A 288,358-nucleotide genomic window follows, 5' to 3' on the forward strand; every position below is an offset into this window, starting at 1 on the left:
CATAAAGTTAGAGGCTAAGTTTTAGAGCCAGAATTTTACCTCAGACTAGCAGAGTCTCCACACTATTAATCACTCTGTTCTAGTGTTAACAGAGTGATGCATTTGAATGGGGTGCATTTATGATCTAAACATGTACAGAAAACACATGAACCATTTCTTGGTAAATCAGTGTTATTATTGATACAATTTTTGCACTGTTATGTTATGAACTATTGCACAGGTTATGAACTATTGCACAGTGTTTATTTTTCCTTTTATTAATCACACTATGATTTTTATTACTTTGAGTTTTGTGCTAGAAATTAGTTTCTTTTTCTTTCCTTTTTTGAAAAAATCAGGCTCTTAGCTATCACTTCATGTTCTGTCTTAATAAAATTATTTTTCTCTTACAACGCTTTTCCTCATCTCTATAATTAAACGTACAATTTAAACTATGTGAAAAAGAAGAGTAAACAACATGATATGTTCTCCTCCAAAATATACAAATTTTGATGCATTGATTTATGGTCCAGTTTTTTGTTGCTCAGAGGCTTTTGAAAAATTACATTCTGATTTTTAATTTTGATGTCAGATGTGTACTGGTACTAGTTAGAATTACCTATATATTTATTTATTTATAATATTCATAATATTATCTTGCTACAAGTGGATTCATGTAGTGTCATACGATTACTTATGAAGGCTATCAATTTGATATAGATGTTACAGAAAAAAGATAGAAAATAAATTGTTTGAAAACAAGTACTCTTAAATCATTAAGTACTTTACATTATATTACTAATGTTCTAATGGAAATGTCCTTTATGAATTTTAAAAGTACTGTAATAGCAATTCTTCCTTCATATGGTAGCATGGAGTATACCCAGAATCATACAGAATTCTATCACCATATCAGTACCTAAAATCTCAGAGGAGAATGATATATGCATGAATTGCTATAAAGCAATTATAATTTTTTGAAGGAGAATAGGAAGAAGAAAGGAAAGGAGGATAAAAATTGGGAGAGTGAGTATGGGCTTCCAATTTTCTTTTTTTTTCATGATCTCTGATTATAAAAATGATTTCTAATTCCAAAATGCAGAGTCAAAATAGGAGGTGTTTCCACAGTAATTCTGTCTACAGAATGGCCAAAACTGTATATCAGTATTTGAATCAATGTTGTCTTCTTTACATTAAAAAGGTAATGCTTTGACATTTTATTTAGTGGCTTGCAGTGAAAAAGTAAAATCTTCCATGATAATTCTTGTAAGATAATATTAAAAAAATAAAATATTTCTGAAGGCAAGATTCTTTGTTATTACAGAAGACTATGCCATGAAAAAAATACTGGTTAGAACAATTGAATTATATGATTGGTAGACTATTCACTGATTCTCATTTTCAAGTGGGTAGAAATGACTGTAGGCTATATACAATTCAGTAAAAGTATAAACATCAGTCACCGTTTTATTCATTGTAAGTACATTAGTTCAGTCAGTTGCAAAATTAATTTCTACTAAAATAAATTTCTTAAAATTTAACTTGAATTATTTTTCCTTCAGGATTTAAAAAAATGCTCTTGGAAGTTACATTTATTTGGATCACTGTTCAACCGTTAAAACACACTTCTGAATCACATGGCTAATTCATTGATTGGCATACTCAAGACAGCAAGGTAAAATAAATGTACATTTGGGGAGAAGATATGACTTCCCTTCAAATATGAATTTAATTGAGAAAACAATCTGAGGACTATCATCCATGAATGAAGGTAGAGGCAATAAAGAATAATTAAAAGTATTAATTGAGGGCTTCCCTGGAGGCGCAGTGGTTAACAATCCACCTGCCAATGCAGGGGACACGGGTTGGAGCCCTGGTCCAGGAAGATCCCACATGCCGCAGAGCAACTAAACCTGTGAGCCACAACTACTGAGCCAGGGTTCAAGAGCCCGTGAGCCACAACTACTGAAGCCCTCGCATCTACAGCCCGTGCTCTGCAATAAGAGAAGCCACCGCAATGAGAAGCCCGCGCACCGCAACGAAGAGTAGCCCCCACTCGCTGCAACTAGAGAAAGTCCGTGTGCAGCAACGAAGACCCAATGCAGCCAAAAATAAATAAATTTATTTAAAAAAGTATTAATCGACTTAGTGGGAGAACTAGTTTACTGATTTTTAGTGTCTACCTAATTAAGAGACATTAAGAACTAATGACTGTTTTTACTTATATCCCAGGTCCAAAATGTGAATGAAGGAGTCATTCATCCAAGGCTTCTATGGCTGGACTGCACAGTTGCACAGTCCACAGAAACTCAGTCAGGAAGCTCACAGATGCTTTGAGAAGATATCCTAGTCAAAAACTAAAACAATATTGGGGAAGGTGGTCCAAGATGGTGGCTTAGGAAGAGCCTGAATTCAACTCCTCCCATGGACACAACATGTCTACAGCTTCATATGGAACAACTCCCTCTGAAGAACCTGAGAACTAGCTGAACAACTACTCCACAGTGGAGGATAAAAGGGCCACATGGAGACAAGTATGAGAGGCAGAGATGCAGTCTCGCCAAAATATCCCACCTTTGGCATTGCGACCTACAATTGGGAGGAATCTCACAAGTATGGAACTTCTCCCTGAGGAGAAAGGGATTTGTGCCTTACATCAGGCACACCAACTCTTAGAATCTGTGCTGGAAAAACGAGTCCCTAAAACACCTAGCTTTGAAAACCAATAAGGCTTATGTGCAGGAGAACCACAGGGCTATAGGGAATGGAGATTCTGCTTTTAAAGGACTCTTGCACAGACTCACTCACCTCAAGACCCATGCAAAAGCAACACTTTGAAAACAGCCTAAACCTTATGTGAAAGAGATTAATTTACTAATCCTAAAGTGTCTGCCAGAGGGACAAAAACTTTTTGGAACTCTCTCCCAGTATGGAGGTCCTGGAAGGCACCATTTTTATGTTCTCCTTCTATTTCGCTCTTGCCAGTGCCGGCAGGCACCATTTTTACACTCTCACTCAAGCCTGCTAGCACCTGACCCTCTTCAATGCTGCCTTAGCCCCTCCAGAGGTGGCGGGGGGTGGGGGAGGTTAGCACTCTGCTCTCCTTTGGTCCCCAAAAGCCAGCAGGGGCAGACAGTTTAAACAGGGGATGCCCCTTGAGTGCCAGTCTCTCGTTGCCAAGGGGCAATGAGTTTCTCAGCTGAAAAGGCCAATTGGAGAGACAGTTTGAGAAACAACCAAGAACTAAAGCGTGATTAAACAACACAGATCATTGCCTACACAGCACTACTCCTTTAAGACTTGGAGAGATAGCTCTTTCATTTAACATATAGGAACACAGAGAGTCAAGGAAAATGGGGAAACAGAGGAAAATGTTCCAAACAAAAGCACAAGCTAAACCTCAGAAAAGAAACCTTAATGAAAGGGAGATAAGTAATATACCTGATAATTCAAAGTAATGGTAATAAAAATGCTCATTCAACTCAGGAAAAGAATAAATGAACACAGAGAGAACTACAACAAAGTGACAGAAAATGTAAGAAAGTACTAAACAGAAGACACAGAGCTGAAACATACGATAACTGAACTGAAAAATACACTAGAGGGGTTTAAAAGCAAACTAGATAAAGCAGAGGAATGGATCAGTGATCTGGAAAAAAAGGGCAATGGAACTCACCCAAATAGAGCAGCAAAAAGAAATAAGAACTTTAAAAAGTGAAGACAGATTAAGGGACCAGTGGGACAACATCTAGCAAAATAACATTTGCATTATAGGGGTCCCAGAAAGAGAAAAGTGAGAGAAAGGAGCAGAAAACTTATTTGAATAAATAATGGTTTAAGGAAAAAAGGATGAAATGGGTAAAGGGGATCAACTGTATGGTGATGGATCACAACTAAATTTTTGGTAGTGAGCATACTGTAGTGTGTACAGAAGTAGAAATGTAATGCTGTACACATGAAATTTATATAATGTTTTAAAGCAATGTTACCTCAATAAAATATAAATTTTAAAAAAGAAATAGTGACTGAAAACTTCCCCAATCTGGAGAAGGAAGCAGACATCCAGATCCAGGAAGCCCAGAGAATTCCAGAAAAGATGAGCCCAAAGAGAACCACACCAAGACACATTATATTTAAAATGCCAGAATCTTAAAAGCAGAAAGAGAAAAACAGCTTGTTATATACTAAAGAAACTCCATATGACTATCAGCAGATTTCTCAGCAGAAATTTTGTAGGCCAGAAGGGATTCGCATGATAAATTCAAGGTGCTGAAAGGAAAAAAAAAAAAACTTCCAACCAAGAATACTCTACTCAGCAAGGTTATCATTTAGAAGTGAGGAGAAATAGTTTTCCAGACAACCAAAAGCTAAAGGAGTTAACTACCATTAAACCAGTCCTACAGGAAATGTCATAGGGACATCTTTAAGCTGAAAAGAAAGGGCACTAATTAGTAACAAAAAAACATATGAAAGTAAAAATCTCACTGGTGAAGTTCAACATATAATAAAGGAAGTAGATCAATCACTTACTTACAAAGCTAGTATGAACGTTAAAAGACAAAACTGGTAAAAATAACTATAGCTACAATGACTAGTTAAAGGATACACAAAATAAAAAGGTACAAACTGTGATATCAAAAATATAAAGGTAGGGCTTCCCTGGTGGTGCAGTGGTTGAGAGTCCGCCTGCCGATGCAGGGGACACGGGTTTGTGCCCCGGTCCGGGAAGATCCCACATGCCGCGGAGCGGCTGGGCCCGTGAGCCATGGCCGCTGAGCCTGCGCGTCCGGAGCCTGTGGTCCGCAACAGGAGAGGCCACAACAGTGACAGGCCCACGTACAGCAAAAAAAAAAAAAAAAAAAAAAAAAAATATATATATATATATATATATATAAGGTAGAGTAAAATGCAGAGTTTTAGAATGCATTTAAACTTAATTTGCTATTAATATAAAATAGACTGTTACATATATAGGGGGTTATATATGTATATACGTATATATGGAACATTTTAATAACCACAAAACAAAAACCTATTATATACCTACAAAAAGAAACTATAATATACCTACAAAAACTAGAAAAGATAATGAGAAAGGAAGATAAGCATAATGCTATAAACAGTTATCAATTCTACATAACATTCAAAGATTTACTATCTTCCCTAACCAAATTCCTCCAAAAAATTGAAGAAGGAGCACTCTTTCTACAAGGTCAGCATTACTCTGATACCAAAACCAGAACAGGGCACCACCAAAAAACAAAATTATAGGTCAATATCCGTAATGTAATACCAGAAACCATAAAACTCCTAGTAGAAAACACATGTGGTAGGCTCCTCGACATCATTCTTGGCAGTGTTTTATTGCATTGACTCCAATGGCAATGTCAACAAAAGCAAAATTCAACAAATAGACTACGTCAAACATAAAAAGCTTCTACCTAGAGAAGGAAATCATCAAGGAAATTAAAAAGGCAACCTACAAAATGGGAGAAGATATCTACAAATTATATATCTGATAAGAGGTTAATATACGAAATATATAAAGGACTCATACAGCTCAATAACAAAAACAACAAAAAATTTGATTAAAACTGAGCAGAGAACCTGAACAGAAACCTTTTCAAAGAACACATAAAGACGACCAACAGGCACATGAAAATATGCTCAAAATCACAAATCATCAGGTAAGTGAAAATCAAAAGCACAAATGAGATATCAGCTCACACCTGTCAGAATGACTATTATCAAAAGGACAAGAAATAGCAAGTGTTGGTAAGAATGCGAAGGAAAGGGAATCTTCATGCACTGTTGCTGGGAATGTAAATTGGTGCAGCCACTATGGAAGACATTATGGAAGGTCCTCAAAAAACTAAAAATAGGACTATGACTTCTATTCCACTTATAGTTTATTCTAAAAAATAGTTGAGTTTTCAATGAAAAAGTGCTTTTGTCTATTCTATGTTTTGGTCACTATGTAGGACATGGAAGAAAGAGGTGATCCACAAGAGTGGGGGTCCACTGATATGGGGTTTATTTATGTAAATAAGTAAGGGTGAGTAGGATCATATATGGTTAAGGTAATAAGGAACATTTTATTAGAGCAGAAGGCCTTTGAGGTGATCCTTGCAACGTAAGTCTATGGTAAGTGGAACTATGGGGTAAATTTCTATTACATTAATAATACACACAAAATCATGGAGGAGAAAAGGTAGCAAACTGTTAAGAAACAGTGAATAGTATGGCTAACCCAGAAAGACATATAGGAGATGGACCTAAAAATACTGAAATGGGCAATTGTGCAAAAGTTATCTAACGTTTTGCTTGATTGTTGTTTGTTTGTTTTACAAATGAAAATGATGTAAGAATTGGAAGAGAAAGCAACTTGGACAAGTCATTGAAAAATGTTCTCTTTTTAGAGCTTATGAACTTACTGATTGCTAGGATCTGGGGAAAGGCTCAAAGTTTGTACATTAACAAAATCAGAGGAAAAGGGAAAGAGAGAAAGAAAAGGAAGGACAATGTTCTGGGAATCTATAACAACCTGGTCACATATTTTATTTGACTTCTGTCAGATTCAAGTCTCAGTCAGAAAATGCTCCATTAAAAGAAGCTGATGAAGACTAAAGGCTGGGCCTCTGCAAGATCTTAATGGTAGGTGAGAGTCCAGTTACCTCACAGCAGAGTTTCACAGAAAAATCTCACCTTTTCACAACAGACTTTTGAAAAAAAAAAATCTTTATATACATGTACTTTAAATGGACTTCAAATAGGAACTTTCCTGAGGAGTGAAATTCCCAACTGACCTGTCAGACTGATTTTTTTTCTGATCTAATTCCTGAGGGAATGCCTCTCCTCTCCCACCATTCTTTCCAAATTATGGTGAAATGTAGGCTGTGTGTACTGTTCACTTGCCTGTGGTAGTTAAGTATCAGTGTGTGATGGGAAAAATTATTAAAAAGTCTTAAGGTAGAAGCAAAAATTCTGTACCCTCTGTGTGCTCATGAAGAGTGTCCCTGAGTTTGTTGCCATAGTCTGTTGTTGCCTGAGACGGCTCTTCTACTTGTATTCTTCCTGAAGGTAACACTTGGAAATGATTGATTCCTCAGTGCCACCCACCAGGCTGACTTGTCTGAGACCTTGTTTCCCAGCCGTTCTCAACTAGTTATGTTGTTTGAAGCTGCGCTTCAGTGAATCCTTAAAATGTCGCTTATGCCCTCTCTACTTTCCAAACAATAGCTATAGGAAAGAAGCATCTTTATTCCTGGTGATATGCCAAAATTGAATATTGTAGAAATATTCTCTCTTTGAAGAAACTCTTAAAAATTCAAAACCATTACTCTAACATCTAACTCTTTTTCTAAAATTTAATTTGTCAGAGACATATCCTTAGAATTCTATTTATGTTAGAGTTAATCCTCAAGTAGGTATTAAAAATAGACATCTTTTTAAAAAGAGTACATTTAGACAAATTTAATAAAAGCTGAACCAAAATGGAATAATCAGGATTATTGAAAAATACTGCTTTGAAAGCAATATTTCTCAATATTCCTGACCATAACATGAATTTTTTGTCAGTGTGCCATTGCCCCAATCAATTATTTATTTCTCCGGCTGGCTTCCTGCTCATACACAACATTAGAGAGGTAGTGAGTGGTGGGATGGCCCACACCTTTTGTTGTTTCAGGTTACAGACACAGAGGTTCAAACTGGGAGAGAAGGGTCTAATTAATGACCCAAATATGAAACTATCTATAGCAAATGGCAATATATTGGCCAATGGTTTACCAAATTGTTGCCCAGACCTCAGGAAGAACCATTCTGGAGTCCCCATCAGAAAACCATTCTGCATTAGGATGGAGTCCTTTGTCTTTTCCTCTGGATACAAGCCACAGTTTCAGGGGTAAATCAGTAAAAATGTCATCATCACAAAATTGCAGTCATTTGAAAGATCTTCCTAAGAATCAAGATCAAGAAAAAATAGAGGGGGCTTCCCTGGTGGCGCAGTTGCTGAGAGTCCGCCTCCCGATGCAGGGGACGCGGGTTCGTGCCCCGGTCCGTGAGGATCCCACATGCCGCGGAACGGCTGGGCTCGTGAGCCATGGCCGCTGAGCCTGCGCGTCCAGAGCCTGTGCTCTGCAGCGGGAGAGGCCACAGCAGCGAGAGGCCCGAGTACCGCAAAGAAAAAAAAAAAAAAAAAAAAAAAAGAATAAATAGAGGGATGGGTTGTTAGTTCTGAGCCTGACAACATTTAGGGCAGCGACATAGTTTTCGTTTTGTACTGCCTCATATTTTTGTTTTTAGTCAGGTTCAAGCTGTAACTAGGGTAATGGAGTCTGCCAAGTAGAGTTAATTGCCAAAAATAAAAATCAGTCATAGAATAGGTACATTTGCATATTTTTCTTGAGGGAAATTCCATAGTTCTCATCAGATACTCAAAAAATCTATTCCCAATGAAATTGTAGAACATTTGTTCCCCCCCCCTCTCTCACACACACACACACACACACACAACTCTTGTTGTTTTAAATAAATAAATATGCCTGTGAGTAAAACAGAAAACAGAAACAGAAAATGCATAAGAGAAATTCAAATTTACCAAGCTTTTGTATTTTTCAGAAAGAAGATTCATTTTTGTTACGTATACATGTATCTATTCTTTTTCAAATTCTTTTCCCATTTAGATTATTACAGAATATTGAGCAGCATTCCCTGTGCTATACAGTAGGTCCTTGTTGGTTACTTGTTTTAAATACAGCAGTATGTACATGTCAATCCCAAACTCCTAATCTATCCCTCCCCACCACCCTTCCCCGCTGGTAACCATGAGTTCATTCTCTAAGCCTGTGAGTCTGTTGCTATTTTGTAAATAAGTTCGTTTGTATCATATTTTTTTAGATTCCACATATAAGTGGTATCATATGAGATTGCATTTTTGTTTTTTAAACAATTGCTAAAATAATATTTCTATTACCCCAGGACTCTAACAAAAACTTAAAGTTCAAGGTCAAAACAAACAAACAAAAAATCACAAGAAAATCTTGAAGGAGTCCACAAACCATAAAATATCAGGCTTTGCTCCAGCTCTTTTTTGGTGTTACAGTACTTTGAGATGTATTGTATCATTACTATTTAATCATCTTTTAGAACTTTTGCAAGCCTAGTGTGGAATGACTAGAGGTAATTTTTACCTCAGAAAAAAATGCACCTTTAGCAAATGTGATATATTCACACAAGAATTCATTAAACTTTTTTCATTATCTCAGCTGTAGAGACTTGCCCCGTACTTGATCAATAAATCTTTGTTATTTAAAATTTAAAGTAATGATTGTCTTTTCTCTACAAAATATCACTCTGATTAATAATTAGGACCTCATATCTCCCTCTCCAGCATCACTTGTTATTTGCCTCTGCCATTAGCAAATCCTGTATGTAATTAGGTTTATAGTCACTTAACTCCTAATGGATTCTCCTAAACTGTTTCTTATATTAAAAACATTTCTTACAGAGAAAGAGAAGTGGATACTTAACATATATTCCTCGACTAAGTTAATTCCCCCAAATTTGATTATTATGTGAAAATACTTCCAGCTTTTTAATTTAATTTGATGACTGTAGCTATATGTATATATAATCAGTAAGTTTAGGTAACATATATAGAGGAAATAAGTCATATACAAATGATGCTATTTATTAATATCTATCAAAATTATATGAGATAGCTATAAATCATTCCAATACCAGGCAGAAGGAGATAAGTGCTGTTACTTTGATTTAGGGAAAGTAGAGAGCCTTATGAAAAGTATGCATTAGACTTGACAAGTACAGAAAGGATAAAGGTTGTTTTACTGGAAAAATAAACTGTGTGGCTGCAACAATGAGGTAAACAGTTACAAGTGAGCAGTGATGAGTTATTGATTTATTTAGAACAGAGTATGAGAAAGAGTGAGAGATGATACAGGAAATATAGGTTGTAGACATTATAGAATAACTTCCTAAGGAATTTAGATGTTATTCTGCAGAGCAAAGTTATCATTAACTGAGCACATATTAAATCTGCTATTAAAATAAGCACATTCCATATGTTAAATAATGCCCTCAAACATCAGTGGTCTTCTGTTGATTGATTCAGGACCTTTGCAATTAACTGGTTCATGCTCTCAGAGGAAAAAGGAAAGCAAGAATGCTTTTGAGCAAAAATTACAAATTCCTCTCCTACTGTGAATCAGCTGAATATTCTAATTTTGATGCATATATCAAAATTATCCAATAAATGCTTTATATACACATATATATTATACCATCAATTTTTATTGCTAAAATAATTGTAGCACTTGTTAAAACCAGGGAGATCAATTAGTTCTTGAAACGTCAAGTAGCTGGTTAGTACAGTATGGAGATTAGAGTTAAGACATTTTGACACCTAATTCTAGATTATTTTTCCTGCATTACTTCTTCAAGCACGTTTATTAAAACTGCTAATTCAGACTACCTGGATGAAGACCAATTTTTATTTTTAAAAGACTGCACTATATTGTTATTGTGATTTATTTACCATGAAGAGAAACTCTAACAAGGCTAATGAAGTCAGTCAAGTAGGGTTAATTGCCAAAAATAAACATTATTAGTGTTAAATTAATGGCTTATATGAATATCCATCTTTGAAAGGTCTTTGATGTCAACTAAGTATTACTTGCATAATCTTGTTTACATTATTTATTTAAACTGAAACATTCTTATTCCCAAAGTGCATACATTTTCATAGCTTTTGCCCATATTTTCAATATTTCCAAATTAATGAGCTTTACCAAAAAAACAGAAATTTTTCTTTAGAAATTTTGAAAAAAAATTCCTACTAGGAAACTGAACAAATATACTGATCCAGGAAGATCCTCCAACCATCACATGCCATAATGTGAATTCATAATGTCTGTAACAGCTTAGAGGTTTTCATTAACTTAGAGTTATATAATATTTGTGAGAGTAATAGAGCTATGTTATAAGGACTCATGACATGAGTTAAAGATACAACTGTCCACTCAGAAGTCAAGCTGAAGTAGATAAGTACAAGTCTCAGTTTAAATTAAATCTGTCAAACCAGCTGGCATCCTTCACAAAGAGCACACATTTCACATTTCAAAACATAGGGGTAGAATATATTTCATGGAACACCTAGACTAATAATAATAATAATAGTAAGTACTTATGTATGATAAAAATATTCCCACATTCCTAGGAAAACGTGTATTATTCTGTAGCCATGGTAACAACGGTCACCAGAACCAGTTTGAACATGCCTAATTAATAAATGGAAGTCTATATTTATGATAACACACAGCCACTGGAACCATTTTTTAAAGCAGTTTAATCATTAAGTAACAATACCTCACCTCAGTGAACATGCTTTTGCACGCCTACCAATCAATGACGGCTCCTCGCTTCTAAAAGTCAAGCAATTAAAAATGGATTCTTTTATGAATGTCAACCACTCAACAGCAGTCTCACTATCGACAAATTATGTCAACCCACTTACCTGTAAAATTCCACCAATCCTTGGATTCCATGTTTTCAAAATATTTTATAGAAAATAAGCAGTTGAGTCTACCTAGAGAGATTAAGCTTAACCAGCAAGCTCTCCCTAATTATAGTAAAACTACATTTAGTTTTGTGTTATTTTAGATATTGAATAAGAATTTCATCCTTTGACATTTCTGGAAATTACACCTAGATCATGTTGAAGATCTTTTCTTGTCAGCATTTTAGAGGACCCTGAATCAACAGCATGCACACTGGGTTATTTGTGTGCAAATTCCATTTGTTTATAATATTTGTTTTTGAAGAGTCAACAATTTGAGCTCTGTCTTATTCTAAAATTTTTAGACCAGTATCTTTTTATCATGTCATTAGACCTAGGCCTTTGTATAAAAAATTAGATCTTTTCATCATTTATTCTTGACTACATTGACAATTAAGAATCTAAATGCCTCTCTTTTCTGCTGTATATCACTGTGTGTAAAATTATCTACTTGTAATTCTAGCACAGTAAATTACTGATTGAGTAACACTTAGAAAGTCTTTGAAGCTCACTGAGGCTTAGTTTACCTATATGGGATATGAGGATAATAATTCCTACATCACAAGTGGGTTGTGACACTTCTTAAGTGAGATAACACACAAGTAAACATGTAAATATTACTTAGTGATAATTGTTTATAGAATCTGAGTGGTAGTCTTATCTTAAATAGCAACAAATTTTAATCACAGGCATCTCTAAAATGCTGCTGTATCCCTGTCCTTAATCTCCATCTATAACTCTAAGCAAGGTTAAGGAAGGCTGCACCTTTTTCATCTTTAGGTTTTAGATAACATGTTTGCACATAAAAATTGGATATAGGGCTTCCCTGGTGGCGCAGTGGTTGGGAGTCCCCCTGCCGATGCAGGGGACACAGGTTTGTGCCCCAGTCCGGGAAGATCCCACATGCCGCGGAGCGGCTGGGCCCGTGAGCCATGGCCGCTGAGCCTGTGCGTCCGGAGCCTGTGCTCCGCAATGGGAGAGGCCACAACAGTGAGAGGCCCGCGTACTGCCAAAAAAAAAAAAAAAAAAATTGTATATATTCTTTTTGTTTCTCATTCTTATTTTCATTTACGGTCCTTTTACCGCTTTCATTCCTTGAGAGTCTACAGAGTATGTAGGGAATGAAAGTATTCGATGTTACTTATAAACAAAGTCTACATTTGAAGCATCAGTGATTTGGGGCATAGAAAATGAAGAATGCAGAACAGGTGGTGGAAATTACATTATCAAAGTCCTCAACAGGCTTGCCTCATGATAGAAAAGATTGGTATTTACTCAAAGAGAAGAAACAAATGAAGAATATGTAATGGTTTTTTTCTTTTGAAGGGCATTTTTTTTTTTTTTCGGTACGCGGGCCTCTCACTGTTGTGGCCTCTCCCGTTGCGGAGCACAGGCTCCCGACGCGCAGGCTCCCGACGCGCAGGCTCAGCGGCCATGGCTCATGGGCCCAGCTGCTCTGCGGCATGTGGGATCTTCCCGGACTGGGGCACAAACCTGTGTCCCCTGCAACGGCAGGTGGACTCTCAACCACTGCGCCACCAGAGAAGCCCTTGAAGGGCATTTGTATTCCTGAATTCTGTGATGGCAACCTGGGAGAATAAAAATAAATTAGTGTAATTTAAGTCAAATCCATTTGTATTTATCTTAAACTATAACTTAATTAGTAACATTTTCTTTAAAAGAGTTCTAATTTGGGTTTGTTTATTTTTTGCAAGTAAAGCACAAAGGAATGAGCCTATAAAACATTTGTGCATAGTACTGAATTTGAAGATCTAAGTCTTGCAGTATCCTTAAAGGAAAACACTCAATATTATGGAAAAAATTTCATAAACTTCAAAGCATTTGCATTGTCAAAAAATGAGAACTGACATTATAGACTTCTAAAAATTTGTATCAGCACTGGAAATGCTTGATTCATGAAAATTTCAGGAAGAAAGAAAAACTAAAAAATATAAATTATTATTTTTTAATTTAATGTACTATTCTGCTGTATTATATAGCAGCTATGCTAATTGCACATACATTTGTATATTGTTACTTTCAAGGCAAAGTTTCACCAAGTCATTTTCCAAAGTAACAAGTAGATGGCATTATATTACTATCTTTAACATATATTCCTAATGGTAAAATTGAAGAAAATAAAAATTCCACAAAACATTTTTGTTTTAAAACTCATAAGGTGAGTAAATAAATCTGTTTTTTTCAATAATTTATTCACTCGAGTGTACTCAAATCTAAAATTATTGCAATTCTAGTGCTTTCCTTGAAATAGCTGCCTTGTTAAATGAAACTAACTACTTAAAGAAAATTACATAACACAGAAAGTAATATCTTTAACATGAAATCAAATTCCTTTTATTTTATGACATTTAAGACTCTATACAGAGTTCCAGTTTGTAATGAAATATTAAAACATACTACAATGTACTCCTCTAACCCCATACTTAAATAAATGAAAAAAATAATTAAAAGAAGAAAAGCAAATGGCAGTAGTGCTTACCATATTATTTGAAAGCAGTCACAGGAAAACAACAATAATAGATTCCAGGAATCCATGCATAGCTTTTACCCAGACAAAAGGAAAGAAACAGAAACCAGTCAATCCTCACTTATGCACACCCATTATTAGGTGCATTACATGTTATACATACACTGCTAAGAAAAACCTCAGGGTATTCGCTAGGATAATCACCAGAAAAGGTGAAATTCACTGGGATTTGTCATTTGCTATCACTAAGTAGAAGTATGGGGAAAAAATTATATATATATATATATATATATATATATATATATATATATATATATACTATATATATTCTATCTATCTATCTATTTTATTATAATTACCAAAAGATATTTCCAACAATAAGAAAAAAAAACTAAAAGAAAAAAGAGGAGATTTTAAAAACAAGTGTGGATACTGAAACCACTGATGGCCCAAAGATTAGGGCCAAAGAAAATCCAAATTTGTCTTCCTTTCTCGCTGAAAATTTATACCACTTCTAGGAGCCAGGGAAAAGAATTTTGTAGAGAAGGGGTGGAAGCAAAACAAGAGACTGATTGGCTCTAGCGTAAGTGGTTGCATTATTTGGGAGAGCTTAGTTGGCTGTTTGTAATTCATTGTCCTTAGGTTTTGATTTTTTTAACCTCAAGGCATTACAGGCTTAGGTTCTGGTTTGCTTATGAAGGTCACTAGGGCATTAAAGCCACATCATTCTAAAGGCTTCTCTGTTTAATTAATTTGACAGGAGGAAGATGATCAGTGCCAGGGTATCCCAGAGATCCACTGCATCAGTGGGGACTATAGTTCACGCCACTAACTTCTCTTAGGAAGAGAAGCCACTATAAAGAGCTGTTCCTCAGCAGGGACAGAGAAGTAGGGTGGACTGTGGTGGTCATGCAAATGCCCATCCCATATCTTACACTGCAGGGACCATGACTGATAGCCTCAGGTACTGCACTCAGAATCCAGGACCACATTAGCTTTGAAGCTCTCTTTCCCCCTGTAGTTTCCCAAAATTAACTGAATGAGGCAGGGATTGAATGTAGGTGCATTCATGTCAAACTGTGGGATTCTTCTAAATGATGACATAGGCTCGAGGACTCCCCATCAGTCTGACTGAAACTTTCTTTGAACTGTTCTACAGTCTGAAATTCTTCCTTCCCTCTATCCTTCACAGAATTCAGACCTGATCACCCCTCCTGTTCTGACCTGTTTCTCTCAATAAATATCTTGCATTCCGAACAGTATCTTGGTGTCTGCTTCTCAGAAACCCTAATCAACGTGCTTGTAACTTTCAACTAGAATGAAAATATAGTTAATAATTTGATAGTGAATATAGAATGAATATAAATGTAGAACTACATTTTTTTAAAATCTGGAGTAACTACAGTTATAATACAAAATATTACAACTTACTATGAAAGTAATATAAATAATAAAACTAATAAGGAGAGAACTCTTTTTTATAGAACCACTAAATGCATAAAATGGCTAAAGAAATTTTTAATGAAGTATATTAGAAAACAGCTCTCAAAATATTAGTTGATTAAATAGAGACAATAAGTCATTAATGTGTTTAGTAACAGATGATAATCATGATGACGATGATGATGGCATATTCATAATCATAGTTCCTGCAATATATGCATAATACTTAATATTTTTATGCTTTTAAAACAAAGTACTGGTAGATTTCTGAAATGAATACTTATATTAGAATACAAACTCAGAAGAAGTTTCTTAGGGTCCAGTCAATGACAAAGATCCATTTTGGAATTCTTATAACCATTATCTGGACAGGTCACACCTTGTCCATTGTGCATCAACTTTATCAAATTGGTGATACACTCAGAGAAATATTGACCTTTCAGTCTTTGTGATTATGCCGGTATACAAGAAAGAACACTGATTTGAAATGAACTTATGGCCTGATTAGATCTACAGTAGAAAAAGTATTTCCTTTTTAAAAACTGAGAACCATCAATAATATATAAAAAGACTATAAAATGATAGTCTTAGAATTTTAAATATTGTCACCTTCAGTTTATTTATTCAATATTTGTAGAGTAACTACCATTGGTGCACTATTCCACACATCAATGAGGCTCAGAAACTAAAAAGATATACAGCTGATCCATTTTACTTGTTAAGACTGGCACCATAACCAAATGAAACTCTGACATTATGAACTTAAATTTACACTTTTTTTTTTTTTTTTTTTTTTGCAGTACACGGGCCTCTCACTGCTGTGGCCTCTCCAGTTGCAGAGCACAGGCTCCGGACGCGCAGGCCCGGTGGCCATGGCTCACGGGCCCAGCCGCTCCGCGGCATGTAGGATCCTCCTGGACCGGGGCACAAACCCGTGTCCCCTGCATCGGCAGGCGGGCTCTCAACCACTGCGCCACCAGGGAAGCCCTAAATTTACACATTTTTAATTAAAATAATTGATGCCAATAAAGGAATAGAAAGTTTTGAGGAAAAAAATCCACATTAAGGCTTTAATTACAGAATTTTTCTAAATTTTCTAATTTATTATTCATTGTTGCTTTTCTATAACATCTATGACATGTGGACCCTAGATAATCACCAAATTTTAGTGTATGTGTCTGCTTGTATGTGTGTGTATATTTAGTTTCTGTATATATTCATATTGTTAGTTATTTGATGGGACATATTTCACTTTGCAAAACCTAGGTATCAAGATTCATAGTCGATACTTTGAGATGTATCATTGTATTAAATGCATTCCAACACTTTTCAATTTAGATGCCTTACTCCTGTTGTTAGAAATGATCAATTTTGGTGATCATGTACTTGTAATGATTTTTGATGTGGTAATGAAATAAGATATATTTTGTAATACTCACTAGAATTGTACTTACATTGATTAAAATAATAGCAGGATGTGGTATAATAAAAATAAATATAATTTCGGGCTTCCCTGGTGGCGCAGTGGTTGAGAGTCTGCCTGCCGATGCAGGGGACACGGGTTTGTGCCCCGGTCCAGGAAGAACCCACATGCCGCGGAGCAGCTGGGCCCGTGAGCCATGGCCGCTGAGCCTGCGCGTCCGGAGCCTGTGCTCCGCAACGGGAGAGGCCACAGCAGTGAGAGGCCCGCGTACTGCAAAGAACAAAAGAAACAACAACAAAAATGTGGGCGGAAGACTTGAATAGACATTTTTCCATGAACCCATGCAGATGTCCAACAGGCACATGAAAAAAATGCTCAACATCACTAATCATTAGGGAAATGCAAATCAAAACCACAATGAGATATCACCTTACACCTGTCAGAATGGCTATTATCAGTAACACCACAAATAACAAATGTTGGCAAGAATGTGGAGAAAAGGGAACCCTCACACACTGTTGGCGAGAATGTAAATTAGTGCAGATACTACGGAAAAGAGTATGGAGGTATTTCAGAAAACTAAAACCAGAGCTGTCATATAACCCAGCAATTCCACTCCTGGGTATGTATTCAAAAAAAAGCAACAGTACTAATTTGAAAAGATTCATGCACCCCAATGTTCATAGCAGCATTATTTACAATTGCCAAGATATGGAAGCAACCTAAGTGTCCATCAATAGATAAATAGATAAAGAAATGTGGTTTATATATACAATGGAATACTACTCAGCCATAAAAAAATAATGAAATTTGCCATCTGCAATGATGTGGATAGACTTGAGGGCATTATGCTAAGTGAAATAAGTCAGATAGAGAAAGACAAATACTGTATGATAACCCTTATGTGTGGAATATAAAAAGTACAACAAGCGAGTAAATATAACAGAAAAGAAGCAGATTCACAGATATAGAGAACAAACTAGTGGTTACCAATGGGGAGAGGAAAGGGGGGAAAGGAAATATAGGGGCAGGGGATTAACAGGTACAAACTGTTAGGTATAAAAGAAGCTGCAAGGATATATTGTACAAGACAGGGAATATAACCAATATTTTATAATAACTATAAATGGAGCATAAATTTTATCGTGAGTCCCACTACATTGTACACCTGTAACATATAATATCACACATAAACTATACTTCAATAAAAAAAGAAAAAACTATAGAAAGGACTTCATATTAGCTGTTAGGGTTCTCCAGAGAAACAGAACCAATAGGAAAGAAATTTATTTTAAGAAATTTCCTCATGCCAATATAGAGGCTGACAAGTCCCTAGATCTTCAGGGAAAGTCAGAAAGCTGGAGACCAGGAGAGCCTATGATGTAGTATCGGTCCAAATCCAGAGGCCTGAGAACCAGGAAAGCCAATGCAGTGGTTCCAGTCTGAAAACTGGCAGACTCAAGATCCAGGAAAAGCAGCTGCTGCCATTTGAAGGCAGTCAGGCAGGGAGAACTGTCTCTCACTGGAGGGAATTTTAGCCTTTTTATTCTAATCAGGCCTTCAACTGATTGGATAAGGCCCACACACATTAGGGAGAGCTAGCTTCTTTACTCACATTATCAATTTAAATGTTAATCTCATCCAAAAACACCGTCACAGGAACACTCAGAATAATATTTGATCAACGTCTTGACATCCTGTAGCCCAGTCACATTGACACATAAAACTAACCATTACATTACCCTTGCAGTAAACAAGGGCTAATTTTTAAAAATCCATTAGAAATGTAAAGATTATATTCATCCTCATTTCTGTCAAATATTCCTTCAAGTGAAATATTTTTCTTTAGGTGATATTACTATCATGTCAATGACGTTTCATTTTACCTGTATAGGTGCTATGTCTCTCACCTGTAGTACCCCTCTTTGTAAATGACAGAAGAGAAAGGCAAAACAGAAGAGGGCCCCTTGATCGTGGTGTTTGTTTTGTGGTACAGTAAATCCCTACATATGAACTTTCAAGTTGTGAACTTTCAAAGATGTGAACATGTGTTTGCTTGTCCAATCACATGAGTTAGTTCACGTCTGGTGTATAATGTCACGTGCGTGCATCCTCAAGTGGTTGTGCTTTTGTGTACTTTACTGTACAGTACTGTACAGAGGTATAATATCTTTATTTCAAGTGTCCAGAAGCAAGTGTAAAAGCAGCAGCGATGTAGCTGGTATTGTTAAGAAGCGCCAAGCGATAACGATGGAACTTGCTGTGCAACACGAGGAGCTTACTAATGAAGAGCTGATGGAATTGGAGGCCCAGAGAAAGGACAAAGAGAGACAAGAGGAAGAAGTACCTGAAGAACTGAAAAGATTCACGACACAGGAAATGGCAAGGGGATTTTCTTTATTTGAGGAGGCACTGTTAGTTTTTGAGGGCACAGGACCTGAATGTAGAACAGTACACGAAGGTTGCAGCAGCTGCTCAGAATGCAGTCGAGCACTACTATGTCATCTATGATGAGAAAAAAAGGAGCCACTACCCAGACACATCTACCCAAAGGGTAGATAGAATTGAATCCAGCAAGGAGCCAGAACCTGTGCCATCAACATCAGGCGTGAGTGAAATTGCAGCTTGCCCTCCATCTCCTATCGCTGATGACCCTTCAGCTCTACCATCTCCCACGTCCTTTCCCTCCTCCACTCAGTAATTCTTGTTGCCTGTTCACTCGAGGCCAGCCCCTGTATGCCAGCTGTTGTACTGTACTACTGTACTTTTCAAGCTACTTTACTGTAAGATTAAAAATGTTTTCTTTGGGCTTCCCTGGTGGCGCAGTGGTTGAGAGTCCGCCTGCCAATGCAGAGGACACGGGTTCGTGCCCCGGTCCGGGAAGATCCCACATGCCGCCGAGCGGCTGGGCCCGTGAGCCATGGCCGCGGAGCCTGTGCTCCGCAACAGAAGAAGCCACAACAGTGAGAGGCCCGTGTACTGCAAAAAAAAAAAAAAAGTTTTCTTTATTTTTTGTTTGTTTTTTATGTATTATTTGTGTGAAAAGTATTATAAACCTATTACAGTACAGTACTATATAGCCGATTGTTTTAGTTGGGTACCTAGGCTAACTTTGTTGGACTTATGAACAAACTGGACTTATGAAAGCACTCTCAGAATGGAACCCATTCATATGTAGGGGACTTCTTATATTAACATTAATTACTGTGGCATCAGGGAATCATTCAGACTATTGAAAGGTTTTAATCACCAGCTAGTAATTCCTGAATAAATACACTCTATAATTATTCCTCCCTTTGTCATTCCTCAAAATGCTTGAGTAGATAATATTTTCTAATTTAGTGTTAAATCCTATTGTGTCCTTTGGTTTTGATTTGATTTTGTTTTATGGAAACAGGGGTACCAAAACCCAGTCAAGGAAGTGTTTGCTCACTGTGAGAAAACTATGCATCAGAAAATATACAGTCTAACGTTCTATAAATCATAGTGTGAACTATATTCCCATATTAATAAAATAAGTAGATCAAAATAAGTAAGGTACAGAGAAATATTAAATAGAAATACGAAAATGTATTCATGAGCAAAATATATTACTATGTAAGAAATGAAGTCTATACAATGCGTATAGTTTCTCAAAAATTTGCATCTAATACTTATAATGTTCTAGTCTCTGAATTAGTTACCAAATTTCATACCATTGTTTTATTGATTCAATGAAAATTATTAATTTTTACTCTTCTCTCACCTGCATAACCCATCACTCTTGCTTATTTAGATTACAATGCAAGTCAAAGTTATAATTCATACTGATTAATATAAAGCTCTGTATTTTCATTTTGGGATTTTGTTATGTGCATATTCTACTTGCATTTCATGGAGACCTCCAGGCACCTTACTGTTGATATATATTTTTGACTTCCTACAAGAAAAGTCATGTCACTCCAGGAAGACCAGTGTGCTATTACAATCCAGTTTAGTTTTATGTGGATTAATTATTAATATCATTTTTAAAGTATTATTTGTTTACCTGGTGGTTGTTTTCCTGATACTGAATTTTATCAATATTAGGTTCTCACCAAAATTAGAATTTTATAAAGATTAAGAAAAGTTTACTCAATTAAATTAAAAATTGGTTATTTACTTGTCCCAGCAACAATTTTTCCTCATGTACTGAGCCAAAGAAACAGGTCGATTGATTGTTTTCCTTTATTTCAATCCATCATTAATTTAGATAATTCCAATATTGCCTTGCATGATGACAGGCACAAGGAATATGACAAAGACTTTTTCCTCAATATGCTTGAATTGATTAATATTTTAGATGGTCACACATTTACATAAAGACAGCAGTCTGTGTACATACTGGGTTTGGCCAAAAAGTTCGTTCGGGTTTTTCCATAAGATGTTAGAAAAACTTGAATGAACTTTTTGGTCACCCTCTCTCTCTCTCTCTCTCTCTCTCTCTATATATATATATATATATATACACACACACACATATATATATGAATATATATGTCCACCTGTTTTTACTAGGTAATAAAGGGATTAACCTATTTTCTAGATTACTGAAACTAATATTCTTTGAAGGCCAACATTAAAATAATTTTAAATAATAAAATTTAATTATTTTAATTGCAACTAGCATTTAAATATTGGTCTACTAAAAGTTCAAATACTGGAATACGATGAATTTCAAGTAGAGTCAGAGTAGATAAGTTATATTCTTATAAAAGGATTTTCTTATCTCATGAAACATGTCTTCCCTTTTCTACACGTGGGAATAGAACATTTCTTTATGTGAGGCAGAGTCACGATTAGATAATATTGCATGAGCCATAAAGAGCAAACATTCTTGTGGAAAATAAAATATTGACTGGGACTCACAATGTCTTAGTTGTTCAGACTGCTGTAACAAAATTACCACAAACTGGGTGGCTTGTAAACAATGAACATTGATTTCTCACAGTTCTGGTGGCTGGAAATCCGAGATACTGGCTCAGGCAGATACAATGTCAGGTGAGAAACTGCTTCTTCATGGACAGCTGTCTCCTCACTCTAACCTCCCATGGCAGAAGGGATAGGGTGCTCTGTGGGGTCTCTTTTACAAGGGTACTAATTTCATCCAAGGGGGCTCTGATCTCATGACCTAATCACCTCCCAAAGGCCCTATCTAAAAGTACAATCACATTGGGGATTAAGTTTTCAACATATAAATTTAGGTGGGGTAGGGGACATAAAGATTCAATCCACAGTGCACAAAGTATGAATAATTAGACATACCTATTTTTGTGTTTAAAGGATATTGATGTGATGAAGGAAATTGAACTGAAGCTATGGGAAATGAACTGTACACAGAACTGGGATAATTTTAAGCTAACAATAGTTATCACATTGAGATATTTAAATAATCAGTACATTCAGTACAACTAAGAAATCAGAAGCCTCTGCAGGGGTATGAGGAAAGTTACCAAGTTAAAAATTCTCTGCCAATTCCTTTATTATTATGTAGAAATAGTCCACTTTTGGATTTTATTTTCTCTTTGTCTCACAGACTTTCGTAATCATTACTTGGGAGGTAAAGCTCTTTTGTTCATAATGATTGGCAAGATCAGTGTAATGTTTGTTTTTGTTTTATGCATTGAATTGTATGTAATTGACAGATTTTATGGATCACACCAGCTTATATTCTCCAGAGCTCTCTGTATGTTTCTGTATATTTATGTGTAATACATCTGTTGCAGTCTGCAGCTCCACTCAGAGTCATTTTCTGGTTTCTGTTAAGCAAAAGCGTGAAAGAAAAACAACTTATAAGACAAAAATGAAATTGTTGCCGGCTGCAGCTCTGAATGAGACTTGGAGGCTCCCTCACTTCTTTGAAGCAGCATGTGTCAAACTCGTTACGAATCAGATTTTTACATTCAGAATCAGAATCTTCTCAGCTGACACAGCTGAAGTTAAAGCCTGGAGGGTGCAGTGCAAGGTCCCTGTTTTGCCTTGAAAAATGGAACACTTCCATTGGAAAGTCTTTTGCCTAAAATAATTGCCTCAATTGAATGCTGGAGTGAAGGCACCCAGGAAACCAGCATTCTTTCTTACAAACAAAGACAATAAAAAAATGTGACGTGACCTTTCTTCCTTTCTACAAATTGCCTCTGAGAGCATATCTACCTATCAGTTTGCCTACCCACCTTCCCATGTCACCAACTCCAACTGCTTAATGACTGAAAAGATGTAAACCAAAGCTCCTTATAGAACCATTTTATTAGATAAAACAATTCTTCTTGAAAGAGACTACTGGATTGAATTATGATGCTTTGCTTGAGAGGACTGAATGGGAGATTTTTTTTAAAGGCTCCTACTGAGGGGTGGGTAGCTTCTCCTCTATTTTGAAGGTAAATCTATCACATTGAGAAATTTTGGTGGTAAAATATACATAATAGCGTGGTAAGTATGGCTATGTCACAGTCTAGGCATCTTCCTCTCAGGTCTTTTCAATGGAATTTTTCAAGTATATAATGGAACTTCCCATGAGGACTACGAAAAGACATACTCATAGGAATCACTTTTTGAATAGCTTTATTAACCTGCTTCTGTAGCACCCTAAAGCTCACAAGTGATTTTTTCATTTAGAACTGTGTTAGATAAATAAAACTCTGATTTAAAGAAACACTGACTCTTGCCTACAAATTGAAAGATATAACTTGACCTTGAAGTGAATTTTTATTCCAGAATAAAGTTATATTTAACGATAGTACAAGTATTCATGGTAAATACTGTTGTTCAATAGCAAATAATAAAATGTAATATGTAAATATATAACAAAGAGCAGTTAAATATACACACACATACAAAGCTTGATCTTCCATCCTATTAGTTCCAAACAAATTAAGTAATGATCATTTAAACTTACAGTTTTTTGGTATTTTACCTTTAAAGATGATTTAAACTTTTTAAAATTTGTTTATCCAAACTGTTGGAGAGAAAGGAGAGGACGTTTTATTAATACCTATTTTAGCAATGCAGAAACTGAAGCTCACAGAAGCTTAGCGAACATGAACAGAGATTACAGCTAGCACATAATAGAATGAGTGCTTTGGTCCACTGTTTTCTTTGTTCACAGACTGAATGCACTATCTTGAAATGAAATGATTTCCCCTTGTTTAAGTGTTTAAGGAAATAATACTAGAGTTTTAATAGATATTTTTACTTTTGTTCCTTCCAACTGTAAGTATTTATCATTATATAAAACAAAACACAAGTTTTAGTAGATGCTTACTGTTATGGACTGAATGTTTGTGTCCCCCAAAATTCGTATGTTGAAGCCTTAATCCCTTAGGTGATGGTTTTGTAGATGGGGCCTTTGGAAGATATTAAGTTTTGAACATGAGGATGAAACCCCCATGATGGGATGAGTGTCCTTATAAAAAGAAAACAAGAGAACAGAGTTCTCTCTCTCTTTGCCATATGAGGACACAGTGAGAAGGCGGTCACCTGCAAGCTAGGAAGAGGGCTCTAACCAGAAACTAAATCTTCTGGCACCTTGATTTTGAACTTCTTAGCCTCAAAAACTGTGAGAGATAAATATATGTTGATTAAGACACCCAGTTAATGGTATTTTGTTACAGCAGGCCTAGCAGATTAACACAGGTACCAGAAGATATTACCTATTTATTTAAATATAGACAAATTAACATGTGCCTTAAGTTAAGCATAACTGAAAATTTAATGGAGATTTTTAACAAAATTTATTAAAATTCTCATATATTTGAGATTATTAAGGAAAAATTTTTGGGTCAATTTTATAATAACATTGTATCTAAAGGCACAATTTTACTAGTGTATACACTGATCAAAGTCAATAAATAGAATCATATTTTTATTTTAGTTATCTCTTATTAGATTACAAAGCACAATTGATACCAGAACATTTTAACATTTCTAAAATATTGATCCTCACTATTATATAAATATTATTCTAATCCAGATAGTACACATTAGTCTAAGAAACAAAAGTAAGAAATGATAAAATATATTATGATATGACAAATTTTTTGGAAAGTGGTAAAAAGGCACCATGGAATATAGCAGACAGAGCATTTTGTATCAATCATTTCATGTAATGGAAATATTTAATAATATTATTTTATAATTCTAACTTTTATCTGGATTTGAAAGTATTATCTAGAATTTTGGAGGAAGAACTTATGTAGATTAAAATCATTTATTTTAAATTGTGTATATATCTATATATCTAAATGTGTAACTGTTATATTTTAGTGGTTTTTCTATATACATAAAAGGCACTCTGTATAAAAATATTCATCTTATTTTCACTATCTTGTGAGATGTGTATTTTCTAAACAAATAATAATATTCTATGACTAATGTACACAAAAGTTTAGTTTAGTTTTATATATTAAATCTCTAGTAGCTCCTATATTACACATTTGTTTTATTTCTATAGAAAAACAATCATATTAGAGAAAAATCTGTCCAAAAGTTATCAAGGGAATAAGCATATGAAGACTAATATATTTATTTCATAAGAAAAATATTTTAATAAACCTATTTTCTTTCAACTTTAGCTAATACTTTTAAAGTAGGCTTAAAAGTGTTAAATTGGTAATGGGCCAACTCTTAAATGTTAAAATCTGTGACAATAATTAAGTATATTTTTTTAATGTTGAATAAGTCTCATTAGATGTTATTTTCACAAAAATAAAATAATCTAGGGTTCTTAACAGGAAGATGAAATTAAGTCCATCATATGTTTAAACATACAAATTTTATACTGACTCAAATATTAATTTATGGAAATATTCAGAAAATTATTTACTTCATCTGGCAGAACTATTAACTCATTCTCAAAACACTTGAGCAGTTGTGTCACTGAGCTTTTTGCTATTGTTTTTAGTATATTTGTCTTGTCAAATTCTAGGCATTGTTATAGACTTTCATTTCTTTATGAAAAGGTTTAAGCATGAAAGTAGTGACCACCAACACTGCTTTTCATATCTTGGTATTTATGTCATCCATTTATTTCAAGATTACTTCTGTTGCCTACATTGAAAGATTCCTTTCATTTTACTACCTAGTAATGACGGGATTACAGTCAAACTGTGACAGGATGGATAAATTATATGGAGCATAATAAAAATGACTTGGGGATGGCCACTAAGACACAACAAACACAGCAAGAATGATAAACACACAAAAACCCACAAAACAACTTTTATATTAAAAATATGAATCTACTTCCTTTTTTAGTAATGACCAGTTTATAATTCTTTAAATAATAATAATATATAAATTATTTCCATTAATATTGAAAGTGGAGTCAAAATGAACTTCAGAAATAAAGCAAAAACATAGCATTTATATTAGATATTCATACCCTAGAAAAAGAGCAACTGAGCTACTAATTTAGATAGGATAGTCTAAAACCTAAATAAAACCTAAGTGTTTATGTACACCTCAAGCTATGCCACTACTGCCTTAGAAACTTGTCAGAACTCACAGAAAGGGGAGAGGTAGGTAAGAGATTATAAATGGAATGAAGGAAATGTGAAAGATCAGAGATCAAACTGGATACTTGACCTCAAGTAATTTTTAATCCATTAAAATTATAATGATTATTGGTAACCTGACTAATATTAAATAAGTCTTATTTAAAATATCTTTCCAAATTATACTTTATCATGTCACCCAGTTTATTTACATCAAAAGATTTATTATAATCTGAGATTTGTTAGTTTTTTCTTTAAATTATTTTGTGCTTACTGTTTATCTTCACATGGGAAATAAATTGGCATCATGCAGATTTCTTTTTCATTTACACTCTTTTGATCCTTTGCACCTAGTTCAGGGCCAGGCACATAAAGGTGGTCAAATTTTAGCTTAAATAATTAATGACTAAATTGATTATGTACAATTCCCTGAGTACAGGCTAGCTGAAAAGTATAGGAAAGTAATTTGACCCTTTGATTAGTATAAGAGAATAATTTTACCAGAATTTCAGTTTTCTACTTTCAATAAAATCTGGACTGGGAACATAAATATGGCATATGACTTAGTAGACACTGATTTATGTATGCTATGTACATATTCTTCATTTCCTTCTCATGTGCAAGCAATTAATAGTGTCTGTGCTCACTTGCTTTGAGGTGGTTTTTGACAGTGTTTCATGGCTTTTCACTTCTAAAAACAAAATCTAAATGAGGATGGGCAAGTTTTGAAGAAAAAAAGAGAGGGGGAGAGAGAGAGAGAAATCAGAGCTATAATAATGTGGGTGGTGCTATGATTCTCATAGATACCCTACAGAAATGAGAGATTTATTAGCCTCTACTAATAGCACCCTTCAGGTATTGCTTCAGGTAAAGGGAGCCATCAGGCTCAAGGCCATCTTTCTTCTATACCATTTTGAGAGACCCTCATAGCATAGTATGAGGTTTCCATTGAGATTGCTTGATTTGTTTCATGGCCCACTCATTTTTTCTCCCCTTCCCTTTCAGAGGAATTAATCCAAGAATACTCTGTAATATACCTCCTGTATGCTAATCTGCATTTTAGATTCTGCCTTCTAGGGAATTCAACCTGGAAACGTTACTTCAGATTGTTCCCTAAAAGAAGTCACTTAGATGTGATTTGGAGCTGGATTGCCCACCATCCAGCTGGAAATGAGGATCCCATCACTGTGGAGTGGAGAATGGAGAGCTCCTGGCCCAAGTTTGCAGTGCAGCTTTCAGTGATGAATTGGGATGCCTTAATTGGTGGGAATACACAAACTTCAAAATGCATAAGGGCTTGAAGAATTGTGAGAAAAATAATAACATTAAGTACAGTAGAATTGCTAAGCTTGATTGCTTTGGAAAAAGAGAGCAAAAGATGGAGAGTGATTAATTGGCAATGGATGGTAACTGTAAATGTGAAAGCCAGAAGGTCTGCTTAGTATCATACAAAGAGCCTCTCATCTCCTCCAGTGGGAGGAAGGGGAAAATTGAAAACCAGGTCCCAATGCTTAATTGTAAGAATAGCTGAGATCCAAAGAAATTGACACGATTTAGCAACCAGACAGGAATTCTGGAGATGATGCAGAAAAACTGGTAGGGTGGCTACTAGAAGCATGGGAAAGTAATAACCCACATTAACTATAGTAGGCAGAATAATAGCTGCCAAGATGTCCCAACCCCCAGAACCTGTAACATATTGGTTACATGGAAAAGGTGAATTAAGATTGCAGATGGAATTAAGGTTGCTAATCAGCTGACTGATGTTAAAATAGAGAGGTTGTCCTAGATTATCCTGGTAGACCCAACATAATCTTAGAAATGAAGGAGGGACTTGGAAGGGAGAACCAGAGAGATGACAATATGAGAACCTGAGTAATGTTGCTGGCTTTGAGAATGAAAAGGGCTGTGAGCCAAATGTTGGCAGCCTATGGAATCTGGAAAAGGCACTGAAATAGATTTTCTACTAGAGCTTCCAGAAGGAATGCAGCTCCGCCAATATCTTAGGCCAATATATTAAGGGCACTAAGCTAATAATGACAAATGAGATCTAGTGCATTAGTGATCATTTTGGACACAGGCCCTCCAAAGTGTGAGAAATAAATCACAGTCTCATCTACAGTAAAAGATATAGTATTGTATCTTGTTCTGTCCACCATGAGGAAGGTCACAAAATGTCTAGTAAGTATCTTTGGATTCAGGAAGCAGTATGCTCCTCACCAGGAATGCTGCTCTGATCCATAGACTGGAGGACTGCCAGCTTTGAGTGGAGTCTAGAACAAGAACAGGCTCTGCAGTGTATCCAGACTATGGTACAAAAGACTTTGCTACTTTGAGAAATATGATCCAACACGTCTTGGGGTACTAGAGTATCACTGAATGAATTACCATTAAGCTCACTAGAGTTCTGGAGGAAAGCCATGTTATACGTATCAGAGAATTATACAACTTTCTAAAAACTTCTGACATTCTACTGGACCCTGCTAGAGACAGAAAGCTTAACCAAGGTATATCAAATGTAGCCAGAACTGCCTGTCATGGTTAATGTCAGACCACCAACTCACAGGTCATGTAAGCCCAGAAAATATGGAATAATCCATTGTAAGATGAAGTGGTATATCCTGGATATCACCTAAGCAGTACCAAAGGACATAAGAGCACTGCCTGTGCAGGTAGCTCAGAACTTTTATGTAAACCACCACCGTTGCACTAGCGCCTCTAAAGTTAATCTCTGAGAGTGCTCACATTTATGTCTCATGGAGCTTCCCTTGTGATCAGCTAATGAAGATGGACAAATTCAGAGCCTGGTTCAAGAATGGATTGGTTTGGAATATGAGGTAGTCTTGAAATACTGTGAAAGAGGAAATCTTCCCAATGAAGGGGACATTGAATATTGACTGCTCATCTAGTTTGAATGGAAAGAAAACTTGCTTTAGAATAAGCATTGAATTGTAGGGACTGGGGAATGTCTTGGCTGACTGGTCAAGGCCTGGAAGGGGAGTTTGCAAGTTTGAAAACAAGAAGATCTGGAGTAGAGACATATGGATAGACAAATACTCATTGTTCTCAATAGCTCAGAATTTAAGAGGAATAGATAGCAGGAGAAGATATTATAGTTAAAATAAATTCTTATGGATTACAATTGAGTTAAATTAACAGAAGGTGGGAGTGTTTACCAGTAATTTGGGAGAAGAGTAATTGCTTAGGGGCATGGAAACATACAAGATGGTAAACACTGAATTTGTTTATAGCTGTTCTATCATCAGAATATACCTAGCATATGATAAATATTCAGTAAATACTTGTTGAAATATTTGTTGAGTAGTATGAACTTACTAAACACACCAGCCAGGGGAAGTGTCTAAATTAAAATTATGTAAAAATATGAAAAAAAATTGTGGTACATGTCCAGTTGATGATTTTAATGATGGCTAATGGGGAGTTTGTAACTGAATAAACTAAATGATGTTAAAGTTACTTAATATACTCAAGATTCAATTTCCTTTATAAAATGTGGTTAGTGATAATATTCACCTCATAGATTTTTGATATAATTGTGTGATTGAATCTAAATATATTTAAGTTTGCTGGCAGTCATTTAGTAAATGCTCAAGAAAATTTAGCCATTAAATGCATTTATTTATGAACTTGTTGCAAGTAATTGTAATCTCTACAGAAGAAAAGATCAGTGTCAGTGTTTATTCTCTGTATTTGCCAATGCATAGCAGTATGTTTTCTCTCAGCAGGAAAAGATATACAAATGACTCTCTATTTAGAGATTAAGTGAAAATTGAGAGAGTGAAGAGCTAATTCCATAAAGTCAGTTGATTGTAGTTTTTACTTTTAAATATGCTTATTACTTATTGCCTCTGGCATACTTGAGTGTTTAAATCTGTTCTTTATATTTATACACCGATTCAAGAGCTAAAAGACAGATGACAAGAGATTTAAACAAAATGAGCGAGAAACCAAACACTTCTCCCTTGTGCTGATGTATGCTTTTTCCTACATAAATGCCTAATATGTTGACTGGAGTGAGGCTGGGAGGATCTTCATTAATACTTATTGTTGTTGCAGATGTAGACAATATATCTTTTTTTTAATTTTAGAAAAGTAGTGATATATGACATACTGGAAAGACTTTCATTTTGAAAGACTTTCTACGTTTTCTACATTTTTATTCTGAGTATTAAAAAATATATAAATATATATATCTATCTTCACTATTAAAATGTATATATGTACATATATATTTAAATCATAGTTTTTAAGGACAGACCTCCACAGTTAAAGTGAGAAAAAAGAAAACAATGAAATACTATTTGAAATGTAATCAATTCATATCAATCTGAAGAGTTCAAAGTTTTTGAAAATGAAATTCTCTACTCCTTTTCTTATGTAAGGCAAAGACTTTATTTTCAGACAATCACTTCTCCAACATCTGCTTCACAAAAAAAAATCCCACAAAGTTTAGGAAAAAAAAAAAAAGAGTATGATGAGTCTAAAGGTTTTACAACCATAAATCTTCAAAAAAAAAGGGCTGTAATTGAATATAACTGCATGTTTTGAAACTGCATCCAAACCTGATTTCCTTACTCAGGATTATTACCAGGTTCAGAACAAAATCTAGGTCACTCTAAGATTTTTTATTAAATTATTACAGAAAAGTAGTGCCTACAAATATTGCAAAAGTTGGTAGTGATCGAATTCCTAAGATATACACTAATGCTGCAATTCCTAAATAAGAAATAAATTCTATTTATAGAGAATAATTTTTTGTTGAACATTTCAAATGCCACCTACGAGGGAAGGAGAAGGAGAATTAATTTTCATTCCAGATGATCTGGCAACTCCTCTTAAAGGAGCCAGCATTTCTCAGAGTTAGGTTTTACTGCAAGTGACCTTTGTCAACAATCTTTATTTGATAGCATTTCTTCCAATGCTTTGTTATTGCTCAAAAGCTAGGCCAGAATTTTGATGAAAGATGATTCCATAACATGTCTTTACCTACAATGAAAATGTGTTTATTTTACTTTTAAATCAGTGTTAAATTATTCATCTGAGGAAAAGTTATGTAGAATGTTTGACAATTCAGTGGGGTTGAAAATTAGATTTGAAAAGATAATGACCATTGTGTGGGTGTCAAACGTCTTCATTCTGGAAGATAAAGCACAAAGGGAAACTTCAGTCTTTGTTTGACCTTGAACAATTCAAAGATAAAAGTGACACATCTAGAAACTCTCAGGTAAAAGCCCTGAGAAGAGGAGTCAAGGTGGAGCTGTGCACAGGATGTAGCAGAAATCTTGGGTGCCAGTGATACATGCTTCTCTCCCTGAGTAGTCCCAGGAGCCAAGTCAGAGAAGCAGTGAAGCAAAGCCTGACACTGGAGGAGACAGGCTGGTGACCACATCTAAGAAGTAGACATGAAAAAGATTCTCCAAGAAACCAACACTCTTACCAGTGGAATCAACATTTTCCACCTAAAACCATCTTATGTCAGCTGCCTAGGTGGGTGAATCTTAAAAACCAGAGGCATCGGTGGAGAAAAGAAACAAAAAAACTATATTTAATAAGACAAGCCAGTTAGTATACAGCTCAGATTGAATTATCTTAAGATCTTTAATACACAACAAATATTTGCTTTATGCCTACTGTGTATTGGAGAGTATGGTGACTGCTGGAGACCCAGTGGTAAGCAAAAGAGATGCTGCCCTTTCCTTAGGAGGCTTATATTCTGGTGAGGGACACAATTAAATATATAAACAGAATGCTTTAAGTTCTGTGAGAGTAAATAGAGAGTTAATAGTGTTAATAGAGAATAAACCAGCCATGGTGAACACTGAAGGGAGAACATCCAAGGAAGACAAAAAGAACAAGTTCCAGAGACACAGCTATGAAGGTGCTGAGCTAGGGGAGGAAGCTGGAGGAGTTGGTGTGGCTGGAGCATCGGAAGTGGATACTGGGTACTGTCCAGAACTGGGCTGGAGAGACTAGCAGGGACCAGAGGTAAGAGGCTCTTACAAGCTCCCGGAACAAGTTTAGATTTAATTTGAAGAGGGATAGAGAAAGCTCAGAATGTTGTATTTCCTTCCTTCCTTCTTCCTGCCTTCCTCCTTCCCTTTCTTTCTTCCTTCCTTTTTTTTCTTTCACTTTCTTGCTTTCTCTTTCTCTCTTTCCTTCTTTCTCTGTCTCTCTTTTTTTTTCAAACTTGACCTAGTTTTATATATTTAAAATAATCTTTAGCCTTTGTGTGGAGAACACACTTTAGGGATTGGTGAATGGAAGATGAATCAACAGGACCCATTTAGGAGGCTGTTGTGATGTCCAGACGACATGTACCAAGGGCCATGGAGGTAGAGAGAAGTAAAGGGAATTTGAGATACATTCTGGAGGAGTCCTGGTGCATTTGATGAATCACATGTAAGCTCTGGAAAAGGGAGAATCATGGATGATTTCTAGATTTTCTAGTTACAAAGGACAAGTTTTCTTCAGAAATTAACATCTCTGCTTTGGATATTTGTGGTTTAAAATTACTATTAAACAAACAAATAGAATTGTTAAGTAGTTACAGACACCAATATGAGGGATCTTTTACTTACTGTGTGTGTGTTAGTTTTATTTTATTCTTCCTTAGTTTCTAATTTCTAAGTAAATTTCATTTTGAAAATTTTATTTCATCATTACTTAAGAGGAAAGAAAGGCAATGAGAAGGAAAGTTTCTTTCCATATTTAGACCTGAAGAGCCAAGAATGTTAGAGCACCTCTGGAGAGCAGTGATTATGGTTGCAGTGATTACATTATCTTGAAATATATTGTGGAAAACATGATTCATTTTACAATGAGTTTCCTAAAGTGGAGTAGTTATAGCATCATGATTACAGCTTAACCCCGTGATGGGGCTCCTGAGTTTGTTCGTTAACCTCCTTCCTAAACAATTATCAAACTGTCATTGCTATTAATATTTACTCACATCTACTCCACCTTCAACAAATATAAATGATCAAACTCTCCCTGTCCCCTCACTATGCCTCACGTAGACTTCTAATGTGGCATCCAACACATTTTGGTTCCTTATTTGACTAGATTGTAACCCCCTTGACATAGTGTGATGGTATCTTATTTTTCTTTGTATCTCTTCCATTAGCACTGGAACATCCTAATAAATCATTGCTTGGTAGATGAATGAATAAATAAATGAGTGAATGAGTGAATAGGGCGACACTAGGGTACAGCTAAGTGGGGCTATCCTCCAAAGCCCTTGATTTTCTGTATCTTGCTCTGTTGGCAATTTGGCATTAATCTTAGGTGAGAGTAAGAGATGAAAAAACATAAGGAGATCAAATGTCCCTAAACAATGGGGAACTAAAACTCTGGTAAATTCAGTTATATTACATTTTTCTATACAGCATCTATAAACAGCAACTCTTTCTCAAAGTATATAAGAGCAACTGCATGTTTTCAATGCACACATACTACACAAGCAAGAATTCTGTTTCATTTATAACAAAACAGAATGCAGACAGATTAATTAACTATAAAATCTGTAACTGTTAATGTAACTAGATTCAGTTTGTCGGGCTAGCGTATATTTTTCATTATACACAAAAGACACGAGAAGCCAAATTGTAATCAATAGGATGCTTTGTAAGCATGAAATTAGAACAAGAAAATTAAGTTCTGTGATTCAACAACCAGAAATCATAAAGCTAGGACAGTCAAATATCACATTAAAAACAGACAGACATTGGTGACTGCTATTTACCAAAGTCTGGTTATTTAGTTAGAGGAGCCTCTACTCTAAAGAATCCTCAGGTCAATACTTCTAATATTTGACTTTTTGTCTTTGTACTCTGTACTTCATCCTTCTCCCACCCCTCCACATACAAAGCTTCATATTTATTCCCCACCAACACTGACACAGGTTGAGTTCCTCCCAGAATACTGAAGGATAATGCACTGATATATAGCCATGAAGATTGAGAGGGAGAAATGTTGGAACACACTCATTTCTCCCAATACAAGAGATCCATGTTATTACACAGGCGGGATGTAGTTTCAAATATACTTTGAATTAGGTTGTTCATAGTGACTCCCTTTTTGGTGCTCTTGTTATGTAACAATATTGTGCCAGTGAAAGGAGTAGAAGTACAAACCAAGGTGAAGTAGTTATGTAGGCAAATTTCAGTACAAAGTGGAAGAAGAGAGAAATATGAAATATGAATAAGATTTAGAGTCAGCATTATGGAGACAGTGATTAACACTGGAAAGAGTAGCAGCCCAAGTGCATGGTCTTCCAAATGAAGTTTTATTCAGCAGAAACTTGAAAGATAGGGTTTTAGCTGATGGATTGATGGTGAGAACTTTCCAAAAGATGTAAGAGCACACCTACAGATACTAAAGACCCATGTATGAGCATAATGTGTTCAGGAACAATACCTAATTGAGCACTGAACAAAAGTCCATGAATTTACTTCAAAGATATTGTTTCCAAAGACCAACATTATGAGACATATGCTGTGTTTATGTCTTTTTAGTTAAACTTCTAATAAGATATATCTAATTTTACCAATAAAACAGTAATATTCTTTAAGAATAGAATATTATTTTTAAAAGTATTGTGTGTATTGATGAAGCTGCCATAATATCAAAATTGAATCATCATCCAAATATAAACTAAACAATGGAAAGTATTAATACTTGAGATTATAATGATAGAAAATTAAAATTTCTTCTCTAAGTGAAAAGTAAACTAACTCTTGGGCTTAATGTCTGAAAATAATGAAGGGATACAGTTGTTATTTTAAAATGTGAAGTATAAAACTGGGATTTTTATTTTAAACACTCAGAGAAAACCAATGTTTTTTCTCCTCTTACTGGCTTCATAAGTTGTTTGCTTTTGTGCTGCTAATGAGTAGTCTTTTATTATCTGTAGATGTTCTGAAACATAATCTAAGGTCTCTACTGAATGTCATCTGTGTCTATACAACACAAGTAATATTATGGTGGGACCACACTCTGCAAAATCTTTCAAATGAAGTAGAAGACTGCAAATAAGAAGAAGCTTTCTTCAAGGCTTAGGTCTACTGTGATCTCTTCTAGTAACTATTTCTGTGGAAAAGTGGTACTGGACTTTCCTATTCAGTGATCCCATATAAAATTTATGTATCTGTTTTAGAAAAAAAATACAAGTATTTATTTACACATCTATCTATTTTTCATAACCTAGAGGACCTTAGAAGCAGCAAAGAGACTCAATTATTTCTGATATCCCAGCACCTATTAAAGTGCATGACATGTATGAAAATACTCAGTGATGTTTTTAATCAAATGTTTAATAGATTAAATTGAATTGAAATGTATAGGGGGAGATAATTTATCTGAAAAGGCAAAATTGGCATGTAATGACTTCAGAAAAACTTGCAAAGCATACTTTTGGAGCTCCTTAACTCTTATATAACTGTATTGTTTTAATAACTACTTAAATCAAAGGTCGCTTTTTCATTAGTCTTTCATAATACACACTTTATTGCATGCTATCTATAGCATGGCCAGCCAGACTTTGCAAAGATGAAACAGCAAACAGATGTGGCATAAATCTGAAAAGACAGGAATTAAAACTCAAAATTAATGGAGAATTATCACTCCACCCCCTCCAAGATTGTCATAGTCCAAAATTTCAGTTGCTTTGAAATAGTAACAATTCTGAAAAATATTAATGAAAACGAAAATAGCTTAGTCCTTTCTTGCTACCTTAAATGAAGTTTAGAATTTGATCATGGAAAAAAAAACTGAAAAGAAAATGAAGGTGTTAGCTTCAAAGTAGAGTTCATAAAGCAGAAAGTCTATGGGTTGGAGGTGAAAAGATAGCAGTAGTTCATTATAATGGATTATTTCATAAAGAGATGAACCTAATAGCCACCACCAGAGAGGATAATACCTTAATGTGAGATGTTTAAGATAACATAATGGGATAAAACCTGAAGGCTACAGATCAATTGCTTAGAAACTCGATAAGAGTAACTTTACTATGTGAGATAAGGGAGTTTATAAAGCATACAAATTATTATATTAAAAGTGATAAATTGCTTGTCCTTTTGTCTTGGAAATTTTAATGTCTAGCTCATGCATTTTATATTTTTGTGGTGTAATTTGATTAATAAAATATCATGCTTTCATTGATGAGCAGCCATGGCAGTACTGTATTGGATAAATAGATAGGGTCAAGTCAATTTTTTTTACTTTGAGTTTCTACTAAAAAGACAAAACAGGGAGTGTGGAAGGGGATGAAAAGACAGAGCACAGAGGAATTTTAGGGCAGTGAAAATACTCTATATGATACCATAATGATGGATATGTGCCATTATGCATTTGTCCAAACCCATAGAATGTACAACGCCAAGAGTGAATCATAATGTAAACTGTGAACTTTGGGTAATTATGATCCGTCAATGGAGATTCATCAGTTGTGACAAATATACCACTATGGTGGGAAATGTTGATAATTGGAGGCGCTATGCATGTATGGGGGCAAGGGATAAAGAGAAATTTCTATACCTTCTCCTCAATTTTGCTGTGAAAATTTAAACTGTCCCCAAAAAATAAAGTTGTAATAAAAAGACAAGATGACCTCTGACAACATTGCCATATTTTATAGATTCTGTATTTATATTGTATGGTTTGCATAAGGATAGCAAGAATTTTGAAGCAAACTAGATGTATTTAAAAACAAAAAAAATTGGGCTTCCCTGGTGGCGCAGTGGTTGAGAGTCCGCCTGCCGATGCAGGGGATGTGGGTTCTGGAAAGATCCCACATGCTGTGGAGTGGCTGGGCCCGTGAGCCATGGCAGCTGAGCCTGCGCGTCCGGAGCCTGTGCTCCACAACGGGAGAGGCGACAACAGTGAGAGGTCCGCGTACCGCAAAAACAAAAAAACCAAAAACAAATAAACAAACAAACAAAATTAAAAACAAACCTTTAAATGTCTCTTTTGTTCTTAATAACCCCAATCTGGGCTTGGGGAAGCAAAGATACTGCCATTTGGGGCCTCACGGTTATCAATTCTTTTATTTTTCTGATCATTTTGATGTCTACTGGGCAGTAGCAAGGGCAATACCCACCAAAATAAAAATAAAAAAAGAACAGGCTAGAAGAATTGGGCTGGTGGTGTTGTCTTTCCATAGTCTTAATTATTCCCTATGTGTTCCAAGTTTTTCTTTCCATTATAAGGAGCCTCCCAGTTTACTAATAGAAAGCAGCATTTCTTAGAATTTGATCTATAGAACCTTAGTTTTATGGGATATTACCTAGAAACTAAAATATTCTAGGGTTAATAACTTTGAGAAAGGCTGTGTTAAACACAGGCAGAACTCCCTACCACAGTTTTGTTTAGAGAATTTATGATGCTAATGTGCATTGTAAATCTCCAAAGGGTGATATTGTGTATTTGATGTTTTCCAAATTTATTTGATGACTAATAGATTTGTCTGAATACCTAAGCACCTTAAACCAGGGATTTGGTAAAGTGAGAACGAACTCCTGAGATGTGAGGGTCAGCTTTCTCAATACTCATCAGAGGACAACTGAAAGTGTGTTGATGCATGCTTAAAATATAAAGAATGATTACAAGAGTATGGGAAAGGGATTCCTAGTTTCAGCTGGTGTATCATTCAGAGCAGGGTGAGCAGTGGCTGATTTAAGGGCAGTATTTGACTCCAAGTTTGCCCAAGCAGAACTAAGTACAAACACTACCTCACTCTCAATACCCCACCACTATAATCTTCTAGGTATTAAGTTGGAAAAAGGTAGAGTAAGAAGAAATAGCTGCTCACCTTCACAAGGAGGGAAACACAATACTTGAAGGGATGATGTCGCTGACATGTAGGGCAAATGGGGACTTATCAAGGTGGTTAATGCCCCAACTTCTACTCACAGACTTTCAAGACCTTCACTAAGCTTATCTTTCCTTTGGCTCCTTAAAAGGGAACTGCTGAGGCAAGAAGAATCCAGCATCCTACCTTAATGTGCCATTGATATGATGAGGCTGGGCACCTACAGAAAATCTTTTGAGTACTAGAGGGAGCTCAGACTCATAATGAAAATGAGAAAAACATTGCTTAATTGGGGAGGGTGAAGCAATTCATCAGATACAACTGAGACAAAACCCAGCTACTATCCCTTCCCATTAGGGTGGCTAATTAAGAAAAGGGGTATTTCTAGCAGACATTACCTAAATAAAAATCCGACAGAATCTATTCAAAAGCTTAGGCTTGCAAACTGGATTTTGGAAAGGTTTGAAGAGCAAAGAAACCCCAATGCTACAACTAACTAGACTTACCTGTACCCTCTTGCCCTTGCAAAACATAAGTGGGACAGAGAAAGAGGGAGAGATAGAGTCTGAAAAAGTATTAAAATAATGATTGCCACCAGTAAGTAGGGACATGTAAATTTATGATGGAACCACCATTTTAATATGCTAACTAACATGGGAGTCTTGCTAAACTCTAATCTTAACATTAAGGGTTCATTATAGAGACAGAAGGAAAGTAAGTAACTAAAATAGAAACTTGAAACATAATCAGAGGGCCTGATACCCTGACGTCTATGAGTCCACTTGTGAGCTTAAAGGAAAAGTGATCAGAAGACATAACAAGGACTCCAGGGTCCATTGTGCATCAGAAGAAGCAAAAGTAATGTTGATAATACCCATGGAATAAGCACATTTTTCTGTTTTCCTGAGCAAGTTAAGGATTCTTGTCAATCTCAGATTGCGGAGATCTATATATTAAGGGGATAAAGAATAATATACCTTTAAGAAAATGGAGGCCAGCCTCTCTTATTAGTGTTTTGAAAATGAAGAAAAGAATAAAGATAGTTAACTAAGAGTAAAAAGACATGGGAATTTAAAAAAATAATATTATTTTTATTCATTTTAACAAATTTTTACCTGGGGATGTTTATATATTAAAGATTTTATTATTTATGCTGAAAGGAAATAGAATATTAATAGCATTATATTGTTATTTCTAACAGAATAAACGTGAAAGATTTTTTAATCTTTAAACTTCTAAATAAGGCTTTGTGAACCTTAACTTCCATAAATTGTACACATTGGAGCGTCAGCATTTCAGTCGCATACACTGATCTTTCTTCTTTTAAATCAAGGTAAAATTTTATTATAAGCATCCATAGCCACACATTCCAAAAGAGTAGCTACCATTTTTATGTATCAGTTAAAGATATTTAAATACTGATATTGGATTCCTTCACAACTGAAACATACAAAATGTATTAGAATCTGTGCTCATAACAACTTCTGCATAGCTTGGATAGAGTCTCATTGACTTATCTTTTTAATATTAGAAAGGTATCACAGATATAGACTTGTTCCAAAATGAGAGGGCAATCATGTTGCAACATACGTCACCCCGCTGATTACCAAATATTATTTAAGTTGTCTGACTCCCAAAGCAGATGTCCTCCTCCTCCCTCACAGCTCCATGTGCGCCTTTCCTGAATTAGGAGGGCTATATTTATTTCGATTAAAGTTTATAATTAGGTCTACTGCTTTTTTTCTAATTTTATTTCACTTCATTAAACATTTGTTCGATGTTTATGATGTGCAAGCATTGCATGGTGTATTGAGGGAAAGTGTGGAATAAAATTATCTGACTTTATGGTCTAGTAGAGGAGAGTCACAAATAAATAAAGTACCATGTACATTGAAACAAAAAACACAAATGAATTAAAACACCAACATGCCTATTGACTACTTAAAAAATATTTTATGAAAGCTGAGCAATTCCCTGAATGACATCTGGAGGCCAATTTATATTGTAATAGCTGGAGAATGAAAAGGAAGAGTAAACGTTGCAAGTAGTGGTAAGAGTACGAGAGAAGGGAATGGAGGTAAAAAAAAATAGATGGATTGGTTGGGGAATGGGCATTATTTCTGTATAACTGGGACACAGGATGTCTGGATAAAATTTTGCACACGAGACTGTCAAAATCAGACATAGAAGACATTACATTTGAAGTCTCAGTGAAGAGTTTTATTTGGGTAATTCCCTTTTGAGCATGCTGAATAGCTCAAGCTTTTTCTGAAGAACAGTGTGATAGACTTGTTGACCCAAAACAAATAGACTGCTGGATATTTCTCCAGCAAAGATGGGTTTATTTGGGATCAGCAGAGAACTGAAACGGGATCTGTGGCAATGGCGGGCCACACGCAAGTCCCCACACAGCAAGGGAATGAGAACACTTATATAGAGGGAAGAAAGGAAGTTGGCCGGGCTATGGTAAACAGAGTCCATGGCTTTTCTTTTCCTGAATCCTTGCAAGGAGAGGAGTCTTTTCTTGTTGTTGGGCTCGGCTACCCTCACAAGGCATGAGAGCGTCCTCTTCTGGTCTCCTAAGACTACTTAAGGTTTCTGTTTATTAATTTTTAGAGACTGGAAAGGCAGAAAACCAGCTCAAAGCAAAGAGATGGCAAGAACTGACAAAGTCTCTATTGAGGAAAGGGAAATGTTTACAATTGTCGAATATTTCTATTTAGGGAAACTAAAAGGATGGTGATACTTTAAACATGAAAGAGAACCCAAGGAGAAGACCAGCTTTTGATAGCCAGTAACATTTGATTTTTGATATACTGAGTGTGTACTGTTGTTGAAACACCCATCATATATGTTCAGCCCAGCCTGAAATAAAGGTTTGAAATTCAATAAGTCAGAGCCAACATTCAGAAGTGATTCATAAACATGCTACCTGAAATGGTGGGAGTAGATTAATCCAAGAAGAGAGCTCAAGGAGAAAATTGGAAAAGACCTAGTGTATAATGTTAAGGAATAAAATTCTTTTTTTTTTTAACATCTTTAATGGAGTATAAATGCTGTACAATGTTGTGTTAGTTTCTGCTGCACAACAAAGTGAATCAGCTATACATATACATATATCCCTATATTCCTGCCCTCCAGAGCTTCCCTCCCATCCTCCCTATCCCATCCCCCTAGGTCATCACAAAGCACCGAGCTGATCTCCCTGTGCTATGCAGCAGCTTCCCACTAGCCATCCATTTTACATTTGGTAGTTTATTTACGTCAATGCTACTCTCTCACTTCATCCCAGCTTCCCCTTCCCCTCCTGTGTCCTCAAGTCTGTTCTCTACGTCTGTGTCTTTACTCCTGCCCTGCCACTAGGTTCATCAGTACTGATTTTTAAAATTCCATATATATGCGTTAGCATATCGTATTTGTTTTTCTCTTTCTGACTTAACTTCACTCTGTATGACAGATTCTAGGTCCATCCACTTCACTACAAATAACTCAATTCGTTCCGCTTTAAGGCTGAGTAATATTCCATTGTATATATGTGCCACATCTTCTTTATCCAGTCATCTGTTGATGGACACTTAGGTTGCTTCCATGTCCTGGCTATTGTAAATAGAGCTGCAATGAACATTTTGGTACATGACTCTTTTTGAATTATGGTTTTCTCAGAGTATATGCCCAGTAGTGGGATTGCTGGGTCGTATGGTAGTTCTATTTTTAGTTTTTGTAAGGAACCTCCATGCGGTTCTCCATAGTGGCTGTATCAATTTACATTCCCACCAACAGTGCAAGAGGGTTCCCTTTTCTCCACACCTTCTCCAGCATTTATTGTTTGTAGATTTTTTGATGATAGCCATTCTGACCAGTGTGAGGTGATACCTCATTGTAGTTTTGATTTGCATTTCTCTAATAATTAGTGATGTTGAGCATTCTTTCATGTATTTGTTGGTAATTGGTATATCTTCTTTGGAGAAATGTCTATTGAGGTCTTCTCCCCATTTTTGGATTGGGTTGTTTGTTTTTGTGATACTGAGCTGCATGAGCTGCTTGTATATTTTGGAGACTAATCCTGTCAGTTGCTTCATTTGCAAATATTTTCTCCCATTCTGAGGGTTGTCTTTTTGTCTTGTTTATGGCTTCCTTTGCTTTGCAAAAGCTTTTAAGTTTCATTAGGTCCCATTTGTTTATTTTTGTTTTTATTTCCCTTACTCTAGCAGGTGGGTCAAAAAGGATCTTGCTGTGATTTATGTCAGAGTGTTCTGCCTATGTTTTCCTCTAAGAGTTTTATAGTGTCTGGCCTTACATCTAGGTCTTTAATCCATTTTGAGTTTATTTTTGTATATGGTGTTAGGGTGTGTTCTATTTTCATTCTTTTACATGTAGCTATCCATTTTTCCCAGTACCACTTATTGAAGAGTCTGTCTTTTCTCCATGAATATTTTGCCTCCTTTATCAAAAATAAGGTGACTATATGGGTGTGGTATCATAATAGATTTATTTATGCTTATTCTCATCTCTCCTGAAAGTAAACTCGTCTTTTTCAACTCCATTTCAAATGTATTATTAGATGCTTAAAGTTTTCCAAAATATGATTTTTGCATTGATTTAGGTATAAAGGGCTAAATTAATGCAATTTGGAAGATCAAAGAGTAAATCTTGGGAAAGATAAAAATAGAATGCATAGTAAACAAGTATAGGCAAATTATTTTGTTGGAAACTACTACAACATTAAAAACAAAATAACAAATATCCATTATGTGAAGTTGTCAGTCAGAAAAGCTACTTTTCAAAGTCCAAAGATATAAATATATCTGAAACATTTGAAAATAACAATTTTACCTCTTATGATTTACTAAGGTCTTCTGGATTTATATAATTGACTTACCACATTCTGATTGTGGCACATATCTTTATACTTTGTATATACTTTATACTTTATTCGGTATCTCTTTTAAAATTCATACAATGCTACTTGTCCTTATGTCTTATTTTTTTTCACATTTTAAACCCTGATGTCAGGGACTGTGTCATATTTAGCTTTATATTCTCATTGTCACCCAATACAATGCTTTGAACACTGCAAGACATCAACTAAAACGTTTAATTAAAATATGGTCCAAAAGACTTAGCACAGCATATGTCAATACACAAAGCAAAAACAATGTTTCCCAGCCGTGAAGTGTTTTTAAGGTTTGACCTTGATTTTCAGCAAAAGTTTTGAGCTACGGAGAAGTAGGGGGAGGATTTGGTTGCTGCAATTCTCTCTCTTGATGAAAAATAAAATATAAATTTAATATTCCTTATCTTTTCCTTATTTTCCTTTATACATTTTCAGATCTGTTTGTTGTTTACCAGTGAGCTAATAATGCCACAGGTCTGATTTTCTTCTTCACCTTCAACACTATAGTGAAATTCTGTCCAATTTTTTGACCACCTGAGTATGAACTCACTCAATTCAAAGAAATTCATCAGTGCAAACCACACAAACATATAAATTGACATTAGGAAAATTAGCTATAGGTATTCACAATATTTCTATAACAAAGTGTATCAGTTAACAGTTCTCTAAATGGTCAAAACAGCTAAATAGCATTTTAATAAAATTTCAGTTATTTTGACGATCAATTTCTTCTGATTATAGGCATTTTCAGTTTAAATATGATTATCTTTGTAACTGTGGCAATTTGATCCACCATTGGTTGAATCCATGGATGCCAAACCCTCAGATGCAGAGAGACAATCATATCTTATTTTTATTTGCACATTTTTTACATTGCACTGATTATAAATCTGTGCCTATAAAATGCACTCAAAAATGTTCAATTAGTTTTATGAAGTAAGGTGATTTTTAAAAAATAATTTCAAAATAGCTGTTTTACTACATCTTGATTAGTGGGTTGTTATAGTCCGAGATAAACAAAGCTTTGTCTATAAAATTCACAAAAAACAATTGATTAATGACTAATATAATAATATAGTAATTGTTAATAAAATAACACCTTTTTAATCAACTTAAAAATGGTTCCTTGGAGTCCACTATAGACACAGAGAAAAATTTTCTACAACAATTCTCTGTGGACTAAAACATATACACAAGTGCCTGTCTACTCTGAATAAAGGCACATTGAATATTATCTTTTTTTAATTGTTTAAATGTCTCAATTTTTTAATATTTTTTTGCCTAAATGATTTTATTGTACTTTATTGTCCTATATTTTATAGAAGAAGGTTAATAGGTGGGCATACATATTTGATTTTATAAATACATTAGAAATCTCATTAAATTTTCTTTAGGATTAACCCTTCCGAGCTACATAATTGCAACACTTTTGATTTTTCTCAAAGGCCTTATATTTTTCAAAACTTTTAATCATTTGGTATTTTTTTACTTGCCTCTAGACTTCTCTTTCACAACTCTCCCAATACAGAAGTCATTATTTTAGTTCAGCAAATCCCAAAGCCTTGAAGAATTAGGGAAAAAGTACAATCCATAGCTTGCCAAATTAGGGCACTGATAAACATCTTGTGCTTTCTATTGGGACTACTGTGGGCTATACTCTAGGATTAAAGGTAAACTATCAGTAAACAAGTTCTTATATGGACAGTGATTTAGCTTAAACATATGTAAGTGGCCCTAAGAAATTCAGTCCCGTGTGTGTGTGTGTGTGTGTGTGTGTGTGTGTGTTTGTGTGTGTGTGGAGTAATGGGACTGCATATGTCAGCAGGTGAGTGTCAGTTGCAGATGGGAATCAGGGAAGAATTATCAGGAGTACGATATAATGAAACTACCTTTCAGTTTATTTCCACAAAACAATAAACAAAAACAAGCACACAACAAAGGCAATCAGACACACTGGGACAGCATTATCATAAAGGAGAAGCAACAGAAACATCAGAAAATAGAATAACAATGGAGTCCTTATATTGCTATTATTAGATACAGGTTTTTAAAAGACTGTCATTATGTTCAAGGAAAGGAAAAAGATATGTAAAAGGAAAGATTAAAAACATTAGCAAAGCAGGAGGAACTATAGCAGACTAAGGAGAAAACTAATCAAATATAATTGTAAAACTAAAAAAATAGAAAAATTGAAGTTAGTAAATTATTAGACATTAACTGCAGATTAAACACAGATTAAAAACAGCTAAAGATTACTGAATTGATAATCAGGTTAAAAAAAAATCCCAGAAGTAATTTGGAGAGGCAAAATGAGGGAAAATATATGTGCAAGACTAGCACATCTAGGAAGCAGTCAGAATCTGAAACATGTCTAATTGGATTTCCAATTAATATGTATTTGTTTTCTAAAATTGATGCAATACTTCATTCTACACATTCAAGAGAAACAATAAAGTTTAATCATGATGACTATTAAGAAATTAATATCAAAGTGTAGAAAAAACAAAGATAAATAGAATATTATAAAATTATCTAGAAAACCAGAGTATTTTCAAAAAGGCAATGTAGACATAGTTTCTTAACCTATGTATCTACTAGGAAAATGCAGGTAATATGTAAACTTAAAATAAGATGGCTGTTATAATCAATTAGTTTATTTTTGTGAAATAAGTTGAATATTTTGGATTAAAATAGCTTCTTCCACTAATATTTTCAAAAATTATTTTGAAATAAAGTATATTATTTTGAAAATGCCCCAAATCTTAATTACAATAGAACATACAATTTCTCTAGAGTATTGTGTTAGTTGTGCTGCTGTAAAAATATACATACTACATATTTATTGGCTTAAAACAATACAAATTTAGTACCTTACAGGTCTGTAGGTCAAAAGCCCAACATGAGTCTCACAGGACTAAAACCAAGATGGTTGAAGAACTATATTCCTTACTGGATGCTCTATGTGAGAATTTGTTTCCATCCTTTTTTTTTTTTTTCAATTTTTAAAGGATATACACATTTCTTGGCTCATGAACCTATTCCTCTGTCTTCAAAATCATCATCAATAAAGGGTTGAATCCTTCTCACATCTCATCACTAACTTTCCTTTCTACCTCGCTCTTCCAATTCTAAGCATGCTTACAATTTCAGTGTGCCCATCTGGCTAATTCAGTGTTATTTATCTTTTTAAAGTAAGCTGATTTGTAACTTTAATTCCATCTGTGACTGTAATTCCCCTTTTCAATGAAACTTAACATATCTACAGGTTCTGAGAATTAGGTTGTGGATATCTTTGAGGGGTCATGATTCTGCCTACCACATGTATTTTTTGATCTTTTTTTTGACTCTTTTTAAAAATAGACAAGACACTACAGTGTCACTTACCTATTTCGCTATTACTTTCGATCTCAAGATTGTCATAAATGTCTAACTCAGTGTCTTCTCCTTTCATTGAATAGTAATTCATTTTATTTGACTCCCCTTGAATATGTAGATGTGAATATCAGCAATTCTCATGGAAATTCCAGTCTCATAAGCTTAATATTGGCAACTGAATCAGCCATCAGAGGAACAATGCTAGTAGATAATAAATAAATATGCTAAAATGCTGTGATATAGAATATTATTTCCATTTTTATATCATTCATTGATTTTGTAAGACTGAATAAAAGAAAAAGTCATGCATTTATGATTTCAGATTGTTATTGTTGTTATAGATAGAAAACGTGTATTATTTCTCAGATTTTCCAACTAATATTTTCTTTATTTTTTTCTAATGATAGTAACTGTAAAAATATGTTTTTAAAAGATAGAATGCAATGTATTAACAGATGTTGAGTTTTTAATCCTCAATATATTCACTGGGATGATCACTTGGCAAAAACAATGTATAGGAGATATTAACATTGTGTCACATCTAGACTGAATGGCTTTAAATATGGTTCACAACATAGATAAATCATAAATATAACTTTAAAATGTTAATAAAGATATGTTTTATGTTTCAGAAATCTAAAATTCTGCCAAACTGTTTTCTATTTTCCTATTGTATTATTTTTCTTCTGTGGAAATAGAAATTGCTATGTTTGATGTTTCAAAGGATTATGCTCTTATACAATATCTTGCATCATATTTTTATGAAGCAACTAATGTCTACATTTAATTTTCATCAATATAATTCTCAGCGATAGTTTATTTTCATCTCTGAAGATGAGTTTCTCCATGAAATATCATGAAAAGAGAAATGCTGACAGTGGTGGGAAGTTTTTATATGTCCCTTGTTGAAATGAAAAAGTATGACTTGTAGTTGTTTCTTCCAATTCTGTCTCTAAATAGTTTCACAATTTTATTATAAGTCATAAAATAAACCTGCAGGGAAATCTATGTGTTGTACTGAATTGTAAAATACATGATAACTTAACTTCAGTAGAATTACTTTAAGAAATCATTTCTTTTATACATCAAGATTTAAATATTATATGTTTAAATAGGTGAGAATACTTTTTAAAATGTTCTAAAAACTCTAAAATATAATTTCTTTCAAAATAGCATCTAAAAGAAACCCAAACGTTGAAATATTGATTAAATAAATTCAGCTTTTTTATTGGTGTAGTACAATAAGCTAAAAAGAATTTCATTGATTATGTTGATGGACAATCACAAATTTCCATAAAATGTATTTGGTTCTTGAAAAACTGACTGTAATTTTGAAAACAAAAACAGTGTACTTGAAAAAATTTTAATCACATGCATTTTTTATTACTTTTTTCATACAATTTTTGAATTATTAGCCATTAAAATATTTGTAGTATGATACATATTGGTTTGACTAAAAGTATAAACTGTTGGTAATGGGTCCTAAAGCTGCACATTTTCTGTGCTTTCCTTTCTTGATGGATTTTCTTTCAATAAAACTCAAGGCTAAATGATCAGTTCATGAAATATTTAGCCACATTACTTCCTGCATTTTCTCATCACCCCTACTTTAAGTGTGCTTGTGATAAATATTGTAGCTTATTGTAGCTTTTCAACTGTGGAGGTTGAAAAGTGGGGTTAGACTCAAACAATAAACTGTTGAATAAAAACACTTCACCTAATGTGGATAAAAAAATAAAAAAGAAATAAGACTAAAAAACAAGTGAGTTTTTAAAGCATAGAAATAAAAGGGAATGTGATAAAAAGAAAAAAGTAGAAGACTGTTTAAACATTCATTTAACCAGGTGTATTCATTGGGATGATCACTTGGCAGAGACCATGCATAGATATACATTTGGAATCTGACTAGAAATATATCTTTTTACTAATTCAGATTCTAATTCTAATCAAATTTATTGCATATTACCTGCATTAATTTATACTTATGATACATTTGGGGCCAGAGCATCTATTTAACTTGTAGTAATTTAATTATATTAGATAATGTGTTCACTTTTCATTACTCTGCTAGTGGTTCTAACAATGCAGACTCAATGGTGCTTGCAAAGCAGACAGGAGGAAAATCGCTTGATAAAAACACAGTGTTCTGCTCTGCTTCTGTGCCTGCTTCCTCCCTTCTTCCTTCCCTCCCTTCTTTATCTCTCCCTCCCTTTCTTCCTTCCTTACAAATCTCAGTGATACAGTAATAATTTAATAACATTTCAAATGTCACATGTATCACCTGTGTGAAAAGATATTTTTAAAGATGAAAAAAAAGAAATCTCATTACAGACTAGCACTAACAGATGAACGTTTGCAGTCGATATTGATGTAGATAACACTAAACTTAAACACTAATTAAGCAAAAGTATTCCCATTCTTCTCATTAATAGACCTGTATTACAGAAGTTTTACTCAATTATTATGGTTGCTGTTATGTACTGAATTGTGTCCCCCCCAAATTCGTATGTTGAAGCACTAACTCCCAATGTATTTGGAAATAGGGCCTTTAAAGATGTTATATTCCCTTTAAACTGACATTTACTACAATTAACATTTTATTCTTTATTATTTTGATATTCATTTTATCCCCCCAATAAACAGAAAACAGCATCTTCTCTCACTGTAGGCCTAAAGCTGTTTGCAGCAGGTGCTTAATAACTGTTGGTGAATTGGGGTCTTTTGGAGCTAAGGGCAGTCTTTGCTGACAGCCAGTAAGGGAAAGGGACCTCAATACTACAGCTACAAGGAACTTCTTTCTGTCAAAACCTGAGTGAGTATGGGAGCAAATTCTTCCCAGAGCCTACCAGTTAAGAGCTCAGGTTGGCTGAAACCTTCATTTTGACCTGAAATCTGGAGCAGAGCAACCTGTCAAGTTAACCCAGCCTTTTCACCTATTGAATTGTGAGATGTTAAATTTGTGTTGTTTTAAGTTGCTAAACTTATGGTATTTGTTATGGCATAGATACAAAACTAGTACAAGTGGGTAAAGGTATTGTCAGCCAGATCCATCTACAACAAAGTTCCCTATAAGTCTCTCACCTACAGGTAGGGACCATTGATGGCTGTTGCTTACATCTATTGTCATTAGGGTTTACAAAATGGTGATTTTCCCAATTCAATCATTTCTTCTGCATTTATTAGCTGGAATTCTTCTCTAAAGAAGAACTTTATCAATAATTTAGCTATCCTAAAATAAATTTTATACATGAAACAGACTAAATGCCTAATTTTTTTCTTATTAGTTTTCAGAATACTAAGATTGATTTTGCCTATCTAAGGCAACCAAGTAGGTTTTTTTGTATCATCATAAAGTCAAGGATTGTTATATATTTATGTGTTTCAGCCACATTACTGTCAATTTCTTCATTGCACTTAAATAGTCTCATGTGTGGACAATGCAAACCCCTTCAAGATGGACCCTGTATTTTTTTGTCAAAACTCCATTATTCTATGATAGCATTATTACTTTCTGACACTGCAGATTATCCAAAGTTTATCTTGTGCATGTTATGCCCTGGACATTGCACTCTACATGCCCCTCAAGACTCTCTTGTTTCTTTGAGGCTTTTAGAGACCACAGATTGGGCATTTAGGAGTGGTTTTGTTATTGCTTCAAGGTTTTTCAGTAAACAGAGATTTTTCGTGTTATTCGTTTTTTAGAAATAAAAGATAAATTATGAGTTTATATTACATTTACAGTCCAGAGGTTATAATACATGGTATGCTTAACTACTTTGATTTTTATACTTGAATTTTTTTAAATTTTGGTTTCTAAAAACATTGCTATAACTTATTATTAGTTTCATTTATTTGACAATTCACATTATAATAATAAGGTTGTTAATTTTGGTTTAAGATTTCTTTGCAGGTTTTTTGTTTGTTTGTTTTGGTTCTCAGAATTTATCCCTCTTGGGAAATATAGTCAAAATACTGTATCTTAAAGAATTAAAGTATTCTTCACTAAGTGGTTAGGTCACCAACTTTATATAAAGTTTATTCATTTATTTCTGTTGTTGTTTTTTAATTTAGGGGTCATGTTTTCTATATATTTTAATTTCATTTTTAAAATTTTAAACATATACATAATTCAAATGTTAGAAAAAGGTCATTCTGAGAAAAAAATAATTGATTGTGAATTAATTATAATAGGAGAGGGAAATCAATGCAAATATTCCAAAAATGGATTCACCCCCCAAATTATTTATTTTAGATACAGTATCTAGATGCTAGATGTTACTCAGTATCCCAAGCCAGAAACCTAGGAACCTGTTTGCTCATTCCTGAATGAAAAATTCAGCAGTTGTATCAATGTTACAGTTTTAATATTAGATACTTCTCTCCATTCCCAGCATCATCACCCCACTGCAGATCATCCTGACTTTTCCTGGATAACTGTAATTGCCAGCTATCTGGGCTACCTGGCTTCATCTGACTCCATATCCATCAGTGCTCAAATGAGTGGTAGAAGCACTTTTAAAAATACAAATGGACATGCCGTTCACCTGCTCCAAAGAATTAACAGACTTCTATATGCTCCTAGGCTAAAAGTCATCACTTCTTCTTTTGGTAGGTTGTAATCTTATAAATATCTATCTTGTTTGTAATCTTGGAAAATAGACCATAAACCTCATGAACACTGTGTGTGGTAGGGTAGAGATGTGTGGAGAATCAAATGGGATTAAGAGATGAAAATATTCTCTATGACTAAAGTCCATAATTTCATCAAACTGGCTTTGGCTCCTCGTAGCTGATTTTGTTTACTAATATTTTTTACTTCTGTATAGAGCAAATTTATAAGATATACAAGTAACATAGAAAATTACTAATATGGATTTGTGGAGAAGGCAAAACAATTAATTAAGTACTTTTGCCTTTTAGTGTACATTAAATGAATATGTTAACATTCCCACTCTTGTATCTTTATTCAGGACTTATCCTTTGGGTAAACTTAAGACCTTAGTGATACAATATGCAAATCTAAACTATTGTTTAATTTTCAAGATGCAAATATTATATATTAATATAAAAATATGTAAAATGAATAGGCTATTTGTAGCATTGCTTGTATTTCTAAAGAATGTGAAATACTCAATATGCTAAACTTTTACAAAAACTCGTATTGTTAACTGTTGAATGAGATTAAATAGGAAAAATATCACAAGAAAAATTGGACACTCTCCATATTTCAGGAACAGATTTTTACTTTAGGAGTTTTTTTTTTAAAGAAGGAAATGAAAAAGAAAAAGGGGGAGGGAAGGAGGGAGGAAGGAAGGGAGGGAGGGAGGAGGGAAGGGAATGGAAGGGAAGGAATATTAATAAAAATGTATGTTTTAATTAGAATGATTAAATCTAAGAAAGGAAAGGAGATTGAAGATATATATATATACACATACACACATATATATGTGTGTATATTATATATAGTCACATATATGTGGTCTATATTAGGTAGGGTTAAAAATTAGGTGGGTTAAAAGTAACAAAATCATAACTGTTAGTTTTCCTGGGAAAATCTGGGCTCGTTTTCATTGTCCTAACATCCTGTCTAGTTAACATTACTTTTGTTCCCAAAAAGTATGTGGCACAAACAACAAATCACATGGTCACATGTCACACAAATACCTTAAAGGCAGTAAAATACACTGTAAACTTATTGTCTTTTAGAACAATCACAAAATGTATTGCTTGATCTCCACTAATCCTTTGTAAAATTTCTATTACATAGTTCTCAGACGATGATTTTGAGGTGAGAAAATAATTTTTTTCTCACTGAAATTGGCGTTTATAATTTTTCTATAATTATGTCTAATTGAAACTCAAGTATCCTAAATATATCTTCAAATTTAAATGATTGATCACAGTTACTTTTAAAACATTACAAGTGTTAAAATCATTAATAATTATGATTCTTCTATTTTTTGTACCTCATATACAAAATATATTTGTATAATTATTCTATTTTTTATAATTATTCTATTTTTTGTACCTCAAAATACAAGTTAAGCAAAATGAGATTAAACACAAGTACTGAGAATGGAAACGATTTCCTACCTTAGCTATTCCAACCACTCTGTCTATTTTGGATCACGGATGTTTTTGAAAAGGATGGTAGAATCAATTTGTTAATGTGGAAAAAAAACCCATGAGGTGATTAAAACACATTAATAGGCATAAAGATTATTACAGAACATGATGACTCACAATTGAAGTAAAAGAATAGAGAGGGCTTTGGACACTCTACTCCATCTGAATGGAGTCCAAAGGTGTATTAAGCATCTGAGTTTGTCTCTCTTAGAAGCTAAGATGATGTCTGGACTCTGTATCCCTATAATTCCTTGGAACCACAGAATAATGTAACATGGAAAACGGAATTTAACTTTTGTCTTTGTCTTCCCTCACTTTTTTCTGCTTGAAGTACTATCTAAAATTTATTGTTTTTCAATTGATTTAAGATACAAGCAATAGAAATATAGAAATAAAATATCAAAATAAATGTGAAAGTTATTTCAAAGGTAGTCTTACCAATCATGTTTCAGATAACTTTTTATGTATTTTTTATCAGTTCAGAATCTATTTCTGGTTATACAGTTCTCAGCAATATGTCCTAGCTGGGAATGGAAAGGTATGGAGAAAAAGATAATCACATTCATAGGTTGGTAGTAAACCAAAGAAAGACACTAAATTAATAAATGTCCTGAGTGGTGTATTTTAGAAATATTGGTTCGTAATAGATAATGATATAATTTAAGCTAGTGCCACTATTAATCATTATTTTTGGTAACAGAATAATATAGACAGCTTGATAAAGTTGTACTGTCTTCTGTTTTTTCACATAAAACAGAATTAAGAGGCCAGGTATGTTTTTAGCTAATGTGCATTCTTTTCTCTTCCTTCAAATTTAAAATGCTTAACATTTTTTTATCATTATTCTTATAGCCCAAACATTTCACCACTATATGTCTATTTGTGGATATCTTTTCAATTATGTTGCCTGGAATTTTGTGAGCTCTTATAATCTGCACAGAAGTTATATTGATCCAAACTGGAAATTTTTCTTCTGCCTTGTGGAAGGTAGAAAAATTACTTCCCAAAGATGTCCATATCCTAATCCCCCAAATTTGTAAATATGTTACCTTACATGGCAAAGTGGACTTAAAGATGTGATTAAGTCAAGGGTCTTAAAATGGGAAGATTATCATGAATTATCCAGGCTGACACAATATAATCTCAATAATCTTTATAAGAGGAAGAAAGAAGGGTTAGAATTAGAGAAGATGTGATGACAAAAGCAGAGCTCAGAGAGGAGAGAGATTTGAAGAAGTTACACTATTGGCATTGAAGATGTAAGAAGGGCCCATGAGCCAAGGGATGTAGATGGCCTCTAGAAGCTGGAATAGGCAAGAGATGACTTCTACCCTACAGCCTTCAGAAGGAATGCAGCCCTACCAATACCTTCATTTTAGCCACATAAAACCCCATTTTGGATTTCTTACATCCAGACTGCAAGATAATAAATTTGTGTTGTTTTAAGCCACTAAGTTTCTGGTAATTGGTAGCAATAAGAAACTAGTACAAAGCCTTTGATTACTACTGTTTTAGCTTTGTTCCCTTCATAGTTGATAATTATTTTATATTTGCTCTAAGAATTTTGCATTTTTATACTTTTGCTTTTGTTTTGGGAAAAGCTTTAGATGTGTGACTTCCACAATGGTTATTCCATTTACTATGGTATGGATTCTGATTTTTAAAATTATGTGTCTTTCTCATTCCTGGTGTTAAATATTTAGTTGCCTGTCAGTACTACCTTACTACACCATATCCTATTTCATCCCATCCCACTCTTTAGTTGTGTTGGCTTCTGCTTCATAAAGATTGAAATCATGAACCCTACCGAGAATATCAGCTTTCTGAACTTTTCTTCTGGGTCTTGCAAGATCTTTTTTTCAGAGGTTCTTTCTGTCCCTCTCTGAGTTTCCTCAGTGAATCAGTGTTTTCTGTTCTCAGTATATTTTCTCCATTGGCCCCTAATTGGTTACTTTTCATTATTCATTGTCACACAGTACATTGGTCCAACCTTAGTGATTTTTAAACATCAGGTGTTACGGAATCTTTTAGCCCCCTATTCTGTCTGGTGATCGGGTAGTTAAATTTTGTCATTTTCTCCACAACTGAAGGGAAGTGTGATATATTTTCAGTCTGGTGTACTCCTATTTTGTTTTTATTTCTGCTATAAACCAGAGTAGTACATGAAAATATTAACTTCAAATATATATTATCTGCCTTCATAAATAATGCCTCATTTATAAGACTATGACTTAACTGACCATTACCTAGTCTGAATATTCAGATTGGTATATTTACTTAGACCATAATTTGATTTCAGAAATTTAGAGTGAGAATGTAGGAAGCAACTTGCCATTCAATTCTGTCTAATAGTTATTAAATATCATGCCCAGAATCTGGCAGTAGAGGGAAGGGAAGAAATGCACTTTGCAAAATTCCTAAGCTGAGCTACACTAGTTCATGCTACAGTTAAAAATTATTTCAACAACCTCGAACCCCAAAAGAGTTTAATAGCCCCAAGTGAAAACATTAATCACACAAAGATGAAACTACAGTTTGATACACATCCAGTTACATTATTTCCAAGAATACAATCTTTAGTTTTGAACTCACTTCATGTTATAAAACACCAAAATAAATACAGTTGTTGGAAAACCTGGGAGAAGCATCAATGAAAGTCAGTGACTCAAAAGTAAGAAGCAGCACATTGGCAAAATGACTACTTATGACTTTTGTGCTATTTGAGGGAAGAAAACAATACCTAAAGGGTTGCAAGCTTTTAGCATCATATATATTTTTTAATATATAAATATACAGATGTAAATGTGTGTGCTAGTTTGCCATAACACTGAAAATTAATTATATCTACTGATGTATTAATTGAAAATACTCTTACATTGAAAAGTAACAGATACTTATGATTTGTTACAGAAAAATAAGACTAGAATATATGCCCAAAATAGCACTGTTTAATCTATTTAATCCTTCAGGTTTCTCGGCATCTTTAATGCTGTGCATTTGCTCATTTATAAGTTCAGATGAAGATCTGAAGGGTAAGTAATGTGTTGTAGCATTAGATAAGCTTTTAAACTCTTTCCCATGAGCCATGAGAACAATAATGAGTTACTTACTGGAAGGAGCGTGGTCTCCCTGGAGGCTCGGTAAATTATGTTTCTCAAGACCATGAGTTTATTTGTTGCTCTAAACCACTAACAGATTTCACTGGACTGTATGTTTTACCCAGACTAACTTTCTAAAGGCTTTAAAATTCAGAACTAAACAAGTTACAGACTTCACAGGCTTTCGTGGAAATGATCTGTGAACCTGTAAATGTTTTGCTGTAATGCTCTTTTGGGAAGATTCATATTTAGATAAATTTAATTGATTCATAAATTTTTTCAATGCATAGAATTTCAAGATGAATTTCAAGTGTGATTCCTTGATCATGACTGATTTATGTAGGTTATATTGTAATTCTTATTTAATTAAGATATTTTCATTTTAACAAGAACATACACCCAGCCCCCCCCCAAAAAAAAAAGAAATAAAATAGAGGTATTTTACCCGTACCAAGCATGTGAACTAAATTCAAATATATGCATATCATTAACTGCCAATTTAATCATCGATAAGTTACTTACCCTATGTAATCATTCATTTCCCTTTGTGAAAAATTAAAATATTGAATTAAATACATTCCAAAAAACCTATCAATTTCAAAACATTGTGAATATGTGTAAAGAAAAATAAATCACAATAAAACAACTTGGTAAGTGTGGCACCAGCAAAAGAAATAGACTCTATGTGATGGTTTAACTTATAGGAACTCATGGGTATTCAACAGGTGATAAAGATTTTACTAGTGAATTTCTTTATTGATCATATTTTAGGATTGTCCATTAGGGACAAGGTAAACTAGGTTATTATATCAGTATATCTCTGTTTATAATTTCCTATTTAATTATATAATCAGAAGAAAAATACCTTTTATGCCCGAATGTGAAGTGGGATTTTTTGCTGAAAAGGACCATAAAATTTTCGCTTGAGTGATTTCTATCCATAGAGAATATTGCTGAATTGGATACACTAAAAAAAAAAAAATCTACTTGCATATGCTACAAATTCATGTTATCCAACCATTAGTAGATGGAACACCATGAAAGCCAGAGGAGGAATCAAGAAAAACTAAAATATTCTGTATAAAGAACAAAAATTTGGCAGAAGAAAAGGAGAGTAGTGAGACTTTATTGGCTGCTAGAGAAATGTATTATAATGCAGGTAATTGAGGATAAATTTGGCCAGTAAAAATACCCAGTTGTTAAAAGATCAGAATGCTTTCAAAACTGTTATGAAAATCTCCTCCTTTTATTTAAGATTTTACCAAAGCTGCTATACTGAAATATGTCTTAAAATAATTTTAATTTCACAATGATTTCTCATAAACATTAAAAAATATAAGCATATATCTTTTGATCTACTTCCTCCCCCAAATTCTACTCTCATCCCCAAGTGGAAACACAATTAACTGTTGTTATTATTTTTCTGTTTTCTATAAACATGTACATATATATAGTTTTGTTTTGACTGTTTGTGTTTTAAATAAACAGGATAATAGTAAAATGAAATTTTAAAGCAATTTAGATTATTTTGCATTTAAACATTTTTAAATTTTCATTTTGTTTGCTTAAATTAACAATATGTACAGGAAATTTTTCCATGCAAGTTCACAGTGACCAATTTTAGTTTTAAAACATACACATTAAAGTAGATACTGCTCTCATTGTATTTAAATTTTTTTATTACTAGTGTATCAAAAACATTGATTTTGTGTGTGTTTTGCATTTGTCATACTCATTAAACTCTTTTATTAAGGAAAAACGTATTAGATTCTTATCATTAAACGTCTCTATTTAAATAATAATTTTTTTCTTTCAAATGTGTATAATTTTTGTTTTTTTGTCTGATAATTCATAGAGCTTCCAACTGTTAACATTAATTGGAAATAGGAGCATCTTTTCTTATTTTTTACTTTAGTGTGAATGCTTTCAATTAATTCTTTATTAAATATGATATTGTTGTGGTTCTTTAAAAGATATTAAGTCATTTATATTCCCATTTTGCAATTACAAAGAAAGCATCAGAAATGTTTTTAATGTTATCATATGCCTTTTCTTTATTTACTGAGATTTTATTATGCTAATCATCCTTTAATTTGGGGGAATTTCCCAATGTACCATTCTTGAATTCATGAAATAAAGTCTACTTGCTCATGATGTTTAATGTACAATTTCGGTATGTTTTTTTGTATAATTGTATTCATGTTTAAAATTTAGTGTAAATGCATTTATTTTCCATGCCCAGTTTTGGCTTCAGGATCATGATACCAAATATAAATTTTTTTAAAATTTTATTATTTTTGGCTGCATTGGGTCTTAATTGCAGCATGCAGGATCTTTCATTGTGGCATGGGCTCTTCGTGTGGCATGGGGCTTCTCTCTAGTTTTCTGCCTGCTGGCGTTCTCTTCTCTAATTGTGGCACACAGTCTCCAGAGCATGTGGGCTCTGTAGTTTGCAGCACGTGTGCTCTCTCACTGAGCCGCATGAGCTCAGTAGTCATGGCACCCTGGCTTAGTTACCCCGTGGCATGTGGGATCTTTGTTCCCTGATCAGGGATCGAACCCACGTCCCCTGAATTGCAAGGCAGATTCTTTACCACTGGACCACCAGGGAAGTCCCCCAAATATAAATTGAATACAAAAGTACTCAATTATATCAGCTCTCATACTAAATATAACTGAACTCAACACTCCAAGTAAAAGATAAGTATCACCACACTGCATTAAAAATAAATGTGGTGCATTTGCAGTGGACATACATTATATGTAAAAATACAGAAATTTTGAAAGTAATAAGATGGATAAGAAAAAAAAATTGAAAACACTAGCCAAAAATGGTAAAAAATATATTAATAGCAAAATATACTTCAATGAGAGAATGTTATCAGTGATAAAAGAGGAAAACTTCATAGTGAAAAGGGGATTATTCAAAAGAACATAAGAATCCTAAATTTGTATGAGCCGAATGAGACATCTTTGAAATACATAAAGCAAGAGTTTAAATATATAAAAGGAGAAATAAACAGATTCAAAATTATAGTTGGATATTTTTAACACACTATTTTCTCAATAAATAATAGAGCAAGTGGACAAAATAGTCAATAAATATATATAAATTAGCAAACAACATTAATCAACTTGACATAATTTATACTTTTAAACACAACTACCAAACCACTTTTCTTGAGTAAATATGGTCCACATTCCAAAAATATAACATATTCTAGGTCATAAAGTAAGTCTCAAACATTTAAAAGCTTTGAAATAAAGATTTTTTTTCTGAGTAGAATTAAATTACACTGAAAATCAACAGGGTTTTCTAGAATTTTTTAAACGTTTGAAAACTAATCAACATAAGGATTTGTGCACTGGTTACTACGGACTGCCATTCATAAAGCATTACAAAATATATATAAATTCAGGAAAAATTGGTCACTTAAAAGAAAGGGAATAGAAGAAGACCTACAGTTTGGGGCATAAAAGTTTGGAAATTTTGACATTTCTAGAACTAAAAGAGATAAGCTTGAAGAAGTTTTTGAGTGGTAGAGGCACACTAAAACTTATTAATACCCTGCAGCAAAAATCAGATTAGTTTTTTTGTTGTTTTTGTTTTGCTGTTTTTGTTTTTGTTTTTAAGACTTCAATTTGGAGAGAATCATATTGTCAAGGAGAGTATAAGACTGGTCTAAAACATTCTGTGACTCTTCGGTTCATCTTAAGCAATTGTGGAGTAGCATGTGGAGGCTGCCCAATAAGTAATGAGAGGCTACTGGCCTATGTTCATTTCAGATATAGCCAGAGAAGCCAGTACATGAGTAGTAACCTCCAAATGAGCAGATTCAAGAGCAACAGAGAAAAACAGACACAGCAGTTCCTTCCAGAGAGTAGAATCAGAGCCTAAAATGAAACTCATACATGACAGCAAGATTTAAGAATTGCTAGTGACCTTTACTGCTCTAATCTAGTTTTTACTCTTCCATTACATTAATTTCTCTATAGTTATCTCTCCCTGCCTCATTACTGTTATTTGATTGTTTAGGAGTGGTGGTGTGAAGAAAAGTTTCTAGTTCTTATGTTGGCCAACCACAAGGATCCATGTTGCCATCTGACAGAGAAGACTGTATATCCTCTAGAAATCCTTGAATGTAAATTATAGTAGGAATTGGATGAAACTGTGGTTTTTCTTCATTGGCAAGTGGTTAAATATATTCTAAATAAGAGAGTGGGAGTAAAATACATATTTGGTAAGCAAAATGTTAGATTTTGCTAGAGATTAATCTATGTGCATAAAACCCAATGTACTCTTTTTCCTGGGAATACAGTCAGGATATATTTTCTGTGCCTTTTGGAGTGAAGTTGAACCATACATAGAACTAGGTTATGGCCAATGGAATGTAGAAGAAAGTGATATATACTACTTCTATGACTGAGCTGTAAGTACTTCTCACAGAGCATTCTCTATTTCCTTTTTTCCCAATCTGCATATATGATAAAGAGGATAAACAGCAAATTCCAGCAGACTAAATGATAGTATTTAGTCACTGAATGGTGGTGGAGATATATGTCCTGCAGACATACACATATAATCTCAGACAATTAAATCTTTAATAATAGTTTAAGCACCTTGCAGCAACAATATCCATGAAAGCAAGGTTTCCATTTGCAAGACCAATAATTGATGGAGAAAGGGATAAATTTTAGATTCCAAGGAGCTAGAGATTTAAGCACCTGGACCACCATAGTTTATTCCTGGGTCTATAGAACAGGGACAACTATGTGATGACAGAAGAAGAATTTTTCCACACAAATATAAATGAGCTTTTGAAAACCAGATGGCAGAAGATAATCTAAGTCATTATGGCTTGGGTTTTAAAACTGATAGGTCCTTTAAAGGGGCCCAGAAACATTATCTCCCTGAATTTACACCCAATGATGGAAATTATTAGGATAATTTAATAGAAGTCCAGAGAAGTTGTAGGAAAACCTGAAAGCAGAAGAGAATTTTGTTTTACTTTTATGATGTGGAAAAAGTATTTTGAATCACTTAGGAGATATCCACGTTGGACATGTTTCCTGAAACATAGAATAGTGATTGCTAAGGGCTTTCTCTACATGTGAATCTTAGAACAAAATTTCAATGACCAAAATACTACAATGATAGTAGAAATTCTAGGAGGTTTGACTAGCTGGAAAAGACTAAAGACAGTTTGCAGACAGAGTGAACTTCATGCATGGAGCTCGTATTGATGCATGTGGACATTATTCCAGGTCATAAAACTCTGAGATCAGGCAGGAACCGTGACACAGAGGTGGAGGCCAGAGGAAAGAGTAAAGCACGTGGATGAGTGACTCTCCAGTACTCCCTTGGGACAATACATAAACTACTGCAAATAATTGGACTGGTAAAAGGTTAGAGAACTGAACCCTAAACTTGGAAGAATATTTACCCAAAATTAGACTGTTTAAAAAATAGAATGAATTTGGCAAGATTAATTTTTCTACCACAGGTAGAAATGGAAGTTGTTAACTAAGTTAAGTTTATTATATGTCTGGGAAGAAAGTTAAATTTTCTGCATATGAGCTACACTATAAATTTTAAACTTACATTATTTTTTATTACACTTCCTTGCTTTTGAATAATATTTACCTGGTGACTTCTATGAATTTCATTATTTTTGTTCTTTTTGGGATAGCTTTAGGTATGTATAATTTAAGTATACATACATGGATATTTTGATTATTCATCATTTATATGCTTTATATAAAACTGTAGGTATGTCTATTTTGAATCTTGTTATTTAACACTTGCAAGTTTATTGTGGTTTCTTTTGTCCTTATATTTATTCCAAGTGTTTATTGTATGTTTGAAACTCACCCATGTAGTCTAATTTTTCTTTTTAAAATTTTGTTGGATTATTTAAATTTGTTTTTTACTATTTAAAGTTAGAAAGCATATGTCCTATTTATTGATTTAAATACTGAAAGAAAATAATAAAGCAAGTTTTAGATATATGTTTCTCAGAATACCAAAACAATAATAGTGCTATCCTGCATGTTATTTGGAATTCATAAAATAAATAATAATAAACAATTAAATTAATTAAAATGAAGATAAATATTTTAATATTTCAAAAATTAGAAACATGATAAAGAAAAATGCTGAACATATGTGATTAAAAATTAAAGAATAATTTAAAGAAAAATGCTGAATATGTATGATTATTTTAAAATATTTATTAATAAATAAAATTAATCCAAAATTATACAAAAATTATTACAAAATAAAAAATAAAAATTTTTACACAGAGATGGAAATGATATAATTTTTTTTTAGCATTTCAAGAATGTTAATAATATAGGAGGAAAGATTCCCATATAATGTTAAGAAAACTTAGATACAAAGCCAGATGTATATATACATTTTTATACCAATTACATAAATAGAAAATCTCAAATAGACTGACTCTTTCACATGCACAAACTGGTAAGAGCTACACTAAAATAGTATTAAGGATTATTTTGTGCTGTAGGATTATGTGTATATTTCCTTTGCCTTTTTAACTTTTTTTTAACATAGTCTGCATTTTCTAAATATCTTCAACTAAAGCCTAGAACTATAGAATGAGGCAAAACAATGTCAAGACAAATATGGCATGATGCATCTCTTTGATTTTGGGGGTCTAACAATAGAACAGGACTTATGAGGACTTTATTCCATGCCCCTTCCATTCTAGGGAGCATGGCATTACACTATCTCTGCACACCCAGGGAGAGTCCCTGCTGCCAGGGGGCCTTCTCCCCAACTGCCGCACCTCTCAGCTATCTGCAGGTAACCTGTGGAAAGGTACTATTCCACGTCTGCGAGACGGCCTCCTCAAGAACCTTCTGCTGCTCCTTCAGCCTCATTTGCTGGGTACGCTCCATTTCCAAGACCTTCTGGGTGTGCTCTACATCTAGTTCAACTTTGAAGATTTCAAGTTCATTCCTCTTATTTTTCCTGTAATTTTCCAGTTATTGGGACTGCTTATATTTTATTTTTCTATTGCCCACATAAAACGTCCAGATTCAGCAGGTGGGGTATTTTTTGTGGTTTTTTCTTTTTAAACTGGAGAGGAATTCAGATGAAAGTCCTGAAATCTGGAGAGCCTGAGGAAGGGGTATCCTTGAGAGAATACAAGTGTTTCCTACCCAGTTAACTTATCTGTTTTTTCTTTTATTTTTAATTTAATTTATTTATTTTTGGTTGCACGGGGTTTTCATTGCGGTGCACAGGCTTCTCACCACGGTGGCTTCTCTTGTTGCAGAGCCCGGGCTCTAAGCCCACGGGCTTCAGTAGTTGTGGTACTAGAGCACAGGCTCAGTAGTTGTGGTGCATGGGCTTAGTTGCCCCGCGGCATGTGGGATCTTCCCGGACCAGGGGTCGAATCCGTGTCCCCTGCATTGGCAGGTGGATTCTTAACCACTGCACCACCAGGGAAGCCTCAGCAGCTGGTTTTTATCTCCTAAAAACTAGCCATTAAATATGTCAGGTTTGCTGTCATAAATTCTAAATCTGGTATTAAACCTGGAAGTTGCTGAGGATGCACCTGTAACTCTTAGCTCTGTCTTCTTTTTCTCCCAGTGTGCTGAAAGCATAACCACCTTGCTATCCACCAGCTCTCTAGCACCGGCACATTCTTTGGTTCTTCTGTGAAGTGCAGCCCATGTATCTTCATACCTGCTAAGTAATTCTAGTCCAGCAGAGCACTTTGGCAAATATGGGATATTTTGGGGCCAATTTTTCCAGTTGTTGAAAAGCTTTCTGAAGTATATTAGTTAAGAAGAATTATAGAAAGATTGTTATAAACTAACTCAATATTTTCTTATTTCTTTAATTCTAATATAATACCTATTCTCAACAACATATTAAGAAATGTTTTAAAGCTATTTAAACTTAAGCTATCTATGTTTTAAAGGCATTTTAACTCATGCAAGTTCTGCTTTTTGATGAAATAAAGTATTCCCAGTTCTCCTTTATCTTCTTTAGTTTCATCATGCTTAGATTCCAGTGCACTATTCACTTAGAATACTCTTTTTCATATTCTGCCTATTCAAAGGTCTCTGAAGGAGAGAAAGAATTATTCTAAGAATAAATGCTTTGCTTTTATAAATTACAATCGTCTTCCTTCTTGGGAGGACTTTGTGATTTAGAATTCTTTCTAAACTCTGGCACCTTTGTTCCATTCAAAATATTATTGTAGAATTTCCAAGTACCTCAAGGATAATGGGAGCGTTTTAAATTTGAATCTCTACACATCCTCCAAGGGAAAAACTTCTGATCAACAAAGTTAGATAAGAAAATCTTGCATAGTTAATATTAACAGCATAACTAGGACACAGAGAATACACCTTCAGTTTACTTTAATGGTGCATAGCCACCCAAGACCACAGAGTGTGTTTAATGCCTGTACTTAAGTGGAGCCCATGCCTGAATGGAGGTTAACAGGCAATTGTGATGAACACAGGAGAGTGCTGTACGGTTCTAGTAGGGATGACCACAGATAACATCTAATAATATTTATATTTAGAAGCAGAGGATCCTAACCATGGTAAGATAACACAGAGAACATTTAATAGGGAATTAAACAGAATGACTTTAAATTATGTGATACCAAAGACGGCAGTGTCATACAAGCAACAACTCTGAAGGCAATGGAGGATCCTCAGGAAGGGACTCTTTGGAGGCTTGGTGGTGAACAGAAATAAAAAGATGGCTGAAAATCAAAACCTTACTAGAATTAGAAAACAGCAAAGAATCAAAATGTGTTAGAACAGAAGAGATTCTATTACTTTCCATTTGTTGAAGAAAGAAAACTGTAGCAGCAGGAAAGGTTTCTCTTGAACTAAGAATTGAAGTATGCCACCAAACCTCACCTTTATATAATTTTTCTGCTGTTAGTCCCAGAAAAATCAAACAATAATTAAAAACATCAACAAAATATGAACACTGATCCCATCAGAGCTACCATAATAAAAGAAAGCATAAACATAACATTTTTAGGCAAAAATTTCTCTAAACTAAGAACAAAAGAGAAAAGTGTAAGACAACATTCTGACCTGAATTAAATGTAATTAAACAAGCATTTGCAGAATTGAAATAATACCACAAATCAGAAATACAAAGAATCTGACCAGAAATGGACAAATAAAAGAATATAAAATCAGAATTGAATGAATTAAAGAAATGAGAATTAAAGAGTAGAATCTCTGGAATGAAGGCTAAATGATAAAGGTTTCCAATGGAGAATATATGCAATCAAAAACATAACATAGGGCTTCCCTGGAGGCACAGTAGTTGAGAGTCCGCCAGCCGGTGCAGGGGGCACGGGTTCCTGCCCCGGTCTGGGAAGATCCCACATGCCGCGGAGCGGCTAGGCCCGTGAGCCATGGCCACTGAGCCTGCGCGTCCGGGGCCTGTGCTCTGCAACGGGAGAGGCCACAACAATGAGAGGCCCGCGAACCACAAAACAACAACAACAACAACAACAACAACAAATGGGATTTAGAAAATAAAAGTGTAAAAAAGCCCAAAAATGTCTAAAAAGGTAAAAGTCATGAGAAAGAAGTTGTGTGTGTGTGTATTCAAGACATACAGCAAATTAGATGAATTTTTATAGAAATATTCTACTTAATAAATGAAAAAGAATTAAAATATTATTTTTCTATACCTAATATTAATCAGCAATGACTATTATTATGATAAAATAAGAGACAGTAGTGCTTCATGACTTTCTTTGTGGAAGAACACAGCTGCCCTTATGGCATAATAGTCCAAAGGGAAAAGGCTTCTAGATCTAACTAAGAATTTACAGGATGTAAAGAAGGCAGAGGGGTATGTTAAATCATACCATGGGGATGCAATCAGCATTATCCAGACAGTAGAAAACTCTAAGGACAGGTAAATCTGTGTCCTCAACAAATGAATTATAAGAGGAGGCAGGGAGAGAGAGAGAAGTGGAGGCTACAGCTAAAAACAGACTTTAAGAGACATAGCAACTAATGTGAGGATCTTATTTGGATTATGATTCAGAAACATTATCAGCCAATTGAAAAACTGAGTGAATATGTGATGGTAGTAAGTAACTACTGTTAATTTTTTTTTTTTTTTTTGCGGTACGCAGGCCTCTCTCGTTGCGGAGCACAGGCTCCAGACACACAGGCTCAGCGGCCATGGCTCACGGGCCCAGCCGCTCCAAGGCACGTGGGATTTTCCCAGACCGGGGCACGAACCCGTGTCCCCTGCATGGGCAGGCGGACTCTCAACCACTGCACCACCAGGAAGCCCTACTGTTAATTTTAAGTATGATTATGTTGCTACCTTGATGTTACTTTTTTAAATATTTTTCTTACAGAGATGTGATTGCATACCTATGCTATTCTTTTTTAGTTCATGAAGTTAAAACAGAATCATAAGGTCTGCCCAAAGTGAAAAGAAAGGCTTCTCGCTAGAATCTGCAGGTCAAGGTCCCTCAAGTTCTCCTGTTTCTTGGAGTTGGCAAGCAGTCCTCTGAGGCTTTGGAGTGCTTAGGTCTCATCCCTGTGGTCCTCCTCCCTCATTTCATACTTCATTCCACAGTTTGTCCTCTTATGGGCTATCACCAAAGGAAAATTCACAGCCTCAAAATTAACTCCATATAGAGCTCCAGCACAGCTTAATTATCAAACAAAATCAAATGATAAGTTTGTTAGGGATTTTATGGTTTCCTTTGTGGATTTTAACACTAAATATTTAATATATCTCTCTACTTATATCTCTACCTCTATCTCTCTCTCTGTCTCTCTCTGTCTGTCTCTCTCTCTCTCTATCATGAGCTTCAAGAGCTTATGGAATAGAGTGGTGAAAAAAAAAACATCTCTACTCTCACTCTGGTGGAACATGGCAAATAAAATGTTGGGTTGAAACTTATAGAATCCAGACAAAGTTCTAGCACATATTAGTGTTGAACCTTAGACAAGACTTTTTTTTTTTCGATCTTCAACATACCACATACCAAAGAGAAATTCCCATTACAGTAGATCTAACAGAATTGTCTTCATCAGATGATGACATATGATAAAGGGCCATTTCCACCACAAAAAGCAAGATTTCTGCTTGATCAACAAATTATTTGTTTTTTCAATAGTTTATAAAAGTCGAATCCCAATAAAAAAGGAATACACATAAAAATCTATACATAAGTTTTTGTAAAATTAAGGGAGAGTTCATATCTAATGCAACTAGGAATAAACATAGCCTCTATATTCATCCTATACATATGTGCAAATACATATATACACATATGCATACACTTAAATGTTTTGTTTATAATATCCTTGGTATTAAAATTATAGTTACAATATTTATAATAATTCTTAATGCAAGGTGTATATACCAAATTAATACTTTGTAGATATTCATTTAAAGAATTTCTAATACCTGAAATATAATTACCTTTATTTTGTAACTTTTGCTTTATATTATGATTCAAAAATAATTATGAAGAAGTGGGGCAAATTCATTATTTTTTTCTTCTACACTAAGATATTTAGATTGATGATGAAGCACATCGTTAACCAAGGTAAAGAGAGGGACTCCTTACAGCTGCAGCTGGAAGTGAAAATCAGAAGATCTAAAGGGCAACTGTAGCTTGACACTTAAATTTTGGAAAATAACAAGCTCTATCAATTTTATTTTTAGGAATATTTACTGATATGGAAAAATTTACAGGATTAATTAAAAATGCAAGTTGCATAAAAATTCATAAACTCATAACTTAAACATATATTTCTATAAATTTAAAATTTGGTATTCAAAATATAAAATATAAAATGAACATCTTGGAAAATATTAGAATAAACAATTAGAAACAAGAAAAAAATCAGTAAAGTTCATTATTTTATCTTGTGTGTTACATGATAGCCACCTTGGTTAGAACATATTTTAAAATTCTTCTGCTTCTTTATGTTTTTGTTTTTCTCAGAAAAGCTTGTACTTTTTATAATAAAAATATGGAAACTTGCCAAGAGCTTAAATAAAAAAATTCCAACATCAATAATGCCATATTTGTTAATGTTAATGCTATATCTGTTATAATATAAAATATGAAGTGCAAACCAAAATAACACCTTATGTTCCCTCACAATTATTCTTGTAATAAGACATTTCTTGAAGTTTTCATCAAGGTTAAGAGTGAACTAATGGTTCAATAATTCAAAAGATATTATTACCTTCTGTGGAAAGCTAGAACAATCAGCGTAAGAATGACTAAGGGGAGAAAATCCTTAAGGTCACTTGAATTTTTCTTTGCAGTTGCCTAATCTGTATCTTCAAGAAAAATTGATTCTCCTTATCTTGAAAGACACTGGAAATAGTTACATAATAGAATATGAAAAATTTGGAAAATATTATGCCTCACACAATTTTGAATTATTGTGTCGATCATTTTATTTGTAATGTCCTCTCCAGAAATGCAAAGCTCCTCACAATTATTACATTATTTATATCTACTGGCTTTTTCAAGTGGTAAAATAAAGTAGAATATGCACAAACAGCAAATGTTCATTACATAATTAAGGCACTCAAAAGGCACACTATTATCTATTCCAAATTATTTGTCAATTTTAACATTTCTGTTCTTCAAAAAATAAGATCCTACTTCTACTACATGGAAATAGGAAACAACAACAAAAAAGAAGCTCATATGAATGTTATTTAATGTATTTGTTTATTTCACATTGTGTCTGCCCAAAAAATGCTTAAACTGGCAAGCAATTCCATATGTTTAGCCAAGCAGTCAATTTTTCTAAAAATATAATCATAACTCTATTATAGAGCTTCTATAAATTACAAATAACCTATAGAACAATTATAAAGAGCGTGAGCCCTGAAGGTGAAAATTTCATAGGTTCAAATCTCAGCTTCACTAGTAACCAGAACTTTGCTCTTAGGCAAGTCAAGTCCCTTAGTTTTTTCGTATTTAAAATAGGATAATAATATAGGGTTATCGTGAAGATAGAAATGACTAATATCAGACACAAAAAAGCACTACATAAAATCTAGTCATTATTATAATTATTAGTATTATTTCTGCTGATAATATTATATTTACTACTAGTAGTGTTAGTAACACTGAAGGTAGTATTATTTGAATTTTACTTGCAATAAAAACTCAATAACATATTCTGATAGTCTGTGGTAGAATATTAATTCCAATTTCCTGATCATGAAGCCATTTCTACTGTACAAATGAAATCTCTTAGTGTTTTTTCAGAAGAGAAGAAAAGCACTAAGATGTAGAGGCATTTATTGTCTGCAGATTATTATGTGAAAATTTCTAAGCACGTTATTGAATTTTTGTAACAATTGAGGTAATTATTTTTTGTTCATATTTTATAGATGCTGAAGCTTTATACTCTAAATGTTTGGCAGAGTGAACACTGCTTTTCTGTAGAAAAAGGAAAATTCAGTCTTTGACCCACAATATTATAATTAAGCCATTCTTTAGATGTAACACAAAGTAGCTGTATGTGTTTATTTTTCTGATATGGAAGTGACACTAATTGTCACATAATCTATTTGGAGAAAATGTAGGAGTATGGAAAGATATTGAGAAAGATATTTTGCCTAAATCACAGGGTTTTTTTGTGAGGGTCCCAGGAAATGTTTGTGGAAATGCTTTGTGAACTGTGAGAATATATGCCACTGGAGCACTGCACAGCTTTGGGAGTGCTGTGGTAGTTTTGTGTGTGCATTTCTTGTTGTTGTTTTGTTTTTGACAAAATTGGAGTATTCAGTAGAATTTTTAAAAATTCAAGCTGGGAGTCACACATACCCCAGAAGAGATGTAGTTAACTTTTTTCTTTTTCTTCTTTATAATATCATAATCTACAAATGATTTTTTAGAATACTGTGTTAAATATTGTTTTGACTTATATTCCTTTTTATTTTTTAACGTTCTATAAGCATTCAATAATGGTCCTTGAGAACTTGTTTGCCTCTTGGAGTATGTATGTAGAGATAATTCCAAAATTTTCGTTTTGGAACTTTTTTTATAAAACATGTTACTATTTCAAGAATAATTATTTTAAAAGAATTATATGCTCATTTTGATTTTACATAATATTTTAGAAAGTACTTCTTTTGGCTATCCTGTATTTATTATAAGTAATGACATTTGCAATGAAACTAGTAGCTTGCAAAGCAATAATTATCATTATTGCATTCTCAATTGTAGAATTATATATAAAGGAATCACTAGAGCATTAAATTTCAGCCTGTAATAAACCTAAGAAAACATGTTATTCAGCAAGTTCATTTTATAAATGAGGAGATCTCAACACAAGGTTGGATGAGACAGATCCTGGACCTTTGCATCACATCCCATAGTCTCCTAGGGATTCTGTCAAAAGAAAACACCTAAAAGTGGCTCAACATGATTTAGCATGCAAATCATTTGAGGAAGTTTAAATTTATTAGTAGGCTTTATGAGTTAAATTTCAGAAATATCATAGGTTTTATTAATAGAGTTTCAGCACTATAATTTTAAGATTCTGTGTCTCTTCAACTTTCCTACTGAAAGAAATGATTGTGATTTCTTAACCACTGTATCCTGGTGCCTGGCACATTGTCATCATCATCATCATCATCACCATCACCATCATCATCATTAAATATTTGAATAATTCTTACTATACTCTAGACACAGTTCTAAGAGCATTGGATAGATTATTTCCTTTTATTCTCACAGTCACATGAGGTCAGAACTATTATTATCATACTGATTTTACAGATAAGGAAACTGAGGCAGAGAGAGGCTAAGTTACTTGATAAGCATACGCTGCTGAAAAGTGGCAAAATCAGTATTTAAACACAGAATTTGGTTCTTCAGCATGCATTCTTTACCATTGTACCATGTTGCTTCAGCTATATGTTCCATTAATTATGCATTCATTAGCTGATTTTTAGTATAGCCCAGTGAAGTATTTAGAACTCTGCTCAATATTCTGTAATAATCTAATTGGGAAAATAATTTGAAAAAGAATAGATACATGTTGATGTCACAGAACCAATGAGAAGATGCTATGGTCTGAACGTTTGTGTCCCCCCAGAATTTATATGTTGAAATTCTAATCCCCAAAGGTGATGGTATTAGGAGGTATAGCCTGTGTGAAGTGTCTAAGTCACGAGGGTGGAGCCCTCCTGAATGGGATTAGTGTCTTGTAAAAGAGGCTCCAGAGGGATCCCCAGCCCCTTCTACCAGGTGAGAACACGGCAAGAAATAGGCAGTCTGCAACCCAGAAAAGGGCCTTCACTAAAATCCAACCATGCTGGCACCCTGACCTTGGACTTCTAGCCTTCAGAACTGTGAAAAATAAATTTCTGTTGTTTATAAGCTAAAAAAAAAGAATAGATACCTGTATAAGTGAATCCCTTTGTTGTACACCTGAAACTAACACAACATTGTTAATCAACTATATTATATATATTCCAATATAAAAGAAAAAGTTAAAAAAGCTACTGTATTCTCAAAATTACAGAAAAAAATAATCAAAGCACTCAAGTGCCTTATCCAAGCTTATGTAATAAGAGGTACAAGTGACATTCAGAAAGGGAAAAACCTAAATATAATTCCAGTCCTCTTTCAACATCATCTTAAATTAACAGGTTGGAATATATCAGAAGAAAAATAGGCTATACTGAGGACTGATTCTAAACTTAAATTCATATTTTTCTAAGACAAAATATATATCAAAGTATCTTTAATAGCAAATCATAACTTGGAGGGCACAAGCACAAATGTAGACACAAGAGCAAGGCAAATAATAATTTTGCAAATGCCTCTTATAAACAAATTGCACAGAGTATTTCAAAGGCTCAGCAAGCACTTTTCTACATGGTGAGCATGATTCATGCTCACCCCCATATATAACTCCTCCATAGTCTTCTTACAGTGTATCTTTTCTGTTTCCTGCTTTAAATGTCCATTTTCAAAGAATCATTAAAACAATAAGAGAGTGTACTGGGAAATTCATGACAAGATGAATACCAATATAGTTTTTGCTTACATTCTTTTTTCCCTCAAACTTGAATAAATTAGGAGTCTATATGAGTAATGTCTGTAGCCTTATTGTTCTTATATAATCTTCAAGCATCAAGCTCCAGAATAAAAGATCTTAATCACCTCCCTGGGGCCCCTGAAACTTCAATTACTTCACCTAAAACAAAATCCCCCCCCAAATGGTATTCTAATTACCTACTTTTCTTTAGGATCAAAGAGATAGTACAAGAAAGACCCTTATAAAAGGAAAAAATTTTTGAAATAGAGAGTAATATATTGATGCAAATCATATTAATAAATTCTTATCAAATGTTAGAGGTTCTGTATATAGTTTTCTTCCTATTTTCATGATGTGTTTTTGGTTCTAGAATTGTAATATAAAGTTGATAAATAAGGAAAGGCTAGGATAGTATAATGAGTTAGAGTATTTTTTATTTTATTTTCAACAGAAATAATAAAACCTGTTTTCTGAGACTTGTTTTTAACTTACCTACTCATTTCCAATTCAGTTCTTGTTTTTTTGTCATTCTATACTACCTCCCTGAACAGAGAACTTTTGATCCTGAAACTGGATAAACTAATTCAGATTCTATTCAAGCAGTTCCTACTGAATAGGATGAAAAATGTGGTCAGTTGATTTGTGTCTTCAGTGAAGATAAATGCCTAGTAGTGAGTAAATACTGGATGCTTATGAACTTAAAATTAAACTACTAGATAAGTAAAATTTCTGGTCTCTACTCTGTGCCAGTTTCTATGTTTTATTTTCCCTCCCCTCTTTTCATCTTCATATCTCAACATCAAACAGGACTAAGCCAAACTGAAAATCATGGCCTCATACTTTCTAGTTAGTATCCAGCCTACTTTAATCTGGCATCTTTCACCATTGAAATTTGCCCATTTTAGTGAATTATTTCAATCTTTATGTTTTACTTGCTCTTTGTACATTGTAAACAATTATTCATACCTTCATGGAAATTTTCTCCTACTTTGCTTATGAAAAACCAGTTTTGTACAGTTTTTATTGTTTAATTATGAACATTCCGTTTCAATTCACACATCTGTTTCCTCTTCTCCTCTTTCCCTCTCCTGTTGTTTTCCCTCTTTGTGTATCTCTGTCTCTTTCTCTGTCTTTGTCTCTCTGTCTCTCTCTCAGTTTCCTCAATTCAAAATGCCTGTCTCAAAGATTTCATCCATTCCTTGGTTTACTAGTCATACTCTGAAGCCTCCTAAATCTGTATCTCTAGTCCAGGTAACTATCCTGGGTTCCAGACAAATATATACCTAAGTACTGTACATCTTATCTGAGCCCTCCCATAGACATGTGAAACTAAACATGCCGAATGTGAAAAATGCTTGTCCACACTATTTCCAATATTAACATACAACACCATAAACTAAAAAGTTGCTCAAACCAGAAATTATTGAAGCAATTTACACTACTCTTATACCTTTTATCCCCTCTTTCAAATGTATCTGTCATCAGGTTCTGTATATTCAACTTAATATAAAGACTATCCCCACCTCTGCAGTTTCTGGTCTCACAGTGTCTTGGATATTAGTATCTAGTATCATAGTGTATAATATAATGTAAAGTCACATGGTCAGGAATGGCCCATCAAATGTCTCTTCCCAACTGAAAACTAGGTGCTCTAAAATGCAAACTGAGTTATTTTATTTACCTGCTTAAAATCAATCAACGGTTTCTGTCCACCACAAAATAGATCTTAAGTTAGAAATGGAATGAAAGATTCCTTATGATTTACTCCTTCTTTTGCGATCTTTACCCCATTGTTTTCTTTCTCACTTCTCAAAATATAGTACTATCTGGCTACATCAACTTCCAAAATATACTACACTGTATTATGCCTTCAGGTCGATAGCCATGTTTTCATCTGCCTGGAAGATGCCTTTCCTCTGTATATCCTATACTTCTATCAGGATTCAGTTAAATTGTTCTAGAGTAAAATGTTCACTGTATAACTAACCCAGGATAACCTCGTACACCGTTTGGGGGCGGGTCACTTAAATTTTATATTTTTGTTGATTTTGCCAGATCCATATGAAGTCAATGACTTAGATGCTCTTACTCATAGTGTGATTATTCTTCGCTACTAATTCCACTGAAGTACCACCTTATTTCTTACCAGTTAGAACTAACTCTGATTTCTCATCCCAGGCATTCTATTTACACCCATTTGATTACAGACATTTCTTTCACTCTCCTTTCCCTTAAATAAGCTGGCATTTTTTCAGGGTCTATTCTCATCTATTGTCACTGTATGTGATACCTTGCATAACCAGCCTAGGCTCTGAGCTACATTGCAGCAGAGCATTAGAAATCCTCACTGTGAGTCCTGTTTCCATATCATACATGTTTCTGTGGCAGGACAAATTACTGGTGGATTTGTGTAACCCCTCTGTTGGGGAAACATGGCACTTGGAATTAAACACTTAAGTCTTTGTGATTCAAAGGCCTAGTTATTTTACTATAATAGCCATGAAATGCACAGTGTCTCCATTACCTCTTGTTCCCAATAAATGAAAAGTTTCAAGAAAATAAAGAGAAAATTTGAAACTTCTAATGTGTCACAGATGTCAGATGGCATATAATCTTGAACCCTTTAATCCTTTTACAGCTTTAATAAGGTTTAATTTATGTACAATAAACTGCCTATATTTAAATTATACATCTTGGTGTTTTTAAATATATTCATAAAATATTAAATCACTATCACATTCAAAGTACGAAACATTTCTATCAAACCCTGCAGGTTCCTGTGGCCCTATTAATGCATCCTTCTCTCTATTCCAACCCCAGGTAAAACCTGATCAGATTTGTGCCACCATTGAATTGATTTCATATTCTAGAATTTTATGAAATGTAATAATATGATGAACAATCTTTTCTCTGTCTTCTTTTATTCAGTAAAATGATATTGAATGTAGCAGTAGTTTGTTCCTACTATTGCTGAGTAGTATTTAACTGTGTAGATATACCATATTTGTTTTTCCATTCTTCTGTTGAGGACATGTATTTTTTCCAATATTTGGTTACTATAAATAAAGTTTCTATGTATATGTGCATATAACTCTGTTGAACATGTGTTTTCAATTTTCATGGTATTGAATTGCCAACCTTGTTTCCAAATTGGTTTCCAGTGTGTATTGGCCTATATTACAGCACAAGATAGTATTTTTATATGGCCAGGATTCAAACATTGGCTATTCGTATGGACCTTCTATAATGATGAGCAAGGCAAGGGCTGCATCCCCTTTCTCCCATCTGTAACATAGGGATAAAAACATAACCCTATTTAAGGGTTGCTATGAGCAAAAATTATTATGTGTAATAATAAACATGAAGTATAAAATATAGTCTTTGGAAACAAACTAAATGTTCAAAATCGCATTATCATTATAATGATCAATTTCATGATCTAATTGGTAGATTATGGAAATGTTTAATTGATTTACCTTCCAATGACAACTTGTATAAAGCCTCTGTTAATTGATATATACAAATAAGACAAAACCATCCATAAATGAAAATATTGGTTTGATTTGTTTCTCCTGGTTTCTATAAACTAGTGTGCAATTAGTAAAGTCTATTACTTGGGGTCATATGGATAAGATTGGCTGATACAATAAACTGAACTAATTTCCACTCAATCTCCTGTAGGTTTATGTGTATGTGTGTGATAATTTCCTGTTATATAATAAAAATTATTTCCTTGAATTTAGTAAGAAAATTAATTTTTAAATTTTATGATACTGATTTTTCACCTTCTGGAGATATTCAGAATTATAATCATCATTCCTATGTTATTTTTAAAAGCTAATTTGATTAGTTACTTTTAGAAAGTTCTGACACATAATTTACTCCCCTAAGCTACTTTAAAATTACATTGCATTGCATTAGGTGTTAGATGATTTGTATAGTTTATTTTTTTTAAAGGGAGAAAAAATGACCTTTATTATTAACTAGATGTTTGCAAAATCTTTTTTCTCTATTTCTCTTTGGAAATACTTGTGTTGTTACCTTACATGTAGGGCAACTTCTATTTAATTCATACATTTATATGCAGAGAGTTTACCAATCTAATTCCAGTTCACAATTGATTTATTGTGAAATATCTATTTACTTAAGTAACAGTGAATGTGATATACTGGGAAGGTTCTGTAAACAAATTGTGTTCATTTCTTGCACCTCAGCAAAAGTTCTCTTTGCTAGGGTTCCAAAAGTGGCTATTATATAACTGGATCGCTTTTTTGTTGTTTGTTTTTTGTGGGTTTGTTTTAGTAACTTCAATAAAGGCATTGAATAACGCCTTTTAAATTGTAATAGATTTGTATCTCCTTAAGAAGTGATACTTTCAAAGAATACAATGATCAAGAAATGCAGGAGAGATGAAAGTGAGGAGATGAAGCAAGAAAAGTATGGGAAAGGAAGAAAGGAAAGAAATTTAAGTTCTTTGTGGCTAACAGTTGAGAAAATAAAAGATAAAATATTTACATATTCAATACCACAAATAATATGTAATAGTATAATAAACAAATATGTATAAAAAGAGAAGAGAGTAAAGCAGTGATCTATTTAATCTTTTTATAGAAGTATAGTTGATTTATATTATATAAAATATTATTGTAATGTATTTCTCTGATCTCTGCCTCAACTCACATATGTTAGTATAGGTGAACATGGTTTTGAATACAAGAGTATATATAAAGTTAAATACAAATAAGGTTTTGAAGGAAAATGAAAAATTACTAGAGTAGGTTACCAAAGGTGTCCACAGGCTACAGATTATTCGTTTTACAGTGTTTTAAAAAATAGAAGAAAAGTAAATAAAAAGAAAATGAAAAATATATTGAGCTTTCAAGATAGATGTTTAATGTTTCTAAATTGCCTCAGAATCCTCATAACCACAACAGTGCTAAGATGAACAGCTCACACATGATCTCCTATGAACATACATATGCTTTTTTTCTTGAATAGGAATTCTGGATCATAGATTACAATTTATTATATTTGGTTAAGTACTCACAGATTTGTCTTCAGATTGGGTGCACCAAACTAACTCTTACGAATAGTACATGTGCATTTCCGTTGGCTTCTTTTCTGAATTTTATTTTTGTATACAGAAGGTTCTTATTAGTTATATATTTTATACATATTGGTGTATATATGTCAATCCCAATCTCCAAATTCATCCCCACCCCACCCCTGCTTTCCACCTTGGCATCCAAACATTTGTTCTCTACATCTGTGTCTCTATTTCTGCCTTGCAAAGCAGCTCATCTGTACCATTTTTCTAGATTCCACATATATGCATTAATATATGACATTTGTTTTTCTCTTTCTGACTTACTTCATTTTGAAAGACATCCTCTAGGTCCATTCACATCTCTACAAATGACCCAATTTCATTCCTTTTTATGGCTGAGTAATATTCCATTGTACATATGTACCACATCTTCTTTGTCCATTCGTCTGTCAATGGGCATTTAAGTTGGTTCCATGACCTGGCTATTGTAAATTGTGCTGCAATGAACATTGGGGTACATGTGTCTTTTTGAATTATGGTTTCCTCTGGGTATATGCCCAGTAGTGGGATTGCTGGGTCATATGCTATCTCTATTTTTAGTTTTTTAAGGGCGCTCCATACTGTTCTCCATAGTGGCTCTATCAATTTACCTTCCTAACAACAGTGTAAGAGGGTTCCCTTTTTTCCACATCCTCTCCAGCATTTGTTGTTTGTAAATTTTATGATTATGCCCATTCTAACTGGTGTAAGGTAGTTTTGATTGTAGTTCTCAGCACCTCATTGTAGTTTTGATTTGCATTTCTCTAATGATTAGTGATATTGAGCACCTTTTCATCTGTCTCTTGGCCATCTGTATGTCTTCATTGGAGAAATGTCTATTTAGGTCTTCTGCCCATGTTTAGATTGGGCAGTTTATTGTTTTTAATATTGAGCTGCATGTGCTATTTATATATTTTGGACATTAATCCTTTGTCCATTTATTCATTTGCAAATATTTTCTCCCATTCTGAGGGTTGTCTTTCCATCTTATTTGTAGTTTCCTTTGCTGTGCAAAAGCTTTTAAGTTTCATTAGGTCCCATTTGTTTATTTTTGTTTTTATTTCCATTACTCTAGGAGGTGGCTCAAAAAAGATCTTGCTGTGATTTATGTCAGAGTGTCCTTCCTATATTTTCCTCTAAGAGTTTTATAGTGTCTGGCCTTACATTTACGTCTTTAATCCATTTGGAATTTATTTTTGTGTATGGTGTTAGGGAGTGTTTTACTTTCATTCTTTTACATGTAGCTGTCCAGTTTACCCAGCACCACTTATTGAAAAGGCTGTATTTTCTCCATAGTATATCCTTGCCTCCTTTGTCATAGATTAGTTGACCATAGGTGCATTGGTTTATCTCTGGGCTTTCTATCCTGTTCCATTGATCTATATGTCTGGTTTTGTGCCAGTACCATATTGTCTTGATTACTGTAGCTTTATCCTGATTACTGTAGTCTGAGGTCAGGGAGTCTGATTCTTCAGCTCTGCTTCTTTTCCCCACAAGATTGCTTTGCCTACTCGGGGTCTTTTGTGTTTCCATACAAATTGTGAAATTTTTTGTTCTAGTTCTGTGAAAAATGCCATTGGTAGTTTGATACGGATTGCACTGAATCTGTAGATTGCTTTGGGTAGTAGAGTCATTTTCACAATGTTAATTCTTCCAATCCAAGAACATGGTATATATCTCGATCTCTTTGTATCATCTTTAACATCTTTCATCAGTGTCTTATAGTTTTCTGCATACAGGTCTTTTGTCTCCTTAGGTAGGTTTATTCCTGGGTATTTTATTCTTTTTGTTGCGATGGTAAATGGGAGTGTTTTCTTGATTTCACTTTCAGATTTTTTATCATTAGTGTATAGGAATGCAAGAGATTTCTGTGCATTAATTTTGTATCCTGCTACTTTACTAAATTCACTGATTAGCTCTAGTAGTGTTCTGGTAGCATCTTTAGGATTCTCTATATATAGCATCATGTCATCTGCAAACAGTAACATTTTTACTTCTTTTCCGATTTGGAGTCCTTTTATTTCGTTTTCTTCTCTTATTGCCGTGGCTAAAACTACCAAAACTATGTTGAATAATAACGGTGAGAGTGGGTAACCTTGTCTTGTTCCCAATCTTAGTGGAAATGGCTTCAGTTTTTCACCATTGACAATGATATTGGCTGTGGGTTTGTCATGTATGGCCTTTATTATGTTGAGGTAAGTTCCCTCTATGCCAACAATCTGGAAGGTTTTTATCATAAATGGGTGTTGAATTTTGTTGAAAGCTTTTTCTGCGTCTATTGAGATGATCATATGGTTGTTCTCCTTCAATCTGTTAATATGGTTTATCGCATTGATTGATTTGTGTATACTGAAGAATCTTTGCATTCCTGGGATAAACCCCACTTTATCATGGTGTATGACCCTTTTAATGTGCTGTTGGATTGTGTTTGCTAGTATTTTGTTGAGGATTTTTGCATCTATTTTTATCAGTGATATTGGCCTGGAGTTTTCTTTTTCTGTGGCATCTTTGTCTGACTTTGTATCAGGGTGGTGGTGGCCTCATAGAATGAGCTTGGGAGTGTTCCCCCCTCTGCTATATTTTGGAAGAGTTTGAGAAGAATAGGTGTTGGCTCTTCTCTTAATGTTTGATAGAATTAGCCTGTCAAGCCATCTGGCCCTGGGATTTTGTTTGCTGGAAGATTTTTATTCACAGTTTCAATTTCAGTGCTTGTGATTGGTCTGTTTATATTTTCTATTTCTTCCTGGTTCAGTCTCAGAAGGTGGTGGTTTTCTAAGAATTTGTCCATTTCTTCCAGGTTGTCCATTATATTGGCATAGAATAACTTATAGTAATCTCTCATGATCCTTTGTATTTCTGCAGGGTCAGTTGTTACTTCTTTTGTTTTTTTCATTTCTGATTCTATTAATTTGAGTCTTCTCCCTTTTTTTCTTGATGAGCCTGGCTAGTGGTCTATCAATTTTGTTTTTTTTCTCAAAGAACCAGCTTTTAGTTTTATTGATCTTTGCTACTGTTTCCTTCATTTCTTTTTCATTTCTTTCTGATATGATCTTTATGATTTCTCTCCTGCTAACTTTCGGGGTTTTTTTGTTCTTCTTTCTCTAATTGCTTTATGTGTAAGGTTAGGTTGTTTATTTCAGATGTTTCTTGTTTCTTGAGGTAGGATGTATTGCTATAAACTTCCCTCTTAGAACTGCTTTTGCTGCATCCTATAGATTTTGGTCATCGTGTTTTCATTGTCATTTGTTTCTAGGTATTTTTTGATTTCCTCATATTTTTTGATTTCCTCTGTGATTTCTTCAGTCATCTCTTGGTTATTTAGTAGTGTATTGTTTAGCCTCTATGTGTTTGTATTTTTTATAGATTTTTTCCTGTAATTAATATCTAGTCTCATAGCGTTGTGGTCAGAAAAGATACTTGATACGATTTCAATTTTCTTAAATTTGCCAAGGCTTGATTTGTGACCCAAGATATGATCTATCCTGGAGAATATCCCATGAGCACTTGAGAAGAAATTGTAATCTCCTGTTTTTGGATGGAATGCCCTATAAATATCAGTTAAGTCCATCTTGTTTAATGTATCATTTAAAGCTTGCGTTTCCTTATTTATTTCCATTTTTGATGATCTGTACATTGGTGAAAGTGGGGTGATAAAGTCCCCTACTATGAATGTGTTACTGTTGATTTCCCCTGTTATGGCTGTTAGCATTTGCCTTATGTATTGAGGTGCTACTATGTTGGGTTCATATATATTTACAATTGTTATATCTTCTTCTTGGATTGATCCCTTGATCATTATGGAGTGTCCTTCTTTTTCTCTTTTAATAGTCTTTATTTTAGACTCTATTTTGTTTGATATGAGAATTGCTACTCCAGCTTTCTTTTGATTTCCATTTGCATGGAATATCTTTTTCCATCCCCTCACTTTCAGTCTGTATGTGTTCTAGATCTGAAGTGGGTCTCTTGTAGACAGCATATATACACGTCTTGTTTTTGTATCCATTCAGCCAGTCTATGTCCTTTGGTTGGAGCATGTAATCCATTTACATTTAAGGGAGTTATCGATACATTTGTTCCTATTACAATTTTCTTATTTGTTTTGGGTTTGTTATAGTAAGTCTCTTCCTTCTCTTGTGTTTCCTGCCTAGAGAAGTTCCTTTAGCATTTGTTGTAAAGTTGGTTTGGTTGTGCTGAATTCTCTTAGCTTTTCCTTGTCTGTAAAGGTTTTAATTTCTCTGTCAAATCTGAATGAGATCCTTGCTGGGTTGAGTAATCTAGGTTGTAGTTTTCTCACTTTCATCACTTTAAATATGTCCTGCCACTCCCTTCTGGCTTGCAGAGTTTGTGCTGAAAGATCAGAGGTTAACTTTATGGGTATTCCCTTGTATGGGAATACAAGGGAATTCCCTTGTATTAATTGTTGCTTTTCCCTTGCTGCTTTTAACATTTTTTCTTTTTATTTAATTTTTGATATTTTGACTACTATGTGTCTAGGCATGTTTCTCTTTGGATTTATTCTGTACGGGACTCTCTGCCCTTCCTGGATTTGATTGACTATTTCCTTATCCTTATTGGGGAAGTTTTCAACTATAATCTCTTCAAATATTTTCTCAGTCTTTTTTTTTTTTTTTCTCTTCTTCTTCTGGGACCCCTATAATTCAAATTTTGGTGTGTTTAATATTGTCCCAGAAGTCTCTTAGATTGTCCTCAGTTCTTTTCATTCTTTTTTCTTTATTCTGCTCTGTGGTAGTTATTTCCACTAGTTTACATTCCAGGTTACTTCTCCATTCTTCTCCCTCAGTTATTCTTCTATTGATTGCTTCTGGAGAATGTTTAATTTCATTTATTGTATTGTTCATCATTGGTTTTTTTTGCTCTTTAGTTCTTCTAGGTCTTTGTTAAACAGTTCTTGTATTTTCTCCATTCTATTTCCAAGATTTTGGATCATCTTTACTATCATTACTCTGAATTCTCTTTCAGGTAGACTGCCTATTTCCTCTTCATTTGTTTGGTCTGGTGGGTTTTTACCTTGTTCCTTCATCTGCTATGTATTTCTCTGTTTTCTCATTTTGCTTAACTTACTGCATTTGCGGTCTCCTTTTCGCAGGCTGCAGGTTCATAGTTCCTGTTGTTTTTGGTGTTTGCTCCCAGTGGGTAAGGTTGGTTCAGTGGGTTGTGTAGGCTTCCTGGCGGAGGGGACTGGTGCCTGTATTCTGGTGTATGAGTCTGGATCTTGTCTTTCTGGTGGGCGGAACCACGTCCTATGGTATGTTTTGGGGTGTCTGTGAAGGTATGATGATTTTAGGGAGCCTCTCTGCTAATGGGTGGGGTTGTGTTCCTGTCTTACTAGTTTTTTGGCATAGGGTGTCCAGCACTGTAGCTTGCCCAGTCATTGAGTAGAGCTGGGTCTTAGCATTGAGACGGAGCTTTCTGGGAGAGCTTTCACCATTTGATATTATGTGGGGCCGGGAGGTCTCTGGTGGTCCAGTGTCCTGAACTTGGCTCTCCTACCTCAGAGGCTCAGGCCTGGCACCTGGCCACAGCACCAAGACCCTGTCAGCCACACGGCTCAGAAGAATGGGAGGGAAAAAAAAGAAAGAAAAAGTACATAAATAAAATAAAATTATTAAAATAGAAAAAAGTTATTAAAAATAAAAAAGGAATAAAAAAGGAAGAGAGAAAGAAAGAAGAGAGCAACCAAACCGTAAAACAAATCCACCAATGATAAGAAGCGCTAAAAACTATACTAAGAAAAAAAAAAAAGGGACAGTCAGAACCCTAGGACAAATAGCAAAAACAAAGCTATATAGACAAAATCACACTAAGAAGCATACACTCACAAAAAGAGAAAAAGGAAAAAAATATATATATATAAAAGAGAGCAACCAAATCAATAAACAAATCTACCAATGATAATAAGCTCTACTACTAAACTACGATGAACATAAAACCAGAAACAAATTAGATGCAGAAAGCAAATCCCAAGTCTACAGTTGCTCCCAAAGTCCACCGCCTCAATTTTGGGATGATTCGTTGTCTATTCAGGCATTCCACAGATGCAGCGTACATCAAGTTGATTGTGGAGATTTAATCTGCTGCTCCTGAGGCTGCTGGGGAAACTTCCCTTTCTCTTCTTTGCTCGCATACCTCCTGGGGTTCAAATTTTGATTTGGCCCCGCCTCTGTGTGTAAGTTGCCTGAGGCCGTCTGGCCCCCTCCCAGACAGGAGGGGGTTAAAGGAACGGCTGGTTAGGGGGCTCTGGCTCACTCAGGTCGGGGGGGGAGGGAGGGGTATGAAATGCAGGGCAAGCCTGTGGCGGCAGAGGCTGGCATGACGTTACAACAGCCTGGGGTGCGCCATGTGTTCTCCCGGGGAAGTTGTCCCTGGATCACGGGACTCTGTCAGTGGTGGGCTGCACAGGCTCCCGGGAGGGGAGGTGTGGATAATGACCTGTGCTTCCACACAGGCTTCTTGGTGGCCATAGCAGCAGCCTTAGTGTCTCATGCCTGTCTCTGGTGTCTGTGCTGATAGCTGCGGCTTGTGCCCATCTCTAGAGCTCGTTTAGGTGGTACTCTGAATCCCCTCTCCTCACACACCCCAAAACAATGGTCTCTTCCCTTTTAGGCAGGTCCAGACTTTTTCCCAGACTCCCTCTCAGCTAGCTGTTGTGCACTAGCCCCCTTCAGGCTGTGTTCACACAGCCAACCCCAGTCTTCTCCCTGGGATCTGACCTCTGAAGCCCAAGCCTCAGCTCCCAGCCCCCGCCACCCCCCCAGTGGGTGAGCAGACAAGCCTCTCAGGCTGGTGAGTTTTGCTCGGCATGGATCCTCTCTGTGGGAATCTCTCTGCTTTGCTCTCTGAACCCCTGTTTCTGCACTCTCCTCCATGGCTCCAAAGCTTCCCCCCCAACCCCAGTCTCCACCAGTGAAGGAGCTTCCTAGTGTGTGGAAATTATTCCTCCTTCACAGCTCCCTCCCCAACGTGCAGGTCCTGTCCCTATTCTTTTGTCTCTGTTTATTCTTTTTTATTTAGCCCTACCCACGTATGTGGGAAGTTTCTTGCCTTTTGGGAAGTCTGAGGTCTTCTGCCAGCATTCAGTAGGTGTTCTGTAGGAGTTGTTCCACATGTAGATGTAGTTTTGATGTATTTGTGGGGAGGAAGGTGATCTCCACATTTTACTTCTCCATCACCTTGAAGGCCGAGAGCGAGACTAGAATTTTATTAGACTAAGTCCATGTGGGCTCTTTCAAGATTACTTGGGAATAAAATTTTTAATACGTAACTATTTATCCATATGAAAATAACCAGAATTTTAAAAAACTTTAACTTCTGTATACTGAGTTTTCCCTCCCTGAAGAAGTGGATAATACTATGTACTTATATTTATACATTTACATCTTAAAGTGATTTTTATTTTGTAACCCAAGTCTTTTACAATCAGACGAACTTATAATAAGAAGTGATGAGACTATGCAATATGTCAAACCAACTTCCCAATAAAGATTAAAATATTTCAGGGACTGAATCACTCTTGGAGGTCATCTATTCCACCTTTCTCATTTGCCAATTTGAAAACTGAGGTCCCAAACAAAACGAATGAAAAACTGTTCAGGATCATACGGTTAATTGGCAAAATGAGATCAAGATCTATGTTCTCCTGATTTCTCACCTAGAATTTTTACAATATTATGTGCTTTTGTTGTATGGTTTTAGCCATTGTAGGTGCTATTATGTAGTGTTGGCAATTTAGTGTATCTCAAATTAGTCTGTCAATAAGATTTTTTTTATCTAAACAGACACAACATTGACTAACCATTCTTCATAAATATGAACTTAGACTTCAAAAGTGTGTGTGTGCACACACGCACGCATGTGTGTATATAAGGCCTAAATGCAAATATAGAAAGTTTCCTGTAATCTAAAGGCAGCAAATACAAAGCTCTCCATTCAAGATTTAGTCAATGGAGATTTTTTTGAAGAAAATATATCAAAGAAGTAAAATAAATTGGAAGTTAACAGTTATATTTCAAACAACTAGATATTAACTGAATTTTTAAAATCTGCTGACGACTGAGGCAAAAAAAAAACTATAATTTTCTGGAGGGAGAAATGCCTCAATGAACATGGGAGAAAAACTGGTAATTAAAGAGAAAATCTGTGCTATGGCATGTAAAATTTTTTCTGCATTATTTGCTCTGGCCCTCCACCCTAATAAACGAGTTATTGTAAAATCAAGGTCAGTTTCTCATACTAACAGTATTCCCACAGCATCCTCTCACTCATAGTACCTTTGTTCCAAAGCCATGTGAATAAATGCTGTTATCATGCAAAGAAATGTGAAGTAACATATGCATCTGTATTATCTATGAATCAATGTATTGAAACTTCTCTAGGTATGCTAAAGTTGGAAAATATTTGTGGATCATTTGTTACACATCTCACAATAGTGGAAAATTCTGCCAATATATTGGGTTTTTTTGGGATTTTTTTTTTTGCGGTATGCGGACCTCTCACTGTTGGAGCCCCTCCCATTGCGGAGAACAGGCTCCAGACGCGCAGGCCCAGCGGCCATGGCCCACGGGCCCAGCCGCTCCGCGGCACGCGGGATCCTCCCGGACCGGGGCACGAATCCGTGTCCCACGCATCGGCAGGCGGACTCTCAACCACCGCGCCACCAGGGAAGCCCCAATGTATTGTTAAAAATTAATGCTGGCATTACAAGAGGGCCCTGAGTGGTTTTCTGTACGAAAGCGAATACATTTTATATTAGCATTTCTGCTTGGAAAATTCCTAACTAAGCTGCCAAAGGGGGTTAATAAATTTGAGTTAGAAAACAAATTTGTTATTTTTTATATGCAGCCTCATGACTATACTGTTTAATATTTATTAGTAGATCAGTAAAATTTCCTTGAATTGTTTGTATCATGACCTAAAAATCACTCTCACAAATGTTTTGACAATACATACACTTAATGTCTTGAGCAATTAAATTATCATGTTTCTGAGTATATACTTTGATTAATATCTTAAGTTCATGATCCAGAAAGTTCACCTTGATCTGTCTTTCAGGCTACAACATAGATTTCCCCTTTAAAATATATAATGAACAAGATTTATAATCTCTGAAGGGTACAATATTGAAAATAAATAGTTGCATAAAAAATAAAACGCTATCCCTTTTCACATAAAGAACCTACTATTTCCATATAATTTGAGTTAAGTCTTAAACTAAAGATATGAAATATTGACAAAAAAGAACTGATGGCACAATTATAAAAGATTAAGCACATTCTAAGTACCAGGTAATAATAGTATAAATACTTATTATTAAGCTTTAATATGATTTTATTCGTGATAGATATTATAGTCATGTTTTTAGATGAAGACACTAAAACTCATCTTTTGAGTAACTTGTTGAAGCTTACATAGTTCTCTGCACTAGTAAAATGCTCTACGTATTTCAAAATACATCATTACTCATCACTCTATACTAGGGCAGAACCTCTGGATACATGGCTCAGGGTCCACTCTTCTAAAACAGACTAAGTCCTCCACACCACTTATTCCTGCCTGTACCAGTTAATATTAAAGTGTGCATGGCCCTGACCACCTATCTTCTATCACCCTAAGTGTTCTGATCTTTCTAATTACCTGAATCCTAAACTTTTTCACTGTACTCAAGAATTGTGCACCATAACTAAGAAATCCTCTAATAACTTTAATCTCTCATCTAAAAGTTCTCTCTACTTCCATTCTTTCTTTCAATGACTCATTATTGAGAATATCACTGGACTGGTGGCTGTTCAATAATTTTCTTGAGTGACTGATTTTTTGGAGATTTTGGGGTTTGTTTCAGTGTTCTCTATTATCTCTGCAGATAGTATTCAGAGATTATTGTTAATTCCAAAGTTTTAAAGAAACCCTGCTGCCATGGTCTGAATGTTTGTGTCCCCCTAAAATTTCCATGTTGAAATCCTAACCTCCAAAAGTGATGTGTGATGGTATTAGTAGGTGGGGCCTTTAGGAGGTGATTAAGTCATGAGGGTGGTACTCTCATGAGTGGGATTAATGCTTTTATAAAAGTGATCCCACAGAACTCCCTAGCCACTTTCACTATGTGGAGGACACAATTAGAAGTCTGCAATGCAACAGTGGGCCTTCACAGAACCTAACCATGCTGGTACCCTTTTCTTAGACTTCCAGCCTCCAGAACCATGAGAAATGAATTTCTGCTGTATATGAGCTCCCCAGTTTGTGGTGTTTTGTTATAGCAGCCCAAATGGACTAAGACACCTCCCATGTTCTTCTCACATCCTTGTGATTGCCCTCATTTATTCCTGCTACAAACAGTTCATCAACTGGCATGAGGTTTATTCTCCTTAAATTCCAAGTCCTGCTATGTTTCTGTGCAACTTCTACGAGCAGCTGAATATTCCATCAATCCCTCTGTTTGGTGAAGTCCTTAGCCTATTCATAACCACTGACCTTCTAGTCTTTTCCAGTTCAATCAGTCATTACCATGCTCACACCTGGAACCCTGTCAACAAATTAAGTCAATCCAATTCCAAGTATGATTCAGTCATCCCACTCTGAACCAACCCTTGGCTACTCCCAGTTTGCTCATTTCTCTGGGACTTCTTTTCAACCTTGTCAAGATGTGCAATCCATTTCTCTACTTTTCCCCACATCATTAACATTATTTATAATTATCCTCTTATTTTTAATTTTCTCATTATCCAGCTTAGATTGCTAATTCACAAAGATTCTTTGCTGGCCTAAATTTTTTCGAACCTTGTTTAAAAAAATCCCAACATTGAATGAGCCTAATTCTGGATATTTTCTACACTGGCATCTAAGCAAACTAGTACTTCTAGGAAAAAAATCATACTAAGAGACAAATTGTTTCTTCCATAAATTTGTGGAAAAACAAATAATAATAAGCCATTAGAAAGACTAAGCAATGTTACCATCTCTCTGATCATTCTCTCTACAGTGACTAAATCAATTTTTTTTCTTTTCAGTCTGAAACTTCTAACTCTTCCCCTCATTCTCAGAAGATTACTCTGCTTTCCGATTTATAGAGACAATAGAAGTTATGAGATGGGGACTCCTTTATTATACAATTACTCAACACAAAATACTACTTATATCTAGTGGTGTTTGCCCAAACTACCATCCCAAAAAGCAGAATATGGGCAGCATCAGCAGCTTTGTGCAAGAGCTGGTGAGAAGATGCTACCAAGTGTTAAGAGCTTGGAATAATGAACCCGCCAACAAGTAACTCATGCCCCAAAGGAGAGGATTCTCTGAGTGAGAAAAGCAGAAATTGAGTACGTGAGTTATTTTAAGTACCAGAAAAAGAAATTATAGTTCTGGAGTTGTGGGTAAGGGCAAAACAAAACAAACCAAAACAAAAAAAAATGCTTGCAGAGTCAGCAAGTGATCAAACAGGGATGTGGTGGTCAGAGATGTAAAGAATCTCAGAAATATCCAACAAATTTCTTTTGCAAAGAAATCCACCCTGCACGCAAAATTCCAATATAGCAAGGCAGAAAGTCTGGGCAAAAAGAAAAGGGAAGTTAATTTAGAAGGCAGAAGGGGCAGAAAGAAAGTACAGTGACAGTAAAATACAACCTATAAATTTGAGAGCACTTTCTTGAAAGGCAATACCTATAGAGATTTAGGAATATCTGGAAACAAGAAAGCATATATAAAACAATAAAAATATTCTGAGTGGATGTAAAGCTATGAACTGGCTACACAGGTCACATTTTGACTACTTCATGATGATAATAGATGAGGAAATAATAAATTGTGAAACTTTGTAAGGTACCCTGGCTTTACCACCCTCTTCACAGAGAACTATAGTTATTCACATATGGGGAACAAAAAGGTTATTATGAGAATAAATGAAGTTGAATCAAATTTTGTTTATGATAAAATAAAGTCATTAGGAAAATAGGGACTACAGACCATATGAAACCATTATCGAATATGTTTAAATGAAATAAAATAAATTAGTAAGGGGGGAGGGAGACGCAAGAGGGAGGAGATATGGGGGTATATGTACAGCTGATTCACTTTGTTATAAGGCAGAAGCTAATACATCATTGTAAAGCAATTATACTCCAATAAAGATGTTAAAAAAAAAAGATGCATCAGGCCAGAATTGTAAACTAGAAATAAACTTAAAAAAAAACCCCAAAACCTATATAGGCCTCAAAATAATTTAAAAAGTCAGAAATAGGATGTCTTGGGATTGAGACATCTCGATCAGATGTTGAAAAATTTGAGAACTGATAAAAATCAAGAAGTATTAAAAAATAAGACTCATTTTAGAAATGAAGTTTAAATCAGGAGAAAAATAAGATCAAAATATACACCACAAAAAGCACAATAAATAAACTAGAAAATAGAAAAGGAAAATTGTGTTATTAAAATTTAAAAGAAATAAATGATCTGAAAGGAAGCAATAAATGCAAAGCATAATTAAAGAGGGTACAACATGTATAGTTGGGATCTTTGCAAAGGAAAGCCAACTCAAGAGTTCAGGGCAGGTAATTAGTTAATAGAAGAAAACTTTCCTGAAATCAAAGGAGATGTATATCTATATATTGAAAGGTACACTATGAAACTCTATTCATTAAATATTTCTTGAATTATTTGATTCAATGAAAGTTTCTAATCTAGTTGCTGGTCTCTTCATACATGGAATGAGTCCACATTTATGAAAACTGGTTTATCCCAAAACAGCATTTTCTCAAGGTGTGTAACCTGTGCTAAATTTTTCTCAACTTTTAAGTAGTTGTAATCTCTGGACACTGTAATAACTTTTAGTTATGTCTAAATACATAGGAAGCAAATTCTTTCTGAGAATGAAACTGCCTTAAACTTTCTCCAAAATAGTCAAAGACAACTAAAAATCCAAGATCATGTGTTTGAACAATCTGTTGTCTTATACTCTTGCTCTCATTCAAGCAATTGCACTTTTTAAAAGAATTTGGTCATGTAACATGTATGAAGGAAAATCATCTCTACATCTTCTTTTCAATTAGCTCATTCAATTTGCTGAGCCTGCTCTTCTCTCTTCGTTTTCTAATTATGACAGAGAATCTGAAACAGATGGAGAAGAAACATGACCTACTTGGAAATTCAGCAGCCGGGCCTCTAAGTTTTGTAGAGCAATATCAACACTAAGGAAACATCAATTCAAGTGGATTCCAATATGCAATTGAAGTCATTAGTATGGATCGTGTCAAGCTTTTAAGCATTTACCTTATTTACTGAATGACCTAATGTTTCTAAGTGGTAATGGGGAGAGGCTGGAGTAGGAAGATAAGGATAGACTCTAATAAGAAGGTCCTTAGGGCACCCACCTGAATTTCAGAATTACTGTCAAATAAATATTTACTAGTGTCCTTTCTCTTGTATGCAGACAATAACTATAGATATAGGTGGTTGACTAAAAATTAAGTGCTAAGCTGCAATCAGATACTGAAACTGAATTCTAATATTCTCTTTAGTGAATCTCCCATGATATATATTCCATACATGGAATATTTTATCTATGTGCATATTAATTATAACTATTAAAATAATCACTGAAAATATATCTCCTGATCTATAGAATATATGAAATGTATGTTCTCAGGTCCTTGTGCTAGATACAAAATAAATATGAGTAACATGAATTAAAATTCCCATGAACGTATCATTTTGCAAAATGAGCTTTACAAATTCCATGTTTTCTGCAATCCGGAAAAGAAAAAAAATGCTTACCAAACCAAATGATGATGCTGAAACAGTTTATCAGCTGAATGATGGCAGTCAGCAATTAAGAATAGTCAAGCTTTGCAGAAAGCAGCAAGATATTTAAAGGAAAGGTACTTTACAAATATTATGAAAAAAGGAAAAATGTCTATGACTCTTTTGTGTTTTTAGAATAGGGAAATAAAAGAAAAGAAAATTTTAAAAGTAAAAGCACCAGAATACATTTTAAATTTTATAAAATAACAGTAAAAGAGTATTATGAACCCTTAACTTTTGTCTTTTTAGATTTTAGAACAATAATAACATAACTAGGACTTGGTTGTAATTCTAGTTCTAACACATCCATTTACAATTTATTTTATGTTTCTAAACCTCAGGTTTATCATATATAAGTGGACTCCTATGATAATGAAATGAGGTAATCAATGTACGATAATAGGCAAACCAAATGGCACACTGTAGCTTGCCATAATAGGTGTTCGATAAATACGGGTTTGTTTTTCTTGTTTTCCTCTATTATAATCCATTTTTCCAAAGTATGAGTAAATGAAAAATAATGGTTACACCCACCACTTCAACAATGATTATATGCACAATCAATTCTGTCCTTTCTATCTCTATTTTTAGATAAGGCCATAACATAAATGACTTACCTTTATTTTTAGATTAATTGGCTAATAAAATAATGTCCATGGAAACCATAAGATACCAAAGGAATGTAGATGCAAATAAGTTAATGATAATTTAGAATTTGTATTAGTTATGGTAATAGAAGTTCCTATACAGATAACCCCAAAATAATAGCTTAATGCAATATAAGTTTATTTCTTTTTCACTGTTCTGATTGTTGATGGTAAGAACTGTCACTGTGCTTCACAGTCCTTTAGGTGTTTAGTGACTTAGGAGTTAGAAAATACGCTTTTACATTTGGCTACTAAAATTTCCTTGAGTCACCCTCAATTCAGTAAGGACTGAGAAGGACAAAGAGACTGTTGAAGTCATGCGACAAGTTTCGTATAGAAATGGCATGGAAGAGGCGTGCATCACTGCTCTTCATAATTCACTGGCCAAGGCTTAGTCATTTGGTCATAACTAAACTCAAGGGAGACAGGGAGAAAAGGGAAACTGGTTTTTCTGAATTTGCTAGTTAATCTGTGCCTAAGAAATAGTGAGAACTAAATATATAAATAGGAATAACACAGTAGCTTTTATATGGCTATGTGTGTAACATAATTATCAAAAGTTTTCCATGTGTGATAGAAAATTTAATTTAGAAATACATATATTCATTACAAAATAAGAAGTCTTTGTCAGTGCATATTAATCACCCCAGTGTTCAGTATTGGATCAAAAAGCAAGGATTTTTTTTTGACTATATATATTATTCTGTATTACCACATATGTATATAACAGGTGGGAAAGCAAATTAATAACCTTTATAATATGTGTTAAAGATAAATACAGCAACTTTCATCACTAATGACTTTCTGGGGTAGGTGAAAGGGAATAGAAGTATTAGTCCCAAAATAGTAATTTTGCAAGTCTTGGAGTTAGATATCTTAATCCAACTATAAGCACGTTTTAAAGATTTTAAGGTTTGAGATATCAAGCTAAGGAACAAAAGAAATACTTCTAAGGTAAATAGGGGAAAAATTGCTCCATTTAAAAAAATTAAAACTATCTTCATAAACTTTCCCTGATATATTTAAACATTTCACTTAACCACTTAAATTTAGCTTTATAAAAAGTGATAAGATTTTTCTAAATAAAATAATTTGACTCCAAAAAGAATTTATTTGAACACAGAAAACAAAATTAATCTTTTCAATGAGCCATTATTCTCTATTAAATCTAGTATTAATAAGACTCATTTGAGATCTTATACTGGTTAACGTTAGAACTCCTACAATTCAAGAAAAGAAAAAAAGAAGGCAATCCAATAAAAAGGCATACCATGATTTAAGGATTAAAAAGAATTAAAGAATATGACAGGCATTATTTAAAACAGAGAAAAAATAGGTTATTCTAATAAATGTTTTTAGGTCCTTTGAGGAATGTAAAAGGAAATAATATTACTTATTAATTTCCTTTAAATTATTATTAACTTATATACTCACATTTTCCCCAGTTTTTCGTTTGTTTTTGCTTTATTTTATTTATTTATTTATTTATTTTTCGTGCCTGTGTGCCTAAGAGATTTAGAGGTCAGTAGGTTGTATTTGTCTTTTGGCCATTGACATTAATGAAGACCACTATTGCCAGGAGTTATTTCCTGTCACAAATAAGTAGAATGTGAAATTGTATTTACATAGGTTAAAATTAAGCTGTTTTCAAAATGGGAGTTTTATACAATCAATATATGCACCAATAACACTAATAAAAATTTTCCAAACATAATTTTAAATGATACTGCAGAGTATATTAATAAAATAGGCTATAATTTTAGGCAATAGTTACTGTTCAAATCCTCCAATTAATGACTCCAGTGGAGAACATTTTATTTCCTACAGGAAGCTTCAAATGTCAAAAAAGATGGAGTCTGTTAGAGAAAGATTAAATTAGTATATTGGATTTCAAAAAAGTTCATAGCTTAATTCAGTTAACTTTGCTAAAGTGGTCTGTGCGATTTGTAGTCAAGCCTTGTCAAGTAAAAGTTTACACTAATCAAAATGTTTTTCTAAATCGTTTTAATGCATAAGTTAAATGTTTTGACAATATGATGCTGTTGCTATTATTTCATCTAAGTTTCAAAAGGATTCACTAATGATGCTTTTCACAGACTACCATACAGTCGCCTAAACATTTTTTTAGTTTCAGTGATGGTTTCAGTCCAAGTTTGGGAGATTAAAAAATCAACATGTATTCTTTGTCCAAATAACATTGATACCAAGTATTATCACAGTTCATAAACTCTCTGAGCCTTGCTCTTTATCCTTCTAGTAGACTCTGTGAATGATTGCAAATCCCCAATCTTTTAGATAGATAAATAGATAGATACATACATAGAAGATAGATGACAGATAGATATTATGTATTTATATTTAACAAATGTATATGTCTTTATCTCTCTATATGTAGTTATTTGAAGAGATAAAAAAGGACAAACCTTTAGCTAGACTAACCAGGAAAAAGAGAAGCCTTAAATTCTTAAACTCAGGGATGAAAGAGGGAACATTATTACTGACCTTCCAGAAATAAAAAGGACTATAAGGAAATACTATCAACAGTATGCTTATGTGCATGTACAGATGTACACACATATTTGCAGCCAATACTCGTCAGGCAAAAAAATGTATAGTTATGGTTTTTGATTCGGTTATCAAGAATCAGTCTTGTGGCTTGGAAGCAAAGAAATCTAAATGATACGGTATCATTGTCAGCAAGGTGAGGGTGAACTAGTTTCATAGATTCTGAAGGAGGGGCAGGAAGTACCAACTCTGGTTGGTTGACATTTGTTTGAGTTCCCAAACCTGAAACTTTTAACAGAATTTCTTGGGTTTGAGGAACAAAATGAAAACAAATTTAGAGAAACTCTCAGATTTATTAAGTCAGAATTTCCTAGAGGAAGGAATTAAATATTGTGATTTAAACATTAGATCCAGGTATTTGTTATGTAGTCAGAGCAGATATATTCCTGGAGGGGAAGTCTTCATGTGACTGTATAAGTGTAAGGTGAATGGTAACAAAGCTTCAGTTCTGAGTATTAGTTTCCAGACTTTGAGAATGTAAAGCACCAGTCACAGAGCACACAATCAATTAAACCTATAATACCATCTACCTATCTATTGGAAATCTGAGCATACAAACACAAACAAGCTGTATATTAAATATGCTTCATTTGAGGCTACACATACAATTAATTCATAATGGTTTTTTTGGTTTGTTTTTTTGCGGTACGCGGGCCTCTCACTGTTGTGGCCTCTCCCGTTGCGGAGCACAGGCTCTGGACGCGCAGGCTCAGCGGCCATGACTCACGGGCCCAGCCACTCCGCGGCATGTGCGATCTTCCCGAACCGGGGCACGAACCCGTGTCCCCTGCACCAGCAGGTGGACTCTCAACCACTGTGCCACCAGGAAAGCCCATTCATAATGTTTTAAATTAAAAATTGGAACTGGAATTTAAAGTAGATGTGTTTAACATAAATCTCTATTTCCACAGGTAGAAAGAGAGAGAGAAAGAGAAGGGAAGGGGAGAGAGGAGAGCCGAAAGGGAAGAGATGATGGTATTAGAGAAAATAGGCATTTCATCCTCTTCATCCTCAGTGTCACCATTTTATCCACATGGGTCTTCATGCAATATAACTGCTATTATTTTTCTGTTGTTGTTTACTTTAGTGCTTACATTCTACTGATTTAATACACAATTTGACTTAAAAAAACTCTTTAATTTTCAAGCTATTTCTTTTGTCTGCATATTTCTCAATATAGCTACATAGATATGTCAAATTTAAATATTTTCCATAGCATATAAATATGTAATTATGGCTATTTTTATATCTGTTAATAAAAAGAAATAGCTTAAGTATTAAATAATAAGATCACAAAAAGACTCTCATGAGAATTTATGGCCATAAATCATGCTTTGAATTTTCAAATATATGAGCTAATTGATATGAGCCTCTAGATTTACAGGCTGAGAAATCGACTTTTAATTATTATTTTTTTTATGTAGAATATTTTCAGTGTTTTTGTGAGTGAAAAGAATAGAAAGAAACCGAGGCTATTACATATACATTAGTCTCAAAGTACAGTCACCTAATGGAATTACTCAGGTTACAAAAGGTCCTTTCCCATACACAAGCAAGTATCTCCTCAGATTGAATCACACCTGCTGTGAAACTCTGTAACAGATAGAACTCCAGTCTGTCATTTAATTACTATAAAGAAAAAAAATACATGATCTTTTGATTTATGGAGATGTTAATAATAAAATATCACTCACAAAATTGTATTTTCTTTTTTTTTTAATGGCGAATACTCTTTATTAGTAGAAATCAATAATTCATCATATGACTTTATACTTTATGACCCAGGTCTAGAAACCATACAATTGCTAAACTAACTCCTCCCCACTATTAGAAGCAATCACTGGACAGTGCAAAGTTACCCCTCTCCTCTTAGCATCCAAGTCAGAAGAGTATACATAACATCAATTTGGATGAAATTCATCCACAGACACTGATTCAAAATATGACAGACTTCGCTGGCTAAGTGAATGTGCAGAATTCTATTTAAGAATTTAGAGGGGCCTCCCTGGTGGCACAGTAGCTAAGGCTCTGCACTCCCAATGCAGGGGGACTGAGTTCAATCCTTGGTCAGGAAACTAGATCCCACATGCATTCCACAACCAAGAGTTCACATGCCACAACTAAGGAGCCTGAGAGCCACAACTAAGGAGCTTGCCTGCTGTAACTAAGACCTGCCGCAACAAAATAAATAAATAAATATTAGAAAAAAAATTTAGAAAAGACTGCAAAAAGCTGTGGAAAATCTAATAGACCCATTCCCCGGTTCTAAACCCTTTTAGTCCCTTAAAATTGCTAATACTACAATCTCAGACAACTCTAATGAGAGGAAAAATAAGCAAAATCACCTTTTGGTTTTTAATTATTTTATTGGTTTTCTTAAAAATAACAAGTATTTAATGTAACATGCAAATAGAAGTATATTTTCAAACGTCAAAAGAGAAACTTGGAAAATAAAATGAAAAACTTTCCCAAATAAACATTTTGGTACATACCCTTCCTGACTCTCTGCACCCATACCACATAGGTTTTTGATTTATAACTAGAATTACACTATATATAGTTTATCTAGAATTTTTTGACTTGTCAGTACATATGAAAAATTTGTTTTTTGTTGCTATATTCGTTGAACACAAGAGTCCCTGACACGTAGATAGAACTCAATTTACCTCATGCTTCCTAACATCTCAACAGCACCCTATTACACAAATGTCCCATTGCTCAATTATTTCCTTGCTGATGAACTTGAACTTAATTTCAAACTTTCCCGATTAAAAAAACCAAAACTCAAATTGGTTATATCCAGCTCAGATTTCTCCCCTGGGCTTCAAATTTGAAACGACCACTGTATTTCCACGTCTAACAGACATCGAAAGCTTCACACAACCCAAACTGCAATTCTTTAGTATCCTCCCCATTCCCAGCCCCCAAATCCCTAAACCTTCTCTTCCCTTCCCTACCACCACAAATCCACTTACTTAAACCAAAACCTCGCATTCTTCAACCAGCCAATCCTGTCAGTTCTACCTTCTAATTTTCTCCGGATATTTCTTTCCCTCCATGCCAGCCTTAACCCAAGCAACTTCATCTCGTTTAGATTAATGCAAAAATATCCTTCTTCCCTTCTTGCACCCCATTCCCCGTAATCTATTCTGCACAGAGCAAAACAACTTCATTAAAAGACAGAGTTAGGGCTTCCCTGGTGGTGCGGTGGTTGAGAGTCCGCCTGCCGATGCAGGGGACACAGGTTCGTGCCCCGGTCCGGGAAGATCCCACATGCCGCGGAGCGGCTGGGCCCGTGAGCCATCGCCGCTGAGCCTGCATGTCCGGAGCCTGTGCTCCGCAACAGGAGAGGCCACAGAGGTGAAAAAGACAGAGTTAGATCAGGTCATTCCTCTGTTAAAACCTTTCAATCATTCCTCAAAACTCTCAGAACAAAACCCAAACTTCTATCAGAACCTGTAAAATTCTAAAACGTCTCCTGCCCACCTCTCTAAATGGGCCAAATCCTCTTACTGAACCCAGCGCCCCAAACGGCGCGGCCACGTGTTCACCGAAACATGCGCCTCCCAGGCCCAAAGTCTCCCCGTTCCTTTCAGAGCAGGGGGACAGAAAAGGCACCCACGCGATCCTGAGCACCGTCTTCCTCTCCTTACGTCTTTCCCTCTCCTCTCCTCCCAACACCCGCCTTCCACCTGCAACGGCTCAATCTACCACCTACCTTAAAGATGACGTAGCCGACGGACGTTTCAAACAGCACCAACATGGTGAGGATGGGTCGGGGCGCTGCGCGGCCCGCCCCCGAGCTCTTACATCAGTGAAAAAAGACCAAATCTGCAGCTCCCCAAGGCCTGCAACGCCGCGGCTGGCCAAGCACCAGGGCGCCCACCTTCCCGCAAAGAACCAGCCCATGTTGCCTAAACGTTCCACACTGCACTACAAACAGAACGTGTGAACACGCTTCTTCTCCAAGGCTTCTGGGATAACACAAAATTGTATTTAATTCTCTTCTGTATCCTCTTATCCAGTCCCCCTTCCCCTTTCCACATCCTTGCTCACAATGGCCCACTCCCAATTAAAAGTAACCATAATTTGTAGTAGGGAGAGGCCTTTTTGTAAAGTATCCATTTATTGAGAATTGATAAAACATTACTGAGATTTGTTGCTAATGCTGTTAGAAGGGGATCATATCTGAAATTGTAGGACTCTCCAACATTGTCATAAATTTGCTGAAAATCTGATCAGGTTTTATTATTTCTTTTCAGTGACAAGTTCTAAATAAGTTCTAAATATATATGATTTGTATTATATCCCCTTCACACTATCTGGAATTTGATATATTTCCCACATCACAGGAATTTTTCATTAAAATAAAATATTAAATGGGAAAATGATGAATATTTACCTCAAAGCCAAGTCAGGATTCTGGGATTATAGCTTTAATAACAAAAATATGTGATTTTCATGAGACTGATGAAGTTGTTTGGGTTTGGAATGTCTTTTGCCTAATAATGACCTTAACATGTTTGAAAAATGAAGATATTTTGATATATGCAAAATAGTTGCTGCTTATGAAGGTTAATAGATAGCATTTAAAATAATTATAAATTTCATAGATTTTCCAAGGGGCTAATTTCTAATATCTTTGAATCATTATGTCACAAGTTTTTCTTAATAATTATATCTTAGTTTTCTGATAAAATGACATAATAGGATTTAATTCAACTTGATTCTTTATAATAACAGATAGATCTTATATTTTATTTAATAATATGTAAATTATTATGCATCTATTATTAAAATATTGTAGTCTTTAGATAACATAAAATATTATTGTCGTGTCCTTTTTGAGATCAATAATGGATTGCCATTAAATTTTATATCATATAAATAAGATGCCATTTCATAAATTAGTGAAAACATCATAAATATATGAACATTGCTTGTTACTTATTAAGAACCCAATCAAATGTAATGATTACACAGTAAAATTTTTTGAATTAATTAAAGTATCTCTTTTTCTTCTTTCCCTTACAAAATATTTGTCTTAATTTATACCATATTAATGAGTAAGTCATAAGGAAACAATTATTGTACATACACTTTATGAAAATTCTGATAATTTGAAAGTTATTTTTATTGGCTTTAAATTAAAAGCAAGCTTTGTAAAATACACATTTAAATAAGAAAGAAAGAAGTGTGTGCTCATGGAATTTTTTTTTCTCATAGGGAAAGTAGTTGTCACATTCCTCTTTATGTTTCTTTCCTCTTTTGGAAATCAGCTTCTTTTCCCCTTCTTTTCAACCTTTAACAATAGGACTAAATCATGGAGCTTTAACCCATTACCTCATGTATGCACATTCTCTGCCACTCTAGACCTTGAGCGATGCCGAAGGTGGTCTATGAGAGAATGGAAGCCAAATAGAATGAGTGCAAAGGCAAGCAGAGGAGACTGAGGAGGTATTTTCTGTTGGAATCAGGAGACTCAGGAGCTATTTTCTGTTGGAATCCTGGGAACCCACATGAATATAGTGTAATTTTGGCATTGTAGAAATAGAAGCAGAATACAAGTAGGCAGGGATTGGTTCAGAGATTATGGTACCTCACCTTTCTTCGAGTCCTATGTGGCATGGAAGGGATCCAAAGGTTCTAGGGAGGAAGGTCAAACATAGCTGAGATTTGGGAGACAGCCCTGACCTTCAAAGGGTGGTGTAGTTGAGTGAAGAGACCTTGAATTAGAATCTGTGGAATGTATAGTTTAGGCAAAGACCATATAGAGGACATAGCTAAGAATCTGGTATTTGCAGAACCAGGGAGAAGTGCAGGGGACAGACTGGAAGATAGTGGGCCCTGAGTACATCCAGATAAGAGACCATACATTAACTGTAAATAGTTTTTATTAGGAGAAGCAGCTATAGAAAGCATTGAAATGAATCCAGGAAATGGACTCACAGTGGATTGAGCAGGCAACAGAAAAAGACTGTACAAATGATCAATCACTCTTTCCACCATGAGGATATATACACCTTCTTTTGTCCCTAGATGCCAACATGGTATGCCTTAAATCCTTGGGTTGCCTCTGGATTTGGGGGTTATTGTCTTCTAACAAAAATGAAAAAAATCAGCCATTATTTGAGCATCTCTTCTTTCCCATTCTCTATATTCCTGCTTAATCAGGTATGTGTTCAGCTATCTCATACTATCCTTCATACTATTTAACCTCTCATATTTTCCATCTGTCTACCTAGACTACATTTTATACAATTTATGTTTTTCAGTTTTTGTTTCTTTAGCTGTGTTTAATCTGCTAGCTGATCCATCACTGAGGTTGAAATTTGAACTACCCTATTATATTTTCATTTCATTAAGCTTTTCTTCAAATATTCTTCTCCTAAGCTTACAATTTTAGTCTTATCTTCTAAGGCATCAAATGTACCAAACATATGTATTTTATATTTAATTCAGGTAATTGCAATAGCTGAAGTTATTTTGGATCTGTTTCTGCTGTTTCAGTGAATTAGGTATATTAGAAAGTTCAGGATACAAAATTTACTCAGTTTGTCCCATGCTATAAGTGCAGTGGTGAGTAAAATCTGTATCATATTGTCCCTTTCTTTGATGTTACTAGGTTTGTCTCTTTTCTTCCTGTCAAGATCTACTTCTTTTTTCTTGACCTTCATTTATTTTGACCCTTCCTTTATTTTGTTGACTATTTTTTCCCTATTTTTAATCCTTCACTCCTTCCATCCTTCTCATTCCTCATGCTGTACCTATCTCTTCATTAGGCCATCACCTCCTTTCATATGTCTATATCTGTGATTTAAGGACAAATTACAGAATTTCAAAGTGAATCAAGTAAACTTCCTACAGGTCTGTGATTGTAAGAAAGGTGTGTAACTAAGTGTAACCAAATCAGTAAAGTCATATGTGTCTTTCTAGCAGACACTATGGTCCATCACTGACTTTCTATGTAGCCTGAAATAAATAATTCATCTTAGTATTCTAGGTCCTTCACTCAATAAAATTACATAACTGGTATTTATGGAAATATAAGTATTCTGGGCCTTAAGCTTCTGTAAGCTCCAACAATAGATTAACAAAGATTAATAGAAGGCATGTCCTTATTCATTTACATACTGATGTCATTCCCTCAACATTGATCTAATATTGATAGAAGACAAAAATACTAAGTGAAAAGGACTTAAAATTTCTGGAAATATTAAGAATATATGATATTCTTATATAATTTTCCTTTTTATAATGCTGCAGATGAGAGATATTGTTCATAATTTTAGTGATAGAGAGCTTTTCTCCTAAAGAATTGGCATTCATCATCTTTTCCAACAATGACAACTAGATAACTGCTTATGTTTTCCTGTTGTGCCTTGTTTTCTATGAAACTCTGGGACATCTGAAGCTCATGTATAAAAAGGGCATTAAGATGCATGCTTGGTACCTTTGCTATTTTCTTCTTTGACTATGATTTTCTATTTTTGTTTTACCATTTCATTTTCTATGACTCTTCTGGTAAGCCATCAGCCTTGAAACATTTGCATGAAGAGAGAAATATATGTATACACATACATATGTATGTGTATGTGTGTATATATATATATGTATATATATATATATATATATACACAAAATGGCTTGTAAATGGGAGATTCTGCAAATAATTTAGAAGGTTCTAAAAAGTCAAGTAATCCCACATGCATTTGACATTTTTATAATGACAACAACCATTATTTCTTATGATCCTTTTTTTCTTTGGATCAGAGATTGATATTAGCTGAACAATGTAACAGCAAACCAAATTCTGTTTTCACCTGTGTTACCATGGAAATTAACTTAAAATTTCAAAAATATAACACAATTTGTATTTTGATTGTAACATAGTTTTCATAAACTTACAGAACTATGTCAATATAGAATAGAAATGAACACTATAATACACGAACACAAAGCAATCTTAGAGATGAATATATATAAAAGTCATGTCTTTCATCCATCTAAATCTTGTCTTTTTCACTTTATCCAGAATGTGATTGACATTACAGAAAATCATCTTAAACAAAGAAATGTTATATATATGTGGATGAGGTGGGGAGGTTTGATTTCATGTTTCATTTTATAAATAGAAATTTATTTTATACTTCATATTATTGGAGGAAATTGTTATTGCTTAATTAGTAAAAATCTGGTTTTCCCATGCCCTATCACGTCTTGTACTAGATATAGGATCAATTTTTAGATAAATATTTTTAGAAATAAAAGAATATATATGTATATTATATTTGTTTTATAATAGATAACGTATAGGTTTTCCCTACTAAAATCTAATTAGCCATCTCTAGTGTGATAGAATAAGGGAATGAAATCCAAGGCTCCCAGAGAAAGCTATCAAATTGATGGATTAATGGAGCCCAATTCATTCAGGTTTTCTGATTCGTTTTTTCACTTAGTTCCTATTTCATTTTATACAATTCTGTTTAAGAAATGTTCAGTTTTTGAATCTTTAAAATTGAATTATATTTATAGTTAGTAAGTATCAAATAGTTCATTTAAGAATACAGTTTTCTCTGCTAGCTATAGCATTTCAAATTTGTTTATTTTCTACTTTTAAAATGTATCATCCAATTATATTAATAATTTATATAGTTTATTTATTAATATTATAGACAATTAAAGAATAAACCAATGGGAACTTCTGTAATTAAAGGGAGCTTATTTTCTTCCAAAGAAAGGAGAAAATTATAGAAACTTTAATTTTAAGTTTAATTTTAAACTTTAACTTTAATCAGAAAGTTTGGCATACAAAATATCAGTAAGCATTCCAAGTTTCAATCTCAAAATACTCCTAATTTCTACCAAGAAGTGGTTAACCGGTTCATATAAATCATTTCTAATAAATTAAACTTACGTCACTGGAGAATGAAGACAAAACATAATTTTTAAAATGAAACTCTAATATGAAGGTATTATTTCACTTCATCTATTAATGTGGTCTTCTGAAAAATTAAACTTTTAGTCTAAATTCTGTTTTCCCTCTAATCAAATGTCAGTAGATAAATTAAACATATGTCTTGGGGAACCTTGATCTTCTCTGGGGAGAAGGGGAAAAAATTACTGGGGCAAATTTAAATTCACCAATGCTTACCAATTCTGATTTTTTGCATAAACCCTAGAAACATGGATCAGTGCATTTTTTTGTGGGCATATAAATTTGTAAGGTAAATGATATTGGTTCTTCAACATTAATGCACCTGAACCAAGAAAAAAATCTTTTATTATACTATTATCCAGTATGGTAGCCATGCAGATATTATACTCAGATCTTTAGTTGTCTCCATAGAGATCCAGAGATGACTAAATTCCTAGCCAAGGAAGGTCTCTTACCTAAGACATGGAAACAAGGAATGAAGACATCAAGATGGGTTCCCCTGATCACCGGGGCTCCTCAAACTTCTCTGAACACTCGGTGCTTGTAGAGGTGGCCCATCTATTGTATTAAGAACTTGCACTTCCCTTGCTTGAGGAGATACTGTGGACTAATAGGCATTCCCCTCAGGAGCTGTCCCAGGCTGATAATTACAGTTAAATCTCGGTTAAATACATAACCAAGTTAAATACAGTTAAATACATAACCAAGCTGGCAATATGCTAACTTCAATATAGAGAAAAGAGATTACAACCCAAAGGAGCTGTAAAAATTAGCTAGCATGTAACAACAGGATCCAAGGGAGTATTCCCGGTATTGGATTTTGTCCCTAGCAACACTATGTTTTATTAACTAACTCATCAAATTCCTGTCAGTAAAGCCCTCTTGGCTGTTCCTCTGACCTTGCTGATTTTTACAGTGGTTAAGTAGCACCACTGGCCTCTACTGCTGTATTTCAAGGGACCTGGAATAGGAACTAAATAAGCAAAAATTCATTGACTTAGGGGCACTTTTATGGAACAGAATATTTAACTCCCTGGCAAGGACCCTAGGGATTATGCAAATAAGCTGCTAGGGTGGCACTTATAAAACCTAGAAAAAGTGATGACCCCTAGTGAGGTTGAAGTACCTGAGTTACCTTGGCAGATGCTAGATAAAGGAATAAAAAGGCTCAAGGGGCATGTGTATAAAATAATTATGTAATGTAAGACCAGAGGACCCACAAAAGAGCATGTGCCATAGGAAGGCCCAGAGAACTCACAAGTAGTCAAAGATTTAATAACTGCAGTGGTGAAAGGGACACTAGCATCGCTGAGAGGAGGCTCTCCTCCACAGGCTGGAGCTAATGGTAGAAGATGTAGCCACAGAGCTTGTGTGTTAATATAAAGGAAAGAATGGGTCTTCAGAATAATAGAGGCCAGGTGTTGTTGCTTAACCACCTGATGCCAGAGAGTCACAAATCGCTGAAAGAATCAACAAGGTTGGAGAATGGTAAAGAGACCTTTACTGAGAAGGAGTTAAGTTAGTTAATAGAACACAACATTACTGGGGTAAATCAAGCAGGGAATGAAGATGCTCTTCAATATCTATAATCAGAAGAAAGCATGAATGGAACAGTAGGAATTTGAAGGTGGTTTCCCCAAAAATACTTATGATCCCTTTCTCAGTTCCCAGACATGAACCAATTTTCATATCTAGAACTTGTTGACTTAAGTCAATATGTACTGAAATGATTCCTCCAGTTCTTCCCCCAAAGAGCCTATGGATATTTACTCAGGTGACTGCAAACCACATGAAAGCAAACACCCAGATATTTGAGGACTGTTGGATATAGGGTCATAATTGATATTTATACCTAGAAACCTGAAGTGCATAAAGGCCCCATATTTAAGTGGAGGTATGCAGGGGCCAGGTATTAAGTGAAATATTAACCAAACTTGTGTGATTATTTTCCCAGCCCCTGAGTGTTATAATTGGAACTGACATCTTTAGCAATTTAAGTCCTTCACCTACAGGGTAAAGCTGTAATAGAGGGAAAGACCAAATTAAAAACCTCTGAAATTGTTCACTATCAGGCAAGAGAGTAAGTCAAAACAACAATGCATCTCATGAAGGAATGGGGGTAGAGAGTGAGTAATGGTAAATAATGGTGCAATCCTTGAGGTTCTAAAGTATTCAAACTCGGTGGTCCCAATGTAATTCCATTCAATTCATCAGTGTGTCCTCTGCCAAAATCTGATAGATCTTGGTGGCCATTGCAACTCAAACAAATAGTAGGCACAGTTGCAGCTGCCATTCTGGACATATTTATTGTTGTCATAGATTAATAAGACCTCAGATGCATGGTATACAGCTGTTGATTTGGAAAATACATTTATTTTTATCTCAACAGAGAAGAAGTTCCAAATCATTCCATACCCACTTGGACTGTACAACAATATTCATTTACAGTTTTGCCCCAGGCCTATGTTATTTCTCCTTTCCTCTGTTCAAAGTGCTCTAGACCATCTGGAAATCCCATAGAATATCACTCTGAATCATTATATCAATAGCGTCATGTTGATCAAGCCGGATAAACATGAGATAGCTAGCCTGCAGAAGGCTTTTTTAAGCTACATGCACTCCATACAGTGACAGATAACACTTTTGAAGATTGAAGGATCTGCAACCTCTGTAAAATATTTAAGGATACATCAGACAGAATACAGCAAGAAATTCCCTCCAAAGTAAAAGTCACTTTGCTGCATTTTGCATCATCTACTGCAAAGGAGCCACAGAGAATGATAAGCCTCTTTACATTTTGGAGGTAATACATTTTACAGCTAGGGATACTGCAACTGCCCCTGTTCTCTGTGACATGGAAGTCTGCCTGATTTCAGTGGGGTCAAATGTAAGAAACGGCTCTTCTCTAAGTTAGGGTACAATGCAAATAGCCTTACCCCTTTGGGCTACACAATTGGAGACCTTATGTTGTTAGAGATATTATTGGTGGGATACGACCCAGTATGGAATGTATGGCCAGACCCAGTGGCAGAATCACAATGTGAGCCACTGGACCTTTGGAACAAAGCCATGCCACCTGTACTGGAGTATTACACCTTTCAAGAAATAGGTTTTAGTATGTTAGTAGTTCTGATAGAGACAAATGTTTGACTCTGGGTTACTAAGTGACCATTCATTTGGAACTGCTCATTATGAGCTAAATTCTGTTGGACCTACCAAGACATAAATATGGACCAGCTCAGCATTAGTCCATCATATGATGGAAATGGTACATATAGTACCAAGCCCAAAGAAGACCAAAGAGCATGAGTAAACAATACAAGCAAGTAGCTCAGACTTGCATGAAACTCCATGGTATAAAAAAGGGTCCTTAGCTTACATATATGGCTACAAAGAAGGGGGGTGGTTCCCATTTAACTAGCTGAATGAGGAAGAAAATCTTGAGCTATGTTGATAAGTCTGCTCAGTGGGTGCATGTAGCTGAAAAATGGATGGCAGCTACATTACAGGGGCATTCAGGGTTTTCCTTGAGAGGTAATACTGAGGTAAAATCTTAGCATTGAACAAAAAGTTCATTCAATGAATGAAAAGTTTCAAGAAGTGCACTGATCATCCACTTCTGTGAGAGGTGAAGTAGTCTGAGGTAAGAATATATACAGAATTCTGGGCAGTGGCTCACAACATAGACTGCTGGTCAGGTTCTGGAATAACAATGACTAGAAGATCTGAGACAAAGAGGTGGAATAGAATCATGTATCTGGACATATGGGATTAGACAAAAGTGTGAGCATTTATGTATTAATGTTAATGCCCACCAGAAAATATCCACCATCGAAGACACACTGGAAAACCAAGAATACAAAAATGAACTGGCTAATCAGTATCAGCCAGCCTTTGTTATTAGCCATAATGGAATGATGGCCACAGGAATGGAATGACCACAGTGGCAGATATAGAGGCTATATTTGGACCCCAAAGCATAGACTCCTCCTTACCAAGGTCAGTCTAGCTATCACCTCATATGAATGTTTAGTCTGGCAGAGATCAATACAGATTCCCCCACTATGGCACTATTCCTCAAGGAGAATAACCAGCCACTTGGTTGCAAGTTGATCTCTTTGGGCCTCTTCCCTACTAGAAGAGCCAGGGGTTCATCCTCACAGGGACTGATACCTTTTCTGGGTATGGGTTTCCTTTTCTTATATGCAGAGTTTCATCTAGCAACACTGAATGGGTCCCTACCAAGCGTTTGACCCATAGCCATAGAATCTTATAGACCTTACATATGACACACTATCAAGAAGTAATCGGCCTGATAAATCATTGGAATGACCTACGGGAGACAAAACTGTAGCGTTAGCCAGAGAATATACTCAAGTACCAGAGGAAATACTCAAGAAGGAGAGGTTGCCATCCTCTAGGGTAAAAGCAGGGCCTTAGTATGCATTCCTGAAAGGAAGAATACATGATTCTGGCAACCAAAATAGGAAGAAAGAGCAGACCACACTTATCATCCCTACCCATGACCTCCTACTAGAGAACTTTGGTCTCCTGTCCCTGAAACTCTAAGCTCTGAATGATTAGGAGTGCTGGTTTCCATAAAGGCCACACTCTTGTCAGGCGACATAGCAAGTGTCCTATTGAAATGTATATTATAGCTGCTACTTGGGCACTTTGAATTCTTTGAATCCATTGATGAGTGGGTGGGAAGAGTCACCACTTTGGCAGGAATAATTGACTCTGATCAACAGGAGAAGCCTACTGTTTTGACACAGTTGGAGCCAGAAAGTATAGAACCCCAGTGATTTACCTGTTTGCCATTTGATTCTCTCTTGCCTAATAGCTACGGTGAGTAAAAAAATACAGCAACCCTGGCCTTTAGAAGCATAATATTATCTAAGGCTCAGAGGGTTAGTGAATAAAAGTTTGGGTCACATTACCAGGAAAGTATTAATAAAGACCTACAGAGGTGATAGCTCTGAATAAGGGGGATTTAGAATGAATAGTGCGGGGAAGAAGATGATTAACATTTGCAGCCTTGAGACCATCACTAGTGACATTAGCCATAACTTGTCCAGCTAACTTCCCTCTTCTAAGTTTCTCCTCAGATGACAGGCTACAGAAAACCTGGAGAAATCTCTGCTAAAAAAAATGTGGAGGATTGGTGCAGCTCAAGAGGTGTAAGAAGTCAGCGATACAGGCTAATAAGTGTGCCACCCAGATCTCCCTTCAAGTGAGAAACTGATCTGAGAACTATAGACAACAGCCTCCAGCTTCTATGTATTTCTTTTGAATTCATTGTAGCCACATTCTCTCTGGGCTGCCCCCAGCCAATGTCTAAGCATGACAAAGGTACTAGAAGTACTATAGCTGTAGTCTAAAGTGCTTCCTACTATCTACTCTCCCTTTCTTCCCCTTCTTGTTTCACAGCTATCAGGTGTTCGTTGAAAGTTTTCTTGCCAACCCCTGATCCTTCTCTTCACCTTCCCTAGATATTAACCTTAATAAATCCCATTCATGTTTAATTCTCTCCATGCTTCTACTTCTTATAGGACCCAACATGGCACACTAACTCTACCAATCTACTAACTCTTGCACCCAGAGGAAATGAAATAAGACCCATAGCACTAGTAGTACCTTAGTTCAATTATAGTTAATCCATCACAAGGTACATTTACTGAGTGCCACAATATGGCAGATAGATATAGATACAGATATAATCACCAACTATTGCCATACATGTGCACATATAAATGAATGAGATATGGTCTTTATTGTCAAGAAATATAGGGTCTATCTGGAGAGACAGATACATGTAAAATTACTAAAATCACATTCATTCAGTGATAAGACCATGTCATAAAGGAAATGTATCAAAGTGTTTTGGGAGGAGAGAATCTCTGGGAGGATTTTATAGTGAAAGCTTCTAGCACTGATCTACTTGTGGTACGTTATATTTTCCAAAAATGACCATAAGAGCATTTGTAGTCTCACATGATCTTTCAGAAACTTGTCACTCTCTCAAAAGGTAGAGTCCATTTCCTCTCCCTTGAACCTGCTATTGTATTTGAAACTGACAATGAATAGAATGCAGCAGAAGCAATACTGCATAGCTGCTGAGTTCTAGATCCTAAAAGACAATGCAGTTTCACCTCAGGATAGATGAGCTAATGCATAAAAAACAAAACGAAACAAAACAAAACAAAAAACCCCTGCTACCTTAAAGATTCCGTGTTGGACAGACGCAAGGAAAGACTGCACAGAGACAGAAAAAAATGGTCAAGGAGGCCCAACTCTAAAGCTTCCTAGTCCAGGTCCCAGACATATGAGTAAGCAACTCATCAGATGATTACAGCAAGCAGCAGCCTTCCAGCTGCTCCAGGGGCAGCAGAGCCTAGCTTTCCTTTTCAAGGACTTTCCAAATTGCAGTCCAAATCATGACTAAAACAAATATTATTTTAATCAGTTAAGATTTGATATACAAAATGAGGTCAAATGTACAAACTTCCAGTTATAAATAAGTCATGGCAATGTAATGTGCAGCATGGTGATTATAGTTAATAATTCTGCACTGCATATTTGAAAGTTACTAAGAGAGTAGATCTTAAAAGTCCTCATCAAAACAAAAATAGAAAATTTATAACTATGAATGGTAATGGATGTTAACTAGACTTATTTTGGTGATCATTTCACAGTGTATACAAATATCAAATCAGTATCTTGTACACTTGAAAGTTATATAATGTTGTATTTCAATTATACCTCAATTAAGAAATCTGGTGTAGTTTTCTAGATTCAATTGCAAATGAATTTCAACAGTTTTTCAATTGATTGATAAATAGAAGTGTATATGAGTGTGCATGTATTATCTGTTCATCATATATTCATTAAGGGGATTTCTACTCATCGATTTGTATGAGTTCTTCATTTTTAAAATATGGTATTAGTATGATTCATAACTCTTATTTTCAAATGACAAAAAGTTTCTCGACTGAAGCTAAGATAGAACTTACCAATTCATAGAGCCAGAAGGGCCAGGCATTTAAAAATTCCAGACAAAGATTCAAATGTTCAAACAATATTTTACGAATCTTCCATTTTATCTTTCAAATGTAGTCTTATTTTTATGTTGTTCATTTTCAACCAGTCTCTCTCTTTGTGGTACTAAAAATGGCCCTCAGCAGCTCTGGATTCCATGATCCACAGAGTCAATTATACCATCAAACTCAGACCATTTCTTAGAAAGTCGTTGTAGCACACTTCCTGAAGATGATTCCTTGGGTTGGCTGGAGAAATATATTCATCTGTGAATGGATACATATGGCCTGGAAGATGGATTGCCCTCATGCCCTCAATCTTAGGCCTAAGTCATTGGTTAAGCTCTATCACAAAATACAGACAAATTCACTGAAATATCCTTTTAAATCATTTATTACAAATATATTTTCCTGTTTCATTTTTGGCCATTTTTTTTAGGTATTTCTTCTTTGATGAATATTTCTTTAGGTATTTCTTCTTTTCATGTAGACAAGAGAATTTCTCTTTACCTCTTTTCTCTTTCCTTCAACAATTTCTAATGATTTTGTATATTTGATAAAAGTTATTTTCTTCTACTTTTAGGCAGTTTTTGATATTTATTATATTTTAATTACATAAAATTTGAAATTGATCTGAGCATCTATATTGATTTATTTTTCCAAGTGTTAGCATCTTATCTGAACATCATTTGTTGGATAATTCTTCCTTTCTTCATTGATTTGTAAATCGTCTTGTCATAAATTAAGTTTATATGCATAGTAAGTATATTAAGGATTATTTGGGGCTATGAATTCCACTAAGTTGTTGGCTCTATTTTTTATCAGTAGCACATTTCTTTGACTTCTATATCTTCTCATAATTTATTATTCAGGAGTTTCACTGATTCTTCCAATTTAAATTACTCATTTTTATGCCATGCGTTAGCCAGTAGTTCAACCCTCAGAAATATATTTGTTGTAATGAATTATCTCAGCTTTCTTTCTTTTGGAATGAATTACACTTACTTTGTAACAGCTTTATTGATGTAAAACTGACATACTATAAAGTTCACATGGAAAAAGTGTAAAATTTGATGTTTTGACATATGCATATAACTGTGAACTATCACCTCAATCAAGATAATAAACATATCCATCACCCCCAAAAGGTTCCTCATGCCTTATTTTAATCCTTCCTTCCTGCCCTTTTCCACAGTTGACCTCTTGTAGTCAGTGGTCTGCTTTCTGTTAATATACATTAGATTGCATGTATAAGATTTTATATAAATGCAATCCTATAATATACATTCTTTTCATCTGGATTCTTTCACTCACCGTAACTGTTTTGAGCTTCATCCATACTGTTGTATTAACAGTCTCCTCCTCTATATTGCCAAACAGTATAAGTCATCTGTAAGATTTGCCACAATTTGTTTATCTGTCATACTACTTATGGCTATTTGAGTTGTTTCCAGTTTGGGGCTATAACAGAAAAATAGGCTTCTATAAACATCTGTGCAAAAGTCTTTGCGTAGATAGAAGCTTTCATTTTTCCAGATAAATAAATATCTAGAAATGGAATGGCTAGGTCTAATAGCAGATCAGTGACTGACTTTCTTTTTCAGTGTGTAGTCGTGTTTTAATCTTAGATTTAAAATGAGGAGTCAGCTTTATGCCTACTTGCTTTCATAGGAATTATCATCTGTTATGAATCAGATGAGCAAGGGAAACATTACAAAAAGAGACAAGACCATGGGGTCCTAGAATTTAAAGCAAGAACAACTCTTGATGATCACAGATTCCTAAGCCCTCATTTGACAAAGGGAAAAAAACTAAACAAAACAAAACCTCAATATCTGAGAAGAGTAAGTGACTTGCCCAAGGTTACAGAGAAGCAGGACAATTTCCAAAGATAATTGCTGATCTATTTATTTTACCACTAACATTGGCTTTAAATTTTTTTCAGTCAGCCTTTTTAGTCAGGAAAACATGCAGAAGTGTTTTTTTTTTTTAATATTTAGAGCAATTTTATGTTCACAGCAAAACTGAGTAGAAAGTACAGAGATTTCCCGTATACTTCCCGCCCCCAAACAAACATAGCCTTTCCTGTTATCAAGGGTCACCACCAAAGCAGTACATTTGTTACAAGTGACAAATCTACATTGACAAACCTTTTTCACCCAAAGCCCTTAGTTTACATTCAGGTTCACTCTTAGTGTTGCACATTCTATAGATTTGGACAAATGTATAATGACATATACCCACCATTATAGAATCATACAGAGTATTTTCACTGCCCTAAAAATCCTCTGTGCTCCACTTCTTCATCTCTCTCTCCCCCTAATCCCTGGTAAACACTGATCTTTTTACTGTCTCCATAGATTTGCCTTTTCCAGAATGTCACAGTGTTGGAATGACACAGTATGTAGCCTATTCAGATGGGCTTATTTTACTTAGCACGTGTGCATTTAAATTTCCTCCACGTCATTTCATGCTTTATAGCTCATTCCGTTTTACTGCTTAATAATATTCCATTTTACGGATATTCCACAGGCTATCTCTTTACCTACTTACTGAATGGCATTTGGTTGCTTCCAAGTTTGGGCAATTATGAATAAAACTGCTATAAACACCCTTGAGCAGTTTTTTGTGTGGACAATAATGGACTTTTAAAGAAACTACAAACTATTTTCCAAAGTGTGTAATTTTACATTTCCTACCACCATTTTATAAGCATGGAGCTTATTCTCCAATTGGAGCAGTTTCTCCAATTCTCAACCATTACTTAATATGGTCAATCCGTTTAATTATAAATATTCTAATAGGTATTTTCGTGTATCCTATTGTGGCTTTATTTTACATTATCCTAACAAGAATTTGTAGAGCATCTCTGAAAGAGCTTTTATGAGACCCAAATATCACTTGACATCCAAATAGGATATCATTTGACATCTAAATATCAAATACTTTTCTCATTTTTGGGCTTTCTGCTTCCTTTACTAATTTTTTCAGAAATTTTGTATATTATGGATCAAAGTTTCTATCATTCTATGAATGATACTTTCTATCATTCTATGAATATTTTCTATCATTCTATGAATATTATTTGTCTTTTCTTTCATTTGACATCATTTAAAATCAAAAATGTCTTTCAATGATGAAATTCAAAATTTATAATTTTTTCCTATTTTGGATTGTGTTTTTGGTACTGAAACTAAAAAATCTTGGTCACTGAAAGTAATAGATATTTTCTCATTTTATTGTTGGAGTTCTATACTTTTAGGTATAGACTCATGTCTATGATCCATTTTGAATTTCCATTTGAATTTATATATGAGGCAAGGTATGCATTCAAGTTATTTATGGTTAATTTCCATTATGTATATAGAATACATTCAGGAAGATAATTTTTGATAAATTGAATACTTTAACATTATGAAATAAGATTCTTTAGTGCTTTTGTCATTATTTTATAATCTGAAACCTACTTTGTTTGATATTAATGTAGTCACTCCAACTTTTTCTTTCAATTAGTGTGAGCATGTGTCATTTTGTATCCTTTTACTCTTAATCTATTTATTTATATTTAAAGTAGGTTTCTAGTAGGTAGCATAGAGTCGTGCCTTCCTTTTTGCTCCAATCTGACAATTTCTGCCATTTATTGGGGTGTTTGGATACTCTATATTTAACGTTATTATGTATATGTTATAGTTTTCAGTTTAGGTCTGTTCTTTTGACATTTCCTTTGTATTTATCCCATATGCTTTAGTTCCTTTTTCCTCTTTTTTCTAACCTCTTTGGATTAATTTAATATTTTTTATAATTTCATTCTATCTCTTTTACCTATCACTCACCAAACGCTGATGGCAAAATGACATTCATTAATGTTTCCACAGGAGAATATCTCTGTTTTATAGTTCCTACAGATTATATAATCGTTTCACCATTTTTTTCCATTAGGGGTTTTGCATAGTTCATCTTATTTTTTTAGACAAAATCATTAATCTGTTTTTAAACTATAGCTACTCTGTTATTTATCCAATTAACATCTGATATTTTCTGCAATGATAGGCTATTCAGGTCTTTCTCCTGGATCACCCAAGAGTTTTAAAAGAGAAATGCCCAAGAGTCCTGGTCAACATGACACAAGATCACAGTGAGAAAATGTATTTAACTATCATCTACCTGTGGTCACACCATCTTCTAAACTGAATGTTAAAATCAATTGCATATTGGGTTTTACAAATGATTTTATTCTTTGGCCCTTTAATTCTATTGATTTGGGCACCCTCCACCCAAACTTCACTTTGCCTGACATTCGTTGCCCATTCCCTAAATCATAGCATCACTTCCATCTCTGCATCTAGTACAGTACAATTTTGTTGCCTAAGAGAATACTTCCAAATATTATTTTACTCTAAATTATTTTGAACTATTTTAAATTGGTTTAATTCTATTAAAAGTCCAAGGTAAGGGCTTCCCTGGTGGCGCAGTGGTTGAGAGTCCGCCTGTCAATGCAGGGGACACGGGTTCGTGCCCCGGTCCGGGAAGATCCCACGTCCCACGGAGAAGCTAGGCCTGTAAGCCATGGCCGCTGAGCCTGCGCGTCTGGAGCCTGTGCTCCGCAGCGGGAGAGGCCGCAACAGTGAGAGGCCCACGTACCGCAAAAAAAAAAAAAAAAAAAAAAAAAAAAAAGTCCAAGGTAAAACAAAACACACTTACATATTTAAATGTTAATTAATTATAAAGAATTCCAGTATTATAATTGATTCAACAAGTCTATAAGACCCTTAAATGTATTTATGTAGTATTTTCTCTAATGTGTTCTAAACATCAGTTTATAATTTACTGTTAATTCAGCAAGAATATTTTATTAAGCACATGCTATAAGCCATGAACTCTGCTAGATGCTCTGACAATTCATGACTCAGAGTATTTCTCAATTAGGTATTGCTCTATCATTTGCAACCGCTCAGATTTATGCTCAATGTGTTTATTTGAGGTGCACTCCTTATTAGGAAAACAAGCATTTGAACAGACCATACCATTCACCATATTTATTTCTATCAGTTATTTCTTGCAATTTAATATTAAATAATTAAGATAGAAACGAGACTATTTGCATTTGTATTAGTAAATTGATCAAGTTATGGTAATAGGCTCACGTAAACAACTTCACATTATTATCTGAAAAAAAGCTATGAACAATGACAAATTTCATGAATTAAATATATAGAGGTGTTTATCATCATGACAATGCAAAAATGGAAGAAAGTTGACTTTTTAAAATTTATTTTTTGATTTACTCATTTGCAATTGCTTTGTCAAATATTTGAAAGCTTTTGGGCTTCCCTGGTGGTGCAGTGGTTGAGAGTCCACCTGCCGATGCAGGGGATGCGGGTTCGTGCCCCGGTCCGGGAAGATCCTACATGCCGCGGAGCGGCTGGGCCCGTGGGCCATGGCCGCTGAGTCTGCGCGTCCGCAGCCTGTGCTCCGCAATGGGAGAGGCCACAAAAGTGAGAGGCCCGCGTACCGCAAAAAAAAAAAAAAAATTGAAAGCTTTTGAATCTTGCTGGTCATCAACATAAAATTAAACACAATAGGTGTTCTGTTTGATTCAAAATAACTAAAGTTTCATTATAGTTTCATTATCTACAATGAAGCTATGACAATGAATAAGTATTTTAGATTTTGCCAATCTGAGATTTTATGTTGTAAGAAAATACATAGTGATATCAAAATAATTGCTTACAGTGATACTTTTTTTGACAGTTTCTAATTCTGTCAGCCTCCTAGTATGGTATGGAATTAAACATATGTTATATTTTACATAAGATAAGGGTCTCACAATATGAAATCATCAACCATATTGACTATAAATTGGCATATGTGAAATTTCTAAGAGGAAAATCTTTAGATGTAAATCTGTGAAGTAGAGATAATTAATCCCATCTTTACTTTGACTTCTAGAATGGATATACTACAGATACATACTTAAAAACCCTTTTATTTTTCCAGGACAGACGAATAAGATATAAATAACTGTCTAATTCAATGACTCACAGTGAACACAAATTAAATTACTATGGTATATGAATAGGAATACTCTATACAAGGTCTGGAACCCAACCCAAAAAATAAAAGTACTATTCTGTATCATAGACATGAAGGTTATTGTTTTTATTTGGTAGAAGATAATTCAATATGCCCCCAAATTTCAGTGGTGCCAAAAGGCAAAGAGGTTAACTATAAAACTATTTGTGGGGAATGATGATAATTTAACTTAAATATAAAATTAAGATACCATTTACAAAACTAACACAACATTGTACATCAACTATACTTCAATTTAAAAAAAGAAATATCATTTGCAATTCAGGAGAATGCATTTATCACTGCTGCTAAGGTATAGTTTATTGGGTGTTATAGACTTTGAAAAAAGATACACAAGGTTTGATATATATTCATACTGTAGAGTGATTTCCTATTGCAAATGATTGGAACAGACTTCTGGCATCCTAATGTTCCTGTGCTGATGGGCTCTTGTTTTGTTCACTGTGTCTAAAGCAATAAAATCTGCTTGTAAGCTCTCCTCTGGCAGCTGAGCACTGCATGCGTTCAGGTCATTATGGCAGTAGGGATGCTCAGTTGGGAAAATGGTATATAAATAACGATAACGTGAGCAGAGTCTGATTAATCCTTACTGGCCAGTGACTATTTTTAGGATCCTCTTGAATTTGGAAGGATTTATGCTTCCGAGGAATTGAATGTAAGAGTGTGAATGCTAACTCCATTCTGACAGCACAAGAGGAGCTTTTAGAAAACAACTGCTTTAGAAATGAGTTCTGAAAATCAGAGCATTTTTAAGTATACTTATGTAGTTTTTAAGTAAGTATGCATTATGTTTTGATAACTATTCCTATGAGAATATTTTATAAAAGTCCCCCCAAAATGTAAATCTCAGGGAAAGACAACAGTTGTTTTCCGTTAGTATTATATTCTATTTCTTAGTGATAACTTTTTGATGTAGTTTCTGCAATTCATTTTATTTTATTTCATTATTTTAAAAAATTATTTCTACCTGGTACACTTTCTCATTCTCTCCTTTCTTTTCTCTCTCTCTCTCTTTCACACACACACACACACACACACACACACACACACACACACACCCCATAGAGATATAAAACAATTTTTCCCAAATAAAGAAATAAGGTAGAACTCAAAGAGGTGGATACATATATTCATGTATCTGATATTTGGGATATTTATATAATTGCATTTCCAGTTATACAAAGCAACATGGGTAGCTTCCAAACAATTAAGTACTTTAGCTCTATCAATTAAGAGAAACAAGCTCATATTGTCAGTTAATAGCATACATCTTCATATCAACTGTGATTACATATTTTAACGTTTTCATTACCTTAAAACCACAAAACATTTGATCGAGCTATACCTGTCTATTATTTGCAGCTTTTTCTGTGCTGGTAGGATATAATGTTTTACAAACATTATCATAAGCTCTATCAAACACTTAATTTAGATTTATAAGTACACTACCACAAATATCTTGTGTTGATGACTTAACCAGATTGATAGTTATCTTAATTTCAATATGATAGACTTATTGGTGCTTTCATCTAGCCAGTCTTTAGATGACCAATAATACTGACTGTGATTACTTCTCCTGGTACTAGCCACCAATTTTTGAGCATTTGTAAGAGATGCTATTCCAGGTATTCACATTTATGATTTATAATTATGAGACCTACTGTGAATGTTATGTAATATTATGTAATGTTATTTGTATAATATTATCCCTATTATACAAATAAGAAGGGCACTACAGTTCAAGGGTAATAGCTTGACCTATATAACAGAAATAAGTTAGTGAGCTAGGTCTATAATGTAAAGGTCTATGGTTCCAAAGCCATGTTATTTTACACATTATGTCATGCTACCTGAGGTTGATTTAATTTGATTTCTATTTTTAAATATTTTTACAATCTATCTGAAATCTAATCACAATTTGTCATTATCTCTTACCATAGGCAAAATGAATTCTTGAAACTAGTCACAGCCATTTATAGTGAACATTTGTGACTCATGTTGGCCATGGGGCACTACAAAGATGAATGTGATAAGATCCCTAAAAAAACACATTGCAGATTATAATTAATAGTATTAATACACACTTGGGATTTAAAAATGCTATAAAGGAGTAATTAATTTTAACTTGTACAATCTAGCAAGCCTTGTAGGAGAAATAGGCCTTGACAAATAAGTAAAACTTGAATACATAGATATGGGGACAAGAAAGGGGAGATAAAAGATTTTAAGCAAAGGCACTGAAGTTGAGAAACATTAGACTGAAAACTGCAAACATGGACAGAACATAGTTTTGCTTTCCCGAGATGGTATATGTCTAGGATTTGTGTTTGTTGTAAGATACAATGATAATACCCTCACTACCACCACCACTACAACTTCTTTACTTCTTTCCCTTCCTTCTGAAAATACTAAAGTCGACAACTAAATATAGTAATTGACTAAAATTATAGATTCTATAATATATAATGTGCTTTATACACATTTTAGGTTATTTTATTATAAAATAGTAAGCCAATTCTAAATTTCAAAATTACCTTTATGACCTATTGAGAGTTGTTATGAATGAATCTGCTTGGACACTGGGAATAATTTGATCTGATGATTACAACTCACCACATTCTAAGGAAGAATTAAACTTGGAAAGAAATTGAACCTATGAAAGAACATGTATATACATGAGCACATTTATTAACTCTTATCTCCTATATCATCTCTCAGCATTTTGTACCTGCTTTTAATACATCATTTAGAGAACTGTATTTGAATTATTTATTTTACATGTTTGTTTCTCCCCCCAAATTCAGTCTGTTCTGAATGAAGTTCCACATCTTTCCATTCTTTAGATTAATAGGACAAAATACTTTGTCATATTTTCATCTTCTGAAAAAGTGTAAAGTTGATTTATATTTAATAATGCCTTGTTAAATTCAGAGAATAACCTTTACTATGAAAGCACAAGTATTGTCATATTTCCTACAGAAAAAAATGCACTTGTATGACTCTGAACCAAATGCATCTATTTTATGAGCACTATCTTATTTTTAGTTTAAGAAAGCTCAACAATTATTTCAAAAATGATATTTTCAATTGGGGTATATTAATGTAGATAAAAATGCATAACTCATCTGGATAAATGCCTATTGAAAAATATTGAGATAATTCTATTTTAAAGAGGGAGAGACGTAAGTCATTCACAATTGTTAAAAGAAGTATAATTAAAACCATAACAAAGAACCAAACAGAAATTATGGAGTTGAAGAATAAAATGAATGAAAAATTTTTAAATTGCAATGTAGAGTGTCAACAGCAGACCTGATGAAGCACAAGAAAGAATCTGTAAACTCAAAGACAAATTATTTGAAATTACCCATACTACCCAAAGTGATCTGTAAAGTCAAAGCAATCCCTATCAAAATTCCAATGGTATATTTCATAGAAGTACAAAAAACAATCCTAAAATTCATATAGAACCACAAAATACCCTGAATATCCAGATTAATCTTGAGAATTAATCTTGAGAATCTTGAGAAAGATGAACAAAGTTGGAGGTAGCACACTTCATGATTTCAAACTATATTACAAAGCTATAGTAATCAAAAGCGTATGGTATTGGCGAAAAACAGACACGTGGATCAATGGAGCAGAATAGAGAGCCCAGAAATAAACCCACACATATACAGCCAACTAAACTTCAACAAAGATAACCAAGAATACCGAGGGAAGAAAGAATAGTATCTTCAAAAATGATGCTGGGAAAACTGGATATCAACATGGAAAAGAATTACATTGTACCCTTATCTTACATCATACACAAAAACCAACTTAAAATGAAGTAAAGACTTAAACATAAGACCTGAAACTATAAAACTTTTAGAAGGAAACATAGGGGACAAACTCCTTGACATTGGTCTTGGTAATTTTTTAAAAATTTGATACTGAAAGCACAGGCAACAAAAGCGAAAATAGACAAATGGGACAGCATCAAACTATAAAGTTTCTGCACAGCAAAAGAAGCAATCAACAAAATGAAGAGGCAACCTATGGTATGGGAGACAATATTTTCAAACCATATATCAGATAAGGGGTTAATATCCAAAATATATACGGAACACATTTACTCAACAGCAAAAAAAAAAAAAAAAAAGAAAGAATGCAAGCTGCTTAAAAATTCAGCAAGAACCTAAATAGATATTTTTCAAAACACATACAAATGGCCAACAGGTATATGAAAAGATGCTCAACATACTAGTATTTCAGAGAAATGCAAATCAGAACCACATTGAGATATCACCTCACACCTGGTAGACAGTCATTTTCAAAAAGTGAAAAAAAAAAAAGTATTGGTGATGATGTGAAAAAAAGGAACTTTTGTACTCCATTGGTGGCAATGTAAGTTGGTACAGCCATATGGAAAACAGTATGGAGTTTCCTCAAAAATTTAAAGATAGGACTATCAAATGATTCAACAATTCCAATTCTGGGTATATATCCAATGAAATAAAATCACTATCCTAAAGAGATATTCTTCTCCACATTATCCCTGACCTCCAGTATCATTTTCCTCTCTCACCAAAGGCACACACTCTAATATATTTCAATTCTGTCCTTGGCTATATATCCATCCTCATAAAATATTTAGTGTTGTATTTATTTATAGGAATTTATGCATATTTCCCTTTTTATTTTCATAACTGCTATAACTCTTTAGATTTTATTCTATTCCTTGCTCTTTAAATGTACATAGTTATTAAAGTACATGTATATTTGCATTTGTAAATGCTTTTCCTTAGAATTCCCTAACCAAGCAGCAATTTGATATTTTTGTATTTTTTTCTACTTTATTTCTATTTTTCTAAATTTTAACATATCTCCATCCTAATTTTAACTTCTGCTTTAATCATACTGAAACTCCTTTGGTCCCAGGCCACTTGCCATGCTTTTCTTTCCTTTCCATCCTTTTCATCTTCCTAAAATCCCTTTTCCTTTCCTGTGTGCTTGAAAACCCTCTTCCAAATACTGTTTCTTTAACTTTTGACATTGCCTGCATTATTAGTAAGTTAGCTAAATAAATGAAGTAAATTAAAACTTAAATTGACTTAAAACACACACACACACACATATATACACTCATTAATTTACAGAGTCTTAAAGAGAAGGCAGGTAGATGATTAAAGCAAGGACAAATTGTTTTGCTAAAATCCTGGCTTTGCTCTGCCCCCAACAAGTTTGCTACATCCTGAGACTGGACCCTTCATAACTGCAGCAGCTATTTGGGCTATGCTTGCTCATGCATAGTTGTGAGCGAGGGAGCCTGTCTTTCTCAGGTTGCATTTTAATGGTAAGGAAGCTTCTTTCCATGAAGGCTGTATCAAATTCTTCTCAGGTTAACTGACCAAATTTGCTTAGGCCTGCCCTTTTGTATGTCAGATACTTGCAAGGGGGAATGCATTTACCAGGATTAGATTAGACTGTTTTGAACACATCAATCAGTTTCCCTTGAAACACATGGGTTGAGATCTTGAGGAAGCATACGTGCATCAATCAGGTTCCTCTTACAAAAGGAGAAAGCAGCATTTGCACACTGAGAAGAAACAACATGGATACCACACAGACTCACTCCTTACCCTGTTTAGTAAAAGTAAATAAAAGTAAAAGTAAAAGTAAATAAATGATCCTATCTCAGACTTACACATATAAATATGCATATGGGTATCATATGTTTCATTGTGGAAGATCAATACTTTCAAAAACTGGATGAATATTAAAGAGTTAACTTTATTAGATTTGGCTTCCTCATCATTAAAGAAGGGACATGATGTTAATCGCCTCCCTGAGTGGTTGTAGTTTTTAGCACCATTATTAGCACATCATACTTGGTATCGTCCTAAGCCTGGGTTGGTTATTCAACAGTGCTATTATTAATAACTCTCCATTCTAGATGAGCATGAGCTCTGCAGTTTACCATTTTCTAGTATGATTTAAGTTATAACATTTGGCTAAAGTCAAAGTTTAAAAAAAACAGCCTCTTCCACTCTTGTTAAGAAATTATATTGTAATTGCAGTTGTTTTTGAAACACACATTTACACACACACAAATACATACACACATACCCATACACACCCTCACTGTAGAGATTCTCAGTTGCAGGTGAGATAGTATCAGGATTTCTTTTCAGAGATATTTGGGAACACCCATCTATTACCTTATTGTATATTTAATGTTTTTCGTTCGCAGATATCCTTCCTGTCTTAGTACATTCAAACTTGCCTATTTATCTTCTTTTGATCTTTCACACTTTAACAAGAATGTCTTTTCAGCAGAGACAGCTTCATTGGCCCACCCCTCCAATACTAGGACCATGCTTTAAACAGATACCTAGGACCATGTCCTTTGTATTCATAATTCAGAAGATTTATTAAGTAATAAATTATACATTTATTTGTAATGATTTGATCGTCATGTTATTTTCAACAAGACTCTTTTTGGATTTTGTTCATAATATTATTCATTTCCTACCACATATTCAATAAATATTTGTTAAATATGGTGTACTGGGTAAGATTCTCTGGAGGCTGTTAATTTATGAGTGTTCTGTGTGGCCTGGGGAAAAAAGTCAGTATTCTAAATGGATATCAATCTCAGGCTATAACCTCAGGTATTACAAATATAACTTCACTTTTCTATTAAAGAACTTAATTTATAAGTGAGCTTTATTACATTACATGATAGAGAAACATTATTCAATCAGTAATGAAAATCGCAACCCATTATGTGTTTCCCGTCAAAACAGGTCTCTTTCACCCCATAGTGAGTTCTGTGATCTGGGGCTTAGGTAGTAACCTACTTGGAGGGTGAGATTATAAGTTCTTTGGGTACAGTCACCTCACCCCACTGGCATATGTTGAGTCATCTCCATCCTCACCAAGTCTCACAGAGCCAGACCATATAAAGTGTTGTTGAGGCCTCCTTCTCCCAGTCACAAGACTTCTCTAAACCTGGTTGTCAACACCATGTCCACACCTTTCTTGGGCACAACTGAAACATAATGTTACTCATACTGGTACATAAAAACCTAACAAAACTTTCTCAGGCCCCTCTGACTAAAGGGCTCTTGCTAGCGTTTCTATCCTATGACTTCTGAACTATGCTGGATGCCATAAATGCAATGAGGTGTGCCAACTTCTCAGGCGACATGAAGAAAGCAAGGCTACATTAACAGCGTCAGTTAGAAAGGTTTGATTGATAAAGAAGAATCATATGACCCAAAATAAAAATACTTACATACTCATAGTCTATTGCAGGAAAAGATACAATATGATGACAGCATTAAAGTAAGGATATGTATCACAGATGAAGGATGCCTCATAGGAAAGTGTCCAAAGCCGCCAGGTGGGAGCCACAATTGCCCTGCTTCCGTAGGGTTTATCAAACAGATTTTCCCTCTCAGATCAGGACCCTTATATGTATACAAAATACCTCAGAAACAGAACCCCAAATGGGGACTCCCTTGAGGTTTCTGATGGTCATGTAAGCATATTCTACCTAATCAGACCCAACTGCAAATTGTCCCAGAAACCTCACAGATACCAGGTGCAAATCATCAATCTCACTGTTATCAATAGAAGAATGCTGACAAGCTGATACAAACCATCTCCAAACTCCATAGACCTATGGCTACCAACCAACACTATTTAATCAGTATGTTTCGTGCCTCGATCAGCATTCAGTGCCCTGCAGGTAATTCAGCAAACAGAGCAGGCCAATTCCAGGGTGGAATTAAACTCAGCACAAGGAAGAGCCTGGATTTATTTGAGCAATGTCTTCCAAAATACATTTACACCTAGATTATTTCTCTCCTTTTATCCTCCAACAACAGTCTATAAATATTTAAATCATTTGGAACTGCACCAGTGTTCTGGCAGGAAAAGAAGGCACATTCAAATACAGCAATTAAGGAGGCTTCAATAAAGAGACATTTTCAAACGGTGGCTGGTTTGACCAATACAGGATGCTGCTATTCCCAGAACTAAAAACAATGGTAAAATATTAGCAGCCCTAGGTCAGAGTAGCCAAGGAAATAATAGCTTTTGGAAATAAGAAAAAGTAACTGTATGGAAAGGATAACTGATGAAAGGTCCAAGAGCTGTGCACTTCAGACACTGGATGCAGCCAACCAATGTTGATCAATAGCAATATGGCTCTAGGGAGTGGAGAATACATACCCTGGCTGTTTTCTCTTCCTTGACTCTGATATTCTTCCAGAGGGCAGGGGAAGTCATTGATACATTCAATACGGTGCGGAGTCTGAGACAAAGAGCACGTGGAGAATATGAAGAATGCATCTGGAGAGGCAAGAGGAAAATATCCATCATGGTGTCAGGGAAAGGTAAAAACCTGGCTCTTACGTCATGGTGCATTCTTGAATATCCATAGTATTTTATGGAATATAATTTATGCTCGACTACCCTCAAGGATTGAAAAGTAACGCTGCAGGACAAAACAACATGAAAGCATAGGCATTTTATACTCAGAATCATTTTTTTTCTTTTAATTGGGGAGATTTATTTATTTTATTTATTAATTATCAACATCTTTATTGGAGTTTAATGGCTTTATAATGTTGTGTTAGAGTCTTCTGTATAACAAAGTGAATCAGCTATATGTACACATATATCCCCATATTCCCTGGCTCTTCCATCTACCTCCCACCCTCCCTATCCCACCCCTCTAGGTGGTCACAAAGCACCGAGCTGAACTCCCTGTTGTATATGGCTGCTTCCCACTACCTATCTATTTTACATTTGGTAGTGTATATATGTTCATGCCACTCTCTCACTCTGTCTCAGCTTACCCTTCCCCACCCCGTGTCCTCAAGTCCATTCTCCATGTCTGCATCTTTACTCCTGTCCTGCCCCTAGGTTCTTCATAACCATTTCTTTTTTTTTTTTAGATTCCATATATGTGTGTTAGCATACAGTATTTGTTTTTCTCTTTCTGACTTACTTCACTCTGTATGACAGACTCTAGGTCCATCCACCTCACTACAAATAACTCAATTTCGTTTCTTTTTATGGCTGGGTAATATTCCATTGTATATATGTGCCACATCTTCTTTATCCATTTGTCTGTCGCTAGACACTTAGGTTGCTTCCCTGTCCTGGCTATTGTAAATAGAGCTGCAATGAACATTGTGGTACATGACTAATTTTGAACTATGGTTTTCTCAGGGTATATGCCCAGCAGTGGGATTGCTTTGTCATATGGTAGTTCTATTTTCAGTTTTTTAAGGAACCTCCATACTGTTCTCCATAGTGGCTGTATCAATATACATTCCCACGAACAGTGGAAGAGGGCTCCCTTTGCTCCACACCTCCTCTAGCATTTATTGTTTGTAGATTTTTTGATGATGGCCATTCTGACCAGTGTGAGGATTGTAGTTTTGATTTGCATTTCTCTAATGATTAGTGATGTTGAGCAGCCATTCATGTGTTTGTTGGCAATCTGTATATCTTCCTTGGAGAAATGTCCATTGAGGTCTTCTGTACATTTTTGGATTGGATTGTCTGTTTTTTTGATATTGAGCTGCATGAGTTACTTGTATATTTTGGAGATTAACCTTTTGTCAGTTGCTTCGTTTGCAAATATTTTCTCCCATTCTGAGGGTTGTCTTTTGGTCTTGTTTATGGTTTCTTTTGCTGTGCAAAAGCTATTAAGTTTCATTAGGTCCCATTTGTTTATTTTTGTTTTTATTTCCATTTCTCTAGGAGGTGGGTCAAAAAGGATCTTGCTGTGATGTATGTCATAGAGTGTTCTGCCTATGTTTTCCTCTAAGAGTTTGATAGTGTCTGGCCTTACATTTAGGTCTTTAATCCATTTTGAGTTTACTATGTGTATGGTGTTAGGGAGTGTTCTAATTTCATTCTTTTACATGTAGCTGTCCAGTTTTCCCAGCACCACTTACTGAAGAGGCTATCTTTCCTCCATTGTATATTCTTGCATCCTTTATCAAAGATAAGGTGACCATATTGCATGGGTTTAACTCTGGGCTTTCTATCCTGTTCCATTGATCTATAGTTCTGTTTATGTGCCAGTAGCATACTGTCCTGATTACTGTGGCTTTGTAGTATAGTCTGAAGCCAGGGAGCCTGCTTCCTATAGCTCCAATTGCTTTCTCAAGATTGCTTTGGCTATTCGGGGTCTTTTGTGTTTTCATACAAACTGTGAAATTTTTTGTTCTAGTTCTGTGAAAAATGCCATTTGTATTTTGATAGGGATTGCACTGGAATTGTAGATTGCTTTGGGCAGTATAGTCATATTCACAATGTTGATTCTTCCCATCCAAGAACATGGTATATCTCTCCATCTGTTTGTATCATCTTTAATTTCTTTCATCAGTGCCTTATAGTTTTCTGCATACAGGTCTTTTGTCTTCTTAGGTAGGTTTATTCCTGGGTGTTAATCTTTTTGTTGTAATGGTAAATGGGAGTGTTTCCTTCATTTCTCTTTCAGAATTTTCATCATTATCATATACAACTGCCCGAGATTTCTGTGCATTAATTTTGTAACCTGCTACTTTATCAAATTCATTGATTAGCTCTAGTTGCTTTCTGGTAGCATCTTTAGGATTCTCTATGTATAGTATCATGTCATCTGCAAACAGAGACAGTTTTACTTCTTCTTTTCCAAATTTGGATTCCTTTTATTCCTTTTTCTTCTCTGATACTTGTGGCTAAAACTTCCAAAACTATGTTGAGTAATAGTAGTGAGAGTGGGGAACCTTGTCTTGTTCCTGATCTTAGTAGAAATGGTTTCAGTGTTCACCATTGAGAACGATGTTGGCTGTGGGTTTGTCATATATGGCCTTTATTATGTTGAGGTAAGTTCCCTCTATGCCCACTTTCTGGAGGGTTTTTATCATAAATTTGTGTTGAATTTTGTCAAAAGCTTTTTCTGCATCCATTGAGATGATCATATGGTGTTTCTCCTTCATTTTTTAATATGGTTTATCACATGGATTGATTTGTGTGTATTTAAGAATCCTTGCATTGCTGGGATAAACACCACTTGATCATGGTGTATGATCCTTTTAATGTGCTGTTGGATTCTGTTTGCTAGTATTTTGTTGAGGATTTTTGCATCTATATTCATCAGTGATATTGGCCTGTAGTTTTCTTTTTTTGTGACATCTTTGTCTGGTTTTTGTATCAGGGTGATGGTGGCCTCGTAGAATCAGTTTGGGAGTGTTCTTCCCTCTGCTATATTTTGGAAGAGTTTGAGAGAGATAGGTGTTAGCTCTTCTCTAATGTTTGATAGAAATCGCCTGTGAAGCCATCTGGTCCTGGCTGTTTTTGTTGGAAGATTTTTAATCACAGTTTCAGTTTCAGTGCTTCTGATTGGTCTGTTTATATTTCCTATTTCTTCTTGGTTCAGTCTCAGATGGTTCTGCTTTTCTAAGAATTTGTCCATTTCTCCCAGGTTGTCCATTTTACTGGCATATAGTTGCTTGTAGTAATCTCTTGTGATCCTTTGTATTTCTGCAGTGTCAGTTGTTACTTCTCCTTTTCATTTCTAATTCTATTGATTTGAGTATTTTCCCTTTTTTCTTGATGAGTCTGGCTAATGGTTTATCAATTTTGTTTATCTTCTCAAAGAACCAGCTTTTAGTTTTATTGATCTTTGCTACCATTTCCTTCATTTCTTTTTCATTTATTTCTTATCTGATCTTTATGATTTCTTTCCTTCTGCTAACTTTGGGGTGTTTTTGTCTTTCTTTCTCTAATTGCTTTAGGTGTAAGGTTAGGTTTTTTATTTGAGATGTTTCTTGTTTTTTGAGGTAAGATTTTATTGCTGTAAACTTCCCTCTTAGAACTGCTTTTGTTGCATCCCATAGGTTTTGGGTTGTTGTGTTTTCATTGTCATTTGTTTCTAGGTATTTTTTTATTTCCTCTTTGATTTCTTCAGTGATCTCTTGGTTATTCCATAGTGTATTGTTTAGCCTCCATGTGTTTGTATTTTTTACAGTTTTTTTTTTCCTGTAATTGATATCTAGTCTTGTAGCACTGTGGTCAGAAATGACACTTGATATGATTTCAATTTTCTTTAATTTACCACGGCTTGATTTGTGACCCAAGATATGATCTATCCTGGAGAATGTTCCATGAGCACTTGCGAAGGATGTGTATTCTGTTTTTTTGTATGGAATGTCCTATAAATATCAATTAAGTCCATCTTGTTTAATGTGTCATTTAATGCTTGTGTTTCCTTATGTATTTTCATTTTCGATGATCTGTCCATTGGTGAAAATGGGGTGTTAAAATCCCCTACTATTATTGTGTTACTGCTGATTTCTCCTTTTATGGCTGTTAGCATTTGCCTTATGTATTGGGTGCTCCTATGTTGTATGCATAAATATTTACAATAGTTATATTTTCTTGGATTGATCCCATGATCATTATGTAATGTCCTTCTTTGCCTCTTGTAATAGTCTTTCTTTTAGTCTATTTTGTTTGATATGAGAACTGGCTCTCCAGCTTTCTTTTGATTTCAATTTGCATGGAATATCTTTTTCCATCCCCTCACTTTCAGTCTGTATGTGCCCCTAGGTCTGAAGTGCATCTCTTGTAGACAGCATATATATATATATGGGTCTTGTTTTTGTATCCATTCAGCCAGTCTATGTCTTTTGGTTGGAGTATTTAATCCATTTACAGTTAAGGTAATTATCAATATCTATGCTCCTATTACCATTTTCTTAATTGTTTGGGTTTGTTTTTGTAGGTTTTTTCCTTCTTTTGTGTTTCCTACCTAGAGAAGTTCCTTCAGCATTTGTTGTAAAGCTGGTTTGGTGGTGCCGAATTCTCTTAGCTTTTGCTTGTCTGTAAATGTTTTAATTTATCTTTCAAATCTGAATAAGATCCTTGCTGGGTAGAGTATTCTTGGTTGTAGGTTTTTCCCTTGCATCACTTTTAATATGTCCAGCCACTCCCCTCTGGCTTACAGAGTTTCTGCTTAAAGATCAGCTGTTAACCTTATGGGTTCTTTCCAATTCCAATGTTGAGTGGAGTTAGGTCTTAACTTTGAGATGGAGATATCTGGGAGAGCTTTCGCTGATTGATATTACATGGGGCCGGGCGGTCTCTGGTGGTCCAATGTCTTGAACTCAGCTCTCCCACCTCATAGCCTCAGGCCTGACCCCTGGCTGGAGCACCAAGACCCTGTCAGCCACACGGCCAGGTACGTGGGGAGTTTCTTGCCTTCTGGGAAGTCTCAGGGCTTCTTTCAGTGTTCAGTAGATGTTCTGTGATTTTCCACATATATATGTATTTTTGATGTATTTGTGGGGAGGAAGTTGATCTCCACATCTTACTCCTCCACCATCTTGAAGGTCCTTCCCTATAACATCTGAGAAGCAGGTGTTCTGGCCTGTGTGATCTGGCTTTGTGTGCCTCTGTGGAACTGGCCTCACTGCATCATGCTCCATCAGATGAATTCTTAATAACCCAAGGGGCACTGCTGAAGTCCCAACACATCTTTAACCTGACTCTGTTTTCAAACTCATAAACTCAAAATATTGAGAGGCCAACCAGAAAGTATTCATATTCTTAATTTTCTTTATTAGCAGTAAATATGAAAACTAGGTTCTCTTTTTTTCACAGCTCTCCCAGGAATCATGAACTGAAGTCTGAGAAAGGCAATTATGTAGAGCTGTGATGGAAATTAACAACTAAAGCAGTGCCAATTGAATTGAACTCCGGATACAAATGCTGGTCCAGGAACAATTTGATTCTGGTCTTTAGATGGCTTGCATGAAACAGATTTTTGGTTAATTACAATAAGATTTTGGTTAATTACAATGGAGGAGACTCCTTGCCTGACAGCTGTTTTCCAACAGCCAGATGAAGAGACACATAAGTCGGAGTCCTGAACAAAGGAGCTCCTGTCCTCGTGGAGTATGGGGACCTCTTTGGGTCAGTGGGAGTTTCTCACCCTCCTCCCCTTCTCGCCCATTCCCAGCAACTGGAGAGGTAATCACAGAAGGGACCAGAGAGTTGGCAGCAGGGAAGAGGGCAGCAGCTGCAGCCGCCTCTGGCTATGGTGTGGTGCCTCCCGCAGAATCATTTTCTCTTCTGATTTTTTAGGGTGGAATTCCATCCTGCATGTAGTGATAAATTGGCTGGGGAAAAGGCTATGGGGCAAAAGGAAATTACCAAAAGCATAAAAGACATTGTGTTAATACACTAAAGTATCATTTACTACTATGGTTATAAATACTTTGATTTCTATTATCTCATTTTAATTGATAATAAGGTATTTATATCTTTAAATAATGTTTTGATATTTATATATTTATCAATATATTTAAGCTAATCTTTTCTATAGTTGGACAAATAAGGATATTTAGGCTCCAAGAAATTAAACCACTCTTCTAAAGTCACACATATACCGGTTGCTTAGTCATACCTAGAATCCACACCTAGTTCTCTGATTCATTTTTCTTTCTACTATAAATCTGACTATATAAATCACTTATTTGATGCAGTATAATAAATAAATAAGCAAACAAAAATTGGCCATACCATTTCTTCTAAATTTCAACCATTTCTTTTAAATTTCAATGACACTGGAGCACAAATATTAGAAAAAAATACAAAAGTTATGCATTTTGAAAAATGAACTTCTCAATTTGACAACAACATAATAGAGTACACTACATTGTGACTATTTATATGTTGGGATAATATTAAGAGTCAGAGATTGAATATTTTAACAGCATTCCAAATGCTACAAATTAGAATATGTATAGTTACCATCTCATTTTATGAATTAGATTTTTATAGAAATTACAGACAAAATGAGATATTTCAGACATGAAATATTAACACGCCCAAATAAACATCTATATATTTTTTGAAATTAATGTTTAAAGTCCATCACAGATAAGTGCTACATTGTTATTTCCTGGAAAACTTTTGAGTAGTCAACTATACCTATATGGTACTAAAATGAATTTTCATGATTTAAATTGCAACGACTAATCCAAAAGCTGAATTATTGGGTGTGATGACAAATTTTCTACGTCAGCTTGGCTAGGTACCCAGATAGCTGTCAAATATTATTCTAGACGTCTATCAATATGTTTTCTACTTAATTGTCCAGGTTCACCATTAACCACTATTTCCTGTTCCAGGGCCTCTAGGTAAATAACCCAATGAAGTTTGTATTCATTGGTTCCTAAACATTTCATTCTTTATGCTTCTTAGTCTTAGCTAATTCTCTTCTCTCTCCTTGTCTTCAATTATTTTTCAGCACCCTTTCCTTCCAGTCTAGAAAAATCATTGCTTATTCTTTAACAGAGTGCCCAAAATTGCACTCTGTTAAGTCCTCTTTAACTTTTCCAAACAAATTTGTCATTTCCTTCTCTGTGCTCCCACTGTATTACTCACACTTAACATGTACTATTAAATATTTCTGATATTCAAAAAGCTTAAACAATAATATGAGAGAATCATGCTCACACAAGCTATTGTAAGAAACAAAATATTATCAGTAAAATAGAAGCCACCTTCTTCTCAGAGTTAACCACTATCTTAATATTGGTATTTGTTGTTTTTATAGATATTTTATGTTTTTATTACATTTTATATCCTTAACTATATAGAGATATACAAATATATAATATATATATTATTTGCATGTCTTAAAGTTTTAAATTAATATTCTCTATGTATGTATTAATATGTATGTATTAATATATGTAATATATGTGTATGCATGTGTGTTTGTGTGCTCTTTCTTCTACAACTGACTTTTTTGGAAAAGAGGTTCAATAAATTTGTGGTGTATATATTTATGAGAAAACTTGTGGTACCTTTGCATGGCATAGATGTAACTTATTTAATTGTTATCCTGATAACAGACATTCTGGATGTCTGTAATTTTTTTTTCTGTTACAAAATCTGTTGTTCTAATATCTTTGTACATATATGTGCATTACTTTCTCTAGGGCTCACACTAAGAAGTGGAATTGTTAGCATCTAGGACATGCATATTTTACCTTAATTTTTATATACTGCCAAATTGTTTTCCAAGGTGGTGTTCCAATTGTATCCAACTAACAATGCATAAAAGTTCCCATGGCTCCATATGTTTGCCATCATTCGGTGTTGCTAGATATTTTATTTTTTCATAATTTAATGGATGTGACATAGTATCTCACTGTGCTTTTAATTTATTTTCCACTAACTTCATATCTTCTTGGTCATTTACTGTTTTCTCTTCTGTAAATTGCCCATTCATTTTTTTTTTCTTCCAGTTTACAAGACATCTTTTCTGTAGCCTGTGATAGCCTCAAGGGCAGAGGCCATGTATTATTCGTTTTACCACCCTGGCATTTTATGATGCTCAATTAAATGTTTGATGATTGAAAATCATAAGTTCCCGATAGGGGCTAGTGCAGGCTTTTGGTATCTTTCTCATGTGATAGCCACTACATAAGTTCTTACATTTATGTTACCAGTCAGGGTACAGTTTCCTATTGTGCTTTGAATTTCGATGTGCTTGGTTAAAGAAGTTAATTCAAAAAATATTCTAGTGGAGAAGAATGATACATTTATTAGAAATGCTGCACATGGCTTCCTCTGCTTAGCTTAATTATAGCAATTTTAAGTAGTGAAATCCTGTGGTGGAAAATACTTTTTAAAAGTCTGTCTTTATTTTTGTAGACTTAAGTATATGGCTGGGAATTCATAAGGCATAACATTTATAAAAGTCATAGTGGAAATATTTTCCTTTGTTTTCTGTTGAATGTTGCTCAAGATAAATTGTATGTTAGCTGATGCCTGTAAGTATTTAGATTTTATAATAATGCTGTAGTTTAAATAGAATTTGTTCCAAATGATTTTGAGCTTCATATGAACACATTGTCCAATATTTTTCTGTCTATGCCAATTATTATATTTAATATTTATTGGGCTTCTGTAATGTACTGTTTGAAAAATATAAATTATATAAAGCATTTAGTAGAGATAATTCACATTGTAGAATTTAGAACGTAAAGATGTTCAAATTGCTACATACAAGGCAACCAAATTTTGACATATTAACTGTTGTGACCTTCCTTTTTATTTAGGAGGTATTTGGAAAATTCTATGCTCACTTCTTTCATATAAAAAAATGTGACTCCTCAGAACAAAAACAGTGAAATGGTTGGCTTTTGATTTTGAAAGCTAAGGTCTAGGCATATGCTATATGAAGGAGTTCAGATTTATACCATAAGGAATGACAAGGCATTGCAAAATATTAAATATGGGAGTAGCAGGATTAGATTTGCATTATACAATAATTAATATGACTGAAGAGTGAAAGATAGAGGAGGGAGTGGTTAAAAGTAGGGGCACTTAGAAGTCAATGGCAGGTCTTAAGGAGAAATGGAAACTGAACAATTGATATACAATGGGGAAAGGGAAGAATAAAATCTAGAGTGGTTTTCCCAGATGAATTGAGAGGACTTAAGAGTAAGAGTAACAATAGCTAACATTTATATTGTGGTTGCAATATGATAAACAGTAGCTAAGCAATGGTGGCTAGTAAGTGCTTAACCACCACCTCTCTGGAACCAGGGCTGGGTCAGGGGAGGGCCCTGATTTGTAGTTTGTCCATTGTTTTGGTGTAAATACCCCCAGTATGGCCAACTTCAAGCTACCAATAAAATATCACTCAATAGCAGTTGGTCAGAGATGTGAAAAATCTGCTCTCACAAGCTGCTGTGAGTTGGCTCCAATATGCCACTAAAATTTTTTTCGACGTGTGTTAACTTATAATCCTCATGACATGTCTGTCTAAGTCAGGGTTTCTTAACCTCGATACTGTTCACATTTTGAACAAGATAGTTGTTTGCTGCAGGGTGCTGTCCTGCAAGTTGTTGAATGTCTAATATCATCCTGGCTTCTACCCCCTAGATGCCATTAGTACATCCCCCACATTAGTTGTGATAACCAAAAATGTCTCCAGTCATTGTCAAGTGTTCTCTAGGGGGAAAAAAAATCAACTGCAGTTGAGAATGACCACTTTAAGGCATATAATTTTCTTCTTCTTTTCCATCTTCTTTTCTTCCTCTGCTTCTTTCTGATTCTTTATTTTCCTCTACTTCTTTTTATCTTTGCAAATGAAGAAATTGAAACTTAGAAAAGTTAGATACATTTCCCGTTGGACCATTCAATATATAAACTCAGTCTGACTCCAAAGCAGATAGATGGAAGGACAAATAGATATATAGAGACATAGACATAAATATGTAATCTCAGTGCTATAATTACTGGATAGGAATGATCATGAATCAACCAGTTCTTATCCTGACACCCATTTTGCATGGTCATTAATTTCATCCTTGGTTTAATAGAGAGTTTCTGCTTGTAGAATAAAACAATAATATTAAAATTAATAAATTATTAACATTATTTTAAGATAAAATTTTGTTGTGATCATTCATAATCATATCTCTGTGACTCAGTTTATGTTTTGTGAAAATGGTATAGTAATATATCTACATCAAGAACTGTTGTGCAAAAAGTAAAATAAGAGAAAGACAACTACTGTATGATATCCCTTATATGTGGAATCTAAAATAGCTGAACTCACAGATATGGAGACTAGAATGGTGGTTACCAGGGGCTGGAGGGTGGAGAAAATGGGAGACATTAGTCAAAGAGAACAAATGTCAAGTTATAAAATGAATAATTTCTGGGGAATCTAATGTACAGCATAGTGATTATAGTCAATAATAATGTATTATACACTTGTAAGTTGCCAGCAGAGTAGTTACATCAGTACCTGTTTTCACTAACTGAAAGAAACCTGAAGAGGATTTCCACTTAAGAAAAAAGCCATTACTGTACTAATACAGATATTTTGGACAAGCAAATTGGCATGACTGGAACTTTTGGAAAGCAGGGGAACACCCTTTGCTTTAGGCCATTTCGGCTTAGGAAAGGTTTCAAAGGAATACTCTACTTTCAGAAAGCACGGAAAACCTGTGTTAGCTAACATTATGGTAGTAATAATTTTGCAATATATAAGTGTATCAAATCAACAGCTTGCATACATTAAATTCACACAGTATTATATTTCAATTATATCTCAAAAAATCAGGGAAAAAAACAGCTTGTTATACGTATTAACTAAGAGACCTACTCTCCTTAGAATAGTACCTGGCACATAATTAGCTATGAATGGGTCTTAGTATAAAACAAACAAATAAAAACAATGAAGAGAGATACTATTAAAGAGTAGCAATGGTTTACGTATTTTCAGTTTTAGCAGATGTTAGGAAAGTTTCAGGTACAAATTTGGGGAATCATAGATTTCTAAATCTACAAGATAAGCAACAAGACCTTGCTCTAAGCACATCACAAATGTTTTAAGAAAATGTTATGACATAAATTGTCCTACATGTATAATATATTATACTTCCTCTAAGACACATAATGTTATGGATATGCATACCTAAAATTTGGATTGGTAGTTTATCAAAAGAAGAAGAGGAAGAAGTAGGAGGAGAAAAGGGAGAAGAAAGAAGAGGAAAGAGAGAGAAAAAAACTATTTTGAAAATTTGTCTACTTCAGTGTCATTTCTTTTTCAAAATTTTTAATTATTTTAGAGTATGTTCAGAGGTCGGTAGCAAACTCACCATAAGTCTAAAGAACAAGAAGCCTGGGAATCAACTTAGGAAATTATTCTGAACACATGTGCCAGTACCTGGTTTAACTCTCAGTAAGTAGAAAAAGTCTAAAAAATTTTAGTACAAGTAACATTGTTTTATATGTCCCTTTTAGTTTTTGTTTAAATATCTATTGTGCCTTGATTGATAAATATGATTAAATACAATGCTCTCTAATTTCCCCATATGATTAAATACAATGCTCTCTAATTTCCCCAACGAAGATAAGGAGAAATTGGACTGAAAGTACAAAATTCCAAGTCCAGTTGCAAAATTATATTATAAAGGTTTCCATTAAAGGCAAGTGTTTTCAGTCCCCTCCCGTCCCGACCTACTGATATCATCTCCATAAAACTTAACATTTCAAACACTTTTGTTATATACTTGTTTTTGGTTATTTGAATGAAATAATTTTTAGATTTTCTAAGGTGAAAATTTTCAAACATATTTTGTATAGCCCTTTTATCTTTATAATATATTATTGTATTGAATACTGCAATATCTCGATCCTGGTGAGTTAGGCAAAACAGGGCTTTCAATCCAATTTTTAGAATAAAGAAATTGAGACTCAGGGAATCTTACATTATAACTTTAGTACACATAGCAGGTAGCTGCCAGAGATAGTAGGAATGTGATTTTCCTATCCTTAGTGACTTAACCAAACTTGCTTTACATTATAAAAATTCATTCTGATTTCATTTATGAATGTAATTTAGCTCTCTGTGAACCCTGCAGGGGTCCTTTCTTTTCCTCCTGGGTAGTTTTAACTCATAATGAGTATGTCATGTTTGCAGATTTCATATTTTAAAAAGTTGAATTAAAATATACTTTCCATTTTAAATTTACTAATTTCTGATATATCTGTCATAATAATTTCCAAAAGTTTTCAGCTTTCAATAATTAAACTATTTGAATAGTTTCCCCACGTTTCCAATTTTGTAACACTCATCCAACAAATATCAAATGCTGATTAATGCCAGACTTTGTTTTAGGCATAAGGGATACACTGGAGAATAAGGATTAATCCTCTCCTTTTTGTGGAAATCATGGCAGAGCTGGAGAAGCAAGTAATAACGAGATAAAAAGACATATTTTAAAACAGTGATAAGTGTTCTGAAGAAAAGTTAGGAAGGGAAAGTGGTAGGGTATTTTATTATAAGATACAAAGTAACATGATACCCCTAGAAAATTACCCCTAGAATTTGGGAGTTGACATTCTTTATAATTTGGGAATTTCTGTCTAATCATAAATATATTAAATTATCAATAATTTTATATGTAAATATCTACCCTCATCTCAGGAATCGGTTGACTAATTTGGCTGTTCTTTTTTTGTAAACTACCAAGTTTTGTTTTAATATATAACTTATATTTGTGTCCTTAATATTAGTAGTCTTTATTCTTCAGTCTAAATCTCTAATAGTTGGATCATAGCTCACAAACTTAGAATTTTAAAAGTAGGAAGAGATCTAAACATAGAATTCCAAAGTAGGAAGGGATTAAGGAATTACATTTTGCTGATCAGGGCCATTTGGGTCTAAAGAAGTTAACCAAATTTCTGAACTCCTAAGGTGACTTGAAAACCCAGCTTTCCATTTCCTATTTTATTATTTTTTTGGTATTCTTTGTGTTGGTATGATACACCTTACACATACCTATAATAACCTGTCACCTATGTGATGCAATCTTAAGGGGAAATATTAGAGACTCCCTATACTCTCAAAAATCACCTCTCATGCTGGATGATGCCTGTAATCCCCACAGTTCATGAACAGTTCATAAATATTCCCTCTTAAATTTCACAAAGCCCTGGCAAGTGTGATATAGTAAACATTATTTGTTATTCACCCATTTTTTATGAATTAAGCTTATCATATGCTTTCTGAGATCAGGATTTAATAGTGTGGAAAAATAAGAGATCTTATCACCAAGGGGATAGGCAGCCATATGGAAAACTCAAAAAGCAAATGTTGCCAATTTCACAGTTTGGCTTAATAAACACAGCCATGACAGCAGAGAGGTTCTCCAAACACTGAATTGTTTTCTGTGAGGAGGAAGTGTGGAGGTCATATCCTATAGGAAATCTTTATCTCCTGCTTCCAGTTCAAACACTCCCTGTCCATTACCTGAACTATTTCTTAGTTCCTCATTCAGTCTTCCATTGCTATGCTCTATTCTAGTCCATTGCATGGACACCAGGTTAGTTTCTCAAGTTCAGATCTAATTATATCACATTCTTCTCAAAAGCCTAAATTTTCCCTCTTTCTATTATATATGAAAAGAATCAAAATTTCTTACTGCTAGTCAAGATTTTCCCAATCTAACCCTGCCTATGCCTTTTTTCTCTTTACACCTTGTATCATTATGTGTCTTTCTGTAGCCTCAAAGAACATGCTCTTTAAATATATTTTCAAGAGAATCTTTAGAGGTAATTGTTTGATGGAACAAAACTAATCATGCTAAGGTGGTATATGGTTCAGAGAAATAATAAAGGGAAGGAAAAAGAATTATATAAGAAATGGTGAACAACTAGAAGAATGATTTCTAATTATATCTACTATAAAATGATCTTTTCATAACAAACATGGATTCTGTAGAATTATACATTGTGTTTCAATGCAGATGCATAGTTATGTTAGAATAAAATATTTCACAGCTCTAAGATTTGTTTCTGGCCCTAAAAAGTTCCTGGCCCTCAAATTCCAAAATAAGATTCTAAATTTATTTTTAATCCTACCACTCAGGTAGGTTAAAGCCCAGGAGGAGGGCATAACCTCCTCTCTGATCCTCTGTTTATTCAGAAAGTAAATTTTAAAATTGAGAACTTTTAGTTATTATACAGAGAACTTACCTACCTTGAACAGAGGAACTAAATGGGGAAACCTCAATCTGGATTAAAGGTAGGAAAAAAAGGGTTCCTAGAGAGTAGGCTTTTTAAAAATAAAGTTATAAAAGACTCAAGATGATTCAGAAAAGCATTATGCAAGGATGGAGAGAGTAGAATAGGAAGATAAAGAGGAGACCTAGTAATGGGTTAGGTCAGGGATACCCTAATATGTATTATTAGAGATTTAATTCTGAAACTGCCTTTATTCATCAAAATCAAATTTTTTCTCTACATTTTCATATGTTAATATAAGTAACCCTTATAAATCTTTTCAGAGCATGGATCTGAAAATTGGACTTATTCAACACCAGGGATAACCTAATTATTCTGGGAATTGTCACTAATATCTGCCAAAAACTTGTTTTCTAGTAGAGTGAATGCTAACAAAAGGTTATTATCACTATAGATTATAAAGCGATATGCACACAAAAAGTTCTGTTAATTTTTCTGGAGAATGAGATAGTGGAATTTGAATTACATTTTTATATTTAACTCTCAACGAGAATATCAAAATATAAGAACAACATGAAAGAGAAACCCTTTGAAATCTATTTATTTTTCCATAACTGCATATTATATTAGCTTTAAGAATGCACCACCCAAGACATACACATTAATTGATACTTTTGGTTCAAAAGAATCGTAGTTCAAACAACACCATTTTATTTGTATTTTCTTAATAATAAATGACACATCTTATTCTTGAATTCATTATATTCATTTGAGCCTACCAACCTGCTGTAATTAACATTTAAACACTTTAATGTTTATGGCATTTACCTCAGATGCAGCACAGGTACATCTTTATTTCTTACTAAAGTGTGGAATTGTGAGTTTACTCAGACAAAATATTGTACAATTCCCACGGGCCCTATCTTAGCCTGAGTCCCATACAAAATAAATTGATGTGAGGCAAAAGTGTATGTGCTAACAGTTAATTGAATAGTATAATTGCAAGGAAGCAAAAGTGAGGGATAAAAGGGATATAAAATGAGGGAGAAAGGAGAGCAAGTACAAGGAGATGTTTTTCTAAGCTAGCTACAGTTTCCAAACAAGCTCAATTTCATAGGGCAACTTCATAGCTGCCCCTTGAATTATTGTGCCTGACAAAATCCCACGGGGGCTATAAGTGGTAGAGAAGCATATGTCTTGTTTCTAACCGCATTTTCTTTCCCCCTTCCCCTTCCTATCCCATTTGATTACATTTGCCATTATCTGCCTTGCACTTCCACAAGTACCTGTCACCAGTCCCCTCCAGGTGACTGATGCAGAAGCCAGCCTCTGCTACGCACTGTCTGCCAATGCATAAATACTTCAGTGTGTACCTCTCTGTCAGTCTGTGCTTCCCATGGGGCCTAGGGATCTGTAGAAACAGCAGTGGCAGTTAGGTAACACCACAAACTTCTGCTAGAGCCACATCAGAATCTGGAGTAATACATAGACTGATTTTTGTAGAGACTCTAACCTTTCCTACTGTAGTAAAATATTTTGGGTGGTCTTCTTATTAAAAAAAACCCCACAGTGGTCTTTGTATTAGTCAAGGTTCTTCAGAGAAACAGAAGCAATAGAATGTGTAAATATAATATAGTAAGAGAAATAGAATGTGTAAATATAATATATTAAGAGATTTATTTTATTTTGACACAAACCATCATGGGGACTGGCAAGACCAAAATCTGTAGGGTAGACTGGAGACTCAGGGAAGAGTTAATGTTGCAGCTGAAGTCTGAAGACAGTCTTCAGGCAGAAATTATTCTTTCTTGGAGACCTCAGACTTCAACTGATTGGATGAGGCCCACCCACACTATGGAGGGTAATCTGCTTAACTCAAAGCCTACTGATTTAAATGATAATCACATCTCAAAAAAATACCATGACAGCAACATCTAGACTGGTGTTTGACCAAAAGCTGTGTTTGATGGCCTAGCCAAGTTGACACATCAAATCATCCATCACAGTCACCTTACCTTAAATGTATAAAATGTGTGTACGTATGGGTATGTGTATGTGTGTATACATATATATTTCCTTTTCTTTCACATTTCACTGATCAGAAACATCTTCCTGAGGGTTCTTCCAGAGGTCTTTATGATTTTCAATCCAAACTTCAAAATCAAATGAAAAATATTTCCTCATTTTAGGTCACCTTGTTCTCCATTTTAGGTCACCTTGTTTTCCACCTTGTTCTCCGTGTTTATTTCTCTGATATATGCTGTGTCTGATGCTAAACCTCATTCTGGGTCCCTTTTTTCAAATATTTCAACATTAAACATGCTTTATTACCATTCTCCACTCTTGGAAGGAGTAATTTTGATTATTCCAGTAATCTAAACTTGCCTATATTTTTATCTTACCAGTTAAAAATTCCTACAAAAATTTTTAAAAATTATTTATTTAATTTTGGCTGCGTTGGGTTTTCATTGCTGCAAACGGGCTTTCTCTAGTTGTGGTGAGCAGGGTCTACTCCTTGTTGTGGTGCATGGGCTCCACGTTGTGGTGGCTTCTCCTGTTGTGGAGCATGGGCTCTAGGTGCACAGGCTTCAGTAGTTGTGGTATGTGGGCTCAGTAGTTTTGGCTCATTGGCTCTAGAGTGCAGGCTTGGTAGTTGTGGCACACAGGCTGAGTTGCTCCACAGCATGTGGGATCTTCCTGGACCAGGGCTCGAACCCATGTGCCCTGCACTGGCAGGTGGATTCTGTTGTTTTTTTTTTTTTGCTGTACGCAGGCCTCTCACTGTTGTGGCCTCTCCCGTTGCGGAGCACATGAACGTGCAGGCTCAGTGGCCATGGCTCACGGGCCCAGCCGCTCCATGGCATGTGGGATCTTCCCAGACCGGGACACGAACCCGTGTCCCTGCATCAGCAGGTGGACCCACAGCCACTGAGCCACCAGGGAAGCCCTGGCAGGTGGATTCTTAACCACTGCACCACCAGGAAAGTCCAATTTAAAAGCAATACAGCTCATCAATTAATTCAGTAAAGTTGCAGGATACAAAATTAATATACAGAAACCTGCTGTGTTTCTATACACTAAAAATAAACTATCAGAAAGAGAAGTAAAGAAAACAATCCCATTTATATTATCAGAAAGAATAAGATACCTAGGAAATTGAATAGAATAAGATACCTAGGAAAAAACCCACCTAAGGAGGTAAAAGACCTGTACTCAGAAAACTATAAGACACTGATGAAAGAAGTTGAAGATAGCACAAACAGATGGAAAGATATGCTGTGTTCAGCCTCCCTTTCCATCCTCATAAAGCAAAGTTATCAAATCTATTTTTCAGAAATTTACTCACATGACATCCTAATTGTGACATTTATTGGCGATTGTTTAGCTCCTTATTTGTGCTGCTCTATCTTTAAAGAATTCTCCAATCATTTATTTTTTTCTCTCCCTCAAATAAAAATATTAGTGAGCTGTACTGTCAGAATGTATTTAGTATTAAATTCAAATGTCATGATGTAGAAAATAAGTAATCAAAAACATGTATATTGTCACTTTCTGTCAAACTCCTAAGAGTGGGTAAAACATGGTAATTAGGAACAAAAATGTAAAAGCCAGGCTGACTGTATTCAAATATTGGCACTGCCATTTCCTGGTTATGTCGTCTTGGATCAGCTAATTAACCTCATCTAAAAAATAAAAATAATATTATCACACATATCATAGGGTTTAATGCTATATGAAAGAATTACAGGTGTAAATTTTGTAGAACAGTGCCTGGCACAGAGTAAACATCATGTTAGTGACAGCTATTATAAATTATCTGTGCAACTACTTAGCGTTTGATATGGGATTTCAGTAAAAGAACAAAACTGCTAAGTGAAAGAAATAACATCATATTCTAATCTCTCACTCACTCCAATCTAGTCGTTTTGCCTACATAAATCAGAGGATGCAGGATTGGCATTCAAGGAAACTGCAGAACTGTACCAGCCAGCAAATGATACAGTGATGACTGATATAAATTAAATTATACAAAAATATACAAATTAACATGCAAGTCATACTGGAATTTTGTACACTAAAAGCTAAGTCGTAAAAATAAACAATGGGTCTCTCACTAGGATTCAGGACATCAGAGTTGCAGATAAAGGGTTTTCGTTTCTTTTTCTTTCTTTTCTTTTTGCTTCTCTCTTCTCTTCTTTATTCTTTTCTTTTCAGTAGAGAGCTCTCCTATCATTTTGACACTATACCAACTCACCTATTTGTATCAAGACTCTGTCCATATTGTCATACAAAATCGAGGTACTTTTGTCTTAGAATCCAGTTGGTTAATGTACCTGTCTTCAAAGAGCTGTCACCACACTACCAAACATATCCTGTGTGCTTTGTGTCAAAGGAGGGAAGATGTCACATGCCTATAAAAGCACCATCTGAGAATCATTTTATTTCTTAGTACAAGCTTAGTGCCTGGCTCATAAATAGTACTTAATTAATATTTGCTCAATACATGCCTTATTTATTGGAATTCACACTAGAATAGCTTTCATCATAGAATGGATCCAATGAAATTATTTTGGTATCACAAAGAACTTAAATACCAGCTACATAATCAACCTAACTGAAGTACATATATTTATTTAGCCACTGTTTTTAAGTACCTAAGAGGAAATATAACATGGAAGTTATCTGGGGAGTCTCTGATATCTGACCTATCTTAAACATGGCTTCACCACATACCAGCCATGTAAATGACTAGTGTCCACATCAGTAATATGGGAGAATATATATGTCTATAATATAAATTCATATATATTATATTTATATATACATATAGGAGAGAAAAATTACATGATGTCCAGAAATATTAGTACCTCATATAGCCTTAACTCAAATAGATATGTCCTAGAATACAGAAGAATTATAGAACATCAAAAAGCTTAAAATTCAGCTTCTAAGACAGAATTGAAGTCACATAATACAGTTGGATGACAGAATTAATTAGTACCTAATGGAGTCTCAGCACTGGACTAAGTGCATGGATGGAGGGGGTTAGAATACAGAAGAATGATACAACATTCATCCTACCTTCAAGAAGTTTTCAAATATTAAATGTAGCAAAGTCCAGGATTCTTAATTGTAACATAAAAAATCTGGACCGGTCTTTGTCACAGTTTCTTCCCAATTTAATATTCTGTGTTCAGTGTGCCAGTAGCAACAAACAACTCAAGAGGTTAGAGCCTAAGTACTTGATGCAGTCAGCAAGTGTTGTGAAAGTGAGAGGTAAGAAAACTCAACAAGTGTTACATTCTCAAGGGGAAATATTAGAAAGTAGATCTTAAAGAATTAGTAGGATTTGGATAGAATAAAATGGGAAATCATTCCAGGCCAAGGCCAGCCATAAGACTGGAATCAAGAATGAGTGAGAGCAAGTAGGAGCATATAGAAGAATACAAGTGGGATAGTCAAGACGATTTGAGGCTTTAGAATTCAGAGAGAGGAAATATTTTTGTTGTCATAAAAGGCAGGATTTTCTTCTTTTTAACGTAGAGTAATATTTATATTTATCTATCTATATCTATATTATACCACAATTTACTTATCGATTCATCCATGGAGGGGCACTTATGTTATTCCCACATCTTGGCTACTACGAACAATGCTGCAATGAACATAGGAGTGCCGGTATCTCTTTGAGGTACTGATTTCATTTCCTAAAAGTACATACAAACTTGGAGGACATAATCCTAAGTGAAAAGCCAGACACAGAAAGAAAAATAGTGCATTATCTCACTTCTATGTGAAATCTAGAAGGTTGAATACATTGAAGCAGAAAATAAAAAGGTCATTACAAGGGTCCAGAGGGTACAGAAAATGGGGAGATATTGGTCAAAGGGTACAAAGTCACATAGGATGAATAAATCTAGAGATCTAATATACAGAATGACTATAGTTAATAATACTGTGTTGAATACCAGAAACTTGTTAAGATTGTAGGTTTCAGGTGCTCGCAACCCACACAAAAATGGTAACTATGTGCTGAGATGGATATGTTAATTAGCTTGACTGTAGTAATCATTTCACTGTGTATTTTTATATCAAATCATCATGTTGTAACCTTAAATATATATATCATTTATTTATTAAACATAAATACATTTTAAAAGAAGAAAGAGAGAGGCTTTGTAAATTTTGAAGAAGTAAGTGACATAACTAAATAGTCTAATTACTCTGGAAATAGCAAGGAGGATGTATTGAAAAGATCAAAGCCTAGAAACTAAGGTATCAGTGAAGTGACCCTTTCTGTAGTCGGACTGTAAAGAGGTAATATCCCAGGGTAGAATCATAGTAGTGAAGACAAAGGAGAAAGGAACTGAGACGTAGATTTTCAGAAGTTGGACAAATACAGGACCTGAAGGAAAACAATGACTAAAAGATTACTTTCTGGTTTCAAACTGAGGTGATTGGAAGACTGGGGATGCAGCCAACAGAAACTGAAATAAGAGGAGGGAAGTGTTTATTGAGGAAAGAAATACTCTTCATTTGTGACATATTGAGTTTTAAGGGATGGTTAGTTAGCTACCACATAGAAAGCTGAGTGATGCAGCTTATAAATCAACTGGCAAAAAAGGCAGAGATTTAAACTATGTAGGCAGCCATATAAAGCTCAGATTGTGAGCCTGGGTAATTCTGCAAGGAGAGAAGAGAAAGTTCCAAGAGTTGAGTTTGGAAATAACCACTATTAAGATTCAAGAGAGGGGAAGGTGGATCAAGAAGCTAAATTACCTATGAAATGTCTATTATAAGAACTTATGTAATGTCAATTGGAATAGCCCCTGAAATGCCACATTTTTATAGCCAAGAACAATTTTAAAAGTCAAAGAATACAAATTAAGTTAGAAAAGAAATATATGTCATTTCATCAAAAACAAATGTTGACATTTTAATTAGGCATGCCTTTCCTCTCCTCCAAGCCCTGCGTAACACATATTACATGTGAATTGAATGTGGGCTGTTTGTGAAACTGAGCTTGAATATTCAATATGGTTGGCAAAGAGAGCCTTATCTGGTAAACTGTGACTATTCCTTGATATTGTGGTAATTAATTTGAATATCTGAAACCATATATCTTACCGGAAAATTCATAAGTCTAAGATGGCTTTTCTTTTGCCTGTCTAAAAGGTGAGCAATCATTACTGTGTATTTGTAAATTATTTATAGATTATTCACAGGAAGAAACATTTTCTTCTCTCCCATTCTTCTTCATATGTAGATTTTTGCTAATTCTTTTTTGTTTGTTTGTTTTATTTGTTTCTAGATTCATTTTCTCTTGATGCTTTTATTTTACTTTATTTTATTGGTCTTATTAATATTATTTTTATTAATTTTATTCATTACTTAGATTTCAGGGAACATTATAGTTTGTGGAAAAATATTCTGCTATGTGCATGTGTAAAAAATAACAATTTTTATAATCAGAACCAATATTTCTGATTTTTCAACATTCAACATTTTTTGTCATTTACTTTGCGGCAAACACAAACATAAGTGCTTTATGTGCACTAACGTTCCATGTACAAGACAATGTTATGAGGTAGGTATTTCTGTTACACGAATGTTTTGAACATGAGAAAAATGGGTCATGGTGCAGTCAAATAACCTACCTAAAACCACACCTGTATGACATCTCAGATGCTTTCTTAAGACCTCTGAGATTTAATGACAAGACAAATTTTTTTGTTATTGTTGAGGTGAAGCCATTAGAAAACAAAGAATATTGGGTTGTTTATTTTATGGTTTCGTTTTATTTTCCTCCCCATCTGCACTTTGTGAAATCTGCTATCATTTTAAGTTTGTCTAGCAATACTACTTATTCATAACTTACTTATTTCTGATTATCTTCTAGGCACCACTATGACATTTTAGGCACCTGACATCAAATGAAATAAAGTGACTGAGATTTTGGTTTTATAGATCTAATGTTCGATTTTCTACTAGTGTGAAACAATAAAAGAGAGAAAACACTTAGCGCAGTTCATTTTGCTTTTTTTCCCCAAGAAACATATTGTATTAGTTTGCTAGAATACCACAGACTGGATGGCTTAAACCACAGAGATTTATTTTTTCACAGTTCTGAAGGCCAGAAGTCCAAGATTAAGGTGTTGAGAGGTTTAGTTTCTTCTGAGGCCTTTCTCCTTGGTGTGTAGATGGTCACTTTCCGGCTGTCCTCATGTGATATTTCCTCTGTTAATGTGCAGCTATAGTGTCTCTCTGTTTGCCTAAATGTTCTCTTCTTATAAGGACACCAGTCAGATTGGATTAGGGCCCCACCATAACACCCTTATTTAACCATAATTACCATTTTAAATACCTTCTCTTCAAATTCAGTCATAGTCTGAGGTACCGAGGGTTAGAACTTCAACATATGAATTTGGGGAAGACATAATTTATAATGTATCATTAATAAATTCATAATATAAATAATCAATAAACACTGATTTTGCATATATTTTTCAGTAATTGATACATTAGTGGGTAAAGTTTTATAAAAGGCAAATACCTGGTTACCTTTCTGACACCAGATTTAAGTGTTACTATTCAATGTTAAATGTAACTTTAGTCTAAACCAAGTCTGAAGTATTCACTTTGAAGTAACTCTCTGCAATTATAGCCCTGAAGGGAATATCTAGTTTGTTCTCTGAGTTTTAATTATAGATTATTTTAGGATTTGGCAATAAAGGACTTTTACGAATACTTCCCCCATTCTCTATCTCTGTTAGAGGAGGTCTTGTCCCAATCTAGTAATGAAACCTATATTTGAATATAAGAATCTTTGGCTTCACAGACTTTTATTTTGATTAGTTGATGTTGGCCAAACTCAAATTATTGTGGTTGTGGGCCTTTTGAAGTATTGTTCTAAATTTGTTGTTTGTCACTTATTATGGGTCACAAAATAGATTTAGTTTGTGAGATCCGTTATTATTATTCCAAATGAAACAGACTAAAAGAGAAATAACAGAGTAGAGCATAGGTTTTATGCATTTCAGGTGTGTGTGTGTGTGTGTGTGTGTGTGTGTGTGTGTGTGTGTAGTGTCATGATGTAGAAAGTGTATTTTTAATGTGCCAGAGTTAAGAGGTTCAAAAGTCACCATTCTAAACATATTGTAAAAAGGATAAGTATCAGATTTGCTTCTGAATCAATAATCAAAATCCCCTATTTAATTACAGATTTTAAGTAATTTCTGAGCCTTTAGAGAAGAGAAGAACTACTTTAAGCCTAAATCCACAGGTACTTAATGAAAAACCTTTTAACTGGGGCCATAGTAGCCAAGAATACGCACTTATTATCAGCTATAGCTATACACTTTATTTTCTCATTCCTGAGAACCACTTATACACCAGCCATATCACTTAGAAATAAGTGTGGCTTGTGATGAATGTTGTAGACAGAATTCCCCTTGGAATTCAATGTTACTAATAGGAAATGCTCACCTTAATGGATGACTCCAGATAAACTGAGGGGTCATCTAATTTTCAAGATATCCCCTAAAGGAACAGAACAATTGGGCCACTGTCTCCCAGATCAGTCAGTTCCTACTCTGTTGTCAAGAGTAGGAGATTCTTCCAAAAGGAACATATGTACCTGAATTTTGGGGTCAAAACTATGCTGTTATGTTTTACGGGCATATTTTCTTATATATTTTACATGATATTAATATTAGACAACAGCACATTACTGCAAATTTTCTGATAATTTAAAAGATGCTTTATCTTTTTCAAAATTGCACTATTAGTAAATAAATATATTTGGTATTTTTATTATTTATTTTTTCGTAATCAGTGCAATCAAATCTTTAAAAGAAAGCCCCTGTACACACATTTATTTATAAGGATCCATGATAGTACTGCTATCATGAAAAGATAAACAGAGAAAAAAACAAAACATTTAAAACAACACAGATATTTTGGAAAAATATTTGGATGAGATAGGAAAGAACAGCTGAAAGATACAACAGATAGAAGAAGAACATATTTAATTTTAGGTAGAAACTATTTAATAATTGCACTGGTTAAAAAGAATAATCTGTTGCTTAAAAAATGAAAGATAACATAGTAGAATAAAATAAAAGCATATCTGATAATGCCTAGAATAGACATTAAGGGGAAAACAACAATGATTTCATAGAATTTAAAAAATAAATTATTAACACCTAAAACACATAATTAGCATTATTTGTAATAAAAAGAACATAGTATAAGTTTTAGGACTCATAAAGAGATACTAATAAGATAGACCCATGAAAGGAAGAGACTGCCATTAAGAAGAGAATAAATAAAACATAAGAGAAGTGAACTTTGCTAAAAGAGCTTGTGTATGCAATTTCAATGTGTTTTAGTCCCATAAAATTTACCAAGTAAAGCAAACAGATGACCTAGAACATAACCAAAAGAAAATGTAAGCTATTTCTACGTCTATTTTCCTTAACATTAGACTTCAGAAGACAGAAGACAGAGGAAGATAAAATAATGAACCCCCAGATTTTTCCAAACGAGAACATTTAGAAACACTTATAATGGCAAACAAATGAAATAATGACTAAAACAAATAGTCAAGAATTCTGAAAGTATGTCATCCCTTCATAAAAGGAAATACAATTTGAAATTAAAGAAACCTATCAAAATAAAGTTACAAGTAGGGAACATATGAAACATATGAAGTATATTGCTTCACCACTCTGGAGCAGGAATATGGGAAAGGAGGAGTGAAACAGGGCAGAATTCTTGTTTGAACTAGGACCCTCAAAATCTGTCTTGGGGTCTTCTAGGATATTGCTGTTTAAAGCTGGCTTTTCTTTCAGGGTATTTTTAGGGACTTTTTGAGATAAAAATCCCCATCACCAGGCACTTCCCACTAATGGTTGTTTTTACCCAAGAGAGTGAGTCCTTGCTTCACGTGGCTGCAAATATTTCTTTTCTCAGTTCCAAGACTTCTCTTGGCTCACAAGTCTCATTCTGCTGACCTCTCTTCTCTGCAAGTGGCAGCAGTATGCAAAACTTAACTTCATTTATTCTTTTTTTTTTGAGGTATTTACAATATTATATGTTACAGGTATACAACATAGTGATTCACCATTTTTTTGGTTGTTGTTTTTGTTTTTGTTTTTGTGGTACGCAGGCCTCTCACTGTTGTGGCCTCTCCCGTTGCGGAGCACAGGCTCCGGACGCGCAAGCTCAGCGGCCATGGCTCATGGGCCCAGCCGCTCTGCGGCATGTGGGATCTTCCCGGACCGGGCCACGAACCCGTGTCCCCTGCGTCGGCAGGCGGACTCTCAACCACTGTGCCACCAGGGAAGCCCCACCATTTTTAAAGGTTATACTCCATTTATAGTTATTATAAAATATTGGCTATATTCCCTGTACTGTTCAATACATTCTTGCAGCTTATTTATTTTATACATAGTAGTTTGTATTTCTTAATTCACGAACCCTATCTTGCTCCTCCCCTTTTCCCTCTCCCACTGGTAACCAGTAGTTTGTTCTCTATATCTGTAAGTCTGTTTCTTTTCTGTTATACTCACTGGTTTATTTTTTAGATTCCAGATATAAGTAATATCATACAGTATCTTTCTCTGTCTGACTTATTTCACTAAGCGTAATACTCTCCAAGTCCATCCATGTTGGCACAAATGGAAAAATTTCATTCTTTTCATGGCTAATTCTTAACAAATGAATGTTTTCACAACCTTCTCTTATTATTCTTCAAGTAAGGGAAGGCGTTTAAGAGTCTTCAAGACTCCCAAAACAAGCTCTCTCCAATTCTTTTGACAATATGCATGTTGCATCTGACATTTTGTTTGTGAATTTTACACCTACTGTATGTCCATGTCACACAGAAACTTCAATTTTTAAATATCATTGCAAGAAAAACTAAATTTAAAAAGAAAAACGTAAGTAGAATAATGAAGGAACTTCAAGCTAAGTTAAATAAGGAAATCTTGACCTTGTGGCTTTGACTATGTAATAGATAAATTTGAGGAAATGATATTTGTCTTCAAATATTTGAGGAAATAAAATTAGAGTTGTTGAAAAATTGATAGAGAATATAACTGTTTCCAGGGTGTAAAACCTTATAGGAGAGAAGTTTTTCTCAATAAAATTGAGACCTTTCTAAGAAATTAATGAATAAAAGTTGAATGAATCAACAATTAATGAGTGAACACAAGAAAAACAAAACAGTCATCCTCATAAGCAATAAGATACAAAGGACACTGAGTTTTGAGATTACCTAAATATTTCCCCATATCATTCTTTCTTGTCATAAAGTTTAAATACTCAACATTATAAGTGCGTGGAGGACAAACATATACACACATTTTCTCACACATACTACATCATTTGCTATTCAGGAGGTCTAAGATCCTTTCATCCTGCTCAATATTTTTACTGTATTCACAGCTTTAGAATTTTGTTTGGCGAATATGCAAACATATCTTATCAAAATGAAGTTCTCATTTTAAAAAATGCACTTTAGATACTGGAGTCAAAAATTACTTAGTAGTCCTTGATTTTTGTGTTTTAGGGCCTTTGGTTTTCAAAGAAAGCCTATTTTAGAAAGCCGAAAAACTACATCCCTATTTCACACTGACTGGGGCCATACCAAAACAATTTTTTTTTTTCCTACTCTCTGAAAATAAATTATTAAGTAAGGCAGAGAACAGTTATTTTATGTTTAAATATTTTTTTTAAAAATTACAAAATTAACTGAAAGAAATCATTATTCTTCTCTGCTATTGTTTCAGTGTGTGACCATCTCTAAAACAACAAGGACACAGTCCCATAGGTCTGGGAATGATATGGACAGATGGACAGAAAAGTCCTCTGGGTTCTTTATTAGTTTCTGCCATTCTTGAAGTGGTAATCAATAAAAAAGTTTTCTCATAAAATAAATTGAATATTTCACTGGTAAAAAGTGATTATCTTCTTTATTCCCATGGCTGACCTTAATAACTCACAAACTCCTTAGGCATTTTGTGTTGTCTATGAGTTATGAGACTTTCATACTCATAAAAGAAATAGAATCATCACCCTTCACTGCAGAGATATTCTACACTCATATTAAATCAGTAAGAGGCACATGCAAGAAGACTGAATAAACATGTCAGGTATCTATCTAAATTCAGATGTATGACACCTGAGGATCACTATTTTGAAAAGGGATTTTATGTCTGCATTGCCAATAATTTGTCTTAAAAGTCCGGATATTTTATTATACTTGACTTGAATTCGGAAAATATGATTCTGTATGGCCTATTACATTTTAGGAGGGCTTATTTTGTAAGCCCTCCTACTTATTTTGACAAGTAAGCCCTTGACTTATTTTGTAATTGCTTATTTAAGCATATCACCTTCATGTTAAAAAATACAATTAGATTATTTTAGTCTGTCATCATTATATTTTTATAGAAAGAGATTTAGCAATTATGCTAACTTGTAATTTGTATGTATCATCTGCAGAACACCCACTGTGGTATATAAAACTGTGGGGATTCCAACAAAATTGGTTCCCTGACAAAAACAAGGTACTGCATAGACTGCATTAACAGAAATGACTAGATCAATTGATCTCTCCTGAGAAACATAAATAATGCTTCTCTCTATACTTACTGAATAAATAACCCTAAACAAGACAGAAGGATATGATAGTGAGACAACATTTTATATTTTAGAGGTAGCAGTCCTTTAAAAATAACAGTATTGTTCTCTTTTCATTTATGAAGAAACGCTGGCTGGAGACGTTGAATAATTTATTCAGGAATACAAAATTATATTTGGCCAACTGAAAAACTAGAACTAATAATTAATTAATTTTATTTTTTAAATTAACAAATTTGAATCTTCTTGGTGTACAACTTTAGCACATGTATAGATTTGTGTAATTACCACTACAATCAGGACATAGAATGATCCCAGTGCCCCCAAAACTCTCTTGTCCTGCTCCTTTGAAGTCGTTTCCTCTTTCTACCGCTAACCTCTGGCAAACACTGAATATTTTTTGTCACTGTAGTTTTGGCTTCTCCAGTATGTCATATAAATGGAATCATATAATATATAATCTTTTGAAATTGACTTCTCTCAATCAGCATAATGCCTTTGAATTCATCCATGTTGCTAAGTCTGTCAGTAGAGATTATTATACCTATATATATATATATTTTTTTTTTGGTGTGGGGGGGTTCACGCTAGCTCTCCTGTACATAGTAGAGTATAGGCAAGAGTAGAAAAAAGAAGAAACATAGGACAGTAAAGAGGCTAGAGCTATAATCAAATGTGAGAAATGGTGACATATTCTGGAGGTATTCATGGTAGATGTGAAAAGAAACAAATATAATATATATTTGGAGGTTGGGATTGACAGAATTTGCAGTGTGAGGGAAAAAAAATCAGGCATTATTTTTTGCTGTCTTAATTTCTGTTGGCTTTGAGGTTTCTCTGGTTTAGACACCTCTGTACCACCTTATTCCATCCTATATTTGCTCTCCCTAGCCCTAGTTTTCCACTGAGTGAGCAGAGTAACTGTATAATTAGATTCGGTTACACAACCCAAATAGGACACCATATTTAAGGTGTGGAAAAGATGTTAAATGTCTTATTTATGTCTTTGCCAATGAAGAACCTAAAATCCACTCAAATACTCAAATACAGTAGAAGAGATATTGAAAAACTGGCAGAATGTCTTCAAGTGCACACTTAGAGTAAATGTCATACCAGACTACTGAAGAATTAAGTATTTGTTCAATTGTATTTTTGTTTTCAATTTTTATTTGCACTGCCTAACTTAGCAGCTTATAGAATCATTGGATTGAAGAACTGGTTGTAAATTAAAAACAGCACACAATAATATTATTGATTTAAATTGCACTGTTTATATCTAAGTAAAATGTTTATCTGTTATCTATGTATGTACGTATGCATCTATCTAATATTTCATACAGATTCTCTTTATCCTCCAAACCTGTAAGTTACATTAACTTTTTACAATTTTTACATGATTCATGTTAGTTCTGTTCAAAGCAAAGGGGATCTGTGGTCAGATAAACAGAATAACCCATTGAGTGTATGACTCTTACCCTTTCCAAAAGTAACTTATGCATACTTCAGATATATTCTAAGAATTCATTATTTAAAGCAAGCAATATATGTTATACTTAGAAAACATGGTTTTCCTAGGATTAACTCCAAGTATTAAAAGAACTTGAAATTAACTGTGGATACAATTTTTATTAATATGTTATATGTAAATTATTAACAGATTAGGAAAGTAATCAAAAGTCATATCAAATATTCTTATTTATATCTAATATACATGTCCATAATTTTGCAAGAATATACATACATACATATATAATCATGAGCAATCGAAAATACAAATTTTAATAAATAGAAAAATAGAATGACTGAAGGAAGGCAGCATAAGGAAATGCCTCTGGAGTAGGGAGTATTTTGTTTTCATGTTTACTTGATCTGCTCTGTTTGCCTGGATCTCACTGGAGTAATCTATTCACCAGGATTAAACATTCATGAGTCCCTTAAAAGCAGGTGTTTAGTTTTTCCAACTCTGAATATGGGAGTTCCAAAAAGGCTTCACAGAAAAGTGAAGCTCTCATAGGGGAGTGTTTCTTTTTGAAATGTTTAATTAGTTTTCACTGAATTTCAATAAAATTGAGCTATTGACCAGAACACCTGCTTGGCTTTGAAGACCACTTTCAATTTAATTTTAGGCTTGTTTAGGTTTAAGTAAAATTAAAAATATACCAGCAGCATTTAAAAATTAAGATGTTATTTGCATTAGTTCCTTTGGTAAATACTGTTACAATATCCATCTAGAGATACTCACTTGATAGTAATAAGGATATCATAAGAATATCTATGGGGTTTCATAATTATTTAAAATTAATTAAAAGAACTAGTAGTTTAAACTGTAATCATTTTCAAACACAATAAACAAAGAACATCTTAGTATTTAGTGTTCTTAGTATTTAGTGTTTTTAAATTATTATTTATAATACATTACCTAAAATCCCTTTTTTCATTAGCACTTCCTATTAAATTTTATCAAGTAATATACAGTGGAATTAAAATATTTTAATGCTATTAAAACAAAAATTTTATTCAATCTAAATCAGTATTTTTAAACCTAGAAAGTTGTTTTGGGGAACACGTATTTATATGTGTGTGAGTTTAACACTGTGAAATATATACACACACATTCATACATGCATAAATATGTATATATATAATGCATTATTACAAAACACATATATATATATATATTTTTTTTGGTACGCGGGCCTCTCACCGCTGTGGCCTCTCCCATTGCTGAGCACAGGCTCCGGACGCGCAGGCTTGGCAGCCATGGCCCACGGGCCTAGCCGCTCCGTGGCAACTTCCCAGACCGGGGCATGAACCCGTGTCGCCTGCACCGGCAGGCGGACTTTCAACCACTGCGCCACCAGGGAAGCCCCAAAACACACACTATTACTATAAATGACATTGAGCTTGAAAACTGAGGCCATTTTTTAATGAATGTGGTTATTTTTTTCCCCATCCTTTTGTTTTGATCTATTTCATATAACAGGGTAATACCTTAGTGAATACATTGCTGGAGGAAATAGGCTGAGGAACCAAAAAGGGATGAATATGGTGTCCACAGCCTTTCTTTCCCTCTTCTTCTACACTGTGGCCTCTTCCTTCATTCCCAGACATCCAGGGCCATTTGCCTATGCTTAAGCCATCCCCTTCACCACTTTTGGGTAGTCTTTTATTATTGATTTACTTTAGATATAATTTTATAAATACTTGTTTCATTGTAAATTTTCATTGAAATAAATTAAGATCTTGGTGTGAAAAAAATTATGACTCACAACTCCTCTAACAGTTATAACAGGTTTCTACCATAATTCCATCTGGTTTCTTTAACGTCAAAAATCCAGAGCACAACTTAAGGCTTAAAATAAGTAATGCAACTTATTTTTTAATAACCATGTGCATTTCTTTAGAGTACTGAAATAAGAATTTAGAGCTTGAGTTCAAATTCTGAGTCTTAACGTATGATGCTTGGGTAATTAACTTAAACATCCATGGATCTAATTTGTCTTCTCTGTAAAATCAAAGGGTTTTTACTAAATAATTTCTAATCAAACACTGATAGCAAACTATGGAAATGAGAGCACAAAACAGAAAAACAAAACAAAACAATTTCCCAATGTTAGGGAAGTAGCTAAATGTGGCGATATGGTTGATAATCTGGTGCCCTATGCAAACATTAGAATTCATGTTTTATATAGCATATACTAGGGGACAACACTCCTGATATCATGGCAGAAACGATTCCATTAACAAAGACAATGAACCTAATTTAACATAGAAAATAAAAATACACCTAGGAAAAATGCCTAAAATAAAAAGTACTACAATTTTATTGTATTTTTCCCCTGTTTTAGGAGTATGTGTCCTTTTTCTATACTTTTATATTTTTTGTTTTATAGAATTATTATAATTTCTCTTATTATTAGGAAAACCATGCTATTTTTGAAAATGATGGATTGATGTACTTTTAGGCAGTAATACCAAGGCAGTATTATCTTGATCTCTTGCCTAGTTGTTCTTAGTAGCATAAGCTGTGAGGATCCTGAGAAAAACAATCACAAAGAAAGCAAAGCAATAATTTATTATTAGCTAAGATTTGGCTTACTCCTATGGTAGAGCTCTATCATGCTGAGCTGGAATATGAACATGGCACCTTTCTGCTGTACTAGGAAAGCCAAAGTCTGGAAATACGTCTTTTCTTTAAAGTCAAAACAGGTTTTCTATTTATGTACTGACTTATTTGTACATCAAGTATTTATTTTGCAACTGCCATTTCCTCCAAGCAACAGGAAAAAAAACCCTATAAAAACCCCTGCCTACATGGAGTTTATATTCTAGTGGAGGAAGAGGAGATAGACATTAAACAGGTAAAGAAATAAAAGGTAAGGTACATCAGGTAGTAAAAAAATAATAAAGTCTACTAATACAACATTGTAAAGCTACCATACTCCAATAAAAATTTTTAAAAAAGAAAAAGAAAATAATAGGCACATTATAATTTGTACAATGGTCCTTTAAAAATTAGGAGCAATGATAGGAAAAAAGAAAGATGTATTGAATCTAAATAAATCTCCCTGCCTGTGCAAAATTATTTTCTTCAATATACTTTGTAATACTTCATCTAGGCTAGTTTTAAATACCTCCAGGGATTGTATTAGAAATACTGTACAGAATAACTCTATTCTCTAAACTTGCTAACCATAATGAGTTGTAATAAGGGTGGAGTGGCAGCCAGAATAATATTTCTATTAAATTTTTGTCAATTTAAGTAAAAAAAAAGAAAATAGTAAAGTCTAAAACTTGAATGTTAAATAGGGAACAGGGAGAGGATACAATGATTGATTCAAGCATATCCTCTGCACCACAGTAGAAGATGGTTTAGCTCATGAACCACAGAACTGTGAGCCTTTGAGCCTGGGGCATCAGGTAAAGAAGGATGTCCTATACAACAGCATCCATATTATGGCATATGAATGGGAGAGAGAGAAATACATGAAAGAAAAGATGGTAGGGCTTTCTTTCTAAAGAGCCTTGGGTTTATTCCCCCTTGAGACTCGTGGAAGTGAGAAAGCAGGAAAGGAAACTGATTCCAATTAAGGGAGCACAATAAATTAATGAGCACCTTCTTTGGAAAAATCAACCTTACTGTTATTTCTACTCCATTATGTAGGAAGAAAAATGCAACAGCAAAAGAAGTCTCAAAAAAAAGGAGATCACAGAAAATAGCCATTAATTTTTACTACTTTAGTTATATTGGAGAAAGTCTCAAAAGGGACCATAACCATGTATATTCGAAATTTTAACTCAGTATACCAATATTACCCATTGTCATGGTTACTCATTTTATTATTCTAAAACCTGAACAACCCTTTTACTCTCTGGGGATGAAGTGACTTGACCAATTCTTGGAGACTGGAAGAGGATGCTATGGAGGAGTTTTGAGTTACCTCTAGAAATTTAACAAGGATTGTTTCTAAAGGGATTATGATCTATGATATATAATCTAGCAGTTACAGATCCACCAGAAATGTGACCATCAAATGGCTCTGTCTAAGCAGAAATACTAAACATACCACTTAGGCATACTAAATGGAGGACAAGGGACACAAGATTTCCTTCAGCCATTATAATTATATTTCCTCTTCTTTCTTGGATTTGATGTAGGCCCTTAATATCTGTTGTTAAAATGTGTCTTCTACCAGTCTATCCACAGTTGATACTTTTAAAATAATGCCTTTTATGGTATCTAAAAATTTTAAATGACATACATTAACTCAACACTGAACTATGCATTTTCCATATATAAACTCCTGTAATTTTCAAGCGTGTATGTACACACACACGCACACCCCCCTTATCTGTTAATTTATAATTATTCAAAATTTTTACACATCAAAAAAACTGAGGGTCAGTGTAAAAGTAAGGAAATTACCAAGTTTTATACATATTGTAAGTAGTGGAACCAGAAGTGAAATCCAGTTCTTGTTTCCAAGCCTCTGCACTTTTTACTGACTAAAATTTTCCTCAGGCATGATGACAATGATAAACCCATACTTTAGAAAGCATTTTATTTCTTTTATGTCATGTAATCATATCATCAGCTCTGTGAAGAGGGTAGGATAGGCATTTTTATTCCCATTTGACAGGAGAATGCTTTTGAATACAAAAAGTGCTATACATGTAATATGGTATTATCAATGTCTTTGAAAACTAAACTTCAGTGGTAAACAATTGAAACACAATATTTACTGTACAATTCTTCCATTTACTGCATCAAGATCCCATTGATTTTCTAGTGTGTCTAGGACTAAGTCGACAGTATGTGTTTAGTGATGAAATACAATCTAAGTTGATGATAAAGTTGTCAGAAGAAAGAAATATACAATTATCAACATTTGTGCTAGAACTTCAGTTGTTAAAAATGAAATGCTCCTTCAGGACAAAGCTCCATTGCTTAAAAATACAGTTTTATTTCCTACACAATGCACTCTCTTAGAGTTCCTGAAGTTAAATGAAGCATAGATTGGGGATATCCACCATTCTCATCACAGCTGTTGCAAAATCATGGAGCACATTGCAAGCTCAATGGGAAAGAAATTAACTGCCCATCTGTGCAGTATATATTTTTTGGCTTCTCATGCTTGATTAGTGGGAGGATTTTTCAGTATACGATAATCTAACCATTTCACAGAGATTATGTGTGAAATTGAAACATGAACAATAAGATCCTTCCTTTACCTCGAATCTTCTAGAAACAATTAGGACCTACTGCATGAATAAGTTATATTATTGTGATTTAACAAACATATTTGAGAGAATTAGTATCTCTGAATCAGACAGTTAAGGATTAATGGCCTCAAAACTAGCATTTGGTGGACATTAGATATGAGCCCTTTAGGAGTAAAGTAATAGCTATATTGAAAGGGGGTTAATATTTTTGTGACAAAAATATAAATGCTGCCTGAGAAATAAATGGTTTGCATATGACTTTGCTAGTCCTCATTAGAGAATCACCAGCAAAACATGGGCATATTCTGCTCTAGTAAACAGAAAACTCTTCACAGAAGAAGTCAACATATATAATCAGTAGACTTATAACAGTGAATATAAAGGAATTTAATGGAAACTTGATAGTATCATTAAAAAGCAATAATCAATGTAATAAAATAATGTATGACTTCAAATGATTGAGATTTTTAATTATGGCTATTTTACACAGTGCAAAGTCTGAGCAAGGACTAGAAGATGGTGAAATAAAAGTATAACATTCACGTTCAACCAATATTTCTCATTTGTCTACATTAGCTCACTTATGGAGCAGGAAGATAAAGTTCAAAAGATAAGGAGAAGAAAGGCATTCTAAATCAAAAGTGCACTCTACTTTGTAACCAATAGCAAAAAGGTAATATATTCAGTAAGATGTTGCATACCACGCAGTTATAGCCTGAAAATTAATTCATTATTTAGGTAGTGTTTAGCCTTTCATTAAAGAAAAGGAGTGCAAATAATAGATCTTCCAATACAGTTAACATTCAAATTATCTCTAAATGTCAGCTCTTTCCTTAAACATTTTAAGGAAGAAACTTAAAAGCAAATATGTGGCTTTGCTATAACAGAAGTGAGAGCCACAGGTTATGAAAAGAGGGAGAGGGATGGGGATAGGAATCAACTAGCCAGCCTGGGTGAACTTCGAGCTTAATTTGAAAAGGTTATAAGTCAGTTTTTGAAACAAAAATGCTGTTAAAAATCACTCAAAATTCAGTGGTTTATTACAGCAAACATTTATTCTCATGTTCACAGGTGTGTGGATTGGAAGAAAGCTTGGGTAATGTCAGCTGGGCTTGAATGGGCAGTTCTACCTCAAGCAGTGGTTACATTCAGCTTAGATCCAGCCTGTGGGTGGAGCTCACGTCTGTCATGTATTTTTTATCTTCCTTGGTTAGTGGCTACCCAAGACATGTTCTCTTCTAGAATAGTGGTAGTGCAAGGGCCAGGTCAAACTACACAAGCACACTTACAGCTTCTGAAAATACAACAACCACTCCTAATCCACTGGCCAAACCAAGTCTCATGGCCAACGCCCAAATCAGAGAAATAAGAAAGTACACTATGCTATACTGAGAGGAGGTGCTGAAGGCATTTCCTAGAGTCCCTATTCAAAACATAGGGACTCTAGGAAACAAAGTCATACAATATACTATAGATTGGAACAGAATTTCATGGGGGAAACAGATAACACACCCTTAAATGGGTCTTTGTTACCTGCAGTGAAAATCACAGGCAAAGTGAAGAAATTGGTTCACTGAACATTTTGTTCTATGATGAAAGTCCAAGATTTGCATTGATTTTATTTTCAACACAAACCAATTACACCAGGTGAATATAGAGAATCTTTGAAGGAACTGTCCATGATAACTATTGGGTGAAGGTGCAGCTAATGTTACAGAATCTCAGCTAAACCTGGAGTATATAGTAGGGTTTATTTACTTTTTGCCTTGTTTTACTCTGACTTTGATTTTTCATGTTTTGCTGTCAGCAGGAAATAAATGTATAGGAAGGGGTCCAACCAGAAAAGCAAAGTAAAATATCCATGAGTACGTATTAATATTTCCCTTTAAAAATAATATTTTAGTTGCACTAAACATCGTATATCTGTACTAAATAAATCAAATATATAGGGAAAATTACAAATAAACTCATGTTATTAATCTAAATTCTCAGTCCGTTATTATTCCCTAGCATACTTTAAGCACCTACTATGTGTTAGTCACTGTGTGTACTCCTGTGGTTACAAGGATGAAAATGACATATTTTCTGACTTGAAGAACTAGTGCAATTGGGATTAGACTCTTTAGACATTCTTTCTATCCTTACAGTGGTTGATTTTTTTTTCTTTTAAGAAAAAATATTGGACAATAACAGGAAATACACTTGACTAAGTTTTAGGAATTTGGATTTTAGCCCTAAATTTGTCTCTAATTATACATGCTACTTAAGCAAGTGACGAGAATACACTGTATCTATTTCCTCTTCTAGAGAGTGGAAATCATGGTATTTGCCACACATATTACTAGAATTTCTGTGAAGGTCAAATAGAAGTGAACATAATATCAAGTTAAAGAAAACTATGGAAATTACTCTTTCGGGTCTGTATCATACTTGTGATTCTTTGGTCACTTGACATGAAAATACTAAAACTTAACATTTGAATTTTGCTTTTAATTTTTAAAAATATTTCCCATATATTATTGTAGAATAATGGCTCCACAAGTGTTCCTATGTCCTAATCCCTGGAACCTATAAATATTTTTCCTTAAATACTGAAAGATACTTTGCATATCTGATTTAATTAAGCATCTCGAGACAAGGAGATTATTCTGATTTATGTAGATGGACCCAGTAAAATTACAGGATCCCTATAAGAAGGTCAAAGTGAAGAAAAGTAAATCTGATGGAAGCAGAGGTTAGAGTGATGTGGCCACTAGCTAGTGAAATTGGTAGCCTCTAGAATCTTGGAAAAGCAAAGAAAAAGGAATGTCCTAGAGCCTCAAGAAAGAACCAGCTCTAGTGACACCTTGATTTTAGTCTAGTAAGACTGATTTTGGACTTCTGACCTCCAGAACTAAAGGTAATAAATTTGTGTTTCCGTATGGAAATGTGTGGCAATTTGTTTTAGCTACAGTAGGAAATTAATATACCCATGTATTACTTTATCTCTTTATTTTGTTATTATATTATTCATAGTTTTATCTCCTTATTACAAATTCTTTCCACTTCTTTCAATGTATGTGCAAGTCACTGCTTTTACTCAGTATTATTTACTATAGACACATGTTTTTCCCCTTCAAGAGAGAAGTGATTAGTCATTTCAAAAAACCTAACAAATATTAATTTATTATCTATATATCAAATTTCCATCATATAAATACTATTAATATATATTCATTTAAGACTAGTAAGAATAGAATTATATTTTTAACTAAAACTACACATGAATGACAAAGAATTTTCACATACAACTATGAGATAATTTATGATATTCAAATGATATTTGCTAGAGTTTATACAAAAGAGTGACAATGGAAATGCTTACCACTAGTTCAGAGAACCTAAAACTAGGAAAATGAGCTAATACTTAGCTTATACACTGAAAAATGAGATTTTTAACCACAGGTTATAAACCATGAAATCAATGATTTGAAAATTATCAAAAACCTAACAAATGGGCTTCCCTGGTGGCGCAGTGGTTGAGAGTCCACCTGCCAATGCAGGGGACACGGGTTTGTGCCCTGGTCTGGGAAGATCCCACATGCCGCAGAGCGTCTGGGCCGGTGAGCCATGGTCGCTGAGCCTGCGCGTCTGGAGCCTGTGCTCCGCGATGGGAGAGGCCACAACAGTGAGAGGCCCGCGTACCGGAAAAACAAACAAACAAAAAAACCTAACAATTGAAACAGAGCCAAGAAGAGACATAATTTGAAATAAAAGAAGAGGTAGATGAAGAGGCCAAGTAGCCTTGTAATTGAAGCAAGAGAGACGGACCTTAGAGGCAACATAAAGGACATTTTGAAGTCAGTAAGAGAGAGGAAGGGAGAATGAGGGGGGGGAGAGATAGCGGACAAGAGGAAGAGAAATAAATTATATTATAGTGCAAATAGATGTCAGACCACCTATCCAATACTGGATATAGATTATGTAATTAGTATAGTAATATTTTATATATGTAAAAAGTTTTGAAATTCAGGGCTTCTGCTAGTTTATATCTGTTAATTAATTACAGATTTTCTAAGAATTTGATTCTCTGACAGATAGAAAAATTTTAAGGAGTACAGATTTTCTTGGCCCTATTCTGACAAGTAAAACAAACATGGAAAACAGGAATAATAAAAATCCCATATTGATATGGCCATACCTAAAATAAATTGTGACTATATAAGCACAGATCCCAGACCCCCTATGCTGGTGACTCTCATCAAAGGGGAAATTAGCCTTTGGAGGCTAAGGAGAAGGAAATATTTAAGTAAGAAGAGTACCTGCTTCAGAGTTTGAAAAGACAATTGGTGGTCCACATTCAATACCACAAGGACTTGACATGTTTTTAATGTAATAAATGTTTATGGTTAAAAAGGAGTGAAGGACAGAAGAAATAATGAGGAGGAAAGGAGACAGGAATGAAGAGAGGAATAAAGGAAAGAGAAGAATAAAAGTATTATATGATAATTAAAATCAGATTCAGGGAATAACATGAGTTTGCAGGTATGATAGAAAATGGGTTAACAAATCAAGGAGGAAAGCTTGGTGAACTGCAGCGTTATGAGATGCTAGTCAGAAATTGTTTTTAATGTGCACTGATGAAAATCCTGTGCAAAGAATGTGAAATCACCAGAGGCAAGATACAGTCTTAGGAACTGAGTAAGTAGAAATTTGATGTGATAGACGTGCATTTTAACCTCTGATGTGATAGACCTGGTTTTCAATTCTAGGTTCCAGTTTTCCTCTTCCCCCACCTCCTTTTGTTTCTAGTATAGGGGTATATGTAGGGAAGTCTGGGAAACTAGCAGAGAAGTCAAGTCTTGGGGACTTAGGCATAAATGATAACTGTTTAAACTGGCCAGTCCTCAATGAACAGTAAAGAGCTCTTCGAGGGTTGAGCTCTCTCTCTCTCTCTCTGTCTCGCTGTCTTCCTCTCTCTCTCTCTAATGTTCATGACCATAACTCTTAGTGGAGATATTGACTCTTTTCAGAAGCATCTTAGATAAGGGAGCTATTACTCTCCTGCTGGCTGTATGCTATTTCTGGCAGGTTTAGGTGGAGATAGTCTTTACATGGCTGGTGAGAATAATGAACTCTTTATTCACATTTGTCTCTCAGTTTATTGAGCATACCATGCCTGTTCTTACTCTAGGGTCTTTATGTTACCCCTGAAATACGTTTTTTCTCCTTCAAAACTTATGCTTTCTTATAATTTTTCAAATCTTTTCCTTAACAGATTTTCCTTGGAAACCCTTTAATAAACATTCATATTCAGTGGATTTTTCCATCATAGTTCTTCCACCACAATTGTAATTATTTATTGTTTGATTATTTGTTTAACATCAGATGCCCTCGACTGTAAACTTCCTAAGCATAAAGATGGAATCTCGGGAGTGCCTGCGGCACCGCGCTCCTGCAAGCTCCCGGCCGGCACGGCATGGGCGCTGGAGCCCAACAGACCCGGGCCTGCCCCTGACTGCTCCTCAGTAGCTGTCTGACCTGGGCAGGAGAGCTGGCCCTTCTGAGCCTCAGTTTCCCCATCTGTAAGGTGACGCGGTCGCCCCTGCCTTGGTGGTTGGTGGTAATGGATGCACTGCACCTGCCCAGCACCTGGCACCCAGCAGGCCAGACTTCCGGGAAGATGGCGGAAGAGTAAGACGCGGAGGTCACCTTCCTCTCCACAGATACACCAGAAATACATCTACGCGTGGAACAACTCCTACGGAGCACCTACTGAACGCTGGCAGAAGACCTCAGACCTCCCAAAAGGCAAGGAACCCCCCACGTACCTGGTTAGGGCAAAAGAAAAAGCTAAACAGAGACAAAAGGATAGGGACGGGTCCTGCACCAGCGGGAGAGAGCGGTGAAGGAGGAAAAGTGTCCACACACTAGGAAGCCCCTTCGCGGGTGGAGACTTCGGGAGGCGGAGTGGGGGAGCTTGGGAACCGCGGAGGAGAGCACAGCAACAGGGGTGCGGAGGGCAAAGCGGAGAGATTCCAGCACAGAGGATCGGGCCGACCGGCACTCACCAGCCGAGAGGCTTGTCTGCTCGCCCGCCGGGGCGGGCGGGACTGGGAGCTGAGGCTCCGGCTTTTGTCGGAGTGCCGGGAGAGGACTGAGGTTGGCGGCGTGAACACAGCCTGCAGGGCGTTGGTGCGCCGGGGCTGGCCGAGAGAGTCCGGGGAGGGGTCTGGACCTGCCGAAGAGGCAAGAGACTTTTACGTCCCTCTTTGTTTCCTGGTGCACGAGGAGAGGGGATTAAGAACGCTGCTTGAGAGAGAGCTCCAGGGACGGGCGCGAGCCGCGGCTAAGAGTGCGGAGCCCAGGGGCGGACATGGGACGCTAGGGCCGCTGCTGCCGCAGCCAGGAGGCCTGTGTGCGAACACAGGTCACTAGCCACACGCCCTTCCGGGGAGCCTGTGCAGCCCGCCACTGCCGGGTCCCGGGATCCAGGGACGGCTCCCCCGGAGAGCGCTCGGCGCGCCTCAGGCTGCGGCGTCACGCCGGCCTCTGCCGCTGCAGGCCCGCCCCGCACTCCGTGACCCTCCCTACCCCCCGGCCTGAGTGAGCCAGAGCCTCCGAATCAGTGGCTCCTTTAACCCCGTCCTGTCTGAGCAAAGAACAGACGCCCTGCGGCGACCTACACGCACAGGCGGAGCCAAATCCAAAGCTGAGCCCCTGGGAACTGTGAGAACAAAGAAGAGAAAGGGAAATCTCTCCCAGCAGCCTCAGAAACAGCTGATTAAAGCTCCACAATCAACTTGATATACCCTGCATCTGTGGAATACCTGAATAGACAACGAATCATCCCAAATTAAGGAGCCCTGTGGATGAAAGGCTCTTGGTGCTGCAGCCAGGAGTCAGTGCTGTGCCTCTGAGGTGGGAGAGCCAATTTCAGGACACTGGTCCACAAGAGGCCTCCCAGCTGCACATAATATCAAACAGCAAAAATCTCCGAGAGATCTCCATCTCAACGCCAGCACCCAGCTTCACTCAACGACCAGCAAGCTACAGTGCTGGACATCCTATGCCAAACAACTAGCAAGACAGGAACACAACCCCATCCATTAGCAGAGAGGCTGCCCAAAATGATAATAAGTCTACAGACACCCCAAAACACACCACCAGACGTGGACCTGCCCACCAGAAAGACAAGATCCAGCCTCATCCACCAGAACACAGGCACTAGTACCCTCCACCAGGAAGCATACACAACCCACTGAACCAACCTTAGCCACTGGGGACAGACTCAAAAAACAACAGGAACTACGAACCTTCAGCCTGCAAAAAAGGAGACCCCAAACACAGTAAGATAAGCAAAATGAAAAGACAGAAAAAGACACAGCAGATGAAGGAGCAAGATAAAAACCCACCAGACCTAACAAATGAAGAGGAAATAGGCAGTCTACCTGAAAAAGAATTCAGAATAATGATAGTAAGGTTGATCCGAAATCTTGGAGATAGAATGGACAATAGAATGGACAAATTGCAAGAATCAGTTAACAAGGACCTAGAAAAACTAAAGATGAAACAAGCAACGATGAACAACACAATAAATGAAATTAAAAGTACTCTAGATGGGATCAATAGCAGAATAACTGAGGCAGAAGAACGGATAAGTGACCTGGAAGATAAAATAGTGGAAATAACTACTGCAGAACAGAATAAAGAAAAAAGAATGAAAAGAACTGAGGACAGTCTCAGAGACCTCTGGGACAACATTAAACGCACCAACATTCGAATTATAGGGGTTCCAGAAGAAGAAGAGAAAAAGAAAGGGACTGAGAAAATATTTGAAGAGATTATAGTTGAAAACTTCCCTAATATGGGAAAGGAAATAGTTAATCAAGTCCAGGAAGCACAGAGAGTCCCATACAGGATAAATCCAAGGAGAAATACGCCAAGACACATATTAATCACACTGTCAAAAATTAAATACAAAGAAAACATATTAAAAGCAGCAAGGGAAAAACAACAAATAACACACAAGGGAATCCCCATAAGGTTAACAGCTGATCTTTCAGCAGAAACTCTGCAAGCCAGAAGGGAGTGGCAGGACATATTGAAAGTGTTGAAGGAGAAAAACCTGCAACCAAGATTACTCTACCCAGCAAGGATCTCATTCAGATTTGATGGAGAAATTAAAACCTTTACAGACAAGCAAAAGCTGAGAGAGTTCAGCACCACCAAACCAGCTCTACAACAACTGCTAAAGGAACTTCTCTAGGCAAGAAACACAAAAGAAGGAAAGGACCTACAATAACGAACCCAAAACAATTAAGAAAATGGGAATAGGAACACACATATCGATAATTACCTTAAATGTAAATGGACTAAATGCTCCCACCAAAAGACACAGATTGGCTGAATGGATACAAAAACAAGACCCATATATTTGCTGTCTACAAGAGACCCACTTCAGACCTAGAGACACATACAAACTGAAAGTAAGGGGATGGAAAAAGGTATTTCATGCAAATGGAAACCAAAAGAAAGCTGGAGTAGCAATTCTCATATCAGACAAAATAGACTTTAAAACAAAGACTATTAGAAGAGACAAAGAAGGACACTACCTAATGATCAAGGGATCGATCCAAGAGGAAGATATAACAATTGTAAATATTTATGCACCCAACATAGAAGCACCTCAATACATAAGGCAAATACTGACAACCATAAAAGGGGAAATCGACAGTAACACATTCATAGTAGGGGACTTTAACACCCCACTTTCACCAATGGACAGATCATCCAAAATGAAAATAAATAAGGAAACACAAGCTTTAAATGATACATTAAACAAGATGGACTTAATTGATATTTATAGGACATTCCATCCAAAAACAACAGAATACACATTTTTCTCAAGTGCTCATGGAACATTCTCCAGGATAGATCATATCTTGGGTCACAAATCAAGCCTTGGTAAATTTAAGAAAATTGAAATTGTATCAAGTATCTTTTCTGACCACAACGCCATGAGACTAGATATCAATTACAGGAAAAGATCTGTAAAAAATACAAACACATGGAGGCTAAACAATACACTACTTAATAATGAAGTGATCACTGAAGAAATCAAAGAGGAAATCAAAAAATACTTAGAAACAAATGACAATGGAGACACAACGACCCAAAACCTGTGGGATGCAGCAAAAGCAGTTCTAAGGGGGAAGTTTATAGCAATACAAGCCCACCTTAAGAAGCAGGAAACATCTCGAATAAACAACCTAACCTTGCACCTCAAGCAATTAGAGAAAGAAGAACAAAAAAACCCCAAAGCTAGCAGAAGGAAAGAAATCATAAAAATCAGATCAGAAATAAATGAAAAAGAAATGAAGGAAACAATAGCAAAGATCAATAAAACTAAAAGCTGGTTCTTTGAGAAGATAAACAAAATAGATAAACCACTAGCCAGACTCATCAAGAAAAAAAGGGAGAAGACTCAAATCAATAGAATTAGAAATGAAAAAGGAGAGGTAACAACTGACACTGCAGAAATAAAAGAGATCATGAGAGATTACTACAAGCAACTCTATGCCAACAAAATGGACAATCTGGAAGAAATGGACAAATTCTTAGAAATGCACAACCTGCCAAGACTGAATCAGGAAGAAATAGAAAGTATGAACAGACCAATCACAAGCACTGAAATTGAAACTGTGATTAAAAATCTTCCAACAAAGAAAAGCCCAGGACCAGATGGCTTCACAGGCGAATTCTATCAAACATTTAGAGAAGAGCTAACACCTATCCTTCTCAAACTCTTCCAAAATATAGCAGAGGGAGGAACACTCCCAAACTCCTTCTACGAGGCCACCATCACCTTGATACCAAAACCAGACAAGGATGTCACAAAGAAAGAAAACTACAGGCCAATATCACTGATGAACATAGATGCAAAAATCCTCAACAAAATACTAGCAAACAGAATCCAACAGCACATTAAAAGGATCATACACCATGATCAAGTGGGGTTTATTCCAGGAATGCAAGGATTCTTCAATATATGCAAATCTATCAATGTGATAAACCACATTAACAAACTGAAGGAGAAAAACCATATGATCATCTCAATAGATGCAGAGAAAGCTTTTGACAAAATTCAACACCCATTTATGATAAAAACCCTGCAGAAAGTAGGCATAGAGGGAACTTTCCTCAACATAATAAAGGCCATATATGACCAGCCCACAGCAAACATCATCCTCAATGGTGAAAAACTGAAAGCATTTCCACTAAGATCAGGAACAAGACAAGGTTGCCCACTCTCACCGCTATTATTCAACATAGTTTTGGAAGTTTTAGCCACAGCAATCAGAGAAGAAAAGGAAATAAAAGGAATCCAAATCGGAAAAGAAGAAGTAAAGCTGTCACTGTTTGCAGATGACATGATCCTATACATAGAGAACCCTAAAGATGCTACCAGTAAACTACTAGAGCTAATCAATGAATTTGGTAAAGTGGCAGGATACAAAATTAATGCACAGAAATCTCTGGCATTCCTATATACTAATGATGAAAAATCTGAAAGTGAAATCAAGAAAACACTCCCATTTACCATTGCAACAAAAAGAATAAAATATCTAGGAATAAACCTACCTAAGGAGACAAAAGATCTGTATGCAGAAAATTATAAGACACTGATGAAAGAAATTAAAGATGATACAAATAGATGGAGAGATATACCATGTTCTTGGATTGGAAGAATCAACATTGTGAAAATGACTCTACTACCCAAAGCAATCTATAGATTCAATGCAATCCCTATCAAACTACCACTGGCATTTTTCACAGAACTAGAACAAAAAATTTCGCAATTTGTATGGAAACACAAAAGACCCCGAATAGCCAAAGCAATCTTGAGAACGAAAGAAGGAACTGGAGGAATCAGGCTCCCAGACTTCAGACTATACTACAAAGCTACAGTTATCAAGACGGTATGGTACTGGCACAAAAACAGAAAGACAGATCAATGGAACAGGATAGAAAGCCCAGAGATAAACCCACGCACATATGGTCACCTTATCTTTGACAAAGGAGGCAGAAATGTACAGTGGAGAAAGGACAGCCTATTCAGTAAGTGGTGCTGGGAAAACTGGACAGCTACATGTAAAAGTATGAGATTAGATCACTCCCTAACACCATACACAAAAATAAGCTCAAAATGGATTAAAGACCTAAATGTAAGGGCAGAAACTATCAAACTCTTAGAGGAAAACATAGGCAGAACACTCTATGACATAAATCACAGCAAGGTTCTTTTTGACCCACCTCCTAGAGAAATGGAAATAAAAACAAAAGTAAACAAATGGGACCTAATGAAACTTAAAAGCTTTTGCGCAGCAAAGGAAACCATAAAGAAGACCAAAAGACAACCCTCAGAATGGGAGAAAATATTTGCAAATGAAGCAACGGACAAAGGATTAATCTCCAAAATTTATAAGCAGCTCATGCAGCTTAATAAAAAAAAAACAAACAACCCAATCCAAAAATGGGCAGAAGACCTAAATAGACATTTCTCCAAAGAAGATATACAGAGTGCCAACAAACACATGAAAGAATGCTCAACATCACTAATCATGAGAGAAATGCAAATCAAAACTACAATGAGATATCATCTCACACCAGTCAGAATGGCCATCATCAAAAAATCTAGAAACAATAAATGCTGGAGAGGGTGTGGAGAAAAGGGAACCCTCTTACACTGTTGGTGGGAATGTAAATTGATACAGCCACTGTGGAGAACAGTATGGAGGTTCCTTAAAAAGCTACAAATAGAACTACCATATGACCCAGCAATCCCACTACTGGGCATATACCCTGAGAAAACCATAATTCAAAAAGAGTCATGTACCAAAATGTTCATTGCAGCTCTATTTACAATAGCCCAGAGATGGAAACAACCTAAGTGTCCATCATCGGATGAATGGATGAAGAAGATGTGGCACATATATACAATGGAATATTACTCAGCCATAAAAAGAGACGAAATTGAGCTATTTGTAATGAGGTGGATAGACCTAGAGTCTGTCATACAGAGTGAAGTAAGTCAGAAAGAGAGAGACAAATACCGTATGCTAACACATATATATGGAATTTAAAAAAATAATGTCATGAAAAACCTAGGGGTGAAACAGGAATAAAGACACAGACTTACTAGAGAATGGACTTGAGGCTATGGGGAGGGGGAAGGGTAAACGGTGACAAAGCGATAAAGAGGCATGGACATATATACACTACCAAAAGTAAGGTAGTTAGCTAGTGGGAAGCAGCCGCATAGCACAGGGAGATCAGCTCGGTGCTTTGTGACCGCCTGGAGGGGTGGGATAGGGAGGGTGGGAGGGAGGGAGACGCAAGCGGGAAGAGATATGGGAATATATGTATATATATAACTGATTCATTTTGTTGTGAAGCTGAAACTAACATACCATTGTAAAGCAATTATACTCCAATAAAGATGTTAAAAAAAAAAAAAGATGGAATCTCTTTTATTCACTACCTCTGCTTACCTATCAAGGTGTCTGAAACATAAGTGTCTAACTTTTACCAACTAAATTAATTAATGGATGGAGAGGTGGATTGAGAGACAATGTATCCATTTGTGTGGCTCTCCTGAAAATTCACATGATTAAGTTATATAAACAAATAATGAAAGGATTGGCAATGTACTAAAGAACAAATAAGACAGAATTCTCACACACCTGTAAAAGTAGCATAGGAAATATAAAAACAAAGGTAGATGGTGTTTATAAAAATGCTGAAAACAAAGCTGTTTTGCATGTTTTGTTCAAAACAAGAAAATTTAAACAAAACAAAATAACACTGTTCTGTTCTATGGTTTGACTGTTTTAACAACCTGGATCTGAATTAGCAAGTCCCTTGTTAAGCTGTTGCCTTAATTCTTCCAAAATATTTTTATGACTCAGATAGAATTCAGGATGTCTAACAGTCCTCTACACATGTTCCTGCTGTTTCATTCAGGCTGCTTCTTCTCTGGATATGGTTACTTACTAAGTCTCGATCTCAACGATGACACTGCTTTGTGAGGAACTTCCTCTCTATCAGGTCTAAGACTGATTTTCTAGAATAGATTGCACTGGTAGCCATTCCTGACCCTTCTCCTTTCTTAGTGGCAAAAAATTCTATCCCCTACACACCAGGCCAGTACAGCAGCACAGATGAGAGAAACAAAGGAGACCATGTATTATGGAGAGAGAGGGGTAGGCGTAAGCTTTGCCCGTTCTCTGCTCTCCCATTGGACTTTAAAATACCTTAGAGTGATCTTGGCCTTGATTCATAAATTCAGATAAGTTTATCTGTCAAATTGTGAAAAAGAAGTGGGAAGCATTTGTATTTTTATCAATAAACGGAGACCCGTTTGTTACAGCAAAATAACAAATAAATAATTTAAAAATAAATAAAACTAAAGGATACAGTTGTAGATGTTGTTTAAGAAGCTGTCCTTGAGGACATTTCAGTGTATCTTTATTTCTGTAAGAGAGCCTCAGTTTGATAATTAGATGTGTTATTTTACTAAAAGTTTCAACTTAGAACTGGCATAATGGGCCTGGGGATTCAGTGCACTGAGGATGAAATTTTGGGACATTGTCATTTCATGTTACTGTGGGATTAATTGAAAGCCTATGAAGCCTTAGCATTGCTGGATCAAGTATTCAACTGCTTGGGTTTGAATTATGAATTATAACTTCTACTCTTTACTTTCTTTATAAAGAATCTTAAATTTTATGCTCATTCTCTCATCTGTAAAATGGGGATAACAATGATATGTAGTTCATATATTCATTTTTTTGTTGAATCAGCTAATACAAATTAAAAATCTTAGCACAGTCTTTGGCACCCAGTACTCAATAGATGTTGGCAATGTTTATTTTAGCCTTCAGAATTCAACTGATAACTGAATGGGGCACGTGGTTATGGCATGAGCAACTAAAACTACCTTGGTTGAGGACATCACTATGGATCATAGAGCAACTAAAACAGAGATTAAGAGTTTCTTTACAATGGAATGTTCTTCAGGGTGCAGGGTAATATCAGAGTCAGATGTGACAAAAGGGGCCTGAGTGTATGTGTCTTGACACTGCTGTTCATGAAGAGGGTATCTTGTCATACAGTTGGTGGTGATCATGTTTGCAGAGTCCAGGAACAAGGTATCCAGTGAATGATGTTAGTGCCCAGAAGTGTGGTTTGGCTCTCCAGTGGTTTAATTATTTTTACCTTAATATTTTGTAGATTACTAGACAGTTTTATAAAATCCTAGTTCCTATCATTCCTATCATACTATCACTAGTAGTTTGTTAGGGATTGCATTGAAAATGTAGATTGCTTTGGGCAGTGTAGTAATTATCACAGTGTTGATTCTTCCAATCCAAGAACATGGTATATCTCTCCATCTGTTTGTATCATCTTTCATTTCTTTCATCAGTGCCTTATAGTTTTCTGCATACAGGTCTTTTGTCTCCTTAGGTAGGTTTAGTCCTAGGTATTTTATTCTTTTGGTTGCAATGGTAAATGGGAGTGTTTCCTTAAATTCTCTTTCAGATATTTTGTCATTAGTATATAGGAATGCAAGAGATATCTGTGCATTAATTTTATATCCTGCTACTTTACCAAATTCATTGATTAGCTCTAGTAGTTTTCTGGTAGCATCTAAAGGATTCTCTACGTATAGTATCATGTCATTTGCAAACAGTGACAGTTTTACTTCTTCTTTTCCATTTGGATTCCTTTTTTCTTTTTCTTCTCTGACTGCTGTGGCTAAAACTTCCAAAACTATTTTGAATAATAGTGGTGAGAGTGGGCAGCCTTGTCTTGTTCCTGATCTTAGAGGAAATGGTTTCACTTTTTCAACATTGAGAATGATGTTGGCTGTGGGTTTGTCATATATGGCCTTTATTATGTTGAGGTAAGTTTCCTCTATGCCTACTTTCTGGAGGGTTTTTGTCATAAATGAATGTTGAATTTTGTTGAAAGCTTTTTCTGCATCTACTGAGAGGATCCTATGGTTTTTATCCTTCAGTTTGTTAATATGGTGTATCACGTTGATTGATTTGCGTATGTTGAAGAATCCTTGCATTCCTGGGATAAACCCCACTTGATCATAGTATAAGATCATTTTAATGTGCTACTGGATTCTGTTTGTTAGTATTTTGTTGAGGATTTTTGCATCTACGTTCATCAGTGATGTTGGCCTGTAGTTTTCTTGTTTTGCAACATCCTCGTCTGGTTTTCGTATCAGGGTGATGGTGGCCTCATAGAATAAGTTTGGGAGTGTTCCTCCCTCTGCTATATTTTGGAAGAGTTTGAGAAGGATAGGTGTTAGCTGTTCTCCAAATGTTTCATAGAATTCGCCTGTGAAGCCATCTGGTCCTGGGATTTTGTTCGTTGGAAGATTTTTAATCACAGTTTCAATTTCAGTGCTTGTGATTGGTCTGTTTATATTTCGTATTTCTTCCTGGGTCATTCTTGGAAGGTTCTGCTTTTCTAAGAATTTGTCCATTTCTTCCAGATTGTCCATTTTATTGGCATATAGTTGCTTGTAGTAATCTCTCATGATGTTTTGTATTTCTACAGTGTCAGTTGTTACTTCTCCTTTTTCATTTCTAATTCTGTTGATTTGAGTCTTCTCCCTTTTATTCTTGATGAGTCTGGGTAATGGTTTATCAATTTTGTTTATCTTCTCAAAGAACCAGCTTTTAGTTTTATTGATCTTTACTACTGTTTCCTTCATTTCTTTTTCATTTCATTCTGATCTGATCTTTGTGATTTCTTTCCTTCTGCTAACTTTGGGGGGTTTTGTTCTTCTTTCTCTAATTGCTTTATGTGTAAAGTCAGGTTGTTAGTCCACTGCCTTAGTTTTAGGATGATTCATTGTCTATTCAGGTATTACACAGGTGCAGGGTCCATCAAGTTGGTTGTGAAGATTTAATCTGCAGCTCCTGAAGCTTCTAGGAGAAACTTCCCTGTCTCTTCTTTGTTCATACAGCTCCTGGGGTTCAGCTTTGGATTTGGCCCTGACTCTGTGTGTAGGTCACCTGGGGGCGTCTGTTCTTCGCCCAGACAGGATGGAGTTAAAGGAGTGCCTGATTAGGGGGCTCTGGCTCACTCAGGCCGGGGTCGGGGGTGGGGGGGGGAGGCGGGGGGAGGGGTACGGAATGCAGGGCGTGATGCTGCAACAGCCTGAGGCACCCTGTGTGTTCTCCTGGGGAAGTTGTCCCTGGATCACAGGACCCTGGCACTGGCAGGCTGCACAGGATCCCGGGGAGTGAAGGTGTAGATTGTGCCCTGTGCTTGCACACAGGCTTCTTGGTGGCTGCAGCAGCAGCCTTAGCGTTTCATGCCCCACCCGTCTCTGATATCCCCGCTGATAGCCACGGCTCGTGCCCATCTCTGGAGTTCATTTAGGCGGTTCTCTGAATCCCCTCTCCTCGCGTCCCAAAACAATGGTTTCTTGCCTCTTCGGCAGCTCCAGACATTTTCCTGGACCCTGCGGCAGTAACCCCCTTCAGGCTGTGTTCACGCAGTCCACCCCAGCCCTCTACCTGGGATCTGACCTCCGAAGCCGGAGCCTCAGCTCCCAGCCCCAACCTGTTCTGGCCGGCGGGTGAGCAGACAAGCCTCTCGGGCTGGTGAGTGCTGGTTGGCACTGATCCTTTGTGAGGGAATCTCTCCGCTTTGCCCTCCGCACCCCTGTGGCTGCGCTCTCCTCTATGGCTCCGAAGCTTTCCCCCCGCCCACACCCCGTCTCCACCCGCGAAGGGGCTTCCTAGTGTGTGGAAACTTTTCCTCCTTCACAGCTCCCTCCCAGAGGTGTAGGTCCCATCCCTATTTTTTTGTCTCTGTTTTTTTTTTTTTTTCTTTTGCCCTACCTAGGTACATGGGGAGTTTCTTGCCTTTTTGGGAGGTCTGAGGTCTTTTGCCAGCATTCAGTAGGTGTTCTGTAGGAATTGTTCCACATGTAGATGCATTTTTGATGTATTTGTGGGGAGAAAGGTGATCTCCACATCTTACTCCTCTGCCATCTCGAAGGTCCTCCTATAACTTTTTATTTACAGTGTATTTTGTCTGATATTAGTATAGCCACCCCAGCTCTCTTTAGATTACTATTTTTCATGGGCTATTACTTCTATCCTTTCACCTTCAACTTGTATGAGTCCAAAGTGAGTCTTTTATAGACAGTGTGTAGTTGGATCATGTCTTTTATCCATTCTGTCAATCTCTGCTTTTTGACTGGCAAGATTAATCCATCTACTTTTGAAGTAATTACTGATAAGGAAGTACTTCTGCCATTTTGCTATTTGTTTTCTGTATGTCTTATACCTTTTTGTCCCTCATTTTTTCCATCACTGCTTTCATGCTGATTTTCTGGTAGTATTCTGTTTTGATTTCCTTCTCTCTCTCTCTTTTTTTTCTTTGTGAGTGTGTACATTTCTTAGGGTTTATGGTGACAATGTGTTTTAGCAAGTCAAGCTAAAGACCTCACACTATGTGTCATGTGTTGAGCCCTGTGCTGTTTGTGTTTTAGTGGCATCTCCTCAACATTCTATAGCTCCTGTAGTAAGCAGTGGTGATTGAGACCACAGTGATCACAGCCAGGGGCTGACCTCAGTGAGTTTCCTACATTTATCCATTTTACAGATGAAGAAACTGGGCTTAGAGGCTTTGAGAGATTGAGTGACTTGCCAGGTTTACAGAGGGGTCACTGAGCTGGGTGGCAGATGGGTGGGGCTGAGGAATGGGCTGGAGAATTGGAGGTAGGAATCCCTGGACCTGATACTAAGCAGGGCTCCACACATATCTGCTGCACAGAGAAGTGTGGATCAGTGTGGCAACTGGACAGTGCTATAAGAGGAAAGTGCAGAGCCCTGCCTCTGCCTCCTAGTGCCAGTGGCCTAAGCAGATGCATGTTTTAGGTGCTGAATAACAAACTCCTTGTACTTACTCAGCTTCTTGCCAGCTGGGCCAGCGTCTCTGCGCCTCGTCAAGTTCCTGGCCAGGCTGACCGTGGTGTGTCTCCCTGAAGGAGTTGAGGCTTGCATTCTGACCCAAGATGGATCCCTGGTAAGTACTTAGGTCTTGCTTCCTTGGAATTTGTTTCTGGAAAGGGAGTAATATTTACAGTTGAGCATATGGGGGAAAGTACATGTGGGGAATGTTGGAGACAGATTTAACTGGGGTCCCAGCAAGCTACTCAACTCCCAGGAATAGGGTATGGTCAGGACCTGTTTCTGTAGCCCTGGTCTCAGAGGAAAGGACAGTGATGCTGACACTGGTAGGGCAAGGCCAGGCAGCACAGGCTAGGGGACAGCTGTACCGCCCCCAGGGCAGCTTCGCAGAAGAGCTTTCAGGTCTAACTAGGAAGATCCTGTGGGTCCTTAGGTTCCCAGCCAGACCATGCTTTCCTGTACCATCTCCCAATGGAAAGATCATGCCATGTTCTCAGGGTACTGCCTATGCTCAGGATGAGACATGAGAAGTGATGGTTGTAGATTTTAAGAAGCAAACCAACAGGTTGTGGTCAAAGAAAAACTTAGTGCAACAGTATCAGTAGTGGGTTGATGGTTCCCAGGATTCATGGGGACAAGCTGGCAGGACCTGCTGAACACGAGGCCAGCCTCACTGGGGAAGGGAGTATATGGGTGCTATCCCTGACCCCCAGGCCCTTCTGGAGGTGGGGTAGGATCCAGCCCTGTAGTTACCATGGGAAGAGCTTACAAAAGTGACCTTCTGCAGGAGGAAGCTTACCTTGGATTGGGACATAGATGGGTGCCAAGCAGTAGAGAGAAATGGCACCCCACCCCTGGTCTTTCTGGGGCCCCCATGGTCCCAAATCTTCCCCTAACCACCCAAGGGCCAGCAGCATCTACCCTTGGGGTGCATCTGTGTCATGTCAATTGGAGGGGCTGCCACAGACAAGGGTGGGTAGGTGGTAGGTGCTCCCCTTTGCCTGCCTCATCTGGCCTGAGTTACCCTTTGGTGAGATGTTCTAGGCTTGGGGCATGGGGTTCACAGGGTTGCAGCAGGACAGCTGAAGCCATTGCCACTTCTTCCGTGCTGGGACAGCCGTGATTCGGGGTGCCCAGGGGTCCCAGGACACAGACCCCAACCAGTGGTGAGGAAGCCACAGCCTAATGGACGCACCTCACTGCTGCACCTTCTTCTCGGCTCTCCCTCATGCTCATGCTGTTGCATTTGAACCCGCTCGTCCAAAGGTCATGAAGAACTGGAGCGCTTCAAGAAGCAGTAGCAGCTGGAACAGCTGAGCCCAGCCAAACTGCTGCTGCTGAGCAGGAACAGGGGCCACTGGGCCGACTGGCTCCAGGCGTACAGGTGAGGCCAGTCATGCGGCCTGGCGGCCAGCGAAGCTCCCAAGTTGTTGGGGTGCCAACTGTCACCATTTCCTCATGAGGCGGCCACAGATGAACCCCGCCCCCCATGCAGGGAGCCAAACGCGGGCGGGGTGGGAGTGAGGGACTGCATTTGCGGGAAAGCCAGGATCCCAGAGCTCCACTAGGAAAAACAGAGAAGCGCGCTGGCGCCGCCGTTTCCCGGCGCACTGAGCGCATGCGCGTCGTGCAAGCTGAGCGCGCCCAGTACTTCCCGCGGAACTACAGCTCGCGGAGCGCCGAGTCACGCCGCCGAGCCGAGAACCCGGACTTCTCAGAGGCAAGGAAATCCCTGTCCCTTGTCTGTCCCTCTCTTCATTTTCTGAATAGTGCCTTCAGATGGCCAAAAGTTAATTTTGACAAAGGTTAATTTGTCATTTTTTTCCTTTAAGTTTTGTGTATTTTCTGTTCTATCAAAGAAATATTTGCTAACCTAAGGTCACGTTTTTTCCCCAAGTTTTCGATATTTCTGACTTTAGCTCTTATATACAAATCTGTATAATCCGTTTGAAATTACTTTTTATATGTGTCATCTCACTGTTGTGGCCTCTCCCGTTGCGGAGCACAGGCTCCGGACGCGCAGGTTCAGCGGCCATGGCTCACGGGCCCAGCCGCTCCGCGGCATGTGCCATCTTCGCGGACCGGGGCACGAACCCGCGTCCCCTGCATAGGCAGGCGGACTCTCAACCACTGTGCCACCAGGGAACCCGAAGGTTATTTATTTTTTTCCACATGAGTATACAGTTACTTCAGTATCTTTTGTTGGAAAGACCGTACTTTTCCCATTGAATTATCTTGTCACTTTAATAAAATCAAATTGAATCCATATATGTGTGGGTCACCATGTGGGCCCATGCAAACACTCCTTTCTGTTCCAATAACTTATATATTTAATATCTATGCTTATGACAATACCATACTGTCCTGATTACAGTATAACAATAATGTACTGCAACTCCTTAACTTTGTTTTTTAATTTTAAAATTTATGTTGCCTTTTGTAATGTCAATTTTTTTATTTATAAAAATTGGGAATAAGCTAGTCAGGTTCTTTAAAAGGCCTGCTGAGATTTTGTTTGGGATAGTGTTATATGTATAAATCACTTTGGGGAGAATTATCACTTTAACAAAACCAAGTCTTACAAATCATGAAAAGAATGTAGTTTGCCATTTGCTTAGGCCTTCCTTAATTATTTTCAGTAATATTTTGTAGATTTTAGTGTATAGGACTTGCACATCTTTGCTAAAATTATTCTTATTTTCTTTTAATGATACTATGGTTAAAAACCATTAATTATAATTTATTTTGGAATACTCACTTCAAGTATATATAAATAAATTAATTGTTGTAAATTTATTTCCTATTCTACAAATTTACTAAATCTAGTTAATTCTAGTAGAATTTTGTAATTGTTTTAGTATTTTCTACATATACAGTAATGCGTTTTGAATATAGTTTTTTTAAAACTCCTTTTCCAATAAGTTTACCATTTGTTTATTTATTTTTGCCTCATTCTTGTGTTACTGTAATGTATTTATATTAGCTTCCTTGAAGTCTTTTACTGCTAAATTCAAAATCTGAGTCTTCTTGAAATTAAGTTTTTATTTATTGGTTTTTCCTGCTCAAGGTGGGACAGAGTTTTCTGTTTCTTTGCATGTCTAGTAATTTTATTTTTTTATTATTTTCTAATTCAGATATAATGGACTTATTACATTGTGTAAGTTTATGGTGTGCAATATCTTGGTTTGATACATTTATATATTACAATACAATTATCACCATAGAGTTAGCTGACACCTCTAACATGTCACATAATTATAACTTTTTTGGTGGTGAGAACAATTAAATTCTAGTCTCTCAGAAACTTTGAAGTTTATAATACAGTATCATTGACTATAATCACTATGCTGTGCATTACATCTCAGGGACACATTTATCTACTTACTAGTTGCAAGGGAGATATTGTTTAAGGGTAGTACTTTTGTTTAAAACTTTGGGCATTTTATATAGTTGGTTGCTGCTTTTTAGTAGGCAATATACTTATTAATATTTAAGATTTGCCTGCACAGTTGCTGTTGTTATTGTTTTTGCCTGACTCTGTATGTCTCTCCTGTACACAAGTAGTTTAGTTTCTGTGTAATATGATTTGTTATTTTCAATATTCACATCTTGGATTTTTGTTCCCAATTATCTATAATGATAATATTCTGTCTCTCATAGTGTTCATTTGTTTGTCCTTTCTTTTCCATTCTAAGAGCTTTTCTTCAAACTTGCTCAACAACTGATGAGTTGTTTTAGTGGTTTACTGCATTTTTTGTTGTTTCTTTTGTTTTGTTCTTAGTTCGTTTTTTGTGTTGATTGGATTAATTCTGCTCTTTACTCTTTTTAGTATAGATTTGAATAGATTTGTCATTTCCATGACATTTTTCCTTATTTCTTCTATTGAGTATTTAATATTTTCTTGCTTTTTAATATTAGCCAGCTTTCTCCTGGTGATTTTAGATGTTATGCATTGAAGCCACATTCTTGTTATCTATTAAAGAAAAAAGACTACAAGATTATCCAATAATAGGGAGTAGGGAGTACCTGTTTACCTTTCAACCTCCTGACAAGGTTTTTTTTTTTTTTTTAATTTTTATTGGAGTATAGTTGCTTTACAATGTTGTGTTAGTTTCCACTGTACAGCAAAGTGAATCAGCTATAATATATACATATATCCCCTCTTTTTTGGATTTCCTTCCCAGTTAGGTCACCACAGACCATTGAGTAGAGTTCCCTGTGCTATACAGTAGGTTCTCATTAGTTATCTATTTTATACATAGTATCAATAGTGTATGTATGTCAATCCCAATCTCCCAGTTCATCCCACCCCCTCCCTTTTCCCCTTAGCATCCATATGTTTGTTCTTTACGTCTGTGTCTCTATTTCTGCTTTGTAAATAAGATTGTCTATACCAATTTTTTCAGATTCCACATATATGCATTAATATACGATATTTGTTTCTCTCTTTCATACCTACTTCACTCTATGATAGTCTCTAGGTCCATCCACGTCTATACAAAGGACCCAATTTCGTTCCTTTTTATGGCTGAGTTGTATTCCATTGTATACATGTACCACATCTTTATCCATTCCTCTGTTGATGGACATTTAGGTTGTCTCCGTGTCCTGGCTATTGTAAATAGTGCTGCAGTGAATGTTGGGGTACATGTGTCTTTTTGAATTATGGTTTTCTCTGGACTTTTTAACTTTGTTTTTCAATTCTCCAGCTAGAAATGAACTCAAGAAATGCCAAACTTCTAGCACAATTCCTTGATTTTAGCACTTTAATATTTTTATTCTTTTCTACTGGTGTCTTCCTTTTATTCTGTTTGCCTGACTTTCAAGTTCTTAAAGCTTTTGTGCGTACACAAAGTCATAATTCTCTCCCACTTCATGACTGGACATCTCTAAATATACAATGCTACCACCAGTCAGTTCCTAATTTCAGCGTGTGACTTGTGATATTTACAACTACCTACCCTACTTTTATAATACACCGTGAATGTGGAGAATATGGAATTTCAGAGATTGAAGGGAGGGATCATCTTAACTTATAAGTCAATTCCCTATGTGAGGAAGTAAATGCCATCTTCTCTGAGCATTCTGTGCCCCAAATTTCTGGGTCAGCAGATGGTGGGTAATAGATATAAGAATGAAACAACTTTCTAACTTTTTCCTTAGTGTTTTCTCATGAAGCAATTGTGGTACGTGCTGTAAGTTCAATTTCAGTTAGGTTTTTCAGATTTGGATGCCATATCTTATCATTAATAAGAGATTCCCCCTCATATTGTCAATTTGTCTGCCAGTCTTTCTTTTTCCAAGTTGCTGAGAGTTTTCATTTTTCTATATATCCATGCATAAAAAATTGGGAAACTCTACAGTGGTGAATGCTCAGCCATTTGTCATTTTGATCTAGGTGTGTCTAGAGATACATTTGAAAGCTTTATCATGATTGAACCGTATCTATTCCCTTTGACAGAAAAGTCTCCTTGATTTTATTTTGTGAGGTTATGTGGGGAAGCTGTGCTATAAATCCTTCATCCTCTTCTTGTTCTTTCATAAGCTCTCTTTACTCAGTAAAACTTTGATTTCAGAGTTTTTGAAGTCTATTTCCAAAAATCTTGCTACCAAGACTGCATCCAAAGAAATTATAAGAACTGGACTCATACTTTTGACAAGATTTCAAGTAATTTATAGCATTTAAAACAAGACATTTTACCTCAATGTGTTCTGTTGCATTGTGGATGAAGGGGTATAAATTAAAGATGTAAATTACTATGATTTTTAAAATTAAGTAGTAGCTAAAGAGGAATTACTAGTTTTAGTAATTATTATGTTGATTTCTGTGTTCTCTGCAAGGTTTTAGATTTGATTAAGGATGGGTAGCTTTTCTCATCAGTGATTCATTTGTGCTAGCAATAAATAATTATTCCATTAACTGTTAGTATGGTGTTAATTTATGCAGATTAAAATTTGATATCATTTGCCTTTGTTACTTAGAGCTTGCTGTAAGACATGACGAATAGGGTTAGGAGCCTCAAGCTCTCCTTTTGTTTTCTTCAGTTATTGCTCGTATGAGTCTGAGCAGGTATCTTTATTTTTCTAATACAAATTCTTCATCTTAGAATGCTGATAGAATACCTGCATTGCCTTTTTCATGTCTCCCACCGCTAGCATTGAATATGGTAGTATATGAGATAAATTTAGGCTATAGAGTGATATCAAAATGGATGTCATTACCATAAGTAATATTAACCATCCAGTTTATAGAATGATTCTGGATACATACTTACTCATTAGATATGTGGAGAAGTGTATCTAACTGCAGTTAAATCCTTACAATATCCTCCCAAATGACTCCCTTGATTTCAGTCACTCCACATGCCATTTCACCTGAGACCATTCCCTCACTGTTCATTTTTTATGTTTCTTCTTATTGCCAGTAGAAAAACTTTAAAATGTCTTAGCATGGCAAGTTGAGTACTTCATAAGATTTCCTCTTATAAGTTCATATAATCTTATCTCTTGCTACTGAACCCTCTTCTTCTGCTATTCTTTACGTATTTTGTATTTTGTAGGTACCAAACTGCTTGTTAACACCTGGACATGCCAGGGTCTTTCTTGACTTGTCTTTACTCACAGCCTTCAATATCACTGAAGTAACCTAACTTTTTTTGTTTGTCCATGCAAATCCAGGGTCAAATATTACCCTATCTGGGACTCATGCTACACTTGCTAAAGTCAAATTTAAATGCTAACTCTATAGAGCCTGCTAATCATTGTGTTTAAACCTGTATATATTCTTCTAAAGGTACCTAGTTGTGTTGTTAATTGTGAGTTCCATCTATCATTAATTAATGAAAGCTTTGAGAGCAGGAACCAGTTGTTCTCAAATTTGACATAAATGCAGAATACTTTTCTGGCAAATAAATGAGTTAAAATCGTGTACATTCATATAGCTGAATGATACTAAGCAGGTAATTTAACTTTATCTCAGTTTGCACATTTATAAAATTGAGATTATAATGTCCAGGGTAAAAGCTTGTTCATGCAATTAAGTGGTATCATTTATGTTATTATTATTAGTATTTTTTAAACCTGTTGGTCACAGCATTCATTTGCTTCTCCTACCACACTATTCAGCACTCTGCTCGGATATACGATAAGTATTTGTTGAAAAAAATTCTCAGAAATTTGACTATATGCCTCTTTAGCTGTGTTTTACAATATCACTTGTTGAAAGATGTATACTCACTGCTCTAATAGACTCATAAAATGGACTACACTTAAAGGACATTTATAGTTAGGTACTGGTCTTACATTTCAATTAGGAATTGGGTTGCTGATAAAATATTTAAAGCAAGAAGAGCTTGATATTAAGTTTTACTTTAGGTAGTAACCCAGTTAAACACTGCATCTAGGGCTTTCCTGGTGGCGCAGTGGTTGAGAGTCTGCCTGCCGATGCAGGGGACATGGGTTCATGCCCCGGTCCGGGAGGATCCCACATGCCACGGAGCGGCTGGGCCCATGAGCCATGGCCACTGAGCCTGTGCGTCCGGAGCCTATGCTCCGAAACGGGAGAGGCCACAGCAGTGAGAGGCCTGCGTACCGCAAAAAAAACCAAAAAAAAAAAACACTGCATCTAAGTAAAACTCTAATTACTGTGGAATTGCTATAAGCACTGGGTGACACTCTTGCTATTGTATTCTCATCAGGCATGACCTTCCATTCTGCAAAGTCTTCAAAATACTGAATGAACTGGCCATTCATTGATTATACCTTCATACTAATGCAGTGTAACATTTCACATGTAATTAGGACACATTACTTTGAAGAATAAAGTGGCAGAATGAATCTCACTGGGCTGTTAAAAGCCAATAACACTACACAAAGTATTGGATTATTTGATGTTAAAATGAGTACATGTTTTATTGGTATTTGCCTACTTTCTTTTTCAAACTTTTAAGATATATCTTAATTAGGCAATGTGAAGAGCCATAATAGAAAGTTCCTGAATAAAAAGGGAACCGCAGAAAGGATTACTGTGCTAGGAGTCAGGATGTCCGATTTAGACTTAGCTGTGCTACTGGCTAAATGTTTTCCTAAGAGGTACTTCACCCCTATGAGCCTCAGTGTCTCTCTGAGTCAAAAGAGAATTGACTTGTAACTTCAATAATGATTACCTTTATAATCATTAAAACCTTTGTAATAGACATTAAATATATCTATTATGTATACCTTTATATTTATGTCTTTATATATAGATAGCTGTATCTATCTCTTTATCACATGTATCCCTATGTATGTATACCTAAATACAGATATGTTTACATTTCCATTTGCATGCATAGATGTAATATAGCTTAACAGTGTTTAATATAGAGCATCACTATATATTATAATTTTATTTTTGGAACATAATACACAGTTTATTCTCCAATTAGACCATTTTGAGGATAATAATGAATAAAAAATCTTTATTCATTATTATCCTCAAGATGGTCTAATGGCTCTTGGATATAGAGTCTAGGGAGAAAACTAATATCAAGAGACTCAAAATACTGTCATAGTTGCCTTCTTACAATAGGATTATACAGAAGCACTGTGATTAGAATAAGGACTTGGTCCTGCTCCAAGGCCATGCCACAGCAAGTCTATTAGTTTACAGATCCAATCATTGGCTGTTTCACCTATTCCTGAATGTATAATTAGGGAAGATAAAGTTAGCAAAACACTGACATTGGGTCCCCTGACCTATGCAGTAAGAACTACTATTGGGGAAAAGGCAAATGGAAGTCTTTAAAGCTTCCCTCCTTTGACAGATTAATGAAACTGAAACAACATTGTATCACAGGTGCAATGACAGAAATTAGAACCACTCGTAATATACAGACTTAAAGAATGCAGCACTGACTGTGCCCATCATATTTGTTCTTATTTTATCAGAATTACCTATGCAAAACCCTGATGAATTATGGCAGAAGATAATTAAACTTAGTGAGCATGCTGGGATAACTCCTCTAAAAAGAGGGGTGGCAATATATTTCATTTTGAACCTCCAACAATTAAAAGAGTCACAGTGTTTGATCAGCTTCTTTTGAGTTTTGGAAAGATTGTATACAGTACTCTTTGGGAATACTCTTCTGATATATTTGCCATGTGACTCAGAAGGTTGTCATTTTTGAGAAGGCTCTGCAGCAGGTCCAGGCTGTGGTCCAAGAGGTATTTATGGAATATAAATATGCCTTGTGAGGTTCCTGACAAGTCGTGATAGGGTATCTCAGTGCAGACCTCTAGGTTCTGGAGCAAGGGCACATCCCTCCAGGCTTAATGTGTAGCCTCTCCTTAAAACCATATTTTAAAAATATTTCTTAATCATGGATAATGGAGCAACCATACCACTGTTAGTGATCCTCTGTGTCCCTTCCCTTGGTCTGAGCAAATTACCCACAGAGGACATCTCTCAGAGCCTTTCACATTAAGAGGACTCTACTTTTCTTAGAAGTCATTTTGACAATCATCTTCTGTTCATTCATGCTTCTTGAGGACCTCATCCCAATCTAATAGGTTAACAGTTATATCTTTCAAATATATAGTATTGCGTGGTTTTCTCCATACTGATCTTTTCATAAGAAACACTCCAGGAACTCAAATAACATGTTTATGTAATAGATTCCAAAACTCAGTATTATTTATAACAGATATTTTGCTTTAATAATAATCTTGGTGCTAGCATTATAATTTTTTCTTGATTAATACTGAACTTCACAATTTGTAGGACAACATGCTAATGATAGACATTTCTCAATTAATGTTAGAGCATGTTGTCATATATTTAACACTACAACACTAATAAGCATGTTACTGTCCAAAAATGTTGTAGTAGGGATTTAGAAAAAATAAATACTTGAAAAATTATGCAGACATGATACATTTTTTCATGACTATCCAGGGAGTAGTAAGATTTCTTCCACTGAAATAATTCATTTTTTTTTCAAAGAAAGAATGAGAGAGAGACAGACAGGGAATGAATGAAAGAAAGCACTTGCAATAAGGCTGAAGGCTTGGACTCTTGTTCCAGTTCTGCCATTTATTTTAGTCTTGGGCAAGTCACTTCACCTCTTTATGTCTTACAGAATTTTGTGTAGAATGAGAAAGAATACATAAAGTTCTTTGTAAATAATTAAATTAGATTATTACAATACTAAAGATACCTTTTAAAAGTAATATAATCCTTACAACCTAAAATGTGTAATGTGTGTGTGTGTGTATTAAAGTTTTTTGCCACCTGGATATAAATTTTTCATAGTTAAAATAAATCACATAATTCTGCTTTTAAGTTTTGGTATGACTTTATAGACTAATACATACATAACAAACCAATGTCTTTATTTGATTAGCTTGGAGTTGAAAGTGTGGTAATACAAAGGTGAGAAAATGAGGAGATGGCTGGTTATTTAAAAATATCACTTTAGTGTTTCAGTGATCACTTTGAAAATGAGTTAATCTCTGTAGTTTTCATGTATTATAAAAGTAAGGTAAAAAAGAAAACTAAATTTGTATTGCTATCACATTTAATTGAAATACCAGCAAAAACCAAAACGAATAAAAAGTATTTACATAATCATTACCAAATTAACCTTAATTACCTCAGACACTAGTGTACTTTCTTCCAGGCTTAGGTGAACAACCTAATGATTTTATAACATAAAGAAAATGGCCAAAGCTTTGGAGTCAAGCAACCTGATTTTCTCTCCCACCTATCTTACTTTCCAGTTATTTGATAAGGAACTAGTTTTTTAACCAATATTCACAATGCAAAGTAAGTGATGAATAGTTGGCTTGCTTCCATTCAGTTACTTTTGTACAGACATCTATACTGCAACCTTGAAAAAGTACCTAAGCTTCTATCAGTTGGAATTTATGAAACATCAGATGATACATAAGCTCTTCATTTAGAATAAATGTAATGGAAGCCCAATTATCTTTTCTATTTGCCTCTCCTTTGCTCTTTAGAGTGGATAAAAAATAAAGACAATATTCCAAATACTACTGGCTTTGATTAAGATTGAAAATACTATTAAACACTTTTGTTATTTTTATTTATTGGGCTTTTATTTTCCTCAGATCTCATTCATGCTATATACTTTCTCTGAAAATGGAGCCGGATTTTGATGAAATTTCTTCAAATAAAGGACAGATTAAAGGTATCCATCAAATAGGCCCAAGACCTATACTGGGGGTCTGGGAGATGTTATATCTTTGGGCACTTTAATTATCAGTGCCTGATTATGTTTAAAGGACCCATTACATGTTTAGCATATTTACAATTAGCTTCTGGGTAGTTTTTATATTGCCATTCTATACATCCAGATACACACATATAAGTTTATATGCATATTCACATCTGTACACATGCTTTTATCTATATATCTATATATATATATATGCATTTTATATCTATATATGCATCCATCTACATTTAAGTATTTGCATAAATTTAAATATATTTGAATGGTCCCCTTAATCATCTTTGCTTGGTAAAAAAAAATTACCTATAATAATAGGATACGATGCTTATGAGTATGTTTAAAAGCTATTTGGTTATGTGACATGTATATTCTGAGTGTTCCAAAATACCCCTCATTAAATATACAGTACTTTTCCATGTGTGCATTCAGTATTATTTGTAATATGTCAATGGCCTTTCCCTGCATTCATTGTTTTCTAAATTCTGGAATATATTTATGAGATATAAATGTTCCATTTTAAATGCTAATTTAGTTTCAGATGTCAAGCTGCATCTTTGCAGATTGATTCATTCAGATATCTAGACAAAAGGCTTTTTCCCGCAATATTAGCCCCACATTGTTTTTAAAATGGACTACCTCAACGTGAAATAAAGTCCTGCTTGAGACAAAGTGAAAACGAAACTGCTACACTCAGCGAAAAAAAGAATAGTTGTAATATTTTCTTTTTGAAAATTGCATAGAATTTTTCTTCATATATAAGTTTATATGGAATGTCTAAACAATTCCTTCTGATGTAAAAAATTCAGCTTTTAGTAACTATAGTCTTTAGAAATTTAACATTGATCTCTCATGTCATCTCTTGCTTCTGAGTGTGCATATTATTTATACATATTAATATTAAACATGCTTAGCAATATTTATTTTAATCAGGAGATTATCATATTCTTTACCCATTATTTATATATAATATAGAATCAGTTTTTTATAGCTGAATATTTTTCTAACCAATCTTTGCACTTATGATAATTAAAATCAAGGAATGTATAATGCCAATGGTAAACCTTTCTAATATTGCAATGGATTTTCACATTTAACTTTGAAATATATTTTTATGAAAATGTACATACCATTCTTAGTTAAAAATGCATTATTTCATACTGGAAAAAATAGTGTCTTGTTGATATTGTTGTTTTTATCCCTCTAACCCTGATCAGTTTTGATAGTTTTTAAACATTCCCCTGGTGTAGAGATATATATAAACAGTTTTTATTTTTCCATTTCCCTGTGGCAACTTATGCTGTCATATTAACTATTTGAATTTCTATAATTCCAATTCAATCCTAATGTAACAGACATATTTAATAGATTTTAAATAAATAATTAAAAAGTAACAGCATTCAGAATTTGAAAACTTTTCTCCTGATTTTTCTGATCTAATAAAATTGAATTTATAAAAACAATCATAAAACTTGATTTTACTGGTAATGAAAATAAGATGCATGTTTAACATAAGTATTGTTTGGATAAGAATATGAATATCTGACCTAAGTGGTATATGTGAAGAAAATTATATTGAACTTTAGGTCTTTATATACTGTCTTCTAATTTTTATATCCATTGCTTCTTTCCAAATACTATGCAGGGAGCTGTACCTTTGTACTCATAATAATTCAACTGTGATACTCACTTTTGTGATATTCCTTTTTTCCTTATTTAGGTATCTCTGAAATTGAAATTTTTCTTTGGATTTGGATGCAATGATTCATTTCATACTATGTTTCAAGGACCATTCATCCATTTACTCATTTATTTAATATATAACTCTTAAGTAACTAATATGTGGGACACTATGCTCCACTTATTGTAAGGAGATATAAAGATGAATTAGAAGTTGGATGTTACCTTCAAGCAGAGGATACCATATTTTAATAGATTTTATTTTAAAATCATAATACAATGTAGTGTATGATCAGTGCCATTAAATAAATAGGTTTGTTGATAAGATTAAATGAGGGGACATATGTAAAATGTGTCAAACAGTGCTAATAAATGTTAGGTAATGAAGCTGATGATGGTGGCTGTGCTGGTGGTGATAATCATGATTATCAGCGCAACTTGGTATGTGGCTTGAATTTGCCCAGCTCCTCATTTTTTTTTTTTTAATTAAAATTTTTTTCATAATACTCATTCTCCCACTCCAGCCAAGCTGGTATGAAAGTGGGGGTGCTCCATCCTACCACTGAATTTGGAGGATATGGAGTCATGGCAGTAATGCTTACTACAGAAGTAGGGTGAATTGCAGCAGCTATTCAAATTTAAGGGTCACTCATGAGTTCAGTATACCTATTTTATAAAACTGAATATTCTAAAGCTATTTATTAACTGAAAATGATATAGGACTCAATGGCTGAGAGCCTTGTGTACCCTTTAGCTTGTGCATTTATTCTTTTTCCTTTTTCTTTTTTTTGTGGGTCTCATGCCCCCTTCACCCATTTGTCCCACCCCCCCCCATCTTCATCCCCAGCTCTGGTAACCACCAATCTATTCTCTATATCTATGGGCTTTTTCTTTTCTTTTTTTTTCAGATTCCACATATAAGAAAGATCCTACGATATTTGTCTTTCCTTTCTCTGACTGACTTATTTCACTTAACATAATGCTGGCAAGGTCCATTCATGGTGTTGCAAATAGCAGGATTTCACTCTTTTTTTAATGGCTGAATTACATATAATGTGTGCATATATATGTGTGTATATATATATATATATATATATAAAGCAATTTCTTTATCCATTCATCCATTGGTGGGCACCTAAATAGTTTCCATATCTTGGCTATTGTAAATAATGCTGCAGTGAACATGGGGGTACATTGTTACTCCCTATTTCTAAGTGTCCCAAACTGCTTTATGTATTTGTTTTCTTACAAGCAATATATTTTTAAGTCTATTATAGGTATCTATTAAAGAGGCTACATAATATGGTGGTTAAAAGAACTGAACTCTAAAACCAAACTTCCTGTTCAAGTTTCATCACTCACTTATATCTGGGTGACTCTGGGCAACTGAGTTTCTCTCTGTACTTCAGTTTTACTATCAATAAAATAGGGATGATAATAAAACCATTTACCTCATAACAGTATTTTGATTATTGAGTTAATCTGTTACATTAGAAAAATATGTAATATATAGTAATTACTTTGCAAATTGAGTTATTTTTTATTGTGAAGCCTCTAAGCTTCTCTTTGCATTTGGCAGGTGGGGGGAGGGGGGATGGATAATGAGTTTTTCTTGACGTATAGTTTCCTTTGTTCTATAATCTGAAAACAAAATTGAGTGCCTAGAATGTTTCAAAGACTCAGTTTTCTTTATCCCATCTACCTTAAGTTTTGGCCTAGGAGCTGAACTTGTAGTGAAATCAGCATCAATTATGAAGCCAGGGATACTTTGAATGAATTCCAGTTTACTTATTAAATATGCAGTTCAAGAGTATTAATTTAATATTTATGCCTTAGTTACCTTGACTGTAGAAGGGTAACAGTGCCTGCCTGATTTAAGCATAACTCAAATAACATGAAGAAAATATTTCACCCAGCTCCTGGCACTGTTGCTTCTTCTGTTTAGTTATCTTCTACCATACTTCTATGTCCTGTTGACACCCAAAAATATGAAAAAGACTGTTCTTCAATCTAGTTAAAGAACACTATGTCCATTATTTCAGAGGTCTTTAAATATGGAGGATCACAAAACACACATGATATTTCCAGAATCAAAGCTATCTACCTAACAACAACAGAAGTGGTTGAAAAAGCCATATCGTTTGTTGCTACACAAATGATATATAGCTATAGTACTACATGTACAACTTATTTTCTTGCTGGTGATGGGAGAGCAGGGTGACACTAATTGTAATGAAAAGCGAAGGATAGGTTAAAGTTGTCTATGTCTGCCTAGTACCAGCACACATGGATGTAAAATTAAAGTATCAATTTCACCCCATGATTGTTAGTTTGTTTACATATGACAATTGAATACAAGCTTTAATTATACTTACCATGTTAATTTGCATGGCAACTAAACAGTGAGAAGATGTTAAAGGAGTCATTAGTTTAAGCAGAATGCTTCCAAAGGAAAATAACCTCCATAGTCTTATAACAATGACATAGAATAATCACGAGAGAAATTTAAAGTGTGACACAGCTGAAAAGACAAACTGCATACACCATTATTTCACAGAAGTGATTTTAACACATCAATCATACTCAGTTAATAAATATATTTTATTGGAGAAAGGAACAATTTTTACCTTCACACGTTTCAAAGCTCACATAAACTTACTAGGATTAAATTACATTTCTATTTTTCAATATTTATGTATACATATATCTGCTCAACTAGACTTAGATATCATTTTAAATATTAAGGATTATGTGTAAACTTTAATTAGAGGATATATATATATATGTAATGTTTGGTATAATCTACAACACGATATTTAAAACAATTTGTTCTGTTGTTTTATATTTCATTTTCTTAATTTCTTTCAGGGAACAGAATTGAAGTTATTTACCATTTTTTTACTTAGTATCTAGAAAACTAAACTAATTGAAGACATTTAATAGATAATCTCTTAGTAAATGATTGAGAAAATGGAGCAAGTGCAGGTTTCTCTTTAAGGAGTACTTCTGGAGGAATATGATGCTAGGTAACTAATGGTTGTCAGCCATTAAGCTTAAATTTATGTCCATTTTTAGGGAGTAAAGTGGCTTATTGACCTGGAATGGCTGGAAACAGAGGATGGAGAGACCTAAAGGTATGGAACTTGATTTAACTTGATGGTTAAAATTCTTTAAAGAGAAACCATTTTCTTCCCAAGGTAACATACCTTATAGCGGAGCCTTAGACACAAACTTTCTAGACTCCATTTTTACTCCAACACAAAACATGACTGGAAAGAATATTCTAAACAGAAAAATGTTAAATCCAAAGTAGACAAAAAGAAGTAATTAATACAGGTAAAAGTAGAAATCTGTGAAATAGAAGACAGTAGACAAGTAAGCCAAAATCTTTTGAAAATATCAATAAAGTTGATATAATTGGATCCATATAGATTAGACAAAAGAGAACACAGACATATTATTCTTATTTGGAATGAAAATGGTACATCATTATAGCTCCATATATGTTTAATATTGAAAAGGAAATACTATGAATAACTTTAAACAATTAATTTAACATCTTAGGTGAAATGCACACATTCTTTGAAAGTCACAAACCATCAAAGCTCACTCCAGAAGAGATCTATAACCTGAATAGTCTTTATCTAACATAAGTAATTGAATTTGTTTTGAAAAAAATCTTAAATGAAAATTCTAGACATCAGTACAATGATTTTCACAAAATATTGAAGAAGAAATAGTATTACATCTCTACATAGTCCTCCAGATAATAGAACATAGGAGAAGAGGTCAGCATTGCCCTGACACCAAACGTAGACAAACACATTCCAGAAAACAAAAACTGGAGACAGATATCCCTCTGGAACAAAACCATAAAATCTTCAGTAAAATTTTATAAAGAGATAATATAACATAATCAAGTATGTTTTATCCCAGGAATGAAAGGTTGGCTTAAGAAGTAAATCAACATAATCAGCCTCATTAACACATTTTTAAAATGAAAAAAACATATGATCATTTCAATAAATGCAGAAAACACTTTTTTAAAAAGTTCTCAGAAGATTAAGAATATAAGGCAACTTTCTTAACCTGGTAAATAGTGTCCACATTAACCTAAAGCTCACATCCTATTTATTGGTAAACTCTGAGTGTTTTCCCCCTTAGATCTGGAATAAGACAGGGACGTGGTCTCTCACCACTCCTATTCAGTATCACACTGGATGCCCTTGCCAGTATAATAAGGTGAGGAAAAATTTTAAACGTTGAAAATCTTAAGGAATCTATAAAAGATTTCTAGAAGTAATAGTTGAGTTTAGCAGGGCAATATTTAAGGCATACACACACACACAACACTAGCAACAAACAATTGGACATTGAAATTGAAAGAGTCATGTAAATATCACCAAGTTATGAAAGATTTAAAGATAAATTTAACAAAATATGTTCAAGACCTGTACCCTGAACACTGTTTATAAGATTAATAATCATAATAAATGGAGAGAGAAGCATGTTCATGGACTGGAAGATACCATATTGTTAGGTTAAATTATATATTGATCTATAAAAGCAAGATAATTATGATCCTAGAAAAACATTTCATAGAAATTGATTTTCTACAACATATACTAAAATGAAAGGAACTGAGAATAAGCAAAGCAATTACAAAAAATAAGACGAAGATGAAGTACATTTGCCATAAAACTGTAATAATGAAGACAGTGTTATGTTTGTGATAAAGATAGACGTACAGATCATTGGAACAAAATAAAGAGATCCACATGCATGTGGTAAATTGATTTTTGACAGAGCTAACAAGGTGATTCAATAGGGAAAATATAGTTTTTAAGCATGTGGTGTTAGAAAAATGCGTGTCCATATATAAAGAAAAAAACCTATATCTTTACCTCCCACATTACAGAACAATAAATAAAAATGACTCATACTCCTATTTTAAGAACTAAAATTAGAAAGCAGGAAAATCTGTGTGACCATTATTTTTAGCAAAGATTTCTAATATTAAACAAAAGAATAAAATAAAAAAGAATAAAATGGGCTTCTGAAACCTTAAAACTTTTGCTCTTCAAAGGATGCTTTGAAGAAAGTTAGATGACAAACCAAAAACTGGCAGAACACTTTGCAAAGCATGATTCTGAGGAAGACTTGTGTATATAAAAAATTCCCTAAAACTAAATATTTGAAGAAAAATAGCCCTCAAAAATTGGACATACTTTTGATGGATAATTCACTCAAGAAAAAAGAGGAATGAGAAATGAGCAATTGCAAACATGTTTAATATCATCAAGCATTAGGGAATTGGAAATAGGTACCCCTGCACATCCACTAGATTAGCTAGAATTGAGACAGTAAAAAATGTGTTGGAGAAGATATGGAGCTAACAGAACTCTCTTTCATGCTAGTTGATAGAAAATTGCTGCAGATACGTTAGAAAGAATTTTGGCAAATTAATTTGGCATAAAATTAGTATTGGACCTAGCAATCACACTTCTATATATTCATCCAAAACAAACAAAAACAATGTCCACACAAAAAAATTTGTACTTAAGTGTTCATAGTAACTTTATTCATAATAGAGAAAAACTAAAAATAACCCAGATAGTTAGACCAGTTGTATCAATAGAATTCTAGTCAGCAGTTAAAAGGAACACCTATTGATAAATGCAACAACAAGGATGGACAAAAAAGCATTATGCGAAGTGACAAAAGCCAGGCACAAAAACCTGCATACCATATGATTCCATTTATATGAATATTCTAGAAGAGTGAAAACTCTAGTGACAGAAATCATAAAGGTGGTTGCTAAGGGGCCCCAGGTTGGGAGATAGGGTAGAGGCCTGATTGCAGAAGAATACCAGGGAGTTTTTTGGGTGATGGAAATGTTTAGTTTCAGATTGTGGTGGTATTTACATGAAGTGTACATTTCCCAGAACTCATCTAACTGTAAAATTAAACTTGGTGAATTTTATTTTGTATAAAGTAAACTTCAGTATAGATGATTTAAAAAGTAGTACTATCCACAAGTTCTTTGCTGTACTACATATCTCCACCAGTGGGGTAGCATGGCATCTGAGTGTATGTACATAGAGAGAGATGCATGTGTCATCACAGCATTCAAGGGTAGGCAAAAATCTGCCTTTGCCCTTTTCTACCCCACTTCAGGGGAGCACCTCTTTAATGTATTAGTTAAATTTTTCCCCTTTCAATGCTGTTCGCTGAATCTTCATTATTTTTGCCCAGAATTATCCCTTCAACCCTGTCCATGTTTCCAAAAAATTGAGACCTTTTCCTTCACAACAAAATTTATCTTTCATAGATGCATTTGACTAAAAATTATTGTGTCCAGTGTATGCCAGATAACTGGGCACTTTCACATACATTTTTTTCTTAATCTTCATAATACTTCTCTGAGGCATGTATTATTTCCAGATCACGGCAGTGGTATTCAAGGCAAGAAGCCTAAAGAGGTTCAGTGACATCTCAGTATTACCAGTTCACAAGCACTTGGATTGTTCCACGCTGCCTCTGATCCTGTAAGATAGGGTGTGTTTTCCAGTATAAAACTGTTAGGGGCTCATGATTAGTTGAATATTAATGTTTCAAGTACATAGTTTTATTTTTATAAGTCAGGTTAGGTGTACATAAGAACGAATAGGAAGACAATTCATGGATTGATGCTAAAATTACTATAATCAAATGAAACTTTAGAAATAAATACCCGAGTAATTTAGAAAATCATCATTATAAGACATAGAGAGATCATTTGATTATAAAACATAGAGATATACCATTCTGTTTAAATAGTTATATCTAATAGCAGAAAGAAAAGAAACTTTGGAATCACTTTATACATAATGACAAAAATCTTTTTAAATAGAAGTAACTTTGAAAATGTACATATTGTACCTTAACACTTTTTTACTAGTCACCAATAGTAACTACAGATTGATGAAAACTTTTTCTTGCCTCATTAAAAGTGTGCCTAAATCAAACAAAAATAAATTTAGAAGTAATATCGATAATAAGAGCCAGGTCTTGAAATGCAGGATGTTGGAAAATTTCTCAGTTGTTTTCTGCTGTCTTCCAAGTGAGTCACAGTTTTCTTCACTTGGCTTCCTTTGTTGCAATAGGCATAATATACTTAAGATGAAATCCCTGAATTTAGTTTTATTATCATAAATTTTTTTCATCAACTTGAGTAAAAGGGTCAACTAAGACCCACCCCCTCACACCCCCATACCTTCTTATCAGTTCCGGGAATTTAACCTACTAATCTTGCTGTTCCTAGAATAGGACAATATACAAATCAGAGTAGAAATTCATTACCTATGGAGTTGATATAAAGGTAATATCATAAATGGTATATCAGCTGCTAACAGTATCTATCAAAAATCTCACGTGTGAAAATGACAATCTTTAGCAAAGCACAGAGGCTACATTATGATAAAGAAGAGTTGCTCGTTGCTCATTTACTCTCAGTCCCATGCTCCAGAGATAAAACAGGATAAAATTATAGAATTATACATTACTACAGGCTCCTAATCATGAACCTTTCAGAAGAAGAGGTGTTGGAAACTTCACACTCCTTTCTTTAAAAAAAATATTGGAGTGTAGTTGATCTACAATGTTGTATTACTTTCAGGTATAGAGCAAAATGAATCAGTTATACATATATCCATTCTTTTTCAGATTCTTTTCCCATATAGGTTCTTACAGAATATCGATTAGAGTTCCCTGTGCTATACAGTAGGTCCTTGTTTATTATCTATTTTATATATAGTAGTGTGTATATGTTAATCTCAAACTCCTTTTTGGTAACCACAAATTTGTTTTCAAAGTCTGTGACTCTGTTTCTGTTTTGTAAATAAGTTCATCTGTATCACTTCTGTTTTTAGATTCCACATATAAGTGATATCATATGATATTTGTCTTTGTCTGACTTACTTCACTTAGTATGATAATCTTTAGGTCCACCCATGTTGCTGCAAATGGCATTATTTCATTCTTGTTTTATGGCTGAGTAGTAGTCCATTGTATATATGTACCACATCTTTTTTATCCATTCATCTGTTGATAGACACTTAGCTTGCTTCCATGTCTTGGCTATTGTAAATAGTGCTGCAATGAACATTGGGGTGCATGTATCTTTTCAAATTATGGTTTTCTCCAGATATATGCCCAGGAGTGGGATTGCTGGATCATGGTAGTTCTATATTTAGTTTTTTAAGGAACCTCCATACTGTTCTCCATAATGGTTGTAGCAATTTACATTCCCACCAACAGTGCAGGAGGGTTCCCTTTTCTCCACACCCTCTCCAGCATTTATTGTTTGTAGATTTTTTGATGATGGCCACTCTGACTGGTGTGAGGTGATACCTCATTGCAGTTGATTTGCATTTCTCTAATAATTAGCATCGTTGAGCATCTTTTCTTGTGTTTGTTGGTTATCTGTATGTCTTCTTTGGCGAAATGTCTATTTAGATCTTCCGCCCATTTTTGGATTGGGTTGTTTGGTTTTTTTGGTATTGAGCTGTGTGAGCTGTTTGTATTTTGGAAATTATTCCCTTGTCTGTAGCATCATTTGCAAATATTTTCTCCCATTCTGTAGCTTGTCTTTTCATTTTGTTTATGGTTTCCTTTGCTGTGCAAAAGCTTTTAAGTTTAATTAGGTCCCATGTGGATTTTTGTTTTTAATTTTCATTACTCTAGGAGGTAGATCCAGAAAGGTACTGCTGCGATTTATGTCAGAGAGTGTTCTCTCTATGTTTTCCTCTAAGAGTTTTATAGTGTCCAGTCTCACATTAAGGTCTTTAATCCATTTTGAGTTTATTTTTGTGTGTGGTGTTAAGGAGTATTCTAATTTCATTCTTTTACATGTAGCTGTCCAGTTTTCCCAGCACCACTTATTTAAGAGACTGTCTTTTCTCCATTGTATATTCTTGCTTACTTTATCATAGATTAGTTGACCTTAGGTGCATGGGTTTAGCTCTGCCTTGTTGGAAACTTTTTTGACCTAGTGTTTGCATTAGACACTTTTTCACTATTTAATTACAAATTATTTTTGGACATATATCCTCTCATATATTGCTTTTCTAAGATCTGGAATTCTCTAACATTAAGAAAACAACCAAAACAACCAAATAAACAAAAAGCATCTTCAACCATTCTGTCACATTTAACTGTAAGATGTTGGGCAGGAATATGATTTCAGAATGGTCTCATGTCAGTCCCTCGCCTAAAGCAATAGTTAAATCTGAGTCTATGAAAGTTCAAATTGTCTAGATATTTGAGGCTGAAATAATGACAATTTTCTACATAATTTAATAATATCCTCCACACAGATGGCTGAAATGGCCTTCAGAAAAAGTGTCCTATAATGTAATTATTTAGTCTTATTGACCTGGTCTTAATACAGGTCAACCTCAAATGCAAAATCTTTTCACAAGAATGTATCCTTGAAGGGTTATTTTCTTTATAAAAGGAGAATGGACATTTAATACTTCTTGGTTTTTACCACAGTTTTCTTTAAAGGAATTAAAAATAACACCAATTTTACAGATTTGTGTAATAATTAAGTGGATCAAAGCATATAAATCATTAGAGCAGTGTATTACACAAAGTGAAAAGTGAATAAATGGTAACTTATCTTATTTTTATTTTTTTATCTTTTTTTTTTGTGGTATGCGGGCCTCTCACTGCTGTGGCCTCTCCCGCCGCGGAGCACAGGCTCCGGACGCACAGGCCCAGCGGCCATGGCTCACGGGCCCAGCCACTCCGCGGCACGTGGGACCCTCCCGGACCGGGGCACAAACCCGTGTCCCCTGCACCGGCAGGTGGACTCTCAACCACTGCTCCACCATGGAAGCCCTATTATCTTATTAACCGATAGATGTTATCTGGTAGCTACATTCTAAAATCAGGGACAGGGACATGATCCAACCTAGATCATGTGCATATCTCTTTGAAGGCTGAAGTTCAGGGTGTCCCCTCCTAATCCATTTTCTGTATATCAGGGATCAAACCCGAGATAACCCTTTGAAGACAACTACAGTTGTCCAGGCAATAGATTGGGCATATTTTATTGCTGTTCTCAACTTCAGAGAAAGGGGGAAAAAAAAAAAAGCACATGGAATAGGGTAAATCCAACAAGGCTGCATTACAGTATCTAAATGTTAGAGTGTTAGTTCCCCCTGCAGCTTACTAGCTTTGTAATGACCTCAAATCCTTTAATCTCTAAGCTGAGGGTTTCCCACAAGATGTTCTTGAAGGCTCCTTTATGTTTTAACTTTCTGTGATATCATGGTTCACTCCCATAACATTTTTTTAAAAAGTGATAAAAGATAAAAATCTCTTGAGAATATATGTTTATTTTAAAATTTCAATTATAAAATCCTCTCTTGAACATGTACCACTCAGCATTATATTTGGCATGCTGTGATGTCTGAACAAAAAAGTTAAGAGATGCCCAACAATTATTTGAATGTTGTAGCCACTGTTATTAGACAGGAAACAAGCCTTGGGTACCCCAACTAAGAGTGGAGAGTTGGATCAAAATATGGTTTTAATGATTATGGTTGTCTCTGAAAATTCAAGTCCCATTACCCATATATATTTTTATTTTTCATCGAAGTTTCATATTTGGATTGTACATATGTAATTATGACATTATGATAGAAAGTAAAGATATGTACCCACGTTGACTTGAATGTTGTAAACAATTTATAATTATTTTATACTTGCTTCCATTTTGCATTTTTTTTTAAGTTCCTAAATAGCTACTGAAACATCCTTCAAGTTTGCCTTGTGATTTTGTGTGACAGAGATAGAGATAGAGAAAGAGAAAGGGGGTTCAGGGAGAGAAAGAGAGAGGGAGACTGAATTTGGAAACTAAAACTGAAAATAATTTTTTTTCCTATTTTTCTTATTTTAATTGGTAGGTCAAAATCTTAGTAAGACTATGTCTAAGTAAGAATGTAAGGCAGAGGCAGAAGAAAATACTGCATATTAAAGGTGTTTAAATACTGCATGTTGTGAAGGACTGAGGATTCAAGGCAGTAGACCTGCTAAACTTCAAGCCATGGAATAAGACTGGCTGCTTTTTTAATTATCTGAATCTGGTGGAACAGGATTTTATTGGCCACTTTAATAAAAGACACTTACCTACTCTGGTTGATTAAATTTTAATTGACTACTTAATATTTTGTGTAGGTGGACTTTTATGTGTTTTGTTGATAAACTAACTTGATTTAATTACAGAGTGAAAGTTACACACTTCACATGCTAATTGTAAAGGAAAGGTTTATTATGTATCATATTTCAGACCAAAATATGTACCATGTATTAAACTGTGCTAAGAAAAAAAGAACAATCTCTTGGAGGCAAAAAGATCCCTGGAATTTCCTAATTAGAGCATTTTGCTCTTTAAAAATAACTCAGCTTATTTCTGGAAAGCCTGTCTTGTATATTCAGAACCTTAAAATACCCAGTGAATTGCTGAGTTTTTAGATCATGAGTTGACTAAATGAACATATAATAGTAGAACATAATCAGAGATGTTTCTTGTATGTAGACAGAATTCACATAGAGGTCTGGAAGAAAAGCTTTAGTGACAATATATTTTTAATTTTCATACTAAATATGATTTAGGCAACTTCTGAAAATTTGATTAGCATCAATGCCATCTGGGAATCTTATAGGAAATACAAATGACTGGATCCTTGTCCCAAGTGAGAGAATTGTAACCTCTTTATCTGTAAAAATGAAGATAATAGTAACTAGTAAGATTGTTGTACAGATTATGTAGCTAATTCAAATAAATATCTGGTCCCCTACTAAGTATTCAATATGTTAGCTATACTAGTTGCTGTTATTTTTATTAATTTTGGTGTGCCCTGAAATTTGAAAACGATGTATTTACCTGTTTTCTATTATGCTTTAATAATAGTAGGAAAGAAAATACTTCAGAACCAGTAATGCTTTCTAATACACATATACATATTTAATGTTTTCAAAGGTGCTTCACGTCACTGATGATTCCGTCAAAAATGGTGAACCTCTAAAATTTGACGCATTTGTTTTGCAATTAGCAAAGTTCGCTGATCATTCTAGAAATTTCATTTACAGACCTAGACTTCAAAACTAGCGTGTTGTCTTGGTTTGTATTATAATCTACTCCTGAAAATGATAAATTGGAACATGGATTTCAGAATTTGCTAAAATGTTATATTGAAAATCTCTGTCAGTGCTTGCATTTTTAATGATCAGTGCAAAAATTACCCATTATTTTCACTCTCATATGACAGGTTAAATTGTGTTTCATTTTATTATTTTATAGAACAATATTTTTCTCATAAATCTCTAGGACTTACAGCTGAGAATAGCTTGATGAAAGTTATTTCTCTTACTTTTCTTTTCAAAAATGCTCTTCATCTGGCATCTCTAAATAGACAGCAAATTGCTATATGCATTATACATTTTTTCCTTAAACTGACAGTTCAGTAACTGGCTGCTTGTGTTAACTTAAATTGCTTCGGATATTGCCTGTGAAAACTATCAATCAATTCTTCAATTAATAGAGTGAAGATAATTTCAATTGAAGACGTAAATATCTAAATAACAGTGGGCTATATTTTTGTGCATATGCGCATGCAGTTCTCTTTTAAAAACTGAGGCTTTTTTCATCTCATTTTCTTCATCTACTTTAGATTTATTTATCATATCTATAGTTTCCTGGTTCACATAAGAAATGTGAAATAGAAGAGCATGAGATCTGGACTTACATAAGTCCTTAAATTGTTAACACGGAACTTCTGACTGTAAAGTTATATTCAATATATTCAGTATATATCAATATTTACAGTCAGTGAAGAACAGCGACAGACTCTTCCGTAGTGTTCAATAGAAACTTTCTTCTGTTATTCTAAAAATGTAAAAATAAAGTAATGCTTACTGAGTACTTACTTGTTATCATCAAAATCAATTACTTTATACTTCATTTAACTGTATCACAAAACTGAGAATCTTGTGTTATATGTGAAATTAGAGCACTGAAATTTTATATAGCTACCAAACTTCATACAACTTAGAGGTGACTGGGATCCTGCCCTGGATTAACTGATTCTAATTTCAGTGAGTTTCTGACCTTTTGTCTATCTACCCCTTCTTGCTTATGTTCTTTACTGGTCCCAGAGAAGTGCGTTACTGTAATTTGACTCCAGTCTTACTCAGAGGTAGCTGATGCACAGTAAATTAGCATAATAAGAAGTAAAACCTTTTCCTCATTTTTAAAAATAAAAATTCTACTTTCTCCCACCTTCTGTTTTTGCATGGAATCTGAAAGCACTCAGGTATTAAGCAAATAGTCAGTTTCCCTATTCTTATTCCTCCTTTATACTTCTTTCATTGCACACTAAGTCCTGCCGTCTCTTCTGTCATAACTGTTTTAGAAGTTTCTCACAGGCTGCTCATCATTGATTCCTTCCCACTCCCCATCATTTACAGTGAACACACCAATATCAATTAGTCTTGAGCTGCTTGTTATTTTTTGACCTTTAAAAAGGCCAAGTCCTTCCATTTATTTGTTTTCAGCTGTGTACTTGACAATGTTGTTTCCCTGATGGAGGGTCATGGGTCGATTCTGATTTGATAACTTAGAATTTTTCCTCTCAATTTTGTAACTCAATGAATTTTTGACAATTTCAATTTATCGACTCTGTGCACATGTTCCTTGACTTGAGCTTCTTCTATAACTGTTTCTGATTTTATACTGAAATATAGTCGTGCTTGGGAATCATTCTTAAAAGTCATTATATCTGCCTAATTCTTATTCAAAACACTGCACTCTTTCTTCATCCTCTCACATTACCAAGGTCACACCATCTCATATCTTCTGCATAGACTACTATTCACTATCTTTAGAAAACTAAAGATTTGAACAAGTAAACTGACTCATAATCAGAGGGAACACAATATTCTTCATTCATTGAGGGTACCTACTTGTTTGCAAATTTCCATTGATATTGCACTTGTCACAAAAGACGAGTTCAAAATGTTGACCATTGCCACCGTATATCTAGCTCTATGTGATAGAAAAAGGTTGAAGAAATTAGTGCACTTTTGGGATTTTAACCTTTTGTATTAGATTGAATTGTATGAAATATCTACTTTTATAATTCAAAAACAGTTGAACATCAATGATTTATTATGGCCCTATATGACCTACATTTTAATGATGCCTTAATACTTACATCCATCTACACCTTACTCCAGACACAATATTAAAAACCTAATGCCAGGTCTGTAGCTCCTAGCTGGATTTCCTGTAGGCACTGTATTCATCTTCTATTAATGCATTATAAATAACCACAAATTTAGTGCCTAAAATAATACCCATTTATTATCTTGCAGTTCTGTAGGACACACAGTTCTGTAGCTTGACTGGCTGTGCTGGGCGCTCTGCTTAGGTTCTCACAAGGCTATAATCAAAGTATTGTCTGGGCTGTACTTTCATCTGGTGGATCTGAGGAAGAATTTGCTTCCAAGTTCATGTGGTTTGTTGCAAGAACACAGTTCCATGAGATTGTAGTACTGAGGTACCCATTTACTAGCTTGCTTTCAGTCAGGGTCTCAGTTTCTCTAGGCTTCTAGAAGCAGCACACATTTTTGTTATATAGCCCCTTCATCTTTAAACTAGCAATAAATCCTTCTTTGACTGAAAATCTTTCTGACTTCCCCTTCTGCCACCATCCAGAGTACTCTTCTTTTAAAGGGTGTGCATCTTCCTTTTCCCAAGTGATATAACATCATCATGGGAGTGATGATATATCATCATATTCACAGATTCCACCCATACTCAAACAAAAGGGAGAGTCTTTGGGGGTCAATCTTAGACTCTTGTCTACCATAGGCACTTTACAATCAATACCTTCAAAAGTGAAGTATTGACCTCACTCAAAGATCATCAGTCCTATTATTCTGCTCTTTTCTCAGTTAAGTTGATAATACTATCAGCAGAGTTACCAGTGGCAGAATTGAAGGAGTGAGTCCCTATTTCCTCACTTTCTCCTGATTTCAACCAATTAATCCTTCACCATATTCTACATACTTAAAATATTACTTGAATGTACCCTCTTCACTTTATTGTTATTGCTATTGCATTCAGTCTAGCCCTCAGCATTTATCTACCATATTGCATTATTCCAGCATATCTTTACCTTACTGCCAGAATAAATATCAATACACAAAACTAAGCATAGCACACCTCTACCCTAAGTCACTTGATGAATGGTTTTCAGTGGTATGGTGCAAGAGGTATATCAGAATAAACTTGCGATATTTTTCCAAATGCTTCTGCCTCCTTACCCCACCCCTTTATTCTTATATTTTAACCCAGTCTCACACTGATAATCTGCTTGATGATGGCTGTTTAAGGGTTCTCTGATTTTTAGATGAAGTTCAACTTTCACAGAGTCGTAATAGAGCCTCTATGATCTGATTTTTGTCTCTAGCTTGATTTTCTACTCCTCCACGTCTGATATTTCACTATTTCTGGTACTTATTACAGTTATGTCATTATATTTAAACTTGGCATTACCACTCATAAAGTTTACTTTCTAGAATTTCTTGGCTCTCTTCTTGTCTTTTCAGATTACTTCTCATTTTGGGTGGTTACTTCATATACTAACTTCTCTAGGTTGATATTCATGATCTCTTCTTCCATTTGTTCTCCATAGAGCAAATTAGGTCCCTCTTGTCTATAGTTTTCATTTTGGACTGTGTTTGTCTTGGGTCTTAGAAGTTTGATTGGCATTTCTATTTATTTCAGTCTCTGTGGTGGTCAAACTCTAAGGTGGCCTTCAATGGTCCCCAGTGCCTGGTGTCCATGACTTTATGTAGTCCTCTTCCTTGGATGTGGGCAGAGATGTGAATTTCTTCTAATGAATAGAATATGGCAAAGGTGTTGGGGTGTCACTCTCATTATGTTACGTTATTTAAGATCCTGCCTTGTTATAGCAAGCTTGCCCTAGTGATTTTCCTTGCTGACTTAATGAAGTAAGTGGCCATGTTGAGAATGCATCACGTGGCAAGAAACTGTGGGAGCCCTCTAGGAACTGCAGATAACCTCTAGAAGCTGAGGGTGGTCTTTAGATACTGAGAGCAGACTCCAGCAGGAAAAATGCATTAATAAGTCAGAGCCCTCAGTCCTATAACCTGAAGGAAATAAATCTTCTCAACACTTGAGTGATTTTGAAAGCACTCTAGTTAAACATAAGATAAAAACACAAACTGGCTGACACCCTGCTATCCACCTTTTGAGACCCTGAGAAGGGGATTCTTCTAAACCATGTCCAGGTCCTGAACCAGACACTGAACCACAGAAACTGTGAGATAGTAAATGTATGATTTTAAATCAAGCTGCTAATGTTTGGCAATTTGTTATGCAGCTATAGGAAACTAATGCGTCTCCAATGCTAAATATTGACATCCTCAAGAGTAGATTTTTCTTAACCATTGTTGTGTATCCACTGTCTGCAGTAGAGTCTAATAAACAGTAAATGCTGTGTGAGGGATTTTTGAAAGGATATGAGTTATACAGAAGACATAGACACTAGCATCCTTTCTTCTGTTTTCTGTTTAAAACCAGTTCATCCACCCAGAACTTCCTGTCTTTTAAATGCAAAGAGCCCTGAACCTCAACAAGCTCAATGCTGACTTTCATATGCTTGTTTTTATCTTTCTGACCTTGATTCTTGATTCGAATCTATACCTTAATGTTTCCTTCAGTGCAATACACTCAGACTTTTGTCTTAACTTCTTGAGATTTCGATTTCCAGGATAATGTCATAACACCTTGATTTTAGATATTTACGTCGTGTCACTAAAGAAACCTCCTGATTCCAAACCCCTTTCTTTCAGAGCTATTCTGCTTGCCAGATGGGATACAAAGGGAATTCAGATAGCTGTTTCCTGATAATCCATGGTTCTAAATTTTATCATTTTTCTCTGAGAGTCAGCTGTTCTTCAGTCCATCTCCATTGAAAAGAATTTGTTATGGGCAAAAGAGCACCATGAACAGATGCTTATATTTATACTAAAAAGAACAGATGTGAATATAAAGTAGTTGGTGCTGTGTTTCTAGTCACCACTGACCTAAGTGCCTCTTTTCCTACTAGATGCAATCAGAAAGGTGTGGAAAAAAGCCATACTATTATTTTTTTCTATAATTACAGTGATATAAGAACACAAAAGTCTATTGTTTTTAAGGGACTCTAAGCTGATGGGTTTCTTCAAATCTCACCAATTTAATGATAGACCTCTCCCCTATCCATTACTCATGCATCCCCCCAACAACTATATTGATTAGGATTTCTAGTTGTTTAACACTGAAGGATACACAGCAGAAAAAAAGGCTTGATGGAGACCTGAATATACTGATTTTAAAACAAACCCCTTCTCAAGTCAGAAAAGAGAAAACCCACAATCTTAGCTAGCTACCTGAACCTTCTTCCTGATGACAAACATAGAATACGTATACTACCATATTAGTTGGTAATATCTGCATTTTGGCTTGAAATATCCCATCTATAGAAACCTCTGACCTAACTCTTTAAAAATCCCACACCCTGTTCTTCCACTCCAAGTAGTGCTAATAGCATAGCCCTCAGGTCTCATCAGTTTTAGTTTTGTTGCTCCCCTCTTGATCCTAAACAGGGAACAGTTTGACATAACAAGAACTTGGCCTTTTCCTAGGATTCATAGAATAATGATATTAGTCTTTTCTCTATCTACTTTTATATTCGTAGGAACTAAATTTTCCTAGAGAAGGATGACCTTATTTTTCCCCAACTATGGCTGTGGCATTGCTTTTCAAATTCTGATCATTCCTGCCCCAATCCTGCCCTGTCCTCGACATGCATTCTTTCAACCTTACAGTGAAAGTTACCTTGTTTCAAGCTAATTTTGCAAAAGAAACTTTGTGTATTCACTTACAAAATGGTATCCTGGTATAAATTATCGCACTTGGATCATAAAAAGCTGAGATCATTGCTGTCTTCAAGTTTAGGAGGGATTTACCCACAAAATTTTATGCTAGCACCATGAAGATGTCATTCTCTTTGTCTTGCCTAGATTCCCCATCTATTTTCTCTGCAAGAACGCCAAGACAGTTTTTGAAAATACTGTTCAAAGTCTTCTATATATGCATTTTTTACATTCCCATTTTTCATTACCTGCAGATTAATAGAATTTCCGTAGGATTTTGTTAGCACACATGCTCTACAGAGTCAAGAAAGAACATAATAAATCCACTTAACTTACCAAATCAGAATTGTATATACCAATTGACCATAGTCTTCTGGCAAATACATTCTACTCCACTCAGTTTATGCCTTCTCTGCTTCCTCCTTTCAATAGCAAACAAAACCACCAAAATAATAAACATAACATCTGTTCAGTATATAGTGATTCTTTATGACAAAAGAGCAGGATACAGAATGTCTTACATATTCCAAGTCATAAATTATTTTTCTTTAGCTTGTCGTATTTTGTTTTCTCAAATGTTGCTTATTAAACACCTAGCATCGTAGCATATGTCCATGTATTCAGATTCATAAACTATTCGTAATAAACTAAAAGAATCCATGTGATATTGACCAAGATGACCTTAACATCCTCCTCACCTTGACTAAACTTTAGACCAATTTCTTCCTGACTCTAGATCTCTGGCCACTGTTTTCTTACAGTTTTACTTTAGAATACGTGTAACTGCAAATTCTTTTTCAGCTCCTTTGAAATGGAGATAAATCCCCCAGTTTATTGTCAGTTTTATAACCCAGGAATGTCTTTCTCAAGGACCTGGGAGCTATTCCACTGAAATTTAACCATCAAGAAAGATAGGATTCCTCTCTCACAGTCTCTGTGTAAGGGCAGGAGTCTAACTTCAGTAAGTGCCAATTAGCAAAAACATACGGCCTAATCACACTGACCAACCTTCTTCCTAGTGTTCTTCATTACTTTTTCTTTTTCACTAGCTAACCCAGGGTTTAAAAACTATACTGTCTTTCGTTTCAATGGAGTTGAGTTCATTCTCTCTTCCCTATTACAGTAGTCTCACTCCTTATTGCAATAGTCTTGAATAAAATCTTCCTTCTTTATTTAACTCTATCCAGTGCAAGTTTTCTTTGACAGTATCCATAAGTCCTTATAAATTTAATAACATGAAATAAGTTTTCCATTGTGTGATGAGAAACTAATAAATCTAGACTGTGTCTATGGAATAACTATCAGCAATTTTATTCAGTGACTGATCTTATATACAGTACTTAATCTGCAATATTTTGTACAATTTCCATATTTAATTATTATTAGATTTAATTATATTTTGATTCCAAATTCTGCATTTATGAGAGTTGATAACATTATAACCTAAGTAAAAGCACTACAGAGCCCTTACTGAAGCTAATTCCAGATGGGCCATGGAAAATGGTTAAAATGTAATCATGTTAATGAAAACAAAAAGCTTTACCTAGTCAGCTTTCAGAATATACAGCACAAGCAAAACATAGTTTGTCTAGTTTTTTTGTTTTGGATAATAGCCAAATTAAGTATAATTTGGATACTAGTAAGTTTAGTTGTTAGCCAAAGAACCTAATTTACTTTTAGAAATAGAATTTTCTTCATATTGATGTTATGAGAAAGAAAAATTAATAGATTTATATCCTCTCTTTAAAAAAGAAAAGGCTAGGGCTTCCCTGGTGGAGCAGTGGTTGAGAGTCTGCCTGCCGATGCAGGGGACACGGGCTTGTGCCCTGGTCCGGGAAGATCCCATATGCCGCAGAGCGGCTAGGCCCGTGAGCCGTGGCCGCTGAGCCTGCACATCCGGAGCCTGTGCTCTGCAACGGGAGAGGCCACAACAGTGAGAGGCCTGCATACCGCAAAAAAAAAAAAAAAAGAAAAAAAAGAAAAGGCTAGTCTAGGCTATAGGTAAACCAACTTTTACTATACCTACACCTAGTTGATTGACAAAATATGCCTCTTTTGTTTATATGGGAATGTTTGGTATCTAAAATCATTACTTAAATACTCAAAAATAATTTTATTATGCTTTTTAGAAAATACTAAAGGAAAATACTAAAATTTTAAATTATGCTATATTTAAACTGCTCTAAAATATTTTGAGTGGGGCTCTCTATATAATAGGAATTGCCTTTTCATTTTCTACATATATCGACTGTGCCAAAGAGTAACTTACTGAATGTCTTCAGACATAACTAGAGAACATAAAGCCTTATCTTACAAGTATTATCTAAACATTCCTCACTGGATAAAGGGAGATAGGCTAAGAAGTTATAACCTTCCAACCATCAAGATTTAAAGAGCTATCGTTTATCTCATATATGACTGGCACTGAATATTGATCTATGCATTAGAAAGACTTAACCACGTTTCTCAGTGATATGTGTAACAGGTGTTGATGGTACTTAGTAGAACAGCTTTTTGACAAGAAAATTACACATGTCTAATATAATCATTCAGATTCTGACAGTTCAAACGCTTATCCTAACAGAGATGACTTTGCTCTTGCTAGTAAATGAAACTGACATATGGGTTGCTGAAGGAAATAAAATATGCGGCATTCCAATTTCAATGTTAAAAACAGTCTTCTCATTTTGCTTAAGAATTCTGAGATCCATATGGTGATTAAAAACCTAGAAAATTTGAAAACATTATGTTTTGTTTCAGCCTACACATTTTAAATATTCACTGAGTAGTCAAAAGGATTTATAGTAAAACAGGAATGTCTGTGTAATATATTATGATAAGATTCTTGAATGAATTTGGAAAAATGCAAATGAATAAAAGGTTTGAAATCATTCAAAATCTGGCCACATATTTAGAGGTTGAAGTTCAAATATCTCTCCAGATACAGAGAGCTTTTGAGAGTTAGTTGAGTATCTTAATTTCTTAAAATAATCTGTGATTGTAAATAAAGGACAATTATATGGATATTAGAAGATGACAATTATTATTGGAGATTAAATTTTCAGAGAGAATCCCTATAATTATTGAAGACTTAACTTTTAGAATAGTTAATGAGTGTACTGAAGGAGAAAGTTAGTTTAATGGAAGAAACGTATTTTCAGTACAGGCATACCTCCTTTAATTGCACTTTGCTTTATTGTGCTTCACAGATAGTGCATTTTTTAACAAATTGAAGTTCTGTGGCAACCATGCATCAAGCAAGTCTATAGGTGCCATTTTTCCAACAGCATTTGCTCACCCTGTGTTTCTGTGTCACATTTTGATAATTCTCACAATATTTCAAACTTTTTAATTACTATTATATTTGTTATGATGATCTGTGATCATTGATCTTTGATGTTACTACTGAGACTTGGTGAAGGCTCAGATGACTAGCAGGTTTTTAGTAATAACGTATTTTTTAATTAAGATCTGTAATTTTTTATAAAACATTCCACGTAACAAGAACAGAATATATAGTCTTCTCAACTGCACATGTAACATTATCCATTATAGACCATATTATGGGCCATAGAGCAAAACAACAATTAAAAAAATAGACATCATGCAAAGTGTGTTCTCAGACCATAAAAGAAACTAGAAGTCAATAACAAAATTATATCTGGAAAATTTGGCAATTATGAATAAAGCTGCTATAAATATCCTTGTGCAAGTTTTTGTGTGTACACAAATTTCAGATTTCTTGGGGCAGATACCAAGGATCACAATTGCTGGATTATATGGTAAAATTGTGTTTAGTTTTGTAAGAAACTGCCAAACTGTCTTCTGAAGTGGTTGTACTACTTTGCATTCCCACTAGCAATGAATGAAATTTTCTGTGGCCATCCTTGCCAGTGTTTCATGCTGTCAGTGTTCCTGATTTTGGCCCTTCTGATAGGTGTGTAGTGGTATCTAATTATTGCTTTCATTAGTATTTTGCTGATAATATATGATATGGAACATCTTTTCATATGCTTGTTTGCCATCTGTATATATTCTTTGGTAAGGTGTCTATTAAGGTCTTTGATCCATTTATTAATCAGGCTGTTTGTTTTCTTTTTCTTACTGCTGAGTTTTAAGAGTTCTTTGTATATTTTACCCTGAGAAAACCATAATTCAAAAAGAGTCATGTACCACAATGTTCATTGCAGCTCTGTTTACAATAACCAGGACATGGAATCAACCTAAGTGTCCATCAACAGATGAATGGATAAAGAAGATGTGGCACATATATACAATGGAATATTACTCAGCCATAAAAACAAATGAAATTGAGTTATTTGTAGTGAGGTGGATGGACCTAGAGTCTGTCATACAGAGTGAAGTAAGTCAGAAAGAGAAAAACAAATACTGTATGCTAATACATATATATGGAATCTAACAACAACAAAAAAATGGTTCTGAAGAACCTAGGGTCAGGACAGGAATAAAACACAGATGCAGAGAATGGACTTGAGGACTCGGGGAGGGGGAAGGGTAAACTGGGACAAAGTGAGAGAGTGGTATGGACTTAAATATACTATCAAATGTAAAATAGTTAGCTAGTGGGAAGCAGCCGAATAGCACAGGGAGATCAGCTCGGTGGTTTGTGACCACCTAGAGGGGTGGGATAGAGATGCAAGAGGGAGGAGATATGGGGATATAGGTATATGTATAGCTGATTCACTTTGTTATAAAGCAGAAACTAACACACCATTGTAAAGCAATTATACTCCCATAAAGCTGTTAAAAAAAAAAAAAGAGTCCTTTGTATATTTTAGATAAAAGCCCTTTATCTGAAGGGCTGTGTGGTTTTTTTTTTCTTCCAAATATTTTCACTCAATCTGTGGCTTGTCTACTAATTAGCTTGACTTTGTCTTTTGAAGGGCAGATTTTTTTTTCTAAAGTCTTTATTGAACTTGTTACAACATTGCTTCTGTTCTGTGTTTTGGCTTCTTGGCCACCAGGCATGAGGGATCCCAGCTCCCCAACCAGAGGTCGAACCTGCGCCCCCAGTATTGGAAGGCAAAGTCCCAACCACTGGACTGCCAGGGCAGTCCCGTGAAGAGCAGATATTTTTAATTTTAATGAAGTCTTATTATTTCTGATATTTAGTATCAATGACAGATCAAACTGGTACATAAAATCCTAGATTTCTCCCAAACTCAGGACAGCTATGATGGGCCATCCCAGCTGAGTGCTTTTCATGAAATTGACTAAGACCTTAGGAGGACCTACATTACAGCTAAACTTTTCTCTCTGTTCAACTCTACTTACTTGCCCTCCTTTCCAAATGTGTTGATCCATAATATTTTACATGTTAATTTGTCTCAGATTTCACTTTTCCAAGAAAACGGCTTGAAACAGAGATTATCAAAACAGCGGGTCAGCTTTTCAGATTCTTGTCTAATGATTTTGGGATTAACTAGAGGAAGATGGCTGGGTTTCAGCCTTCTCTTTCTAGTCTTGATCCTTAAACCCTACAGTGACTTATCAGCTTCCCAGTACCTTCAAACAAATTTTTAAAATAAATTATTCAGCTCTTCTAAATAACATTAGGAAGAGGGCCAATCAAAATGACCTAATCTTCCATTCCCATAAAGCTATTCCTTTATTCAGCAAAGCAATTTAAAATTTAACTCTAGTATTATACATGTTTAGATAACACAGTGTATGTTGGTGCCATTGTCAGTACTTAGATGGATAAAATATAGATCTGATTAATGTCTCATATTCTTATGCATGTCCTCAATAATATTTATACCAAATGTTTTTTCCTTTTATTCTAATATAAATTTTTAATTAAAACTAGTATAATTGTTTGTAAATACAATATTATTTGTTTCCGAAAGAGAACTTTGGAAACCTCTATTTTATATAAGAATTTAGGTCACAATTTTAACATGTATATATATTTTAAAATAAAATAGATACATATATATTTATACACACAGATATTCTCTCTCTTTCTGCATTTATGATGACCTTTCTTCCCTTTCACATCTTAGATTTTAAAGCATTATCTGTATTACCTTCCTTAGGACCCTACTGTAAGTAAAGTAGGAATTGTTTTGTTTATATTGGCTTCTTTGAGTTTTAGTTACCTGTTTTTCTCATATTCATGTCCAGAAAAATTTAGCTTAAAAGTAAAAATTGCATTTGGTTTTATAATTTGGTTTCATTCTTGAATCAATTAGCTGTTCATTTTTGAATTATTAGACCGTTGTTCTTGGGATCAGATAATTGTCACAAATTCAGTACATTGCCTCCTATAGAATTTTAATTTCTCTTTCTTAAGTTTAAAAAAAATATTGTGTGCATATCTCTGTTTCTTCAGTTTCCTCCAACTGCCCCAACTCCCAGACACAGCCCTTCCATGCACATATAGCAGTACCTAGAATTTAGTTTGAAAAGAAGTAAGTGATTACATATTGTGTCTTTATGAACTGAATTAAAGGATAATGACTGACTATATGATTGTCAGGGAGCACCATATATTTTAATTAGCACTTTTTACAAAAGGATTATAAATGTTGAAAATGATCATGAATAATGTGCCTACTAGACAACAGTACTTTATTCTTCTAATGTTGATAGCAGTCATAGTGCAACAGAAATTCATTTAAAGACATTGACAGATTATGTGCAGAAACATGTCTTTTTACTTAAGTATACAATTGTAAGCATTAGCGAGTTTTGAGAATGTTTTCTATGTTTGTATTTCTCCATATCTACATAAAAATTGACATTGCATGTTGTCATGTATCACCTTACTTCTTTAAATAGATAAAAATGGAGCTTCTTTCCTAGTCCTCAAACAAGGAGGAATTGTCCCTTACATATTGACTCCCTGTCACATTTCATAGGCCATGACATAAATATCCAGACTCCATAACATTTAATTGGAATAATCAGTCGTATGCTCTCTTTTTGATGAAATTCCAGTGAATATGTAGGTGTACCATTCCCAGAATAAACAATAATAAATTTAATGTTATAACACATATATTTACTTCATATAATTTGGTTTCATAATTTTTTCATGTCAAAACTACTTTTATAAACCTTAAAAAATTTATTGTAGAATTACATAAAAAATATTCACTAGGAGAGAACATGTTAAACCTTTTAAAGTAAATAATTTAATCACACAAAGAAATAATTTCCATGTCACATGGGTACAGTACTAATATACTCAAAGTAGATACATTAAATTTTCAAAATTTTAGATTTTAATTCTTTTAACTTCAGGACCTATAATTTATTAAGTGAAGCACAGTGTTTTTGGTTGAAAAACACTCTTCAAGTTGATATTTATTTTATATTTCTATGATAGCTCTTGTATTATAGAAGAAAAACTAAGAAGGCTATTAGGTCACAGAATTGAGTTTACATTGTAGGTCTTATTAATTCTATGACCTTGAGTAATTCTGAGGCTTTTATTCTTCTATAAGGTAAAGATAATAGAATCTGTTGGGTTTTTTCTAAAAGATTTTGTGGAGACCAAATGAAATAATTTATAAAAAGTTCTGTAATTATTAGATGCCACTACTACTAAGTAATAAATTTTATCAATAATAAATTTGCATTATCCTTAATGCCTTCTATGTTATAAACTAGCAAAACAAATAGACAATTTAGAGTATATTTAGTTAAGATCTTATTTTTAACATACTGATTGTATCTTTTCATTCTGTGGTTTGAATTTAGTAAAACTTCATGGTTATTTTTGAAGGAAAATATAAAAGCATTTAATTAAATTCAAAAACATTGACTGAAGGTCCATGAGACACTGTGAGACATATAAAAATATGCAAAACTGAATAACATGTTACTTCCTTCAAAATTACTGAGTATACTAGGAACGTGATGATGAAGAAGACAGAGATATGTCAGTAAATAATTGCAATAACAAGTTCAAAAGAAAGAATTGCTCAATAATATTATATGAAGCTTACCACAATGCCACTGAGCAAGGAGGCGGTATTTTTTAATATTAAAACTAAAGGAATATTTTCTAGAAGTAATGAAAATTTACTTAGACTGTAAAAATTAAAAAAAAAATAGTAGAGAGCATAGAAGAGAAACAAGGGAAAACAGAATAAAGCTTTAGTGAAGGTAGGACATTACAAAAATGCTTATCCAGAGAACAATTCTGGTGTAGTTGGAGAGAGGGTATGATTTGCAGAACTGGAGTAGCTTCAAAGATATGGATTTGTCTATTTGGTAGATGGCCATGCAGGTCCTATTAAGGATTATGAACATTTTTTTTCTATAAAGAATGGAGAGCTATTGAGAATTTTAAAAAGAAGATATGGATTTTTTGTTTGTATTTGTGGCAAGTAACTTAAACTGGGGTCAATAAAAATTGGCAAATGGAATATTTGGGTAAATAAAGTCAAGTGAGGAAATTAGTACAGTAAATCAGTTGTGAAATAATGAGATCTTAATTGGGATTTAACAAGAATATATAGTTGACCAATATACATTGTGGAATTAATGTCTGACTGAGTTGCATAGGGATGAAAAAGAGAGAGTATTTGAAGGTAGCTTTGAAATTGCATAACAATGAGAAAACTTTAAATGATGTAGGAAGTAGTAAATAAAAGAAGAAACTTGGGGTGAAGAGAGGATGAGGAATGATTAAAAGTATTTACTTATTCATTTTACAAGTATTTGTAGCACTCCTAATACATGCCAGACAGCTTATCGGGCCTTGGGGATAGATGGCAAAGTGTATGGACTGCTGTTAGCTGTGTCTCTATCTTCTGCCATGTCCTCATTGCCTGAAATGGGCCAGGAAGACTCAATAGCCATATTAACAGATGACAGGCCCAGCATTAATGACCAATGTTAATTAGTGACCAGAGGCTTCACTTCCTCTTGCTCCATTCCTGTGTTCTCATGTTACATAAGCCTCAGGAAAGAAGCTACACAAATGACTATTTTGAACTCCCTTGTAAGGTTTGCAAGTGGGAACACAAAGCCAGATACAGTCAGTTTTATGGAATAAAAAAAAAAATAGCCTACATTGTTAAGATATAACATAGTAATATTTACCTGTTACACATTTTAAGCCTAAGTGACTCTTTAATTTGACATTTTCCACATCTATTTTCCGAATATAGAACTGATCATTTTACATCAGAAAAAATGATTGAAACACATATTTTATGTTATTATTATGAAAGTACAATTTACATATGAAATATGTAATGGCAGTATACATTAAAGATAAGGTTTGAAAATATTTAATTCTTTTTTTCCTCTCAAGTTTAAATTCTAATAAATAAAATATGGTACCAAAGAGAATATATGTATGATAGTGTGTTGTATTAGTTTGCTCAGGCTGCTATAAAAAAAATGCCATGGACTGGGTGGCTTAAATGATAGACATTTATGTGCTCCCTGTTCTAGAGGCTAGATGTCTAAGATCAAGGTTCTAACTGATTCGGTCTCTGGTAAGAGCTCTCTTCCTGGCTTGCAGGCAGCCATCTTCTCCCTCTGTTCTTACATGGTCTTTCCTGGTAAGAGCACACACACACACACACACACACACACACACACACACACACAGAGACAGAGAGAATGCTCTGATGTCTCTTCTTATAAAGACAATAATCCTATCAGAGCAGGGCTTCATCCCTATGACTCATTTAACCTTAATTACTTCCTTAGAAGCCCTACCTCCAAATACAACCACACACTATGCATTAGGGCTTTAACATGTGAATTTTGAGGGGATACAAACATTCAGTCCATACATGTGTCTTGAAAGTGAATAATTGATTTGAGTTGAAATTATTTAATCTACAGTGAGAATTATTCATTTTTAATAATTTCACTATAGTGTTCTCCAGAAGGTTTATTTTCTTGAAATTTATTTTTCTTTATAGAGTGTTATATATTGATGGCTGTTATATCTCATTGTTACTCCTGGAGGAATAGTAAATATAAAGTTATGTTATATTTTCTTCATCATAAGGTTGGAAATAAAGAATGTTTCCTAAATTCAAGTCATAATGATAAGTGATTATACTACGTTATAATATCATTGTACGTGCCCATGCACTTACTCATGGATCTTCCCATAGCAATGTAAAATGAAGGCATGATTCTTTTTTTTTCTCATGTACGCTGTGACATATTGGGGACCTGAAAGGTTTACAAATGCAATTATTTGTGGAGACAGCAGGCAGCCTCAGAACAAATTCCAGAAGAATGTATACTCTCAAGGATGCTCGTTTTGGAAGTTCACTTTTCTTGTTTTGTTTTGCTTTTCTAATTGGAGTGGTTTACATGGAAGAAAAGATAGGCATTTAAATTGAAGCAAAGCCAAGTGTAAAATTTAGGTATTAGTTCATTGTCAGTCTGAGATCAATGAAAGCCTTATCTAGAAAGAGATTCAGAGAAGACAGAAGTCAAGAAAGAGGAAACAAGATGCAAAAAAATAAACACACACACACATACACACACACACACACGTACACATGTATTAAGTTGAGAGATAGGAAACCAAAAATATATCAGAATCAATAGTCAGATGGCAAGCACAGATTTTAGCAATGAAATAAATTGCTTCTGACAAATTCTCCAAGATTACAAGAGTAAAGAATTTGTCTTGGAGTGATTCCTATACACAACTATCCCCATATACAATTGTGATAATAGTAGTGTAACATGATTAGGTCTGGTGCCATGACAGATTATTTCCCATTTAGCCTCAGAGACTAAGAGTGACAACTGAAAATAAAGCCACTAAGTGCACTGCATTCAATGACTCATCAGCTCCTAGTGTCACCACCTGCAGCAGAACGTCACTACCTTAGTTTTGTTATTTCAGCAGATTTGGTGCTCCAGACTCCTACTCCCCATTATTGATATAGGAAGAGTACTTGATGCAAAGATAGGCTATCCTCTGGGAGAGCTCAGTGTTAGTGTAGTCATTTCCTTTCATTTTGGGAGGAGGGGTGATCACTGAGTAGTTGCAAACCCAAAGAAAGCTAAGGAGGATCCAGGAGAATCTCTTAAAAGTTAGAGTAAATCAGATGCAAAGAGAGATTGACATCCAAGTCCTTGAGTGACCGGCTGCTCAGTCATCATGCTTACAACCATTCTTTGTGGTACAGAATTGGGAAAGAGCTTAGAGGCAAATGATATGATGGTATATTCAGGTAGAAAAGAGAACAGTCCCACACATGCAAGCTCATAGTTTATGAAAAATATGGTACCTGGAACTCATATGTGCATATGATTTCTAAAAGTAGAGGAGTACAAGAGATATTCAGTGAGACTGGGGGCTGCAGATTTTCTTGTAACAGCCAGAGCATGGAACAAAAGGTTAAGCACATGAGAGAAAGCAGGTGCATGGCCACAGGACTATGAAAAAAGAACCATTTTTACCTAAGAGAGTTGCAGGGAATTAGATTGGAATGTCTAATAAAAGAGACTACTATTGATGGACATCAAGCTTTCTGGCAATGAACTATATAATGAGCAGTGATCCCAGCAGACTTTACTATAACCTCATGATAGCATTCATTTGAGGAATCACATCATGCCAGTCAAATATAAGTAGATAAGATAAGCAAGAAAAAGTATATATATATATATATATATATATATATATATATATATATATATATAATTTATTTATATAATATAAGTATATATAACATATAAAATTTTCTCTTTCTTCAATATTACCCTTCCTGAATTATGTAAATAATTGTATTGAAGCTTAATTACTTGGTGATAGAAAGGGAAACAAGAATCTATTAAACACCCCCTTTACTTTTTCCATTGTTGGTTAAAGGCAGGGATTATCTCTCCTCAAAAATAGTAACTTCACCAAAACACCAATATTTTATCAATTTAAACCCCTGTTTATATCATATAAAATCCATCATAACATTTAGGACTTCCTTCTTTCTGGTGTGTATAAGAGATGAAGAGAGGGGATAGCGAGTATACAGTGTAATGCCAGATGCTGCAAAAAATAACTCCACAAAAACCCAGTAAAACCACTAAGGTCTAAAACATGTCCTTTTAATTTGTAGGAGGATCTTCTCTGAAGTATAAATAAGATACTCGGTATTAATGCCTCTTTGGCTCCTCCGATACATAACTTCAAAGTTCTCTGTATTGCTTTGCATACAGCTAGCTGGAGAAAAGGAAATGGTATGATGATCAAATGTGGAAGATAGTAGTAGGCCCTACTCTGAGACAACACTTGTACTCATATTCCAATGGCTAGAATTAAGGTATATGACCACATCTTATTGCGAGGGAAGCTGGTAATTTCAGTCCAACTATGTGCCCAAGAAGAAGAGGAAAAGAACTAGAATAACCCGTTACTCAGTTTCTTCTCTGGTTTTCCAGTTTGTCTTCCTGGCCTCTTTATAACCCGTACAAATGATATTCACTTAATTCTCAAGGGACTCAAGCAGAATCTATCAGAATAATTTAGGCTATGCTCATTAACTGACAAAGGCAGTGTCTCAGTGGCTTAATGCCACTTAAATTTATTTGTCAGTCCACAATACATGCCTGATCCAGTTCAGCAGAGGGGTTCTGATTATAGTGATCACTGAGGGAGTCAGTTGGGTGGAAGCCTCATAAAGACATACACTTCCATGATCAGAACATGGCAGGGGGAGCAGAACATGGAACTCACACAACTTCTGCCAGCATTTCATTGGCTAAAGCAAGCTACTTGTCCATAACAGCTTCCAAAATTGCAGGAAAATATGTGCCCAAAAGGAGGAGAAATGCAATATATATGTTAGATCTTTATGATCTTTCATAATTCCAGTTATTACATTCAGTTCAAAGTCCCAAATATCCAGTAGCTGTGAAGCACTTTCCATTAGGTCATTGTTTGTATGGTTCCTCATGAATTGTCAAGCTGTGAACTAAGAAGAAAAGTTATTTGTCCTACTCACCCAATATGTAATGGTGAATAAAGAGAAAATGACCACTGTGCACACTCCCTTTCAGAAGAGTGGAGACGGGAAATCACACACAGCAATCATTTGTTTATAACAATCAGGAAATCCTACTGAATAGCCTTTGTAAAAATTTCCTTCCCTGTGGGCGGTCTCTAGTTCTTTAACTAGATTCAGATTCTGCTCTTTGGAAGGAATAGCATTGTCAAGTCTCTTCAATGTCGTGTGTGTGTGTGTGTGTGCGTGCTTGTGCGCGCACGTGTGCATGTGCATGCACACACGTGTGCATGTGTATACCCACCTTAGTTATACCCTTCCTCACTCATCTTCCTTTATGGCATCATCTAAAGTGGTTACTTGGAAATATGTTCTCATTGGGGTCTGCACAGCTTCCACTGCTTTTATCCTACCACTGAAAGTTTGGGGTCAAAGGAATAGTTTAATACTTAATAGACAAAGACACTTTTACATTAAGCTCTTGCTGTTCTTGGTAACACAGTTTCTTCAAGAAAAAAAAAAATAGAAAGCTTTGTCTGTTTTCTTCTAGAAATGTCTGTGTTCCAGTAAGCATTTTTTTCCCTAGACATAGGTTTTAAGTTGGCTTTATTTCTCAACTTCTTTAGATCTATTCATTCTCTTTCAACACAAAGCTATTTGAAATTATTGATTTAGGTGGGAAGGAAAGACCCTTAGTTTGTACTTTGTTACAAGGCTGAGTGATCTTATTTAATGGGAAACTTAATGGACATTTATCACTCAAACAACTTTTGTCTCATTTACTAGATTTTGAGGCCAGAAGCAGCTGGGTTTTCAAACTGGCAAGCCCACACATTTCTGGACTTTATTTATTCTCTTACATTCTGCCTGAAAATTATCAACTTACATTTCTGCCTGAAAATCATCAACTATCAACTATCATCAACTATTCTGTGCTTGAGCTCATTTCTCTTGTTTAGTACTCTGGTAAAAGCAGGAAATAAATGCCAACAAATTCTATCATTCCATTTCTTTCCAAACACTTCCCACAGAGCTGCAATCTTGTTAGGAACATGGACTGCCTTCCAAGTTACCAACCATAATAATTTTTCCAACTGTGTTGTTTCTACATAAAATGGATCTTTTGTTTTCTAACTGTTGATATCAGTTTCCTCACAGATCACTACTAAAATGCTTATCTAATTGTATCAGTTACTATGGTACTCTGACCATCAAATAACTTCTGCATTAGTTAAAGAAACTCTGAAGCCTGAAACAAATAACTCCAACATGAATAATGGTACAAACTGCACAAAACTACTTTCTAACTAATATGTTCTAAACACATATTCCTAGTCTGTAGTGTATTCTTTAAAAATATGTTTATATTTCCCAGGAAACCAAGTATATATCAGCTGATATGAACAAACATTTTATCTTTTCCACACAAAGCACAATATGACACAATACAGTTTTTATCCCACCAGCTCCTTTGTGCTGTTATTCACAAATATATTTCTATATGCTATAGCCCCAGCAATGTAGTATATGCATATAGTTTTTTAAAATTGTTAAATCCATTACAAGAAAAATGAATAGTTCCTTTATAATGTCTTTTATAATTATATGATTACCTGTACTGTTTTTCTTGTTTTTCATGTGAATTCATATCACTGTGTGGGGTCACTTGCTTTTAGCCTATAGAGCATCCTTCAGTATTTCTTATAAAGCAGATCTGCTAGCAGTTTTTGTCCATATGGGAATGTCTTTATTTTTCCTTCATTTTTGAAAGATAGCAGATAGCTTTCCTCAGTATAGAATTCTATCTGACAAGTTTTGTTTGCTTGCTTTTTCCCTTTGAAGACTTCGAATATGTCATCCCACTTTTTCATGACTTCCATTGTTTCTGATGAGAAATAAGCAGCTAATCTTAGTGGGGTCCACTTTTAAGTGAGTAATCAATTCTCCTACTACTTTCAAGATTTCCTCTTTGACTTTGTGCTTCAACATTTTTACTACAATGTTTCTACTTGCAAATATCTCATTCATCCTACTTGGAGTTTGTTGAAGTTTCTAGATGTGTAGGTTAATGTTTTTCAAAACATACAGAAGTTTTATTTCTTTAAACATTTTTCTACTTCTTTCCTTCTCTCATATCGGGTACTACCATTATGTATATAAGCATACCTTGGAGATATTACAGGCTCAGTTCCAGACCACCTCAATAAAGTGAATATTGCAATAAAGCAAGTTACACAAATTTTTTGGTTTCCTAGTGCATGTAAAAACTATGTTTACATTATACTGTAGTCTATTAAGTGTGCAATAGCATTATGTCTAATAAAACCAATATTTTCATACCTTAATTAAAAATACTTTATTGCTAAAAATTGCTAACCATCATCTGAGTCTTCAGTGAGTCAAAATATTTTTGCTGGTGGAGGGTTTGAAAAATTTTAAGAATTACCAAAATATTACACAGAGATACAAACTGAGCAAATGCTGTTGGAAAAATGGCTCTGATAGACTTGTTCAATGCAGGGCTGCCACAAACCTTCAATTTTCAAAAAATGCAATATCTGAAAAGTACAATAAAGTGATGTGCAATAAAACAAGATATACCTGTATGTTGATGTGCTTAATGGTGTCCAACATTTTAAAAGTTTCTTTTCATTTTTCTTCATTCTTTTATCTCTCTGTTCTTCAGATTGCATGATCTTCATCACCCTATTATCAAGTTGACTAAATCTTTCTTCTGTCAGTTCAAATATACTGTTAAACCACTCTAGTAAATTTATTATGTTTCTATTTTACTTTTCAACTCTGTAATTTCCATTTTATTCTTTCTGAGTTATAATTTCTACATTTTTGTAGATATTCTTTATCTGATATTACACTGTCATTATACCTTTCTTTACCTCTTTAAGCATGCGTTTCTTTAGTTCTGTAAGTATATTTATACTTGCTAATATAAAGTCTTTCTTTTTTTTTTTTTAATTTTTTTTTTAACATCTTTATTGGGGTATAATTGCTTTACAATGGTGTGTTAGTTTCTGCTTTATAACAAAGTGAATCAGTCATACATAAACATATGTTCCCATATGTCTTCCCTGTTGCGTCTCCCTCCCTCCCACCCTCCCTATCCCACCCCTCCAGGCTGTCACAAAGCACCGAGCCAATATCCCTGTGCCATGTGGCTGCTTCCCACTAGCTATCTACCTTACTATGTTTGTTAGTGTGTATATGCCCATGACTCTCTCTCGCCCTGTCACAGCTCACCCTTCCCCCTCCCCATAACCTCAAGTCCATTCTCTAGGAGGTCTGCGTCTTTATTCCTGCTTTACCCCTAGGTTCTTCATGACATTTTTTTTCTTAAATTCCATATATATGTGTTAGCATATGGTATTTGTCTTTTTCTTTCTGACTTACTTCACTCTGAATGACAGACTCTAGGTCTATCCACCTCATTACAAATAGCTCAATTTCGTTTCTTTTTATGGCTGAGTAATATTCCATTGTATATATGTGCCACATCTTCTTTATCCATTCATCCGATGATGGGCACTTAGGTTGTTTCCATCTCCGGGCTATTGTAAATAGAGCTGCAATGAACATTTTGGTACATGACTCTTTTTGAATTATGGTTTTCTCAGGGTATATGCCCAGTAGTGGGATTGCTGGGTCATATGGTAGTTCTATTTGTAGTTTTTTAAGGAACCTCCATACTGTTCTCCATAGTGGCTGAACCAATTCACATTCCCACCAGCAGTGCAAGAGGGTTCCCTTTTCTCCACACCCTCTCCAGCATTTATTGTTTCTAGATTTTTTGATGATGGCCATTCTGACTGGTGTGAGATGATATCTCATTGTAGTTTTGATTTGCATTTCTCTAATGATTAATGATGTTGAGCATTCTTTCATGTGTTTGTTGGCAGTCTGTATATCTTCTTTGGAGAAATGTCTATTTAGGTCTTCTGCCCATTTTTGGATTGGGTTGTTTGTTTTCTTGTTATTGAGCTGCATGAGCTGCTTGTAAATTTTGGAGATTAATCCTTTGTCCGTTGCTTCATTTGCAAATATTTTCTCCCATTCTGAGGGTGTCTTTTGGTCCTGTTTATGGTTTCCTTTGCTGTGCAAAAGCTTTGAAGTTTCATTAGGTCCCATTTGTTTATTTTTGTTTTTATTTCCATTACTCTAGGAGGTGGGTCAGAAAGGATCTTGCTGTGATTTATGTCATAGAGTGTTCTGCCTATGTTTTCCTCTAAGAGTTTGATAGTTTCTGGCCTTACATTTAGGTCTTTAATCCATTTTGAGCTTATTTTTGTGTATGGTGTTAGGGACTGATCTAATCTCATACTTTTACATGTACCTGTACAGTTTTCCCAGCACCACTTATTGAAGAGGCTGTCCTTTCTCCATTGTACATTACTGCCACCTTTATCAAAGATAAGGTGTCCATATGTGCATGGGTTTATCTCTGGGCTTTCTATCCTGTTCCATTGATCTATCTTTCTGTTTTTGTGCCAGTACCATACTGTCTTGATAACTGTAGCTTTGTAGTATAGTCTGAAGTCAGGGAGCCTGATTCCTCCAGTTGCTTCTTTCGTTCTCAAGATTGCTTTGGCTATTCGGGGTCTTTTGTGTTTCCATACAAATTGTGAAATTTTTTGTTCTAGTTCTGTGAAAAATGCCAGTGGTAGTTTGATAGGGATTGCATTGAATCTATAGATTGCTTTGGGTAGTAGAGTCATTTTCACAATGTTGATTCTTCCAATCCAAGAACATGGTATATCTCTCCATCTATTTGTATCATCTTTAATTTCTTTCATCAGTGTCTTATAATTTTCTGCATACAGGTCTTTTGTCTCCTTAGGTAGGTTTATTCCTAGATATTTTATTCTTTTTGTTGCAATGGTAAATGGGAGTGTTTTCTTGATTTCACTTTCAGATTTTTCATCATTAGTATATAGGAATGCCAGAGATTTCTGTGCATTTTGTATCCTGCCACTTTACCAAATTCATTGATTAGCTCTAGTAGTTTTCTGGTAGCATCTTTAGGGTTCTCTATGTATAGGATCATGTCATCTGCAAACAGTGACAGCTTTACTTCTTCTTTTCCGATTTGGATTCCTTTTATTTCCTTTTCTTCTCTGATTGCTGTGGCTAAAACTTCCAAAACTATGTTGAATAAGAGTGGTGAGAGTGGGCAACCTTGTCTTGTTCCTGATCTTAGTGGAAATGCTTTCAGTTTTTCACCATTGAGGATGATGTTTGCTGTGGGCTTGTCATATATGGCCTTTATTATGTTGAGGAAAGTTCCCTCTATGCGTACTTTCTGCAGGGTTTTTATCATAAATGGGTGTTGAATTTTGTCAAAAGCTTTCTCTGCATCTATTGAGATGGTCATATCGTTTTTCTCCTTCAATTTGTTAATATGGTTTATCACATTGATAGATTTGCGTATATTGAAGAATCCTTGCATTCCTGGAATAAACCCCACTTGATCATGGTGTATGATCCTTTTAATGTGCTGTTGGATTCTGTTTGCTAGTATTTTGTTGAGGATTTTTGCATCTATGTTCATCAGTGATATTGGCCTGTAGTTTTCTTTCTTTGTGACATCCTTGTCTGGTTTTGGTATCAAGGTGATGGTGGCCTCATAGAAGGAGTTTGGGAGTGGTCCTCCCTCTGCTATATTTTGGAAGAGTTTGAGAAGGATAGGTGTTAGCTCTTCTCTAAATGTTTGATAGAATTCGCCTGTAAAGCCATCTGGTCCTGGGCTTTTCTTTGTTGGAAGGTTTTTAATCACAGTTTCAATTTCAGTGCTTGTGATTGGTCTGTTCATAATTTCTATTTCTTCCTGATTCAGTCTTGGCAGGTTGTGCATTTCTAAGAATTTGTCCATTTCTTCCAGATTGTCCATTTTATTGGCATAGAGTTGCTTGTAGTAATCTCTCATGATCTCTTTTATCTCTGCAGTGTCAGTTGTTACCTCTCCTTTTTCATTTCTAATTCTATTGATTTGAGTCTTCTCCCTTTTTTTCTTGATGAGTCTGGCTAGTGGTTTATCTATTTTGTTTATCTTCTCAAAGAACCAGCTTTTAGTTTTATTGATCTTTGCTATTGTTTCCTTCATTTCTTTTTCATTTATTTCTGATCTGGTTTTTATGATTTCTTTCCTTCTGCTAGCTTTGGGGTTTTTTTGTTCTTCTTTCTCTAATTGCTTGAGGTGCAAGGTTAGGTTGTTTATTCAAGATGTTTCCTGCTTCTTAAGGTGGGCTTGTATTGCTATAAACTTCCCCCTTAGAACTGCTTTTGCTGCATCCCACAGGTTTTGGGTCGTTGTGTCTCCATTGTCATTTGTTTCTAGGTATTTTTTGATTTCCTCTTTGATTTCTTCAGTAATATCTTCATTATTAAGTAGTGTATTGTTTGCCTCCATGTGTTTGTATTTTTTACAGATCTTTTCCTGTAATTGATATCTAGTCTCATGGCGTTGTGGTCAGAAAAGATACTTGATACAATTTCAATTTTCTTAAATTTACCAAGGCTTGACTTGTGACCTAAGATATGATCTATCCTGGAGAATGTTCCATGAGCACTTGAGAAAAATGTGTATTCTGTTGTTTTTGGATGGAGTGTCCTATAAATATCAATTAAGTCCATCTTGTTTAATGTATCATTTAAAGCTTGTGTTTCCTTATTTATTTTCATTTTGGATGATCTGTCCATGGGTGAAAGTGGGGTGTTTAAGTCCCCTACTATGAATGTGTTACTGTCGATTTCCCCTTTTATGGCTGTTAGTATTTGCCTTATGTATTGAGGTGCTCCTATGTTGGGTTCATAAATATTTACAATTGTTATATCTTCTTCTTGGATCGATCCCTTGATCATTATGTAGTGTCCTTCTTTGTCTCTTTTAATAGTCCTTATTTTAAAGTCTATTTTGTCTGATATGAGAATTGCTACTCCAGCTTTCTTTTGGTTTCCATTTGCATGGAATATCTTTTTCCATCCCCTTACTTTCAGTCTGTATGTGTCTCTAGGTCTGAAGTGGGTCTCTTGTAGACAGCATATATAAGGGTCTTGTTTTTGTATCCATTCAGCTAATCTGTGTCTTTTGGTGGGAGCATTTAGTCCATTTACATTTAAGGTAATTATCTATATGTATGTTCCTATTCCCATTTTCTAAATTGTTTTGGGTTCGTTATTATAGGTCTTTTCCTTCTCTTGTGTTTCTTGCCTAAAAAAGATCCTTTAGCATTTGTTGTAAAGCTGGTTTGGTGGTGCTGAACTCTCTCAATTTTTGCTTGTCTGTAAAGGATTTAATTTCTCCATCAAATCTGAATGAGATCCTTGCTGGGTAGAGTAGTCTTGGCTGCATGTTTTTCTCCTTCATCACTTTCAGTATGTCCTGCCACTCCCTTCTGGCTTGTAGGGTTTCTGCTGAGAGATCAGCTGTTAACCTTATGGGGATTCCCTTATGTGTTATTTGTTGTTTTTCCCTTGCTGCTTTTAATATGCTTTCTTTGTATTTAATTTTTGACAGTTTGATTAATATGTGTCTTGGCGTATTTCTCCTTGTATTTATCTTGTATGGGACTCTCTGTGCTTCCTGGACTTGATTAACTATTTCCTTTCCCATGTTAGGGAAGTTTTCAACTATAATCTCTTCAAATATTTTCTCAGTCCCTTTCTTTTTCTCTTCTTCTTCTGGAACCCCTATAATTCGAATGTTGGTGCGTTTAATGTTGTCCCAGAGGTCTCTGAGACTGTCCTCAGTTCTTTTCATTCTTTTTTCTTTATTCTGCTCTGCAGTAGTTATTTCCACTATTTTATCTTCCAGGTCACTTATCCGTTCTTCTGCCTCAGTTATTCTGCTATTGATCCCATCTAGAGTACTTTTAATTTCATTTATTGTGTTGTTCATCGTTGCTTGTTTCATCTTTAGTTCTTCTAGGTCCTTGTTAACTGATTCTTGCATTTTGTCCAATCTATTGTCCATTCTATCTCCAAGATTTCGGATCAACCTTACTATCATTATTCTGAATTCTCTTTCAGGTACACTGCCTATTTCCTCTTCATTTGTTAGGTCTGGTGCATTTTTATCTTGCTCCTTTATCTGCTGTGTGTTTTTCTGTCTTCTCATTTTGCTTATCTTACTGTGTTTGGGGTCTCCTTTTTGCAGGCTGCAGGTTCGTAGTTCCTCCTGTTTTTGATGTCTGTCTCCAGTGGCTAAGGTTGGTTCAGTGGGTTGTGTAGGCTTCCTGGTGGAGGGGACTAGTGCCTGTGTTGTGGTGGATGAGGCTGGATCTTGTCTCTCTAGTGGGCAGGTTCACGTCTGGTGGTGTGTTTGGGGGTGTCTGTGGCCTTATTATGATTTTAGGCAGCCTCTCTGCTAATGGGTGAGGTTGTGTTCCTGTTTTGCTAGTTGCTTGGCATAGGTTTTCCAGCACTGTGGCTTGCTGGTCGTTGAGTGAAGCTGGGTGCTGGTGTTAAGATGGAGGTCTCTGGGAGATTTTCGCCGTTTGATATTATGTGGAGCTGGGAGGTCTCTTGTTGATCAGTGTCCTGAAGTTGGCTCTCCTACCTCAGAGGCAGAGCCCTGCCTTCTGGCTGGAGCACCAAAAGCTTTTCATCCACACGGCGGTTTCTGAGAAAAGACACGTAGGCAAGGCTACGGGAAGGGGCGCGAGCCTAAAATCTTTCTTTAAATCCAACATTGGATGACTCTAGCAGATGGCTTTTGTTGCCTGCTTATTTTCTTTGGTGTATGGCTCATACTTTCCTGTTTCTTTGGCATATCTCTCTTTTTTTTGTTTTTTTGATTGGAAACTGGACATTTTATATAGTATATTATGGCAACTCTGGGTACTCTTCCTCCCCCCAGTCTGGGCCTTGTTATTGTTATTTGTTTATTTCCTTGTTTAGTGACTGACTGGATTATTCTGGTGAGATTTATTCCAACTCCCTCCACCCTCCAGTGTGAAGCATCTTATGTTACTCCTAAGGGGTATATCCTAGGGTATGTCCATAGTCACTGTAGAATGCCAGTGATTTTGGCAGAGCTCTCTTTAACTGTCTTTCTCTGGCCATATTAATTGCTAGCTGGTTGCCTTATTGTTTTTAACAGTATTCTGGGGCATACTGTGCTTCACAGACTAATCCAATCAAATTAAGGCTCCTTACAAGGGAAAGTTTCAAAAGTCAGTATTTGAGATTTGTTCTGATCTCACAAGTGCTCTTCTCAGCTATGTCTTTCACTATTACTCTCTGAAAAACTGGCAGGCATACAGTTTAGCCTATATCTCCAATGAATCTATACATTTCCCTTAATTACTTGTTACTACCACTTCCACCGTTTCTGAGGGTAGTGTTAGGCATAAACTTCTGCACAGTCTGTGTCAAATGAAGCCGTCTCTTTTGGAGAGTATTGCACCTGTTTGTTCTATGGCTTTTTCTCCTCCCAGGAAAAATTTCTAAGCCATAGCATTGGTGCTGTGGATGGAGAAAATGCCATTCTTCTCTCTAAGTGACACTCCTGCTTTAGGTGCTGAATGCTCAGTTCATGGGGGAAACAGTCTTAAGTCTCCTTAGTTTGCCTATCTTGGCATGGGACTCCTATATGATTAGCCGAGCAAAGGGTAATCAGTATCCGAATATTACCAGTTGCATCCTACCTACCTTAGGTAGAATTTCTGTTACACAAATGGGGGATTTCTGTTACACAAATGGGGGATGGACAGAATTAGAGAGTCCCCACCTTTCGGTTTTATTTTCTAGAACCTAGCCTGAAAGCGGGTTACAAAATGCTGATATCTTTCCCCTCCTGAGCAGATAGTCCTCTGACTGGGAGGTAGAAGGGAGAGGGAGCCCTGTCTTACTGGCTGTAACCAGTCTAGAGTAGAGTTTCTGCCTCAGTGAGCTCAGAGGAGGAGGGATGGCATGGGTCTTGGTTAGAATAGACTCTTACAGTTCTTACTGACTTTTAGTATATTTTCTTGGACAAGTGTTTTAATTTGCTTTATGCCATCCAGTCCACTTCCAGGGAATTTAAATCTTGCTATACTATTTTATCATTCTTACCAGTTTTACTTGGGAGCAGAACCATGGAACTCCTTACATGATCATGGTGCAATTATCTTTTAAATGAAAATTTCCCAAATGCCTCACTTACTGCTGTAGTTACTGGAACCAGGCTTCAATCCTTAAGAGACTAAAATGTATTTCTTTAATCATTATATACACATGGCCCATTGACAGTGACAGAATTGATGCTCATCATATTCAGTTCGTTAGCAGCTCTCAGCTCAAACTATTTATGCTATTAGGAAGCCAAGAGACTTACCCCAGGTCCAGGGTGACTCCTCGGGATGACAAATGCTAATTATAGTCTCTGAATGAAGACTTTTAAAAATATGTTAGAAGAGACCAGTTTAGATGAACAAGTTAAAATATGTGTGTTTATTTTAGTGATTTTAACAGCAACCCTTTCAGATCAAAAAACATTTATTTGATTTTGATAAAAATATGCAGATTCAACTTGTCTTGAACACATCTCACTTCCAAACTTCTAGATAAATGATAAATGGGTGGTAGAGGCACATTGTGACTAATATAAAAGGAGAGGAAACAATAGTGGAAAATAAATTTTAATAAATTGGGGGAATATATAAAAGATGGAAGAGTAAGTGGTAAGTGGTGAGCACAATGGGGAAACATATCTATAGGGAGATGTTAAAGTTCGTCTACATTGTAGAACACTAAATTTTAAGGAATTTGAGGCATCAGTTTCCATTGGAAGCAATAATAAGAAAGGGTTTAAACTTTAGGTGATAATTTGGATTTATTGTGTCCCTCTAAAATTCACATGTTGAAGCCCTAACCTTCAGCACCTCAGAATGTGACTGTATTTGGAGACAGGGCTTTTACGGAGGTAATTAAGTTAAAATGAGGCCACAATTGTGAGCCCTAATCCAACCTGACTGGATTAGGACATAGAGAGAAACATCAGGGATGTGTATACAGAGGGACAGCCACGAAATGAGGCAGCAAGAGGGTGACGGTATGCAAGTGATGGAGAGAGTCTTCAGGAGAAACCAACTGTTTTGGCACCTTGATCTTTGACTTTGAGCTGCCAACACTATACAAAAACAAATTTCTGTTGTTTAAGCCATACAGTCTGTGGTGTTTTGTATGGCAGCCTTCACAAACTGATACAAATGATGGGGTGAAACTTTTTTTTTTTTTTCCTGTGCGTGGGCCTCCCCGTTGCGGAGCACAGGCTCCGGACGCGCAGTCTCAGCAGCCATGGCTCACGGACCCAGCCGCTCCGCGGCACGTGGGATCTTCCCAGACCGGGGCATGAACCCGTGTCCCCTGCATCGGCAGGCGGACTCTCAACCGCTGCGCCACCAGGGAAGCCCGGGGTGAAATTTTTGTACACAAAGGTTGATGATATGCAGCAAGGAATTATCTCATTCTCCCACTGGTTCCTTCCTATGTAACAGAAATGAAGAATACCTTCCATAGGCTTATTAAGAGGCTGGACGTGGCTAAGAGAATCTCTGAGCTAGAGGATATATTAATAGATCCCTTGAAACCCAAAAGCAAAGGGAACAAAGACTGAAAAAAGAAGCCAAACAGAATATCCAAGACCTGAGTGACAACTACAAATGCTGTAACATTCACATAATAGGAATGCTAGGAGAAGAGAGAAAATACCAGAAGAAATATTTCAAACAATAATGGATGAGAATTTTCCCAAATTAATGTCAAACACCAAACCATAGATTCAGGAAGCTCAGATAACACCAGCAGGATTAATGCCCCCACCAAACGGCCCCCTACAAAAAACAACAACAACAACAAAAAAACCCACGACTCCTAGGCCTATCATTTTCAAACTATGGAAAATCAAGGAGAAAGTTCTGAAAGAAGTCAGAGGAAAAAACACTTCACATATAGAAGAATGAATTTATTTATATTTTTTAACATCTTTATTGGAGTATAATTGCTTCACAATGGTGTGTTAGTTTCTGCTCCACAACAAAGTGAATCAGCTATACATATACATATGTCCCCATATCTCTTCCCTCTTGCATCTCCCTCCCTCCCACCCTCCCCATCCCACCCCCCTAGGTGGTCACAAAGCACCAAGCTGATCTCCCTGTGCTATGTGACTTCTTCCCACTAGCTATCTCTTTTATGTTTGGTAGTGTATATATGTCCATGCCACTGTCTCACTTTGTCCCAGATTACCTTTCCCCCTCCCTGTATCCTCAAGTCCATTCTGTAGTAGGTCTACATCTTGATTCCTGTCTTGCCCCTAGGTTCTTCTGATAATTTTTTTTTCTTTTTTTTTTTAGATTCCATATATATGTGTTAGCATACGGTATTTGTTTTTCTCTTCTGACTTACTTCACTCTGTATGACAGTCTCTAGGTCCATCCACCTCACTACAAATAACTCAGTTTCGTTCCTTTTTATAGCTGAGTAATATAGAAGAATGAATTTAAGACTCACTTCTGACTTCTCCTCAGCCCATGCAAGCAAGAAGAGAGTGGAGTGAAATAAAGTGTTGAGAGAAAAAAGTACAACAATCTAAAATTCAGTACACTGAGAAATTATTCTTTAAAAATGAAGGAGATATAAAGACTTTCCCAGGCAAACAGAAAATGAGGGAATTTGTTGCTAGTAGATCTGCCTTACAAGAAATGTTAAAAGTTCTTTAGAGAGAAGGAAAATGGTATGTCATAAACTTGAATCTACATAAAGAAAGGAAGAGCATCAGAGTAAATAGATGAAGGTAAAATATAAACTTTAATTTTTTTCATCCTTAATTGATCTAACAACAGTTGGTTCGACATAATGATACCAACAATGTATTTGATTTTGTAAGCTATGCATGTCACGAAAAAAATGTGTTTATGTACACTTATTGTAGGTGAAATGAATGATAGCAATAAAACAAGGGATGAGAGGGATGAATTAGATTATTTTGTTGTTATTAAGTCCTCACACTACCTGTGAAGTGATGTAGTGCAATTTTAAAGTAGACTTTGATTAGCAACACATATAAAGGTAAAAATAGGAAATATAAGAGATATTGTAAGAAAGGAGAAAAAATGGAATCATGTAAACTGTTAAACCACAAAAGGCAGAAAAAGAGTGGAAGACGAAAATAGAAATGAAGAAAAAGAACAACAAATGAAAACAGTAAGAAATATGGCAGATCCACCAATAGTCATTTTGAATGTCAATGGTTTAAATGCACCAATTAAAGACATTGTCATAGTGGGTGAGAAAACAAGACTCAAATATATTTTATTAATAAGAAATCCATTTTAAATGATGAAACAAGGAGTGCTTCCCGTGTGGCCAAGAGGTATTAACGTAGACCAGATTTACCCTCCCATGTAAATCAACTAAAAAACTCCAACCAATCACACATACAAAAAAGGCAAAATACTTGAAATAATGTAATGTGTGTAATATGGTCATGTAAACAAAATAATCTAAGGTAGAAAATGAAGAATCCCATGAAGAGTCAGATGTGCTTCATATGTTATTTGAATTTTAAAGGAGGGGTTTAATTGATAAAATTGCTGTTACCTGTTGGTGTCGTGTATGTGTAGATTATGGAGGGATGACAAATAGCACCCTTTTTTAATGCCCAAGTTTGGAACCATTTTGGAGCTAGAAGAAAAATCAAAATTTAGTTTTTTCCTGATAAATCTAAACTGGAGAAGGTGTAATGGACTTGTGGCCTAATGGGCCTCTTGATGTATATTTCAGACAAGAGAACTACTATGCCCCAGACAGTGCTGGACCGCTGACTGTCACCACAGATCCCAAGTACCCTCTCTGCAGGCAGGCAGTTTCCAAAGAGAGAGCTCCCAGTGACACAGTCATATTTACTTCCCTCTCCCAGTTGCATGAATCAGCTAAATAACTCATCCGTCCTGGGAAAAAGTGGAGGCTTAGAGTCTCTGGAATGTTCCTCTCCTGCTGTTCTTTCCTGAAATGGAATGAAAAGTCCCTTCTCATATTGCAAACACAGGGGTAAGGCTTGTGTCCTCTGTCATGTGTAAAGAGAAAATGCTGACTTGTCTCCGAAGTAAAACACAAGAAGCCAAAGTCAAACATTATTTACTTTTTCTATTTCTTCATGTAAAAAAAAAAAATTCTTAAAAGAAGTACTTGAGAGGTCAAATTCAAGTTATTATTTCATCTTATTTGTCACATACAAAGCTACCCTTCATTTAAATATTTTTAATTTTTCCCCTCATGAAGATGCAGTAATCTTTTTACCATTAGTTACTTTAATTTGATTTTGTTGGCTTTTGTGCTTCGAGCAATTTGAATTTGACAGTTCACTTATGGAGAATTAATAAGGAGAGTCAGTTAAACATCTGTCCAAATTATCCCTTATATATACAGCAGTGGAATGTAAATTTGCATTACAGTAAGATTTATTAGAAAAGTTTAGCTTGCTATCGCCTACTCTTACTGCCTTTTTTTTAAAATGAGAGATTCAGCCAAATGCTGTTAGAGTTGATGAAGGCAAATATTATAAAACAATATATTACAGTCAAATACACTAAGTGTTATTTTAGAGGCTATCAAAAACATATATTAGTTGAAATGATGATTTAAAATCTTTCCTTATTCTCTGCAGTTGTTCTTTCAAGATATCTTTTTCAGTCACCTAAAAACATATATACATTAGCATACTTGTTTGTACAACTCAGGTTTTTAAAACTCTCAGCTTAGTCACTATAAGTAGCTACCAGAATGATTATCAGGTTTCCAAAAAAAATCATAAAAGAATATTAATGTCAAATTGTATCCTTGAGTTTCACGTGATGGAATGACTTTTTCTTTCATGCATTGCTTTACTCAGCTGAAAATTTAATTTGTTTCCACCAGAATGATTTCAGATTCAGGTTCTTAGTTCATAATGCCTTGGTCCTTCTATATAAAATATGATTTGAGGATTTGTTCATTCAAATTCCTGACACATGAAAAATTCTAGAGTCTCTTCAGAGGTGTCTTTGAGTCCATAACTACTTGTTAGCTGTGCAAAAACTAGGAATTGTTGTCTCCTATTAAGCCTTCAGATATTCTGTGTATTCTCTTCTAACGTAATGTGCTTATCCCCTGAGCTTTCCCCAGATGATGAGTTTCATGAGGGCATAAACCTAACTTTTGTAGCTTCAACATCTAGCAGTGTTTGCATTAGATGACCCAAACATTTACAGAATGAGGAATGAGTATGTTTAGCCTTGTAACTAGTCATCTCTTGCAGGTTACTGAGTGATTTATATGCCTCCCTTTTAAACCTTTTGAGATTGATGAAGAAATATTTGTTATATAGGTCCATTGGATTTCATGCATTTTTCTCTTCTTTATTGATGTTTAACTTTGATGCTTGAATGGTTTCTACTTAAGGAAGACTTCCAATCTAAATACTTTAGTCTGATGAGGCATAAACCTCAAACTCTTCAACAGCACAATAAAATATGTAAAAGCACTAATCTTTTTTCATGAAAAATAAAATATTGGCATGAAATACTATTCCACTACATAGATATACCATAATTTGTTACATTACTCCCACTGTTTAATATATAGTTTTTTCCTATTAGTTTGCCCTTATAAATAATTCTGTGATTAATTACCATATGTGTACATAAATGTTTGCTGTATTGACTTGCTATTCAGAGGTTTCCAGCCATTGGTATTATTGGGCAATATTTAGGGACAGGTTAGAACTACAGGGTGTCCAATTTTATTAAATTCACACCAGTTCATGGATGCAGATAGGTGTTAAATGTCTAAATTTTTTTTGTTTTTTCTAAACTGTTATTTAACCATTCTTTATATGCATGTAGCATGTGAGACTATTGCTTATCATATACAAGAGGTGTACAAGACTTAAATTATATTAATTTAGTCTGCCTTTGGAGAGTAGCTGCTCTGAAAATTAAATCTGAAAGCTGCTGAAAGCCATAAATAGCTAAAAAATATTAAAGTATTTCCATTTAAATTCTGCAGGGATAAAGATTTGAATTTTATCGTAAATAATATTAGACATGAGCAATCACTGAAGTAATTCCCTCAGTTCCAAGATCATAAAATAACAATCTATCAATCAAAACAAATTCTTGCTTGTTATTGTCTGTTTACAGCTCCATAAAGGATTACATTAGTGATCAAAGGGCACATATTTTGATGCTGACACTGAAAGCCAAATATTCAAAGAATTTACACTTTGAGGATGTGATATCCTTCAGATAAGAGACTGACATCTTGAAACGTGATAATGGTGTATGACAATTTGAAGTGCAGGGTCCTGACTGTATTAAATACAAGGGTTCAGGGGGTTTTAAGTCTTTTATGCTAACTGGCCTGTCAAGATGACATGTCTTGTCAAAGAAAGGTTGGAAAACAGATCCTGTGGTAAATTAAGACAGTTTTAATTTTTTATCAATATTTCTAACCCACTGGTTTGATGTTTCATGATTTTTATAAACTCATGATAAAAGAAACTCGGATTGTAATTTAAATTTATTCTGAATATATTAAAAACATTATAAACTTTTATAATTAGGTTATAAATTTGTAAAAAATTTTTCTCAGAAAATGTTTTACAGAAACTTAAAATCTGAAGGCAAAACCAAAAAGATGGAAACCACTTTCCTTAAAGTCGTGTATAACCATAACCATGAACTTGAACAGATTTACTATTTTCAGTCCATTATTCATTTGTAAATTAGTGAAATGCAGAAAATCTTAGAATATTTACTCTAGAGGAAAAGTTTCCTTTCCTATTTAAGGAGAATAATGTAGCTCCCAGATACACTGCTTCTAATTTTGATACCTTCTTCACAAAGCAATTATGATAATACTGCTTGGACTTTTAATTTTTTCAGCGTGTATATACACCTAGAGTTTTAAGGATAAACTCATGCATTTGTTCATCATGAGACCATTATTAAAACTTGAAGAAAATAAAAATACCTGATTATATATACTTAATACATTGATATATCAATCACATACCATATCAAAACAAATGTTTCTTTTATGGCAATACATGCATTATATCAAACACATTTACTCAAATAATATTACCTCTAGACTTGTGTATATTCACACAGTGATTTACCCTAGTGTATTCCTTTTCTTGGTTATTAATATCACTATTCATCTAATTAATGTATGCATCATGGGACAGTTTGCATAAAGACTCACTTGGTTAATCATGTGCCCTTCAGACAATCCTAAAGTAAGGAAAAGCTAAATTTCACTATTGGAAATAAAATGATGCATAAAAAAGATGTTTAAAATATATATCAAGGGACTTCCCTGGTGGCGCAGTGGTTAAGACTCTGTGCTCCCAATGCCGGGGGCCTGTGTACCATCCCCAGTCAGGGAACTAGATCCCACATGCATGCTGCAACTAAGAGCCTGCATGTTGCAACAAAGGAGCTCACCTGCTGCAACTAAGGAGCCCACCTGCTGCAACTAAGACCCAGCACAACCAAATAAAATAAATAAATATAAAAATAAATAAATAAAAATATATATCAAGGGTTATACCTGTTAATTCAAGTTTTGAACAGATGATTGCATCCTAGTCTCTTACCTTAAAGAACATGATGGAGAATGGAATAAAGCTAAACATATCAATGAAATTGGACTCTCCTACTTTATAAATTTATAATGAAGTACACATAATCTGATAGAATAGATAAGAACAGAACTTCGTATATAGAATCTAGCAGGAAAAAATGAGAAGATTCTTAAATTCAAATAGTTTTACATTTTATTCTCAGAAGGTTCACAGACGTATGCTTAGTCAGTCATTCATATACACGCTTAAGGCAGGATTTCGTTTCTATTCCCTATATGCACAGCGTGGAAGAAAGGTAAACTATTCTCTGTTTTACATAGAAGTGGTTAAGATTAAACACACACACACACAAATAAATAGCTCAGTAAACAGTGGAAAAGTACTTTTCTATTCTATTTGTCTGAGTTAATGGAGAAAATTTCCGTTTAAATACTAAAGACAACATTTGGCAACTAGATACTTTTTAAACTGTTGGTTCTCCACTCATGCTACACATCAGGATCAACTTAAGGAACTTTATAAATATACTGATGCCAAGACTTTACACCAGAGGTTTTTATCCATTGTTCCTGGGCCTAGGTCTTTATTAGAATAAAGAGTGAATGTACAGGCAGGTTGAGAACCACTGTTTTAAGCCATTCTCAGAGACAGACAATTATTTGAAATATTACATATAGTGGGAAACACCTTAGAAGAAGGATCAATACTTGTATCTGCTAAGCTGCCAAGTAAGTGTGTGGCCTTGGGCTAGGTAGGACCTGTTCTCTTTGGGCCTCACCTTCCTTATGTTTAAAATAAATAGTTTGAACTAAACGATGTTTTAAAAATTCCAGCTCTAAAACTTCTGATGTTGTAATCACTTATACATACATTTACAGTATTTGATAGGAGCCCAGTGACAAATAAAATTGCAGATAACTTATAACTTATTAGCAGTTGTTGACATGGTTTGTTTATTGGCAACATTTGCTCTGAAAGTTACTAATATTAAGTATATTATATTTTTATAGGTGAGAATTATGATGAAATAAAAAATTATATTTGGCATCATAAGACTGGTTTAAATTTCAGCTCTGCCATGTACATCTTATACAGCCTTGTGTATGTGGTTTGATCTTATTAAACCCTGGTGTCCTTATCTTTAAAGTGGTGGTGGGTAGGATAATACATGGCATAATTATTCAGAGAGCTGTTATGAAAATGGCAATGGCATTGTATGTTTAAATTTCTTTTATAAATTATTAGAGTTGAATTTTTAAGAATTGAGAGAGTCTTACAAGATGGGAGATAGAATGTGAAACTCTGAAGATTAAAAAGTAAAACAGTAGTTTATAAATTGGTAGACAGTTCATTTGGAAATGATTTATTGATTGCAGCTTTGGGCTTTCAAGGGAAGGTTAATCGAGCAACCCTAGACAAGTTTTTAAGATCATATAAAATATACTTCACCTATGATTTAGTTTGGGGGCTGCTTTTATTGTCTTTGGTTTTATTTATTTTATATCAGTGGACATATGATATTGGCTTTGTGGGATCAATGTATCTCAGAATGAAGCAGGAATAAGACCCTCAAGTAGTTGTAAATATGTTACCTTGATGATTGATGAGTACAAAAAGAAGATGTTTTTCTGGATATATGAGTATGTTCTTAAGATCTTTTGGTCCAGCCACAACACATCTGTGAAACACTATACAAAGTGAGTTATGATGATAAAAATAATAAGTTCATTCATTAATTTGTTCTTTGAGCGATTATTGACTAGGCACCTACTATATACATTAGGAAATGAACAAACAATATACAGGGTCCCTGATCTCATAGAGTTTTCACAGTAGAGGAGCTAGACATTATCATAAAATCATTAAAATAAATTTCCAATTTTAAATGTTACAAGTGCTAGGTAGTAAAGTGCTTGAGAGCATGAGGGCATTTATGAAGAAGAGATAGTGTAACTAAGTTCTGAAAACGAGTAAGAGTAATTATTTAAGAGGGAGGGGAGAGCATCCTAGATAGAGGTACTTCACAAATCTCTACCTGGCTTCAGATGGCTTCTGCCCTCACACTCTGCACACCTCCATTTCCTCTTTGGTGTCCTGATACCTTATCTGGCTTGTGTGCAATAACGGAGTGCCTGATGCCTCTCTCTAGGATCCAGCTCTCTTTCAGTTTACTTTATCTCAACCCAGGGAAATTTTTATTTTTTAATGGAGAGGTGTAGTATTTCCCGGGAGATTTTCCAATGTTTTGCCCATTCTTTTCTCACATACTTTAAATTTATATCCTGAATTTTCCAAGTTTTACAAAGTGAACGCAAAATCCAAAAAGAACTCCACATTTTTTTTCCTCTTTCTGCATTTCTGATCCCTCACTTTAGGCAAGGTACATCTTTGCTTGAAAGGCAGGAAGGGAAGTAGACTAATACCTGCTAAAAGAAACATGAATATATCAAAAACTTATTCTGCTAAATAGCTTGAAATGCCTTTTGGACATTTGAGTGAATATGTAAAATATGCAATTAAAAATATAAATACAGAGGTCAGAAAAGAGGCTTAGGTTGAATATAGAAATTTGTGTTGATTTTGATGTTACCTATATTTGTCTATACAAATATAGACATTTGTGTTGATGCCAATATTATATATTGTTGATGAAATATATATATATCTATATATACATATATATTTTTTAAATTGCCACATCAGTACCTCTGACTTTGCAATGAATAATATATTATGTACTATAGCATACATGTTTAGCAAGACTAATCTAAAATTAGAAGACTACTCAGTGTTCAGAGTGTTCTAGGAGAATCTTTGAGAGTGATGATAATATCCACGTTCACTCCTTTAATCGTACAGAATTTCTGACCTTTGAAGAATATATTGGATTATAGTTGTTGAACATGACAACCAAAGTAATGAACACTCATTCTCCTGCTCTAAGTAAGAATTAGTCATTAATGATATGAATGATGTACTATTAATAAAATTTCAATACAAAGTTTATAGTTACTACCTTAAGTCACTTCTGATACTACTGTGTCGCTCTGGACCCCTTTCCATAAGATTTGTAGCTCTCAGGAGCCTGGGTATCTCATCATTCCATCCTCACTCGCACCACATGGATCATGCCTCTTGGCCAACCATTCTGGTGCTCAGCTCTTTTAACACTCCTTAGGAAATGATAAGGAGACATCTTTTATATTCAAAATTATTTTAAACATTTTCAGAATAAGATTATCAACTCTACACAAACTAAGGCTAAACTTAGGTGCAGTTTATTTATTGAGAAAAGCAACCTGCTGGCAGCAATTTAGGGAAAAGGAACATGATGCAGGGGAAGAGTAAAATCTAATACACACACACACACACACACACACACACACGCACACATGTATGGAATTGAAAAATGCTGAACACTAAGTCATTTATAGAATTGAAATTTATAAAATTTTCAGCCTAGAAGTATATTTTGTTTTTCAGGGAAGAACATTATAATACAACCTCTGTTCCTCAATACTAGGCCTCTAGACTTGGCTCTGCCAGTTAACTGTAAGTTCTTGCTATATCACTCAACATTTCTGGGACTCACTTTTCTTCTTTATTAAATAATATATTGATTGGATTACTGGTTTCTATCACTGGTTGAACAACAGAATCACTGAGGAACTGATATTTTAAAAGCCCAAACTGATGTTTTGAGGCCCAAAATAAGTTCTACTGGATAAAGTAGTGCCTAGTAAACTGTATTATTGCTATTTTGAATTTCCAAGGTTTTTGAAATGAGCAGTCTCTTTTGAGACTTCCTAGACTAGATTACTACTACTACCACTTCTGTTCTCAGCATCTTAGGAGTCTGTGACTGTGCTAGAAATAAGAAATTAATATCACTACACTGTTAAAATTACATGTTTCAAATGCTGCTTATCATTGGTGTCACAATATTTTACTTTTAGCTTTTGAAATAAAAAATAATGATAAGAAAGTTGAATGTTTATACATACAACCTGTTTTAGACCCATTTCTTCTAGGACACAAAGGGTCTGTAAATTGAGAGCTACATGTGTATACAATGCCTGTTTACTTTCAGCCAATAGGATTTGAAATTCTCAAAGTATTATACTTCTACAATTTTACTTTATTAATTTGACATTAATTCAAAGCACACAATATTAAATAATTTATTTAAAATATTTCACATTTGAAGGAGTGAATTATGCCAATTGGACAAACCTAGCCTAATAAACAAAATTTTAAGATTATTTGCTTTGTTTTGAATCCATTTGTTTGTAACTACATATATAAAATTAGTAAGAAAACACATAATTAATCTAACCTAGATAGTAGTCTCCACATCTACACCTATTTCCACTCAAGTCCATTAAAATGGAGTTACTTTTAGATGTCATCACTATATTCTATTTGCTCTAAAATCTTCCTAAAAAATCTGATGAATTAGAATATAAATTGTGAATCCACCATGCTTCTGTTTGCACCCAAATATGAAATATAATATTTTACTCTACTGCAAAATACAATGTTATATCCTGTATCTTTAACAGCAGTTATGAACAGATTTACATATTAATGTACGTATAACAGAACATATACTGAATGATCAATTTGCTTTTCTCTGTGGATAACAGACATATCTAAATGTCCCTTGCATTCACACAAACAAAAAGATTGCCTGTATGGTATTTGAAAACTACCACTGAAGCTCAGTGAGGTGCTCATCATTAAAGGAGAACCCACGCATAAAGCTCTCATAAATGTAATAGAAGTGAGAAATATTTTACTCTATTTAGCATTTATGCAGCACTTCTGAAAAGTACATTTTATTTTTTCGGTACGTGGGCCTCTCATTGTTGTGGCCTCTCCCGTTGTGGAGCACAGGCTGCGCGGCCATGGCTCACGGGCCCAGCCGCTCTGCGGCATGTAGTATCTTCCCGGACCGGGGCACGAACCCGTATCCCCTGCATCGGCAGGCGGACTCTCAACCACTGCGCCACCAGGGAAGCCCTGAAAAGTACATTTTTATTAGAGTCTCCTCACAACAGTCTTGTGAGCTTCATCTCGTTGTATTATGCTCACTTAGAAATGGATAAATTAAGGGCCACAGAAGCCAGGTATTGTTCAAGGTCATGTGGCAGCCAGGCAGCAGAGGAAGCCCAAATGATGACTCTGAGACCTGACATTTCCTTCATGTTATTTTTCTTCCATGAGGCACACTACCCACTTTTTCCTCAGAGGAAACATTTTTAGGTAAAATCAGAAATATAGCATTTATATGTAAAGTTGGTAATTTACAGATAACTGTTTTCAAAAAGGCAAATGATGGCAAACTGTCACCATTATCACTTATGTGTGTAACACCTATTCTTAGCTCATGGTGACTCTTCTAATCGTAGATCTAACAGCTTGTTGTATATTTTAAGGTAATTTATAGGTTTTATATATTTATATATTATTTTAAGGTACCTTAGAATATCTGCTTCCTTTGGGGGAAACAGTAAACAAGATTCCAAGACAGGAACTGATCATGCAAGTGAGAAAACAAACAGGCAATATTGGAGGCGGACTGGTAGAAAATAATCAGTCTTAAAAACTGGAGTGGTTGGGCTTCCCTGGTGGCGCAGTGGTTGAGAGTCCGCCTGCCAATGCAGGGGACATGGGTTCGTGCCCCGGTCCGGGAAGATCCCACAAGCCGCGGAGCGGCTGGGCCCGTGAGCCATGGCCGCTGAGCCTGCGCGTCCAGAGCCTGTGCTCTGCAACAGGAGAGGCCACAGCAGTGAGAGGCCCGCATACTGCAAAAAAAAAAAAAAAAAAAAAAAAAAAAACAGAAAAAAACAAAACTGGAGTGACATATTTTTCTAGGTTTTAATGAGATCTAATATACCTTTATGAGCCGCTAGTGATTCTGAAGAATTGATATGGCATGCAGATAAATTCCAGTTTCTGCAGTGCCAAACAAAAGTCCAAGAAAGTCTGTTAGTTTTATTCAGTAATGTAAGAAGCATGACCACAATAATGCTTCTTGTGAATGGCACATTTCTATATTGACCTGAACAAATGTCTCTTTTAACTTGTGATAGTCTTCATATGTCTGCCATAGGAGACAGATCTTGAAATTATTTTTTTCCTTAGCATAAATGCCTTCTACTTTTGAATTCTAGCTTCATTTCTTAGAACAACCGTTATTCTTTGTCCTACTTTCATTCATTTTTACATAAGATATGACCTGGAGCAGGAAGAATGTGAAAATATTAGTCCTTATGGAATTACTTTTTATTCTTGATAACTCGTTCAAAGATTTTTATTATGGGGATACTGCTTTTCTGTGCTCAGTTGTGCTTTTTACTAAATTTTCTTTTTGCCCTCTCTACTTTCACTTTGGTAATTCCTAACTCTTTATCCAAACTTTGAAATATATAGAACTTACAATATAGTTTTAAGCAATAAGGATGTGCCAAACACATACCTCATAACTGGACTTTGGTTCTCTAAAGGGGGGGTTTTCAACCTCAGCACAATTGGCATTTGGGGCCTAATAATTTATTGTTCTGAGAGATACTTTCCTGTGCATTGTGAGTTGTTTAGCAGCATACCTGGCCTGTACTCACTAGATGCCAGAAGCTTTATCCTTCCCCCTTCCCCAGGTCATGATAATCAGATATCTTCAGACATTACCAGATGTCCCCAGGTGGAGAAAGGCAAAGTTTCCCCAGACTGAGAACCTCTTTCTAAAGGTCATTCCAGCCTCTTCTCTGCAATTCAACTGCTTATCATGTACTATCACAAGTTCATTTACTCAAAGATTATTATATCACATGTTGGCTTACTTATGATTAGTTTATTTGTACCTGACAAGGCCTTACACAATGTGGTTCTTTGTTATTTCTCTGACATTTTCTTTGCTTTTAACTTGCTTTGTTACAGCCTCACTAGCCTCTTTGCTTTTGTTTAAACATGGCAGGCAACTGAGAGTCTTTGTTTTCCAGCATCTTAAATACCTTAGTCCCAGTTAACTACATGGCTTAAGGACTCACTAACTTCAAACCTTTGCTCCAATCGCACCTTTTCAATAAGGCCTACCCTTATCGCACATTTAAATTATAAACCGTCCCACCAGTATTTCCAAATTCATTTATTTTACACAATTCTGTCTGTATTAGTTTTCTGTTCATTATACTACATAATTTATTAATTCTAACATATTATATAATTTATTTATTGTTATTAACAGTCTCCCCACATAGGAATGTAAGTAAGCTCCAATATTGTCAAAATTTATGTCTGTTTTTTTTCACTGTTGTAATCTGAGTGCCTACATTAGGTTCTAGCCCACAGCAGATGCTTAATAGGTATTTGTTTAATTAATTAATTAACATAAAATTTTGGACCTCATTCCCCATCATTCACCTTGAGCTAAGTATAAATCAAACATCAAAAAATTCTCTGAAAGTACCATCCCTGTCTTCTTCTAGGAGACAAAGTGCACACACATTTGGTGACTGAAGTAGTGGCATAAACTGTTGCATGGTGAAGGATGAAAGGACACGAGGGAAAAATTAAGCACTCAAAAACAAACTCTACTGATTATAGCAGAAGGACTGACACTAGTGATGTTACTCTGTTCTTTAAAAAATGGATGAAAACAAGTATATGCATATCCTATAAAATCATTTAGTCCTGGACTTGAGAACACTCTATTTGGATTGCACACTTTCACCAAGTTGCACTCTTCAAAGGCATGCACTACCTGAAATACATCTATAATATTGATTCCACATTCCTTAACAACTCTAGGAGTTAAGTAAGTCAAACAGCTACATTTCTGTTCTCAGGGAGCAAACATTGTAAAAATCAACAATGAGTATGAAAATAAAAGATGATCAAGATTGTTGTATATGGTGGTGAGTGTCATGAGAATGATTTGTGATAGAAAATGAGGAGGTATTATTGGAGCTGTTATCAGAAGGGCAAGAAGGGGCCAATCATATTTTCATAGGGGAGTGAGGGATTGAGGAGGAAAAGCACTCCAGAGAGGAAATAGTACTGCTAAGGCCCTAGAGCAGCAGTGAGCATATCTTCCTAGAATAACTGGCCAGAGCATATTTAACAAAGAGTATTAGAGAAGTGAGACAAGGGCATTTTATAAAGATATATTTTATTACCATTTATGTGAATGAACATTCATCTTTTAATATCTTAACTAATGACTCATTTCTCAAATGATGAATAATTTTTTAGGGTAAATACAGTCCCATTACAAAGGTATTTTATTTTTTAGTTTATAAAGCCCTTTTGCAATTCTTATGTGTTTTAAGTATCTGCAACAAAAATGAGTGTATATAAATATTATTCTCCTTTGGCGATCTGAAAAAGGTAAAGGGAAGAGCAAATTCCTCAGAAATCAATTCTCTCAAGAATTTAAATCAAGAACTATGATTCAGAATGAAAAGTCCTTAAAAATAAAACCTATATTTCAAAAATAAAAGCATTAAATCATTTAAGAGAACAGTGCATCATAGGGTATTTTTTTCCTTAGAAATTATAAAAATGTAAAAGGTCCTCTTAGTACTAAATGAAAACTATAAACAGCAATAAAAGAATATCTCTAAAGAATTAAGGAAATTTCCGACAATATTTTATAACATCTTTATTGGAGTATAATTGCTTTACAATGTTGTGTTAGTTTCTGCTGTATAACAAAGTGAATCAGCTTTATGTATAAATATATGCCCATATCCACTCCCTCTTGCAACTCCTCCCACCCTCCCTATCCCACTCTTCTAGGTGGTTACAGAGAACCAAGCTTACCTCCCTGTGCTATGTAGCTGCTTCCCACTAGCTATCTATTTTACATTTGGTAGTATATATATGTCAGTGCTACTCTCTCACTTCATCCCAGCTTACCATTGACCCTCCCCATGTTCTCAATTCCATTCTCTAAGTCTGCGTCTTTATTCGTGTCCTGCCCCTAGGTTCTTCATGACCATTTTTTTTTTTAAGATTCCATGTATATGTGTTAGCATATGGTATTTGTTTTTCTCTTTCTGACTTACTTCACTCTGTATGACAGACTCTAGGTCCATCCACCTCACTGCAAATAACTCAATTTGGTTTCTTTTTATGGCTGAGTAATATTCCATTGTACATATGTGCCGCAGCTTCTTTATCCATTCATCTGTCAGTGGACACCTAGGTTGTTGCCATGTCCCGGTTATTGTAAATAGTGCCGCAATGAACATTGTGGTACATGACTCTTTTTTGACTTATGGTTTTCTCAGGGTATATGCCCCATAGTGGGATTGCTGGGTCACATGGTAGTTCTAATTTTAGTTTTTTAAGAAACCTCCATATTGTTCTCCATAGTGGCTGTATCAATTTACATTCTCACCAGCAGTGCAAGAGGGTTCCCTTTGCTCCACACCTTCTCCAGCATTTATTATTTGTAGATTTTTTGATGATGGCCATTCTGACCAGTGTGAGGTGATACCTCATTGTAGTTTAGATTTGCATTTCTCTAATGATTAGTGATATTGAACATCCTTTCATATGTTAGTTGGCAGTCTGTATATCTTCTTTGGAGAAATGCATATTTACGTTTCCTGCCCATTTTTGGATTGGGTTGCTTGTTTTTTTGATATTGAGCTTCATGAGCTGCTTGTATATATCGGAGATTAATCCTTTGTCAGTTGCTTCATTTGCAAATATTTTCTCCCATTCTGAGGCTTGTCTTTTGGTCTTGTTTATGGTTTACTTTGTTGTGCAAAGGCTTTAAGTTTCATTAGGTCCCATTTGTTTATTTTTGTTTTTATTTCCATTTCTCTAGGAGGTGGGTCACAAAGGATCTTGCTGTGATTTATGTCATAGAGTGTTCTGCCTATGTTTTTCTCTAAGAGTTTTACAGTGTCTGTCCTTACATTTAGGTCTTTAATCCATTTTGAGTTTATTTTTCTGTATGGTGTTAGGGAGTGTTCTCATTTCATTCTTTTACATGTAGCTGTCCAGTTTTCCAAGCACCACTTATTGAAGAGGCTGTATTTTCTCCTTGTATATTCTTGCCTCCTTTATCAAAAATAAGGTGACCATATGTGCGTGGGTTTATCTCTGGGCTTTCCTGTTACATTGATCTATAGTTCTGTTTTTGTGCTCGTACCATACTGTCTTGATTACCATAGCTTTGTAGTAAAGTCTGAAGTCTGGGAGCCTGATTCCCTCAGCTATGTTTTTCTTTATCACGATTCTTTTAGCTATTCGGGGTCTTCTGTGTTTCCATAAAAATTGTGAAATTCTTTGTTCTAGTTCTGTGAAAAATGTCATTGGTAGTTTGATAGGGATTGCATTGAATCTGTAGATTGCTTTGGGTAGTGTAGTCATTTTCACAATGTTGGTTCTTCCAATCCAAGAACATGGTGTATCTCTCCATCTGTTTGTATCATCTTTGATTTCTTTCATCAGTGTCTTTATAGTTTTCTGCATACAGGTCTTTTGTCTCCTTAGGTAGGTTTAGTCCTAGGTATTTTATTCTTTTGGTTGCAGTGGTAAATGTGAGTGCTTCCTTAATTTCTCTTTCAGATATTTCATAATTAGTGTATAGGAATGCAAGAGATTTCTGTGCATTAATTTTGTATTCTGCTACTTTACCAAATTCATTGATGAGCTCTCGTAGTTTTCCGGTAGCATCTTTAGGATTCTCTATGTATAGTATCATGTCATATGCAAACAGTGACAGCTTTACTTCTTCTTTTCTGACTTGGTTTCCTTTTATTTCTTTTTCTTCTCTGACGGCAGTGGCTAAAACTTCCAAAACTATGGTGAATAATAGTGGTGAGAGAGGGCATCCTTGTCTTGTTCCTGATCTTAGAGGAAATGGTTTCAGTTTTTCACCATTGAGAATGATGTTCGCTATGGGTTTGTCACATTTGGCCTTTATTATGTTGAGGTAAATTCCCTCTATGCGTACTTTCTGCAGGGTTTTTATCATAAATGGGTGTTGAATTTTGTCAAAAGCTTTTTCTGCATCTATTGAGATGATCATATGGTTTTTCTCCTTCAATTTGTTAATATGGTATATCGCATTGATTGATTTGCATTTATTGAAGAATCCTTGCATTCCTGAGATAAACCCCACTTGATCATGGTGTATGATCCTTTTAATGTGCTGTTGAATTCTGTTTGCTAGTATTTTGTTGAGGATTTTTGCATCTATGTTCATCAGTGATATTGGCCTTAGTTTTCCTTCTTTGTGACATCTTTGTCTGGTTTGGGTATCAGGGTGATGGTGGCCTCATAGAATGAGTTTGGGAGTGTTCCTCCCTCTACTGTATTTTGTAAGAGTTTGAGAAGGATAGGTGTTAGCTCTTCTCTAAATGTTTGATCGAATTCGCCTGTGAAGCCATCTGGTCCTGGGCTTTTACTTGTTGGAAGAATTTTCATCACAGTTTCAATTTCAGTGCTTGTGATTGGTCTGTTTATATTTTCTGTTTCTTCCTGGTTCAGCCTTGGGAAGTTGTGCTTTTCTAAGAATTTGTCCATTTCTTCCAGGCTGTCCATTTTATTGGCATATAGTTGCTTGTAGTAATCTCTCATGATCCTTTGTGTTTCTGCAGTGTCACTTGTTACTTCTCTTTTTTCATTTCTAATTCTGTTGATTTGAGTCTTCTCCCTTTTTTTCTTAATGAGTCTATCTAATGCTTTATCAATTTTTTTATCTTCTCAAAGAACCAGCTTTTAGTTTTATTGATCTTTGCTATTGTTTACTTCATTTCTTTTTCATTTATTTCTTATCTGATCTGTATGATTTCTTTCCTTCTGCTAACTTTGGTGTTTTCTTATTTGTTCTTCTTTCTCTAATTGTTTTAGGTATTTAGGTATTGCTTAAAGTTGTTTACTTGAGTTGCTTCTTGTTTCTTGAGGTAGGATTGTATTGCTCTAAAGTTCCCTCTTAGAAATGCTTTTGCTGCATCCCATAGGTTTTGGGTTATCGTGTTTTCATTGTCATTTGTTTCTAGGTATTTTTTGATTTCCTCTTTGATTTCTTCAGTGATCTCTTGGTTATTTAGTAGCATATTGTTTAGCCTCCATGTGTTTATATTTTTTACTGACCTTTTTCCTGTAATTGATATCTAGTCTCACAGTGTTGTTGTCAGAAAAGATACTTGATACGATTTCAATTTTCTTAAATTTACCAAGGCTTGATTTGTGACCCAAGATATGGTCTACTCTGGAGAATGTTCCATGAGTACTTGAGAAGAAAGTGTATTCTGTTGTTTTTCAATGGAATGTCCTATAAATGCCAGTTAAGTCCATCTTGTTTAATGTATCATTTAAAGCTTGTGTTTCCTTATTTATTTTCATTTTGGATATTTGACCTGACCAAAACTTATTTAACAAAATAATGCTAGCATACAAATATGTATAAGGAAATTATGTTTAAAAACTAACAAAAATCTTCTAGTATTGAATTGATATCTCCCTCAGGTGTCTGTCAGCTGGAGCTGAATAGCACCTTCCTTTTTTATAAAGGTGGGTCAGGAGAGCTTTCCAGTGGTTTGCACAGTTATGTTACCCACCAGGCCCTGTAAGCATTTGTATAATCCCATTCTCTGTCTGAAAGAGCTCTAAACTGATCCAAGAATGGAAGTACCTGCAATAAAATTAATGTTAAAAAAGAATCTCTTCAGACCCTGGGATACTTTCTTTTATCTGATAAAAAGGTTTATGTACTACATTATTTCTTTTTTTCGGGTTATCAGAAATTTAAATGTAACTATAAGCAAAATAGTGTACTCTCTAGTGTATTAATTCATTTCCCATGATTTTATTGTATACTTAATAGTTTTATTGCATGTATTATCTTAGTCATCAATCAACAATATTTCCTGTGTACCTACTATGTGCTAGGGATTGCATCTATGCCTTTAACTGTAGTGTTTCTATAAATTTTGTTTGGAAGAGGAAAAGAATAAAATACAACTTGTAAATAAAACATTTAGCCAATGGTATTTTGAATTATATAGATTGTTGACACAATCTTTGTTTTCTTTTCTCTCCCAACTTGTAGAAAGCCATTGCCACAGTCATAATATCCCTAATGTATCCACTTTAGAGAATAAGCTGTGACCAATCTGTGTGGCTTTGCTATGTCTTATGTGGATGGTGAGGTCATGTGTGAAATGGTCTGCTTTCCTTGAGTGCACTTTCTCGATGGGCCCTTGAACATGTCAAATTCAGTTCATTGAACACTGATATAGAAGGTTCAGACACTTCACTGAAATACAACCCGTTTTCTAAATATGCTTTTATCAGTTATCCAAACTGCACAGATATTAACATGGAGGAGTTTTATCTTGAAGGATAACATCTTGGATGTGTTTGCTCTGTGCCTATAAAACCTAACTACTCTTGACATTATAGGCTTCCTGAAAGTCCCAGTTATCCCTGATTATGTAGGATATACAATTGCAAGAGGAGTCAATCAAATGCTCTCGATGTTATAATTTATAACTATGGAGGATGACAGATAAAATGTTGCCTAAATATTAAAAATAATAATCCAATAGTATTCATATTTATATCTCCAGAGTTCAGAATAGTTTCAGTCTCACTGTAGATACTCTAAAATATTTGATAAGTATTTTTAGGTCTTGACAATGCATCAGCCATGCAATTTATTCTTTACCCTAGTGTCTAAATCCATGTCATACCCTTAACATGAAATACCTTTGGTTCCATTCCTAACTGAACTTTTGTAGCTCTATTACCTCCTGTTAGCATTTTACCTTGAATTACAATTTTTAATTTTATAGATGTGGTTGTTATTATATCATTATCACCCTGGAGACAATATCTTGTTCATTTATTTACCGTTGCCATTTAAGAGGCTAGTATACAGAAGTTATTCTGTTTAGTATTTATGAGCTTGCGTTTTGAGCCTCCTGTGAGGATTAGAAAAGATTCATTTATTCATTCATTTTTTTTTTTACTTACTCAAAAGTGTTTATTCAGTAATTACAGTGAGTGAGGTACTATTCTATGTGTTTTCTGTACATCAGTGTACATGCAAGGAAAAGATTGTTGTGCTTTTGGGGCCTGCATTCTAGCAGGCGAAACAGATAAAAACAGGAAAACATGGTCAATAATTAAATTATATTGTATGTTAAAGGTGAGAAGAGCTACAAAAAATTAGAGCAAGAAAGGCAGGCGGGGGGATGTTTCACTGTTAATTAGGTCAACCAAGGTGTTCTTCATTGAGAACATTGAGGGATTTGAGCAAACCTTGAAGAAAGTGAGAGAGTTTACCAAGGGGATATTGGGAAAAGAGCATTCAAGGCAGAGGGAACAGTTATTTAAATTCTTTAAGAACTGGGTACACCTGGCAAACTCAAACAACAGAAAGGAAGCTGTGGGTTGGATGAATAAAATCAGAAGCTTATGGGGGGCTGAGTTCATAAAAATGTAGGGAATTTATAAAATTGTTGGGATTTTGGATTTTCCTTGAAGTGAAATATGGAACCACCAAATGCTGAGCAAACTTAACGTGGCCTGCGATTTAAAATTATCAAACTAGGTGCTTTATTTGAGCTAGACTCTGGGGAGGGAGGGAAGGGAAGAAAGAGAAAACATATCAGGTGGCTACGACAGTAATTCAGGTAAGACGTTATAGTGAATTTATTAAAAATAATAAAAAGTAGATGGGTCCCAGACATATTTAGAAAGTAGAGATTCTAGGATTAATTTTAAGATTAGGGGAATAGCCAAGGATAACTCAAAGGATTCTGCCTGGCAGGTTGAATTGCCATAAATTGAGATAAGAAAAGATATGTGTGAGGTGTGGGAAGATGGTTTGGGAAGAAGTTTGTGTGGGAAGATGGGACATTCAGTTTTGGACGTGTTGACATCAAGTTGTTTTTAGATTTTAAAATGATTTTTTGCACAGGAATTTGAATATATGAATAGATATTGGGTGAGAGGTCTTGGCTAGAGATAAAATCGGGAAGTCAACAGCATAGAGGTGGCATTTAAAAACATGAGACAGAATGAGATCACCAATAGAGCAAGTGTAGATATTAAGAAAGTTACAAGGATTGTCTTCTGAATTTTCAAACTGTAACAAATAGAGGAGACGGAAATGAACCAGAAAAAGACTAAGAAAGCGTCATCATAGAGGAGAAAAACCAAAAGTTTATTGTCCTGGAATTCAAATTTTCAAGGTGGTGTTTTTGCTTGGTTTTCTTTGTTTCTGTTTTTGCTAGAGGAGCAGAGCTATCTGACTATCTAAAAATGTGGTAGGAGAAGAGAAGATTTCAAGATGGATGTAATACCTACAAAACATTACTAGAAACACAGCTAATCAAAATATAGAAGAGGGAGGGAAGAATTTTTGGAGTGATGCCCTTAAGTAGGTCAGAGACACATAAGGGAAAGGATTGGGTCTATGTAGGACAGAGCATACCCCAACTTTGGTTATAGGTGAAATGGGAAGGCAGTTGCTGGTAGGACAGTACATGTAGTGGTGGAAGTCAAAGTTTTTCTTTGCTTTAAGTTTCTCAAGGAAGAGGAGATCAAGGTCATTGGCTGTTTTTGATTTGAGAGGAAAGTGAAATTGTTATTTAGGAATGTGAGAGAGCAGTACTAAGATCTCATAAAGCATACTGTGGTATCCTGGCAGAATTATTGGCATATGTGAGCGTCAGGGTCATTAATTCATACTAGATCAGTTAACATGGTTGTGTTTCTTTCTTTATCCAGTTTCAACTGTGTCGGTGCATGTGAAAAGAAGGTAAACAATAGCATTTAAGCTGAGTGGTGGTGCTTCCACATAAATGCAACAAAGCCAGAAAAGTAAATCATTTTATGTATTAATATTCTGGAGTGTTTGAGAGAGGGTAAGTGAGAAATCCATATTTAGAATTTAAGAACTCACAAAATAGGAAAATTACAGAAAACCACAAATAATGTCAGCTATCTACTCAAACAGATAGTTCACAAAATGATACACGGAAGTGAATGGAAACTGCATATCCTCCCTGTACCTGTCTGTAAGTGCTACTGAAGAATAATAGTTTCTCATCCTCTCCAGCCTTCCAAATATTACATGAGGGCCTCCTATTGATGAAAAATAATCAAGAGTCTGCTCAGAAGATAGCAAGAGAGAAACCGCACTGGGGAAAAATAGGGTATGAAGGTCAATAGGATACATTTAACATATATGCATGAATTATATCCAAGAGCACAGCCATTAATTGTTTTGCTTGAACTGGACATATGCATTCTGATATTAAAAACAAATGAAACAGTGTTCAGAAGTTGACTTTAGAGCACAATTTTATTCATTCTTTCAGTTAATATTTTAGATGGCCTACTATGAGCTGAGTATTGCTCTAAGCAGTGTAAGTACAGTATTTAACAAAACAAATTTCCAATGCTCATGCAGGTTACACTTCACTGGGAGAAGATGCTTACAACAATCACCATATAAGTGAATTATATGTAATGTTATCAAAAAACATAAGTAATATGGAGATAAAGAAAGCACAAAACAGGAGGTGCAAAGGAGAAGGTGTTTGGAATTTTAAATAGGCAATATTTAATCAGAAGTCCAAACGAGATGGAGTGAAGGGCATGGAGACTGCCTGGAGAGCCTTCCAGGAAGAAACGAGGCACAGAAGAGGCGGTATGTCTTGTCTGCTCCAGGAACAGCAAGGGCACCAATTGTGCCTGGGAGAGAATGAGCAAGGGAGAATATAGTAGGTATTATGGGGAGAAAGGTACCACAGGGCTAGATCATCCAGAACAGAAATGTTTATACTGATATGATCTAGAAAGGAGCCTAAGAGGTGGTTGTTTCATGAGGAAAAAAGGAAGTCATTGCTTTAGAGAAAGAGAGATTGATGAAGGATCGCATTGATATATGGATAGCCCTATATAAAATACACAGTTTTCATCTGTATGCTTTGATGAGTGCCAGATATTAAAAAAAAAAAAGAAAGAACAAGATAGCAAACAAAAACAAAATGAAAGCCCTGTCATTCCTTAGAAGAGACTCTTACCTAGGGCATGGAATAAATAGTTGAACAGTTGAAAACTGTTGAACAGTTGAAACTGGATAAAGAAAGAAACACAACCATGTTAACTGATCTAGTATGAATTAATGAGTGGCCATTAGAGGCCACTCTGAATAGAACCAACACAAAATATTCTAAAACATTTTTTTAAACTATGCATTTTCAAGTTTCAGTAATTTCTGTTCTGTTCTTTTGAGTATGCTATATTCTGGTATTAAAGGCATGTGATATAATTTATTTGCCATTGCTTATTAACTGTAACACTATGGGATATTTGATACTTTTATATTGCATTTTAGTTTCCTAGGGCTGCTGCAACAAATTACCACAGACCTTGTGGCTTAAACACCAGAAATTTATTCTCTAATAAATTCTGGAGGCTGGAATTCTGATATCAAGTTGTCAGCAGGTTTGCACTCCCTCTGGAGGCTCTGGGAGGACTCCTGTGCCTCTTCTAGTTCTGGGGGTTGTGGCATTTCTTGGCTTGTTGTAGCGTAACTATAATCCCTGCCTGTCTTCACGTGGCTTTCTCCTCTGTGTCTCTTCATTTGTGTCTCTTATAAGAACACGTTATTGGATTTAGGATGTACCCTAATCCAGTACCATCTCATTTTGAGATTCTTACCTAATAACATCAGCAAAGACCTCATTCCAAATAAAGTAATACTCTGAGGTTCCAGATGGACTTATCTTTTTAAGGGACACTATTCAACCTAGTACATCTTGTTATATCAGTCCTCTATGTTGTTCTCTTTCAGAATCAATGCTTCTTCATTATGATTAAACCTTATTAACCCAAGGTAAAACATATTGAAAGTATCAATAATATATTCAGTGTTTCCATTAACTCTGTTTCCAGTTTGCATATATTTTACAAAGATATAGAGCATCAAAGGTCTGTAATCTGTACAACTGTTCTTATTCACAAGCTTTCCCTAACAGGTCCCATCCCTGTGACAGTGGTGCTAAAAGCCTTTCCATGTGAACAGCACGGTCCTTCGAGTTAGCAACTTTAAAAACGAGGACTTTGAATACATCAATCTTTTCTCAATCTGGTATTGGCATTTTCTACACCTGCTTCACTCACTTTGTCACCAAGACTACTCTTAGTGACCTGGGTTTAAAATCAGTTTTACTCCCCACCCTTAGTTAAGATGCCTGATGATCTAGTATTTTAATACATACTTTGTAAGTTTTGTCATTTCCATAAGTAAAATTCAAAGACTATAAGGGGGCAAATCATGATACAGAAATAGCTGAATATTAGTGCCATACCAATCCTAAAAAAACAGTGGCATCATACTTAAGAGTGCTTCCCATGAATAGCTTAGGGACAGAACATTTAATTTTTGCACACTTTTCGGTATTTCTGTGCTAAGAAATAAGAAGACTATATAGGTTATAGATTTTACTTTGTTGTCACATTAAAGTAAACGAAATAATAATTTGTTTTTTGAAATATACACAACCTTACTTTTCTAAACCATATTTAATGTAACTTTAGACCACCACTGCTATCATGGTGGAAATCTTAATCTGTTATCATTGTGCATTCTATTGCTTCTTGAAAAGATCTCAGATTTAAAAGTTTTAAACACTTAAGAAAGGTCCTTCTGCTCTTTAATCCACATAGGCTATTCTTGGATCAGTTTGTCCAAATCCATGTGATCTTATACACTTGATTGGTTATGGGTTGTTTGCTAAACTGGAATAAGGTTGGTAGCTCTGATTCCCCAAATGAGTATCCCTAGATGAGCAAATCTATCTTGAGAATATCTTCTCTTTCCCTACTGTATTGCTTCTGTGCCCACCTGTCCAACCATGTCTTTCTATTCTGGCTTTCTGTGGAAGAATACAGTATATCAGTATATTTTCTTTCAGTTGTTCTTGAGAAACCAAACTGGTCATTTTCTTTTAATGGAAGATGGAGGATACAGACAGCATTTTTAAAAATATATATATATATATAAAATCTGTCAGGTTTTATAACTTTATATACATTGATATATTTATTTCTTTCATAACTGACCTCTTCCTGAATCCCTTCCTCTATTTCTTGTATTGTTAGTCCTATAAGCTTATTGTTAGTCTCTAATGAATCAGTTAAGTTATTGTGAGTCTAGGAAGATCAAGAACATGTATGATATCTCCTTGATGCTGAAAAAGAACAAAACAGTCCCCGATGTCAGGGAACTGATCTGACCTCATATCTAGGCCTCAGTGTTATTCCAGTTGATATGAGGTTTACAGCTAAATCATATAGTTCTCCTGTTGGACATAAAGAATATCACAGAACACCTGTATCAAACGAGACCACTCTGAGACCATGATAAATTGAGACAAAAATGGGATCACTTTTATGAAACCCATAAAATGCCAAACATCCCTTCCTCTTACTAATGAGTGACTGCTACTTCTTCAGAAATCAAGGTTTCATCCTTACTCTAGTATTCTCTCCCTATAGATAAGATTTATTGAGATACCTAGTCATAAAATTGGCCTCACCTTCTGATACCGTCCAATCCAGAGCAATCCCTCACATACATAGACTCTCCCAGAAGCTACCCAACCAAGTCACAAATCCTATAACAGTTCTTGATATGACTCTCTTTCTGAGATGCCCAGTAGTTCCCATGGTGTATGCTCTCCCTTGCTGCTATCAATACTAAACCCAATGTGTTCAACTGCAGGAGTTGCTGGTAGCTGTTAGTTGAAGGGCATTATCAGAACAAATCACAGCATTATACCAATTCAGAGGAATGCAATGCCTATTTCACAAGGAAACCATTGAGCAAACAATGAGGTCAGTTTCAAACCAATCTTTCTGCCAACAGAACTGCACCATGTAATCCATTCTACATACCAAGGATTTAATTCCTTTTCTAAAATAAAGACATAACATGTTACTTCCATGCCAATTTAATTTTTAAGATTTCACCTGCACATGGTGGCAGTGCTATTAAAATGTTATTCAATATCTGTAAGCTGAAAAGTTTTGACTATAAAGAAAATATAAGGGCCTTTATTGACTGAATTGAAAACTAATGTGTATATAAATATACACAAATCTTGGGTCTGCTGCTTGTTACACTTTTACAAAATGTATATATCTGTATAAGCACTAGCCACATCAAAATATAAAATATTACCCACACTTCAGAAGCCTTCTTCCTTTAATGTTCAATAGCAGCTTGACCATAATATTCCTAGGGATTTTTAATATATAGATATTATCTTCTTTGGTGTTTATAGCAACTCTTGACTTTGTGGCTTGTTATCATATGAAGCTTGGGGAAATTCTTAGGCAGTATCTATTCAAATATACTTCTGCCTCATTCCCCTTAACTTTGATACTGATATTCAAATTAGATGTACATTTTTACTTTTACCATGATCCATATTGTATTTTATGTTTTCTCCTGTATTCAGTATCTTTTTCTTGTATGCAGTTCAATTTGGATTATTTTACACTGATTTATCTTTTAGAAATATGAATTCCCTTTTCTGCTGTGTCCAACTGAACTGCCTTTAATGTATCTATTAAATTCTTTCAGTTTCTTTATTTTTCAGTTCTAGTATTCTCTTTTGATGTATTTCTTAAACATTACAGTTCTGTAGTAAATTGCTTTATCCTTTCCTCTACTTTTATATACACATTAGTCTTAGTTATATTAAAGCCCACTTTTACTAGTGCTAATACTGGAGTTATTTATGCTTTTATAATATATAAAAATATATACAGTTATATGTAATAATTATGAATTTATTTACTGTCTCTTGTTTGTTTTTTCTCTTGGATTTTTTGTTGTGATGTATCTGGTAATTTTATTATATATGTAATATATCAAATATGAGATATCTAATATATCAATATATCAAGTGTGAGATATTATGATTGAAAATAGAGTCTCTAGGTGATATTATATTCTTTCAGACAGGATTATTTTTCTTCTGGCAGGCAGGGAATATGGATAGATGCGATTGATCCAGTGAGAAACTGAAATACTTTCAGGCTGCATTTCTGGATTTTTTTTTCTTTTGATGGCTGGTACATCTCCACTTTGCCCTTACTCCTGGGACTTTAGGCTTTTTGAGTTCTCAGCTGAAAGCCAGGAGTTTTTAACTGGTTTGCTTTTTCTTGGCAGACCCTTAGCTCCAGTTGTTGAGTTCTCAGCAATGAGAGATGGCAAAAAAAAAAAATCTCAACTTTGCTTTGTAACCCCTTAATACCTATTTTCTGTTCAGTTTTTCAGCCTCTTATCATGGTCCACGTGGAGATTAGAAATTCCTAAATGCCTTGAGGTAGAATCATGTGCAGAATATTTTATTCCTTTCTCTGAAATTTCATTTTCTGTAAAACTCTGACTCAAAATATTTAGTAGCCCTGTATGTGTTTATCAGTAAATGTTTTGTAGAGGAAAAGCAGCAGTGAAGAGAAGGTCCACATCACTGGACTTACTTTCTGTCTGAGATCTTGGATTCTCAAGTCTTGGGTGCCTTGTTTTTTCTCTGATACATTCAAAGAGCTGTTTCTGTAGTTTTTACATATATTATTTTTATTATCAGCAGAAGTGTTATTTGATATCAACCATCCAGCTATCACTGAATATGACCATCTTACATGTTTTTACTTAGTCATATTCTGTAAATAAGTGGTCCCCGGTATTGTTCCACAGGTTGAACATTAAGGATATTGGATCTTGAAGTCTTCTGAGTGTTAGGTTTGAATCATAGGGTGCCCCCTCATGGTTATAAGATAGCTAATCTAGCTTTAGATGTCATGGCCTCTCATAACAGAACCCGAGGCCAGAATGGAAGAAAAGAGAACAAAAAAGGATTTTCACTTTGTAGATTTCTTTCCTTTAATAGAGTGAAGATTCCAGCATTCTGAGAAGTCTACAGTAGACATACTTGGTCAGAAAAGTTTCACCTCCTCTTTCAGGCCAATAACTAGCAAAGAGGAAGGGGCTACCATATTTAGTTTACACCGATTATAATTTATTCCCTGGGCTAGGCAACTTGCTAGCTCCTGAACATTGGGTTCAGTTAGCAAAGAAGAAATGAGAATGACTATTCATTAGGCAAGCAGACCCTGTCACACAAAACATTTCACAAGCTTTACTTATTCCATTTTTTCCAACTTCATCTTCTACTCTAATTGCCATGTCTCCTGTGTTCTAGATCAGTTGCTCAACCTTGGCACTGTTGACATTTAGGGCCAGATAGTTCTTTGTTGTGGTTGTCCTGGTCATTGTAGGATGTTTAGCAGCATTCCTGACCTCTAAACACTAGATGCTAGTAGCATTCCCCCCTCACTCATTTGAGAAAGCAGAAATATCTCCAGATGTCACCAAGTGTCCTCTGAGAGGCAAAATCTCCCTTATTTGAAAGTCACTTATTTAGATGGTTAGAGTATAATGAAATAGAAAAGATGTCTTGAAAAATGGAATTTGTCAACAGAATTAAACATCCATCCAGAGGATATATGTATATATTTATAGAATAAGTTAAAGCACTTTGAAAAAAAAGATAACTCTGTGCTTGCTGTTTCTGAATAATAAACTTTTCAATCACACAGAAGTAGTAAAATGCTTAATCCATTTGCTAGCTCAGCCTGCTATAGATGTTAATGGGATGACTCATTCACCAATAAAGGAATATATAAGAAAAATACTTGACAAATCAAAATTAGGAACTGTGGGAACTCTGGAGTTCCAGTAATCTCCCTTTAAGGTGAAGGAATCTAAGAGGAGTTTAGCAGTCCTAGACCTAGACTGTTAACAGTCTCTAGGAATATATTTTCCATTTTGCATACTTAGAAAGTTACATGGCGTCTAGTCAAATGCCACTACCAACTTTGGATACCCTATGGCAACATACAGTGGTCTGCCAGGCACAGGTCTTCCCAATGTTTCCACTACTACCTGCTAAAGTGTTAAGAGAAACATAATTTAGAGAAGCAGTCCAGCAGTCATTTATTATGACTCTTGAAATGAAAGTCCGGTAATTAGTTTCAGAATATATCTGCCCAATATTTAGACTCAAATGTTCTCTGTTAGATAGATTTGAAGCAAAGGTACTCTGAAAAACACCATTTATTCATCTTGGACAGACACTAGTTCAAACTTTCAATTATATGGGAAGAGATCTGCATTAATTTGTACAAAGTATTACTAAGAATAGGGAAAGATGTTTCCTACAAAGTTTTATATACTACTCTAATAACTTTTACTTTTTACACATGGAACCAAAGTTGTTGCTTAGTGTCTAATGTTTTTATGTTTGAATTTCAGTAGTTCTTTTTTAAAATTGATTTACTTCCTCCTGTTCTTTTCTTTATCCTCCTCTGAGAGAGAGAATTTGTTTGTGATCTCATTTTATATTTTTATTTTCTTTACATTAATCTTACAATATTGATGAATAACTTCCCCTTTAGCATACTTTGTAAGCTAGTGAATGGTATGAGAAATTCCTTACATCTTTAATCGTAATTCCCTTCACGATATTTGTAACTACTTACCCTTCAAAATCCATTGTTATGTAACTATCGAAAGTCCTATTTACAAGGAACTTATAAGAACAATTATTGGCCATGAAAACAAATAAGAAAACTACAGATGATAAATGCAGTTAGTAGTCTTATGGCTATATAAGCTCCATCCAAGAATCTTGAGATATCCATTCACAAAGGGATTCTTTTTATACATTGATTTAGTTTTAGTTTTTTTCCTCTCATAAGTATGCATTTATTTTGGGGGTTTGCTTAACATCTGTTTTCCTAAGAGGAGGAAGTTCCTTAGAGAGCTAGTTTTGGCATAATACCATTATAAAATAAGCATTCGATATATTTGTTAAATGAATAAAGTATAGCTTAACCAATCATACATTTGGACTGTGGATAACTCAGTTTGTTCTTCTGTGACAGCCTATAGATATATGCATGTTACTCTTAATACCATTTGTTCTTATATTGCTATACTTTTTTATTTCTTATATATGATGCCATTTATCAAACATATGACAGTCAGTGCACTAAGGGAATCTCCTGTATTATTCAAAGTAATCACATAATGATTAACTTATATACTAACATTAGAAAATGTGGCTATTATTTCCTATTCACAGATGAAGAAAAGAGGCTAAGAAAGATTGTGTCTTGCTAAGGGTATGCAAAAGTATTGGAGATGCTAAAATGTAACCTAGGCAATTTGATTCCAAAACTAGCACTCCATGCATTTACCGGTTTTTGCAATCCAAATGCATTCTTGGAAAGATCACACTAACCAAAGTATTGCTTGCTAAATTCCACTTGTAGATTACATCACCGATCATATTTATATACCCCTTAACCTGGTAAGATTAATTTTAAATCATCTTTCTCATACCTCAAGAATATTTTTCAATAAGAATAAGAAGGAGAAGGAGAGGAAGAAGAATCACTCCAGTATGAAAGTAGAAATATCCCTGACAATCCCTGGATTCACATTGCAATGGAATTTTATCGGAAATATTTTTTGATGGAATATCACAGTTAATTCCAATGCAGTTTAAGTGAAACTATTCAGACTACTAACAGTTGCCATAATCCAAATATCACATCGCATTGCACCTTCAGTCATCTTAGAAGTAGAATAAACCCCACAAAAGTAGAATGTGTACATCATTTGTATTTAAGTGCACATACACAGACACACAAATGCACATGTGTATGTGCAAAACCATGAACTAATTAGAAGGAGAAAATATAATTTTTATTCTTTCAAATATGCTCCATAGACTTTTTGTGAGAGACACAGATATAACATTGATGACTACACCATAAAATATTAAAAATAAAATATATAAAAATGTATTTAATTTTGCTAAAAATACCTTTAAAATAACTAATAAGTCATTTCAGGTTGGAATGATTTCAGAAGCGAATGCAAGAATTGAACTTCTGTAAACAAGTGTATAAAGTGTTAGCACAGAATCCACATTCTAAAGCAATGTTCTTAATTATTAATCTGTGATATTTGGACCTATAGTTCAACTCCATGTATCAAATCCTACCAGATCCTTTTGTATTTTGAATGTGTTCACAGTTGTCAGTCTTCATTAAAACATTCTTTCCTGTATCACTAGTTTTACATTTTGTGTTATGCACCTGTCTTTCACCACAGGATGTTTTCATGCTTGTTAAATCAATCTCACCAATAGGAATTCTTCCTTGCTCAGTTTAAATTTATGAAATAAGACATCAGCCTTTCAGGACTGTATCCAGCTATTGAGAATTCCATTTATTCTGTCCAAATAACATTCTTCAATTACATGCCATAATTTCTATGACATTTTTTTTGGACAACGATGGCAATATAATACAGAGCCATTCAAAAAGTACACAAAGTTCCTATAACTAATGACAATTTTAGTCTCACATAAATTACATACCTCTTCATCTGTGGTTTTTATTTAGGTTTAAACAGCTTCCTGCTCCCAGTAGAAAGAAAAGCTATCAAATAGACAGGTTTCTTATTCTTCCTTCTACCCTGAAGCAATGAATTTCCCAGGAGACAACCCACTGGAGCTTTTGAAAGTTCTCTTTTCCTCTGTTGGCCCACTCACTGTGGGTGTTGAGCAAAGCTACATCTTTTCATCTTATCCCCCGTGAAGATTTGTACTTGAAAGGTTATGGCAAATGAAAAATTAGTCTATCCCTCTCCCTGAAAGTTGTGTAGAAGCAACTTTTCTCCTTAGAAGGAAACATGAAAAAATGGTATTCAAACCAAAAAAAAAAATTTAAGTACTATTTTTTTATTTAGAAGGGCATATCATATATATTTTATTTAGAAGGATCATGCAGCTCATATTTTGTCACATCTGATACTTTGCAAAGATTTATTGATGTTAGGTAATTAAAATATATTGAGTATTCTTTCATTTTAATGAAAAAAAAATCTACTCTATAACCAAATGGTCTAGAAGTTAAAGAAATGGTGCAATGTTAGTTAATAATTTTTGATCTCCAAAAATGCATGGTTTGCTATACTATCAGAATCATAATTTCTTAGTAATAAAATAATATACAGTTAGAACAAGTTTAGGAGCAAATTGATTTTTTAGGTATATATTGAAACGCTATTTTTTACTAGTGTGAATATTTAAATGTAAATTTTTACTTAAACTCATTGAAACATATTTTCATTTATTTTTTGCTTTATATTATTTTAAAATAAAATGATACATAAGGTGCACAACATGATGATTTGACATACATATACATAGTGACACAATTATTAGTCAAACTAGTTAGCATATCTCCTCATATAGTTACCAAAAATTTTGTGTGATTACAGGAACTGAAATATACAGTTTTAGCAAAATTTCCAGTATTCAATACAGTATTACTGAGATATAAGTATAGTCTCCATGCTGTAATTTAGATCCCTAGACTTATTCATCTCACATAACTGCAACTTTCTATCCATTTATTTTTGACAAAATATTACTTCATCCTGTAAAATGTAAAACTTAGAATTTTATGGCCACCAAAAATGAAGAAAATTTTATTTTTTTTTTATACTGCATGTTCTTATTAGTTATCCATTTTATACATATCAGTGTATATATGTCAATCCAAATCTCCCAATTCATCGCACCACCACCACCCCACCGGCCACTTTCCCCCCTTGGTATCCATACATTTGTTCTCTACATCTGTGTCTCTATTTCTGCCCTGCAAACCGATTCATCTGTACCATTTTTGTAGGTTCCACATGTATGCATTAATATGCGATATTTGTTTTTCTCTTTCTGACTTACTTCACTCTGTATGACAGTCTCTAGATCCATCCCCGTCTCTACAAATGACCCAATTTCGTTCCTTTTTATAGCTGAGTAATATTCCATTGTATATATGTACCACATCTTCTTTATCCATTCGTCTGTTGATAGGCATTTAGGTTGCTTTCATGACCTGGCTATTGTAAATAGTGCTGCATTGAACACTGGGGGGTGCATGTGTCTTTTTGAATTATGGTTTTCTCTGGGTATATGCCCAGTAGTGGGATTGCTGGGTCATATAGTAATTAACTAAAAATGAAGAGAATTTTAAAGTTTTAATGTAAATTTTAAAGTTGAAGAAAAATAGTATTTAGTGACCAATAAACTTTTGATATTTTTATTAGGGTAAATTCAAGGAGTAAAAGTAGTGAGTTAAAATTTACAACTGTTAAAGAAAATATTTTTATTTTATTTCAAGTAAATAATTGTTTGAATCAATTTGCTATGGAATTTAGATTCTGCTGGATACATTTTATGGTAAAGAAAAGTTTCTTTAAAAATGCCAGTTTTTTAAAATATGCAAATATTCTATTATTTGCAACTATTTAAACTTCAAACAAAAAAATAGAAATCAATATAATGATGTCTGAGGACAGATACAAATTTCCACAATTATTTTTAGAAGGCACGAGAGAAAAGATTTTGAAGGTCCTTGTATTGTCTCGCAAAATGTTGCTTCTATCTCCTAAATCAATCACAAATGCCAACTCCTGTCTATTCCCACTTTCAGAATTTTAATTCGAGTCCATATTATCTAATTTCTCACACTGATTATTAATGTCCTTCACATGAACATCCCTCATGTTCTTGCCAGAATAAACTTTTGCATAGGAAGTATGAAAATATAACTATGTTACCTGATGATCGGGTCTTTATTTTTTCAGCAGCATTCTCCCTTTTTCAAAAGCAATTGTGCACAAATACCTAGTTATGTGTGTACATTTGTACCCAAAAAATGTGGAAATTGGTTAAATTGAGGAGTGAATCCTAAAACTGCACCTGTTCATCATTTTTCTCACATAAGTTAGAGACCCTGAGAGGCTTCTTTGAAATAACTGGATTCTATGGAACATAATTAGAAAACCACTCTTTATACTGATTTGAAATCCAAGCTTTGAGAGCTAGAAAAGGACTTTCCTAATCTAACTCTAGGAATATGTTCTAACTTCATTCTTGCCACTTCTCCACATAAGCCTCTGTCACAGCCAGGCATAAACGGTTCTATTTTCCAAAACGTGCCACAGTGTTGTGCGTCTCCTAGCTTTTATAAGTGTTCATCCTCTGCCTTGAATGTAATTTTCTCTCTTGTTCCACTATCTTAAGTTTCCTTTAATAGTCGGTGCAAATGGCTGATGGCCCTGCCCTAGTATATGTAGGAAAGTTAAGTATACTTCTCTCTTTACTCCTTCCAGACCTGTCCATAACTATATTTTTAGCATTTACTATGCTTTGTTTTCATCTTTATCCTCCCTGATATTACAGATCTCCTGAGAGAATTATGTTCTAATTATCTCTGTGTTTCCAGCAACTGGTGGAATTCCAGATACTTCATAAGACAATAAGTGCGTAATCAAGTAAATTTTGATTTTAAAAGGCAGTATTTTTTAATTTGAAGGCATTCTCTTTCTTGTTAATTTATTCTATCTTATATAGTCTATAAAATAATGGATATATCTAACTAACAATATACACAAATCAAAAATATTGAGCACTGACTCTATGCCAGGCATTCTGATGTACTTTTTATATGCATTAGGACATTTAATCTGCTCCAGACATTACGAGATAGATACAACTAGTAACCATAGAGAAACCTGAGGCCCCTGAGGCTATCTAAATTACCCAAGGCCACACAGGTAGAAAGTGACATAGTTGGTATTTAAACATATCTTGTCAGATTACTGAACATGCTTTCACCACTACTGTCTTCTCTAAATCACAGAGTACCGAATTTATGGCACGCTGTAGTGGCTTAATGCCATTTGTTTCAACAAAGAATCAAAACAGAAGTAATTTACCAAACCACTTTTACATTTATTTCCTAGTTTGGTCCATTTTATCTCTGTTTATAACAAGTTCTAGCCAACACTTTCATCAGGAATACTGTCTGCAGTAAATCAGGGGCACAGTTATTGAACTTGGTTCAATGCCTTAATGATGTCAGTTACAGTATCTTCCTGATTCCCCTCAACTAATTTTTTCCTTCCAGATAGCAAAATGATTTTCTAGCTTCAGACGTTAAATCGATGCTCAAGGTCAGGTGAATAAGAAAGGGCAATGATAGGTAAGTCTATTTCTTTTATCAGTAGAGCAGAACAATTCCCAGAATCCTTATTAGACTTCCGTTTTCATCTTATTGACCAAAACTGAGTTAACATGGCATCCAACTATGAGTTGAAGCAGGTTTTCTTTATCATCTATCTGCATTTTATATATTTGTTGGTTCAGTTCATCAGCCCTTATTATTTTATTTTCCCAGAGCATCATCCTTTTAGGACTCTAGAACTTCAAATGACAGATTTGTTCCCTGAAAATTCATCAGACTTCTTTTACAATACCATTAGTAACTTCATTAAGAGGTTTTTAACTTTTGTGTAAAGATTCCTGTCTACAATAGGTTCTGCTTCTGCTCAGTTGACTTGCAGAGTAACGACTAACGTGTATACAAACACCTCATTTATCTTGAGATTTGATAGCAGTAACCTCACAAGTAATCTATGTTATTTTAAATCCAATATGCTGGATTTTATAATATAATATCCTATATAATGCATATTTAATATTATTAACTATTATGGTCATTTAATTAGTTTTATATCATAAGAATTTAAATATGCCCAGTATTATAAAAATATTAAATTCCTCTGAAATATTTAATGACCTAAAAATGTCATCAGTATAAATAAGAAAATAATGGATCCATTTCAGATTGTTTCATGTTTTCTGAAACTTCAATTTTTGTAATAGCTTTGATGACTCAGCTTTCAAAGTGACTAAAAAGAAGAAAAAATGTCCTTGGTATTTTTTCCAATGGCTTTACAACAGTATGTGTGTCTACTATCTAGGAGAAATTTCAAATAATTCATGTTTTGTTTACTCTGGACAAAGTCAAATGAAAATATGGTATCCACTACAAAAATGGATCTTGGCCTCCAGTAAGATATATTGTTTTTATTTTATTTTTATTGTATTTTTTTTTAAAGAATAGTTTTTTACTTACCATCTGTGACCTCCAGGTTCAAATACCAAAGAGCAAACTAAGTAACCTTCTCATTTTAAGATGTGATAAAATAATTTAAGAATACCTGTATTTCCCCAATACCGGCATATACCTTCTATATGCCGGTTTCAGAACACTGTAGTGGTTTCAGAACACTGTAATAAAGTGAGTCATTCAATTTTTTTGGCTTTCCAGTGCATATAAAGTTTATGTTTACACTATGCTGCTATTACCTGAGCATCCCTGTGATTCTTCAGTAGGAAGTGGAAACTGCTACCTTTTTCATGCTACCTGAAAATAGAGATTCTCCAAGTTTAGAAATGACTTCATAGCTGTCATAGAGCTCGAAGTAAAGAGTGATTTTTGTGCGTATGTCACTTTTTCCTGCCCATCTTCGTATTTCCACTCACCAGCATCAGTATGGGATTTTACTTTCTTCCAAATCTTTGGAATAGTTTTTCTTTTCAATCCATGCATTTTTCTTCCTCATCCTTGAGTTTAATTAATAATTTAGAACTGTGTCTTAAGTTATTTCATCTCCTTTAGCCGATATACACACAAAAAATTATCTAATACTTGGAAATGAAACAAATGATGATTGTGAGACTTTTAATATCATGCTAAATCGTACCCTAATAAGCCTCTCTCATAGCCATCTGTCTCTTTTATGGAATTTAACTTTGTTGGAATAACTTCAAAATTGATTGGGATTATGCTATTTCACAACCCTGTATAGTTATAGATTAACTTTGCAGAAAAGTGTAAGGGGCGATTTTTTTTTTCCCGTAGAAAAAAGGAAGTCAACAGTCCAGTTAGCCTACAGGCCAATAACCAGTTTGTGCATAACTTAGTAATTGTATCCTGTTACTTTTCCTAGTTAACTGTACATCTCTGCGTTTCAAAAAATTTTGGGAACATCTCATGTCTTTCTGCTGAGATCATCACTTAATGAATTCAATGAATCTTCAATATGTACTCACTACCTATTTGTGTGAGAATTAGGTTGTAACAATTTGAGAAATATGCTTTTGCAAAGCTCTTGCAATATATAGTGTGTATAACAGGAGATTGTAAGTAGAATAAAAACAGATCCGAAGTCCTTCATGCCACTAGAATAGTTCCTTCAATGACCACACTGTCTGCATCTCAAATTTGAAGTATAATTCCTTCAAAATTTGTCTACCAAACTGGCCTTAAATCGCCCTGAAGTCAGCCCTAGAGATTACAGTTCTGATATAATATCAACTTTCACAGCTCATCTATACAAAAACTTCTTAACAACAATGTTCCAAGTCACTTCATTCTCCTTCCTTCCTTCCTTTATTTTATTTTGTCCTAAGGTTCTGTGTTTTGGAGACCTCAGTAATATGAGAATTTCTAAAATCTACTGAATGTATTTCAGAGGCTTAAGTCATGTGGTTTTCCTTCCTCTAAAATACCAAAACAGTAAATAGCATTCCAAATTTCTTCATAGTAAGTATGTAAGAAATACCATATTGTGTAAAATTGATCTAAACTTCTCTGAAAGTAACTTTTAAACATTTTTAGGGAACAGCATAGAAATAGCCTTACAAGGTGAAATTTTCCAAAGATGAGGAATGTACACCTTTTGTAATATTCTATTGTGGATCTGTTATGGCTTTTTCAATTCCTTCTTGAATTCATTTTTATAAGGAGCTTCATGTACCTTTTGAAGCTTGTAATTCACAGAGTAAATTAAAATTTATTTTCACTGACCTCTAAAGATGCACCAACATGTGTTTACCCCATGTGACACACTGACTAAACTCTCACACAGTCAGGACATAGGTTACTCTTTCCTTTTCCTGGATCTCATGGTTAATAGGCACTGTATTAGTCTAACTCTAGGTAAACACAGTGAAAATTTCATGTATAGTGATAACAAAAGAAGCCTTCCTATGTTGAGACTATTTTAGCAGTGCTTCTCTGGGTTTTTCCTAGTTCTGTTACGACTTCCTAAGAAGATATCCAGGGCTCCATGTTCAAAGTGCATTGACAACAATACTTTGTATCATAACATTTTATTTTCTTGTAATAATGTTATAGCACAATGACCCAAAATCAAATTTTTCTCTCAAACAAGGATTTATCCATAAAAACTAAAGGAAAAATATAGGGAATACTTATGGAATAAGTATAATAAATACATACTGGAATATACTTATGAATATACTTATGAAAAAGCAGATCATTTTTAGATATCACAGATTATGCAATGATAAGAATTAACGTAAGCAAAATGAATACACTGAAAGTAACTGAAGAGGAGATGCGATCCAGGCTAGGGATAGGCAAGGTAGGCTTCCTGGGGAAGGTGGACATTTTGCTGAAGTTTAGAGAACAGTCCTGGGAAATAGGAATGTCCTAAAAACCAGAGGGGATTGCTAATAACAACTGTCATTATTTGAGAACTGACCACATGTCCCATGTGCCACGTTTGTTCAATATTTATATAACCTCATTTAATCTTTACAATGACCTGATAAATTGGGGACAATTATTCTTATTTTAAAGAAAAAAAATAAAGTCAGATAGATTAAATAACTTTTTTCCAAGACAACTCTGCATTTAAATGATGTCTCTAAGAATTGAACTAAAACCATCTAACTCCGATGATTATGTTCATTAGGACTCGGTTCAGTTTCATTATTTAAACATTTACTTGTTATCTTTTATGTCATAGCCACCGACCCTTCAGTTCTAGAGAAATGAAGGCAAATAAGGTGGAGTCATTGCCTGGAAGGAACTCATTAGTGTGGCTCATTCTGTCATTGTATTGCCTGCCCATTTTGAACAACTGAAGAAGTCAATTCAGTTTAAAAATAAATGTTCATTCAGTTTTCAAAATACAAAACAGGTATACTTCAGTTCATCACAGTAATTTGGGAATGTGCTTAATTATTTGTGTGATTTTAATAACCTCTTATAACGTTGTTCATAAATTATTTCTATGTATAGCATTTAAATCATTCTATTATTTTCTCCTCTTTTATTTTGAAATTCTTGGTAAGCCCCATGGTACTTAGGACTTTCATATCTAGCATATAAACTAACATCAAAAAACATCGCTGATGCTAACGTGAAGGTATTATTATCATTCTTGTGAATAGCCTTTCCAACCCATTAACAGCTTGCTTGCATTACTACATTTTTAAAATTTAGTACAGATGATTATCACTTTGTTTGCTTCAAGGCTCCCATACTTGATTTCCCCAATTTAGATGAAAATGTATGTGATTTGAAAGTTTTCAGCTTAACACTCCTTTTATTATGATGTGATTCCACACACATTTGTAAACACATACTGTAGGGTTATGGTTTGCCTTAGGTGACCAGTTATTTAAAATTATGCAAGTGGACAAGGCTGACTTTTTTTTTAAATTGTAGACAGAATTTAATTTTTTTATTGTGGTAAAATACACATAACATTTAACATCTTAGCCATTTTTAAGTATACAGTTCAGTGGTGTTAAATACATTCATAATATTGTGCAACCATCACTGTCAACCATCTCCAACACTCTCTTCATCTTGTGAAACTGAAACTCCATACCCACTAAACAACTACTCCGTATTCCCCCCTCCTCCCAATGCCTGGAAACCATTCTGTTTTCTGTCTCTAAATAGGATTTTTTTCTTGGGGGCGAGTGGTGGTGGCTGTGCCGTGGGGCTTGCGGTATCTCAGTTCCCTGACCAGGGACTGAACCCGGGCCACAGCAGGGAAAGCTCGAATCCTGCCACTAGACCACCAAGGAACGCCCATCTAAATAGCATATTTTAAAAAACTGATTTTAAAAAGGAAATTAAACATTTAAAAATCTTAAGACATGACCTTCGAGGCTGACTTTTAGAGTGCTGAGACACCGTGTGTTTCCTCTCTCCCAGAAGAGAGGCTTTTCCCATAATCATGCTGTGGGAGCAGACAGGGGTCAATGTAAATGGCAAGGAATCATGGGAAAATGACACCCCTCTAGAGCTGTATAGCACTCTCATTTATACAGTTGCTGTAGAGCTCTGGAGTTGTTTTGTTGTTGTTTTTCTTCTGTTTTTTAACACAGTACCTCATGTTTTGATGGCCTCATTCTTTCCTTTAATTCATGAGGAGAGAGCTACTCAGCCTCAGTTGCCCTATGAACCACACCTCTTTTTCATCGGAGGCCCTTGTATAAGCAGCAGATCTCAGGATCCAGCTGGAGCAGTGTTTTCAAGTACATTTAATATATATTTTGGAAACTACAAATAATGATTCGGTATTTTTAGGCCACTTCCTCACAAATGCCTTTTCTTCCTTCTCATAAGCAACCGTCAGTACAAAAGCCACATTTGCGCACAAGAAAAACAAGTGAGATCCTGTTCTGAAATATAGAAAATGTTCTTGAAGGTGTTTTGTTTAAAGCTGACTCCTCTGATCATGGGGCTGAACCTGAACACACGTGTGTTCTTAGCCAGCATATGGGCCATTTATACTAAAGCACCCATACTCAGATGCTGGGGTCTTCTTCACTCATTAGTCATATTCGGTTTTAGTATGGATAGATGTGATAAGTGGTAACTAGTTCTGTCTCATGTTGAATAGAAATTCTGAAGCAATTGTTGTTGCCTCTCAGTGACTCCAAAAGGGTGGCGTTTTCCTCATGAGCGACCTCTGCAGTGTGGAGCCCTGCTTTGGGAGTTCTGCACTCACCCCTACTTGCTTTGCTTACAAAATTGCTTAGTAAATAGTTCTGAATAAATGAACAAATCATATGAATATCATGTTTTTAGTATTTTCTATGTATTTTAACCTGAGTAATTTATTTAGCTATAATTATAAATGCCTAGTTTGCTGCTAAACTGGGAGTTTGGGATATCTTAGGAAAACAGACAAACTCTTACCCATCCAGATGCTTCATTTCTAGGAAACCCTTATTTGAATTCTTGACTTCTGAAATAATCTGATAAATGAATTTAAGTCAAGCAAAAGAGATCTGCATTCTTACAAATCAAAAAAATTAAGTCTTGAAAAGTATGTTCTTATGTTTGTCTATTTGATTTTGAAATACTTAAAAGACATCTTGAGACTGAGATTACACGTCAAACTAAAAGCAAAGACATTTCAGAACTTTTTTTTTCTTTTTTTGGTTAACTCTCCATAGATATGGTCATCCCTCTTTTCGTCAGGTTGCTGGAAGTGTTGTCTCAATTAGGTTACCATGTTGATGGAGACAATCTGTTCATTAAAAAGAACTACTGGAGGCACCCAAGATAAGAGGATATATAGCTACCTTTTCATCATTAGTGCCTGTTGAGAAAAGTAGCAGAGACACTTATAATTCAGAGATTTTTTTATTACTTTTTTTATATCAGTTTTAGGTTCACAACAAAATTGAGATGAAGGTACAGAGAATTCAGATACATTCCTTAGCCCCACACATGCATAGCCTCCTGAAATTTCAACATTACTCACTAGAATGTCACATTTGTTACCAAGAGTAAACCTGCATCATTGACACACCGTAATCACCCCAAACCCAGAATTTACTCTTGTTGTTGTACATTCTGTGGGTTTATACAAATGTATAATGACATATACCATCATAATAATTTCATATGAAGTAGTTTCACTGTAATGAAAATTTTCTGTGCTCTGCTTATTTATCCCCTTTTCCTTCCTCACCTCTGGCAACTACTGATTTTTTTTTTTTTTTTGAGTCTCCATAGTTTTACCTTTTCTGGAATGTCATATAGTTGGAATTATAAAGTATCTATTATTTTCATATTGGCTTCTTTAACTTAGTAATATGTATTTAAGTTTCCTCCATGTATTTTCATGGCTTGATAGCTCATTTCTTTTTAGTGCCAAATAATATTACATTGTGTGGATGGACCACTGTTGATTTGTCTACTCATCTACTAAAGGACGTCTTGGTTCCTTCCAAGTTTTGGCAATTATGAATAAAGCTTATATGAACAACTGTGTGCAGATTTTTGTGTAGACTTAAGTTTTCAACTCCTCTGGGTAAATACCAAGGAGCACAAGTCCTGGATCACATGGTAAAAAATATGTTTGGTTTTGTAAGAAACTGCCAAACTATCTTTCAAAGTGGCCGTACCATTTTGCATTCCCTCCAGCAATGAATAGGAGTTCATGTTGGTCCATGTTTCATCCAGCATTTGGTGTTGTCAGTGTTCTGGATTTTGGCTATTCCAATAGGTGTGTAGTGGTATCTTGTTTTAATTAACATTTCCATGATGATATAGAAAGTGGAGCATCTTTTTACACTTTTATTTGGCATATGTATATCTTCTTTGGTGAGGTATCCATTAAGGTCTTTGGCCCATTTCTTAATTGGACTGTTTTCTTATTCTTAAGTTTTAGATCTTTTTGTATATGTTGGATAATAGTCCTTTATCAGATGTAACTTTTGCAAATATATTTTCCCTATCTGTGGCTCTTCTTCTCTTGACATTGTCTTTCACAGAGCAAAATTTTTAAATTTTATTGAATTTAAGCTTTTCAATTTTTTTCATCAATAGTGCCTTTGGTATTATATCAAAAAGGCATTGGCATACCCTAGGTCATCTGGATTTTCTTTTATGTTATCTTCTAGCAGATTTATAGTTTTGAATTTTACATTGAGGTCCATGATACATATTGAGTTAATTTTTGTGAAGAGGGTAAGTTCTCTGTCTAGGTTCATTTTTTTTTAATTTATTTTTTTCTTGTATGTGGATGTCCAGCACCATTTATTGAAGATACTACCTTGGCTTCTTTGTATTCCTTTGCTCCTTTGTCAAAGATCAGTTGACTATATTTATACAAGTCTATTTCTAGCCTCTTTATTCTGTCCCATTTATCTATTTGTTTATTATTTTGCCAATACCACACTGTCCTGATTTTTGTAGCTTAATAGTAAGTCTTGAAGCTGAGAAAAGTCATTCCTCCAGCTTTGTTCTGCTCCTTCAACATTGTGTTGACTATTTGAGGATCTTTTGCCTCTCCCTATAAACTTTAGAATCAGTTTGTTGACATCCATAAAGTAATATTCTGGGATTTTGATTGGGACCGCATTGTGATCTATAGATCAAGTTGGGAAGAACTGACATCTAGACAATACAGGCATACCTCATTTTATTGCACTTTGCTTTTTGCAGATACTGTTTTTTTTACAATTAAAAGTTTATGGTAACCCTGCATTGAGCAAGTCTGTCAGCACCCTTTTTCTAACAGCACTTGCTCACTTTGTCTCTGTGTCACATTTTGGTAATTCTCACAATATTTCAAAGTATTTTTATTATTAATATATTTGTTATAGTTACCAGTGATCAGCAATCTTTTTTTTTTTTTTTTTTTTTTTTTTTTTTTTTTTTTGCGGTACGCGGGCCTCTCACTGTTGTGGCCTCTCCCGTTGCGGAGCACAGGCTCCGGACGCGCAGGCTCAGCTGCCATGGCTCACGGGCCCAGCCACTCCGCGGCATGTGGGATCTTCCTGGACCGGGGCATGAACCTGTGTCCCCTGCATCAGCAGGCAGACTCTCAACCACTGCGCCACCAGGGAAGCCCACGATCAGCAATCTTTGATGTTACTACTATGACTCACTAAAGGCTCAGATGATGGTTAACATTTTTTAGCAATAAAGCTTATTTTAATTAAGGTATGTACATGGCTTTTTAAGGCATAATGCTATTATACACTTAACAGACTACAGTATTATATAAACATAACTTTTATATGCACTGGGAAACCAAATAATTTGTGTGACTTGCTTTATTGTGATATTCACTTTATTGAGTGGTCTAGAACTGAACCCACAATGTTTCCAAGGTATGCCTGTATTGAGTCTTCTTATCCATGAATTTGGACTCTCTCTCCCTTTATTTAGTTCTTCCTTGATATCATTTATCAGAGTTTTGTAGTTTTCCTTTTATAGATCTTATACACATTTTGTTAGGTTTATACCTAAGTATTTCATTTTGGGGGGGTAGTAATGTAAATGGTATTATATTTTTAATTTCAAATTCTACTTGTTTAGTTTTAGTATTAATGCAGAGATTTTAAGACTGAAAATCTATTAGAAGTTATGAGTTCTAGCCCATTCTCACTTCATGGCTTTTCACTGGCCACATAATTTCCTTTGCCTCCTGTCATTGCTGTTTATAGCTAATGTGCATCTTAGTTTCAGACTGTCAGGAGTCTACTGAGAATATAACTGGTGAATGAGGGCTAAGAGTGTGTCCCCTCCTGGCATTTCTTTGTACTTATTCTTACATTACTAACTACTATAAATTGAATTGTGTCCATTCTCAATTTATATGTTCAAGCCCTAACCCCCAATGTGACTGCATTTAGAAAGAGAGCCTTGAAGGATAAATTTAGGTTAAATGAGGTTATAAGGGTGGAGCACTACTATCCAATATGACTGATGTCCTTATTAGAAGAGGAAGAGAGACCAGGGATATGTGTGTATGGAAACAAGGCTATGGGAGGATACTTGAGAAGTGACCATCTGCAAGCAAAGGAGAGATGCCTCAGGAGAAATTAAACCTGTCAACACCTTGATCTTAGACTTTCAGCTTCCAGAACTTTAGAAAAAAAAAATGTTGTCTAAGCCACCCAGTCTGTGGTATCTTATTATGGCAGCAGCCTCATCGAGTGATATACTAACCTGTTGATGACATCCAGATCCTTAGTTCTGCTCTCCTGACTTAAACATGAAACACTAGTTTTCTTCTCGCTCTGACATTGTATGGGTCTTTGAATTGCTTTTTATTCCTCTCAACATCATCACTCCAATCATCACTTCCATCAGGATTATTGGAATAGGCCCCAGTAATCTGTATTGTTTAAGACCTGACAGCCAGAGATTAGTATTAAGTCTGAAATTCACCCAGGCTTTCACTGAAAGAGATCAGCCACATATAGGTCTTTAGATATTTTAGAGGTTCTGTCTTAATATTTACCATTGGATTTAATCTTTATGTAAGTACCTTTGTTTGTTATGGCATCATGGTCTTTCCCTTCAAAACAGTTATCAAAACTTTTAATTATTTATCTGCAAGCCTATTTGCAACTAGCCATAAAATATAGTTTTCAGTAATATATATAGTATCTAACATATCCTTTCAAAGAGTATTTTTAGGATAAGCGGAAAAATAAGACACTCATTTAAAATTGTGTGAAGGCTAACAGTATTTAGTAGAGTAACATATAATGCAATGACATGAATGTTACAGCAGTTATGGTATTTGAGAAACAAATTGTTTAATAATCACTTGATTACACTTGAACCTTTGGCTTTTGCCTTTATAAGGTGAGCATAATTTGAAATGTTTTTTTTGAGTAATCTGTGCAATTAAATTTTGATTCTTGTAAACATTCTGATAGGTAAATACTTAGATTTGAACTATCCTGGGAAACATTGCTATATTAATAATGCGTTTCAAATCGTTAAAGAGCTAATCTAACCAAATACAAAAGGATCATTAAAGTTGTTCATTTTATCCCAGTTTTACACACATTTATACACCATAAAAAAGATAGGTTAAATTAGCAAAATATCATGAATATAATAATCAAAGTAATTTTTCACATCAGACGAGTAATAAAACATAAAAAAAAATTCTGAACTTATTAGACTTAATGTGATGCTTCATATTAAATGAAATAGATAATAAAATGCCTAGAACAGTTCATGCCACAAAGCAGATTGTTAATGTTTGGTAATCATGTCCCATTTTTTGAAAATTACATATATGTACATATATATATACACATATATATTACAATCAATAAATTCTTTTCTTTAAAAGATAACCATAAATATAAATTTATATATAAATATGAATATATATATATACACACATATATATATACACATACATATATATGTATAGTGGGATGTATATATATATCCCACTATATATATATATATATATATATATATACACACACATATATATATGTATATATATGTGTGTATATATATACACACATATCCATAAAACTTATATATACCTATGGGTAAGTTTTGTGGATATACACATGTTCATTTATACTTATGGTTATCTTTTAAATGAAAAGAATTTCTTGATTATTATTTATGGCCTAAATGAAATGTTTGTGAAAATACCCAATATCATTTTTTTTAATTTTGAAGAGACTGAAAGACCTACTATTTATTTATTTTCTAGTTACAGACTTAACTTATGAATTGAAAAAATATAGCAAAAAACGAATTTGTTTCTGTTCTTTTAAAAAATATTTATTATAGAGAAATAATTGAATGGGATCAAAGCAAACTTTTTAGTCACATATAAAGAACAATTAGGTATTGCTACTAGAAATAGAAACCGACTAATCTCAGTTTCATTGCAACAATGCACCCTGTCACCAATTAAAGCAGACCATTGACCAGATCAAAAGATATGGGGAAATGCCAAACTTTTAGAAATTGAGTGATAAGTCATTTACTTGAGTCTTTTTTAGGAAAAACAATACATGAGTTGTACAAAGACATTTTTTTAAACTAGAAGTCTAGATACAACCCCAGGTATTATTTCAATAAATTAAAAGCATTGATGGCAAAGAAGATTAAGTAGGATTCTGTGCCAAGAAAAAGACTAACTTTCATACATTTATTTTGTTGTAAAATAGTATGACTGAAATTAAAATATTATTGTTATGTATGATATAAATACCTAAGTGATGCAGAGCATCAGTATATACCTTGAAAGACAATAAATAAGGTCCTTTGAAATATAACAGCTCTTTTTACACTATCTCATGCATCTACGTGGTTTAATTTGTTGTAAATTAGAACTCATTTGATAGTCTTTTAAAAAAATTTTTAAGTAATTAACTCATCTCTAAGAGTAACTCAACATGATAGGTACTAGAAGTTTTTGAAGACATTTTGATGCCATTAGGAACTAGTGTAGGATATCTAAAGGTGAAATGTGGCATATTTTATATGACTTATATGTCAAGTAAACCCTGTTAGTTATAAGGTACAGAGATGTTGATTACATAATAATGAGACACTGAAAAGTAGAACTTTAAAGTAACACTTTAATTCACCTCTGTGTAAATGCTCACATCCTCCCACAGAGCTGGTAACTAGGACTGATTGATTCTGGCCCCCACTGAATTCATTGCCAGCTTGTTCTGAAGTTATTTATTGCCACAACCAAGAAGCAAAAAGAGACAACAATGCTTTCAACAAAGATCAAACCCATGCTTAGAGAATGGAATGAGCACCAGGATCCACTTGTTATAAACCACCCAAAGTAATGTGACAGTCAGACTATCAAAATGTTTTAGTGGGCACCAGCTAGTGAATGACCAGGGCAGAATTGTCCAGAAAGTTTATAATATACACCCAAGAAATGAAGAAGAACGCAATATGCTGCCATTGTGAAGCCAACCAATCAAAATATGATATCACAGTATATAGACTAGAAATGGACTAATGATTTATTACTGAGTATTCTATGTTGACAGGTACATTAAATAAACAACATGTCACAGATTGGAGTTGACTATTGCAAAAGGAAATCTGCTAACTGAACTTGAAATTGATGTTATCAAAATGAGTTGGAATTTAACCAAATGACCAATGGAGATGTCTCTTCTGGTGCAGAAGCAGAAAGCAAACATTATAATGAAGAAGGAAGTTGAATAAAGGAGGAGCCAAGAACAACCAGTGAAAAGCATGAGCGTTTAGTTGTACATCCTTTCCACTAAGCAGACAGCTTAAAAGCACCAGCCACGGTCTTAAAGTATAAGTCCAGCATCATACAGTCTCATATTTGAATTCCAGGGATAATTTAAAGTTCTTGTCCAAATCGTGAACAAATAGTATATACCAGAGAAAAATACCTTAGTATTTTTATAAATGCCATTTGTATGATAGGTGAAAAAAATTATTTGAGAGATTTACCATTAGCAAGGAACAAATAATTCAAGATTTGCTATAAGAGAAATCTTATAAGTAGCCTGACTTCCTTCCTGTATCAGCCTAATTATATTGAGTAAGTAAATTGTTTAATGTATGGCTAAAATTTTTAAAAAGTGCTTGGTAAAACTGAACAGGATGCTGCAGTGTTTCATAATGACAAGATTGTTAAATTTACCATGTGAAATTAATAAAGAAAATAATGTATTGTAAAGAACTATAATTATTTTCTAAATTAATATTTAATAAGACACATTAGGAAGGCAAAGAAAATAAGATGAATATAATTTTTTAAATGTTTACTATCTATTTATAACAATTAATATTAAACATAATTGGAACAAGATAGAGTAAAATCTAAGCTCTGACTACTCTCCTTGTTTCAATGTCAACACATTAATTTTGCCTCAACTTTTTTATGGAGACATGTAAATGCATGTATTTACTTTAGGTGTTATGCTCTAATAAAATTATGTAAAAATATTGCACAATTATGGGTCTGTATTGAGAAATGTAAAGTCAAAATAGTATCCAAATGCTTAAGAATTTACAGCATGCCCTTCTATGAAGTCACTAATTATTGTAATAAATCAAGGGGACGTTGCTTTTTGTTCTAGTGAAAGAGGTAAAGCAAATATATAACTCTGAAACCATAACATTAGCATATCTTTATTAAAATTGGAATAAATAGAGATGTCTGACATTTTAATAGTTGGGTATTTTTTAATGGAAAGAATAGTTAAAATAATCCAATATGTAACTAGGAAGTTGTACTCTAAGTTTTTATATGAGTCTGCTTAATAAGGATGATATGCTTATGAGTTCATCTGAATTAAGAAAAATACATTATACTCATACTTAAAGTGTGGAAGTGAAGATGTGAACAAAGAATTTAAATAGTTTTCTCATAATTATAAAGTGATGTTTTATACAAAAAATTCTGCTACTTAGGACATTTATATTTATTAAAAACCAAGTGTATTGCATGCATACTTCCCATTTTTTGTTACAATGAAAGAAATATATTGCAAATATCTTGGTTTGTGACTTTTCTGTCTTGTACCATCGGGTTATAGGATACTATTTCCTGTTGATGAGAAAATTATAAAATGTAGTTCAGAATGTGACTCATGATCTGATAGAACATAATTAGTTTTCAGTGATTATCTAGATTCCTCTCTCAGAAGTCTATCTACAAACTTCATGGAGAGGCCACAAAATGCCTTTGTGAACCCATAAGCACTTACTTAAACATAACGTTTTAGCTGAGGTTCACACAGAAATTAAACATCAAAACAAAGACTTAGCCAAGCAGTAGAAGAAAATACTTTCACAAGACTTTTAAAAATATACCCTTTTCTTTACTTGGAAACACTTCAAATAGGAATAGAAGGGATGTGGTATGGTATTTTAATCTCTATTGCCAACCCCCTCACATGAAAGCAGAAATAAAGATGATCTATTAGCTTGAGTGTAGGCTTGAAAAATCAGGTAAATGACAGGTAGATCTGACATCCCATTTCAAACTGGAGTTCATTTGGAACATCACACTTTCCATGAAATTTAAATTTTCAGAAAACCTGTTCCTAATAACTGAAGTCCAGAAAAATTACAGAAGAATTTGCCAAGATAGAAGTAGGGACTAAAATTTAAGCAATAGTTGGGAATTATGATCAGTGGAAAATCTTTATTGAGGTTCTGATAAGTCTGTGCTATACCATATGAAATCTTATGAAGCAGAAAGGTAAAATAAATACCTTGCTGATTGTCTAGGGTTCCAAAATCACTACCATTTATTCAAATCAAGAAAAAATGAGAAAATAAAGTTTTCATTTAAGCTAAAGTAGGTTACTGCTTGAGGGTGAGGAAGCCAAGAGTAGTAAACCTTGGGAGAAATCAAATACTTCTTGATGGAATTAGATGTCAGGGCCATTAGTACTACACATGGACCATGAGAATTTGACTAGATGTTCCAGCAGGAATTGCAGAATACAACTTACAAAGGAAAATTCTCTTCTGTCTGATGAGATATCATCTTCTATTAACAATAATGCTTTGGAAGATATCCTCAAAGAGTGATAGGAAGAACTGGAAATCAAGTAGCCACATCAGAAACCAACATAGGAGGTAAATTGAAAGGGACATGTTACAACCAGGGAGGAAAAAGGAAACAAAATAAATTAAAAAATCATACTTAGATTATTGATTCTGTAGAGAAATAAACATAATTTGGTGTTTCTCAAAATCTGTGGAGTAAATAGATATTTATTTTATCCTAAATTTGAGATTGGTAATAATAATACCAACATATTATACTCATTAGTAGAATTTAATATACTTTATTTAGTGTTATTTTCTTGATTCTATTACTTGATAATATACCATAGTTAAGAAAGCCAGATGAAATCATTGATATAAAAATACTCTGAAAAGTTGAAAGTATTGTGCAAAATTGATATTTTTATTCAAATGACTTGAGTGTTACCTAGCTGTGAGTCCCTATGAGTTTGCCAGTGACCCCTTAATTTCACAGAGCAACCCCCCTGAGTCTTAGGCTGACATGGCCAAAGTCATCATTTTGCTCAAGACAGTTTTCTGTGGAGCAGAATGGTTTACAAGTAAAGGGAAGCACAACTATAATGAAGTAAGCACTTCTTCAAACATATTTTACAATTGCACTGATGTTCAGAATATTTTCTACTGCTGAATATTTGTCCCTTGGGCTTCAGCTAAAAAAAAGAAAATTAGCTTTCTTTAACATATAATGTTTTCTATCAGTGGTGGTTATTGGATTGCTTTCCTTACATAACTATCAACAAGAAATTTGTGGTTGTAAAATAAAGTATTCTTTCTTGCCAAGACATAACTTCTCTTCCAAACTGAAGTTGTAATTCAAAGTTCTGACCCAAAGCAACTATATTTTGTAAAGTTCCAAAAGTTAGCAGTGTAAAGCTAAATGATAAAAATCATTAGTGAATGATGTTTTCAGTTGTGCATTTTAGTTACTTTAGCAGATGCAATATTGGCTTCTTCATTTCACAGTAAATTAGATATGCAATTACTAGAAGCAAGAAGTAGATTTAAATTATGTAAAAATGGTTTTCATAAGCTTAATTATGAACAGAGAACTAAAAATGTGCCAGTATTGAAATAGCACTACCATGGGGACATTCAGATCCAAATGATTAAATTAGCCTTGTGGCTAGATGATAACTACTGCCCAGTCATCAAATTAGTAAAATGCAGGAATCAAAAGTGATGACTTTTCTTAAAATAAGAAGACTGATACCAGGTTTTTACACCTTTATGGGGCAGCATATGATTTTATCTGTTATGAATTATTCTTTCACCATTTTATTCATATATATTCATATAAAATTATGATAAGGCAAACTAGAAAGTTTGTTCAGTTACCTACGATCTGGTTTCACAGTCTTGCTAACAGTTATGATTTAGATCAGTTCTATTTGGAACAACTTGGACAAAATGCATATTTTAATTTTTATAAATCCCACTTTATATATTTCCATTTCCTTAGTCTTAAGGAACACATTTTATATGTGGGAAACTGGAGGCATTGTAAAATTGATTATGACCATGCATTCCTTGCACGGTCCATTGCCACTAGACGTAGATCACTAGACATAGATCTCTATAGGCCTCAACAATGACTGTATTGTTCAATGTGATATTTTCAGCAGCTACAACACCTGACAAATTTGTTCTATGAATTATTAAATTACATAAAATAATAGATATATTGTGATGTAATGAGAAATATGTTATAAAGTAAATACCTCCTTTGCTCTAGCACGGTTCATGTGACATAAAGAAAATTCACTTTTATACATTTTCACTGTCATATTTACCCTTATGCTATATTGTGCTATATTGATTTTTATTGTAATAAAATTCTAAAATTTCACACTGAGACTATTCAAAAATCGCTATATTAAAAAAAAAAGACTACACTTTAATCATTCCAAAAAAGTAGATTCTCGGGCTTCCCTGGTGGTGCAGTGGTTGAGGGTCCGCCTGCCGATGCAGGGGACACAGGTTCATGCCCCGGTCCGGGAAGATCCCACATGCCGTGGAGCGGCTGGGCCTGTGAACCATGGCCGCTGAACCTGCGTGTCCGGAGCCTGTGCTCCACAACGGGAGAGGCCACAACAGTGAGAGGCCCGCGAACCACAAAAAACAAAAAAAAAAGATTCTTTTTTATTTACTTGTGCACTGAATATTATTGAGTGTCTACCATAAAGCACCTACCATAGAAAGCTTCTTCTAGGCTCTGGGGTATACCAGCAAACAGACAGACAAAACATCTCAAGTTTACATTATGAAGACAGAATATGAACAAGGAAATCAGTAGACCATATAGTTGGGGAGATGGCAATAAGAACCATGGAAACAAAGGAGGGTTAACAAAAGGAGTGATGGGGAAGGGGGAATGCATTTTGCAATTTAAAGTAGTCAGGAAAGGCCTCATTCAACATTGAAACTCAGGCCTAAAAAAGAGGGGAGATGAGCCTTGGTGATACCTGGAGAAAGAATGTTCCAGAAAGTATAATAGGAAAAACAGTGTAAAGTTCCTGAGATATGAGCATTCCTCGCACTGTCCAGATTTGAAAAAGAGGTTAATGTGATTATATATTTGTAAATGAAGTGGAGAATAATAAGAGATGAAGAGAGAGAAGAAAGAAATAGGCTAAGAGTAATGGGGTAATGGGGACAGCCATCATGGAGAAGGACCTTTAAAATTGGAAACACTTAAGAGTAGAAAGATACTTGGAGCCACTAGCGTTGTTGAGCACAGAAGCGACATAAACTGACTTAAGGTGTTTTTTTTTTAAGTTAAATATATATCTCTGTATGTGTGTGTATACATATATACACACACACATATACATTTATATATACACATGTATTAAATTATCTCACAATTAAATAGATGTTTTTCTTTAGAGTTTTATGAATTTTAACCATTATATATTAATATGAAAACTACCACAACACTTAAGGACTTTTAATGGATCATTCTGGCTGCTTTTCTAAGAATAAAACATAGGGCAGCAAAACAAGAAGCAGGAAAAACAATGAGGTGTCTATAGCAATAATCCAAGTGAAAGATGTCAGTGACTTGGACAGGAGTAGTAGCAATAGAGATGTTTGACAGCAGTCAGATGCTGGAATTTTGAAGATAGTTTCAATGGCCTAGATGACATGAAAGAAAGAGGAGAATCAAACGTGATGCGAGTGGGGCTTCCGGGGCTTCCCTGGTGGCGCAGTGGTTGAGAGTCCGCCTGCCGATGGGGGGAACATGGGTTCGTGCCCCGGTCCGGGAAGATCCCACATGCCGCGGAGCGGCTGGGCCCGTGAGCCATGGCCGCTGAGCCTGCGCGTCCGGAGCCTCTGCTCTGCGACGGGAGAGGCCACGATGGTGAGAGGCCCGCATACCGCAAAAACAACAACAAAAAAAGTGATGTGAGAGGGACTTCCCTGGTGGTTCACTGGTTAAGAATCCATCTTCCAATTCAGGACACATGGGTTTGATCCTTGGTCGGGAAACTAAGATCCCACATGCTGCGGGGCAACCAAGCCCACGCACTCTAGAGCCTGCGTGCCACAACTTAGAGAGCCCAGGCACCACAGCTATGGAGCCTACCTGCTGAAAAGCCCGTGCGCTCTGGAGCATGCGTGCAACAGCTATAGAGAAGCCTGTGCGCTGCAACGAAAGATCTCGCGTGCTGCAACTAAGACCCGATGCAGCCAAATTAAAAAAAAAAAAAAAAAAAAAGTGATAGCAAGAGGTTTGGCATAAGCAAATATAAGAACAAGCTTGTACTTCTCTTCTGAGAGAGGAAGACTTGGGAAGAGCAGGATAGAAAGATGCATAGAGAATGGGGGGGGCGTATAAGTTTGAAACTTTTTTTAAAAATTATTTTTGGCTGTGTTGGGTCTTCGTTTCTGTGTCAGGGCTTTCTCCAGCTGCGGCGAGCGGGGGCCACTCTTCATCGCGGTGCGCGGGCCTCTCACAATCGCGGCCTCTCTTGTTGCCAAGCACAGGCAGGCTCAGTAGTTGTGGCTTACGGGCTTGGTTGCTCCGCGGCATGTGGGATCTTCCCAAACCAGGGCTCAAACCTGTGTCCCCTGCATTGGCAGGCAGATTCTCAACCACTGCGCCACCAGGGAAGCCCAGAAACTTTTTTTAAGAATAGGAAAAGGTAGGGGCTTCCCTGGTGGCGCAGTGGTTGAGAGTCCGCCTGCCAATGCAGGGGACACCGGTTCGTGCCCCGGTCCGGGAAGATCCCACGTGCCGCGGAGCGGCTGGGCCCGTGAGCCATGACCGCTGGGCCTGCGCATCCAGAGCCTGTGCTCTGCAGCGGGAGAGGCCACAACAGTGGGAGGCCCGTGTACCGCAAAAAAAAAAAAAGAATAGGAAAAGGTAGTATAAAGTAGTTGGGCATATGAGCCTGGAGTTGAGAAGGCAGGTTAGGCTGGAAATACGAAGATAAGAAGTCATTATTTATAGAGAAAGACCATGAGACCAGATAAAATCACCAAGGGAGAGAGTATAGATAGATCAAGAAACAAACAAATAAATAAATGCATGACTGTTCTAAAGATAAAATTTTGGAAAAATGAGGAGTAAACAGCAAAAGAGACTTATTTTTTTTTAAATTTGCTGCTAAAGTTAGATAAAATCAGGACAGCAAGGTGAGAGAAATCAACTTTGTCAAATGGTAATGACAGTCCAATATTGACATTTATAAGAGTACTTTCCATGAAATGCTGAGGGCTTTTCCATGAAAAGCTTCACAGAAATTGGCTTGAGAGAAAGAGGAGAGAAATTAGAAGTTGAGATTCTATAGTCAATTATTTCCAGAAATTTTGCTATAAAGAGGAGCAGAGAAAAATGCAGAAACTAGAAGGAAATATGGATGAAGAGTTTTTATGGATCGTTGTTTTAGTTGTCATCAAGAAATGGTCTGCTTTCAATCAGTCTCTCAGTACAAGAAGGTGAAGGAAATGTCTAAATATAAGGTTGAGGGTATAACTCATTGTGCGTTCCACAGAGCACGGTGAAATAGGTTTAGGAATCAGTGGCAGATGGGCAATGGATCCAGAAGTGGAGATTAAAGAGGCTTGATGAGAGTTTGAGGCGAGGGGAGGATGACCAGGCTGTCCTCATAATAATTTTCATTTTCAGATTGTTCCCACATAACATAATTAAATCCTCAAATTCAAATACCTTTCTGTTTATTATTTTTTGTCCTATATGTTTGCCCAAATACAGAAGTGTGATTTAATATTAGTGCTATTAATTTTTTTGATATATAGTTGAATTGATATGTGGGTACAGTAGAGGTGCTGCTGATTAGTGATTTTGCAAAAATAAAAACATTGCAAGTTTTTCAAGTAATTACAAATAAGGCTTATGTCTTGCATTTATTCTCTATCTTTTTCAGCATGTAGTATGAATATAATTTGTATATCCTGGTTTAGTAGCAGACAGTTGGAATTGACAGGGAATTACCAGGGTAGGATCTAGGACAATCAGCAAGGTGACGTAAAATCTCAGGGTCTTAGTATTAGAATATGGTCATGACATACATACTTAGAGACAGATCTACAGGATATGACTTGGTAAAATAAATATGCAAGTAGGCCAATCCAGGAGGTGAAAGAAGTCTGACCTCAACCGCCCAGTCAAACGTCACCAGAATATTACCTTTGTTGTAAAGCATCAGGATGATGTTGTAGGATAGTGCAGTTAAGCTAACAGAAACTCGATATTAAGCAAGAACAAAATTCATGAAAGAGAAAAGCTTCCTAATGAATGCATCACTGATGAGCAGTAAGACTCAAACATCTCATTTTAACCAGAGTCTTCTATAAATAGTCTAT

The sequence above is a fragment of the Leucopleurus acutus genome, assembly GCF_964270905.1.
Source record: "Leucopleurus acutus genome assembly, chromosome: 5".
Lineage (NCBI taxonomy): Eukaryota > Metazoa > Chordata > Mammalia > Artiodactyla > Delphinidae > Leucopleurus > Leucopleurus acutus.